At 47.0% G+C, this 288,358-nt stretch overlaps 5 protein-coding genes across 5 annotated transcripts; 3 read left to right on the top strand and 2 right to left on the bottom strand.

Annotated features, from left to right (window-relative positions):
* The first annotated feature begins 19,419 nt into the window (after positions 1 to 19,419).
* Positions 19,420 to 42,551, top strand: LOC142558433 (uncharacterized). Its single transcript, XM_075670569.1, has 4 exons — positions 19,420 to 19,618; positions 34,887 to 35,036; positions 39,517 to 39,651; positions 42,396 to 42,551. The coding sequence occupies exons 1-4, from the start codon at positions 19,601 to 19,603 to the stop codon at positions 42,549 to 42,551; spliced, it is 459 nt and encodes a 152-aa protein (XP_075526684.1). The 5' UTR covers positions 19,420 to 19,600.
* An 8,021-nt stretch (positions 42,552 to 50,572) lies between these two features.
* LOC142557112 (ATP-binding cassette sub-family C member 3-like) lies at positions 50,573 to 117,232 on the top strand. The gene is made up of 23 exons (XM_075668726.1): positions 50,573 to 50,710; positions 52,121 to 52,188; positions 54,903 to 55,022; positions 63,622 to 63,750; positions 64,555 to 64,717; positions 65,541 to 65,798; positions 68,243 to 68,446; positions 69,888 to 70,034; positions 71,670 to 71,763; positions 76,311 to 76,528; positions 77,927 to 78,103; positions 80,919 to 81,086; positions 82,533 to 82,723; positions 85,047 to 85,122; positions 86,435 to 86,633; positions 90,283 to 90,593; positions 95,096 to 95,434; positions 96,329 to 96,430; positions 99,881 to 100,069; positions 105,836 to 105,994; positions 110,614 to 110,780; positions 114,831 to 115,025; positions 116,367 to 117,232. Exons 1-23 carry the CDS (start codon positions 50,579 to 50,581, stop codon positions 116,521 to 116,523), a joined length of 3,963 nt encoding a protein of 1,320 aa, XP_075524841.1. The 5' UTR covers positions 50,573 to 50,578; the 3' UTR covers positions 116,524 to 117,232.
* A 13,666-nt stretch (positions 117,233 to 130,898) lies between these two features.
* Positions 130,899 to 141,797, top strand: LOC142558091 (uncharacterized). The gene is made up of 3 exons (XM_075670250.1): positions 130,899 to 132,124; positions 135,430 to 135,753; positions 140,952 to 141,797. Exons 1-3 carry the CDS (start codon positions 131,210 to 131,212, stop codon positions 141,084 to 141,086), a joined length of 1,374 nt encoding a protein of 457 aa, XP_075526365.1. The 5' UTR covers positions 130,899 to 131,209; the 3' UTR covers positions 141,087 to 141,797.
* A 49,245-nt stretch (positions 141,798 to 191,042) lies between these two features.
* LOC142558434 (membrane metallo-endopeptidase-like 1) lies at positions 191,043 to 192,338 on the bottom strand. The gene has a single exon (XM_075670570.1). The coding sequence runs from the start codon at positions 192,336 to 192,338 to the stop codon at positions 191,043 to 191,045; it is 1,296 nt and encodes a 431-aa protein (XP_075526685.1).
* A 2,263-nt stretch (positions 192,339 to 194,601) lies between these two features.
* On the bottom strand, positions 194,602 to 212,285 carry LOC142558435 (uncharacterized). Its single transcript, XM_075670571.1, has 8 exons — positions 211,749 to 212,285; positions 211,443 to 211,620; positions 209,505 to 209,539; positions 205,022 to 205,332; positions 201,804 to 202,158; positions 197,812 to 197,973; positions 196,645 to 196,872; positions 194,602 to 195,110 (listed from the first exon to the last, which is right to left on the bottom strand). Exons 1-8 carry the CDS (start codon positions 212,283 to 212,285, stop codon positions 194,643 to 194,645), a joined length of 2,274 nt encoding a protein of 757 aa, XP_075526686.1. The 3' UTR covers positions 194,602 to 194,642.
* Between the last annotated feature and the right edge of the window lie 76,073 nt (positions 212,286 to 288,358).

Genomic DNA, 288,358 nt, shown 5'->3' on the forward strand with positions numbered 1-288,358 from the left:
TTTCTGAAGCACCTAGTAGAGTCAATGCGCGTGATTCTCCGTGGTCTCCAAAAACCGGCCGCTAAATGTGCTCTGCAGGTGCTCGTGGTACTGGAGCCGCTTATCGCAGCAGCTCTTTACATGTTGTAAAGATCTTGTTTAACGTCTGTACTGCTCACGCAGAGTAGGCACACACACCAGCTTCGTCTTGGCGCCTTTTTCTCTAGGTCCACTTGAACTAGTGACTACAGACAAGACATGGAACCCGGTAGTGGCTTCATGAGTGAGAATTCTGCATGTTTATTATCAGAATGTTGAAGTTGCTTTCGCCGTTGTGCATCACTCTTTCTATGTCATCATCATCCCTCATCCCACCTTTATGTCACCGTTTCTCTGTCCCTGTGCAGAGCAGCAGGTTAGAGAGCGTTAGTTTAGGCCGACCTGTCCGCCTTCTTTAAGATAAATTGTTTCGCTTCGCAAATTCTTATCGAAAAGTTTTCTAACAGAAAATTGAATTGAGTGAATGGAGACGTAATTCGAGCAGTATTCCATTGCAAGTAGTCATACAAGCGTCTACTGCTTTCAACACGCGCGGACTGCGCAATCTGAGCGAGTGTGGAGTCTCTCCATGGCATCGTATGAATGCTTGTGCTTTACTGACCCACTATCTTTTGGTTGGATAGCCGTGACACCCACCCCAAGGAGTACTCGAAGCGGGAACCTTGACAAGCATGTTAGCCCTTCACAGGCCAACACCATTCAGCGGAAATGCGACCATTCACGTGCGACACTCGGAATGCCGATGGTATGCCTGATGTATGCTTGCGAGTCGGTTGTCGACGGTGGTGTCCTGTTGTGCTTGCAGCGGTGCGGGAAGTTAAGCGAGGGCCCGGTGTGGGTGTACCGCAGTGCGGGACGGCGCAGGGTCTTTTGTCTGGCACACGCTTTGCACATCGAATGTCAAAGACGGCACTGGAACGCGCTGTCGTCCCAAATATCAAGCAGGACCATGTGCAATACAAACAGCGGCGAAACTGTCGCGCGGTGCTTTGGGTTCCCGTACTTCAGAAATGCCACTGTGCGACCATGCGACATTTAAAACGCACATGTTTTCTGAGCTTGGTGTGTTTTTTTTATCTAGCCATCGCTTAATGTCGTTCAGCCGAACCGAGCCGATTCTCGACTTTTACAGACACCCGTAGCCACCGAAGGCTGCAACCGAAACGCATCTATTTCGGAGAATATGACGGTGGAATAACGTTCTGCGCCGAACTCGATAACTTTCGATTTGGAATTCACGCGTATCGTAAAATTGCCACATGAAGTCAAAATATATTTGCTAGTTTTTTCCCAATACGCGTAGCCGTTTCACCGGAAAAAGCGCCGTTCTTAAAGGGCCCCTGAAATGGTTCGGACAAATTTTGTAGACGCGTAGGGTACAGCTTAAGTAGAACATTCGCACCACAATTTAAGTGAAGCGTTACGTATTAATGGAGCTACAAGCGATTAGAAGTTACCCTCCTCCCTAGCCGTGCATTTCCTCCTCAACTCGTTCGTCGAGCGAGCGGGGCTAAGCTCCGCCTTCACTGGTTCAGCGTCACGATGCGACGTCACATCGTCCACTTCCGGTTGTTTTGGAGCCCGCCCCCGCCCGCGCGATACCTCTCCGCTAGCCGCTTGGCCATCAACCCCAAGCGAGAGCTATCGAAGCAGCGTGCGTTGCGAGCATTCTGTCGTAGCGCCGAACGTGTTTTGTATTCCGGTAACCACAGGCAAGCTGGTCATTTCGGCCAATGACTGGAGGCATAAACTCAAGCTGATGAAGGAACTTTAGCGTAGACGTACGTGAGCGGCCTGATTGGTCTGCACGGTCCATACACTTGTTGGCGCAGCGCTTGACCAGCCAAACAAAGCGCTAATATTGCGCTAACCAAGTGTACCTACGAAAAATACACACCAGCAGCAAAGAAGAATACACTTCGTTGCTGCTACTGTGTATGGTTGAGCTCTGTGCCACCAGGTGGCTGCACCGTGCAGACCATTCGCATTTGCCCTTCTGCTCATCTCATGGCTCATCCCGCTACGGCAAAGTCAAGCGGCCAGACTCTGTCCCCTTGCGCTTGCGTTTTCCCTAATACCGGACTCGGGAAACGCTATTGCTTTAGTAATCTTCCGGTGTAAAGTGACGGCCACAAACGCGCAAATCCTGGCGCCGATCGGATAGCGGCAGTCCGATGCGCAGCAGCCAGTTCGCTCGTACGCTGCCTTGCAGAGGGACACGATGTCGCAGCTTGGCATATTGCCAGTCGCTACGTTTGCAGACCACAAGGCAACAAAGTCGAATCATAGTGCTCGCGAAAAGACTGAGACCGACTCTGACCGCGGAGCTCTCGTCAAAATGGAGTACGTTGTAACACAATCAGACGACACTTGCTGTGTGCCGGAAGTGCTTAAGTGTACTGAAAAATTATTCTTGTGCATTCCCTTTATGTTACTTTCTTTTCATAAAAGCAAATTAACTATCATTCCAACTATTACAAAGATCACTTGTTTACCATAAAGTAGGAAAATTTATCGATCACGCGACCTTGTCAGCCAATCGGATAGCTCGCCCCACTGACGTCGTATGGGTGATTTCGGTCATATGGGTAGGGGCGGCTTAAAATTCCGCCGAGCAGTGCGCTGCGATCGGCAGTGATGTGCATTTTTAAAACCTTATAATAAATTACACGCTTTACGCGGGGCACTTAGATGTGTCAATTAATGATCAGAAGGACCTACTCTAACGACTCAGTACGTTTGTAGAAAATCGTCAAAAGCGTTTCAGGGTCCCTTTAAAGCGCTTAAGGTTTTTTTTCTCTACCTTATTTTTCTCTCTCCACGCAGCTGCTTTACAGCCAGAGTAGCAGCTTCGTGCGTTCGCTCATAGGATCACGCACTACACATGTTTTTAGTGCAGTCTCGTGGAAAGCAGCCATGTCAGGTGCAACTTGCGGCTTGTAGCTCCATTCCTCATCAAAACAAGAGCAGATTGCTACTCTATTACTATATAGCAATCCACCTGCTTCTAATGCACCAGGTAAAATACCTGGGCATTAAAATCACGCCTAACCTTAACTGGAAGCCACATATCTCTACCAAAAGTGTCAAAAAGCCGAACGTAAGCTATCCTTCTTAAAAACAAAACTGCGCACTGCACCACCACACTCAAACTAAACGCGTACAAAACACTAATAAGGTCATGTCTAGAATACGCTGATATAATCTGGAGTCCTCATTAAAAATACCTTATCAGTAAAATAGAACGGATACAAAAATTAGCAGTCAGGGTTGTACACTGAGATTACAAAAGGCAACCGGTCTCTCAGGTCTGATCGCAAGGGCAAACCTAAAATCCATCTCAAAGAGAAGAATAATTTCTCGACAAACACAGTTATACCATCGTTATTTACAGATGACAGGTTCTCATTACCTGCATGATCCTTGTAGACGCTTTACCAGACTCAATCATTCTAATACAATCCATCTACCCCCAAGTGATGTTGGCGTTCATAAACACTCCCTTTTTCCGTCAGCCATTTGCCAGTGCAACATGTTAACAATTGATATTGCATGTTGAAATGACATCGACTCTTTTATGAACCTCATTCAGTGTATTGACTTCTCACCATGAATTTTCTTTTTTGAATATGTACTCGCATATACCATTACATTTTTGTACCACTCCTGCACGGGCCGTGAAGGGCCTGCAGTATATTCAAATAAAAAATAATCGAATTGGCCATTTGGCTGACGTGCACAAATATCATATGCACTGAAATACGCTCCGTTACGCAAACACGCTTATCGCTCAACAGGTGTAAATACAGCTGTTGGCCTTAGCCCTGATAAAGTCCTCTTTCGTTGATATTTATGCTCACAGCTCGCATAACCTCCACAAGTTATATTTCTGAGTCGTTGTTTCTTTCTCGCGTTCTCGTATTTGTATACATATTTTTTTCGTTTATATCTCCAATTTAAGTTTCTTTTTTCCTTTTGGAAGCGTTCGTAAACAAAAGGAAAGAAACTTTCACAAATGTGTGAACATCCCTACAACTCAGGCACCAAACACAGGGAAGCCTTTACGAAGAAGCCATCACAACCTTCGTTTTAGGCATTGAGCTACCTCACATTTACTTCTGTCTTCGCAAACATTTCGCTGTATATCATGGAAGTACATGGCTAAAGTCATGGTATAGCAAATCATACTTTAAAGGGACACTAGTAATTACTTTATTACGGTAAATTTAAAGGATGTTCCCATTTAGTGCCCCCCCTCCCCCACCACCCGGCTGTATATGAACATTAACGAAAAAAGCCTAATGAGTGTATCCTGATAAAGTATTATTTCGTAACTTAAGTTTCATTAATTTTGCAGCAATAGCTTGAAAATAGAAGAGAAAACGAAAGACAATTTTTTTTAAGTTCGCGTCGGAACCCTGTGCCTGCACGTGAATGCTGACGTCACGGATTTCAAAGTATTTTCACGTTTTGACTGTTTTGGCTCAGTAAAAACAAGAAAAAAACTCAGAACGTACCCAGTGCAGTCTTTGGCTCCTTTAGAATACAATGTTGGTCACCTTTATTCATACATTATTAGCTGACTTACGCCGACACTAAGAAAATCCGTGACCTCACAACACGTGCTGGTGCGGCAACTTCGAGGCAGCGGCGCCGCATGACTCGTGGTTGGGTCTTTTTTGGTTTAGTGAGGCTGTTCTCGCGGTAAGAGCTGCTTTTCTTTTTAATTGCGGGGGGGGGGGGGCTTCAGAAACGGTATTTATTCGTACAGCTGAACTCAATTTTGTCTTTAGCGTGTCCTTGAACAAATGCGTCCTCTTTCCGCCTTGAAAAGGAAATATCGCCGGCGCGACACTTTTCCAGGTCGCGCCTACTTAGAGCTGCCGGCTTCACAACGTGCGCGGTCGTTTACTGAACAGCTGCGGGTGTGAAACGAGTCCGCGCAAAGCGCACGTGGGCCGGAAATTAGAAGGCTTGAGCCGCACAGAGCTACGAGCCTCCGCAGGTGGAGGCTGTTCGGTTGTGGTCCCTCCGTGCGTTCCCCGATTAGTCATCTTCGCTTAGCACTTGTAGGAACGTGATGCCAGCTTCGGCCGTAGTGGATTTCATACAGACAAGTTTTCCAACTCACAAACAATTACCGTCATTCACCGCAGTTATCCCCCCTCCTCTCCGCCCCTAAAACCTCTTCCCCGCCAATTATGATTCCGTTTTTTCGGGACTGTTGTGCATGTGGCGACCAGATATCAGAGGTAGGATAAAGCATGGTAATTACAGGGCTGCCAAACTAGAACGACATAATTAACATTAAAAAAAATTTTTGCACTTAAGCGGCGGATCGCAACGAATAAATTGAAGTGACCTGTCTGTCGTGCTGCATGAGTGATTATATTACGGAAATTGGTATTCCTCTCGCCTTTTTAGCGCGGCGAATCTCCATACCCGTGCGACACCGAAACTCAGATGCTGATGAGCGCATGGAGCCAAGTGATCAAAGGGACGTCACAGGTTCTGAACGCGAGTGGCATTTTAATAACGATGTACAGCGACGTGCAGTAGTCTGGTAAACTAGGATAATGGAGAACAAATAAAGTGCAAGCAGTAATGAACTTTGTTTTTTCTGGGGAGACTTCCCCGTTCTTTCTTTGTGTCAGCTGGATGGCAGAAGTCATGGAGAAAACAACATTTGTCAGGATGTTTGCGGAGAAATACGATAGCGTTCTGGGAATGCTAGAGACGGTGTTTCTTCAACACTTGACTGCTTTTGTTCAACTGCTCAGTGTTTCGATATTCGGGGGTACGTGATCAATAACCAAAAGGGAACGCGCGTCTAGATAAAAGAAGACTGTTCAACATGAACTGCGCCGAATATGCTAAGAGCTCTGAATCAAAGCATGGAAGCATAATCGATCAATGTGTAGTGTTTAATGGCGCAAGGACGTGCTATGGACAAAGATCGCCACGCCGTAAGGTAATGAAGTGTGTAAGTAATATGCATGAAACGATCAAAATGAGTTGCAACTGTAGCTGTGATATGGCTGTACGGAGGCTTGAAACGGGTCGCTGTAAAATGCGGAAAATACATAAGCATCGAAATTTTCGGTATGAAGAAGTCACAAATTAGGATGCATAATAACAGGGCTCCTGAAGTAAAGGAGAGTTCCACAGGGCTCCTGCAGTAAAGCAAGAGCTAAGGGGAACGTGCTGTAATAACTTATCTCAGTGCAGCTAAAACCTCAAAGGCGAGAATGCTATACATGACCCGGCCTAATGTTTTCTAAGATATTACCTTCATCTAAAAAGCTAAAAACTGTTTCCAAGTTGAAAAGTGATCCGATACTAAGAAAAAATGCTGGGTGAAGTGGAATATGCTGATGGTACACAAAATGAAAGTACTTTTTACGCTCAGTTTCTATTTTCCCTACCCTGGACAAGGACATGGAGAACTGTAAGGCTGTCGCCACACCTTGGACATGAGGGAGACTCACATTCAGTCAGTTGGTAAGACTGGGTGCCGAAGGTACGACCTATTCTTAATCCGCTATGGAGCGGTTCTTTATATCGTATTATATTCTACGATATCCAGTGCTCTAATTTAGGTTTGATCAAGCGCAGTTTGGAGGGGGGGGTGGATGCCTGGGAATCCCACAGTTTCTGCCAGTGCTTCTTCAGCTTGTGACGTAAGTATGGTTTAAGGTCTATGGCTAGAATGGGTATGTTTGTGTCGGTGTCGCAAAAAGCTACTGAGGTAGCGTTGTCGCCAGCAGCTTCATTGCCTTCTAGGCCACTGTGGCCAGGCACTTAGCAAAAGACGATCACTTGCTTATCATAAGCAGAGCATAGTAATCAATATAGGTCATTAAAACAATGTTCTTCCGTTTTCGCAAGCTTATTAGGACTCGGACTACACTCAGCGACTCCGTAAGCACAACATTCCTAGTAAAATTTGTTTTTAATGTGTTTAACTGCAAAGAGGATCGTGTATGCTTCCGCCGTAAACATACTTGTATGTGGATACAATGTACCCGATATTTAAAACGATGGTCCTAGAGGAGCGTGATGAACACCAGAAGAAGACTTCGAAGCATCTGTATAAAATTCAGCACTGGAATATTTCTCCTTAGGTTCATGAAAATGCGAATGTGTGTGCGTCAGGTGCTCGCTTTGATATTTCTACGAAAAGGATGCCACATTGGATGGTCTGCCATTCCCAAGGCGGTGGAAGCCTAGTAGGAGCCATTAAGACTTTCACTAAAAGAAGGATGCCTGTTTCCTCTGATGTACTTGCAAAGGTAAGGACCAAGGACGCCTAGTGGATGGGCAGTTACGGACCAGTCCGGCCTTGGAGAAGCCGTGAATAATTGAATGACATGGATGATCTACAGCTGACTTTCCTTGGAGGCATATGACAAGTTTAAATATGTCATGTGGAAATATAGAGACCCTTCGCTAGATTCGACGTACAGGCTTTGCACAGGACTAGTCCTGAAGGCGCCTGTAGCAAGGGAGATGCCTATGTTGTGGATAGGATGTCGCATTTTCAGAGCATTAAGCCTAGCAGAATTATAGACTATTGCTCCGTAGTCAAAGCCTGATAATATTCCACTTTTGTGCAAGCTTATAAGGCATCTCCTGTCGCCTCCGCAGGTAGTGCGTGATGAGTGCTTAAGTTGGTCCATAGTCTTAAGGCATTTTACTGAGATGTTCAGGCGCGGGACAAAAGTTAACTCGCCGTCTAAAATGATAGCTAAAAATGTATGCTCACGGCTCACAGATAGCCGTTCTCCAATGAGACATATTACAGGGCCCTGCAGTATACCTCTCTTGTTAGAGAATAGGATACACGTACTTTTTTGAAGGTTTAGTCTAAAACCATTCTCTTCTGGCTACTTAGACAATTCATTTCAGCCAAGCCGTACTTGTCGCTTGCAGATACTTAGACTTCATGATTTGTAATCTATCTAGACATCATCCACATATACAGAATAAAACATAGTACGTAGTATGGCAGTATCGATCGAATTCATTTTGACAATAAAAACAGTGCACCTCAGCACACCGCGTTGTGAAACACCAGCCTCTTGCGTGAAAAGACGAGACAGGGAGTTACCAGTTCTAACACGGAACGTGCGATAGGAGAGTTACCTCTGAATCATATTCAGTAAGTTGCCTCCGATTCCCATTCCAGACAGACCACAGAGGATTTCAAAGCGCCAAGTTGTGTCCTAAGCCTTCTCCAAATCTAAACATACTGGCAAGAAGAAATGTTTGTGGACAAAGGCATCACGAATATTTGTCTCGATGCGAACAAAGTGATCTGTTGTGAATCTACCTTCCCTAAATACGCACTGTAACGGATCGAGTATGTTGTTGCTTTCAAGAAAATCAATGAGGGGCCGGTTAATCATTTTCTCAAGGAGTTGGCACAGACAACTTGTAAGAGCTATATGTCTATAACTGCTGGGTGAGGAAGGATCGTCGCCCTCTTTGAGAATAGGAATTACGATTGTTTCTTTCCAGGTGGACGGAATGCAACCGGCAGAGAAAATGGAGTTGAAGAGTGACAGTAGTGTTCTGTGAGTTTCGGGGTGTAAGTGTTTGATCATTTCATGCATTCTGTCATTTCCTTGAGCGGATTTGTTGCAATAATTCAGTGAGGCCTGGAGACCGCCATAGTAAATGGACGATTGCATACTTCATTGTATGTCTTTCCGACCCTGAGGTAGTCGTTTTGCTTGTCGTTGGTATTTTAGAAATGCATCTGTGTAATGGGATGTAATGGAAATGTGCTCGAAATGTTTTCCTAGACAATCTGCCTTGCCTCAAGGGTGTCTCCTTGTCTGTTTACTAAAGGTGGAGGATGAGTTTCACGGCCTTCAATCTTGTTCACCTAGTTCCTGGTCGTCTGTACAAGAATTGATGCTACTTACGTATTTTCCCCAAGTTTCCCGTTTAACACGGCGGCATGTTCGTCTACCTTATGACTTAATCACCTTGAAGCTAGGTAGGTTGTCTGTGGTTGGGGAGTTTTGAAGAAGATCTCAAGCCTTGCTTTGAATTTTCCAGGATTCCCTACACTCCTCTCTCCACCATGCACTACGTCGTTTCGAAGGCGACCCGTTTGTTTGGGTAATACATACTGATGCAGTTTCAATACTAAACGATGTCATGTATGCCATTGCATCGTTCATACGTAGTACATGGCTATAATTTCAGGGCAGGTGTGTTAGGTCGCGAAACGGCCTCCAGTCGGCTGAATCGACTTTCCATCGAGGAACGTGTGTAGAACACTCATCTTGTTTTTAAGGTTTAGAATGATGAGGAAGTGATCACTTCCATAATGGTTATTAATCACATCTCACTCTAGACACGATACAATTGTACTCGACGCTACGCTTAGGACTATGGAAGAAAATGTTTTGTCTGTAATTCTGTAGAATGTTGGCTTTTACTGTTAAGCAAGCAGGCACTTGAATAGAATAGGATGTTTTCTTAAAACCTTCCTATCGCATCACAGCGAGAGTCGCCCCACAGTGTACTATGCGCGTTTAGATCACCGACGACTATGTAAGGGTAATGGAGCTCATCAATGAAGCTTAGAAATACTGTATTAGAGATTTGATAACAGGGAGGGACGTATACAGACGTGATGGTGGCTAGATTATAGAATAGCACTGCTTCAATTGCAATTAGCGACAAGCAAAGCCTCTTTCGACTATTATTGCTAAACCTCCGGATCATGCAACAGCGTCGACTCGGTCTTTCCGGAAAATAGCGTATTACCAGAGAAAGTTTGTTTTCATAGTTTTTAGATGTGTGTCCTCAAAACACAGCACCTTTGGATTGTCTTTGCGCAAAAGTTCTTTAATGTCCATCGAGGTTCTGGATAAGACCTCTCACGTTCCAGTGTATTATTTGTGTATCAATATTTGTGTTTTTGTGCTGTGTGTCAAGACAAGTCCAGTTGGCTAGTGGAGCCTTTTCAGACCCCGTGATTCGGGTTTCGTCTTTTTTGGAGCCGTCGCGATATTCTCGGTATTACCGAGGCGCTGAATGCGCCACAGAGGATAGCTATGGGGACTTGTTGGTGTGACGTATCTTATTTTGTTGTAACGCAAACTGAACGACAAGGACAACAGAAAGGCACTTTTGACACACGCAGCGCTGGGGGCCACTAGATTTACGCTCACATGAGCGGGGTGTTTTCAAGATCGGCCTTGCCTAGAAAAGCAAAGCCTTGGGGGCCACCCGCCGAGAGGTCGATGGGTCTTCCTCCAGAGACGGCGCAACAGCGCTCTCTGCTGCTACCTAGAGGGGTTGCGGGCACTTCCGCGGCCACACTCTTTGTGGCCCGGGCCGGTGCCGAAATTTGCTGCGGCGTCGCCTCCCTGCGCGCCGGATCAGCATACCCTGGCGGTATGGAGGAAAGAAATACGCTTTCGCGCTTCCTGGGAGGAAATGTTCTCTTTGATCGTTAGTGTAATCATTTCCTTTTCCCTCTTCCAAGAAGGACATGACCGGGACTATGCAGGGTGGTCACCGTCGCCGTTTTTGCATTAGTGAGCCTCAGTACAACTTTCGGCAGGATGGTCGTGCGATGCGCACTTCGTACGTTTGGTACGGCCCGGCACTTCCGAGAGCCTTGGCCAAATCACTGGCACTAGAGGCAGCAACCCGGATTTGGAAAACATGGTCTATGTTGGATTTTCGTATAGCCTGTTTCAATATATTCTGGTAATATCCTTGTGCAGAACGTCAAAATAAGCTGTTTAGTCGGGATCTCTTACTCATCCCGCCGGATCCTTATTCTTTAGGCATTTGACACATGCTGTTCCTTCTGTCCCTCACGCAGCTCGGTGTCACTCAAGTCCAGGAGATCTGGCTCAGGCATGACTACGCGTGTACTGTTCAAAGAATGGTGTGGGTGCATCGAAACGGGGGTATTACCAATTTCAACAAGTCCGGACACTTTCTCGAATTGTTTATTGTCACTGACTTCAAGCAACAGATCACCCCTGGTCATTTTCGTGACCTTGTAGCCGGGACCTAGTTTCTCAGTAAGACATTTTGCGACAAGAAATGGTGATAGAGTTCTTGCAGTTTTGTCAGGGTTTTCACAACTTAGGACGTGGTACTTCGGGTAAATTTCTTTTTTCTGGCCGAAAACTTTCAGGTAGTCATCTGTGCGCCCTCTCTCAGAAAGAGGGTGATCAGGGAGTCTGGGGAACGATGAAAAAACCAAAAATATAATTATGGTTATGGTAGCTACGCCGGTGGCCTACCACTGACACCAACAACAGGACGCGAAAGCGAAAGCGAAGCAGACACCAGCTGTGCATAGCTACTATAACGTAATATAAGATACCCAAGGTTAGATAACTACACTAGGTTAACCCTTGCGGCATGGAAATGTGGGAGTGAGAAGTGAGTAGAAGACAGGAAAGACCGAAAGTGAGAGAGAAAGGCCAAGGTTGGGGAGGAGGACCGGTAAAGGTGACTGCCCATTTTCTCCAGGTGGTCAGTCTGGAGGTGCCGTCTATGTGAAGCAGAGGCCAAAGAGGTGTGTTGCCTCCGCCGAGGGGCCTTAAAGGTCCGCAAACCCAACATCCGCTCAATCTCCCTGATCCCTCTTTCGCCCGACACGGATAGGCCACGCACGGATACACGCGGGAGGGTCCAACCCTCATGTGCTTCGGTACGTGGTATCCTAACAAACCAAGCGCCTGCTGGCGCAGACATACCTGTGGGGATGGAAGCACAATCCCATGATGAAAGCGCAAAGAGAAGAATTCATAGAATGAGATTATGACTGCCAGCATTCGATTGTACTTCCAGGCCAACCATATTTAATTCACTTGTCTTAGCGAAGGCACGAGTCAGGCAAATTCTTGCGGCACTCGCGTAAGAACGTTGCGCTACAACATCTGGGATGCCGCCAAACTTTTGCTACGACCAACACCGCTGACAGTTCTCGTAATATTAGAGAGAATAAAGGCTTGATAGTTGCATGGGGGCTTACGGACAGCGTTTAGTCTGCCATTCAATGTATCATAGTTACTGCAAATCGTATGATAGGCATTAGAATTCAAACCAGGGAAGAAATCGTGCAGATCCCACTTATAGCGCAAATCAGTACTGCGGAGAAGAAAAATTGACAAATATTGGCTCAATGGCTCAATTGTCCTATGTCACTATATCGCTTGAGCATCCGGCAGAGAGGCTAATAGATGGTCATTCTAATCCCACTTCTGCAAAAGTTTCTTTTTTATTGAATAGACCCCAAACCAGGCGAGATGGGAGCCTACTTACTGCAGCGTTCCGCCAGCAAGCAAATAATGTGTTGCATTAGAACTCACAGTTAACCAACTGCCGTAACCGACAAAAAATGCAATGGGGCTAGCGTGAAAAGTGAGACAGCGCCGGTGAACGTTAGCGTAGCTATATTAGTACCCCTCGTCAGCGCCCCGCAGAAGGACACTCACAGCCACACAGTTTTGTATTGGAATGCTGACCATGCCTTCCGCTTGATTCTATGCCACTGTTAGTCTCCACCCTTCACGGCCGGCTGGTCCCATTGATAGCATCGATGAAGCGTCGATCCCATGCTAAAAGCGCGAAAATGGATATTACCGACAAAGACAGAGCTACAAATTAGCGGCTCACATACTTCAGCGGCCCGTTTCTCTGGGCGATCACGATTTTTAATTAAGCCTAAATTGTTGGCATCCTACTGCCGCTCGCAATTTGTTACTTTGTCTTCAGCTATAGCGAATCCACCGGGTATCCACAAGGAAGACGATCTCTCGCAGACATTTGCAAGACTACGGGCCTAGTCAGCAGACCCCGCGGTATAGGTTATGCACCGGTGCTACGCAACAGCTTAAATACATAGTGCCTGGCCACCAACATATACTACTGCATCCCAAGAATCGATTCACCGCACGAGGGACACCATATGTTGATCCTAAATGGCCACAGCTGGCCAAACTAGGATTTAATATACATCAAACGGGACAAACTCAGCATGTGACTTTTAAGCAAACTTGTTTTTAATCGCCGCAGCCACACATTTATGCCGCATGACTGCAGGCAACACCTCAACAGCGGCTATGACACCCGACGCTGTACATCATCGCCTACATGATGCGATCTTTCTTTGGAAGTGTCTTAGCCCCAGGAAGAATTAAGGTTCGGGTCAGGAATTCAGAGTAGGACCAGCATGGTTCTCCAGTGGATAAATAGTCGCTTGCTACATCTGCCTATGCCAGTTTACTCTATAATATCACCGCAAATCTTTGCCAGGTTTCATCATTGAACGCACACAAGGACTCAGCCTCGCAGATTTCTAGTTTCACATGCAGCATCATTGTGTACCCAGAGTAACCCCATGTGAAAGAAAAAAAACCTGCAAACGCCTATTTGCTTCATCGCTTCGTTTTGTTCAAGGTGCATGCGAAGACGTAACTCACTCTGTTATCGTCAGCGGGCTGAGGTGGTCCGCCTTGGTGGCCGATATTTTGGAATGTCAAACTGTGTGCCCCTTGAGGACAGCCGAAAGTCGGAGAAAACGCGCCGCCCAGGAGAACGAATGCGAATAGCCATTTTTGTTCTCCTGGGCAGTGCACTGAATTTTGTGCAACTGATTGTCAGGCTCATTGTTCGTAAGAGCAACCACGAAAAATAGTCCAGCGTTCAGTGACCGCCTGAGGATATCTGCATCTGGTTATCTGCACAAGGCTTCCTCAAGTGCGTACGCGGCTCTCGATGGCTATGACACCCACTCCGTCCTGCCTGAGGCGTCGAAATTGTTTCCAATAGTGTATTGAAAACCAAATGGCACTTTCTATCTGTCATGTCTGGCATCCAAGAACTGGGCGGCGTAGACGTAGCGTCGAAAGAACGTTTATTCCTGTTACTTGGCAGGCAGCCAACAGGTTACATACTGCGCGCGGTGGGCCCGTGCGAGCGGTCTTTTAAAACCAGCACGGGCTACCCGATAAGAGATAGCCGGGCAGAGAGCATGCGCAGACAGCACGCGATAACACGCGTGCTTGGTTTCGCGCGCACACAACATCTCCTTCCTCCTAATGAGCACAAAGTCCTTTTGCCACATTATACAATGCAACTAATGCTATGGCTGATATCTGTCAGGAGGTCGCCGGTCCCTCTGTGGATAGCGTCGCTCCCCTGGAGGGTCGGTCGTTGCCGCAGGGGCCGCAGCTGGAAATGGCTCGTTGGCGCTCTCAGGATCCCTGAAATCTGGAATAAAATCTTCCGTGATGCTCTGCTTTGAGCTGTCGATGCTGAGCAGTAGCTGGTCTTGATGACGACGCCAAATGAGCACCCCATGATTCGTTCTAACGCGAACCTTGTATGAAACGGGGCCAGACTGCTGAATGATAGTGCCAGGGACCCATTTCTCAGGACCTCTGTAATTCCTCACGAGGACCTCATCATTGATGTTGAAAAGTCGCTCACGTGCCTTGCGTCGCACCATATCGGAGAGCTGTTGCTGAGCCACTCTTCCCCCGACAGAAGGCTTGACTGCGTCGAGTCTCGTGCGCAGTCGTCTACCTATGAAAAGGTTTGCTGGAGTTTCTCTTGTAGTCGCATGCGGCGTGTTGCGGTACGTCACCAGGAACGTCTGTAAGGTTGCCTGCAAGGAGTCTTGGGGTCGTCCTTTCCGCAACGCAGATTTCATTGTCTGTACAAATCTCTCCGCAAGGCCATTCGTGCTTGGATGGTACGCTGCACTCACGATATGACGACCACCGAAGCCTTTGACGAAGCTCTTGAATTCTTCGGAAACGAACTGTGGTCCGTTGTCGGTCACGATGGTCTCGGGTACGCCAAAACGCGAGAACAGGTCTTGGAGACACTGAATTGTGTGGTACGCCGTAGTCCTCTGCATGACATAAACTTCCGGCCATTTTGAGTGTGCGTCCACAGCAACAAGGAACATTTTGTCTTTCATGGGTCCAGCAAAATCCAAGTGAACTCTTTGCCACGGCGAAGTCGGCCATGACCATGGATGAAGCGGAGCCGGTGCTGGTTCGTTCCGTTGCTGTTGACACTCTTCACATTTCTTCACGTGTTGCTCTAGGTCCGCGTCGATACCAGGCCACCAGACGTAGCTCCTCGCGAGTTCTTTGCATCTTACGATACCGGGATGACCCTGATGAAGTTCCTCAAGCAAGAAGGCTCGGTGTTTTGAAGGCACAACTACTCTCATGCCGTACATTAAACACCCTTGATGAACTGTGAGCTCCAAACGCTTGTCGAAGAAATGTTTCAACTCCTTCTCAGCGACATGCGACGGCCAGCCAGCACTTGTGAAGTTCAGTACCTTGCTTAGTAATGGATCACGCCTCGTTTCACGAGCGATGTCTTGGCCTGTGACAGGCAGCGTTTCCAAACGAAGCGAATAAAAAATTTCGCTTTCTTCTTCTGATTGCTTTTCGCTGCTGTCGAGCGGCAAGCGCGATAAACAGTCTGCTTCCGCATTATCGGAAGATTTCTTGAATTCAAGAGCATAGTTGTAGGCTGACAGCGTCAGCGCCCAACGCTGCATGCGGGCAGCTGCCATCGCGGGAATGCCTGTTTTCGGGCCGAGAATTGTTTGCAGTGGTTTATGGTCAGTCACAAGCGTGAAGAACCTACCGTAGACGTAGAAGTGAAACTTCTTTACGCCGAATACGAGGGCAAGGGCTTCTTTCTCGATCTGACTGTAGTTCTTTTCGGCACTTGACAAGGTGCGGGATGCGTAGGCAACCGGTCGAACTGATCCATTTATCATTTTCTGCGAAAGAACTGCGCCTATACCGTACTGAGATGCGTCGCAGGCAAGTTGAAGCGGTCGCTTCGGATCATAATGAGCAAGAACTGGAGGGGAAGCCATAGCTGCTTTTATCTCCGTGAAAGCAAGCTGGCATGACGCATCCCACGTCCACTCCGTTGTTTGCTTTAGCAGCCTGTACAACGGCTGTGCCAAAGTCGAGAGACGCTGAACAAACTTGCCGTAATAATTGACCATCCCAAGGAATGACTGCAGTTGCTGCTTGTCTTTTGGAGCAGGCGCATTTAGTAGTGCCAGTACCTTTTCAGGCGATGCGCAAACACCCTCGGCGTTGATGACGTGGCCCAGATAACGGAGCTCTCGTTGAAAGAACGAGCACTTATCGCGCCGGATGCGCACACCGCGTTCCTGCAATCTTGACAAGACGGCTTCCAAGTTACGGAAGTGCTCTCGCTTGGTCTTGCCTGTGACCAGGATGTCGTCAAGGTAGCAACTGACTCCTTCCAACCCTTTCAGCATGTTGTCCATAATTCTTTGAAATATGCTTGGGGCGGACGAAATGCCGAAAGCCAGACGGTTCATAGTATACAAGCCCTTATGCGTGTTTATCGTCAGTAGTTTCCGGGAGCCTTCCGCCATAACTACCTGCTGGTAGGCCCTACTCAGGTCAATCTTCGAAAATTCCTCCCCTCCTGCAAGCGCTGCGAGAAGGTCATCTATCCGAGGTAGCGGGTAGCGGTCTACTTCTAGACAGGGATTGACGGTGGTTTTATAATCGCCACACAGTCGGAGGCTTCCATCCCATCTTCGTCGCCAATATGTCATGTCTGGCATCCAAGAACTGGGCGGCGTAGACGTAGCGTCGAAAGAACGTTTATTCCTGTTACTTGGCAGGCAGCCAACAGGTTACATACTGCGCGCGGTGGGCCCGTGCGAGCGGTCTTTTAAAACCAGCACGGGCTACCCGATAAGAGATAGCCGGGCAGAGAGCATGCGCAGACAGCACGCGATAACACGCGTGCTTGGTTTCGCGCGCACACAACACTATCCCATTTAAAGTCCCGCAGAGAAATTTCGCTTCGACTCACTTGGTAATAAATGAGTAGCGCATATGTTATCATAGCAATATTGATGCAGATACGGGGCTGGTAATTTCCTGACTTTTTCTTTATTACAAGCCGCCACTATCACTTAAGGAGACGGCAAGTGCACACCGTAGAGGACTCGCATGAAGGAAATCCCAAACCAGATTCTCAATGTTTTCAATTTGCCATCATTTCAGCGAGCAAGCGGCGGTTTTGTCAGTTTCGGTGTCACAAACGTCGATTTTACTAGCTTGTCCTAACGTACTTCCTGAGCTTCAAACGCAATATTTTGCCTTATGGTTGTTCTTGGCTACGCTTTCTGAAACTAGGACCTTTTTCTGCCTGAAAGCTTCACCGAGTCGGTCTTCAAATCAAATGGCAAAGAAGTGAAGCGGTTAGGGAAAATAACGTTTTGTTTTTCTGTAAGACAGTGATCTCTATTTGAACTACGGAACTACAGGCACAAAAGTTTGCTACATCTTTTCACTGCAGCAGTTACAGAGGCCTGTATTAGTCAGATTGCCCACACTGAGAATGACGATAAGGACTATGATGACGTTGCTACTGCTGCCGCTGCTGCTGATGATGTTGGTGGTGGCCGCGGTAGTGTTGGCGTGGTGATGGTGATCCTCCAAAACATGTCACACTGATCACTCACCGTCGTCTTCGTTGTTGAGTGACCAATAACGTTACCGATAATTGATAATCTTCCATGCTTATTGTTCAATTTTTCTTAATTTCTACATTTAGCTTAAATATAGTAAATATCATCACAAGAAAACCCTCTAGTTCGTAGACGCGTGACACCGTGTTTGTTAAGTTAATTGGTAAGAGAATGTTCACTTGTTTATACGGCTGATAAAAGTATTATCATTGCCTCGTATAACTATCTACTAATTTGATATCGCAATGAATGCTTCGCCGTTCTGGTGAAATTGCGACTTTTTTATTTTGCAACAGCACCTCACCAATTTCACATAATTATCCATGAAGCTGGCGATAATACAGCTGTATTTTATTGCAACAGTAATTATATAGAAACTCCAGCTGCATTTTTGTCGTCATCATTGCCGTCGCCGTGATGTTCCGTATGAAGTCAAAGGGCGATAACACCGTCGTGGCGCTCCGTATGCTGTATGTGCGAGTGAAAGCACGCGAGAGTGAGCCGCCGATCGCGGATCAATCTCGCGTACGCAAGGGAGGAAAGCGAGGAGAAATTGCACCGTCTTCCATCGCGCGCGAAGAACCGGGAGGAGATGAGCCAAAGGGGGGGGGGCGTTGTATTTCGGAAGCAACTGCGTATGGCGCGGCCACGCACGGTCGCGCGGGTTTTATCTTGAAAGCGATCTGCCTTGGGGGCACAGCCAAGGTGGGCCGACGACTCGTAGCTTTGCGTAGGCTGTGTTCTCGCCGCTCAGTTTGTATTGAAGCGATACACGGCACGAAGGTCCCTTCGCTCGCTGCTGCTGCCCCACTTCCTCCGGCCAGATTTCCGACAGTGAGTGTCCGCGTGTCATCGAGTGTGATGTGTGCATGTTTGTCTGTGTGCGCTGACACCATGCTTGTTAGTTTAGTTAGTAAGCGAGTGTTTGCAAGTTTATGCGGCGGGTAAATCTACTATCGTTACTTATACTGGCGGTCTACTAATTAGCTATCGCAATCGATGCTTCGCCTTTCGGGCGACACTGCGACATTTTTATTAGTATGAAAAGTCCAAAATGTTTTGAATATAACCATGCACATGTGAAAAAAATGCATAATTGAGAAGAAAGCTAGAATAAGTTTTAATGTAAAATAACCTAAAATGAAGAAATAGAATGAGCGATACATTGATAAGTTTGGAAATTTAATAATGTACTCGTTCTGCGTCTCTAATAAACATGTAAATTGCCATAAGGGGGTCCCTGTTGCAAGATAACAGTGAAAACTCCTCGTGTGAGAGAATAATTGTCGAAGTTATTGGTAGCCCAGCTGCCCAAATCGTCCTTCTAAAATGTTTCACTTTCTGGGAAATCGGTGACAGGACAAAAAAGGGGGGATAAATAGATTCAGGTATATTGCGCAAACAAATATTTTTATTATTTTTATTATCTACTTATTCCAGCCCGATCGTCTAAGTTTGGTCGCCTGAAATCCTGTGATAAACAATGCCCTTGGTCGCAGTGGAACCGCGGTGTGCAGCGCATATGTATTTTCAACTTGCTCTTGAGTATACTACACAAATGCGCGTATGGGACGCGTGTTATTTCGGCCGCTGAAAGACTGAAGCCAAGGACATGGCATACATGTGGCCAACCTGTCCGTGATTTTACAGACGCGCTCTACGCAGAAAACCGGCGCAGGAAGCTCCGGCAGTTCAACGATTTTCAGCAACAGCTGTTCCACGACCGCTCGGAACAGCAGTTGACTTTTTTTTGTATGTGTAATTTTTTTGGCCTGTCTGCCGCTTGCACTGCTTCGAATCGTGAGAGCAGCCGGCGTTCTTTGGTGTCGCGATAAGATAGAGCCTCGTTAAGCTCATAAACTTCGTCAGACGATGCCGACTGGCCGGCTCCTCGATCCCTGTGGATCAAGGCTACATGAAACCATGAGGGAAAACATGCCGATATGAAGCTGCCTCTCGAGCCGCGTCGAAGCTTCGTTCACCTGAGAGAGGACATTGCTGGCTACGGGGGCAAACATGGATGCTTGCAAACAGGTGAGTACGCTCGGAGTTCGGGCTTTCCGTTATCTGCATTAGAAGAAAAGAAAGGTGTCAGGACGGCGATGCTCGCTGTTTTGGGGAATGACGGAATGCGGCCGAAGAAAAAGCTGTATGATAGACAGTTAATTGCGTCCTAGGGGATAATTGTACGTCTCTTGGCTTATCCTTATGAAAATACAGTCGAGCGCCTGTTCAACGCAATGACCTGCACAACGGGGAATAATTCTGTCCCGGTTCTATTCCGAGCTGTGTCTTCAGGGACCTTCCCAAAGAAGTGACCTTTATAACGAACAATTTAGGACGCCCCAAACACTTCGTTATAAAAGAGTTTGACTTATATGTTCTGTGATTGTATCTATGCGTGCTTCCTGTGACAACCTAAGCATCTGTGGTAAATACGCAACATTGCGACCCTTTGCGAAATGTTAGTCCAACCCACTAATTCACGGGTTCTCATTAAAAAAGCTCACAAAAACATACAAAATTAGTGTAGGTCGTTAGACTCCACATCTAGCTGGAACGCCATAACAGGTCATTCTTATCATGTGGGGAAAAAGTGAATAGCCAATAAAGGCGCTTAAACGCAAAGCGGATGGCGAGGTCATCTTGTGGTCGCCGCACTGAATTCACGTGACGTCACAAGTTTGGGCAGCGTGTTTTGGGGATTATTTTATATTACTCCGATAAACTAGGATCACATTGCATTCTACAAGGACCGAACACTCAACCTAACGGGCTTAATTGTAGACTTTTCTCCGCACAGAAACAGACGAAACATGCGAAGATACACTGAAAGCCGTGACGAAACGGTCGGGTAATGGCGCTGCAGTTCTTGCTTAATAAGTCTACACTTTCGTTGGGAATATTCAACAAATTTTGGTCAAGAAGATCATTTTACGCTGCTTACCAATACTCGCCGTAGACGACTAAAGAGACAGTTAATGTGACACTAGCTACATGTAGATTCATCGAAATTCTGACGAAAGCCCCAAAGAAAGGCCTTTTCGCAAATGCAGCATTACAATAAAAGTAAAAATATGATATAGATCACATTGGGCTGTCTACAAAATATGGCGGCTGAGCGTATTGCTTGAAAAGTCGATGGAAATGTTACCCGGGCATGAGAAAACGCAGTAAAGGTTTTGTATCATCTCAATGTAGGCTACGTTGTTTTTTATAGGTTGGCGCAAGCAAATTTCTAAAATACAGCGATAACTTTTGCTTTTCCTATAGTTCTTTTTTTCGTCCATGCGAGCTAGCGTCAAGTCTCAGAAACGCCTTCCAAATTCGTTTCATCCCTTAGTCTCGAAGTTGTCTTTTTATTACTCGAAGTAGACTTGTCTTCAGGGCCGGCCAGGAAGGGCACCTGGAAGGATCATTTCCCGATTGTAAACTGATTTTGTGATGCTCTTTAGTACCAGTTGAATACACCGAGTCCACCGTCGGTGTTCTTGTTTTATTTGAAACTACTGTGGAACTCATTCAGGGGCAAAACCATCTAGATGCTCATCGGCCATTTCATCTTCTATTCTCCGGTTTTCATTGGGCCACTGAAGTTAAACTGAATAAAGTGAGTTTTATATCAAGAGCCCTTGTTCGGATTGGACCTGTGTTCAAGTTTTCTTCTACCAAGTCGAGGTGTTTGATCAACTCGGCTACGGCTCGTGCGTAGTCGGGATAGGAGTCCGCCGACAACACCTCAGAGGTGTTGAAGTGTGGTCAAAGGTTGTGCGTGCGAGTTTCGTTTAGGCTGACCTGGATGGCGCCGCGGCTCAATGGACCATCCCACAGAATGAACAAACAGTTCATTTTGTGCTCTGGAAGTGCAAAATGAAGAAATGAGACCAAAAGCTGCTCTCCGTGGCATCAAACAACTAAAAGTGCAATTACGTTATCTCTTTTTCCGCAAAGCAGTCAATATCAACATTGGTTGCACAACCTGAACTTAATAATTTTGGAATAGCGTTCTTCTGCACTCACTCTCCGTAACCGGTTCTTACGGCTGCGCGTTTCTTATATTACGGATGTCTCGTATCATAGTTCTGTCTATTTGGTGCCAGCAAGCCACGTTTTCTTTTTTAAGCAGGCCTTACGAGTTCTAACACTGCTCAGGATTACTAACAAAATTATTTTTTCACGCAAGCTATAAGAAGTCTTTCCCTGTTCATTAACCGACGCATGTGGAGGCAGAGCACACGTGCGTCGACCTATTTTGTTTTGCATGCGAGTTACTTAATGTTTGCAGCATTCTCGTCATCCTCACAAGCAAGTAGTAACGGACACATGATAAAAGCGGTGCTCGAAGAGACATTTTTTATGCGCTTGGGTTCGTGGTGTGTATCATGTTTTACGACATTTTCTTCATTTTGTTTTGTTACTTGACCAACTGAATTTGGATTTGCGGACAGCTAGCTCTTGCATATTTGGTAGCCTAGCTTCCCATGCTTCTACAGCTAAACATTACAAAAAAAGGATAGTAAAGTAGCAATCTTGTGTTAGTTGGAAGCCGGTCTCTGTGACAGTACAGCAACGCAAAGCTACAGGTGCGTATCAACTTTGGACGTGGTCTGAAGAATCCAGCGGAACCTGTCAAAAAAGATCACTGCCAACGTTTTCATTTCTGTCACGGTGTCATCACGACAGTTATTTAGCATAAGTGGGCGACACTCTTCAAATTTGTTTTTTTTAACTATGCATTACAGCTTTTGTTTGATTAGAATTTTAGTTGATCCGTTACTACTGGACCATGGCACCTAGATAACCCAAAACTTCATTCTCTCAATGAAAACATCTACTGCAATCTTCAACAAGAAACAGTCATGTATGCCATGCATTTGGTGGAGACTCTGTAGTGACGGGACATTTATAAATTTGATTTTAGCTGTGTTTGTTTTAAGCGCGAAGAGTTGTTTCCTAGTTTACAAAAAAGACTGAAGCACGCTGAACAATTTCCGAAATGCTCTGGTTCCTAGCACTTCTGGGGCAGGCGTAAAAAACAATTTGCAACAAAAATGCGTTCCATTCCAGCCCTGCCTTATGCTTGACTGGGACATCACTTCAGAGGAATGGGTTGTATATAAGGTTGCGGTAAGAACTGTCTTAGGGAACATTACGAGCTGGTATGCATAGTTCCACATCAACCTTGAAGTAGGACTGCAGTCGGTTTGTTCCCTCAATTGTCTTTGGCACTTGCACCTTCATAACACTGTCCGTGATTGGCAAAGTGGCTGTATCTTCCAGAGGAGGAAAGTAAGGTTTGCAGATTTGCAGAAAGCGCACACTAACATAAAAGTTGTCACTGCTCTCAATTCAACTCGGTTAATGGACTTCAGACATTTTACAAAGCCTCGCAAGAATAAAATCGTCTTTTGTCGCTTCAAAAGCTTCATTCTGCCAATCGATCTGAGATATTTTATGCCCCTCATCATCATAACATCATATATCACTGATGGCATCACCGAAGGTAACGACAGCGTTCCCTCCTTCACTTGAATCAAAGCCCTTTTGAATACGCCATTTCGTTTTGGATCGCATACTGGCATCTGTCATAGCTATGTATAGCACTATTTTTTTCACATTCCACCGTGCCAACCTCTACGCAGCTTCTTGTTCAATTGTATTCTTCTCAGCGATATCTGCCAGTACAATTTCTCTACGTTTATTTGTTAATTTTCTTGCTCTCTCTTACGCAGTGCAGCCATAGGGTAGAGCCAAAAGTCGCTTGGAACAATTCAACTTCGCGAAGCAATTGACGTCAATGTTTCTTCATTTTATATGCGCGTGCAATCCTATGGGTCACCGCCCGATCCTTGAATCAGCGATTACGTATATTTGACGTCAGGGTAGTGAAATAAAAACAGATTGGAATATCTTCACGGTATAGGGCCTCTGGAACAGTGGACATATAGGAGTCAAGCGCATGCCAATCACCTAGCTATCGCGCAACTTTTTTTTTTCTCATGCTACTAATTATACTGTATAAAATTGTGCATGGTGTAGGAACTATTTAAAATATTTTGACCACCAGAATGTCATAACCAATTACAGGGCAACGAATCACCTTTCATCACAATACAAACTAGAACTGTGTGTGTGTGTGTGTGTGTGTGTGCGTGTGCGTGTGCGTGCGTGTGTGTGTTTGTGTGTGTTATTAACTGTGCGCGGTGCCTGTACTGTACCTTGGACTCATTACTAGCATTCACTGTAGTATTGCATGGTCCCGTCATTTTTCCCTCTTTTCCTGTTTCTTCCGAACCATTCAACTCAGCGGTGGAGTAACAGATGGCAGACAAGCTTCTCCGGCTGACCTCTACATATTTCTTGTCATTAAACGTTTCTCTTGTCGAGGCAACAATGGTCATAACAGGTGCATGCAGATAAAAGCACGACGCGTCGATTACGTCACAGTAACACGTGCCCTTTCTGGAAGGTTGGCCAATAATGGACACATATAGGGAAATCAAATCCAGTTAATTAATGTAGCTGTCGAATATTATACGTTGTTGTATTTAGAGATATTTGTGCTCAAGATATATCAGTAATCCTAAATTATATTTTCAGGTTCTGTGTCGTGGTTTACTGCTTCTTTACGCAAAACAGATGTGTGCTCATTGGTACAACTTCCTTATAGTATATTATAGTTATAGTTAATATAGTATAACATCGTTTAATTAAGTTCCACGTATTCAAAAACTGGGTGAGTGGAACAGGGAACACGGGAGAAGGTGGGGACCGTTAGTGCATAGGCAAAGAAAAAATCATCACTGCGAAAATTCTTCATTTCTTTCATTCGACGCCCGTTTTATGGCCTCAACTTATTTTTCTTGAAATAATGCAGATTTCAGTACTGTGCAAGCCACAGAACTCGCATGTGCAGAGTTGGTTCGCCTCCGCTCCGGCATGATTAAAGCACGTGGGAACTCATTTAGTTGGTTTTCGCAGCCCCTGAAAGCGATGCAGCGGTTGACACAGAACGATTCCCCTGTGCTGCCAGCTGCCGAACCCAGCTGTCTACGGCACGAGTACTCGTGTATCGTGCCTGCTGCAGGTCTGAACTGGCAGTTTTCTTTTATTTGCTATAATAGCGGAAACTGAGAAGTACCACACGGCTTTAATTTCGTTTTCTTTCTATTTTTTTCACAATCTGTACAGAATCAGGCAAATAGTTTCTTCGCAGTGACCAAGCATTGCCGTTGAATATCAGTTTATCATGCTGGCAACCTATTGCCGGCGCCGATTCCTCATGGTTAAGATAAAACTCGTAGAGTCGCGTTTTGTTGATTCAACATCCGCAGATTTCGGTTTCCAAAAATACTGTCCGTCTCAAGATCTGTGTTTGCACTTAGAATGTCCGTATTGGTGAGCTTTAGACCCTCCGACAGCGACAGTGTACGAACTTCTCACAGCTATTTTGTGACTTAGTAAGCTTGTAATGTTCCTGCTCCGAACGTTCAAAATTATGCAACATTCGTTATTTTGCTAAATATTCAAAGAATATATAAATCACTGCTCGACTCCAAAATCATTTCCGTATATTGATTTCTTCCATACTCCAAATATCTTATTCAACCAGAGTCGCCTTTTGCTTCAAGAAACCTTTACTAAACTAGATCTGCATCCATACAGCAGAGACACGCCGCAAGTGCCCAGGTGCGTTCGCTCCCATTGTTTTAATGCGTTAGCATTATTTGGGTACCTCACACACTTTCCGGGAAACAACTGTCTTTGTATCGATGCCTCCAACGTTCTCCCGAATGCATTAACTGTGGCGTTTTAAGTGCCAAAACCATGATTTGATTATGAGGCACGCCTTAGTGGGGGACTCTGGATTAATTTCGACCACCAGGCTATCTTTAACGAGCCGCCAATGCGCGGGACCCCTTACCTGTGTCAGTGGGTAGCTTATGGTCGAATAGGTGGCTCATTGCGCTACTGCGTTGAAGGAACAAGTTTCGAAAGCAACCGCCGGACCAAAATTGGGTAACTAAGTATGTGGCAATGCCCAAATATGTGTCGCTCTTCAGCGAACTTCTTTCCCACTGACGCGGGTCACTGTCGATGCAGTACTCGGTATGTACCGCCCTTTGAGAAAACTCTTTGACGCTGACTTGGAGCTTCGGTACGTGTCATTCGGTCTGTGCTGGTCTTCTATAAACGTATTTGATGCCAATTTGGGTCACCGGATATGTGCCAGTAGCTGTGTGCGGCTCTTCAACAAACGCCTTTTACGCCAACTTGGGTAAATAGGCATGCACCACTGGGAATGTGCGCTCTACAGGGACATAAACATCAGCAGAGCCCCTCTCGCGGTGAGTGTCGATGGTAATGCGTTTAGCATTCAGTCAGTATAGCGACGCATCCTATTGGCACCATCGAAACTGGTTATGTATGAATACGTGTACTGCAGTGGGGACTAATCTTTCACGCTTGCCTAAGAACACTCCACGCCACCTAGCGGCGCCACTGCGAAGCCTGCTCCTTGCCTCCGAAATGCATGGCGCGTCTGAGCTTGCGAACGCTGAGAAACCCGTCAAGCGGCAGCCGGTCTCGTTGCTCTCTCGCGCTTTCTTTCCAGACGTGCTACGCCATCTAGTCGCGCTGCCGAAGTCGGCGCGTGGCCTCCAAAACAAGCGAGGTGCGCCGGTGCTTGCGAACGCTGTGAATTGTTTCCTCGCTTGCCGCACACCCACGGCACGCGCGGACTACTCGGCAGCGCGACTAGATGGCGCAACGTGTCCAGAAAGAGGCCCGAGCGAGGAAAGGGTCCGCCTGCCGCTTGACGGGTTTCCCAGCGTTCGAAAGTTCACACGCACCGTGCATTTTGGAGGCAAGGCACAGGCTTCGCAATGGCGCCTCCAGGTGGCGCCGTGTTCCTATGGAGGCGCAAAAGAGGAGTTCCCACTGCAGTACACGTCACAGACATAACTCGTTTGGACCGTGGAAACGTGTTGTGTAGCTATATTGTTTTTATGCTCAACGCGTTACGGTCGGTAGTCATCGTGAGGTGGTTTCTGCCGATTTTTTTATGTAGACGTCCGTCACAAAACCGAAAGCAAAGCCCGTATTGCACATTTTGTTTCTTTGTTCTATAGAAAGCTTTTGTCGTTGTTTCACTTCTGATAATTTGCGATTTGTTGTTTGGAACACGAAGAATAGTAACCCGACTGTAAGAACTAGTCGGTTCAGGTGAAATATTCGGGCTGGTTTTGAATACACTAAAATACCGAGTGAATGCTTTACGATGAGAAATACGAATTATTACTGTGTAATATGTTATTTGTATTCGAAACTTCGAATATTCAGCGATCCCAAACAATTTTTATTACGTTCCTATCTCAAACACAATGCCACATCTACATACCCGCACATGTCTATGTGTTTTTCTCACGTTTTGGGAAACCCCTTGTTGCAATTTTTGAAGCACCATCTAGTAGAGCGGGGCCAGGATTCCAGCAACGTGTGTCAGTATCAACGCTTTATTTCGGTATTTTAATGTGAGGAATTATTTGCCTTCACTCCAGGCATATTGCGGTAGGCAGGTAGATTCCTGGCTCCGCGTTTCACGTCTTTTCAGCAAAAACGAATGCCTAGCCAGCGTTGGCATCCGACATGTGACTTCGGGCACAGCAGGGCGGTGTTCGAACTATTATGCGGCGATGGCAAGCGTACTCACCTCATGAGAAAGCCAAATATTTTTGAAACGTTTGGCGCGTGCGTCACATTGCAGTTCCTAGCATTTATCACTCGTGACAGCTAGCACTTTGATGTGAAATCGCCTTCGTAATGGGCCCGCATTCCTAAGTCCTTTCCTCATAACAACTGACGCTATGTTGTGGGGCACTGCACCGCCTTCCTGACGGGCCCAGGTCGAACAGGTTTTCAAGCTACGTTGTCGGAGCGCAAATGCCATCGCCATTCTTAAGCGCACCTTCATGACGTGGACATAGTTACGCATGATTGCATAACACTTGGTTGCAGGCGACGTCACAATGCGCGTTCCTCTCGCTTACGCCCCCGTTGTACAACAATCAGCATATCGAAAGCCCGCGTCAAACGCCTGTCGTAGAAACGATGCTGACGCTGATAAGCGGTTGTCCTCACCGTCATCGTCGTCTCGCTTCTGTCATAACACACATATGCTCGACCTAACTGCAAGCTTTACATTGGCCCACCCGGTAACGCTTTGCAGAAGCCCAAACAAAAATGCTGGATAGCGAGCAACCTGTAAAATGCTTCGCTTAACAAGAATTCGCGCAATGTTAGGGATAAGCAAATTTTTTTGCTGTTTTCTGATGCGAAATGTCTTGTTTTTGTGACCATCGAAGGCAGCTCTTCTAAAAAAAGAAAACAAGTTTACACATCGCAAAAAAATAATAGATAATGTAAGCCACTAGACATCACTCAGTACTCTATTCGTGTGTTAATGCACCTGCGTCTGCACCTGCAGACATCGTCCCACTCTACAAAGACAAAAAAATGATGTGCTGGTATCTAGAACACAGCAGAAATAGCGAATTACTGACCACTAGCACCTTAGTTTAGTTACTGGACCTTACCTCTAGCTGAAGTAGCGTAATAGGTTTGTTGTTGACATAGCGGTCTCTATTCAAGGCTCTGGCCCTCTTCCAACAACGACGTGATATTGATTACGCAGAAGACTTCTGTGCCAGATTATGTGGGCAACTCACAGCTCCCAACAACTCATCACAATCTATCATCTTCCCGCCACCACGTGACCCCCGCATGGGTCTATTATTTTTCATCCATGAACTCAAGGCGGCGCTAGCACTGTGCAGCGGTACGTCTTCACTAGGACCTGACGGAATTTCTTAGAGAGCTCTGTGTCATCTGGGTTAGTGGGCGAGAAGTGTTCTGCTTTAAATGTGTAAGCTAGAAGGCTAGTCGCGTAGTTCCGCTACTGAAGCCTGGCAAGTCTCCGTTGGAGCTTTCATCGTAACGCCCGATTGCATTGGCGAGATGTGTGGGCAAAGTCGTGGAGAGGATGATCCTCAAGCGCCTGGAGTTGTACTTGGAATACCGAACGTCTACCTAGATGCCATGGCAGGCTTCTGATGTGGCCGCTCCTCGATTGCTAACGTCGTCGACATGGTTACCTACGTTGAGCACCAAAAAGGATGTAAACGTCTCTGCGCTTCCGTGTTCCTCGACGTCAAGGAGGCGTACGGCAACGTTACTCGCGAATCCATCCTCGCCGCGCTCGAATAGGTACGCCTCGGTGGCCGGATGCTTAGATAGATACATAGCTATTTCTCTATGCGATATTCCTTTGTGAGCACCGAGGAAGGCCACACTCATGTACATCACACCTACTGTGGCGTCCCCCAGGGCGCCGTACTGAGACCTACGTTGTTTAACATCACACCTGATTGGCCTCCTTGTTCACCTTCCAAACACAATTAAACTATCTATGAACGCAGATGACATATGCGTTTGGGCGTCCGAAGCGACCCGCTTACAGCTGCGTGCAAGGCTCCAAAAAGCTGCCACTCACACTACACTGTAACTTCGCATTCAGGGCCTGGAGATTTCATCGGATAAATGTGCACTTGTGCCATTTACGCTTAAGCCCATGACGAACTTCAGTGTATTAATCAATGCGCCGATGATACCATTTGCACGGTCTTACAAATTCTTGGGGGTCAAAATTGACAGAGATATTTCGTGGAGCTCCACACGAAGAAGCCGTTGACAGGTATATGTCACCTTCTGAAGCACTTCGCTCGAGAAACCTGTGGAATGTCCACAAGCGCTATGCTGCAACTATATAGGGTACTTTTTATCGGCTTTTTGAAGTACAGCTTGCCACTATTGACGAACGCAAGTAAAAGAAGCCTACATACTATTCAAAGCGTTCAGGCCGAGGCGCTCATGATTTGTGTAGGTCTTCCTCAAAGTGCGTCAATGGCGGCAACTATTTCAATGGCCAGAGACCACCTCATCAACACCCACATCACAGTTGAAGACCCACATCACACCCTCGATCCAACCTTAAGCATCTGACTTCCACTAAGACTTCCCTGAAGAGACGCGACCCTTTTGCCTAGGCTATGGTTCGGGGTCGCGTTTACCAATCCCTAGGCATTCCGCATAGGGATGGCCGTCACCGCAGCATGTGGCGATAGCGGCGACGTGGAAACGATTTGTTATTGATACCATTCCTGAACTTGCGCAGATGAGTTTTGTGTCTTCTTTCTTTCTCCGCCTCAGTGCTCCCTTCAGTTGATAGTCGGCGTTCGTGTCGTCCACTTCTCCACTCTTGTGTCCTGTCTGCAGGCCTAACATCTTTTTTGCGTTATGATTTGTCATGTTCTTTGCCAGTGCCCGCAGTACAGTGTGCATAGATAATCGCTTTCCGTCGTGCTGAACCAGTTGGACGACCAGCCTCTGTCGGAGGAAAGAATTTTGGAACATCGACGCGACTTAAGATCGCATCAGAAGGCCGTGCAAGCGCTACTGCGCTGCTTGAAATCGACCGGCCTGTGTGAGCGCCTGCAATTGGAGTGCCTCTTCTGCTGCATGTTTCCCTTTCTCTCTTCTCTATTAATCTTTTTTTTTGTTTCTTCTTCTTTCTCCTCTCGCTTTGTCATATTTACAACTCCTATATGCCCCACCCGAGTGCCGGGTAGCAAACCGGAAACTCTCCTCTGGTTAACCTCCCTGCCTTTCCTTTCTCTCTTCTCTCTCTCTTGTTGACATAAAAGGGGCTTTCTTTAAAGCGCAAGAGTCAGGCACGAGGATAACGTAAACACAGCGCTGTTTGTGGTCACCTTCGTATGCGTTCTTGTCTTTTGTGTCTCGAAAATGCTTCTCCGTCATCCCTCGTTTCTCGTCCCGCATGCTGTGTCGCCCCGCGATCCTCGGCCGAATGTGTCACTTTGACAAGAAACCCAGACAGGGCTGAACAGCAAGTGGGCGCAGCTCAGTCCAACTTCCCGTGCGATATCAATCAACACACCTCCTTTCGACGTAGTGCGAATTCCCCGGCCGGCTCCTTTCAAACTGCGGACGTCGCTGCGTCAGCGCTCTTTGCACTTGCCAGTTTTAAGCGGCGCCAGCTGCTCGCGACGTCGAGATTATTTGCGATCCAGGGTCCTCGCATTTGTTGGCTGACGCATTTCCGAGAGTGTGCAAGTGTGTAGATGGGCTCGTGTCGCAAACAACAACCGCACAACTTGCAGATCGGGACATACGATTTTGTTCACCTTAATTAATGCAGTAATTAATACTGACTCAGGAATATCGTGACGCTTAAAGCCACCTGCAACGAAATTTCACTTGGGCTGAGTTGCCGATAACTGCTTAGCACATGCTACCAATACTATGCTGGCAAAACCGCAAGGCTGGTAATTGTCTAGTTTCCTCATTACCAGCTAGCCTTTGAGTTTCGCTTCATCCGGAAAACGCGTGCACCTGGCGATAAGCGGCAGCGTTGCTGAAATGGCGGTTTGTGAACCGTACACCCCCGTATACCCGACTGCTGATATCTCAGTTGCACCAAGCCGCCCAGGCGCTTCGTCGCTCGCTTAACACGTGTAAGCCGATGGGTGCCTCTCTCGGCGCGCTCTTCGTTGCGCACGTGATTTGAGCTGTTGTCAAGAATGCCGACGCGTTGTGTGTCCTTCGGGTGCTCAAATGCGTACTCGAACACGAGGGACGAGTGAAGTGGTACACAACTTTGAGTAGAGGAAGTTCGAGCATATCTTTTGTGTCGCAGCTTTCAGAGCACATGCGCGCAACCGCGCCGTAGCAGGCAACTGCGACGCGGACTATAGCCAACGCGTACAGAGAATGCACACTGCATTTGACGAAGCTGCACAGGATACATTTAGACAACACATCATAAGAAGCCAACAAACACTGACACCAAGGACAACATAGGGGAAATCACGTGTGCTTAACAAATTAAATAAAGAAACGATAAATTAATGGAAATGAAAATGGAGGAAAAAACAACTTGCCGCAGGTGGGGAACGATCCCACAACCTTCGCTTTTCGAGAGCATCGCACGCGAAATGCGAAGGTTGTGTACGGCCTGAAAAGTAGTATGAGATGCTATCATACCAGGACCTTGGAGTAAATGTGGCCCCTGTCACTGTCTTTGGGCGAGTCAGCTTCGGAAGTTAACTCGAGCATTCTGTACTCGATCAGTTCATGCAGGCCAGCTTGCTTGCAACGGTGCGCTTCCAAATTTACTCGTTATATCCCCAGTACAGCCGCGCATATATACACAGACGGTTATATACGCAGGCGGTTATATACACAGACGGTTAGTGTGATAAAAATTCCATCGAAATTTACTCATGATATCCTCTGTCCATCCACGCATATACAGTCGGTTCGTGTCATAAAAATTTCCCGACTTCTGCATTGATCATTCCACATTTGGCGCTAGAGCAAACGTTTAAATTATCCCGAGAGACATCTTCCACCGTGGCTGAACAGTTCGCATTCCTGCGTACTTAGCGTTTCATAACATCAGAAAAGAATTGACACAAATGGGTTATTTTTAGTGATTCGTAAGCCGCGCTAACGTTACTGCAAAATAATACAAAAAATTCTTTCAGCACTTTTCTATTGTATGAGATGCTCAAAGAGCGCAATAAATCACGTAATTGCATTTCAGTGTATACCCGGGCACTGCAATATTCCTGGTAATACTGCAGCGGACGCAGCTGCGAATCGGGCGCACAATACCGCAGAGACAATCAATCTTCGCCTTTTGCGTAGTGAAGTCCGTCTCCTCCTGAGACAAATTTCCTGTCGTCTCAGCAAAACTACCTAGCTTGATCAGCAATCTAAGAACTCGGAGTTGTACTTTATAGACGCATGTATAAACCTATTAATCGCGGAAAATCTAAGAGAAAACAGAAAATTTGAAACATTGGTGAAACGCCTGCGGCTTGCAACTGCATTTACGAGACACTTCTTATACAGGACAAAACATGCCTCTAGTCCGCAGTGTTCTTCTGGCCATCCAGACGAAGATGTGTATCATATTGTCCTCGACTGCACTAAGTACGATCCACAATGATGGGTATTGCCAGCAAATTCGGTGCCTTTAGACCGAAGACCATTCACTATAAAAAAGATACTTGGTCCATGGCCAACTGCGGGCCTTCAGAAAAGAGCGCTTCTTGTTCTGAGGAAGTTTTTCGAGGGCACCAACATTTTGCGGAAATATTAAGCTTCGGTTGATCCTGGCAAGCTAAATGAATCATATGGCGGTTGTTCTGGGTTAAAGATCGATTTATGTGGTGATTGTGATTTCTACGCAGTGTGTGATTGTGTTGTGTGCTTGCAGTGTAACTATATGTGTTGTGTGTTTGAATATTTAAAATATCAATCTTTATATATGCAAATGTATACTAAGCTCATGCAGAAAATTTTGCGATTCATGTACTATTAGACTGTATAGTTTTTATTCGTCTGGTGTTCTACTGAGTGCCATATTTTTTGGCAATATTCTCCCTTTCTGCGCATATTAGGTTTTCTTTTTGCTTTTTTTTTCTTGCGAAGTCACAAGGAGTAGCCGGTATCGCCATAAAGGCGCCAACCTCTCCTGATATTCACCTCAATAATAAACAAAATATGCGGTGCACAAGTTCTCCAAGAGCACAATTAACTTGTCCTTCCTGTATGGAAGATATCAGCTCTCCAGTGACAGTTGTTGGCAGGGACCCATGCCTTACTGTGTACAAAAGCTTAAAGCAAGGGCGCCTAAAGCATCCCACCAAAAACGTGCTAGAGTTAACAAATACTGCAAACAAAGCAGTTGCTATTCCCTTAGGAGAAGGTCCCTTTTGGGGGGATATCTTTTGGGACGTGCTAGATGAGCTGGAATTGTTAAACCTTGGTCGACTAGGATGTGCAGAGCACATGTCCTCTTTTGCATGCCAGGTACGGCATTTTGCCATTGTGACTCACACGCATTCGTATGCGAGAGACGTGAATCGCCGGCTGGAAAACAGAGAAAACGCTGCCATTTCAAATAAAAAAAGCTGTTCTTCTGTAGCCATTCCCTCCATGCTTTCGACTGAGTCTTCATTTAATACTTGTTTGTGTTGAATGAAATCACCATTCTAAAAATTAACATTCAAACCCTGCTCGAGTCTGTGCGGTGCCCCATGCGTCGGCAACAGAGAGCGGAATTTCGTGACTGTGGTCTAGAAACGGATCACTACCTAACTAATTATACCTTTTCATTATTGTTTTGTGCATTCTTCCAGGTGAGCGTTGCTCTAACAAATGCTAAGATGTTCGGGGTAAACGTCGGAAGTGCGTGAGATAAAGGAAGCACGAAGAAATTAAACGATCAGTTCTTCGCGACCTTGCATTAGGCTGTCCTTTATCTTACCCTTACCACTCAGGCCAAACAGTTATTTTAACCATGAGACTGAAGTTTCAATGTGACACCTCAGAAAAGGCCGGCGAAGAAGGCTCTCGCAACAGCTGCCGAGCGCGATTGCTTCGGGCCGACAGCGAAAGCAGCGACGCGTGGTGAGCGGAAACGGAAGGGGGTCACCTTCTCACGTGCGCCTCGGGGGAGCTTGCGAACTGAAAGGAATCTAAGAACGTCGGTTTCAACGTATCGGGACCCGCATGGGCCCCAAAAAGTCAAAGCTAAATTTTATTCTTTGAACCGAAGCTTTCTTTGTTCATCGTCCCTCCACTTGCCGGGTGCTATAGCTGCTGTATTACACGATTGTTGGTCCAGGTTTTATTGCAAACCACTATGCGGCATATATTGCAAAGCGAGGCGACCGGAAGCAGCCAGTCATCAACGCAAACACTGCCGTGAAATTTAACGCGAACACATCATCGTCCGCGGATCCGGATCATGAGACTGAAGTAATCAGAATAAGAATGGGCTGGGGTGCGTTTGGCAGACACTGCCTCCTGCGATCTCCTGCTTAGTGAAGCTGTCGCGCCACACTTGGCTCCGTTTGCAATGTGCTGCACGAGATAGATTGGCCGCGCCAGCCAACATATCGCAAAATCAAAACATGCACAGAGCTACGCTCGAATTTTGCGTTATGGAGTATCGTAATCCTCGGAGAATTTTTTTATCGTGCATTTTGTAATGGTGGTAAAGGAACGAGTACCCCCCCCCTCCCCCACATCTTTGCATAACTTTCTCTAATAGGAAAACGGTCTTTTTATAATGAACGTAAATTTGACTTATGATGATAACCTTAAATGCCCTCCCTACGTTTCTATATTTCTCTCTTTATTCATGCCTCAGAGCCTGTATGCTTCGCTGCCTTCGTTGGTGTCCGAGTCGTTGCGATGGGCCAGCGTGGTGTCTATGGCATTCGGCTGGACCGAGGTCGTGCACCGTCCTTTGCCCGCCACCTCCAGGCGCACCATGACACTCATGGACGGCATGTTCACGGTGAGCCAAGGAAACCAGCTTCTTTTCAGCAGGAAGGTTCCCGGCGTTGAAGTCGGAGGATCGGGTGCGTTTGAGAGGCGAGGCTGGCAATATTATTTGATACAGTATTGCGTCCCCACAAGTCAGGAAGACAGACCGCCATATTCCTAAACACTTCTCGACTCGCCCCTCCACACTACTGGTTCACTCAACAAGCTGCATGACAGCACGACCCTTCAACTGATCCGGTGATTGAGCTTCAGGAACGCTGCGCGTGGTTTCTGAGCGAAAATTTAGTAACCAAGTCTTGCCAATTTCTACTCGAATGCGCTGAATTTGTTGAGCAATGCGTCGTCAGAATAATTACGAAGAAGCGTTCTTGAAGTGTAGTGTGTTGTAGTAGTTGGGCTCGAGGAACAGTTTCGAGTAGAGGCCCGATAGAGTGAACGGTGGTGTTAAATGGGCTCGGATTTACAAATTCAATCATGCGACATCCACCCACTAAAGTGACTTTCCGCTAGCTTCCGCCTTATTACGTGCGATACTTTAGGGCCTGGTGCGGAAGAGGCAAGTGTATTGCCAAGTGCATTACCAAGGTATGCCGCGTGGCAAGCCAAACGCAAAAAAATGTATCCCCCCCCTCCCCCGAACACACACAGTTGCGAGCATGAGAACCGGGCGGCCGTGATCGCCGAATGCATTGGCATCTGTATTCTCAAGGGAATTGCACATACAGACACGCACAAACACAGTTCAGAGAAGGGACGCTGCGTGCTTGCGACGTCATACTTGGAAAGCAGGATATAGACAAGAAATGTTTGCAAACGAAAGATCTTGAATTTATGGGTTGTACTCCCACTGTCGTTAGGGCCTTTATTTAAAGCTAGTGTTACCTACCACCTATTACTGCGGATCGTTCTTGTGACGAGTGCCTTTCTGGATACTCACAAATATTTTTGTCCTGATGTGCGCTGATTAAAAAGCTAGCTTAATTTTATCTGCGCTCGACCCATGGACCCGGGGCACCTTGCACGAATACTTAATAACGAAAATAATAACGAATTCAAGAAAGCGTTCTAGTGCACTCTAGACGTTGTCCAGGGAACATTTACCAATGTGCTCTTGGATTCGTTATTATTTTCGTTGTTAAATGTTCGCGCAGGCCGTCCCCGGACAGTTTATTTATGCGCAACATGATATAGTTTAGAGATGTTTTATGGGTGTGAATTAGGAAGGAAGGATGGCGCTTTCAGTGGCTCTGACTGCTGGTCGTCGCTGGGTCAAGAAATAATGAAAACGCACAATAAGAAAGAAACACGAAGAAAAGGATGAATGCAGTGTAATAGCACGAAATTATGCGATGCTTTGAGCACGAACAAAAGCCAGAGAAGGAAGTATGAGAACACAAATGAACACAGTATTTTTAAAGAAAAGACTATAGTGAAAGAAATTCGAGAACATGCACACAAATAGACAGTTTTCAAGAATATATGTGTAGCATTGCTAGACCATCACAATAAATAACCCATAACTACATGGGAAAAGCCCAAACTTGCACAACACACACGTGGCTTGTATTTAGACATTTGTATTTGTAGGCTCAGACAAAAAGCTTTATTACGACCATAAGGCTTTTTTATTTTTCAGAGACTAGAAAAAAAATGCAGTGCCATTTTATGTACCTGTTAGTTATAGGCCAATAAGTATTCGTATTTTGTCAGAATGAGTGATTCCCTCGCTAAACTTAACATCATTAAACCATTTAAACCATTTCCTAATGTTCGACTCCCAGTATTGCACGATGGGCGCCCAAAAATGACGTGGCTCACGTCCTCATGTTCACGTCATCATGAGAATGAAAGATGTCAATTAGTTCACAGTGTTCGTTATTGCGATGCGAACTATCAACGGATTGAATTCTGTGCAAGTTAAGCCCATAAGCTGCAACAAGCCGTCGAGAATGTAATAAGCTTACGACAGTTATACACCTGCTCAAAATTGACAGGATTGAACTGCTACGCTAGGGGTCAATAAATAAGAATTCCGAGAACATCGACGGCTGTCGAAAACAGGATTTTGCTCCGACAGGATATCTGCCTCGACAGGATATCTGTCTGAACAGCAGCTAATCTTTACTACTTTTACTAGACTTTTTTTATTGGCATGCGCTTATTTTGCAGCTGCACCAGATCCACTGTGCGTCGTTTGCGCGAATATGACAGTGTCGTGCCGTCTACTGACCTGCCATAACATAATTCCTTGCGCTAGCTTTAGAGCTTTGTTAGAGGGTTTAATAGATGTAATGTGCATTCATAGCATTGCTGTGTGTGTTATTAAAGTATGTGAGGGCGGCTTCAGAATCACTGAAAGTAAATAATTATTGCACAATATACATATTCATGCTACGCAGCGCAATGCTGAGAGAACAAAAAATGTTCGGCGACGGTTGGAGATATCATTCATGATAGCCTACATTACTGCTTTATCGCAAAGTGCTGCATGATGAACACGGAAGCCAAATAATTACAATGGCGTGATCTGTCTGTAACACGTGTGAAGGAACTAAGCATATAAGGAATAAATCCGGCATAGTACCAGGCGCTGGGTGTTAGACATGCCGCTTTGAAGAACGAAATCACCTTAGAGAGACAGAATCGTCCTTATATTGTTGTCGTCTGTTCCCGCCTACCCGCGTCGAGGGTGTAAGGGGCAAGTAAAACCTAATTCAAGAATGAATCCTAAGCCTTATCTATCATTACCGATGTTGTCATCGTTTAGGGGAACCTAATATGAATCAAACTTTGGAAATTTAAAGCTAAAGTGACTCAAGCTTTGCAAAGTTGGTTTCTTGACAACTAGTAGTGCATGCTCGAGCACTGTATATTTTTTTGCTACTGTAGGGCGTTTTTATCATTTCTATAGGTCCGACAAAATGTAAAAATTTAGGACAGTTCGACGTGTTCAGCTGGATTACCTTAAGAGGAGTACATTATCAGAGCAATAGATCGCAGTGTTCTTGAATGTAAACAAACATGTGTAAATGCTTTCGGAATTATTTACGTCAAGGACGCAATTCCAGTTAATGCTGAAATGTTGCGATTTTCGAGCATAACAAAGGCAACCAAGGTGCTCAATTTTTTTGTAAGGCACAATCATATGAAGAAGCAGACAATAAAACTAGAGGAAACTTTTTTTTCGGGGTTCGTTGTGTGTTTCTATGCATGGATGTTGCAAGATTAAAACATAGACTAGCATTTATGAAGTCCCGTCTCCTTAACGGAAATCCCGAGACTAACAGAATTCGACATAGTCGCGCCCAAAATATTCTAAAAATACATGCGCCTTCCAGTTAAGATTGCCCGAACTGTTCAGGAGACGTTTTCGAAAAACTGCAAAGTGGGACATCAACTTTATTTTAGCATAACTAAGAACAGATAACTATAAGGTCGTGCTCGCTTCGAAATTTGGGTTGAGCAGGCACGACTTCACTACTGCTTGGGTTCAACTTCGCAGTTGCAATAAGTGTCCCAAACTCATCAAATAAAAATATTAATTAAGGAATCTTTTTAATTAGCTTCTTGGGCATTGTGATTTCTCGAGGAGGTATAACGTAATCTCATGGAGTCTGCGTCAAAATACAGGACAGTGTCATTTGACAACGGTGATATAAAAAAATATTTTCAGGCTAAAAAAAAAAAACAACACAGATAACCAGTTCCATTAACTCTTTTGAAAATGCGTTTGATAATTGGTTACATCAGAGGCACTTGATTCACCACTGCGGCACGCACGCGGCACGAACAGTCCATGCATGATACTGTAATCTTAAATAAGCAACGGTTATTTACGAACGAATATGCAGTGAAAGCTTTTCATTCGAGCAACTTTATGAAAGTAACGAAGCGATCACAAATTTTGGCTGCACGAAACTAAAACAGTCTTTTAATGGAGAACAACGTGCAACTACTCTGGAAGATTAAAAGAAAAAGCCAAAATCGAGGTGTGATGTAGTGTAGCAGCAAGTAAATATGTTAAGACGACTAACAAATCCACCACAGCCAACAATCACAATGCTGTGTGAAGAAATAATTTCTATCATTACATACAATGACATCTAAATTACCACGAAAGGTGCGTAGGCCGTGACCAGTCTGCTTCACCACAGTGAGAAAACTTAGGACAAGGGAGGACAAGAGGGAACACAAAATATCGTTTTCGACCGAGCATGCTGATGTCGTGAAAGCCTATTTTGCGGTTGACTATTTCGATGGCCCAGACGCCGTGTTACGCACGGGAATAACTGTATTAGTATTTTGCAATTACGCACTGAACGTTGCGCTCGCGGCTATGACGGGCCTGTGCCGTGGCGCTTACACTGTCGTACAAATCCTGAATACACGTTGTGTTTCAACCATGCTGTTTTGCAACGAAATGCAACGAGAATACAAACTCGGCGTGGCTGACATTTTTTTTCTTTTCTTTCTGGCTTTCTCCGCGTCAGCTCTTCAACGTGGGATCTTCCGTGACCTCGATACGGCAGGGAGTGTACATGGTGCGACAGAAGGAAAATTTGTTCGACATCTGCCCCGGCACCACGAGGACGGCCGCTGCCAGTTTCGCCAGTTCTGCGGTCCTGGTGAGCCGGTCTACCCCTTCGAGATTGCCACATATCACACCGAGCATGCTGTTATCCGCATGGTTGAAGCAAGAGACGCGGAACTAAAATAAATAAGTCCTGGGACCTGTTCCACAAGCCGGTTCTTCGAACGCCTGAAATGTAGGCAACCGATACTCTGAGGCCATTCATAATGTACGCACAGAAAATAGATGCGATGGGGACGCTATATAAATTGAATTATGACCCAGTAATAAGATCGTCGCTATAACCGCCATTTGAGGGAAAGATCGGAACTGACACCGAAACACAACAGTGTGGTGTGTGGCTGGTGTAATAAATGGTGCAATGATACAATAAACCACTTTGTCTGTTTAGACATCCTTCGCTGAGGGGGCGGAAAGGGGGGTTGTTATGACAGGGAGGCCCACAACAGCTGCCTCTTCATTCATGGTCCTTGCTGTAGTGCTGGAACTGTGCCGCTTTATGCACTGATTGCGCCCATGACCACAGCTAGTGCCAAAGTCGGTCCCAATGCGCTTTCTTTCCCTTCCAGACAACCATGATTATGAGTTTAGTGCAGCTACACTGTCACCGTCGTTAACATAGGCTGAAAGATCTACGAATCATTGTTGAATACGTTGAGAGAACGCTAGTCCAGCTAGACAATACAGTATACACGGACGCCGCCGTATATCCACACGGAAGAGAACGCGTGGCCGCGACGGTAGTGGCTAACAAGGAAGGAAACCCGATCACGTATGCCACGGCAAAGGTCGCTGGCACAGCGGAGGCCGAGGAGATTGCCGTACCGCTGGCGGCAGCGCAGGGTTATAGAACAGGCCGATCTCTCAACATACTGACGGACTCAAAAGAGGTGTGCAGGAACTACACGAGGGGCACAATCAGCAAAACTGCCCTCAGAATACTCAGCAGAGCCACCTCCGCCGAGAAGGAAAAGCCCAGGCACAACCTAATCTGGATCCCGGGTCACATAGGCATAGGGGGGAAAGAAAGGGCAGACAGCCTAGCTCGAGGCGAAGCGTTCCGAGCAGGGCGGTCGAATGCCCCGGAGACCCACCTACAGGCTTGCGAGGGGGGATACGCAGAGACCCTGAACTTACATAGAGGAACTAGAATTAGATATCCGCCACCACACAAAGCCCTCACAAAGGAGGAAGCGACCAGCTGGAGCAGACTACAAACAAACTCCTTCCCCAACTTACACGTGCTCAATAAGATGTTTCCGACACAGTACAGGGCCACCTGCCCTTGGTGCGGTGCCACACCTCCACTCTACCACATCACCTGGGAGTGCGAACGCAACAAAGCATTCCACAAACACGAACACCCGAGTGCGGAGCAATGGGAGAGTCGGCTCACCAGCAGCGAGCTCACGGCGCAAAGGGCCCTAGGGAAGCACGCGAGCGATGCAGCACGACTCAGTGGAGCCTCGGAATAGGGGCCCACCCTTGCTGAAGAGAAGTCTCAAGTCGCCAGCGCCAAGAAGATGAAGACGACGGAGACCTCGTAACGACGAAACTCTGGAAAGACTCAACAACAGTTTTCACTCACTCACTCACTCACTCACTCACTCACTCACTCACTCACTCACTCACTCACTCACTCACTCACTCACTCACTCACTCACTCACTCACTCACTCACTCACTCACTCACTCACTCACTCACTCACTCACTCACTCACTCACTCACTCACTCACTCACTCACTCACTCACTCACTCACTCACTCACTCACTCACTCACTCACTCACTCACTCACTCACTCACTCACTCACTCAAGCGTGCAAACAATAATGCATATTGGAAATGCTATGTTCACTGCCGAGTATTCCCGATCTCCTTCATGAGGTACAGCTTAATACTCCTATTCAACCGTTCGTCGCTTACGTTTCCACAAGTGGACTTGTCTTCTTCAAGGACTTGAAGAAGACAAGTCAACTTGTCGAAACGTTGACTCCTGCGTTGAGCTTGTTCTGGTTTTGCTCATCGTCTTCAGCTTCCATCTCCCGACTTACCCTTGTTTCCACTAACAGACAAAGGAACCTGGCTATGCAATCAGAAGTGGCCAAGAAGGATACCATAATTTTTCTCATTTATGTTTTGTACAGGTTGCCATATTTCTTTTCTGTGAACACTTAATCACTGTAGTCCAAATCAGTCAGGTAATATTGTGAACGTAGCTTCATGTTGTTGAGGCTGAACGGGGACAGAATTGCGTGTCGTCAAAGATTTGGCGGCGTTCTCACGGCGCTCCCTTGTCACCCAAAAAAAGAAACTGGGAGGCTTGTCATACCAAATCTTCTTTCAGTTTCAAAGGCAGCGCAGTTCCATTCTTCCTTTAGGGAGATAAACATAACTAGCCGCAGCCAGCTGGTGCATAAACCAGGGACAGCTCTTGGTACTGTTGCGATGACTTGAAGCTGCTGTTCCGTGCTGTCTGTCAATCGGGCATCATAATCTTGCATACGAACATACCTCCTTGGTAAGTTCGTATTCACTTCATATTAGTATTCAGTAATATAAAGTAATATGTTCACTAATAGGTCAGTAATGTCTTCAAGCCCAAGATTATTTGTAGACTGCACTTGAAAGTGTAATCTCCAAATAGTGCTGGGCGTGACGCTCTAGTTCACTACATTGTATGTAATGAGCGCTTAGCGTCTGAAGCCGTCAGGCAGGGGAAAGTGGGGTGGGGTTTGTCTTCGCAGCCTGGTGTGACTTCAAGACTGTGTCTTGCGCAGGTGACACTTAGCTGCGCGTCGGCGTGGCGCAACAAGCACGGACAGCCCTGCTCAGCCTACATCTGGTGCGTGCTGGGCCTCTTGGCTACAGCCGCCGTGATTGACACCGTAGCCTTGGCACAACACCTGTGGTCCCTGGAGGCAAGGCATTCATAGCGTCACGATACAGCCGAGTGATATAACTGAGATATACCACAATTTTCGGGGGAAAAAATGAAGAGCGTGCATTGGTCGCATGCTGCCAGTGCTAACATGTGCGGCAAAAACTTGGAGGTTTAGAAAGAAGTTTGAAGAAAGCTTTAAGAAGAAGCTTAGAAGTTTAGATGTTTAGAAAAGGTTTAGAACAAGCTTGATAACACGCCCACCATTAAGGGACAAGAAAATAGCGGTTTGGATTAGACAACAAACGGGTGTTGACATTAAGAACACAAAAATGCACTTCGGCAGGTCACGTAATGCGTAAGGTACGTAATCGATGATTTATCAGAGTTAAGAATGCGTGCCAAGAGAAGCTTGGAAGCGCACTCTAGCACGGCAAAGAACTAGGCAGTCTAGTTGCATTAGGAAATTTGCAGGCATGAGCTGAGGTTAGCTGGCGCGAGACAGGGGCAATCGAAGATCGCTGGAAGCACCCTTCGCCCTGTAATGAATCTGAATGTGATGGTGACTACAAGTAATAATAATATGATTATCAATATCTTATTTTTATTAAGGGGACCAGGAGTTTTGTGCATTGCTTCCTGGAAAATAACCTTACAAGATAGCTGGGGCCAAGAATGCATGCTCATCCTAGATTCTGCTCCGTACATTCCTTAATATACTTAGGAGGGGGTGTTGCAAGCTGCAAGGAGAGGCAGGGGCCGTATAACGTAAAACTATTCCAATATGTTTTTATTTCAATCTCCTGACGTCAAATTTGCGTAACCGCCGAAGCAAGCATCGGGTGGTCACCCGCAGGGTTGTCTAAACAAACCAAACAAATGCTCCCCTCGTTCATAGGAGGTCACTTTTGTTTGCTTGAAAAACGAATACCATTACCTGCACTGAGCGGCTTGTCTTATCTAATCGGCTCACAAGAGGCGAGGAGCACGCTGAAGTGGAGAGGAATTCAATGGGGCCGAGCCACTACACTGAATATCGATAACCGGATGAAGAGAGTGGTGATGGCGTCTGCGATTGGTCCGCTTTCCCTTATTTGGCTTGCGGTGGCTCGTCGACAATCGCGGCGGCATGCAACGGAAGCTTAAAAATGACGCTAAAACGGATCCTCAGCAAAGTGGAGTCGGCAGAATGAGGTCGCAAACGTGCCAAAAGTTCTCCAAAACCTTACACGGCCACGCAAAAAAGTTTTATTGCACTCAAATAAACCCATGCTCTCCGGCAGGGGCGAGTAGCCAGTGCAGGAGCGATCGGCGGCAGTCATCTTTTATTCCATTCGGAACGGGGCAGCCAGCAGCTATTCAGAAGAAAATTCAGTTTTGTTCGGCATATTAATGTATCTTTAATGCGTACACGTCACTTTGACGCGGTAAGTTTTTGCGGTTTTCTGACGTCGCGTGAGAGGCAGGTGAAGTGGGTGCAGTCCGAAAACTTTTGACCAATAGCCAATGGCTAAGGCCAAAAAGGCGTCGAATCAGAAATAACTAGTTTTACTTTGTTGGCTCCAATTATGCATAATCCGTGTGTGCACGCCATATCAGATGGGGAGCTATCGCGGTTTTCCTGACGTCGCGTGACAGACAGGTGAAGTGGGAGTGGTCCAAAAAAGTTTTTCGCCAATCGCGGTGGGTCGATTGCACAATTGGAATAGGACTGTTTAGAATAGTTTTACGTTGTAGCGCCTCACGTTTCTAGCTTCCGGAAACTGCTTCCGGTAACCCAAGTGCATCAGATACAGTTAGACAAAAGTAAATGTGCGTGTTTACAGGAGGTATTCAGAGACCTCGATTGGGAAGAATTGGGAATATTCGCTGATGATATTGCCTTGCTTAGTAACTCAGGGGACCCACTGCAATGCATGCTCACTGACCTGGACAGGAAAAGCAGAAGGGAGGGTCTAAAATTAATCTGCAGAAAACTAAAGTAATGTTTAACAGCCTCGGAAGAGAACAGCAGTTTACGATAGGCAACGAGGCACTGGAAGTAGTAAGGGAATACATCGACTTAGGACAGGTAGTGACCGCGGATCCGGATCATGAGACTGAAATAATCAGAAGAATGTGAATGGGCTGGGGTGCGTTTACAGGCATTCTCAGATCATGAACAGCAGGTTGCCATTACCCTCAAGAGAAGAGTGTATAACAGCTGTGTCTTGCCAGTACTCACGTACGGGGCAGAAACCTGGAGGCTTACGAAAAGGGTTCTACTTAAATTGAGGACGACGCAACGAACTACGGAAAGAAGAATGAGAGGTGTAACGTTAAGGAATAAGGAAAAAACCGATTGGGCGAGGGGAACAAACGCGAGTTAATGACATCTTAGTTGAAATCAAGCAAAAGAAATGGGCATGGGCAGGACATGTAATGAGGAGGGAAGATAACCGATGGTCATTAAGGGATACGGGTTGGCTTACAAGGGAAGGAAAGCGTAGCACCGGGCGGCAGAAAGTTAGGTGGGCGGATGAGGTTGAGAAGTTTGCAGAGAGGAGGAGGAGAGGAGGAGGAGAAACATTTATTAAAAAGAAAGGACAAGCAGGTGTCTTTCTGCTTGTGCGGGAGGCGCCCTTAGTCCAGGGCTCCTGCGGCTCTTGCTGTCTCCCGGGCCCGCCGCACCAGTTGCTGCTGGTTACGAGGGTCCGAACTAGTCAGCACGGCCTCCCACTGCTCGGGTGTGGGGTTGGGTATTTGCGGGGCCGCCTTCACGTTGGGGCACGCCCATGTGGTGTGATATAGGGAGGCGTAATCATTACAAAAAGGACATTTGTATGAATATAGTGTAGGGTGTATTGCGTGTAGTCTGCTTAGATGGGGGTATGTGTTGGTTTGTAGTTGTCGCCATGTTACGGTGTCTTCACGTGAGAGGGTCTTGTGTGGAGGCGGGTATAGTCGTCTGTTCAATCTGTGGTGTTGTAGTATGGCGTTGTATTGTAAAGGTACGGGCTCCATGGAGGCGGCCGTATCCCTCTCTTGTGGCGCCCGGGAGGCATGAGCTCGGGGCTACAGCGTGCGCACGCTGATTTCCACGGAGGGACTCGTGTCCTGGAGTCCACACTATTTCAACGTCCGGCAATTGGGAGGCCTGTTTGAGGAGTCGGTGGGCGATTGAAGATATTCTGCCTCTCGCGTAGCTACGGCAAGCTGCCTGGGAGTCAGTGATGATTTTGACGTACTCGTTGGTCGGACTAGAGGTGATGGCCAAGGCGATGGCTGTCTCCTCCGCTACGAGGGCGCTGGCAGTGCGGACCGTCATCGAGACCACCTCTTGTAGGTTACAGTCGACAACGCTGGCCGTCATGGCTGCCTTTTGGGGGTACTGCGCGGCATCTGTGTATAGTGTGGTGGGGAGACTGCCATATTTTGTCTGTAGAGTTCTTGTGCGAGCTTGGCGACGATCGGCATGATGTTCCGGGTGCATGCTTCTGGGGATAGGGGCTACCTTGATGTGTTCCCGGAAGTTGGGGGCCAGATGAATTGCTTGTTCGTGGCCTTTGCCGTGTGTGGGGTAGCCTAGGCGCGCTAGGACTGTCCTTCCTGTTGGTGTGAGGGCTAGTCGTTCTCGTTGGCTTGTGAGGTGGGCGTCTATAATTTCTCTTATAGTATTATGGACTCCTAGGGCTTCAAGCTTGAGTGTCGCTGTTCCTGGTGGTAGGCCGAGCGCTTGCTTGTAGGCTTTCCGAAGAAGTACGTCTAATTGATCAAGTTCCTTGGGAGTGAGGGGCAAGTACGGGGCAGCGTAGGCAATGCGGCTGATTATCAGGACCCGGACGAGCTGTATTATGTCGTCTTCTTTCAGTCCGTATTGTTTGGTGGTGATACGGCTGACCATTCGCATGATTTGGAAGGTGGTCTGCTTGAGACGTTGGATGGTGTATGCGCCTCCGCCGTCCTGTTGTATGTGGAGTCCGAGAATGCGGACGCGGTTTACTGTGGGTATTTCTTTGTCGTCGAGGGTGAGTGTGATTTGGGGTAGTTCAGTGAGTTTTCTTCGTGATTTCTGTCGAACGACTAATAGTTCTGACTTCTCGGGAGAGCACCGGAGACCACTTGTTTTTGCATATTGCTGGACGGCGTCGGTCGCTTGTTGAAGGGCTTCTTGTTTCTCTCCTTCGGAACCAGTGGTGGTCCAGATAGTGATGTCATCGGCGTATATTGCATGCCTGATTCCTGGTATTGCGTTGAGTTTCTCAGGTAATTTCATCATAGCAATATTGAAAAGGGTAGGTGATAGAACGGCACCTTGTGGGGTTCCTTTGTTGCGAGTAGGTAACGTCGGGGTTCTGAGTGAGCCAATGCCTATTGTGGCCATGCGGTTGCTTAGAAAGGCGCGTATATAATTGTAAGTATTACGACCACAGTTCGTGAGGCTTAGGTTTGTAAGGATGGTATGGTGAGCCACATTGTCAAAAGCGCCTTTGAGATCGAGTGCTAAAATCGCTCCGGTGTTGTGCGGTGAGATGTGTTCAAGGACTTGTTCCTTCAGCTGAAGAAGGATGTCGTGGGTAGAAAGGTGGGGCCGGAACCCGAACATTGTGTCGGGAAAGAGGTCGCTGGATTCTAGGTAAGGTTGAAGCCGGTTCAGAATGACATGTTCCAGAAGCTTGCCTAGGCATGAGGTCAGTGAGATTGGTCTCATATTTTTAAGCTGGAGAGTTTGCCTGGCTTCGGAATGAGTATGATGTCCGCGTGCTTCCAGTCTGCTGGTAGCGTACCCGCTGCCCAGTGATGATTAAAGAGGTCAGTAAGAGATTGAATGGTGCCATCATCCAGATTGCGCAGGAGCTTGTTATTTATTTTGTCCTTTCCTGGGGTGGTGTTTCGTGTGAGTGCATGGAGTGCTTGTTGCACCTCAGTGATGGTGATCGGCTTGTCGAGGTCGTAATTGTCGCTCCCGCTGTAGGTTGGAGGTTGTCCTTGTGCGGGTTCGAAATCGCCTATGTACCGCGCCCGCAACTCCTCCAGGATTTCGTCATCAGAACCCGGATGGTTGTGCAGGATACGTTGAATTGTTTGCTGGCTAATTGCCTTGCTTTGTGTGGGGTCAAGAAGATGGCGTAGCAGCGACCATGTTTTGGCCGTGCTAAGATTACCCTGCAACTTGTTGCATAGTTGTCGCCAGTTGTGACGGGTGAGCTCCTCAGCATAACATTCCGCGGTTGCCGTGAGTTTCGCTATACGTAGTTTCAATTTAGGATTATGTTTTTGGCGCTTCCATCTCCTAACAAGGCCTCGACGTGCTTCCCAGAGATGAAGAAGGTGCGGGTCTACGGCCGGTATGTCTGTGGTGAGTGTGATCTGTCTTGAATGTCTGGCTACGTCTTGTTGGAGCTATCGTACCCACTGCTCGAGATCCGTAATACTGGTTGAGGAGTCATCCGCTCGCTCTTTGCGAAAAGCTGTCCAATCTGTGAGTGTTGTCTTTTTTATCGAGTGTCGTGCATGCGTAACGTTCAATGTGGTGGCAAGTATGCAGTGGTCACTGCCCAGAGTTTCCTCCGTGTTGTGCCAGGAAGCTTGCTGTATCCCTTTAGTGAGGGTGAGGTCAGGGCATGTATCTCGGGAGACGCTGTTTCCTAGACGTGTGGGGTATGCGGGGTCTGTGAGGATGGTGAGACGGTGCTGCTGTATCGTGTACTGGAGTGCAGTACCTTTTGATGTGGCTGTCGTGTAGCCCCATGCCTGGTGAGCCGCGTTGAAGTCGCCTACAATCAGCAGACTATTATTTTTGGCTATGCCAATCGCTTTAGTCATCAAGTAGTCGAACTTGGCCTGCTTCTGCTTGGGTGGGCTGTATATATTCAGTATGAAAAGGCTCTTTCGGCCTCGTTGGAGCGGCAGGATCTCAATTAGGTTATGATCGACATCACTGCCGTCTATAGCGTGTTGTGTGGTTGTGAGCGTTTTAGCTGTAAGTGTGGCCACGCGGCTGTCAGGCGTGGTGGTATGTGTGTTGTAGCCAGTTTGAGTTGGGTGTGTGCCTGTTTCCTGTAGTGCGATTACGCTTGGTCTCATTTTGGCGTTACTTATGTACTGTCTCAGTGACCCTTGCTTGCGTTTGTAGCTGCGACAATTCCATTGCCAGATTATGAGTGGGTTTTCGTTCCTGTGCTTGGTTTTGCTATTCGTCCTGGCTGACGGGTGGATCGGCAGGGTGTCCCTGCTCTACTTCCTGTTGTACTAGTGTTCTAACTTTCTTGCGTCGGTGATCTTTTGCGAGCCGTGTTTCTTTAATAACACTTGCCAGTTGCTGGATGCTTTGTTGCATTGCTAGGAGCTGCCATTGCAGTACATCAACTTTCTCCTCAACTTGTGCGATTTCTGTCGGTTTTGCTGATTCCGCGAGAATCATCGGTTCAGAACGTTCCGAAGATGATGGCATTGAGGGTGCGGTCATTAGTGTGGAATGCTGAGTGGCAGTACGAGTGGCGTATAGTTCTGCAATCTGCGTGCGAAGTTTGTTGTTTTCTTCATGAAGGCGTTTGTTTTCTTCTCTGATGGCCTTTAGCTCAGCTAGAATTTGCAGTTGAACGTCAGTATTGTTTATGGGTGAAGAATTGTGTAGGGTGGGTGCTGTCTGTAGACGCGATGACAGGGTGTTGTCTTGGTGGGTTGTGTGAGAGAGGAAAAGTCGTGCTGACCAGCTCACCGCTTGTGATCCCGGTACAGCAGGTCCGTTGAGGTTCCGGGTCCCTCCTTGTTGGTTCCGCGAGCAGGAGCGAGACCTGGAGCGGGAACGCCTCCGTTGCTGGTCTGTACGTGACTGAGACTTCGACCGTGAGTAGTCCCGGCGGCTGGTCCTTTGGGATGCTGAAGATGCCTTCTTCAGTCGATCAGGGCACTCCTTGGAAGCCGTAGGATGAGGCCCCTGGCATAAGGCGCACCGGGGGTGATAGGGGTGGTCCTGAGTTGGGTTTCGTGTACCACACTGGGGGCATACGTTTGCTTCTGGAGTTGGGCATACATCGGTCCGGTGGCCGACTTGGTGGCAGATGCGGCAGAAATGCGTGGTTGGTCGGTATGGTTTGCATCGCATTCACTGAAGCCTTGCCAGTGAATGTGATCACTACCGTAGCGGTTTGTCCGAGCATACGGGCATGTAAGATTTCTCGGCCAGGTGCATAGAGTCCGTTAAGGAGGACTTCTGTGGGAGTTCCTGCGGGAATGCCGTGAATGACCCCTTTGACGGAGCTGTCGGGTGCCGCCACGTATGCCGTGACTGCGAATTCTCGACCGCCCAGGTGAATTGTAGTGATGCGACGGATGCTCATAGCTAGCTCTTCGTTTGGTGTGCTAGCAATAGCGATGTTTTGTACTGGGTCAATTCTTACAGTAAGGGTCCGTAAGTTTGCAGGGACAACATGGCCACAATTAGTACATGACCGGGGTAGTTGGAAAAGTATGGAAGAGGCCTTTGCCCTGCAGTGGGCGTAACCAGACTGATGATGATTATGATGATGATGATGACGATGAAATGTGTGTGACAGACAGAGATAGAGAAAAAAAGTTATTTCAATCAGGACTACACGTCCAGAGAAGGCACAGTCATGTAGCTTCGCTAGCCAGACCAAGCATGTTGGCCAGCGTGACCATGCAACTAAGACTTTCTGGTGTGATCACGGTGTCTGGTAACCACTCCTTCAAGTCTTTTGGTAGTCAGTTTGTTCTATAGGATGAAATGCGTTTCTGTGTCACCTGCTCGCTCCTTTCTCCCTCCCAGTAAACATGGGAATTGCGGAGTCAACGCTTGTGCTCCGAGGATTGAAGAACCAAATACATATGCAGAGTCAGCTACGCACAAGATACTGGGTAAATATTTAAACTCATAAAAAAAGGGCTGCAGTCGAACCGTAGTTTAGGAGCTCAAATATATGATCACGATAACAAAAGTGGGTAAAAGATGGGTCGGGCGTTAACACTTGTATTCTATAGCACTATGAAACTTTTCGGTGCCAATGAGCTCCATAATTGCTCTTTCTTGATTATTTTATGTCACTCCAGCTGATCTTTCTATACCTGTCGCTGCAGAGGATGGTGTTGTCTGACTTCAACTACCAACGCGGTGTAGTTCTCGTCGAGGTGCTCGCCGTTTTCTTTCTACTGGGCTCGTTCCTTTCTACTGGTCTTCGAGACCGCATCGTCTTCAAAAGACACGACCACAAGGTAGGAGTAGCGCTGTGAATTAGGCGGAACGTTATTGCCTTGTGTTGTCCAATAGTACGTCTGTGCAAGTGGAGCTTTGTCGGGAAGCAGGAGAATGAGGTCTTGTCTGGCCGTGGTGGCGCTGGATTGTAACAGCGCTCGCATTCAATGACGGCCATAGTTTGGCGTGCCCGCTATTGTTTTAAATGCCTTCATCTCTTATCCGTGTGGTTTGGCTATCTATAGTAAGGGACAACCTGAATGTAAAAGGCTGTGTGTGCGCTGTTCACCCCAAATGCAATGTACATAGATGCTCCTGTCGATTGCGTTCGCTAATTTCCGTGACGACCGCCTTTTCCCCTACTTTAAACGGCTATTTTTCTCGTAGCGGTTTTGTGTGTTTAGAACGGCTATTTTCAGCACAGATCTATCTTTGTGTCATAGTTTCTAGGATGAAACCTGGACGTCTTGTCCAATTTTACGGCTTATCCTGGTATCGATGTTCAGCCAGAGGGGATATTTTCGTTTGAAACAGCGAGCTTTTATTTTCTAATTAGCGTAACATTTAGACTAACAGAGCCAAAATCATCTGTGCTGTGAGCATATGCTCCAGCTGGGTCAGCTTTCTTTCACAGGTGAAGGGCAGACGCAGAACTCCCTTGTTGGTGGGGTTCGTTCTTTGTCACGGATTACATAGTCGGCGACAACCTAAGAGTTACACTCAAGCTCCTCCCGCGCAGTCGCAGTGCACCTCCTTTTCACGTCCGAATGAGAGCCAGGGCAGATGGAATTCGCTTACAGTTTAATGACTTCGCTCTGCTATCGCAAATGCTGGGCTAATTGGAAAATAAGAGCTGGTTGCTTAACGCTAAACTATTCCCTTTGGCTGAGCACGTCCATCGCGAACACCTGCAAAATATGTTACGACAGCATGGTTTCATTCTAAACCCGGTGACGCAAAGAGAAATATTTTGGGAGACATCAGCCGTTTAGCACCGCAAGACCAGTTGAAGTCACGGAAACAAGCGAATCGGATTGTATGGCGCATATGTGCAAATGTTGTTTAAGCTTTGCATCATTCAGATCACTTTCTTTTATTCTTAGTTTGTCACCGACAATAGTTTAGAAATTAACATACAAAAGCCCGGTAGATCGCAACTTTGCTTGCCGATCCTTCATGCATACGTTACCCCACGAATCCGATGCTCGGAGAGAGATACCGCAACATTCTGGAACTCTAGTGGTAAGCAACTTTCTCGAACAAAGGATCCACTAAACAAAGTTCTCCTTAAAGTGGGCTTTCCAGTACGTTCAGCGTGTTATGACGTGCTACCGTGAACGAGAAGTCCCAGTTCGTAGCTGACGCATGGCTGTGAATCATGTATACGACCAAAGGTCAGCATCTTGCCCTTGCATTCTCTCTTTATGCAGTCTAAGGAGCGAGTCCATGACGACACATCTTCGCCGTTCGGCGTCTTCACATGCTGGCCGCTACGCAGGTGAGTACACTTACTTTTAATGCGGTAGCATTAGGAGTGCCAAAGTGGAAAATTGTGTGTTCGTGTCTGAAGGGTTGTAAGCCGGTCGCGTGGTTATATATATATATATATATATATATATATAACACATGCCATCATAAGAAGCCTATGCAACCAAAGACACCAAAGGCAACATTGGGTAATTACTTGTACTTAGTGATTCAGTGAAAGAAATGATGAATTGACGGCATGAAAGCGAATGAAAAAACGTGCAGCAGGCGGAGAACAATCTCACGTCGTCGCATTACGCGTGCGATGCTCTAACCAATTGAGATACTGCGGCGCCGTTTGCTCATCTCATGTTTTTACTAGAACTAACCCTGGGAGTGTTAGCCAGCGCCACCACTCGCAAACCTTTACGGCTGATATCAGTCAGCTGTACTTCGTTCGCTCCTCGAAGAGGCAGGACGTGCATGTGCTACCGCATAACGCTCTGCACTCTGGCGAACGGGTTTAAGACATGGATCCGGGACCTCAAAGAGGTGCGACGTAATGGTAACGCATTTCCGCGGCATTCTTCGCTGAATCACTAGTGCACTTTTTTATTGCCATAGCAATCATAATATAGGGAAACTCGACATTCGTTCGCGCCGCCGTGCTGTGCCGGTATCGACGGCACAAGCGGCGCGCGAAAAGCGTTGCAAGGCCTTCAGAGGGGAGAGAGACGCGCATTGTGTCTTGTTGCAAAAGAAATTCGCAGTTACGCCGGAAAGACGAAGCATTGATTGCGATTGCAAATTAGTGGATAGCTGTAAGAAGTACGCATAGTAGTTTTATAGGCCGTATAAACTTGTATACTTTCACTTACTAACTAAATTAACAATGATAGAATGCGTAAGCGTGACTCAACGAGGCCGTAGAAAAGACACACAGACACAGCACTGTCTTTAAGTGTCTGCTTCTTTCTACGCCCTTGCTCAGTCGCGCTTGCACATTCTATCATGCATTCAAACCAACTAGCCCGTGAACGTGTTATAAATTACCCAGCACGGTGTCACGCGCGAACAGGTCACTATGAACACACATCGCTCGACGACAGCGGAAACTGGTTGTGAAAACGCTGGAGTTACGAATCGCAGCACCAGCAGCCGCAAGCCGTACGAAACTTCGAATGCACAGCGCATACGTAGCTACCGCACTACGTGCACTCTACAAGCATCGCGGATCGCGTTGAAGATGAGGCCCGCGCGAGCGCCCACTTTAGCCATGTCACACACCGCTTTCAAGACACACGAGCGCCGGCAACGCGTCCCTACGGCGTCCGCCAGAGGCATCTACTACGGCGTCCGCGATTCGCGTGACAACGCCGTAGCAGACGCCGCGGCTGTGTCCACTCTGTACGGAGCTGCAGGCGAGGAGGACATCGAGGCACCGTAGCAGCCGCCGGAGAAGAACGCCCCTCCTCCCTCGCCTGAACCTCCCTGCCTCGCGCGCACCAGGAGAGGGCACGCATCCGAGACGCGTTCCTCGCTCGTGACCGCGACATTAGATTGAACCGCATTCTCCAGCTCAGCTTCACACGCTTTCACTCACACGGAGCCTCACGGCGACAGTGACGGCGACGCCGACGCCGACGCCGACGCCGACGGATGAAATCCGCCTGGAGTGTCCATCTAATTGCTATCGAAATAAAACGGCGAAGCCAAGTGCACGCACCTTCACGCTGCGTTTAAGGGTCCGTGCAACGGACCAAGGGATGCGTCGAGCCTTCCGCCGTCGGCACGGTCGTTGTAAGCACAAACACAAAAGCCTTGCCGCAGAGCAGGTGTGTGCATATATCACATCGTGGTGCACACAGCGGTCTGAGCGGTACGTACAGTGCACTTCAAGTTACAAACGCTAATGTTTTTTTTTCCCTTCAGTCTCTTCTCATGCGCCCTCGAGGCGCGACAGCCGCAATGACACTGGTGCCGCTCTGCATCACGACTCCGTTTCGATGTGCCTCCAGGGCAGCGCTAACTATCCTACCACTAACAACGCTAGCTATCGTATTCAGTGCTTCGCCTTGAATTAAACTGCCAGTCTTTTTTTCTTTTATTTATTTTTACACTGTAACGGACCTTGGGCAATGTGTACAGATGAGCGCCTACGCTGTCTGGTAACAAATTTCAAGATTAGCTTTCCCTATTTCGCGCAGAAAAAGAAAAGAGCCAGCACATCCAACGCACGGGTTGGAATCTATATGAGAGAGAGAAAGAGATATTATTTAATGGCAGAAAGGTGGAGAGGTCGGCCTGAATGAAATGCCTCTAGCCTGCTACTCCACACTGGGGAAGGGGTTTGGGGAATAACAGAGGCAAGATGTGAAGTGGAAGGAAGGTGGTGAAGCGAAGCTTAAACAAACCGATTAAGTAAATGCTTTACAACTGACCCCAATGTGCACAATGTTGTGTCCTATACGACGTGTAATGTCTCAGGGAATGGTGACAGCCTAAATGGCGAGTCGGCGAACGCATCCTGCGGAAGGCGTTAATTCGGCGCCTGCACATACGCAAATGTATCTCTTCGACCGCTTTCATTTCCTTTTACGGTATTGTTTTTTACACATCAGTTAACCATAACGATTAATGTCCCCTATGCTTTCCCTCACTTCATTGTCTCTTTCTTCTCATGGTTGTGATTGACCGAAAACAATCGAGTCCGTCGAATCTGCTCGCGATCATTTTCGCTCGCAGCCACCTGGCCAACGTCGTGCTTCGCTCAAAGGCCGTCATGGAGGACCTACCCCTGCTGCCGCACAGATTCAAGTGCGGTCAGCTGCTGCTGCTGTTCAGCGCTCACTTGTCGGTAGGATGGTGAGTTTTCCTCTCAACATCAAATCTCACAGCAGCGTTCCAGCTTCGGCGTGACGGCTGTGTGGAAAGCTCCCCAGGTGAATAACAAGGCAAAAAAAAAAGAACTCACACTTTAAATTATGAGGTTTTACGTGCCAAAACCACTCCCTGATTATGAGGCACACCGTAGTGGAGGACTCCGGAAATTTCGACCACCTGGCATTCGATCCCGCGACCTCGTGCTCAGCAGCCCAACACCATAGCAACTGAGCAACCACGGCGGGTAAGAACTGATACATGTCCCTCGCGCTGTCGTGAATCAACAGCACGCGAAGCGTTTTGCTGGTAGCACGACTATCCAGTACTGTTTCGGGTTACGCAAAGCGTTAAACAGGTAGAATAAGTTGTATGTTTGAGGCCCGTAGCTTTGCGCGCGACGCGAGCACGTGTGCGACGAAGACAACGACGAGAGTCGTGCGACAGCGACGGCATGATTGGTACGCCGGCCTCTCAACGCTAGATTGCGGCATGACAGTGACTGGGTCCCACGTAGATACTGGACGGGGTGTCAGCGACCAAATCACGGACACTGTCGCCATCTGCGACTAAGTGTTATACCAGTCATGCATACCTATGTCTATGTCATCTGATCTACATTACTGACAGCTGCATTGTGTACCTTTTTTCGGTGACCGCCTGTACAAACTTTATACTCCGTTTCAAAGATAAAAGGCTACGTCACAAAAGTCAGTGTGAGTTCCATGACATATCGCATTCGCGACCGATAAATAGGGCGTCGTATACGAAGCACATAGACAGACGTGTGCGTAATCTAAGTGAGTTTAACGTTGCATCCTGCTGTTATGTCACAAACTATGACGTATTTAATAAACGGGAAGTGCCGTAGCGGTGAACCTAGCTAACTATGTAGCATCGAACGAGTGGAGTGGCACGCATACGCAGTGGCCCGAGCGCACTGGTTCGGTTCGCGAACCAAAGCGTAGTGCGTCGCACACTACTAGCACAAAACAGCAGGATGCAACGATAGATTGCGAAAATATATTGCGAAAGTGTTGAGATATTTGTACAGGTATCAGGGACTCAGGGTTGGAAAAGACTAGGAAGCTTGAATTAGAATTGAATTAGATGTCGCATCCGTCTGTCTATGTTTTGCGCACCTATGTCACAAAGTATGTCAGAAAGGCGCACAAAAGATACCGTGTTTGGTGTAACCTTTCGCCCACGGGTGGTAGTTGCGTGGTATGCGAAGTAGTGACTTTTTACAAAGCATTTCAGATCCATAACAACTGCACGGGGAAAACGGGTGGAGGAAGATTTCCGTGCTCGCTCTACTTTCGGACCTTTCGAAGCGTTGCCTGCTATGTATGAAAATTAGTATAGGTGGCCTCCCCAGACACGTAGTGCGCTTGGCTGCTAAAACGACAAAGCGGATGCACCACCGAGGCCGCGCTCAATAGGCCCGTGGCGGAGCGCTATTCGACAGCCGCCATGAATGTCGAGCGCGCGCACACTGTAAGAACATTAGCGCTGCTGCTCATCTGCTGCGCCTACGCTCTTGTCTGAGCAGGAACCGTCAAGCTAGCGTTATATAACATGTTCACCGGGCGCATGCTGCCACCGAGCAAAAAAAAAAAAAAGTTAAATCACCGCAGTCACTCATGTCCCGACGTGTTTTACAGTGAAGCTGTGTATGATTGGGATCCCGGGATGTCTCAGTTTCCGTAACCAAAAAAAAAAAAAAAAAACACACACAATCGATGATAGCGGGAGGCCTGCGCCACTGGGTTCCTTGCAGCATCACCTGAAGGCGCTCGCCGCCGCGCATGCGCGTTAGAAAAATATCAGGTTTCATGTTATTCAATGAAAACAATGAGCAGACAGTGTCAATACAGGGCCAGGAAGTTCCTGGGATAAAAGAATACAAATGCCGTGGCATATTGATAAACGAAGCCAATAGATATGTGGAACGAAAGGGAAAATCATCAACAGCAAAGGGGAAGAGAGATGGGGTCATAATGAAACACAGAGCGCTGCGGGGATACTATAGGTACGCGGTGCGCCGGGATATGTGGAGAGGTGTAAGGGTTCCAGAACTTACATTTGGAAATGCGGTTGCTTACTTGAAGTCAGCGGTACAATCAAAACTCGACGGCAACCAAAGGTCAGTGGGACGCCTCGCATAGGGAGCTCACAGGATGTCTACAAGTGAAAGTGCGCAGGGTGAAAGGGCTGGACAATTGTGAAGTGAGAGAAGCACAGAGTAAATTTTATTTTCCAGAAATGCGGACTAATACGGAAGAAATTAAATAGATTGCGAAAGTTTTGAGATATTTGTGCAGGTATCAGGGACTCAGGGTTGGAAAAGACTAGGAAGCTTACCAACAACTATGCGACTGGTAGAGTAAGTAACATGGAAACAAAGAACGTGAAAAGCAAGAGGCTGAGACAAGCTCGTCGGTGGTGGCAAGGTATAAGGGACCAGCTATAGGTAGCTGCCTAAGAAAAAACAAAGTCAGGAAAGAAGCAATTTGTGATAACTCGAAGGGAAGCTCTCTACTTTTCGAAGCGAGATTAGGATGCCTTAGAACGCGTACTTATAAAGTGAGTTACACCAAGTAAGACGAAGCATGTGCTTGTGGCGGCGAATGTATAGGTAAACGGTGGAACATGTTTTATTAGAATGTGAGCATATGTGCCCAGCTGTCAGTTTAGGCTCATTTGGCGTCCTTGGGTTACCAGTCCGTTATAAAAATCAGCAAGAGGCGATTGGAAGTTTGCTGGCAGAAAAATAGGGATACCACAAACAAGGGGGTGGTACAAAAACAAAATTCCCAATAGTGGTTCAGAAAGTTTAATGCCGGGAATTCTATGTTTTCTTTTGTAAAGATAAGTAGGACATTAGACAAAAAAAAAAGATAACAAGAACTTCGTGGCGCAGCCCACCGCCTCGTTTCAAAAGAGACGCTCATATCATCCAGCTATCCATCCATCCATCCATCCATCCATCCATCCATCCATCCATCCATCCATCCATCCATCCATCCATCCATCCATCCATCCATCCGCGACAGTGGCAATGGGGACAGTGGCTGTGGGGAGAAAAAAATAAAAAAAAAAATAACAAGACAGCTTGCCTTTGCGCATATCGGTTGCCGCAAGCGTCTCCCGGTAAATATTATGGTTACGTAGGCTGCAGTTGTCGAGAAGAGGGAGCTATAGCATACGAAGCAGGGAGTGACGCAACTACATTTTCATACGTAAAAGAAGAACCCGTCTAGCAACAGATTTCATATGTGTTCTGATAGCGCTCTAAGAAGGCCATGTATATAGTTAGGACTCCCGAAGAGCAGCGTGAACACGATGAGCGGTGACGGGAAGGGCAACGTGAATATGCACAACGGCTTCGTGTTCAGGCTCGGCAGGAGGAGGAGGAAAAATTTTATTTGCTCTAATTGGTTAGAAATTAGCGGTGGCAGATGTGGTGAGCCGTCTTCACGGTCTTCTTCCCCATCTGCGCAGGGTCGACGCTCCTATTCCAGGGCACCACTGAGGGTGGCTACTCGGTGAGCGTGCCTTACTAGTCCATGCTGGACTTTCGGGTCGCTGCTGGAGAGCACCCTCTCCCACTGCTCCGCACTCGGGTCTTTTATTTGAAAGAATTGTTGATTCTGAACGCGTCCCCATGATATGTGATATAAGGTGGGCTTGACGCCGCACCAGGGGCAAATGTCGCTATACTGGGTGGGGAACATCTTGCTTAGTGTGTTTAAATTTGGGTAAGTTCCTGTTTGCGGCCTCCTCCGAGTGGTTGCTTCATGCTGATTTAGGCAGGACCCACTTCAAAGCTACGTCACATTGGTCTATCGGTTCAGGTGATACCACCACTTCGCTGGCCAACCACCTTCACAGCGTGCATTGGAGCCCCATTTTTTTCAGACTGCTCCTTTCACACATCGGCGATTTTCTCCTTTCACGCGGCTATGATTTCAATAATGAGGCTTGTGCGATGGCCACAGTTGCTTACTGCCAGCATTTGATGCAGACGACGCTTAATTCTTGAAATGGAACGGGAAAACCCGAACGTTAAGATATTCTCGACCTCGCTTTATTACGAGCAAATAATACGCCTATTTTGTAACTAAAAGAACGCTTTGAATAATAACTTTGTTTTGGAGTGCACCACAGTCGTTCCTAAAGGTGGACGTTCGCAGCACTCCGTAGCTATTCGCACCCGAACGTTTAGCGCTGTGTGTTCTATGAGCATTCTATGTCCCGTCATTATTCCGACATACACTACGATAAATTAGAAGATGAACTATTAACAAGCCCATGTAACTGTCCTCAGAGACTATACAGTATTCGGAATTCAGCTGCAGCGAAGTCGTCGTGTCTTTAGAGTGAGATCTTCAAGCTACACCCGTGTTTAGTGTCAGCTTCTCAAAGAATGGGTGTGTATACTGCTCGTAACTGCGAGTAAGCAGTGCCTGCTCCTAGCCACATTCTTGCTCCAAACGCTGCAGCAAGCACCATTTCGAAAGCCCACGTCTGCCTACCAAGAAAGCGGCAAATAATCTCTGTGCGAATGCTAAGCGTTGAATGCTATTTGTGTTCTGAACTCAATCTTAGCACTAGCCTTGGTCGTTCACCGAAGCGCGTGTGCTGCCGAATATGTATAAAATTAAGTACTCTGAATATTTCAAAATGCGTAAAAAACGACACCACAAGCTTACGAGGAGTTGCAGTCACTTGTGTACGTAACATCATAACATTCTAACAGTCACGGGTGTCGTCTATGTAGTCCTTCTCTCTCGTATTGTTAGTATACTGCGAACCTGTTCTGAGAATCCGAGATCAATACACTGCAGCAATGTGGCATGGCGGCGTAGTACCACAGCAGAGATCAAATACGTTGATAGGAGTATATTTGGTTTATTAGCAAAGTAAAGCGCTAGAATTTTTACATTAGCCGTAGCAAGGGGCGGGGGGGTGGGGGGGGGGAGGAGATACGGCAACTGTCGAATAATCTCGTTGACGTGCGTATACATCTATCTGCTTCATCCCATTATCTTAAAATGGGGCTGAAAACCCCAGATTACAAAAACATGTGCAACTGCAGCAGGCGATATGGCTACTCTAGTGAAAAATAAAGCAAGCACAATTTGTTAAGTCAGTCATGTACTTAACCTGCATGAGACCAACGTTAGAGCATGGTAAAACGAGCCAATTTGTACTACATTAATCGACCAACGCAAGGAAGTGCAAGGAAAGCCTCGAAATTCAATATAAGGTGGTATTCCCGAACAAATTGTGTTGGCAAAATTTTATGCGCGCTTGAATTACCTGTATTATCCTAATGTTGAAATCTGCGGAGACTGATTGCTTTCCTTACTGTCCAAAGGCTGCTTGAAAGTCCGCATCAAGCTAAATATTATTCTGCGGGAAAGCATTAATCACATATTGAAGTTTTCTTCATGGACAACAATGGAATTAAACTGTTTACCCTTGAAAGTTCCAGAATGCTGAGATGGCAAAACAGTTCTGCGGAACTCCACAAGGTGGTAGGAAGTACGTGAAAGCAAAAAATTGACATCCACCCGAATTGTAGCACGAAGCTACAAAGGAAACCCATACGGATTTCTCAGAAAGAAACCACTGCCGTTGAAGAAAAATTCGTTCTGGTCCGGGACTCGAAGCCGGGACCAAAGCCTTTCCGGTGCGGTCGCTCTACCATGTGAGCCAACAAGGAGGTTAGCCGGTCACAGAGCGAGGGCGAATTCACAACTCGAGGAATTATATCAGTCCCTCAAGTTCAAGTTTTCAGCACCTGCGGATATCTATCGATGCACAAAGCAAAGGAGTACGTTATAATGGGCAGACCACGCGATGAAGTTGTAGAGGCGTGCAAAATTTCGGCTAGTGGAATAATAATAATAATAATAATAATAATAATAATAATAATAATAATAATAATAATAATAATAATAATAATGTTTATTGCCACAAAATATACAAAACAACACAAGCAGGCCGGTCTAAGCCTTAGGTGGCTTGTAGGACCGTACCAATGAATATGATAGACAAGGCAAAAAAATATACATAACTTAATGAGACATGAAGGAAAAAAATAAGAAAAATAAAACGAATGGGAAAAGGTTAATTTTACTGTAGCTGCTTTAAGAAGTGTTTGAGAGTGCTTTTTGATGTCGTGTTAAAAATTTCTTCTGGTAATTTGTTAAATATGTCAGGCACATAAGCACAGCGTCTGGCCGCGCCATACCTTGTGGCTGAACGCGGAACTACATAACGGACATGTTTTCTAAGCTCCCTTGCGGCGGCACTTTTTTGTTTGAAAGTGGAATTCTAGGAATGTTTAACGACAACTGTTTCTATAAGTAATGAATGGAAGTTCGGTAGACCAAGTTCACGGAAGATATTTGCAGATGTTATTATTGGGGAATTGTATGCAACATTTTTAAGAATGTTTTTTTTATAATCCGGTCTACCCTGCATCTCCAACGATCAGAACAAAAGCCAAAGACTGTAATGCCGTACCTCAACACACTGTAACCTAGTGCATGTGCTATAATCTTTTTTACAGGCAAGGGCGCAATACTTTTGATATTAAACAACAGCCACGCTACTGACCTCAGTTTAGAACAAATAAGTGATAAGTGATGTTGCCACGATAAATTACTATCGAAATAGATTCTGAGATATTTCACACAATCCACGTATGGAATAGGCGCACATTTACAATGAACACAGTCTGACTCATGCAAGTAGAGAGGCATGTTAATAACTGTAGTCTTAAGTGGGGAGCGAAAACAAACAAGTTTTGTTGTTTGGGCATTTACAACAATTCCATTATTAGCGCACCAAAGCCTTGCTTTGTACACGTCATTTTGCAACATTTCAGTGGACGTTTTATAAGAAAGGTGTTTCGCTAGTAGTACAGTGTCGTCAGCATACTGGAATACTGAACATTTCGAAATTGCCAAAGGGAAGTCGTTAACGAAACCATTAAACGGCAATGGTGACAAAATGGACCCCTGATGAACATGAATAATAATAATAATAATAATAATAATAATAATAATAATAATAATAATAATAATAATAATAATAATAATAATAATAATAATAATAATAATAATAATAATAATAATAATAATAATAATAATAATAATAATAATAATAATGTTTATTTAACGTGCCCTGGAACAACCCTAAGGTCTGAGTGCTGGCGCATGCTAAAAAAATAGAAATGCACAAAAAGACATGAAATAGAAAACGACAATTACTAAAAATGACAGATTAACCATCAGCAATAGGGAAGGTGAATTCACAACAGAAAAATGGAGAAAAACACAAACAATGCATGACAGACAATGAAATAAGTTCATCAATCCAGCCTTTTGAACATGCGCCCAGAAAAAAAAACCATGACGCTTTAATACTAGCGCACAGGTAATATAAGAAAAAGATAATATACAGCTTTCAAGAAAAATAATACAAAGGCGAAAGGAAAAGATGCATGCACACAAAAGCCATTTGGGCATAATGACGGCACAAAACAAAGGACATCGAAAATTGCTAAAACAAGCTCTTATCTATCGACAAAGGTAAGGTAAACCAAGAATGAACAGAAGATTAGTAAGTACAACGAAAAACAAAACAACTGTGCGGCTAAAGGTACAAAAGTAAAGTGAATAACGAAAGGAGAAAAGACTCATATAAAATGCATGCAAATGCAATGCACCTGGAACATTAAAGATAGGAAAAAGAAATGTCGCTGAAACATTACACATATCGTAAGGCAAGCTGAAAATGTACTGAATGACACGGCGAAAGAGCGTATGTACGTATACCGAGAAAAATTAGCACACGACATTGCGAAGCTGTGAACAGAACGACGAAAGCGACTAATGAAAGATATCAAGATGAGCTAAATAATAATAACAACAACAATATTAATGATAATAATACAGCGAAGTCACTTTCGTGAAGGTGCAAGGCGTGACACAATTTCATATTCGATGAAATTAGATGCACACCAACCTATTCACTATTCGAGAGAAAGGGCGGGAAATGCCCTTCAGCTCCCATCAAATGTGCATCTGCAATTTAATATATGAAAACGACGATAAAAGAAGAACACATAAAGATTTTAACAAACTACATTCGTAATCTAATGATTAGGGGTAAAGCGAGAGGTGATTGCTCACTTGAGGTCGGACTAAATAAAATGTTTCAGAGAAAAGAGAAGCAGGAAATAATATTTACAGAATATTTACAGTAACTGCAGCGGCTGACAAGGGGGTAGTTAGCTCACGAAGTTAACAGCGTCACTGCGGACTAACCTTAAACGTCTTCCTCGTTAGCCCGTCGCAATATTAAACCAACGTCAGGCGGACCTGCTTCGATAAGTCATATCCCATCCCTTGGGCGTATCTATTGAAAAAATCACTCTGCGTATCTATTGAAAAAAAAGAAAAGGCAAATCCTGCCTCTACTGTGGCATACCTATTCATGCCGGTGCACTAGGCCAAATGACGTTTGTTGACTTTCAGACTGTTTCACACTCTCTTTCCCAACGCAGGCAAAAGGCGACAACCACCGGCCGTTTTGTCGCCACGATCATGCGGGTGCTCTGGATCGACGTCATGTGGACAGTCGTAAGCACGCTCACCTACTTCGGCTGCGTGATCATCAAGGTGCCGATTCTCGAGTGAGTGAATCTCGGTCGACCAGTCCTCCACGATGGACCACCCCTGCCCGGAAACAATCCTAGACGTCACTAAGAGATGAATAGTTGATGTCTAAGCAGAACGTTGTTCTGATCCTATAGTCTCTGCGCACCTACTGCAATAACTGTGGTGTTAACGAGACGAAAGCGAGGAACGGTACCGGGAGGAACGCAATACGCAATGTCTCCTTTCATGTTCGTCCCGTGAAAGTTCTTGCTCCCGTCTCGTTGGCGCTGCGGTTATTGGTTTAAGTTGGTTCTTTTTTTTTTCTCCTTTTTTTAGTTTGACTAATTATGAAAGTTCGTTCTATGGTAAAACCGGAAATATGAAGCGCCGCTCAATACGCACCATAGGAAATTGTCCTAATCACCTCGCAATTGTGAGGGCCCGTCAATGGACGTAAGATGTACAATGAGAAATGATGATCAGATTGAATAGGTATGTCCAACTGTGGAGCCAAGCGAGTTTGCCGAAAAGTCATCCAGAAATATCGTGCCAGAAGCCAATAACTCTTGATCCATTTTCCTTTTTTTTTCATCATTTATTACGTCACGGCTGGTGCCACTAATTCCAACGAAACTTCAGAAGAAAAAAATGCGCCAGGAAGATGCTGCTGTGCGAGCTTCTCGCCTTTACAGTTTGCAAACAGCCGCTCCAGTGCGGCGAGCGTGAAAGTAACAACAACAAAAAAAAATCGGAGGACACGATACGTCTCTCCCACGCTGTGCAAATGCGCGCATAACCTCCTAAGGTGGCTGAACACTCCTGGCTGGCGGCGTGTGCAGGTCCCTTATCGAGGCGCCCAGCGACTGGCACCGGGCCACGTCGGCGGTGCTGTTCGCGGCTGCCTCGGTGGCGGATCTGTTGCTGGGCTCCTACCAAACGCACGTGTCACTGCGCCTGTGCATGCGTGTGCGTTCCATGCTCCAGGCTGCCATCTTCGAGAAGGTATGATTGTTCATCCGCGGTGGTGTACGTTACACTTTGTTACTTGCCCATGACTCTACTTACGCGAAGCGTTAAGCAGGCGGCAGCCGCTGCAGCTAAACGCGGTAAAAGCAAACTTCATCGTCATCGTCTAATTTATATCCATCCACTGCAGGACAAAGGTCTTATTTCAACGATCTCAAACCGTTCCTGGCTTGCGGCATCCGATTCTATTTATTTTGTGCCCTGCGAATTTCCTAATTTCACAACGTGATCCTCTGGCATCTAGGCTGCTGAGCGGCTGATGCTTCCGTTCACTTTATACACAAGAACTTAAGGAAGGTGTATGTTTCCTACGGCTTTCACTGGGTGAATCGCTTCGTATTCCGTTAGGATGTGCTCAGTGATCTCCGGACTGCAGCTTACGCACGCCTCATATGGTTGGTAGTATTTGCGCCGGTATGTTGTTCTGCTTAGGTAGCCAGTTCGAGCCTCACATAGGAAGGCACTGCCCTTTGTGTTATCGTACAGAGTTTCCCTTCTCATTTCTTTCTTCCCATTATTGTAAACGCCACCACCACGACTCGCAACGGTTGCGCCATCTTTCAGCACATTCCACAGGGTCGGGTTTCTGGCCGCGCGTCATTCCGCGGTGTTGGGCGAACACAGGTGGCATGGCATTAGGGATTTATTTATTTATTTATTTATTTATTTATTTATGTTAAGGGTGATCAGCGAGATGGATAAGGTTTGGGTCGAATGCAGCTTAAATAGGTGGTTGCTGTAAAAAAAAAAAAACACGATCTTTGCAATGCCGATTTTCTCCGGCTAACCGGCGTCGCAGATGACACGCCTGTCGCCGTCCGCACTGACTCGCAACCCGTCTGGCTACGTGGTCTCCGTGCTGGGCGTGGACTGCATGCAGCTGGGGGCCAGCATGCTGCAGTTCCCGCTTCCCGTGATTGGCTCACTGTGCATGCCGTTCGTGCTGTGGCTGCTTGCCATTCGCGCCGGGACCGTGCCGGCGCTAGGATGCGCGGTGTGGCTTATGATCGTCTTCTTCCTGCCCTTCCCGACGTCGGTGCTACAGAACGCGCTGTGGGTAAGGAGTGAGTGAGTGAGTGAGTGAGTGAGTGAGTGAGTGAGTGAGTGAGTGAGTGAGTGAGTGAGTGAGCAAGCGAGCGAGCGAGCGAGCGAAGTGAGTGAGTGAGTGACTGAGCAAGCGAGTGAGCGAGCGAGCGAGCGAAGTGAGTGAGTGAGTGAGTGAGTGAGCAAGCGAGCGAGCGAGCGAGCGAAGTGAGTGAGCGAGTGACTGAGCAAGCGAGTGAGCGAGCGAGCGAAGTGAGTGAGTGAGTGACTGAGCAAGCGAGCGAGCGAAGTGAGTGAGTGAGTGAGTGATCCCTACTTCAATTTCGAAACTTGCACTACTCAGAAAGTTGGTGCTGAAACGTTCCGCCCTTCTGTGATCTTCGCCCACTCGAAGTGAACATTAGACAAGAAACAAATTATACCTGCGTATTCCTTGTTGACACAGGTCAACGTTGCTTTGTCCCTACCACATGGTATTCATATAGCGCACTTCCTTAAAATACCAATTAGGCATCACCTAAAGTAGCGCGCAGTGTTCTTGCGAAAATCGTGGCACTAATTTGTTAAACCAATGCTGCCGTTCTTCGAGATGTCGCTTAATGGCCCGCCTGCTAGCTCTGCCAATAAAGTGTCTGCCCCGGAAAGGCGCGAGTGACAGCTTGAAACCATGGAATAAAACAATCTTCTTTTTTATTTTTTTTATTTTTTAACTGCGAAGCTACCTTTCTAAATAGCCTGTATGAGTTTCAGTTGTAGCTCCGTGCTAATGTCGACTTTTTATTTATTTTATTTATTTGTACATACTGCAGCCCCATATGAGGGCTACTGCCGGAGTGGGTAAAAACAGTGGCGAACAAAAAAATAAAGTGAAATCAACAATGACTCTTACAACATTTGTACAACAGTCAAAGAACTGGAAAATCGTCCTTATTGATTCTTAAACGCACCGAAACAGCGAAATACATACACCTAAAATATAAACTAAGCCTAATTTAAGTAGTTACACATGTTGATTATCATAGAGAGCACTTTCGAATTCGCTTATCGGGAGTGAACGAAGGCAGCCAGGTAAGGAATTCCATAATTCTATTGTGCGGGGGAAGAAGCTGTACTTGAAAGTATTTGTACGGGCATAGAAATGGTTAAGATTAAGCTCGTGGAAGTTACGCGTGCAAAGAAGGCTTGGTGAAAGATATGCAAGCTGTGTTGGAACTACGATAGGACTTGTTAATTAAACTGTGCAATAATTTTAATGATTCCACATCACGACGCACTGAAAGTAATATTAGTTTCAGCGTAGGAAGGGTATGCACGAGGGTGAAAAATAGCGGTGAAAAATGAAACAGACGGCTTTTTTCTGAACTGCTTCTAGTTTGATTATGTTATTTAGGTTATCAGACTGGCGCCAACATCGATAACGGGGCGAACAAGAGTTTTATACATTAAATGTTTAGTTGCCTTCGGAGCCTTTTGTATAGTACGACGTAGGTATCCAAGTTGTTTTAGGGTCTTTGAACAAGTTTGGTGAATGTGTGTAGTCCATGAGAGATTGTGAGTAAATGTTATGCCAAGGAATTTTTATTGTCGAACTCTGGTTAAAGATGATTCATTCAAGGAATATGTCGTAATTACAGGTGCTGCTCTTTTCGTGAAGGACAAAACCGTTTTTTTTAAATTAATCTTACTTTTCTGATTTTCGCACCAAGCACCGAAAGAAGCAAATGAGTCGTTCAGTCGCATATAACTAGTCGCAGAGTCAATCACGTCGTATACGACGCAATCGTCAGCATAAAGGCGGATGCTGGAAGAAACATTTTTTGGGAGGTCATTGACGTACATTAAACACAATAAAGGAGCCAGGACGGATCCTTGCGAAAACCCAGAGCATACTTCAATTATGGGTGACTTTGCTGAGCTAAAGTCGTCGCATTGGGTCAAAAGCGTGGCAATTTGGGCGAGTTGGTATGTCATAAATTCTTTAGGCTTGTAGCGCAGCTGAGACAAAGCAAAAAGGAGGGTGGAAGGGGTAACGAAAGGGAGCGGAGAACAGAGTGAGCGCTCACTCTGTTCTCCGCTCCCTTTCGTTACCCCTTCCACCCTCCTTTTTGCTCTTTCTGAGCTGCGCTACAAGCCTAAATAAAAAAATATCGACGTATTGGTGCCGTTTAGAGAGGAAGACAGCAATCCAATCGGCCAGAGCACTCACTCTGTTCTCCGCTCCCTTTCATTACCCCTTCCACCCTCCTTTTTGCTCTTTCTGAGCTGCGCTACAAGCCTAAATAAAAAAAAATATCGACGTATTGGGGCCGTTTAGAGAGGAAGACAGCAATCCAATCGACCCGACGGGATTTTTTGAGTATTTCATCAAACTTCACACATCTCACGGATTGCCGCGTCATTCTGTTTTTCTTTTTTCTTCCTGTTTTTTCATTTTTTTATTGGCGTTCCATGCTACAGAAACGAGTGATGCGGTTCCGCGATGAGCGTCTGAAGAGCACCACGGACCTGCTGTCCTCGGTCCGCGTGGTAAAGCTGTACGCCTGGGAGGACGCCTACCTGGGCGCCGTGGGCCGGACGCGAGACGCCGAACTGGCAGTACTACTGCGCACAAACATGCTGGACGGCGTCATGGACTCGCTCTACAGCTCCACGTCTTCCATGGCATGTGTCTCCTATTTACGCGAAGCATACTGCAGAGTTGTCCTATGGCGTTTTGCTCGAGCAAAACCCAAACTCGAGCAAAATGCCGGTTGTATACAGGGTGTTTCAGCTAACTTTAGCCAGAGATTTAAAATATGCCGATGCCACGTAGCCGGACAGAACCAAGCTAACGTTTTTTGTCCGTCACTTGGAGATACTCAAATTATTTTTTTTCATTCCGCTTAATTACGTAATTACTCTTAATTAGTTAATCAAATTGAAAATCAACGAAAAGTGTCAATGTAAATGTTGTAGAGCGACATGAAAAACTACCGATACAGCTTTCTGTTGCTCAATACGTACTACATAACAGTTTTTCTTTTGTTGTTTTCCGAGCGCGAAAGAAGCCCGCAAATGCACGCAAAGTGCCTCGAGCGGCCAATCGCACGGCAATTTTACGTGCATGACAACTGACGTACGAGGCGGCTGCTCACGAGGGTCGGAAGAAATACTCTTCTCTCTTTTTTTGAACCAGACAGCGTCATGCAATTAGTTCAAAGAGCGGCCGCCTCGTGGTGCAGTGGTCTTCGTATATATGGCGCTCATTGCTTAACCAAGTTGATGCGAAAGACGCAAAGGCTCAAATCGCATGGTTGGACAGGGGTGTCCTGCGCGCATTTCCGGTATCACACTTTGGCCCAAGCGGAGTCCAGCGCCACTGTACCTCGAACAACCTACTTTTAAAGGCATGCATGGTGATCGGGGCCCCAAAATTTTCAAAGAATCGAATATTTCGAATTAACTGATTCATTAAAAGGACTCGCTGCATTTCAATGGGAACAACAGCTAAGTGTTTCAAAGCGTTGGCGAATAGAATACATGTTAAAGCACGTCTTGTTTTCTTCTTTCTTTGTGTGTTTGTTTGTTTGCTTGCTTGCTTCTTTTTTCTTTTTTTTTGTGGATCCCGATGGCGACGTCAATAATATTCACTCTGTTCATAATGCTTGACTCATCACGCAGAGTAAAAAAAATTAAATTATGGGGTTTTACATGCAAACCACTTTCTGATTATGAGGCACGCCGTAGTGAAGGACTCCGGAAATTTTGACCAGCTGGGTATCTTTAACGTGCACCTAAACGTAAGTATACGGGTGTTTTCGCATTTCACCCCCATCGAAATGCGGCCGCCATGACCGGGATTCGATTCCGCTACCTCGTGCTCCGCAGCCCAACACCATACATCCACTGAGCAACCACGGCGGGTTCATCACGCAGTGTAAATGACAACATTTAGCACATTGCAAGCAGCACAAAGTTGCAAGACTAGAAATTGTCCTAACGTAAGATGCCATGCAGTTACTCAATATGAGTAAATACCTTGAAACGCTTTGCTCCTACAAGTACGAGCGGTCTCCCATGACGTAACACAGCGGGCTTCGTTTTCTTCATGTTCTCAATGCAGTTGACCATAATCCTGTTCGGGCTTTTGGCTGCTGTGGGACGGACAGACACGTTGACGCCGACGCTGTCCTTCTCGTGCCTTTACTTGCTGTCGCTGACCGACATGATCACCAACATGCTGGCCAACTCCCTGCGCATGAGGAGTCTGGTGAGTTGCGGCGATTCTCTCTCCGTAGGGCTCACGAGTGGACTTCGTTCTGGTAGCCGCGTTCGCGCCGTCGGCGCCGCCACCACCGTCGTGCTGTCCTGGGGCGCCATAACGTAAAACTATTCCAATTCTGCAATCAGTCCTCCACGATTGGTCAAAACTTTTTTGCACCACCCTCAATTAACCTGTCTGTCACGCGACGTCACGAAAACCGTGATAGCTACTCATCTGATATGACGTGTACACACTGATTATGCATGGTGTGATCGAACAAAATAAAAATAGTTAATTCTGATTCGACCCCTTTTCGACATAAACCCGCGGCTATTGGTCAAGAGTTTTCGGGCTGCACCCACTTTACCTGCCTGCCACGCGACGTCACAAAACCGCGAAAGCTCACCGCGTCAAAGTGACGTGTACGCGTTAAAGATGCATTAATACGCCGAACAAAAGTGAATTTTCTTCTGAATAGCCGCAGACTGCCGCGTTCCGAAAGGAATAAAAGATGGCTGCCACCGATCGCTCAGCCACTGGCGACTCGCACTTGCCGGAGAGCATGGTTTTAATTGCGTATAATAAAACTATTTGCGCAGCCGTGTAACGTTGTCGAGCACTTTCTGCACGTTTACTACCTCGTTCTGGCAAATCTTCTTTGCTGAGGATCCGTTTCAGCGTCATTCTTAAGCTTCCGTTGCATGCCGCCGCGATTTTCGAATAACCACCGCAAGTTAAGTAAGGCAAGGCGGACCAACCGCAGACGCCGGCACCACCCTCTTGATCCGGTTATCGATTTTCAGTGCAGTGGCTCGGCCCATAGAATCCCTCTCTACTTGAGCGTGCTCCTCACCTCTTGTCAGTCAATTAGATAAGACAAACCATTCATTGTAGGCAATGTTATTCGTTTTCCAAGCAAACAGAAGTGACGTCGTATAAACGAGGAGAGCGTTTGGTTGGTCGGTTCAGACAACCCTGTGGGTGACTGCCCGATCTTGCGTCGGCGGTTACGCAAATTTGACGTCAGGTGGAATAAAAAACGTATTGGAATAGTTTTACGTTATAGCGCGCCTGCTGTCGATGGCGCATGCTCAGCCTGCGCGTGGAGGTCTCCTGAAATGCGCAGTGCTTTTCGGCTGCAATACGTACGAAGCGAAGTAGACGCACCAACCCCACTTTGCTTAGCGGCCCTGCCAAAGATGGGGCAGCGATCGCGGTCCCTCCGCTGGCAAAAGCTTTCCATGCACACGCGCATTTGCATTCTTCGTGAGGAGCTGTGCGCGTACCACACCACGGTGCACGCTCTTTCGTAGTCAGGGCATCCACCAGCCACGTAAGGCGAAAGCTTTACGTGGTTGCGATGGCCTTGACAAATTGGGTAGGCGCTTAAGACTGCTTACATGTGGGGAATGCGAAATCATTATACCGTTGGTAGGCCTCGGAACGTCGTCAACGCACTCATTTCATACGCTCACGACGTGGCGCCACCTCCTCGGCAACGGTCACGTACGCCGCCCAATGACGCACGCACTGGTCAGCGAGATGGCCACGACGTGACGCGTGCAATCAGGCACGGTCTTTGAAGCTAAAGTTGAACACATCTTGCACCGGGACACTAGTTAACTAAGACAGTCTTTTCAGGTGTCGCTCGGTCTGAGACGGATATGCAAGTTCTGCACCGAGGAAGAGCAGGAGGAAAGTCTCCCGGACTCCAAAGACCCCGCAATACAAAAGGGTAAGTGAGGTCATCTTTGAGACTGGAATGGTTGAGCGTCACTACAGTAAAATGCTTCCGACAAGATAATGATGTTGGGCTCGTCGCTTCATATATTCCGAACTTGTTAACGCAAGCTTGCACATGTCCCAATCCTTTCAAGTTTCTCATTTGTCCATCTTTTTCTTCGCTGCACAATGGGTGCCTAAAAAAACTACATCCTCGGATTTAACGTGCTAAATCAACAGCATGATTATGAGGCACGCTTCAGTAGCGGACTCCGGATAAATTATGACCACCTTGCGTTCTTTAACGTGCAACGCAAACAGGCGTTCTTGTATGTCGCCGCCGTGGGAATTCGGCCGCCGCTGTCGAGATTTCATCCCGCGACTTCGTGCTAAGCAGTCATAATCATAGCCACTATAAGCCACTACGGCGGGCGGAATGGCTGTCATGGAAGAGGAGCCCGGGAAGGCAGATAATCATGGAATGTAATGGCATGAGAAAATCTGTGTTCGTGAGATGGTGTCAGCTGGCGCAAGACAGCGCTAAATGGAGTGCCCTGGGAGAGGCCCTGGTCCTACCAGTGAGCATAAGTAGGCTCATGAGAATGGTTTTCTGCGCTAACGAGTATTGAACATTGTGTTCGATGGAGCTTCGTTCTGGTTGACAGTTTGACAGCTACGCGCTTTCCTTCGCAGCGTCTTTAAATCTCGCTATACCCTCACACAATGGATGAGGAGGATGGTGAGGGAAGTCGAAATGTTCCGCAATGAGAGTGTTCGTGGTGTAGAAACAAAAGGGTGAGGAAAAAATGGACCTTGTCCTGCCGGTTCTGGCAAGAAGTAGGAGCGACAAAAACACATAAAACAATTGTCACGTGTGAGATGGCATTCTGAATCATATGGGTTCAGTTTTTTTTTCGTTTTGTTCTTCCGAAAACGAAATGCGGTACGCTTTCGACTTGTTCAAGTGGACCTGTAGTTGTAGTTTTTTTTTCGTGTGCTGCGAACTATCGCTGTGCCACATGTAACGTGATAACACTTTGTTAGCGGATACTGCCATCAAAAGGTACCCATCACCATAGTTTTGCGGCTAAGGTGTTGCGCTGCTAAGCAGGAGGTCGCGGGATCACATTCAGGCCTCGGCGGCCGCTTTACGATGGGACGGAATGTCAACACGCGGGTGTCCTGTGCGTTGGGGGCGCCTTAATGATCCCCTGGTGATCCCCGGAGCCCCCCCCCCCCCCCCTACAGCGTGTCTCATACTCAAATCGTGGTTTTGGCACGCAAGACTCCAGCATTCATTCATTTCAAGAAAAGGAAGCTAATGAGGACGGTAAGACCAAAGAAGGGGGTCATATGCACGTACCTTCTCCCGATTGCGTTTCCCCGATGCCCTAAAATAACTGCCCTTCAGAAGAGACACAAGCCAAAGGGGAACCTAGACGCATACCCTCAGTATGCGCCGAGCGCACTTATTGAGAAGTTAACAAAGTTAGGTTTGTCATTGGCTGATGCTTGTCCTGGCAGGAACGACAGTGTGCCACCATGCGCTTTTGTCGCATAACGATGCTGCATTGTGTTTGAAACCAGTGAGCACAAGAAAGCTTTAGCTTGTCCGTAAACCTATCACCCTTTACATAATACCGGTTACTAGAGCTGTCGACTGCCACAGCTTCCCCGACAGCAAGATCTTGTGACACTTTGCGCAAGCACAATGTGTTTGAATCGTTTCTGTGTTTTGTGAATGTATTTACCGAAGTAAACTCCTTAAAACATTGCAGGTAAACAGTATGCCGTTATGCGGTTGCTACAGATGTCATGTACAGTTACGCACAATATTAAGTCTCACAGAAACAATATATTTGTGTCCTCTCTGGTTCCTCTTTAGGCCGCACGATGACGCTGGCAGCGTTGTTACTGCCGTTTACCTCTCCGGAAACCCGGTATTCTGGAAACGGCAATACCTTTGCGGGCAAATTAGAGTTCTCTATGATCTCTAAACACGACGAAGGGAAGACTGGAATATGTCAAGCCGAACGCTAAGATACAGGAAGACAGGGATTATGGATGAGAGAACGTCGTATTGTTAAATTCGTGTGAATCACACCTCTCGCCCGGACTCAGGCGCCGCGGGAAGTTGGCAATAAACGTAGCCCTGTGGTTGCAACATCGACGCCAGATGCAACCTGTCCTTGAGCTACGAACCGTCGAACAGCCTTGTCACGACTTGTCCCTTCAGGCCAGCTGCTCTCGCAGATCTACCGCAATTATTTTATAGTTGTGTCGGACTGTTCTCATCAAGGCCCCCTAGTCAAAAGTGGGGCTGCATCCAAGCCGCCCCCTTGACTTCCAGCTGTAGGTGTGCACACCCGCCTAGGACCTCATCGAGCATAAAAAACCACACATGTATATATCATAAGCTTGCTTCACACTTTTTTATGTCGCACAGAAAAGTTTCCACTAAATAAATAAAGAAAAAAATATGTGTAACTGTCACTCTAGCGGAGTTAAAGTAGAAAAATTTGGTAAAAGAGAAATAGAGAAATTGGCAATGAGATACGGTTGTTTAGCAAAATAACAGCCACGTTTTCCTCCCGGGGTGGGGGGAAGGATAAAAGTTCGTTAAGATGCGAGAAAAAAAAGAACTACCCTCGAACGCATTTTGAGACGTCGGCAGCATTCAGAGTGAGCCACATGAGCGAGAACTGAGCTGGAACCACCAACAATAAATGTAAATGTAATCGAATAACCGAAACCTTCTAGAAAGCTGTTCGCTTTGTTGCATGAATGATTCGCTTGAAGACGTATGTTCGTTACAGTGAGGATATATTGGTAGCGTTTGTCCCAGCACTGCATAATTCAGTAGAGAGCAGAGCTGTGAACCAGCACATCCGTAGCGGTAATGTGGATGGCTATGAGCCAATTCGTCATGCGTGCGTTGTCTCCAGTGGCGCAAATGCTGGCGCGAGAGGCTACTATACTCGCGGACAACTTTTCTTGGTTATGAAGCGAAGGCTACGAAAACTAAGCACGCCTCTTTCACTGCTGCTGGAAGTAGTCCCGCAGTTTTGCTCACGTTTTCTTACGCTGGACATAGGAAACAATACTTGTTTTTTTTACAGCACCTAACTGGAAACAATACGTAACATTCACCAGTCAGATATTGATATTTTATTGTACTTTTAGTTTGCTCTTTCGAGTTTTCGTACACCCGAGACCGTCGCACGTTCTGCACATTCATCAAACGCAAAATGATGCCCGTGTATTCCGGTGAGTGTTCGTCGCTTGCTGTCCCACTAATCAACTCCCCTGAGAGGCTGTTTACTAACTTTAGCAATTAAAGACTGTTGAATCACACACACACACACAAAAGTTTTCCAGCGTCTGCGCGGAACCCAAGCGAGCCCATCTGGAAATCGCATCTACCGGCACGTACAAACGAGTGAGCGAGCTGACTGCTGCGCCGGCTCTACCGACGGCAGCGTCGGTGGCGCGTCGCCATACGGCTGCTTCGGAGCTCCGACGCAGGCTGCTATCCTAGCTGTTCAGAACTTGGTACATATCGTATGTGAATAAACATTGATGCACGCCGAGTTATTGTATCTGCCTCGACTAGAGAAGTTGTGCGAGGTTGGCGAAACCGGTGCCGCGCGCGCCCGGACTACATTGCGTACGAATACAGTAATGTGCAGAAGCTCCGCCCCAACCGTAGCTTTCGCTTAGTAGCCAAAAAAAGTTGTCCTGAGTATAGATCCTCCTCTCCCGGTGCCGGAGCCCTCTCTCACGTCCACCACAAGGGAAGAGGGTGGTAGGCGAGGAACAGGACTGTCCTTCCCGAACACTCCACCGCAGCATTGAAACCATCAGACGCCCCAAAGCTCTCGCAGCGACATCGAGTGCGTCTCAAATAGTTATAATAGTCGGTGTGTTCGGCGAGGGACGCGCCCAGGAACTCAGTCGCACGACGATACGTGCCATTTGAATTGCCGTCTTTGTAGCGACGGTCAATGTCGTACCCCAACGACCACCCGCAAACAGGCGAAAGAGCCAAAGGAACATATTCCATCTGAAGAAGAAATAGCGTTGCGTACAGCACCCATGCCCGTGATTCACTTTCTGAGAGGCCTTAGGCGGTCTTCAAGAGGTACCTTGAAGAAAACTTGCACTGCGCCGTAGATCGCACTAACAATCTGCTGTGCTCATATGGGAAATTTACCGTGGGTCAGTTGAGAAAGGACGTGTCATCTTTCTATGACTGCCGTGTCATTGCGGTGGTATTGGAAACGACGAAGGGACAGTCGGCCACCCAGCCTGCTGATGAGAGGGTCAGTTTCGATGCTTTCTTCTAGAGCAGATGTATAGTGTGTAGGCTTGCTGTGCCTGCACGCGAGCTTACATCGGTTAATCGGACGTAATTAGGATGACGGTAATGACGGTTACGATAATCGCGATGAAATGCAATCTGCAGCGCTCAGACAAAAAAAAAAAAGATTCGACGTCTGTCAGTTGTGCGTAGGATTCGCGCGAGGTGACACCTGCCAACGTTTACTCCTGTGCACGCAGGGGAAGTGGTGCTCTCCGAATGCAGCTTCTCGTGGACGCATCACTCATGCCACGCCTCCTCTCCGGTGCCCAGCAAGCCTTCGCTCAGGGACGTCACCTTCCGAGCAGCGCCCGGGTCCTTGGTGGGCGTCGTAGGCTTCGTTGGCAGCGGGAAGTCCTCTCTGCTGGCCGCCATCTTGGGTGACATGCATCGCACGCGAGGCACTCTCCACACGTCGGTACGTACTGGCCAGTACGCCCCTTAAAGCTTCTGAACAATGGTCATGCCGGCTACTCCGTTTGTGGTCCTTGGTCATACTGAACTAAAGACAAGATGTGGTTTTATAGTTCCAATGGTCAGAAACCTTGTAGATGGCATCCTGAATAATTTGATTTGACTTATAGATATTCGCGATCTCTACTTGCACTTTGCATTTGTTTTTTGAACTGTTAGGACAATATGACTTTCTTGTGTTCGCGTATGGCAGTGCTTTCTATTGTACAGTGGGCATCAACATCTCTTAACGCCGTCTGTATGACGCTCTTTCTACGTAGATTTCTTTGCCTTGTTTACATTTGCTTTTCTTTTTTTTTCTCTAGGCTTAGTACGCAGCTATGTCTATTGTATTTATGTGAGTGTTTTATGGGGAAAGCGAAATTATAATTTTTTCTTATGTTTCGATAGCCGGCATTGACGTGACCTACTTTTCCGTCCCTCAACAGTAATCAAATACGAGCAGCAAACAGTTTGAGGAGTTCTACTATTTCTTTATACGCGTTAGCTCTGCTTATGCCCAAGGATAGCTTCAGTACTCATCGATTATATATAGTAGGCTCAAAATGAGTTTTGGTGGCAACCGATTATATTTAATCGACTACAATTAAAACTGTGCTTGAGCATAAGCAGAGCTAATGTATTTCAAAAAGCAGTACTACTCTTCCAGAGCGTTTGCTGCCGTTGTTGTAGGGAAACAAGGTTTGCCCAAAACGCTGCGTGACCGTGGCGCTCGCGCGCCAAACACGTGAGCACCAACGCGGATACACGAGAAGAGCGAACGCGGAACTCAGCGGGGGATGAAAGGCAGCGATAGAGAAGAGAACGCGAGGAGGAAAGCGGGGGAGCAGGCTACAGCAAGAGCATGAGGCGGAAAGCCGAGAAGGAAAGTATGACGACAGGGTGAGAAGAAAAGCGTACTGCCACGCAAGACAGGCTCTGTGGCAACAACCGGTAGAAGATGGCAGCATGGTAGCGCGCCGTCGTCTGTTCACCGATGGCATGCGGCGAGCAGGTCCGACGATACCGTATAGGAAAACAAAGCGCTGCATTAGCGGATGTCTGTCTGCGGCGGCTGCAGTGAATCGTGCCCGCGCGTCACCAATTCGATGCCTCTGACGGTCTCTCGATTAGCGAGGCAGCCGCGCCACCCTTCGCTCCGTTTGCAATGTGCCGCACGAGACAGATTGCTCTCGTCACCCAATATATCGCGATATGAAAACACGTATAGAGCTTCGCTCAAATTTCGCATTAGGCAGTATTATAATCGGCGGTGTTTTTTTTCTCCTTAATTTACGTTGATCACTGTCTCAAAACAGTGTTGGTCTGTTCATCGGAACGACGAACGATATAATCTACGCAGGGTTCCATTGCGTACGTGTCTCAGGGGGCGGCGATATACAACATGACCGTCAGGGACAACATCACGTTCGGGAAACGGTTCGACCCAGCTCTGTACGCACGAGTCATCAAGGCTTGCGAACTTCTCAATGACCTTAACACTTTTCCTGCTGGTGATCTGACTGAGGTGGGAGAGAAGGTGAGAGACATGTAAGAGTGGTGCAGTTCTGACTTCTCATTGCAGAGAGCTAGCTGCCAGCGTTAGTTCCTCTATGTGTGCTGTCAAAAATCTTGGTAATCAATGTTGGTGTCTGCTTCATGTGTTAAACAAAGCGCACAAGCACAGATACACAAAGATTTGCCGCGTGTCAATGCAGGCGCGAAAAAAAGTGAGTGATGTTCAGGTGCAGCAAACACTGAAAACACCGGCTATTTTTGCGATCAAGCCCCCGCGAGATTGGACTCACCCTGACACTGAGTCTTGCTGTACAGATACTACGTCTATTCACCATCAACCGGGCTACGCCCATTGCAGGGCAAAGGCGTCTCCAATACTTCTCCAACTATCCCGGTCATGTACTAATTGTGGCCATGTCGTCCCTGCAAATTTCTTAATCTCATCCACCCACCTAACCTTTTGCCTCCCCCTGCTATGCTTCCCGTCTCTTGGAATCCAGTCTGTAACCCTTAATGACCATCGGTCATCTTCACTCCTCAATACACGTCCTGCCCATGCCCCCATTTATTTTTCTTGATTTCAACTAAGATGTGATTAACTCGCGTTTGTTCCCTCACCCCAATCTGCTTTCTTCTTATCCCTTAACGGACACCAATCATTGTTCTTTCCATAGCTCTTTGCGACGTCCTCAATTTAAGTAGAACCCTTTTCGTAAGCCTCCAAGTTTCTGTCCCGTAGGTTAGTACTGTTAAGACACAGCTGTTATACTCTTTTCTCTGGAGGGATAATGGCAACCTGCTGTTCATGACCTGAGAATGCCTGCCAAACGCACCCCAGCCAATTCTTATTCTTCTGATTATTTCAGTGTCATGATCCGAATCCGCGGTCACTACCTGTCCTAAGTAGATGTATTCCTTCACCACTTCTAGTGCCTCACTGCCTATCGTAAACTGATGATTTCTTCCGCGACTGTTAATCATTACTTTAGTTTACTGCAGATTAATTTTTAGACCCACTGTTCTGCTTTGCTTGTCCTGGTGAGTGAGCAAGCATTGCAATTGGTCGCCTGAGTTACTAAGTAAGGCAATATCATCAGCGAATCGCAATTTACTAATGTATTCTCCATCAACTCTTATCCCCAAGTCTCCCCAATCTAGTTCTCTGAATACCTCCCGTAAACACGCTGTGAATAGCATTGGAGAGATCGTATCTCCCTGCCTTACGCTCTTCTTTATTGGGATTTTGTTGCTTTCTTTATGGAGGACTACAGTGGCTGTAGAGCCGCTATAAATATCTTTCAGCATTTCAACATACGGCTCGTCTACACCTTGATTCCGTAATGCCCGCATAACTGCTGAGGTTTCGACTGAATCAAACGCTTTCTCCATATCAATGAAAGCTATATATAAGCGTTGGTTATATTCCGCACATTTGTCTATCAGTGATCGATAGTGTGAACATTGTTGTTGAATATTGTCTATTGTTCAGTAGCCTTTACGAAATCCTGCCTGGTCCTTTCGTTGACAAAACTCTAAGGTATTCCTGATTCTATTTGTGATTACCTTAGTAAATAATTTATAAGCAACGGACAGTAAGCTGATCGGTCTATAATTTTTCAAGTATTTGGCGTCCCCTTTCTTATGGATTAAGATTATGTTGGCGTTATTCCACGATTGCGGTACGCTCGAGGTCATGACGAATTGCGTACGCAGGTTGGCCACATTTTCTAGAACAATCTGCCACCATCCTTCAACAATTTTGCTGTTGCCTGGTCCTCCCCAGCTGGCTTTCCACTTTGCATAGCTCCCAAGGCTTTCTTTAATTCTTCCGGCATTACATTTAGGATGTCAAATTCCTCTACACTATTCCCACTTCCATTATTCTCGTGGGTGCCACTGGTACTGTATAAATCTCTCTAGAACTCCTCAGTCACTTGAACTATCTTATCCATATCAGTAATGATATTGCCGGCTTTGTCTCTTCGCGCATACATCTGCTTCTTGCCTATTCCAAGTTTCTTCTTTACTGCTCTTAGGCTTCCTAATCTAATCTAATTACCTACTTGCTGCCTTCACAATTAAGCGCATGACTTAGACGGGACGAAAGAAGTTAGACACAAGAGAATCGCCGACTCGCCAATAAAGTTCGTTAGGGGCAGATATAATACATCCAAGGAAACAAGTAAGGTGCGCAGGCCGCACATGCGTAAGTGGAGAGGACTACCGTAGTTTTCTTGCGACGCATAACAACCAAGTCGCAGCACTCTCAAAGCAAAAAGAAAAACCTCTGTTAATAAAAAATTGATTGAATTATGGGGCTTTACGTGCCAAAACCACTTTCTGGTTATCAGGCACGCCGAAGTGGGGGATTCCGGAAGATTGGGCCTCGTGGGGTTCTTTAACGCGCACCTTAGTCTAAGTACACGGGAGTTTACACATTTTGCCCCCGTCAAAATGCGGCTGGCGTGGCTGGGATTCGATCCCGCGACCTCGTGCTTAGGAGCCCAACGCCATAGCCACTAAGTAACCACGGCGGGTCCTTTGTTCATTGATACGCCACAACGGAGACGTGTCATCTGCACAGACCTCTTTCTGTCTGATACAAATAGCTTGTATTACCTCAGAATGGGGACGCTAGGAGGCCGCGGCTCACAGGCACGGGGCCGAAAAAATGCGATGCGGCTTTATTCCATTCGTATATGCAAGCACACGTTCACTCCAAACAAGGCCAGCGATATTAATTATTCGCAGTAGTGTGTTCGGGAAGGGCATTTGGTCATCATTGCTTCGCTCATCCATGCCTTTCACATCCTCGTCGGCGGTGCTCAACGCAACAGGGCGAGACACTGAGCGGTGGCCAGAAGCAGCGCATCTCGCTGGCGCGCGCCGTCTACAGCAGCTCGCACATCTACCTGCTCGACGACCCGCTCAGCGCACTGGATCCCACGGTGGCCGCCAGGGTCTTCAAGCACGTCATCGGCAAGAGCGGGCTGCTCCGAAACACGGTTTGTGCGAATCTGTGCATGCGTGCGTAGTCCAACGCCGTAAAGCAATTTACACCCTTTAATCGAATAAAGGTGTTAATTGGTTCACTACTCACACCCTCGGATTCTTTTTGAAGGGTAAGGGTGTCAGTTATACACCGATTTAATGAAACCCTCATTCGCTGAAAGGCGTATAATGTAGTGAGCTCTGCCTATGTATATTGGACACGAGCACTTTGCTGCGCACTAAGTATCCGCCACGTACGGCACGCTGCCATCCTACAGAAGCCCCCACTGAGGGCGCAGGCCTGTTCCTTAAGTTCCGTGCCACTGGCAGACTGCGCCATAGCCAGTGTATCAAACTAAACATTTGTGCACCTTTATGGGTGTATAAATGGTGTTTAGTTGTCCTGTGGCTATAACGCCCTCACGTTTAGGGAGTAGGATGGGATTGTTGGTGGCGACAAATGCGTTTTTTTGTTGTATGCATACTCCTTGTGCTTTGTAGAAATCATGACAGCTGCGACAGACGACACAAATACTGCCTTAAATAATGTTTCATGTCTTCTGCTGTCAAACTGTTGTGTCAGATACATCTGTACGCCCTCGGCGCTCAAAATTAATCAGAAGTTTTCAGCTCTTCGGCCGATCGTGTATTTAGAGCTCGTTGTCGCGTTCAATAAAAGTGCTTGTAGACCTAAAGGTAAGGGTATTAGCCATGCGACAACTCAACACCTTTAAAGGTGTGAATTTTATAACCCGAAATCCAATGGTCATAAGGGACCTAAAGATAAATACTAAATTAGTTTTGTATTGATAAGGTATTTACTCAAAACCCAATGTTCGTGCATTTCTCTGTAATAAGTTTATAACTAGATGAGAAAGTGATGTTTAGAAGACCACTTACTTAGATTTTCCTTTATTTAGCAAAATGCCTTTTGTTCTGTTCCGCGCCTAAAACCCAGCACATGTTCGTCAGTGTGACGTTCCGGAGGTAAATGTACTTTTCTTTTCGTGTTTCGGCTATCATGGCTAATAAAAAGGTTCACGAAAATTGTGCGGTTAGGCTTTGGCTCTTTGACGATAATATGTCTTCGGTTCTTGGCGCTAGAAGTTTAACCAGCCCCGAGCAGACGCCCCCAAAATCAATGACGTCATACGTCGTGGCAAGCGCATGCAGGAACATCAAAGCGGTCGTGCCACCTTTCGCTACTTTTTTGCGCCTTTTCTGGCTGGTGCGGACTCTCATCTATTTGTCTGTCTATTTCTTGTTTTCGTTAGGGCAATTTTTTACTAAGGCAGTTCAAATAATTTTTCTCAATAGTATTCTTTACCATACGTTTTCTTTCTTTTTTTTTGCAAACTGCATTCCTTTCTGTTCTTTAGTTCAGCGGCCCAAAAACGCATGCCACCACATTCATCGCAAAACACGTGTTTCCATTACGCGGCACTATTGGGCTCTTCCAGACGCGCATCCTTGTGTGCAACCAGGGCTCCCTCCTGAAGCACATGGACCGGCTCGTGCTCATGCACGACGGCACCGCGTCGGTGTTCGCCACCGTCTCCGAGCTGCTGCAGCACAAGGACACGCCGCGTACGGTGCGGGTGGCCCACTCCAGGCAGGCCAATGCCAGGCAGACGACGGCCTGCGATGTCAGGTATAGCAAAGCTCTTTGCGCGAATTGCCCTTCCTCCGACCCACAGAGGACCTCGACAAGGTTCAGAGGGTTCCGAGGAGACTTACTTTGTAAGTGCTCACATTCAACGAGCATCAGATTAGTGAGTGAGTAAAACGTCTGGTGAGGCATTTCCAGTAACAAATCTGCGCGAAAGTGCCTCCTTCGCGTTTACAGAGACAGCGCAGAAAGCATCGTTACGGTTGGTTGCAAACCGAACTTCCGACTTCGACTGTCGCTAATGTGACTGCTGTCAACGTCTCCTCGTTGTCGTTCCATTGCTGAACGTCAGCATTCTCATTCGCTGCATACCAATAGCAGCGTATGAATGCGATGAATGCGCAACCCTGGGCACTTAAGTTACAGGATGTGGTCTGGCACATGCGATCCAATATAAGAGTTGTCACACTGCGTAACACGGATACACGAGAGCACCAATTTCCTTTACGCCAATGATGCAACAGTGAAATGGGGAAATTTATAAAAATATCAGTGACCGCTTCGTAAAACCTTGGCTTCACGTAGATTCCAAATTGTGCGTTGGACCTGCATATTTTTTTCCTGACCTTTACGTAAAACTAAGCCAGATGGCGGCTAGAGTGACTTCGTTTATTTTTTTTTACGCATAGGCGATGGTTCGAGCACATGCAAGAGGAGGCAAAGCTCGCTATGTTGATGATGATTATAATGATAATGATGATGATTTAGTGGCATCGCCCTTTCTGGGGGGAAACCGGGCGGGGTCAAATATTTACCTAGCCAGCTCTATTTATTCAGGTATGATGTACATGTTTCCATTCAAGCCTTTTTGTATACATCTGCTTAATTGTTTTTTCTTCTTCCTCAGAACTTCTCCATCTACATCCTATCGCTCCCAATGCCGGTAACGGATCCGGCCGTATCAATGTAATGTCACTGACGTAAATATGTAAATGTAAATATGCATAAATATGTAAATGTAAATATCACTGATGGCCTACTTGCGCCATCTGGTAGTAGAGAAAGATTGCATAAATATTATATGACCATATAAATCGATAGCGCGGCAGAAGGAGCGTTGCAAAACATTACCTATCAGGTCTGTTACCTATTAAACATTAAGACAAGTGGGTTACACGCCTATTAGGCTTTCTTCCTTGTTTTTATGCGTGTTTTTTGTACACAGTATACAGTTTGCATTGGTAAGCTGTTTATATCTGCTTAAGTATAATGCTCGTCTGCTTCTTATTTATGTAACTTTCAAGTTTGATTATCATTTGCTTTCTAAAAAGGCGCTCGTATGTTTGTAAAAAACTGCGTGTAAGAGCTGCTTTGTATCTTTGCCATAGACAAATGATCTGTGTAAATGTGGACATACTTACAGGTCTCATGCGCTAGGCACCTTGTCACTGTAAACTAAGCACACCATGTTCGCCTAAAGTTCTAATGCCATTGCCTAATGCGCATAGTTCCTGACAAGCCACATATTAAGTTTTTCACTGTGGCCCAGAGCAGCCGGTATGATGTCGAATTAAATGCATGATGAAGATGACGTAGAGGACATGCCCAAACTACAACTCGGCTCGTTGACAAAGCTCCGCCTGGCCTCGGTGCACATATTTTGAAACAGTAGGGAATGTGAAAATGGGGTAGAGAGAGAGAAAGGCAGTGAGCGAGTGGCAGCAGAAACATTGACTGCGCAGAACTATTTCCTTTTTAAACAACCTTTAAACGTGTTTTCGAAGAGATTCGTGAGGCGAATGCCTTTAATCCAAGAAACATTCTGTAGCTTTCACTGTTGTTGCACGGCAATTTTCTACGCCATTCGCGTCGCGCATACAAGAGATCAGATTACACAAGGTTCGGTGGCAGCTGACAGCGAATGGAACCATCAATAACATTCCAGAAACTTCCGATACATGCAGGCGCGTCCTGCGCTGTGGGTTAACATTGGTGAGGCGGTGAAATGTAGTCACTCGATAAAGATAAACACGTGTCGGTATTAGAGCAGTGTCGTCAGAGTGATTTTGATCCTCTCAACGGCATCGAGGGTCCAGTGGTTGCTATTCCCCTGCCTGAGTTCAGCTAACTATAAGATTACCGCAGTAACACCAATCAGCACGAACGAGTCACAAAAACAAGTCGCTGCAAAAGCCAAGCGAGATAGCTACATGACGGTGTTAACTGGCACCGAGGTCTGGCCCAGGTAACCCTCTGTTACTCCCTTTCGTCAGAAGCTGCTTAAGAATTTCGCATGTAAAGAATAAATGCGCTCAAGAGAAGTTTCTTGCTTACAATGGTTTTGTAGCTCATGTTCTCACTACAGGGAGGACAGGGACACTTCGGACCAGGATGAGGCCAAGGGAAGGATCACAGTGGAGGAAAGCATAACATCGTCAAAGGTAGGATGCATGAATTATGTGCGACAAATCGCAAAGTGTGTTCAGCGGCGACAATGCTGAAATAAGTCACCACGTATTTCGATTGTTTGAAATCGGCGCGGTGTCTACGCTAAATTTGCGTCTCAAATTCGTTAAGCTCGGATGCCGCTTTAAGCTCAAATTTAGAAGTGCGCAATCTTGTTAATAACAGGCTTCGAGTTTGTCTTCATAGAATGAATCCAAGCGTGCAAAAGAACTCACCAAAATGTTAAAATGCACGTAGGAGTTTCGTACGCAATACAACATACAGAAGGAAAATAATTTCGCCTTCGGGCGCTTCAAGCTGTAATATTTTCACATACGATCGACTAACAGCGCGCAGGCCTAATGCGACAATTATGTAGGAAGGAAAATAAAATAACAATGCAACATCAGCTACACACTGTATTGAAACTGCAAGAAGTAATTATTATGTTTTGGTGCCGTCACAAAAAGAGCTCAGCTGACGAACAATTGCGTAAATTTACAAAGACATGAACTCAACAGCATGAGGGAATTTTGTAGGATCGGGAAGGATTATACCAGAAATAGGAGAGCGACCACTGCTAATGTAAAGTTAAAGCCGCTCTGCGCTTTAATGCTTAGCATTTTCAAAAAGTTCAAGCAAGCACGGGAACAGAGTCAGCAAGCACCACTTGGGCGCCAGCATCATTGCAGACACCACGGGTCACCACTGCGACAGAGGCCGTGTAATATTGCGAAAAATATGGCTTGATGCAACGACTTTACGTTGTATCTCTGCATATCGTAACACAGCCCAAACAACACTGAACAGGAATCACGGTAATGCTAATCTCTTATATCGTCGACCCCCCCCCTCCCCCCGCCCCTGCGTCACGTGTTCAGGCGCTTATCCGGCTGTAAACTCTCACCGCCACGAGTCCCGTTTGCTCCGTGCAATGTACAGCGACGGTGTCTGGCGACGCCGGCTCTCCTCGGTACATTCAAGTCTGCCGCCAGTAGGCTGGACCGACGGACGTCTCAGTAGCACAGGAGTACAAGGTCAAGTTGCTGTTCTAAAGTGAACTTCTCCGCATTGCCACAACGTTGTCGCTATATAGACGTCCAATATTTTGCCAGCAGAGATCCGTAAAAAAAAAAAAGAAAAAAAAACAGCTTACTTGGCTATGTTTCATCACTGCAGTATCATGCACGTGTGCAGCCGATGAAGGCACCGAATTTCCACTTAGAATTTCCTTTTAATGTTTAATACCGGTCGCCATTCCTGTACTCTCTTTATGACATTGCCCGCACGCATGTATGATGTGTGCAGACTACCCTGGAGGTGGCGAGCGCCCTCTGCCGGCTGTGCGGTGTGTGCGGACCCCTGGCGCTACTGTGCTTCGTGGCGAGTGCCGGAGCAGTGGCCTGGCAGCAGCTGTACGTGAAGCGGTGGACCGACACTATGGTTGCAGGAGCTGGCTCCTCAGCCAACTGGGTTGGAGGCCTGGTCGCCATCTCGCTTTCCGACGGTAACTTTCACGGGCCGGTTGGTTGCGGCTGGCACATTGGGCCCGTCTTCTTTCATTCCGTGCAGCTTTTAGCATTGCACGCACGTATGTTAACGTACACGTGCGGCCGAATACCTGGAAAACGTAAACGTCAGCAGAAGAGCTAGTGGTGACGTATGGCAACCATGTGTTTCTCGATACCACTTGCCACGGCGGCCGCATTTCGATGGGGGCGAAATGCGAAAACACCTGTGTACTTGGATTTAGCTGCACGTTAAAGAACCCAGGTGGTCAAAATTTCCGGAATCCCCCACTAAGGCGTGCCTCATTATCACAAAGTGGTTTGGGCACGTGAAACCCCATAATTTCTTTTTCGAAGCGCGTTGGACAAACATATCTGCTCGCATCATGTGTCACATGATTGGCGGCAGAAACATAATGACTACAACGGCATTATTTACATTTTTGTTCCGGCGCGAAGAGTCGTGCAGGAGAAACGTTTCAAAATTCGCTATGCCGATCACAGTGTCACAAGATGTCGTCAACAGCACTGCTGTTTACGCGCACGTCTCCTGGTGTATCAATACACTTTGCAACTTTGGTGAAGCAGCGCACTTGGAAAAAAGACGTTCGTGCAAACATGAATAATGAGCACATACACAACCACTGAACCATGGCAGAAATCATGGATCGAAGTGATGGATCAACAAGTAGCCCTTAAGTACCTGTTAAGCAAGTTCACTGGATCGAACTGATGGATCAACAAGTAGCCCTTAAGTACCTGTTAAGAAAGTTCACTGTTACACTTGTGCCTGTTGGCTTTCAAGATGTTGTCGATTATTATCATTAACAACTGTTTAGTGAAGCAAACGATGCTGGTGCCAGTGCAGGCGAGCGAGCATATGAGGTTTCATAGAGGGTGGCAAAAACGTTTGAATTAATGAGCGGATGTTTTGTTGCCTGTGCGCATTAGCGGAGGCAGTACTAAAAGTTGTCATCTAGTCAGATTACACAGGTCAAGGCTGAGACGTTGTAGCTATAAGCGCTTGAGTGTTCGTGTCTTCAGTATCGATCATGAATTGTCCGAAATAGTTGCATTGTCAATGTGTAATCAACATGAATTCAATAGTCTTTTTCTATATGCTTACTCACTGGCTGTCATTAAATTAGTTTTCCTGCAAAATTACGCTAGTACATCAACCTTTACTTTCGTTCACGTTCACCGCTCACCTAACCGAGCTACAGTTATTTTACCTTGGTTAAATTAATAATATTTGGGGTTTTACGTGCCAAAACCACTTTCTGATTATGAGGCACGCCGTAGTGGAGGACTCCGGAAATTTTGACCACCTGGGGTTCTTTAACGTGCACCTAAATCTAAGCACACGGGTGTTTTCGCATTTCGCCCCCATCGAAATGCGGCCGCCGTGGCCGGGATTCGATCCCGCGACCTCGTGCTCAGCAGCCCAACACCATAGCCACTGAGCAACCACGGCGGGTACCTTGGTTAAATTACCCACTTATTGGTCGGCTCCAGAAACCAAAGGTTTTCGGATTAGCATTCTTGTTCGATGTGCAACTGGAGGGTTTTATTTAGGGTAAGCTATGCCATGTTTCTTTTGTTCCTGGGGAATAACTTCTCGCCGTCTAGGTTCGTGGAGCACAAACACGCTATTGTTATTCACATATGCATGTGTAATTCAAAACCTTCGCACTTCACACTGTTCCCATTTTACGCCACTTATCCGCAGAATCCTTTTTGTTCTTGGTTTCTTTTCGGTGATGTTTTCTTTCGTTCACGCGACTTGAAGTATAGCCGGCGCTCCCTGAAGGCACAAATAGATTTTATTGCGATAGCAATTATACGGTCACTCAAGGCGCATTTTCGCCGTCGCCACGATATTCCGTATAAAGTAAATATATATAAATATATATATAAATAACACCGTCCCCGCGCGCAATATGCCGTATGTGCGAGTGAAAGCGTGCGAGGATGAACCAACAATCACGGCTCAGTCTCGCACGTGCAAATGAGGAAAGCGGGAGGAAGCGCGCCGTCTTCCATCGCGCGCAAAGAACCGGGGAGATGGGAGGTAGGGGGGGGGGGGGGGCGTTGTACTTCGGTAGCAACCGCGTATGCCGTGGTCGCGCGCGCTTTACCTTGAAAGCGATTTACTTCGGGGGCAGAGTCTAGGTGGACCTTCGGCTCGTAGCTTTGTCAGTGCTCTGTTCTCGCCGCTCAGTTTGCGTTGAAGCGACAGACAGCACGAAGGTCACTTTGTTCGCTGCTGCCGCCGCGCCTCTTCATGCCTGTGTTTGGAAAGCGACTGTGCGCGGTCATCTACTGTGATGCGTGCACGTTTGCCTGTGCGCGGTGACACCATGATTGGTATTTAGTACGTAAGCGAGTGTTTACAAAATTATACTGCCGATAAAACTGCTATCCTTACTTATTTTGGGTGTCTAATTATTTGCTACCGCAATCACTGCTTGGCTTTCGGGCGAAGCTGAGGTTCTTTTTATATCTCTAAAATGAAAGCTATGTCTCGACCTGTGTCATCAGAGAGATGCAGAGAAGGTTCACATGTCCATGGTCGCGGTAGTGGTTCATGATCGGGAGGAAATACCGAGGTCATTTATGAGTGCTTTCCTGCAACCTCCCTATCACTCCGAAATTTGCATATTTTTGAATGCAGTGCCTTTATTAAGGTCCATTATTATTTCTTTATTTATGGGGTTCTACGTGCCAAAGCCAAGATCTGTATAGGAGGTACGCCGTAGTCGGGGACTCCGGAAATTTGACTCACCTGGGGTTCTCTAACGTGCACATAAACCTAAGTACACGGGTGTTTTCGCATTTCGCCCCCATCAAGATGCGGCCAGCGTGGCTGGGATTCGATCCCGCGACGTCGTGCTTAGCAGCCCAACACCATAAACGTCCTTTATTCAGCACACCACTGCTGCGCTGTGCATTTACCCAGAAAAGGGGTTTAAAGGCATCACGTTTGGGATAACCGAACTTCTTTTATCCACACGTAGCTTCTTTTTGCCGTTGAAGATCAAGGAAGCGATCCGGCTGGCTTTTATATCACTGAATGCCGACAACTTAGTTTCCAAGCAAGCTGTTACTGCAAATATAGATCCGCGCCAATCTCTTTAAACCCATTTAAACAGCAGGCAATCTACAGAAATCATGCGAATAATCTTGAAAATAAATTACTAAGTCGAAGATTTCTACCATCCCTTTCTTAACGGTGCGTAATCCACGCCTATGAAGTTTCATCGCCGGGCACAACTCACTACTACACAGTTTCAGCTGTATATACAAAGCTGCTCTCTTGGGGCAAGTGGGTATGTAAAAATTTGTTTCGGGAGTTTGATTACGAGGAATAAATTCTAGTAATCAATGCACCCTCAAAGCGTCTGCTTGTGTCTTTCTTTCAGTTGCGTTTGCTCTTATCTCGCAATGTACATGCGTCATATGACGTTACTGATGGTATGAGTACGACTGTGAGAACTGGAGAAAAAAGAAATCTGTCGTTGGGAAGTTAGCGCTGCGTGCTGTCTCACGTATGTTGTGTTGCGTGTCGTTGTGAAAATTAGGCAATGGTTACGTGCGCGTTTCAACATCGCTCGCGGTGTGTAACTTTCCCCCCTACGGTGTGTCCAGTGCTGTTCCGTACGGCCGGCGGTTTCCTCCTGGCGGCGAGCTCGCAGCGGCTGTCGCGGCTGATACACCGATCCATGCTGGAGCACCTGCTGGCCAGTCCAATGTCCTTCTTCGACTCGACGCCGCGGGGCCGCATACTGGCGCGCTTCTCCACGGATCTGGACGCCATAGACGCCCGACTGTACCTAGGCGGCAAGCAGAGCCTGCAGAACGCGTTCATCACCATCGCCAAGCTGGTCGTTGTGGGGACGCAGACGCCACCCGTGCTGGCCGTGGGAGTGGTCGCCATCGTCGCCATGGTCCTTATTATGGTACACGTCTTTCCGTCTGGGCTGTTAGAGGGCGTCCCCTCTCGACAGCTGCGCATTAACATGCAGTGCATGTGTTGCCGCCGCCCCTATACAGCGCTTTCTGGGAGGTCCTCCTGAAACCCCGCAATTTGCTAAAAGGATGAACACGCTCAAGAAAGCTCTCGCTGAATGGGTTAGCGTGACACGTGTGCAACATGTACACGCACGCGCAGTAGACACCCCTTTTGACGCAGAACATGTATGCGGCATACACTGAAACGCTGGCGCGAATACGCTGCGGTAACTAGGTCGTGTCCGCATCCGCGCCCCAGGGATGGCACTCTTTCTCTCTCTGGGTAACAAAAGCGAATCTCGAAGGCCACGCTCTTGGTGACTGCGCGTGCCAGAAGCACTTGCAACGCCGGAAAATACGTCACAGACACCATGTTATTGGCATCATCCCTTGCCGCCTCCAAACGCGTGGACGTACCGACGTGCAGATTACTTTCCACAAACGTCGAGGCAGCTCGACAACTTAAGCGCCGTATCTTTGTGTCCGGTCCGGTGACATCGGTGCGAACAGTGTAGCGTGATTTAAGTCACCGCTAGTGTGTGCAACTCAGTTGCCCTTTATATATTTCAGTCACCTGCGTTCTCCCGCCGGCCTGCGTGCACAAAATCGTGCAGGGAGGTAAAGCTGGACGAATTTTATTGCCATGCGAACTGGCAGAGTCAGACTTTCTCTGCGGTCATAACTTCGTTTCTTGCACCTCAATTGTATTAAACTGTGATACTGCAGAGACAGGTTCATCTATGAGAATTCACACTGCCTCAGCAGACCATGCACTTAGCTTTGACTTCTCCACTTTCGCTGTCCTTAAATGTTCTTATCTTTTCAAGGCAGAATATTTCCGAGCATCCGTTTTCCAAGATCTTGCCAGGCGTAGTAGATGGAACCGAGTTGATATCACCTGTGTTACTTTTGAAATATTTCGCATCCTACCGATTTGGCGTGCTGCGCTTAGGTTACGAGAAGGAAAGGGTCAAGCAGGTGTTAGTTTTGTGTTTGTTTACATTGAATACGAAACCATACGGTATCGTAACATGAAGATTATTGAATGTCATCGGGCACGAGTGCATCTAAGGCCAAAGAGCGCCAGGAGTATCACATTTAAATTCGTGAATTATTTTCTGTGAGGACGAAGGGAAAGCTACGGAGACAAAGAGCATGCGTGACTGCGCTCCGTAAGATAGTTACACAGTCTGATTCGCTAACCTTTCCCTGGTAATAAGAACATCAACATCTTATTTACTGCAACACTTATTCTTAAAGAAGACTTGAAATGCACCGTTGGGCATTAAACATTAATTTTATTTTCTCGCTTTGCTCTTGCGCCGTCTTGGTAAATACAAAACCCTCACAAGTCGCAAGATACGCTAATCCAGTATCGACTCCAAGAGACTGAAAGTGAAGGCTCTGCTGAACTCTGCCGGACTACTTGGCGCAGTAACACATGTGCAGAAGCTCCTCCCTATTCTCTTCCCCTTATACAGAAGTATGATACTGTTTATACAGAGCATGGACACTAAACATTGATGCTATACGACACTACACACGGTGCCCCAGCTAACATTAGCCAGACTTAAAAATACGCCGATGCACTCCAAGACGACGCGATCAAATGCTGTTGCTGACTATTGTATAGAGTAGGTCAGACTTTTCTGTATTCCCCTTAGATACATAATTAGTAAAGATTAATTAACCAAGTTCCGAAACACCGAAGTTAGGTGAAAAATTAAAAAAAAAGTTGTACAGTGGTTTCGAAACCATCCGTATAAACAGTTCCTAACTTTTTATCTATTCATAAATAATTTTTCCCCTTGCTGCAGATGCCCACGAAATACGAAAAAAAAAGAAGACAATCTGGTATTCCCACTTGCGCGCCGGGATTGCAGTTCTAGCAAACGTTCTGCGTACAGACGACCATTTAGCAGTGTGTGCTGCCTCTTTAAAGGCGACAGGGCAAGCGTTATCGCAACAAAAGCGATAAGGGTTGCTGGCGTAAATCGCACAGCCAACGCCTGCGTAACTGCCCTATCGCCTTTTAAGCGGCAGCACACCCTAGTAAATGCTACGTTCGTTTGTACGCGGAACGTTCGGGAGCACAGTAATCACGTCGCGCAAGCGGTCATGTCACGTGGTACTGCAACGGCATATTTTTAAACTCTGGCTACATTTAGCTGGGACACCCAGTCGAAATTTCACGGTATCAATACTGTGTTACTGATGATTTTTCAGCTACCTTCTCTAGAGTAATTTTTCTTACAAGCTCTGCCGCAGTCCAGATGCTTTTGGTTTCATTGCTATAGAAGCCCCACGCAGGCTTGTGCACGTTGCAGCAAAATGTAATCGATTAAAATTGCAATACGCTCTTTAAAAAAATTCGATCGATTACAGTGACCAGTTATTTCCCCACAAAAGTAATTGAGCAATTACTAAAAGCGATTGCTCATTTTATCGCTAATTCCCCTCCTCCCTACGTTTACTAACATTGCACAAATAGAGTAAATAGAATGAGCTGGCCTGTCTCTTCCAATGCGCACCTTGCAGTCCTTGCCACATTGTTTATGTTCGCTAGGCATTGCTTTTAAAAATTTTATTCCCTAGTCTTCCCTAGTTTTCTTGCGATAACATGTCGGCAGCGACATTGACAACTCGCGCGGTGGACACGCTGGAGAGGAGGGATGTCTTGTAATGTAGAAACGCTTTCCTCACAAGATTGTGGTTACCCAATGCCGTGATGCTTGGCTCTGGGATCTCTAGAAAGTGCAGCACTTCATCGAGAGCCCCCCCCCCTCCCCCCCCCACCGGGGGGCTAGGGGAGGGCACTCCCGATAGGGCCAGCGAAAAATACAAATGTACGGAAAGGTCGTATATAGCTGATTCCGTGGCATAAACGTCAGAAGTGACCATCGCTATCGAGCCATAGAAGCGCTGTTTCAATTTGTCAGCCATAATGCGATGGACCTGGTCTCGGTGCCCTTCACTGGTTAACCATATAGAGTTAATCGGTTAATTGTAATAAACGCCAAGGAATGGTCATGTTCCTTGAAAACGTAACCAAATCTGTAATGTTGTTATTGGAAATGTGCGTATTATTCAGCAATAAAAGTTCTGTTCGTCTGTTGCAATCTCGAAAAAAAGTAGGTGTATATGAGTCGCATAGGTTCAAACGGGTGGAAACATACGCGTTTAACGGCCTAAAGCTTCTGTCTACGTTAGCGAAGAATATTTGAGGAGCAGTTCGTTCCGCTAATGGCAGCCGCCTATAAGCGCTTCCAGGAGGGAGAGAGTGAAAGTTACTATACGATTAAAAATGTCGAGGCTGCACTTCTAAGCGTGCAAACTTGCAAGCCTATCATGTTAAGGTGACCGAGGTGTAGCTGTAATGCGAGAGAGATATAACATGCATAGAAAGGCAGGCAACTTAACTAAAGGTTTTCCAGACCTCGCTCGGGGAAGGGGGGGAGGGGGCAGCTGGTAGCGAAATGAAAAAAAAAATAAAGAGAATGGAAGAAGCTGCAGGACCCTCATTGTGGGCAGATCACTCATGTGCATGTTTTCATTCCTTTAAATTCTTTAGTCTCCCCCCAAAATAAAAATAAAAAATCGAAACCGCTTCACATGTCAGAGCTTGTTCCGTGAAAAACGTAACATGTTACACGTAAGTGGTTGTTAAAAAACAGTTGAATGACAGTGAGCGTTACGGAACATCGAAAGTAAGGGTTAAATAACGCAATGACCAAAAAAAGAAAATGTAACGATGTAAAGTAACTAATTACATGTAATTACATACAACTCTGCTCTAGGGACACTTGAAGTGCCTTCTCACCCTGGCACCCTGTCACGAGGTGCGTCCTGCTGTCCTGGCATTGACGACGCCCTGCGCGTGGAGGCTTAGGAGGTCTCCATAGACACGCATTGCATTTAGCTGCAAAAACGACAAAGCCAAGTCGATTTATGTCCACGCCTCGCTCAAGTGGCTATGCCCAACAACTAGGAGGTGTTGCACTGCCCCAGCCAGGGCAGCTGGCGTGAGCTTAGCACGCATACATACGTTTGCGTTCCTGCTGAAAAAGCTATGCGCATACCACACGCACCATGGTGCACATACTAACATAAACGGAACGCACATTGAACGTCAATCTGAATCAGTCTGATCCTATCATGGAGGGTTGGCGAATGGCGGTGTCGCCTCGTGCGCCATTGATGTGAAATTCCGCTAGCGCTGCAGCCGGCGTTTCTCTTCGCGTCAGGGTTGTGGCACACTCCGCCATGTCGATGTTGCCGCCGCCGCAGCAGAAGTACTGCAGAAATGCGCAGCAGAAGTTACGCCGCCTGTCACACTCGCGCATTGTTTATAACACCGCGCGAGGAGCTCAAGAGCAACCCTTGCAATCGCTTTCACTGTTCCGGGCCAAAACTGCCAATTTTTTTCTTCTTTTCCGTCTTCCTCTTGCAGAGGGGCTCGATACAGGCGTCAAACGCGGCGCGCTACCTGGAGAGCCGGAACCTGAGCCGCATGCTGCAACACCTGACCGAGACGCGCGACTCGCTGAGCACGGTGCGCTGCCTGGGAGCGGTGCCGCGGTTCAAACTGCACTACCAGAGGCTGTCGGACCTCGGGCTGCGCGCCTTCGGGGGGTTCTGCATGTGCTATCGCTTCTCGCGCTTCGCGGCCGGCCTGTGCGGCTTGGTCGTGGTGCTCGCGGCCCTAGGGTTCTCCGTGGCGCTGGCCGGCCGTGAGCCGGCGGAGCAGGCGAGCAGCAGCGTGGCGCTGGCGCTCAGCTCCTCCCTGTCGGTGAGTGGCTGCCACGAACTGGCCGCCTATATATGCCTACATGGGGGAATGCGCCGCGCACAACACGGTTGAAGCCAGACGCATCGCTCAGCATGTGATGATCACTTCGGAGCACGCGGTAGGTTTTCACTGCGCCCGCTCTGCAGGCTGGGACGGGGCAGCCGAGCGAGACGAGACTGGCGTTTCGGCAATCGCCCGACGGTTGTGTGCGCAGGCCCGAGTGAGAGCGGGTACGAGAGAGAAAGTCTGGGTGCTGTTGCTCCTTGAATATCTGACCTTGGCTAGGTACTACGAAGGAGAAGCTTCGTTGCTCGTTTTGTATGCGTTTGTCCTTAGGCGTGCCGGCACCGCGGAGTGTCGTCGCGCGCCTGTGCCTAGATACCGTGCGTCGTCCACAAGTTTTCCTCTCGCTTCTCCTCGGATGCTAGAGCTCCCCTTGTGTAGGGTACCAAACCGCACGTGCCTGTAGTAGACTTCCCTACCTTTCCTTCCTTCTTTCCCTCCTCTTCCCTCCTTGGATTTTACTCGCACAGTGCAATGGCGCGGACGATTGTTGGCGTGGCCCGGGTTCGAACCCAGAGGCCTGGGTTCGATTCCCACCCAGACCGAAACGTACTAAAAGTTCTGTCCGAAGCAATTAATTTACTTTGTTTACAGGAACATCCCAGAGACACTTGACGTCCATCCGAGCACTTTTCGGCGTGTTTTTAATCTTTGCGCTGTCGGCCATTTTTCGTACCATCTGTCGGTCACGCTGATCCCGGCGGATTATCGCGTAAGGCTGCATGTTGTGATTTCGCATTAAATAACATATTCACAATGACGATTACAAAAAGTGCAGGAGGACAAAATTAGTCCTCGAACTGTGTAGCAACTATCTCGTATTGTCCGCAGATCCCGATGATGACGGTAGCCCTGTGCCTGTCGCTCTACGTGGTCCTTCAAGGCACAGTCTGCTTCGAGCGGGACCTAGAATACACAGAACTGCCCGCAGAGGTGAGTATGATACGTTGTGGGGAAAGGCTAGCGGTTCCCGTGGAGACAAAATAAATAAACGGTGTATTCCGGAAGAAAAAAAGATATATGCAGATCCAACGCCCATCTTGATCTACGTGACGCGATTACTTAAACGCGATCTACGTGACGCGATTATCATATACTATCGAATGGTATGCGTACAATCTAATTTTACGTTTATCCTAATCAGCGTGCAACATCTTACACCACTTTTAAACATACGCACTGCACAGGTTACAAATTCAACTTCATGCAAGGTTTACTTATGTTTATGCATTAAACACCGTTCACGAGGTATCCGCGAATCTTTACTGATTGCGCGGTCGCTGTACCTTCAAACATCCGTATATTCCTGGATGCGGCTCGCAAAGTTTGCGAACCAACTTATGAAAGATACAGCGCGTGTCGCTCGTGAATTGAATGATCGCGCAGTGTCGGAGGAGAGCATCGGTAGCCAATGGGTCCAGGCCTCGCTTAACATAAAAGACATTGAACGCATTGCTAAATCACAGTTGAGGACAAGCGGGGTGTGTGATAGACGAACCCCCGCATCTAGAAATGCCCGTTCACTTGGAAGCCGATGCTTGACTCGATATAGATGACGCATGGCGGGAACGTTCCCAAGGCACACATTCCGTTGACTTGCGGCGTTCACGTCACGCAATATTTTTACCGAGTCAAGATTTAGCTTCAAGTTAAGGCGCGTTTCTGGATAAGGGGATTAAAACTAGTAGCGTGTATCATCGCGCTTGTGCACACAACGCCCTCGCCCTTCCCAGCCTTTTATTAACGCCTGAGATTAGGGGTGTCAAAGTGGAAAAGGATTATGTGTTTAAAGTGCGGGAAGCTGGTCATGCGGTAGAGGTAGGGAATCGGATAGCTTAGAAGGGCAGATTGTATATATAAGAATACGGACGACGCACGTGGAAACAAGGTTTCTTTTTGTATTGTTAAACATTTCGGCTGGTGGGCCAACATTCGCCGTCACGAATATATATATATATATATATATATATATATATATATATATATATATATATTGCAACTGTGGGTAGTCTGCATTACGCCACTATCAGATGCACTTCGCTCCTTGAAGAGACAGGGCATGTGTCGAGTGCGCTCCTCAACAACTCACACTGAATGTGGTCAACTCGATTATATCACGGAATCCACACCTCAAAGAGGTGCTACGTAATGCTAGCGCATCTCTCTCGCACTTGCCGCTAACTTTGATTTTTTTTTTAAATTGTTAGCAATTACGCTGCGGAACCGCCCGAGGCGCATTCAAGCCCTGGGCGCCACCGCCGCCACCGTGCTGTCTCACTATCGACGGTGTATATGCGCGGCCTGCTCGTGGAGGCTCAGAAGGACTCGAGAGACGAGGAGTGCCTCTTGCAGCACGAACGACGTACACACCCTGTCAACGCTGATCTCAATCAGCGCAGTGGTGTAGCAGGGCCATTCTTCTTTGCTCCGCAGCCAACATGAGAGTCGAGTGGCTCGCCGAGCAGGTTCAGGAACTCCTGCTAGCCCTGCTAGCAGGGTGCGTGTCGCAAGTCACGCGGTGTTTTCCGCAAAGTAGCATCGGGATAGGTGTGCCAGACATCAACGTTGCCACAGCAACCGCGCTCCTGAAGCTCTCGCCGCTGTTGCTCTCAACTTCTGGAAAGTGAGATAACATCTTTCAGCCCCTGTCCTTGTAGAAGCAGATTCCGTTCGCGAGACAAGCCGAGTTCGGAGTGGGGTGTGTAAGCTGGAAAGTTGTTTTTTGACTGTGAGTCTGAGTGTCAGCCAGTAACAGAGACATTCACGTAATCACGGCGCAGACCTTCATCGTCTGCTTCAACATGCCACTGAAAAAACAGAAAAAACAGGGCGGCTGCTTCACTACAACCGTTGCAGAAGTTTCGCAGGCTTTGTTCTGACGCGCGTCAACAGCGCCCACTTTGGTGGCTCGTAGAAATGCCTGTTCGAATTTCGCACCCATCTACTCCGGCGAGCTGTCTGGAGGCTGCAGAGGGAGACGGCACACCAACATAGCTGCTCTTCCGTCTTCACGAACATAATGTCGGGGCCTCTCCTATATTTGCTTCTTTCATCCATGCTTGCGCCCATACAATTTCTCTCTATACTACGTAGAGCGAAATCTAGCTCTCCGGCACTGTTGCGTAAGTGGGAATGCAGGTATATGGTGACTTCGGATCGGCATCGTTCTTGGAGAGCCAGGACACCTTGAAGGCGCGCCTGGCTAGCATCGTTCCATCGGTCACAGGGTTCCATTTGCTACTAAAACAGCACGTAAAGGGCTATGCTAGCTTTATTATTACAACAATCATGTTTATTTAAATTAATTATGAAGTCTTGTCCTTGAGTGTACTGTTGTATCAAACGTAAAAAGTTTCAGCGGGCCTATAAAGTTGGAGGACAGACGACAAGATTACCCCTCGCATTTTAACAGTTTGCAGTCTGTTCTTGCTTTTCTTCGCTTGATTATGCATTGTGGCAGAGTAACATTTATCGAGAGATGTAATGTGGGCGAACGAAAACATTTTATGAAGATTTTCTTTTAAGAAGGTATTACTCGTGTAGCCATATCCACATTTTAGATGAAGTCTCGTACAACAGCAGCCAACACAAGCCTCGCACACCGATATACTGTCATTCCCATGACGCCATAACGCTTGCTAGAAAGTTCCAATACACGGTGGTGCCAGATTTCCCTCTATAGGTAATATAGTGAGAAACTATGCTTGCACCATTTATGTCGGACGCCTTGAGCGCCATCAGCGGCGCGCCTCATCACGCTAACGTTGTCAGACGCCTGGTAGCTGCTGGGGTGCTGTTTCTTCTTCCGAGCAGCGGTTTCCCAGCGTGCTGAGTCGTTCCTACATGTCGTACCAGCGTACAGTTAGAACACCGTCCGAGGAGTTCGACGCTTAACCTTGCTATTACTGTAGAATGCTTCGCCCGTAGGAGGGAATCTACCAAGTTCTTTTATCTCGCCTTTCATACAGCATCTAGTTCGTACTACTTTATTTCACGCGCTAAGAGTACCCAACTGGCAATTACACCGGCTGACCTCTCTGCCATCCCCTTTCATTTTTTCCTCCTCCTTTGTAACACTTGAATGCTAGTAAATTCTCCAATGTGTCGTGAAGTGCCAGTTAGTTGCGAGACGCGGTTGAACTCTGCGGTGCGCGGCGCGACTGATAAATTGTTACTGCATTGGACGACTAGACGTATTGAGCATTATGAACTGACTCCCCCTACAAATTTATTTGAGGACGTATTATTCTGCGCTTCGTGCGCGTCTTACGTTTCAGTTCACAATGTCCTGTCCTCAACTCGAATCGCCGCCCTAAGTTCCACCATGTACGAAACCCCCGCTGTTTGCCACCCCAAAATTAACGTATTCACTTCTCGCTACAGGTCGACGTTGAGAAAAGTGCCTCGGATGGAGGCGACGCCGGCGCTGGCCTGCTTGTCGCACCAATGTTCGGAGACACCTGGCCCAGCGAAGGTCTAGTGGAGTTTGAGAAGTACTCGGCCTCTTACCGCCCAGAAGTACTGCCCGACGTGCTCAAGGGTGTCACCTTCGTCGTCGAACCCAAGGAGAAGGTGAAGTAATCCGTGCGATCTGGTAGTTTGTCTGTTGCCTTCCATGTGTCATCCCGACGAACACTTGTCGGATCGGCCGACGGGTGGGGCAGTGTCCGAAGAAGCGCTGGTCCAGCGTTCGATCCCTGGGTCAAGGCAATTTTTTTCTTCAATTGCGAAGATTTCTTTACGAGCAATCATGGGACGTAGTGTTCAGCCATTACCGACAAAGCTAATACCGTAGTGTTTACTTTATTTTACTGAACTGCCGGTGTAAACCACTGGTGGCGATGTAATCGTTAACGCGCACTCCTTTTGTGATTTTGGTTCGACGAGAACACCAACGCGACGTAAAAATTAGCCAAACGCATTGTAGTTCCACAAAGCGCCACTAGATGTCGTAACCAGCTTCGCTACTGCGAAACACATAAAGCATACTTGATTAAATCAAGCAGGCAACAACGACTGGCGGCTCAAGGCACTTTGTGTGCTTTCGCGGACTTTTTCACGAGTTTTTCATACTGGTCTACAATTTTCTGACTGACACTTTTCATCTAATTATAATAAATTAGAAGTTGATTCTTTAGATAAGACTAATTATGTAGTTAGGTGGAATGCAAAAAATACTTCGAGTATCTCCAAGCGACGAAAAAGAAGTTTATTTGGTTCTGTCAAACTACGTGGCATTTGCATATTTTTAAATCTGGGTGCATGACAGTAAGGACACCCTGTATACGCTGTTTGCAAAGCATATACAACGCTATACATTCAGTCATACAAAGAACCACCGGCAATGACATTAATCCCCTTGCACGGCGACGAAGTCGGGACGCAAGCCAGCAAGTCCCCAGCTTTTGTCCTCTTCCGCTGCTTTATGCATGCCTTCTACACTTGCGAAATCAAAGGAACGCAAACACCTAAAACCCACTTAAACAACAACGTGATACTATCACTCTCAGATGGAGCTATAAGGACATGACTCCAAGGCCCATGAGCCTGTCCAGTGTTCGTCGAATAACGGCGAGACAGCGTAGTACCACACAAATGATTTGCGATTTTGATTGCCTAATTACGACACATCGTAACGTAACACAGTCTGGTTGGCGTTTATGACCCATGTTGTTACGCTTAATGATGCAAATGGACTCTTTGTATCCACACGCGTACTTGTCTTTATCGGGTGACACGTTTCACCGCCTAACAAATGTTATCGCACGGCACAGGACGCGCCTGCATGTATCGAACGTTTCTGGAATGTTATCGATACTTCCATCCGCTTTCGACAACGATCGGCTAGCGTAAGCTATTACGCGTTCAAGTCCATCTTTTATCTGGACTAGGACGGCACCGAGGTCTACGCTACTGGCGTCAGTGTGGTATCGGTATCGGCGTCCTCTTCGAAGTGCACAAGTACTGGGAGCGACTGCATGCGTCATTTGAGTTCCTCAAATGCGTCGGCCTGCGGCGTTTCCCACTTGAGCTCGAGATCACATTTAGTTAGATGTGTCAGTGGCCCAGCAATGCATGAGAAATCCTTGACAAAGCGCGTGTAGTAGGCACACTGCCTTCTTGTCGATCGGCTGTGGGAACTTTGCGATGGCAGCAGGCTTCTGCGGGTCGAGGTGGACTCCACACTTGCTGATAACATGGCCTAGGAACAGAAGCTCATCGTAAGCGAAGCGGTACTTCTCTGGCTTCAGAATGAGCCCTGATGACTTGATGGCCTCTAGTACTGTTGAAAGCCGCCTAAGGTGATCGTCGAAATTTCCGGCCAAGACCACGACGTCGTCCAAGTAAACAAGACAGGTCTGCCACTGCAATCCTGCTAACACCGTGTCCATGACGCGCTCGAACGTTGCAGGCGCCGAGCACAGTCCGAATGGCATCACCTTGAACTCCTAGAGGCCATCTGGCATGATGAAGGCGGTCTTTTCACGATCTCTCTCGTCGTCTTCCATTTGCCAGTAGCCAGACTTGAGATCCATTGACGAGAAGTATTTTGCGTTGCAGAGCCGATCTATGCGTCGTCTATCCGTGGAAGGGAGTATACGTCCTTCTTCGTGATCTTGTTCAGTCGACGATAATCGACGCAGAAACGTAGGGTTCCGTCCTTTTCCTTCACCAAGACTACAGGAGATGCCCACGGACTTTTCGACGGCTGGATGATGTCGTCGCGCAGCATTTCGTCGACTTATTCTCTTATGGCTTCACGTTCTCGCTTCGAAACTCGGTAAGGGCTCTGGCGGAGTGGTCGAGCGCACTCTTCGGTGATTATGTGATGCTTTGCGACTGGTGTTTGTCGAATCCTCGATGACGCCGAAAAGCAGCCTTTGTATCGTAGCAGACTTCTGAGCTGTTGCTGTTAATCATGCGGAGACTTGGATTTATGTCGAAGTCTGGTTCGGGAGCTATGGTCGCCGGGGTAGATGCGGCAGAATCCGAGAGGACGAAGGCATTACTGGTTTAGAGTCAGACAAGGAACAGGAGGACAACTGCCTACCACCCACAGACGAATGGTGTTACGGAGCGCCTGAATAAGACCCTCGCCGACATGCTAGCAATGTACGTTGACGTCGAACACAAGACTTGGGATGCCGTCGTGCCGTACGTAACATTTGCTTACAACATGGCGATGCATAAAACAACACAGATCACGCCGTTTAAGCTGGTTTACGGCAGGAACCCGACGACGACGCTCGGCGCCATGCTGCCGCACGTCACTGACGAAGAGAATCTTCACTTCGCTACCTATCTCCAGCGCGCGGAAGAAGCCCGACAGCTCGCCCGGCTACGGATCAAGAACCAGCAGCGTACCGACAGCTGACACTACAACCTCCGGCGACGCTTCGTCGGGTACCAGCCCGGTGACCGTGTTTGGGTTTGGACCCCGATACGCCGACGAGGACTGAGTGAGAAACTATTGCGACGCTATTTCGGACCCTACAAGGTCATTCGACGTATTGGCGCACTAGACTATGAGGTCGTGCCAGACGGTATTTCGCATTCAAAGCGGCGTCGCGCACGATCTGAAGTGGTCCACGTGGTGCGTCTTAAAGCATTTTACGGACGCTGACGAACTTCCTTATTTTGCTGTTCTCTTTGCTACGGGTGTTTTTCTTTATTACTTTCCTTTGCAGGATCGGGTCGATGCGTTTTAAGAGGGGGGTATTGACACGTGTACTTGTTTGTCTTTATCGGGCGACACGCTGCACCGCCTAACAAATGTTATCGCACAGCACAGGACGCGCCTGCATGTATCGAAAGTTTCTGGAATGTTATCGATGCTTCCATCCACTGTCTGTGACCGAACGCTGTGTAATCTGATTGCATGTGTGCGCGACGCGAATAATGTAGAACTTTGTGGAAGGCACGCGGGCCCCAGCGTTTACTCTGGAATATTCGACGACTGATGTATAAAAGTCTACGCGCTTGACCCGCTGATCAAATTTTCGACGATCGCCGACTGTGTTCGCTGCTGTCGCCATTCTTTGAGTGTAGTCGGTTTTTGAGGGCACATGTTCGCCCAATAAAACGCTAGTTTCGTCTTTCCCATTTTGGCTACTTTCTTCAACGTCACTACCATGTGACAGTATTTTGTCACGCTGAATAAACACAACCAGACGGTTTACGGTCTCTTTCCAGATGTGTTGGGTTCTAGAATAACGCCTCCCTTTTGTAAAGTGCACGGACCAATCACCGACTTTGTTTGATGCCGCTGCGCCGGCCACACCCGAAGTCCTTAAAGTTAGTGCTGCATTATAAACCCTTGCTTAACTAACACATAATGTCTTCATCGAACAATGCCTCTATTGACTCGGCCTATCATAATTTGTGACGTTATGGTGCAGGTCCGCATGCAGAATGTTTTTTAATTATATATTAACAGGGTAGTGTAGAAATGCACAACGTCAAGCAGCTAAGGTTGGCCTCCACTCCGAAATTAGCGAAGGATAAGTTTCAGTGAAGAAGGCCACCTCCTGTTATGAAAGTAGTTGCGCGCGGTTGTCTCACTTCGTCGTACGACGAACGTTCAATCAGTAGGTGCATGGATAAGTAATAATGACAGGCATTAGGTGGCTCAGACAACCGATTTAGGTTACTTTCTCGCATACTCGTCGCATGCGTCCTGCCATCGATATCTTTTTTTATAGGGCGCTTACAGAATGGGCGCCGGAGTCGGAGGAGACAGCAAAGGTGACTGATGGGAGAGGAGGATTGTTGTGGAGTGCCATTTTCATGCTTACAAACAGAGTCCCTGAAAGACTTCCGCTTAACCCCTCCGCAAGAACACGTTACAATAGCGTATAAATTTATCGTACCCTCCAGCTGGCACCAGTTTTGTTGGGGAGTTAGCGTGTTTAACAACTGAATTGTGTTGTTAAGTGCAACAAAAAAAGGCCCATTCATGAGTTTGATGCACGTTCTTTATATCTGAAAACATCAAGAATATATGCCTACAATATACTATGCTACAAGACACTTTATTTTTCTTGGCTAACTGGACTGTCAAAAATGACTGACCGGAAGTTCTCTGTGATCACGAACGCGTTGCTGCCACATCGCGGATGCAAAAGGTATGATGAGATGCACGCGCTCTTGCGCGGGGACTTCGTGCGTCGGAAACAGAATGCAGCAGTCGGCTTTTCATTTGCATTTCTTCGCATTTGCACGTTCGCATTTTTGCGTTACCTGCATGGGCCGACAGCTGCCACTGTAGCGTTCGTCGGCGTAGACCGCTGTGCGTATATCGTGCCGAGATGCGCAGCTGTTTGTGATGCCATCGATGTCACGCTGTCGTGGTCTCCGCTGTGTTATTAAATGCCAACTTGGTCATGCTGCCATCGCGACCGTCATCAAAATCCCTCGTCGTCACAACGTCGACTTCGCGCCGCCGTCGCTGCTGTCACGTTGTCGTGCCGTCTGTATACAGAACACGTAGCCGATAATTTGTGGCTGTCATAAACAAAGCACCGTTACCGTAGTCAGCAACATACTTCGCCAGTATTATTGTTGGCATGCCCGTTTGATTTCTGCAATCCGTAGAAGCTGTTTGTTTGATTTGGCGAAAAAAATCCGCAGAACCCATCTCACGATGAAGGTCGACGTTAATCCGATTAGCATTGAAGCAATGTAGCCGCACGCCGTATTCCAAACTCCGAAAGATGCATGGAGCCGGGCTCCCCTCTCACGCTTCCCACTGCTCTCATTGCGCCATCTAGTGTCGCCGCCGCGAAGCCCGCGCGTGGCGCGGGTGAGATTAGCCACGTACGCAGCGGCACACAACCATTTAACTAAGCTCTCATCAAGGGTGTTCATTGAAGAGTGGCGTATATCTGGGCGCACATACGCAGTAACCCATGATGGTGTCAAGAAGGTTCGTTGAAGAGCGTCGCGAAACCAGGGCCACAAACCCAAGTTGGCGCAATGTTCGGTTTCGAATCGTCTTCCGTCAGCATAGCAGCCCGATGCACTACCAATTAGACCATGATGTGCCACTGATCCATTTTGGCGGGAGAACGGTCAGACAGACAGACAGACAGACGCCGGAAAGTCTGTCAAGTACCGTAAGAATGCAAATCGCATGAATAATCTTCGATTGATGGTTTATTTCTTGTTCAAATTTCTTTTGTGACAGCTGTGAAGGTTGACCTCTTGTAATGCTCTAGCTCGCGTCACTGTGAGTTCTGTTCCAGTTCTTAGAATTGTTAACAAATGCGCTATTGGCGGACATTATATTCGCACACGATTGGGCAGCTTGTCCTTCACGATCAGTCGTCAATGGCGCAGGTAGGCGTTGTCGGCCGCACGGGCGCCGGCAAGTCCTCGCTGGTGCTGGCCCTGCTCCGTGTTCTGAGGGCTTCGCAAGGACGCATTCTCATCGACGGCGTCGACGTGTCCACGGTGCCGCTGCGACGCCTGCGCTCCGCCGTGACCGTCATTCCCCAGGTGAGACGAGAGCGTGACAGTTTTTTTATCGTGATAGCAATGATATGGACACTTTCGGTGAATTTTCGCCGCCACCGTGATGTTCCTGAGATCTTACATAGATATGCTTATATACAAGAAGAAATGAAACCAACGGGACCGATTATTTCATTAGTGGTTGTTTTGTATGAGTAATATAAGTATATATAGCGTTCCAAACTAGAACGGCAACAGAAATGACATAATCTAAGTGAGACGGGTGTCGTCCGCCATGTTATTCCAACTTCTTCCTTCTCACTTCTCCCCTAGCCCAATTCTTTCTCTTCTGTCATGCGTCCAACGCAGACCGCTTCACTCTTCTGGATTTCTTTTAATTGCACCTCCTGGGGTGTACATTACGCCTTACGTTACATTACACCTCCCGTGATCGTCATTTCCCAGGTGAGACGAGAGCGTGACAGTTTCTTTATCGTGATAGCAATGATATGGACACTTTCGGTGAATTTTCGCCGCCACCGTGATGTTCCTGAGATCTTACATAGATATGCTTATATACAAGAAGAAATGAAACCAACGGGACCGATTATTTCATTAGTGGTTGTTTTGTATGAGTAATATATGTATATATAGCGTTCCTAACTAGAACGGCAACAGAAATGACATAATCTAAGTGAGACGGGTGTCGTCCGCCATTTTATTCCAACTTCTTCCTTCTCACTTCTCCCCTAGCCCATTTCTTTGTCTTCGGTCATGCGTACAGCGCAGACCGCTTCACTCTTCTGGATTTCTTTTAATTACACCTCCTGGGGAAATACTTGAATATGTTTCCAATAGCGGCGCACTCCGTTTGGTCTGAGGCTCCGGCGTACCAGACATTCTTCAATATTCCATGCTGGCATGCAGTCTTAATAACTTGAAATGGTCCGAAAAATGTTGAATTTGAAGGCACACCTCCTTTCCTTACAAGGACATAGTCTCCAAGCTGTATGTGCGGTATCTCGCTACTGTGCCTTTTATCAAAGTTTCGCTTCATGCGGCGCTTGTAGACCTCCTGTTCTTTGACACTTTTCCTTACTTCGCCGAGTTCGAGGTTCTCTAGGAGGCCTAGCTCACGATCTGCAGGAAGTATGGGCGCTGTACCCGATGTTACAAAATGAGGGCTGCAGCCTAAAGCCGTGGTGTATGATCTGTTGTGATGTTTCCCAGCGGCCTCGAGACAGCACTTCCAGCCACCGGCAAAGTCTGGATACATCTTCAGGTACTGTTTGATGTCTCGTATGGCACGTTCCGCTAAGCCGTTTGCTGCCGGGTGGTACGGAGAAGAATACTTTATCATTATGCCGTGCTCCTGTGCCCACTTTGATAATTTGTCACTCCGGAAAGCCGGCCCGTTGTCGCAGACGAGCGTCTTTGTGTGTTTGAAAGATTCAGCTTTGAGGAGATCTATTACGCTGTTTGCGTCTTCCTTGCCAGCTTTAGTCGCAATCGTCCTTGTGCACTCATCTATGGAGAGCAAGAAAGCTGGCGTTCGCTTGACTCCTTCCCCCTTCTTTTTGAGCTCCGCGAAGTCCAATTGAATTACTTCGAACGGGACGCTTGAATATTCAGGGTTTGTCATAACGTCTTGTCGATTGCTTGAGTTTAACTTTGTTCACCTGGCAGAGGTGGCATGTGCGGATGTAATGGCTGATGTCATTTTTCATGCCCGGCCATGTGAATCTCATGAGCAATTTCTTATAAGTGCGCCAGAAGCCATCATGTCCACCCGATCCAGGGGTCTCGTGGTATAGATGAAGAATCCTTGGAATCATAGTTGGTGGTACGTGATACCTTCCATTGATAAACTGGAGCTCTTCTGTACCTTCCCATAGCTTAATATGATTGATTGTCTCTGGATTATTGCTTGATTCCTGTACAGGTAATCTTGATAGTGCGTCAGCGTCAGTGAGGAGTGGGCCAGGACGGTGCGAAATTTAGAAATCAAATTGTTGCAGATAGTTCACCCATCTAGCAATGCGGCCTCTTGGCTGGGCCATGCTCAGAAGTTGAGTCAGTGCTTGATGGTCCATGAAAAGTATGAATTTGGCACCTTCCAGGTAAGTACGAAAGTACTGCACAGCTTTTAAGATGGCCAGAGCTTCCTTTTCTGTGGTAGAGTAATTGATTTCGGCGGGTTTCAGGGTATAGCTGTAGTACCCCACAACGTAGCGTTTGGTCTGATCAGCTTGTTTGGATGGCTTCTGGTATAGAACTGCACCGGTAGCGTAATGTGATGCGTCCATGTTCAGCACGTCCGTGTTCAGCGCAATGCTAAACCTTGCATTGCGCTTGCAAGGTTTAGCAAGGGCAATGTAAGTGTCGCTTGGCGAAGAGACACATACATTTCGCTTGCAGTGTCGCTGTCATTGCTTCGCTCTTCGAGAGGAACTCTTTATTTTCTTTCTCTTTCTTCTTTTGCTGGTTACGCCCAGTTCACAGATTACTCGCGGCTCTTTGGTGTAGTTTCAGTCCCAAATTATTGATGAGTCATGCTCCCGAGTGCTGTCGACAAGCGTGCGAAATAGACAGCGGGGTACGGGGCGACAAGAGTGCCCGGCCTCCACGTAATTGAAGCAAGCAGGCGCTGCTTGCGACTCAAACGTTAGGCTAGTAGGGCGCTGCGAGTGGTTTTGACATAAATCTGATGAGTAGGCGTTGCGGATGGCGCTGGCTTATCCATGCAAACCGGCGTCCCCTAAAGTTCTTACTCGCGCAACATCGACTACACTGGTGTCCCCTGCAACTATCGCAGAAGTGCATCGACTTCCCGGCGGATTTTATCGATCGCTTAGTCTTGCTTTGCGTCTTTGAATGACTGCCTTTCAAACGCATAGCCGGTAGAGCAGCGCAAATAACGCAGAAATAGTGAAGAGAAAAGGATCACACAAGCGATGGCCCAACTCGGTGCACTTAGCGGTCGTTCTGTCATCTCTCTTTCTCTTTTCTTTTTTCATCTCACTTGCGCTGTTGCGCTAATGATGCATTCGCACAGTACTGCCCAACTACCCATTCTTGCATCTTTTTAACGGTGAAAACACACTGAGTCACGCGTTGCAACTAGCATACATTACATACAAAACTCTAAATTCTTACTGCACTTATAACGCACTCGGACAGGCACCCCTGTGTTTTATGAGTGCTACACGCATGAAAAAGGGTGAAGCGTCTCGCAGCTTTTATGCAACAATTGCTCTTAAGGACTATTTCCAATTAGATGACATAGGCAGTGACTACCGATATCCTCACATGCTTTCTGTGTTGCGATAGCACATAAAAGGACACTGCAGACTAATTCTCACGGTCGTTGCCGCCATGATGTTGCGTATAAAGTCCGAGTCAAGATAACGTGCTATGGCACCCTACGTACACGACGTATACAATGAAGGTGCGAGAGAAAGCGTTCGAGGGTGAGCCAAAGAAAGATGGTCGCTTGATTCGCCATTTTCCCGCACGTCCGGCGTTGGAGATCACGTGATCAAGCGTTCGCAAGGCACGGGAGGGGGACGTGAGCGTGCGTCTGCTCCTCGAGACCGGCCGTCGCTGCGCATGGCTATTCGCGCGACTGAGCGCATACGAGCCCCGAAACGACACATTTTGAGGGTAATCTCCAGGGGTGCAAGGCTGGACGAGACGAGGTGGCTGGTGGCTTCGTGTGCACTGTCTTCTTGCGCACTTAATTCCTGTAGGATGCGTGATCTCGGGTTTCGAGAATGCGATGAAACGACAGGCAGCGCGAAAGCGCTCGCTCCCCTCTATTTGCGCTGTTGTTAACGCCAGCGTCGTGACAGCTGGTGTTCGCGGTTATCCCAAGAGATAACCCAAGAGATCTGCAGATCATTGCCAGTTCGTTGACTCGTTCGGGTTCTTCGCTTGCATTGACAATAATTTCTGTTAAGTAGCCACATTACAATATGCGTGACAGCGCAATTGTAGCTTTCGTAATAAACGGGCGCGCAAGAATCAAGCCAGTCAGTGCGGTTCACGCTACCCTTCCCCCCCCCCCCCCCCCCCCCGCGCTGCGATGTACGTGTTCGTCGTGAGGCCTCACACTGGACACGCTGTGGGGCTGATTGCCGCAACATCGTCGATGGCTCCTGCACACCTACGTGTTTCCGTTAATTCATTTATTAATGCAAAATTATTATCTGGCTCACGAGGTGGAAAATCCGGCGTAATTGTCGGCGTTGGCGCGACCACCGATGGTCCAAAAAGTCACCGACTCTTCCGCTTCTCGCCACCGCATGGCACTAGTCGCTTGGCTAGTTCAAGGCGAGAACTAGAGACGCTCGGAGATCGTGGCCCGCGGCATAGTCGTGGCCCAGTTGTGCTCTCCAGACGCAGTGTAAATCACTGTGGATCGTCTTTGGCGGAAATGTCACGCCAACCGCCCCTAAGGGCTCCTGGCGAACGTTAATTATCTCGACGCCACCATGTCAGTGCTTTAAAATTGTACTTCAGCGACCACAAAGCGCCCAGCGGTTTGTTCAAATAAATGACCCGACGCAGTCTGTACGCCGATGTTAAGGTGTCTAAAAACTATATATATATATATATATACTGCACTGATCGCATCGCCGATTGCTTGCGCCTTTTTACCGCAGGATCCCACGCTAGTTCGCGGCAGTCTTCGGGACAACCTGGATCCTACGCGCAGTCACACAGACGAACAGCTCTGGAGAGCGCTGAGACAGGCGCACCTGTCCGACCTGGTGGCTGGCCGTCAGGAGGGACTGCTCATCGAAACCGGAGATGGAGGCTCGAACCTCAGGTGCGGTTTCACAATTATTTGGTATGTTCTTGTCCTATTTCTTAAATGTATGTGTGTGAACGCGCGTGCGTGCTTGTTTGCGGGTGTGTGTGTTTACAATATCTTGAAGAAGGTACGTCATCCGTCACCCAATATGCATATCTACATTTGTGCATGCTGATTGAGGTCAACAAAAAAGGCGTGCACGTGAGAGTATGGGAGGCAGGACAAACGCTGTCCCACTGTGTTTGTACATTCGTGCTCTTTTACAGCGAAGCTGTTATTCTCTATGTGGTCGGCATTTTTCGTGGCGTGCTTACCCGACAGAACGGCCGCTTGAAAAGGGGTTTGTGTGAGTTTCCGCGCAACAGAAGCATGTTTTCTCACATATATTCGTATTACAATCTCGAAGCTATCACGTATCTTGTGTGTACGTCGTACTTTACGCTTTTTCTGACGCAACTTACTTTTAAACATTTGAAACATTTAAACATCATCATCCTAATGATAAAGGAAGAACAATGATAAGTAAGAACATTAACCAAGAACTTAAAACATTCCGTCATTTTTCTTCAGTGGTAGGTAGCGAAGCCAACGTCTCTCTGTTCGCATTTGTAGAGCAAAGGGTGGCCATGCGAACCTTGGAGATTGCAGTAAATACCCCGTGCGCAAACACGGAACAAGCCACCTATAGGTGTTGTGGAAGTACGAGTCACTGTGTTGTATGCCCCATAGATAATCTTGTAATAAACACTCTATATTGTTCATTGGGAAATAAATAAGAATAAAATAAACGAAAATTATGCATATCCTTTATACTAATTGTTCCATAATGAGAAAACAATGTGTACGTGGAATTAGTGCGCAAGACGTTTGCAATGTACCAAAGTGCTCTCTTTTGTAATATAAGAATGGTCAGGTTTTTTAGCGCACGAAAAGAGACGAAAGGCAGTGGTAAGACGCGGACATAGCGCTACCACTGTCTTTTGTTCCTTTTCGTGCGCTAAAAGATCTCAGCTATGGAATACCAACACGCCCTAATCTACGCTCTTATAAGAATGGTTTCTATGTTATATAAGGTCCCGGTGCCCCAGACAAGGAAACAATAATCTATGAGGGCAGCAAAGAGCGCACGATAAAGCTGGAGTTTTCCTTTGTGTGTACGAAAGTGCCTACATCGCGACAGAACTCCAGCTGCACGTAATCATGATTTATTCAACCATTCAATATGACACGTCCTTGTCATATCAGTACGAAACATACAGGATACTTATTTAGGATTTAATCAGCGCCGACGACAGTGTTGATGTCTTTGGGTTACTGATCGACATGTATAGTTATCGTAATACTCCACTTGAAGCAATCTGTCGACGACGGTAACCTTCGAGCGACAAAGGCATTTTAACTCTTTAATTTTGCCGACCTTTGTTAACCCATATGTGCCTGAACTTGGGGAAATTAAGGAAAGTGATTTATTTTCCCATAGTAATTGCTTCTGGGACCTCAGAAAGCAGAATCAACTTTTTGTTCAAAAAAATTTTTTTTCCGATTGTGTTTTTGCAGCCGTCTTACGTATAGGACACTAGACACATTTACTACTTATTTGAATGATACAATTTGAAGCATTTGACATGGACTCCGATGGCGCATTTTTCACAACGTGTGGTGGCCTTCCCATGGCAATTTGCACACCTCGTTTGCTTGTCTTTAGGGATCACTGTGTGGTCAATGCCGTCAAATCGGCTTTGGGCTTCCAGCAAAGACTGCCGGCTTTTTCCACGCAGTGGCTTGGAACCGAAACTCTTCGTGTATGACATCGCTATCGTCCATCGAAATATGAGGAGCTCTGTTCCCATTCTGTATTGCATTATTGCATTATTGCATTCCCATTCTGTATTGCATTAGTCATACATGCATCAACAAGATACGTCAGGAGTGATGAATACCCCTTCTTTCCTCTGATGGTTGTGCGGTACTTGGCAATATTTTGGTCCAGTCTATCAACTCCTCCCATGTTGCCATTGTACCTCGAAATCAGAATAGCTGCTCCACTGTGACTTTGCACCTGTTCTCTCTTGAATATTTTTTTTACCATTTGCGTTGGTTCGACCCCGTAAGCAATTGACACAACGGTCACTGTGCTGCTGTCCTTCCAGCTACATACAATAATTTCAGACTCGGCATCGACTCTCTACTCGTAGAAGCCTCGAGTCTCACTTTTCATTTCTTTCTGTGCGAGGATGGGGCAGTTTTCTATTCGGTTATCCCTCACGGTGCCTGTGCACTTGACACCCATTGACGAAAGCATTCTAACAAGTTTGAGACTTGAAAAGAAGTTGTCAAAGAACACGTGAAAACAGTAATCAAGCTTTCCTTTCATCCTGGACACTATTTCTGTAACAGATCCCCCTAGACTAAGCTTGTTTTTATCATCCACATTGACGCTATACCTCCCTTGGTAGGGTTCAACAGAAAGCAAATAGCCCAATGGGGTGCAAACGCACCACAATTTATAGCCAAACCGGATTGGTTTCGCTTTCATAAACTGCTTGCATCCATGCTTTCCGAAGTACTCACACATCCTTCTTCATTGCTGAAGCAGTCTAGTAATGGAGCATACAACAGAAACCGTTCATCCAAGAGCCTAAACAGTGGTCGCAGTTTTGTGAATTTGTCTTTTTGTACTAGATTGTTGTTGTCAGCCACATGTAGGGTCGTGAAAATGGCTTCAAATCGGTCGCACCTCATTGAGTGCGCGACAAGTTCATTATGAGAATGACGTGAGTTTTCCCACAAACATGCAACGCCTTGGAACCGGCACATAGCCACTGAGAAGCAGAATGCTGAGAAAACATCTCAGCTCACCTGCGTTCACGTTCGAGAACCGATTCTTCTGTTGTGCATAAGTGTTGGTGTTTTCAACAAGCAGGTTGACGACTTCATCGTCAAAAAAATTTTTTTAAATGCCTCTACTGGAGTTAGCGATGCTCCATCAGCGGAGTATGGGTCACACGAATGGCGAGTTTGGAAACTCTCATTCAAGTCGCGTTTATCCCACTTGACACTTCCTTTCTCTTGCTTAGCTTGTGGCTCCCGGTCGTCCTCATCCTCACTCGACTCTGAACAAGTGTACACAACTTCAGCACGAAGAGTGCTTCCTGGCATATGGTCCACGCTGGTGCCTTCTTCATGACCGTTTTCTTTATCTGTCACTGCCACCGCGTGATTTTCGGGCGGAAGGGTGGCCACAGTCGACGGTACATCTTCCCCAGCGTCATTTCGGTTTAGAATATCGTTGAGCATTTGGGGATCTTTTCTGCGGTAAAATGAACTGCGGGGAATCTCCTGACTGAAAGTGGAAAAGGAAGTTTCTACCATACGTCCATATGTCCTTTATTACGTTACTTCAACGCTACGCGCGCGACGCATCGCGCGTTCCAATGTGACACAACTACGACCCCTGATCTGCCTAGTGTGATACATATAGGACACCCCTGTTTGACAGACCGCAACCAAAAAGCTTTTGCATATATCACAGTGATATTGTTTTCAGAGCATATTCAATTACTCAGGAAAAACTGACAAAAATATTGACAACATCAAAACTCATTTGAATTTATATTACTTACATTTTATTCCGCGGCATGGCGTTCGTCGAAGCTCACGCGGAACGACAATTTTGAGACTGCAAGATCGTCGCGAGGTGCGCTCCCACGCTAACCAAGACTTTCATGCGAGTAGGGTAGGGCCTCAGAAACACCCGAAAGGGAGCGCTAGCTTTTTTACAAAAAAATGTTCGAGCTATTTGGAAAATTTAAGTGTCCTACATATAGGACACTAGGCATACATTCGACCAAATCTCGCGTTTCCGCGAGGTGTGCATTAACGGGAGTCGATTGTAAAGACGCGAAGTAGCCTTTTTACACTTCCGACAAGCGCTGTACGTCCTTACGTCCTTGTTAAGCTACGTTGCATCGACGCATCTAAATGCACTTGGGTGCCTAAAACGCCTAGGTGTCCCACTTCAAAGAAATTTATTTGGCGTTTTACATTGTCCCATACGCCGTGCAGCGTGGGCCAGCGACAGCTGGTGTGCCTGGCCCGAGCCCTGCTTCGTGGACCCAAGATACTGGTGCTGGACGAGGCAACGTCACAGATGGACGGCGACACAGACCGCCTGATCCAGGCCACGCTGAGGGACGCCTTCGCCCAGTGCACTGTGATTGCCATTGCGCACCGCATTCACACCGTGCTCGACTACGACAAGTGAGCGATAACGTTGCGATAACGTTGCCCACCGTTTTGTTTCCTATCACGCATTTGAATTCGCACGTCGTCGCAAAGTGTGCCTACGTCAGTAGTGCGTATTGCGTCGCTCCGAAAAGAAACACCACGCAGTGCACAAGAGATGTTGAGCGTACGGCAGAATTGACAGTCGCTCTCAATACATGGTTTGCCCTGACGTCATCGTGGTCGCCATCTTGGGGTGCTAATTAGTCCGTTGAGAAATTGCGTAATAACGGCGATAACAGCGATGATCTGGGGAAAAATGGTCACCATCAAGAAGCGATACAATGTACGCGTTTTAATAGGGCGAACTGACGTCGTCATCGTGGCAGCCATGTATGGCGGGCGTCCATGATGGCGACTAGAACAACTTGAAGTTGCATCGTTGACGTCAACAGCAAACCGTCTATACGCGGCCGAATCAATAGTGACATACTGGTGGAGTATGATCTGCTATTCCGCAATCCGGAATATCTGTAGCCCTCTGAGGTCACGCAAGGCAGAAAAAATAGAGACCAGAGCTCCGCGCATGCAACTATTTCCTTTTTTTGTTTTGTTTATATCTCAAGGAAACTCTCCATTCGTTCTCGCACGTTTACGGTTTAACTTTTCTTTTATTCACTTTATTTAACGTGATTGAGCTTCGATGAGCTTGGTTCGGATTTTCGAATCGAAACTTGGCAATTGCTCCGTGTTGTGCAGCACGATCAAAAGTGCCGACCAAGGATTCTGTGAGAAAACCGAATTTGCTAGCAACTCCGAGTCACAACGTGAAACTGATAAATACACTGCAGTGCTTGTTATGCCAAGTCTGAATTGCACTTTTCCGTTTTCAGGATTTTCGCAAAAGCGTCGAGAAAATTCGTGTTTTTCTTTTCTTGACGCAACCAATGAAATACGCTCTCTTGAACACGGCTGGTACGTTCCGTGGTTTTCAAGAAAGTATCGCCAACAGCCTATCTTCGCACGCACAGTACAAACACTAATCGCAGAATTAAATACCTCATGTTTAGCACGAACTAATGAGCATACTTTCGTTTCCACCGAACCTGGTTCACGTGACAATGACGTAATTTTGGATCGTACAGTTTGATTAGAGTCGGCATCAACTTTAGTGACTGCATTCGTAGCACCATCACAGGGCACTCTCGCGTAATTGCACGTTTTGTGCGTACTACTTTAGATTTTCACTACCGCGTTTCATTCCGCAGGTATAGTCTGTGTCTTACGCATGCATCCAGACCTGTCCTGCTTTGCATCGTTCAAGTTCGCAACAACGACTGACTCTGACTCATGCTTGCGTTTATTTTGCCACTGTAGGATCCTTGTAATGGCGGATGGCACCGTTCTGGAGTACGGGCCGGTGAAGAAGCTACTCTATGACGCCAGTTCCGCATTCCACACGATGGCCAAGAACGCCGGAGCCTTACCTTTCGACGCCCATGGCCGAGACTATGCATCAACTACTGAACTGTGAAAATAACAGCCCGCAGACGTGTGGCTGTAGACTGCCTTGGTGAAACCATGCTTCGCTGCTGGCGTCACATCTCGCAGGATGTGATCGAAGGGCACAAACTACGCAACGCCAAAAACACAGGCTTAAAGACTAGTTGCCTAGGCCGCGCAGGAGCAGCAATCGTGGCGCTGGCGTTTCGTGATATCATGCGTTCGCGAGTACGGAAGTTATCTGGACGAAAAGTTCCACAGGCCACTTATGCAGTTCCTTCACGAAGAAGCACTGCATTTTTTAAAGATTTGGAAGTGTTTAAATTTATCCAAAAATTTTAAATTTCTGTGGGCGATAAATGGCGTCTTCTGTTTCACACACTAAATTATTACAAAGATCTCGCGTCTCCAAGTCGGTCGGTTCTGTTTCATGGGGAATTTCGGCAGGAAGAAAAGTTGCCACTGTCATCATACTACCGCGATAACGAATGCGACTCAAAACATCAGCGCTGATGGCAGTACCTTTCTGGATCTGAGTTGATAATGAGCTAAGATCTGCTTCTAACTTTCGGCTATCCAGTATTTATCACTGGACAAACACGTTTGAGTGCCGATGCAATCGTTGTAAGGAAGAGCCTTATCCATTACCTACAAGGAGTGTAGTCGCATTACAAAAAGAAAATCTGACAGCATTTAATAACAAAAGATGCGTACATGCGCAGAATATATCGGTTGTCTACGGAAATGGCCGGGTACTTCCAATCGACGTTTATCTGCCGGGCGTCTTAACATCGGACAAAATCAAAATCCTTAGGTAAGAAAAATAACTACTGATTTCAATAGCGACTATGTAATGTGTCCATATCTCTAGCGGGCAACTTGAGAACGTTTCATGCGCATTCTTGGCGCTGAACATAGTCTGGAAAATGCGACCATTAGCGCTCCATTCCTAAATCACCATAATTTGACGACATCGTTACGTTATGAACCTGCCTGAAGCTGCACTGTTAATCTGATTTCACACATGTCGCACTAAACAGATGGAACATACATGAAAAAATGTGTACCGCTTAATAAGCGGAACTTATGTGCAACGAAAGCCCTTGGCCTGCTCATCCTTCTTGGGAGCTTCTTGTCTCTGCTATTTTGTATCATTCCTAATATCGTTCCTTTTATGTTTCGCTAAGTGAAACATATTTGCAACACTATTTCAATTATCATGTGCGATGTATGTGACCCGAGTTTAAGCGTTTATTTAAACATCATTTCCTCAGATGAGCCAGGACTTTATCTATAGCGACATCATTGCTAGGTTTTTTCGACGCAGTGTGAAGCACTTCACTGACCTCACACAGAAATATTTGATAACGTTGCAGCCGTTTCCCAAATATCTGCGCACCAGCCGCAAAGATGGTCTGCAAGCAGTTGGTACAAGGAAGCGATAGCGCAGAATTCGCCGCGGGTTCAGGTATTTCTCAATGGTATGTAATGAATGCGAACAAGTACAAATGGATGTTACACTTCTGAGATAGCCGATAATAAAGGTTCCTAAGGCCAAGATCGACATGTGCACAAGAAAATAAACTGTCTTTCAGGGCCACACTTGAGAGTTTTGCTGCATGTATTTACTGTGTAATAAACAAATGAAGTTCAAGTTACACGAGTCTGCGCACTGGAGCGTCACTAGAACATTCTGGGATCCCAAAACATGAGAGTCATGGATTACATGCGGTCAGTAGGTTCCACCTGGTTTCCCGCATTATAGATCAATCACGAGCCGCGATAGGGCAAGTCAGCGACGGTCTTTTGGAAGACCACGGCTGCTGCTTTGGCGAGTATTCTTGTGTGCAACTAGTCATGAATTAAGCTGTTTTAAGGACAATGCTACGAGAAGGAACCTGTCACTAAGCCGGGTGACCTTCACCTGATTTCGTGCTCTGACGAGCCCACTTCAACACAGAACGACACACTTAAGCTCGCACTTCTATGTGATTATTTTCCACAGCGTATTGTACTCTTAAAGGAAATAGTCTGGTGTCCTGTTCTATTGGGCAACAAAGGAGTGGAGCTCATTTCGAGGGCCCTCTCTGCGGCGCACTGAAGCTAACCTAAACGAGCATGGCGCCCGAGATCGGGGGAGGCATATACCCTCGCGACCTCTGGTCCCAGGAGACATGTAAGAAGATGATGCTTCGGTAGCGGCAGCGTACGTTCTTATTCGCTGGGTAATGGAGGGTGGAAGCGGGGGTAACAGTTTAAGCTGATGAAAAAATCTTATCCTACGTTAGATATGTTTTCCTTGACTGAATCTTTTCTTCCCAGAGATGAAAGATCAAACAACAATACAAAACTACACTCGACCAGTCTATTATACGTGAAGTTTCACTTTTGATTTTCTTCTGGTATCCCTCAACTACCTTTTCAACATCGCATCTTTGAAAGCAGCCTTCCAAGTGCGCGCTCTATTGGTGGCCTAAAAGGCTACAAAACTTTGTCGTCCGCCACTCCAACTAAAACCTTGAGACCTTCTCCGATATTATTTCAGAATTATCGTATTGTTTATTTCTTTATGGAGCTCTAATCATTCGGCAATGCGCGCCAGTACTTCGAAACAATTGTTTTATGCCCAATAAGTCGCGCAATACGTGACGACTCTGTGCTTTCACTAGTGGGAGGTCTACCTGATTCAGGTCTACCAGAAAAGAGCTCCCTACCCTAGTGGCAGGTCTACTCCCCTCGCGTACTTCGGAAACCACGTGTTTTGAGGCCTCGAGAGGTTGATGGTGAAGTGCCCACAGATGGCGAGCGGCATTTCTCGTTCTGCAGCGTTGTCGTAGCTGGGTGCGAACCCGGGCTTGTCGTAGGGTATCAAGCACGTATACATGAATCGCTGCGTCGTCTCTTGGGTGACCTCGACGCTGGTGTAGACGGTGGTGACGGTGATATCTTGGCTGTTGTACGTGAATATGTAATAGGTTTAAAATATTGTGGCGATGGAAAAAACACGCCTTTGCTAAATATTGTGCCACCGTGCGCCGTGCGTTATAAGTTATACAGAGCAAACACACGCAGGCTGAAATATCTTTTCCACGAAGTTATCATGTGTTGCCTTACTTATCCAGGGTTGTTCCAACAAACAAACATTGATCCTATTCACTCGGAGAATGACACCTGCATGTCTTCAAGATATATCTTTTTTAATGTGTGTTCGGCAGAACTATAGCTAAATTGATAGGTTAGATAACTTTCATATACTAATCTGGAGGCTGTAAGTTTTAGTTCAGAACTTAATATTGTATTTAAAAGCATCATATACATACACCTATAGCGTGAGATCGTTTCTGTAGCTCCTTTCATGCGTTTAAAAACAAACAAAAATTTTTACCAGAATTCCGTGACCGGCTGCTTGTGAATCAGAGCCTGCTTCCTCAAAACGGCATGCGTAAGAAGGATTACGTAGACCCCGCGAACTTTGGGAACGAATTGTATATGTGAGATATATTGAAGACATCGGCATATGTAGCCTCGTATGAGATTCCGTAAAGTATTATCAGATGGCGGAACGCGTCTCCGTTAAATGATAATGATAATCATTATAATTGGGCCACGGATGCAGTGCATGTTGCGAGTCTGTGTGTTGACAACGGCAATACGACGGCGACGATGACCGGCTGTACACGGCTGAAATAACTTAATTACAACAAATAAATGCTAATCATGACGCAGTGGGCACTCAGGCCCACATTTTTTTAACCGCAATGCTCCGCCTCCTGCCGTTGCTGATTTTTTTCCCTGTAAGCACACACTTGACATGAAGTTTTTCTTTGAGTGAAAAATCATCTTGTCATAAAATTTTAAAAAGACATTAAAAAGCAACACGAAATCTTTTTAGACATGGTCGGTCGGTTTAGCCATTGAAGGCGAAACCTCCCTTATATTGAATCAATCAACCAAACAATTGTTGTTTCTGACTCATATAACGACGTGTTATTTTTATGCAAGCAGGAACTTGGAGCCATTTCAAAGCTTGTAGCAGGGATCCATTATTTTACATAATTGACTACAATATTCTGGTGAAACCTTAGCGGCAATACGCCAGCATGACTTCGTTCATTCCAATGTGTTTTCTCGTGCTTGGGCCGTATTGGCGCATTATAAGTTGTAAATGCTTCCCAGGCTGACTCTTGGATTTCTTGGAACTCTAACTGAAAATTATCATCGTGAGCGTCAACATCGTGGTCATCATCACCTTCTGCCTCTTTCTGCCCACTGCAGGAAGAGGTGTCTGCCAGCGATCCCCAATCAACTTTGTCACGCGCCTGCTGACAACGCCTCATGCTGGCATAATTTTTCATTTCATCACAACTGCAGTCACACAGAATTCAGCCCAATTGTAACATTGTACTTCTTAGTTTGTTTCCCCAATAAATGTCTTTCTCATCACTATCATGCGTGGTAAGCATAGTTGAGCTTATCATTCAAGTTACTAAATTTGAAACACGTCACCCGCCCGCAACTGTAAAACAAAACAAAAAAAAAATGTTAGCAGTATTTTCTTTTCTCTGCTTCAAGTTGATTCCCTCAGCGTCTTCTCTTTCTCGCCGTGGATACCAACAGTATGTCCAGCCGCTCTTTAATATATCCGGAAAATACATAATACCAACGATTATCATCCATTTATGATACTTTGTTTAATTTACCAAATTCAGTTTTTCTTCTTTCTTTCTCTGCTACCACACAATTCATGATCAATCCTCCGCGGCGGTTGGAGCCATAACGACGAGTCACCTGCCAAAAAGCAAAAGAAATAACCGTAATAGAAAACCCGAGTGCGGAACAGTGGGAGAGGATGCTTTCCAGCGACATCCTGAAGGTCCAGCAAGGGCTAGTAAGGCGTGCTCGCACGGCAGCTACCCTCAGTGGGGCCCTGGACTAGGGGCACCAACCCTGCAAATCAAGATGGAAGAAGCCATCTGACGCACCGCTAACTCCATATGTAAATAGAGCAAATAAACGTTTTTCACCACCACCACCACCACCGAGCTCAAACAAACCAAAGTAAAATTTGGGCCTCTTGGGCCCAAATTACACGTGCCCCACTGGCGCACGTGTAAGAGTGCACGAGTAGAAGAAGAACAAGAAGAAGAAGGCAACTGGCCGTAGCGGTCTCGTCGGAAGCCCCCTCTCTGTTGCTGCGACTCAAACCCTCAGAACGCGTGGAATTCCACACCGGCGACCTCAACCGGGGGACCACCTCGAGCAGCGTTGTCGCAGTCGTCGTTCGATTCAAAGGCAACGGCATGCGACGCGGCCAGAGCCCCGTGCAGCTGCCGCTGTGTCCTCGGCGCCGTCCTGCGCCCGTCCAGCCGCCGCTATTGCTCCGGCGCCGCAGTCCTGCCCCCAAGGACAGGTCCGGCGAGGCGTCCTGCGCGCGCTACTCTTGCTTCGTGCTGCTCGCCGTCCTCGTCGCGACGACCACGCTGCTAGCCACGCCGGCGCTGCTGCTGACGCGGCTCGATCCGTGGCGGCGGGACCACTTCACGCTGGACGAAGACCTGCGACGCTCGCGGGACCACAGCGTGCACCCGTGCGACGACTTCTACCGGTGAGCGGGGTGGCGCGGCTGTAGGCCTTCATCGCCGTACGTAACGGGAATTAAAGCGCTCTATTTTTTTAGGTCAGTCGGTATATGGGGGGCCTAAGATTCGAGCGTAAGAAAGATACGTCAAACGCACTAGCCCAACACGAAGGATCGATTAACCGTGGAATCAGTTGGGAGAAGGCAAGAATCATTGAGGAAGAACAGAATTCTTCGCTTCGCAAACCTCATCTTGGTATCTGTGATCATTCAGACCCAACTGAGCACGCACTGAATAGCAACTACGGCAACTTTCCACACGTGTATGCCCGATGTTTACGTCACGTCCTGAAACGTACAGTGTTGGTCAAAAACTTGAACCCACTGTGAACGGCCGGAGCGCAGTTGCGCTCCGATATGGCGGCGCTGCCACCGTCGGCGCGCGCCGCTGCTTTCTTGCGCCGAGGATAGAGAGGGCGAGGGAAGCGTGCCTCTTTTACTCGAAAGCGTCGTTTGATAACAGCGCTCGTGAAAAAGTGCGGCGAGCGCGGCGCGAACGCGACGGTGGTGAAGCGGAAGCCATCCGACCGGCTAGCATGCCGCTTGCAGCGCATGCTCGATGAGCGGGCGGGGGTCCCTGGCCACCGCTGTCAAACGCGGTACGGTCAAATTTCGCAATTCCGAGTGTCGTAATCATGAGTTAATGTTTTTTCGGCATTAAATTAAGGTGCAACGCTATCGATAGTCCTGCGCATACTCGAACACGGGCACATTGCGAGGATCGTAGCTAAGATCTCATTTAGCAGTTGAATGCTCTATTTAATAATGGTGCCACAATGACATCTCGTATTTGTCATCATGAATGCCACAAGGACCAAATTAATCAGGAAAGGATAAGCTTCAGGGTATGGCACCTGCATCTCTCGACGAAATCGCAGGGGGCAGCATGCCTTCAAGGCACTGAATGTGATTTGGTCTGTGGTTGCCCTGAACAATTGCAGCTTGCCCACGTGTGTCTAAACTAGCCAACGTCCCTGGTTGAAAGCTATACGTATAACCCATTTTGTTAAACTACCTGTCAAGCCCTTTCTCGTAGAGACGAACGATGCCTCAGTAATCGATATGCAAAATACTTCCAGTGAACCCGTGACCGTGACAGCACCGCCGCTGTGACGCCTTCACTGTTGGAGAATCCTATTATCTCGTGGCCGTGGTCTACTCTACGCGCTTCAAACACGTGATGCCCAATGCAAACGCGATGAGCTTACTCTGGCCTCACGTGTGCTTGAAAGTAGGTCCTAGCGACAATGAGGCAGTATGCACGAAGATATCAAAAAAGCGATGTAGTGGGAACTTTCCTAAATGCCGAGAGAATGGGTCTAACTCAATGGGTTACTCAGGCAGGACGAACGTCTTCTAGCCCCAAATCGTTTTCATAATCTCACTGTGGGTTGATTTAAAGAACTTCAACGCCATGCGCAATCATGTTGTAGTTCCTTAGTGGAGAAGTGCGGTCTGCGTTTTTCAAATATTGTAATGGCGGTTACCTGCAGGGCCTTTCCGAAGAGAGCCCTTGTAGTCGAAATTACTGCGTCCCGTCTTTTCTAAACGAAAGATGAGTCAGCTGCCCGCATATTAAATAAAACCTGGAACAGCGTGTAACAGTACTGAGAGATGTCAGTTTATATTTTATCTTTTGTTTTCATCGCACTCAGAAATGCATTTAAAATGTGTAAAAGCATAACGCGAAGGCTCTTGCTTATGAATATGTAGGATAAAATTGTAATAGAAAATTTCGATTATTAGGACAATCTTTATAGTATAAGGCGCTGCGTTTAAGCCGGGCAGTTTGGCCCAGGCGAGCGCATTTACTCTCACGAGGCACTGTACCACGGCGGCCGCAAGAAGACCTCGCAGCTGGCAGAACGAGCGACTTTCTAGTTTTTCACGAGCCCTGTTATCAAAAGATGCTTGACAGTGAGAGACAAGCTTCTCTCACCTTCTTTACCCTCGGCGCAAGCGAGCACCGGCGCGCGCCGGCCGTTCACAGCGGGTTAAAGTTTTTGACGCGACAGCGTTAAGGAGCTTGTGTCGCAGAAAAGCCGGTGTCGTCGGCCGTGAGCGAAAGATCCCGGAAGGCAACTCATAAATAAAAATTACCGACGATTACGTTACTTCCTAATGCGAAATTTGAGCGCAGCAAATAAGCTGTTTCACCTTTTGGATAGATTGAGGCAAAGAAATCGAGCAACACATGTATGCGCTATCACATAATTTTTTTTTTATTTTTCACACGTATTCCTTTAACAAAGACTCCACTAACAGTTCTTGACAGTCATGAAGGAAGCTTTGTGGTCGGAGAAATAGACTGATATATGTTCGACTTGGTACACCAATGCTTGATTCTCAAAGACGAGATCTATACAAGTGCCTCGCGAGGTTGTCACAGCCGTGGGGGAAGCAGAGGCTAAGCGCCGCCGCCGAGAAGACCCTGCCGTTCGCGCCGCCGAAGCGGAGGCTCATCGCCGCCGTCGAGAGCAACCAGCAGTAAGCGAGGCTGAAGCAGAAGCTCATCGCCGCCGCCGAGAAGACCCTGCAGTTCGCGCCGCCGAAGCGGAGGCTCATCGCCGCCGTCGAGAGCAACCAGCAGTAAGCGGAAGCGGAGGGGGGCGGCGTGTACACCCAGCGGCAAACGATGGGGGCAGAAGCGCGCGCAGCAAGCGGACAACACGATAAAGGGAGGAGGGAAGAGATAGCAGCGACTGACTGATGCCGCTGACGGCGATAGTGAGTCAACCCCAGCTATCCGCCACACAAGAACAGGGGGGGGGGGGACCCTTTCCTCCTCTTTCTGCATGGCGGCGACGGTGTTCTATGCAGTCACGTTATCTTGACTCTCTAGCGGCGTCAGCGGCATCCAGCGGTATCAGTCGGTCGCTGCTAGCGCTGGGGGGATGAAAGGGGGGCGGAGCTGGTTACGAGGCCGACGACGACGCCGACGACGACGACGACGCGAAACCCAGGAACGGACGCCAAAGACCTGCGCTCTAAAACAACTTGCTGGGTGGGAACCGAACCCGGGTCTGCGGAGTGCGAGGCGGAGACGCTACCACTCAGCGATGAGTTGAATCGTTCAAAGTGGGACAAAAACGCCTCTATTGAATGCGGTGTTGACTTACGAACGTGCCGTAGAAAGTTATACTGCTGTGTATATCGGTAATTATGAGCATGTAAATTGCAGAAGTCGCAGTTAAAGGCGTAGCGAAGTACGTTTCCGCTACATTTCTTCTGCGCTTTCCGCACACGCAGAGCCATCTTGCGGCAAACACAGAAGACCCCCTCCTCGCAATGTACGGCACTGCCCTGATAGGTGGCGCGCCAGGCGCGCATTGGGGCTGTGCGGGGACCGATGCGAGGCGCGTCGCCGCCCGGTTGTCCGTGCCGATCACGACGTTCCGAGACACCAAGTCCTTTGGTTCGTTCCGCTTGCTCAGGCGCACGTTTCGTTGCCGCGCCGAACGCTGCCTTGCTCGACGCTCACCGCGCGATTAGTTGGTGCAAAGTCCGATGCGGGGCGCCTAAGTGATCGCTGCGCCGTAGCGCATTGTCTTACACCCCTTGGCGAGTCGACGGGAACGCTTTCGCGTTCCACTCTTCAAGGCGAAGCTTAAGCATCGTCCAATTTTTTTGACAAAGACTGCACAGAACTCGATTCTCTTCTCGTCAATCGTAACGGTTTACAAGGCTGTAGTGCCATGTCCTTACTTTTGCCTTTAGTGCACGATGTCGGCGTCCACATTAGCGAATATGCGAAGTACTGGGAGTAGGTTTTTCCAGAGTATCAAGCTGACCAACAACGCTCAAGGCAACATTGAGCCGCGGCACAGACTTGCAAAGAACGATAATGTGCTGAGGAAGAAATGATGACAGGCATACTACAAGGCACTTTCTCGCCCGCTTTATTTATACCGCTAGGGCGACATCCGCCATCCTGTGTAAGTCGAACCAGATGTTTGGCGAAACATATTTGCAGAATCTACCATATACCCTACTGTACATACGGTGCCTAAGAGCGCATACGCGGTAGACACCTATACATTTAACACAAGGTCCGCCCACTCAACCACGCTACAGTTCTCGCTCTGTACCTCCACGCTCATTGATATAGTTCCTCAGGGACATCATTAGTGCAAGATGTTCCCTTCCGCCATAAAGCCACGGAAATGAGCAAGCGTGATTGGCTGGCGCACCTGCTTCGTCGAGTTCGCCCGCAGTGTGTTTGTTTGGTTGTCATCGCGGCTATATCGGCTTCACAGGGTAACACCGGCTCCACACGTGACACCAACGTGTGGCCGGGAAACGATGTTCAGTATGAAAAGGAAGGCAATCCCCGATGATTTATTGCCGCTTTCTTATTCACGCTTAATACCACTTATGCAAGAAACTGAAAATTGTGGTCATCATATGTCTATGTCTTATAGCGTATAATTGCTTGCTGCTGCCCATTCAGCATATGCAGATAACAGTACTAACGCGCTTTTGCTATGATATCGCGCAATATCTGAACCGTGCACGAAATTTCTGTACTGAGAAAGAACAAACCAAAGCTATGCAGAACTCGCGTACTGCGGGAATCGATGTTAATAGAGCCATTTTGCGGGCAGCTGGCTATCCAGCAATAGTCGGGGTTTTTCACTTAGCTAACAGGAGGGGGGGGGTGAACATGCTTGTAAAGATAAGCAATTGCGAGTTGCTCGAGCCTCCATATGAAGACAGAAGCAAGGCATCTCATGTCATCCTCGTCAAGTCCTGTCATTCGTCATATGGGGCACGTCGCGTCAACCATGCCATTCAACTCACGCAATGGTACACATATCTTGGAACGACATGTCATGGCATGTCGCTCCTGTTAACGCCATGTCATGCCATCGCGTTCACGTCGTGTCACGCACGCGTGCAACGCATGCATGTCATCCTTGTCCTGTCATGCGTGCCGTGTATCTCATGTCGTTCAGTCGAACGAGATTGTTCAGTCGAACCAAATTCAGTTGAGCAAGAGCATCATCACGCACAATATTGCCGCCATCTACTTGCGCAGGCACGTCTGCAGCAACTGGGACGCCGATTCGCGACGTCTCAGCCCGCCGCTGAGCAAGTACAAAGCCATTTTCGACAGTCTCGTCGTCAAGCGTAACCTATTGCGTTCCATCCCCAAGCATTCGCACAGGGCACGAGACAAGGCAACGGCGCTGCTGCTGAAGTGTTTCAGCCGGGTAAGCAAGAGCGCGTCCCCGTCGTTGTCACGCCGTTGCCTACCGAAGCAACACACACCAAGCGCGTGTGGAGTGTGTTGCTTCTCTACGTTCTGTGTTTATAGCAGTGAGTTTTTTATACTACCGCATTACCAACTAACCCACCTATCCATCTTTATGCATTAGGAAATTTCGTGTTATCGCTTGTCAACACGACTGCATTGTTGTTCGTCTTTCGGCAGCCAACCATGGCACCACAATATTTCTCCATGCTTGTAAAATTACTGACGACACCATTAGCTAATAAGTGAGGGAAGAAAATAAGGATAGTACGTTCTGTCTCTGACCTCTGCATTTCGTGATGTATGTATTCACTCTTATTGCGAACGCTTCTACCAGCATCGTCTCTGTTGAGGAGTGCGTGTCCATTACTATGATTAATAAAGTCCTGTAGGACAACTCAACTTCTTAGTAGCTCGTGCTCATAAGAAATTCTGAGCGGCTCAGTGTAGTTCACGAGGGGGAGGGATAAGAGCCCGGGTTTCAAGGAATCAGTTCATCTTCAGGAGGTTTCTCAGGCATCAATTTCGAAACTAGAAACACGCCGAGCCGAAACAGACGAAACCAATTTATTTCAGGCAAATCTTCCGAAAGAGGTGCAACGATTTTGCGGAGCTCAGAAAAACAAGGTTCAATGCGATCACTGGGCTCCAAAACATTATCGGTGACGCCAGCGCCCATAAAATACGCGCGACAAACAAGGTCATAAAATAAGAAAAAAACTTTCGGCACAACCCATCTCACGATGATTGTCAACGCTAATGCGTTGGCATTGAATCAATATTGCGACGCAACGTTTTCCCACCATCGAACCGAATTATATATGACGCATTTACAGCAGCGGGACTCCTGTTTCAGAGGGGAAGGCGAACAGTTATCATCTTTTCCTGTGCCTCTGCCCTGTTGTCAGAATAAACGCCGCACGCAACATACGCGTCACATCAGGGAAGAGCTATGGGCTGATCCTCACTCCCTTGCATGCGCAATGATGCGAACGACAATTAACATCTGAAGTCGGAGATATCGAAGCACAGACACGCTAGAAGAATTCTTCCAACTGATACGGTGTAGAAACACGACTGCCTCTAACTTTTCGGTACAAACATACCCACATTCTGCAGTCAACAAAAATAAGTTATTCAATATTAGCTAATTGGGCTGCTGACAGCGATAATTATAATCTCACTTTATGTCCCCCTGACCACATCACTTATTTTCACGGGTGGTCTTCGCGTGCCTCCCAGTGGCTAATTTTAAGAACACCATAAAGATTAATTTCGAACACCCTATAAATTCGTTGCGACGGTGGTAGTACCTTGTGTGGCTATATTTATTAAATGCTAAATGCGTTACTGCTGACAGTCATTGGGAGATGGGTTCTGCCAAATTTTGTTGTTATCTTTTTGTATCCACTCCTGCTATGCCACCGTTACTAGCCAGCAGCATCTGTAAACAAAAAACAACCAAGTAGTGCTAGTCTTCATCATCATCATCATCAGCCTGGTTACGCCCACTGCAGGGCAAAGGCCTCTCCCATACTTCTCCAACAACCCCGGTCATGTACTAATTGTGGCCATGCCGTCCCTGCAAACTTCTTAATCTCATCCGCCCACCTAACTTTCTGCCGCCCCCTGCTACGCTTCCCTTCCCTTGGGATCCAGTCCGTAACCCTTAATGACCATCGGTTATCTTCCCTCCTCATTACATGTCCTGCCCATGCCCATTTCTTTTTCTTCATTTCAACTAAGATGTCATTAACTCGCGTTTGTTCCCTCACCCAATCTGCTCTTTTCTTATCCCTTAACGTTACACCTATCATTCTTCTTTCCATAGCTCGTTGTGTCGTCCTCAATTTGAGTAGAACCCTTTTCGTAAGCCTCCAGGTTTCTGCCCCGTAGGTGAGTACTGGTAAGACACAGCTATTATATACTTTTCTCTTGAGGGATAACGGCAACCTGCTGTTCATGATTTGGGACTGCCTGCCAAACGCACTCCAGCCCATTCTTATTCTTCTGATTATTTCCGTCTCATGATCCGGATCCGCCGTCACTACCTGCCCTAAGTAGATGTAGTCCCTTACGACTTCCAGTGCCTCGCTGCCTATTGTAAATTGCTGTTCCCTCCCGAGACTGTTAAGCATTACTTTAGTTTTCTGCATATTAATTTTTAGACCCACTCTTCTGCTTTGCCTCTCCAGGTCAGTGAGCATGCATTGCAATTGGTCCCCTGAGTTACTAAGCAAGGCAATATCATCAGCGAATCGCAAGTTACTAAGGTATTCTCCATTAACTTTTATCCCCAATTCTTCCCAATCCAGGTCTCTGAATACCTCCTGTAAACACGCTGTGAATAGCATTGGAGATATCGTATCTCCCTGCCTGACGCCTTTCTTTATTGGGATTTTGTTGCTTGCTTTATGGAGGACTACGGTGGCTGTGGAGCCGCTATAGATATCTTCCAGTATTTTTACATATGGCTCATCTACACCCTGATTCCGTAATGCCTCCATGACTGCTGAGGTTTCGACTGAATCAAACGCTTTCTCGTAATCTATGAAAGCTATATATAAGGGTTGGTTATATTCTGCACATTTCTCTATCACTTGATTGATAGTGTGAATATGCTCTATTGTTGAGTAGCCTTTACGGAATCCTGCCTGGTCCTTTGGTTGACAGAAGTCTAAGGTGTTCCTGATTCTATTTGCAATTACCTTAGTAAATACTTTGTAGGCAACGGACAGTAAGCTGATCGGTCTATAATTTTTCAAGTCTTTGGCGTCCCCTTTCCTAGTCTTACAATTCCGTAAACAAACATGACTTCACTAGGCTGCTGAGCACGAGGTCGCGGGATCGAATCCCGGCCACGGCGGCCGCATTTCGATGGGGGCGAAATGCGAAAACACCCATGTACTTAGATTTAGGTGAACGTTCAAGAACCCCAGGTGGTCAAAATTTCCGGAGTCCTCCACTACGGCGTGCCTTATAATCAGAAAGTGAGTTTGGCACGTAAAATCTCATAATTTATTAATTTTTCAATGACTTCACTACACGCTCACCTTCGATTTCGTGACTTGAGTATGTGTTCTAAGTAAATAATTCATAGGGTAATTATCAAATAGCATATTTAGCCACTTCTACACTGCGTCATCTGAAGCGTGTAAATCACAGGTAAGGTCAAAATTTCCGGAGTCCTCCACTACGGCTTGCAATATAATCAGAAAGTGATTTTGGCACGTAAAACCTCATAATTTATTAATTTTTTAATGACTTCACTACACGCTCACCTTCGATTTCGTGACTTGAGTATGTGTTCTAAGTAAATAATTCATAGGGTAATTATCAAATAGCATATTTAGCCACTTCTACACTGCGTCATCTGAAGCGTGTAAATCACAGGTAATCTTACAAATATATATAGTAGAACTATAAAAACAAATGGCGTGTACGTAGGCGTGCACAAAAGGCAAAAGGTGCGATTTGAGTTTGTTTTGCCCGGGACCGCAGGGCGGCAGGCAGAGCTCATGGACTATTCCGAAATTCTTGCAAGAGGTGGGGCTTCCCTGGCCGCACAAGTCCCCAGCCTCGAGACCCGAGCTCCTCGGTACGCTCGTCAAGTCGTCGTTACACTTCGGCATACATATATTCTGGGCTTTTCTCGTGGGTCGTCATCCATCGCGCCCGAACCAGAACACCATTTACACGACCTTAGACGAACGGTGCACTGACTGGATCGGGAACTTCGAGCGGCTCAGAGATTATGCCAAACACCGCGATTATCTCCGACGTTGTGCTGAAATCCTGGGCGGCACCGGGCAGTCATACTCGCGGATGATCGAGGCCGTAACGGTGGCGCACACTGATATCGCCCAACTGGCGCTCCGCTTGTGGGACCCCCATGCCGTTCCAGCGTTCCTGGACCTCGGTGACTCCGAGCTTCGCCGAGCCCTCAACGGTCATCTTGCGGACGATTCGCAGTTCTGGCCCGAAGACAAGATTGTGAATCTGCAGCCCAAGCTATTCGCTCAGCTGAACGCAACCCACTTCAGCCACAACAATTTCACCGAGAACTTCAAACTCTTCCTCGGCGCGTACGCGGTGTGGTTGCTGTCGCCGTACGCCTCGCGTTACCTCACCACCTGCATGCTGGAGGACATGGGCCTTGCGGCCTATGAGCGAAGCTACTGGCACCACAAGTGCATGCTGACGCTCGAGGAGACCCTGCCACTGGCCAAGTGGAAGCTTGAAAAAGACGTTCCGGTTGACAAGGTTTACACGTCCAAGATGATGCACCTCGCCAAGCGATCCGTAAACGCGTTGAACGCTCTATACGGTGACGCTTTCGAGAACTATATCGCAGGCGCTATGGCTGGTGTTGTGGTAAACGCCCGGAACATGACTCTGACGTGGCACATGCTGGACCGGACGTACGCCTACGTACCTTTCGACACCAGGGCGGGGTTGTTCGACCTGTACATACGCATATGCACCGCGGGCATGAGCATCCTCAAGAAGTCGTTGCGCCACCCTAGGCAGACCGCTCTTCACGCGCCAGGAATCGCCACCTACGGACTGTACCGCATCCTCGTGGCTAGGGAAGTCGTGGTCCCCAGCTACCTGAGGGCGCTACCGCTGTTCCATGCGCGCCACCCGTTGCCTGCCCTTGTGGCCTTGATCGGCAGCCGTATGTTGAAGCAGATGGCCACTCTAGGGAGATTCATCCTGTTGCATGACGAAAACTTTGGGGTGAGTGTGTGCTTGGCGAAAACCTGCTAAGAATTGTTTCAATATCAATTGCTTTTGAGTAGTCACCATGAGAAAGTTGTAAGGACCTCGCACATCTAACGGAGCTGTTGCGATACTGTACCCGTGTCCATGTCCCGGCGTTCGGTATTAAGCGGGTGCATCAAAATGGTTTTTACTGTGTGCATTTCACAGCTATGCAGCACAGTTATTTCACTTCACCAGTGCCAATGTACACGTACGAAATAAAGGGATAATTTGACACACTGAAGAGCTTTGTGAACACAAGCATTTCAACAAGGCGGGTTTGGAATGACTGCCGCAAAGAAGTTGCAGTGCAACGCAAACATGTTTTTCGTAACATATGGGGAATACTTTACAGTTTTAGAGACACCGAACGAGTATCTGTTTTTGTGGCGACATTCAGCGAAGTGGTGTTGCTAACTTGCCTTTGGGCGTGTCACTAAACTGACGCAAAGAAGTCGCGAAAATTTCCCTAAGTGCTGCTCCAATGTCGCTAAAATTGTCGTCAACACTGTCTAATTAATTTCATACAATGTATGTGTTTTCAGTAACACGTTCACATATAGATTAAAAAAAACGTAACGCGTCTTCCAAGTCATTTCACGTCCATTAGTACTTATTCAAGTGAAAAATAAATAATACACATACAAGTAAGATGCAGCGAAATTACATTTGTTTACTTTCCCATTTTAAGGTTACGAATCCACCACGCTTCAAAAGAACACGGTTGGCCAGAATTCCTTAGCACAAAGTCGCACAGTCGGTTTACGTTATGCCTAACAATTTTCCGGTTTCAAGAGCTGGTGAAAAAAAGAATACTGCGACGCGATCTTGGCTACGTTGTTAACACGGCAATTACAATTATGTGACCTTTGTACAGGTTCAATACTAATTGTCGCCCCTGGGTCTGCCTGAAAAATTCGTTCAGTACTGATTGGCATGAAAGCCATGAGAAACGGCCCATTCTTTCGCGAATGAGCCCAGCCGCTCTGATGTCAGCGGCTTTGTTCATGCGATATCTTTTATTCACATACCGCGTTCTCAACTTCACCATAAGCCTTATTGCAACAAGCATACGTAATTTAAATTACTACTACGCTTGCGAAGATTAACCAATCGAACATGCCCCATAGCGAAACTTAAGCACTACTCAAGACTCATTCTTATGCGTTTTAGAGATCACGAAAAAAAAAAACGTTCATTTTGTTAGTGCAATGTGTAGCCTATCTGCTTCGACTCAGCTGGTCATAGTGCGGCCTCGGTGAATGCAGACACGTGTTGTTTCATCAAGATCACAGAGCTCATGCCTGGTCGAAAATTTATTTTTAAACAAATTTTCCGACTACAAAGTCTCTAAAATGTCGTAACTTGCTGTCTGATGTCGCTAAAGAAAAAGTCGCCTTTCGCTACATAGAAAAATGCTTTGGTCAATGAACCAAGAAGCAGATAAATCTAGCAACGAAACTGCTAAAATGGCAAAACTCCACCCTAGTGATCGCTCCGTTCTACTCTTCATTATAGGCTATGGTACGACATGTGAGTTAAAATGTGGAACTGCGTGCAACATATCCAGGTAGCAATACTTGTTGGTGGAGTAGTTAGTCAATCTTATTCCACGAATTTAAGACAAAACCGAGGGCGAAATGAAGCTTTAGAACAGGAAAGAGCGTCACTTGCAAGTAGTTTGTTGAAACCAGACAGGATCGTAGGTATAGGCGAAGCCGGCCATATGGTGCTTATACGTTTGCGCGCAATACGCAAATAAGCCTGCATCACTATCCAATCACACAGTGCAGAAACTGTCGTTCTGTGCTACGTGATGCCACAGACGTATCGCTGACACAGACGTGACGTTTGGTGTTGATGAGATGTGCCTCCGTTAATTCCCGTGCCAGGGAATCTTTGCTTTTAGCAAGAATTCGCATATGTTGAAGTTGAAGTTGAAGTTGAAGTTTATTTTCACCACTAACAGTACAGTGTGTTTTACACAGAACAGTTGTGGCGTGGAAAGTGGGAAAAAAGCTGCGCTGATGCAGCTTGACTAGCCCCACCTCCCATCCGTACAAAGCAGCAGAACGACAGCACAGCAAACTTCATACAGTCTTAACGTATGATAGAAAAATAAAAATAAGTATAAACGTGTACAATAATTCTCAAGTATACATAAATATATGCGCCCTTGGGTGCCTACAAGTACATCAATCATTCACGCACAAAAAAAAAAAAACACCAACGACATGTAAATTATTGCAAGGTAACATAACATTAAGACATACTGTGAACAGAAATGGAAAAGAAATCTGGCTCCCACGTGCGGGAATCGCAGTGCTTAGGCAAATTTGCATTAATCTTATTCTTGACAGATAGCTCTTGTTCCCTTGCCCTATCGTTGATACAACGGCATGTCCGGCCGATAAACACCCTTTCACAATTAAGTGGAATTTCGTACACCACACAGACCGCGCAATTCACATACGGCCTTGTATTATTTTTACCACAAAGGGTCTGCCGCTGCGGGTCTGAGATGTGTGGGACACTCTTTCCTGTCCTAAAGCTTGCTTCCGCTTTTGGTTACGTCTTAAATTATGAGGTTTTACGTGCCAATACCACTTTCTGATTGTGAGGCAGGCCGCAGTGGAGGACTCCGGAAATTTTGTCCACCTGGGGTTCTTTAACGCGCACATAAATCTAAGTACATGGGTGCTTCCACATTTCGCCCCCAACGAAATGCGGCCACCGTGGCCGGCATTCGATCGAGCGGCCTCGTGCTCAGCAGCCCAACACCATAGCCACTGAGCAGCCACGGACTGTTAGGTTGCGTCTTAACTTCGAGGTATGAGTAGCACGGTAATTTACAAACGTGAGCAATGCGTTTCGATGCTACATTTATTTTACAGTTTTACTGGTGAAAGTGATGTTTGTAGGAGTATTCCAACGCACAATAGCCAAACAACACAAATATAGAATATCGACTACATGCACTATACTATATACACTATACACCTTAACCCTTTCAGGCGCCAATTTATCCCGTTGATTGAAAACTCGCTTTCACCTCTATTTTTTTGCATATTCTGAATCATAGAAAGTGTACAGCTTTCAATTGTTTATCGAGTTTTATCGAGTTTCCAAGAGTGGTCTCCACGCAAAAAAAAACTCATTGCATGACATCAAAAATGAGAACATATCAACTATTTCCTGTTTTCAAAAACGTTGAAAAGCACGAGCCCGCGCGGAAGGAAACTTGTCGATTCGTAACACTTTGCAACGATGCCCTGCCGCAGCGCCAAAACCCCCCAATCTTCAGCCAGCTCGGTATGCTATTCTCGGACCTGCAACGCTACCAGCTGATGGTGAACAACAGCGGCTATCTCGATGACCACTACGCGCACGAGACGCGGGAACTCATGGTGGCCGGCTGGGCGACCCGTCTCGCCAGCAGCATCCCGCGCCTGCCCGAGGCCCGAGCCATCGCGAAGGCCACGGGCGCGGCGAACAGCCGAGACGGCAGGCGCCGGTCTTTCGGCGGCGTCCCCGAGGACCAGCTGTACTTCTTGCTCGCCTGCTTCACGCACTGCGGTGCAGCTGGTCGCGCCATCCAGTTGCAGGTGCGATGCGGGGAAGCTTCCTTCTGCGTGCAGCTGTCGCTATCGGGGCCAGTTGTTGGACAGGTCTAGCGCAGTTTTGTCTTCATTGGAAGCGGTGGGCACCTGACGAGCTTAGCGAACGCCTTGCCCTATTTTCTAAAAAAATGTTACATGTATAATGCACGTGCGACTGATTCCCAAGCATCCCAATGTAAAGACGTTTTCTGTGCGCACTGCGTTCTCTTGTATGAGTACGCATGAGTGACAGGACGCGGGAATACATTTCCTTTATACATGCACAGTAATCTTATTTATTTATTTATTTATTTATGTACACGTACTGCAGCCGCACTGAGGCTGAGCGAAGAAAACATAACGTGCCAAATTTGTATAAAATATGATAAATGGCAATGAACATCAGCTTGATGCAAAGCATTCCAACCTTCTAGAGTTAAAAGAAACCTGCGTTTCTGCATGTCGGTGCTAGGTTGAAACGGGGAGTACTTAGGCTGTGACAGCTACGGTTACTTGTAGGTATAGCGAACGTCATGTATTTATCTACGCCGGTGCAACTCCACAAGTTAATCAGATTGTAAATTTTAACCCTTTTAATATGCCACATTTTGTCGGAAGGGTTGGCATCATACCAGTGTTGCCCTCTTAGCTATCTTGTCGCTAGACATGCCGAAGTTTTCGTGCGTTAGTGGCAGGTGTTTCTATATATAGCGACTAGCAGCTTCTCTTAGCGACATGACTAAACATTTGTTGCCACTTTAGCAACTTCGACTTTAGGAAAGTTTCGTCGAAACTGGTTCTCTTGTGGCACATTTTATTATTCAGAAGGACATGTAGCGGTCGAAATTGGGCTCCGGCACCCTGAGGAGGAAGCAACAGTTGCCTTTGCTTCGGCAGCCATATCAATGCACTCGTGCTTAACATCAGAGTGATCACTTATGACTTGACAACTTCCTCACTAGCAAAAAAAGTGTTTTATTCGTTACAAAACCAATTTGAATGGGTCTACATGCTACAGCTACCAACATTTCACTAAATGCTTTTGATTGGCGCACGTTCGCAAGCGCAGAAGTAACTTAACAAACGTGTCGCTATAAAAAAAAGTTCAATTTAAAATGCCGCAGGTTAATCAGGCAGATCAACAGTGGAAAAGCGTAAATATCGCTGACGCTTGGCTTCCCCACGAGAATATAAACATACCGCTTACGTTTCTCGGTGCTTTCGCATGAATAAATACCTCGCGGGGTTTATATAGACTAAGCGATAACGTGGACCAAGTGCCTTTTCGTGTTAGGAAAATCACATTACTCGTGTTTCTTGGATTGTTGCGGTATTAATTAATGTTATGGATATTTATGTGCAGAAACCCTTTCTGTTGGGTGGTATTTCTAACCGCACAAACGGAAGGCAAGCGAAGGATTTAAGGTCTCATCATACGTTGTTATTTAAATATATTAGTAAAATGAAAGGCATTTACGTACTGCTGGTAATTTCACTGTTTGTTCGTCACTTGCGTGGACGCGATGTAAATATCAAGCGTCTCGGTAGACGATTTACGTCATGTTACTTCCATATTATACCAAATGTTCAAAAATTCCAGCGTTATTTAAATTTCACTTCATAGGTTTAGTGACAATATTAGCGACGTTGTAGCAAAATATAGCGGTAGTTTAGTGATTTTATTGTTTCCCTTTAGAGACACGGATAAAGAAATTTTGGCGACGCTCTTCAGCCTAAAAACATTGGAAGGTGAAAAGTCCACCTTCATATCTACGACAGATAAAACGCGCAGGTTTGGTCAGTACAAACTCAACATTCTTATTTTCATTTTTTGCGAAAAGGATTCCAAAGTATCGAAGCATTTTGAAGGATTAGGCAGAACTAAAATTTTGTAAGTTACAAGATTAGTTCCACGAGGAGCCACATGATGAGTGCGTTGTAGGCAGCCAAGTTTTGTAGTGTCATTGCATATTACTTTGGTGAGTTTGCACACATATAGGGGGTTGCCCAAGGTACTCGTATTCAGCGAGAGAGGGATGCAAATGAGAGAAAGGCAGGGAGGTTAAACAGAGTTAAAACCTCCGGTTTGCTACCCTGCACTAGGGGAAGGGAAAGGGGAAGTAAAGACGGAAGGAACAGCGCTGACAAAAATAAAAGCATCATAAAAAAGAAAAGGGACGGAACGAGATTATTATAGTCTTTCTAATAGGCGACTGCCACGTGAAAAGGTCAACAAAGCTTTGACCGACTTTCGGTGCGACGACAGTGCACGTCGGTTTTGCAGGACTCACTGTTCTGAAAGTGGCCTGTCGTCAAGGCGTGCTAACGCGGCCGTTAGTGACAGCCGGTGCGCGCTGTATCAAAGACAGTGGTAAAGTACATGTTCTGTGGTCATCTCGCGGCCACAGTGACTGCAAGCCACGCTGTCGTCCATACCGACTCGGAAGGCGAAAGATCTTGTATAGGCGACACCAAGCCACAGTCGGCAAAGTACTGCTGTTTCCAGTCGAGAGAGTCCAGGTGGGGGTCGAAAGGATGGGTCCAGTTGGTGTAGACGTGTGTGCTTCAAGCTGGGTGTGCTCCATAAAGTTCCGATAGCTTCATTTGCAAGCACACGAATTTTCATTGCAGCGTCTGTTCTTGAGAATGGGATGGAATCTTGCAAGCCCTCCTCATGTGCAGATCGTGCTGCTGCGTCGGCATGTTCATTGCCCATTATGCTACAGTTGCTTGGAATCTACTGCAACGGGATGTCGCATCGTTGCTCGACGAGGTGGTGAAGCAGCAGTATGATTTCTAGAACTAGTTGTTCGTGGGTACTCGTATTCAAATGCTTATAGTAGTAAGGAGTTATTGAAGGAGCTGTACGTGAATAAATACGGAGTTAAACGCCTAGTAAATGAAGCAGAAACGTTTTTGTGGAAAGATAATTTGCCCCTTGTAACACCATGTGTAAAAGTGTAAGAATGTATTGTTAGGAACAACAAGCTCTTGAGTGAAATTAATTTCAGGATATAGCCCGCAGAGCATCAGAATACAGACGCATGTGCGCGATCATATTCTGTGGAAAGTCATTGGCGCAATTAGATAAAAAAAAGGGCCGAAAACAGTTCGTTGCGCTATACGTCAAGTGAGACGTGATCACTATGGAAGCTAGAAACATTACATAAATTGGTGTTTTATTTTAACGTTAGAAATGCCGTGTTTAATCCTGTGTGGCATATGTAGCGAAAATGTACATATTTAGCTGAATTACGTGAATATGCGGACATCACTTCCACTAAAGATCACAACGCATAATTCAAAAATTAACTTTACACTAGTCAACCGTTTAACGAATTACTGCAGCGCAAGTATTTCAATGTATGAATTGAAGCCGGCGATTTCACAAGGCGCAGTCACTTGGAAAGAATTTCGAATCTAGCGCCTGTTATAGATAGGGGATTTAAAATTTGAGGTAAAAACGCACTGTTCCACTTACTTTGTTTAACAATACGCCTTTCTACGTATTGAAGCTCAAATATTAGTGGAACACCAATGCAGTTTCTCGCCTACCTTGGGAACGCATATCTCAGAAGCGTATGCCATTCTGAGAATTCATTCCAGTTCATTGATTACTTTAGAAATCACCATCTACAATTCGGAAATTGCGAAATGTGCCGCAAAGTAATGAATTTAAAAGTTAGTTACCAAAAAGTTGTTAATTATTCAAATATTCACTTTGTCTTCTTATCAGAATATCTGGCTCTGAGGATATTGAGCTCACGAAGTAAGATTGTGCTAAGTACTACATGTGGGTTTTAAAAATTCTATAAACGATGAAATAAAACATCGAAAAAGAAACTAGCTATCCATTCAAAAAGTGTAGGATCATTTACAATGATGTTGAGCTTGCACAGTTTCTTAAGGTGAAGCACCGTGTCAAGTGCTCTGAACAAATCTATGAAGGTTCCGTCAACCTGTGCACCGAGATCTGATGCTTTAGCAATGCCGGTGATGAATTCAACCAGTTGTTGTAATTGTGACAGAACACAATTAATAACCAAGCTGACCATTACTTACTTGCTGTGTTAGATTCTAGATAGTCGATCATATGGTTATAAATTACATGTTCGACTAGTTAACAAGAGCGACAGGTTTGCAAGATAAACTGGTAGTTAACATCTGGCTGTAACCGGACTAATACGAAGGCAAAATTTCGGCATATCGCCACGAATAATGGACATATGCAATTGCTAAAGATTTAGTGCATAAAATATTAGACAATGTATCGTTCAAATGTAACAGCAAAGAAGGAAAGCATTGCAAGTGCCTTAAGGACCTTTGGTTTTTTAATATCGAGATTTACCACAAGGTTCAAAACAGAGTGTGGCGCAGTGATATCGTTATTAGCGCGTGCTACGACGTAGTTGAATGAAGGAATTTCAATGTTATTCGGAGTAAAACAGACTGAAACTATAAGCTTCAACGCAGATGTCATTGTTTTTTTATGTCGTACCAGACGGTTCATCATTTTCAAATGTTGCATGACCAGTTCCACTGGGTAATATTGACTGCCGTAACTTTTAGGGTCATTTAACATATCTGCGTGGTTTAAACAAACACGTACCCCACGCAGAACTACATGCTACATCACTACATGCCTGACCTCTACAAAACATCATATTGCGAAAATTGCCATAGCACACTAGACGTACATCACTTGCTCTGGCCGTGTGGTCGGACCCACGCAAACAAGGATCAAGACTACGCCAGGCTACAAGAAGCATTACGCAGCACGGACCTAACGGAGCAGTTCTGGGCCGTCCAGAGAGCCCACGATGCGGACAGGGAGTTACAACTCCCAGTCCCAACGTGGGAGTAGCCCGCTCTATGGGACCTTGCGCCGTGAAGCTCGCAGGACCTTTTCATTAAAGTTATTCCATCCATCCATCCAATAGGTAATCGTGTCAGTTCAGACTAGGATCGCTTAAAGCGCTCGCAACCTTACTGTAAAATAGAAGTATTTCGCTGGTTTCGATTTAGTCGAAAATTCTTCCTCCACTTGTTTCAAAAGGGGAGGTTTAACAGGTTCACCGCTGTGTATTAGGCGCCGTGGACCCCTCACACGTGGGGACATATATTACTTCTCCCGCACCCCCGTAGTTGACGGCTATAACCGACATTATTTTGCTTTTAAAATTATGTCGCCGTCTTCTCCACAGAAGGTCCTCTGCAACGCGGTCCTGCCTGCCGTAGCAGCGTTCCGGCGAGCCTTCGAATGTCGGCCGCATCATCTACTCATGACTGACTTCACCTGGCCAGAACCACCCAACGAGACAAGCAGTGCTTCTGTGTAGTGAGACGAAAACACGCGCTACTGTGTTTAAGCTGGGAATTACGCCTTCTAATAGCCCAAGTGCAATGTACGTTTTCTTTCTTGTTTCTCTCAGTTATTACAACCCTTCCCTATGACATGTATAGAACGCCTTACAATGTGGACACGCGAAGTGAACGACTATGCTGCAAGTTTCAGTGACAGGCGCAGGAACTAACGCTTCAGAAAAGCGCTGTGCTTTATTTTATGGAATCGCAAAGCTGGTGAACTCCGTTCCCCCTTGCGTTTGCGTATGGACGTGTTTTCGAACGTGTTCCTTATGAAATGTTTTTCAGGAGTCTCCTCCGAAGTTAATTTGCCGTAATCATTTTTTTCTTGAAGCCCGCTTCGTTCCATTTACTCTGTCGCAACGTGCAATGTACGCGACAGTGATTTTATTCCCTCTTGTGAACAACGCACGAACTTCAATTATTAACTTCATTCTTTATTGGAAAGCCTGCCTTAAGGCATAACAAGTGTGGTATCACAGATCCACAGATTTGCTTCGTGCACTTGCTCAATCGAGGTCACTTTTGCGTCACGTCTCAAGGCAAACATGGCAATTTGTCAGCTCTATGAGCGACGGAGGTGTAAAACTACCGTGTAAATGAAACACGTGAGATGTTACTGGAATACTTAAATTACTACATGTGCTGTTACGTTGTAGTGCTGTAGGGCTGCATAATAAATTGCTGCGAAAAAGTGACAGAGCCCCTCTCACGATGAGTGTCGAAAGTAATGCGCCAAGCATTGAATCAATACAGCGACACAAGGTGTTGACACCGCCGAAAGCTAGTTGCAGATAGGGCGTGCACAGCAGCGGCATTGCTCTCTCGTGCTTGCTTGAGAACATTCGGGCCACCTAGCGCCGCAACCACGAAGCACGCACGTGGCCTCCGAAACTAATGGAGCGTCAGTGCTTGTGGACTCTTAGGAAACGCGTCATGCTGCAGCCGGGCTCCTCTTATGCGCTCATGGGGAATGCTGCGCCATCTAGTGGCGCTGCCGGGAAGTACGCGCGTGACCTCCAAGACAACCGTGGCGCGCCGGTGCCTGCGAATTTTTACAAGAGTTGGTTGCCGCTGCATTCATATGGGCGCAGCTCGTTTAAAGCGCTGATGTGAAGGACGTTCGTTGAAAAGCCGCACATAACCCAGTGCATTTTGCCCCACAAATGGATGCAGGCGCTGAGAGAGAGAGCAAATGAAAAATGAAAATCATGAAGGGTAACCAGGACTGAGCCCGGTTGGCTACCCTACAATGGGTAAAGGGGAGGGAAATATTTTCAAAGAAGGAGAGAAAGTCCACTGGGGATATCTATCGATCACTCAGTCGCTGTCTGCTGAAACGTATGGTTGATGTCCTTGATAACCCTTGATAACTAAAGGAAGCAAGACTTCATTATCCCACCAGCGTGGCGACAGGAGGTCCCAGTTTTGCGCAGGCCTAACTGCCCCATTAGTGGGTAGTCCGTCAGGTCAGCCATAACAGATAGATCCAAAGAGAGTTTCCGCATTTGGCAATAGAACTGCAGAGGGTATTCTAACAAAAAACCCTCTCTGCAGCAGTTTTTAAGGTCTTTCGCTGCGAAACCTCAGGTCATTGCTTTCCAGGAAACAATCTCCGCCGCCTCGCTCCAGGGCTACAGGGCCGTGTCGGGCCGGCCCGGGGGGCGAGGGATTTGCACCTTGATCAATAAACCGCTAACTCATATCACCCACGACCTCAAGCTGGCGAGTGGTAGAATCGACTATGTCATGCTTGAGATCCTGCTAGACGTTTCGCAGCGGAATCAGCGCAGAAACAGCATGTTCTTCCTCAATGTATATAGCAACCCAAGAGACTCGCGCCAGCAATTCAAGACGATTCTCAAGAAGGCGACCGACTTGGCCGGCCCTCGACCCTTTGTCGTCGTCGGCGACTTCAACGCACCATACGGCATCTGGGGTTACGTCTACGACACTACCAAGGTGCGCAACCTGTGGCAAGACGCCAACGAGATGGACCTCACTCTGGTCACGGACAAGCATTTTTCTACACGCAACGGCAACTCCGTCACCCGGGACTCCACACCCGACCTCGCCTTCGTGAGGAACGTCGAGGACGTGGGTTGGGAGAACACCGCCATGGAGTTCGGCAGCGACCACTACATTCTCAAGGCCAACTTCAAGGTGTCTCGGAGTAGGGTCAGGGAATTCACGTTCATCGATTGGTAGCATTTTCGCAAGATTCGTGAGGAACCCGGAAGAGCCAGGGCACCCGCCACTCCCGAAGAATGGTGGGAAGGCATCCGGAACGACGCTTCCGCGGTCACAAAGAAAGTGGAAACAGATCTCGACGTCGAGAGGATGGACAGTAGACTCGCCTACCTGACCGAGGCCGAAACCGCCCTGCTCCGCCGATGGAAGGGTCAAAGGCGCAATCGCAGATTCCGAACGAAGATTTCGGAGCTCAACAAGATCATCGATGACCACTGCAAGGCGCTATGTCAGCAGCAGTGCTACGAGCTCTGCGAATTCATCGACGGATAGATGCACAACGGCAAATCCTGGGGTATGCTGAAGCACCTTCTCGACGAAAATGGCTCGAAGTCAAATCAAAGGCATACGTTGACCCGGACCCTTCACGAAGCCACCAGGTCTCTCACGGTCGATGAACTCGTCGCATAACTCATACAGAAGTACCTTCCTGTCCGTCGCGACGGAGATCCATCAACCCAACTCCCGGACTACCGAGGCCCTCCACGCCCCAAGCTGGACGACGACTTCTCGATTGCCGAGGTCAGACAGGCCATCTTCGCGCTCAACCGCAAGTCTGTGCCGGGTCCGGACAGAGTCACCAACAGAATGTTGAGAAACTTCGACGACACGTCGATTGTCTTTCTGGCCGACAAGTTAAACGTGTCCTGGAAGAGCGGCATTGTAACTGCAGAATGGAAGACGGCCTGCACGGTGCTCATCCCCAAGCCCCGCAAAGCCCCGAACATCGAAAACTTGAGGCCGATTTCTCTGACCTCCTGCGTCGGCAAGGTCATGGAGCGCGTCGTCCTCAACAGGCTTAACGGGTACCTCGAAGACAACGAGGTTTACACGTACATGATCGGCTTCCGAGCCGGACTCTCAACGCAGGATGCCATGAAACTAATCAAGCATCAGATTGTGGATGGCCGTTCCAGAGACGTCAAGGCTCTGCTCGGTCTGTACCTCGAGAAGGCTTTCGACAACGTGCTCCACATCTTCATCGTCAAGACCCTTTCAGACCTGGGTCTCGGTTCCAGATTCCACAGCTACGTCAGCTCTTTTCTAACTGACAGGAAGGCCAAGCTTCGCATTGGAGACTTCCGCTCCGAAGATGTGCCCCTCGGGGGGCGGGGCACTCCTCAGGGTGCCGTCATCTCCCCAAAACTATTTAACATCTGTATGATTGGTCTTTCCGAGAGGTTGGCGCGCGTCGAGGACGTCAAGCACACCATCTGCGCCGATGACATCACCATATGGTGCTCCGGCGGCTGCGAGGGCAGAGTCGAAGAAGCCATGCAGGAGGCGATCGACGTGATAGAGGAGTATCTCCGCCCCACCGGACTTCGATGCTCCCCCGCCAAGTGGGAGCTCCTGCTTTACAGAAAAGAGAAGGGAGGCAGAACCAAAGATTGCAAGCCAGTCTCCGAAAGCAGCATCAGACTTTGCACTTGTGACGGGGGGGTGATACCCAGGGCCGACGTTATTTGGGTACTGGGAATGTTTGTCGAATTCAATGACGGGAACGGAACTGCTCTCCGCAAGATCATCGCAAAGACGGACAACGCTTCCTGCCTCGTTCGCAGAATCGCAAACCGGCATCGAGGCATGAACGAAAACAATCTTCTCAGGCTGATCAATGCCTTCGTACACGTACACGTACGCACAAATCGCACACGTACGCAATTTCTACGCACAACTGGTTCAGAGCGGAGCGAGACAAGCTCAACGTTCTCATCCGCAAAGTAGCCAAGAGGGCTCTTGGGCTCCCCATCAGGACCCATACCGAGGATCTCTTGAAGCTGGGGGTACATATCACCGCCGAGGAGATTGCCGAAGCACAAGAACGCGCGCAACTCACTCGCCTGAGCACCACAGCGGCAGGTAAACGCATCCTCGAAGAGCTGGGTTACCACCTTGCAGAATTCCCGATGGTCAGTACCCTGATCCCTAGGTGCATTCGAGACAAGTTCGTAGTGGCCCCTGTGCACCGAAACGTCCATCTCGTTCACAACGAGTGCAGACGCAAGGTCAGAGAAGCAGCCATCCTCAAACAGATCAAGCAGCACGACATTAGCGCAAGCTTCGTCGACGCCGCGGAGTACAGTGACGGGAAGACCTTTGCCGTCGTTGCGGTCGACTCGAGCGGCAAGATTTCCAATAGCGCCTCGATTCGCACTTCAGACCCCGGAGTCGCCGAGCAAATCACCATCGCCCTCGCCCTGCTAGACGGTCGCGGGTACGAAATCTATAGTGATTACAAAACGGCAGTTAGGGCTTTTCAGAAGGGTTGCATCGCCAAGGAAGGTGTTCGTCTTCTTAGCGGCTCTAGTCCATATGCTCTCACAAACCATTCAATTCACTGGTTTCCCGTTCACGTAGGGTCGGTCGAAGGTGCTCCCCCGAACCTCAATGAGTCTGCTCGTGAGACTGCGCGTAACCTCACCGACCGCGCTTCTTCTATAAGGAGCACTGACTCCCCTCCTCTCTATGGTCACAGGGACGCTCCCGTTACTCTCAACGAGATCATTAAATATTTCTACATGTCCAGAAGGGTCTTTCCACCCCCACACCCCATGTTGAATAGGGCGCAAGCCGTTTCGCTTAGGCTTCTACAGACCAGCGCATATCCGTATCTGTCCGCTCTCCACGAGGCTTACCCCGACGTGCATCGCGACGACGCCTGCCCATCCTGCGGCCACACCTCCACTTTACCTCCCATGCTCTGGGAGTGCGGGTCGACATACCCCAAGTTCGTCAAGGAGGAGTGGGACTCGCTTCTGCGTAGCCCCGCTCTAGCAAAGCAAATCCTGGCCGTCCGGCGTGCCCGCGACCGGGCCGGTGGGCTAGACCTGCTGGTCCCGACGTGGGACTAGCCGGGAGCGCAACGAGTTCGCGTCCTCGCCGGATCTGCAATAAAGTTTATTCACTCACTCACTCATAACCCTTGTGACGAGGGTTGGCTTCTGCTCCAGCATCTCTCCAGTCATTTTAATGCGGCATATTCAGGACCATATTCACGACCATATTCACGACGCTGTGGCACATACCTAGTTTTCCAAGTTGACGTCAAACACGTTCGTTTAAGAGCGGCACAGAACTACTGGCACATATCCAGTGGCCCAAAGTCGGTGGCAAACAGTTTCAACGAACAGCGGTGCCTACACTCAGTCTTGCATCTACAGCGAACCGCGTCGGCGCTGCTTACCCAGGTGGGCGAAAAAACGGTTACAGACACACATGCATGCATAGGTAGCCGCCAGAAAGTGCACAAGTTCCTCTGAGAATGCCAAACGCATTTAAAATAGCCTACTCTATGTTGAAGGAAACAAGCGTTCACGTAAGAGAGGGCACCTCTCGCAACGTAATGCTTCGCTAGGTTAAGTTAACTCAACAGCAGCACTGACAACCTGACAATGATACACAACAAATTTGTCATGGCAAACCTCACTGCGAGGGATCTCGAGCGAATATTTTCGGCGTAGCCTGGTGAACCAGCAGGACGAGAAAAGAAGGTCGTTCACTCTCCTTTATTTCATCCAAGGTTCCTTCGTTTTCTAGATTATCAAGATTTGTGTTGATAATTCATAGTATTCATCTTCTCTTATATGATTTTTCGCCTTCACCTTCGGCTGCAGCATTTCTGACGACACTTTCACACGTTTTTTTTTCTCCACTCTTCATTCGTCGCCATGCCTCGCCTGCGTGCCGAAAGCATCTACGAGCGATCTCAATCTGCCCGTGCCACGTAACTGAAAATTTTAGCAAATCTAAGCACTCGGAGAGCGTCATTCCGCTCTACGACCATTAGAAAATCCAAAATGGAAGGCATTTTACCGGTGCTGACATATGGGTCAGAGACTTGGAGACTGAAAAAGAAGCCTGAGAACAAGTTAAGGACCGCGCAAACAGCGATGGAACGAAGAGTGCTAGGCATAACGTCAAGAGACAAAATGGAGCGGTTTGGATCAGAGAAAAAACGGGTATAGCAATATTCTAAAAAAACGGCGCTAGGCAGGTCACGGAATGCGCAGATTAGTTAGCCGTTGGATCATTAGGATGACAGAGTGGGTACCAAGTGAAGGAAGTCCAATAGAGGACGGCACAAGACTAGGTGGTGCGACGAAATTAGGAAATTTGCGGGTGCTAGTTGGAATCGATTGGCACAGGAACGGGGTAATTGGAGATCGCAGGGAGAGGCCTTAGTCCTGCAATGGACATAAAATTGGCTGATTATTATTATTATTATTATTATTATTATTATTATTATTATTATTATTATTATTATTATTATTATTATTATTATTATTATTATTATGAAGGAAGGCGTGCTACACGAAGCAAAATTGGCCCTACAAGTACCTGCTCACAAACAACTTATGCAGCTTCTTCACGAAGGGCCGTACATATATATTCAAATATTATGCAGTGGGGCGCAAGACGTGCGATTTAAAAGAAAGCTATCAGGTTTGAGGACACAAAGAAGTATGCATGGATTATCAAGACGTCGTCAGGATGTGTGCAGAGTCAACAGAAAACCCCTCGGATTCGCGAGCTACAAGCTGTCGCCAAAAAAATTCAAGCATCAGGAAAGTGGTTCAAGCAGTTGAACCACTTTCTTGGTTCAGTTGCTTCCCGGACATGCAAGCATCACTGGTGACGAAAGAACTGACGAAGTTATTTGAAAGGACTTACGACCAACGAGCGCTGTCGTGGTTCAGGAGCGGTAAAACGATGACGTAAAGGGTGATCGTCTTCGGCGAAAGGTACTGACATAGGGATTCTCAAAGAACATTGAGAAGACGATAAATGTGCTCCTATACACCTCCTGCCTCATTTACTTGTAGGCAGCTAACACAATTTTCCTCTAAAAAGGAGAGGGATGAGAGGAGGGAAAGGTAAGGAGTTCAAACATACACGAGTCTGTTTCGCTACCCTATTCAGGTGAAGGCGCGAGGTTAAGAAATTGGGAGAGAGAATAAAAGACGGGAAAAGGAGTCACTATTCGTGGGAACATGTTTGACTGACCGTCACTCTTGCACCCGGCCACATTGAAGCCAGTCCCTTTGAAAGACAACGACCGCGTCGCTTCGTGCCGACGACGCATGGGGCTATGCTCAAAGATTCTGCGTTTCTGAAAACAATCGGCAATCTAGCCGGTTGAATGCCCTCCGAGGAATGTCGCGTTTGACGTTATCATCCCCCACATACCTCAGCACATCAGGTCACACTCACACACACACACACACACACACACACACACACAAACACACACACACACACACACACACACACACACACACACACACACACACACACACACACACACACACACACACACACACACACACACGCACACGCACACGCACACGCACACGCACACACATATATATATATATAGGTACACACTCGTTGTTTGTCGCACTAGTTTGTATTAAAAGTCCGCGCCTTACTTCCTTTCAATCCGGCCCACTGTGTATTTTGCATACTCTTCACACACGATTCCGCATGCTTACGGTTCAAACCTACTTAAGAGCTTATGATTCTTCGCTACGACGTGGGCAATATGCATTTATTAGTGAACCAAGTCCATTTTTTGAGACGACGTGGTCACGGTTCCATACCCCGCAAGTTGTATTTGTGCAAGCACAATTAGCACCTTTAAATCTTCGCCTTAGAGAAATAATTCCGCTCCATAGGTCTCCGGGGTAGTTGAAAATTGAATTTGCAGACCTTTTTCCACACAATGCGAAATTTCTGCCCACAACATATTTGAATGACCATTTACAAGATTATTCGGCCCGTTTCAAAATAGACGTAATAGCGACCGATGCTTCTTCGTGTGAAGAGAAGGCAGGTGTGGGTATCTACTCACCATCCCTCAATTGGTCTTTTTCACTTCGCCTACCAGATTACACATCAGTTTTTCATTGCGAACTTCTGGCAATAGTTCTTGCCTTGCGGAAATTACCCATTCATATTACAAGAGTTATTATCGTCACAGATTCTCTATCTGTATGCAGTGCACTTTCTGCGTCTGCAAAGTCGACAACCGGAAACACGTTTTATTCATTAGCTCCACCTAAGTTTAGTGCATATAGTATGAGTTCCTGGCCACCGAGACATTCATATTAATGAAATAGCCGTTTCATTAGCACGAGCTTCTTTAGAAGGTCCTGTGCTATTTGTGCTGCCGGCAACTGCGCACATTACTGCAGCCAGATATCGGCAATTTTCTTTGAGCGAGGACAAAAAAGCTCTGTCATTAGCAAAATCTTCAGATTTCTTACACTTAATTTATTCTTGGCATCGGCAAGGGTGTCCTAAGCGGAAATTTGAAGCTTCCTTTACCAGGCTGCGTTGCCGTATTCCAACACTTAATTTTTACCTGCACAGATGTAGTCTGACGGTATCCCTCCTATGCTACCTCTGCAATGAAGCAGAAACTATAGATAATTTTTTATTATCATGCCGGCGGTTCTCTACTCATCGAAAACTATGTCTACAAATTCCACTTCAAAATTTAGGATTACCTTTAAGTAGCACTGTTATACTCTCCCTTGGAGCAACAGTTTTGGGATATAGCCACAGGAACGTTTGCCTAGCCATTTATAATTTTCTATGTGGCACAAAAAGAATGCCTTGTTAATAGCTGCCATTTTTGAAAATGCAGAAAGTAAAAGAACAAATTCACAGTTTCAATCTTAGTATTATTCATAATTTACCTTACTCAAGTTTAAGTATATCCTGTTTTTAACATTCCTATCAACGCAAGGCTTACTATAGTATTGATCAATACTTCGAGATATATTCGTAGTTTATTTTGCATCTTCGATTATTTGTTTTCTTTTCTTTTTTCAGGTTATTATTGATTAACCAATTTATATTATTTATTGAATCATATTACCACCGGATTCGTGGCCTATCCCCCTCAGTGGGTTTGTGCCATTGACTGAGGCTTCATCATCATCATCATCATCATCATACAGATCCAAAGCACGTGTTAGAATCAATGTGAACGAAGACGTACATTATCGACGATTATTATTTGGTGCTATATATATACAGCCAATGTGAACCAAGACTAATTTTATTGATTACTATTATTTGATGCTATGCAAATACCGGTTTGGCTTCGTACGGTGTGGTGTGATAAGCTTTATGTAGTAATTGTAGCAGGAGATGCCTGTTCTGGAGGATTGGTCACGAACGGGAATCCAGTCAAATTCAAAGAAAGTAAATAAAATAAAATATCCCAGTAATATTATTGACCATTCCATTAGCAGATGGGCGCGCTTTAGAGCCCGTCCATCTGCAGGTGAATGCAGTTACGCGAGTCGCAGCAGGGTGCGGCTGATGTTTCACTCAGGAATTCGAAGGCTTTCGTAAAAGCCAACCCTGACCAGAGACGCGGAGCGCATCTCACTTCGCGCGACTTCTCGAGCTCAAGGACTTTATAAGGCCTGTTTCAGCAGCACCCAGCGAGCGCTGGCGAGGGCACGGTGTTCGATGGCGGAGAGAACCGGTCTTTTTTCCGATTCCTGATGATATCTGACGATGGACACCGGCGGTGGCGGCAGCGGCGGCGGCAAACAACATGACCAATCGAAACGGCGGTTGGAATGAGCCCATAACAGTTTACGCTGTAAAAATTATCCACTTTCGTCTTTGTGCTTACGCGATGTAATTACGGATAGCACGAGAGCGTCAAGTTCAGTTGCGATCGCCTTCGCGAAATTGGACACATCGAACTTAATTATGACTAGTAAGGTCGCCATCACAACACCTGTGGGGCTGGAACCGGATACAGATCCATCAGCGTAAGTGTGCGTTTTTTTTCCGTATGCCCGGCTCAATAATAACGTGAACTCTAGTATGGCCACTGCATGATGAATCGTCTTCCTTGTAATTCTAGAGATTGTGAGGCATAGCTGTGGTTTTCCTAGGTACAACAGGCGTAACAGGGGTCTTGCTGCTGGTGTAAAATCCGACAGAAGACAGCTTTGGCGTATTGCAGAGTTCTGAAAATGTGGCTGGAGGCATCTGTGCCGGCAAAAGCAGAAATTGTTATTGGACTCTCGATAGAGATCGCGAATGCGCGCTCTGGCATTATCAGCTGCACTGTCTGTGTAAGTAATGCATGGAACGGAATACGTTTTGTGAACAAGCGAGATCTCAGGGTTCGGATGCCGCGACCGAAGGACTTGTCAATAGAGAGTGTAGTGCTTGGTTCACAGAGCATCATGTCCATACTGCCCGGCATCGCACAGCGGCGAGACGGAAAAGAGGCGCAGTTATATCTCACTAGAGGTGGTGACCTCAACCGTGCCTTGAGGGAGTGGAAAATAAAAAAAACGAATCGGCAGAACCCTTCTCACGATAACTATCGACGGTAATGCGTGAAGCATTCAATGTATTGTACCATCAAAACGCATTCTCACCGTCGTAACGAGTTACGAGGCGTGTACTTCAGCGAGACTCCTCTTTCGCACTTGCTTAGGGACACTCGGCGCCATCTAGCGGTGCCGCCTCGAAGCCTGCGTGGCCTCCGAAATGCATGGCGCATCGGTGCGTGCGAGCGCTCAGAAACGCGTCATGCGGCAACAGGGCTCTCCTCTCACAATTATTTCTAAACACGTTGCGCCATCTTGTGGCGCTGCCGAGCAATCCGCGTGTGGCCTCCGAGACGAGAAGCGTCGCACGCCGGTGCATGCGAACGCCGACAACTGTACCCGCGCTTTCCCGGGTAACCAGTGGCACATACATAGTAACACAAGTTAGAGAGAGGTTCATTGAAGAGCAGCACATGGCCAGTACATTTGTGGCGCAGATCGCTAAAGCGTTGGCGCGAAAGGCGTTCTTTAAAAAGCAGCGCATAACCAGTGTATTTTTGGGGCAGCCCGCTAAAGCTTTAGATTGCTATCCACGAGGAAACCGTTTTCGACTGCGCATTTTTCTTGGCACCCATTCTACATTCATGATTTACCAGTTATCCGCCCCACGCATTACTTGCACCGTCCAACTCCGCTTCATCTTCTTTCATGGCTCCTCGACCACTGAAAGAAAGAAGAGCACACAGCAGCGGCCTCCTCCTATCGTTGTCTCTTTATAACAGTGCAGAGAGAGCGCTTCCATGAGGACGCCATCTAATTGCAAGTTGACGGAAAACGCGAATGCCTGGTTCACAGTCCCAGCGTGTTCGCCAAGATGGGCGGAACGGCGCTCGGAGATTGGACCACGGCGGCGGCTGCGGCTGTCTCGCTGGCCTCCTTGCGCGTCATGCTCTGGAAGATCTGTTCCAGCGACGCGTCCGCTATGAAGAAGTCCTGGAGCTTGTGGCGACGCTTAATGCGCGCCATGCGCATGAACATCTCGCTCCACAACATGTCGACCCGCGACATCCGAAACTCGAGCAGGCCCTGCGATCGACGCAATGTCAGTCCCATATGCTCTCTCGTGATGCGGCGTTAAGCGTGCGAAACCTTTTTGGCTGCTTTCGGTGATCTGGTGCTTCTGGTTCCCGTTTCAAGTGCACCACACGGAGATTGTAAACAATGCCTGTAACTCCTGAACTGATCGAGGTCAAACCCCCATCCTACTCGCTAAATAATATTGAATTGTAGAATTCCAGACATAAGAAGTACAGAAACACTACTTTAAAAGGGAGTTTTATATGTCTTTGTATACTGTATTAGGGTGTTATGTCTGTCCTATATTCCCATTTCCATCAGCCGCGACCAGTCCTGAACGCAAAAAATTTATGAATAGCCAACTACGGTTGCTATCCAAGAATGTGTTTAACATGTCTTGGGAGGTTGTTATTTGTGGCGCTATGTTGCACTATGTTGCACTATGCTTTATGGGTGTCTTTCCCCTTACCATCGTGGTTTACCCGTACGCGTGGACCAACTGGTGCTACGATCTCCTCTTTCTCCAAGAATAGTTCGAAGCCCCCTGCAATGTCTGCAACCATGTGCTGTGACCCGAGTTGCAGCCCTTCCAGAGAGAGAACCTTCATCTTCAACCACTGGCACAGTGTCTACACGACGTCTTAGAAGGCTAGCTATCACGAAGAAAGAATGCGTGAAAGCTCCCCTTGCAACCTTGCCATCGTGTGGTACCGCGCAGTGGTACTAGAGTAACTGAGCATTTTTGCCTAAATGACCGTACAGTTTTCATCACCTGGGCCCGTTTGGACAGGATGACGAAAAGTAAAACGGAAGGGGCCAGGGCAAAGACCAAAATTAAAAGCGTTCTTAGGTTTCGGCACCACGCACGGCTAGTACCGTACTACCATGCGGTTTCTACCGCTTTGTTAGGTTCCTATCTTCCTATCTATTAGCTGCGTCTGCGGGATTGGCCCTCGAATACTGTTGGGCAGCCATAAAAGAAGAGCGGTTAGTAACTAAAGAAAGTTGAAAACTTTAAAAAAAAAAAGCCTTTTCCGGTAACTTTCGAAACTGGCGACAATGGTGGCGATGTAGGCCTATTTAGAAGTTATACTGGACAGGAGTCAAGTTTAGCGCAACAGGACTTGGATACAAAAAGGAACGCTAAGGTTGTTTCGTCCCTCTATATGTTCATGTCCTGGTGCTTAGCTACACGAATTCGGCTCTGACACTAATACTGAAGCCTCACTTCGTAATGAGGGGTGACTGTAGGAAGTGCAGTTGACAAAGCGTACCTCGTAACTGTATGCCATCTCGGCTTCTGGGAAGACCTTCCACACTTCGCTGACCACGGCCTGCTGGTAGAACGAGTCCTACTTCTTGTCGGGGTACGTCTTGACCGTAATGGTGTACTCTTTGCCGAACTTCTCTTTCAGCTGACCCAGCGTGCCAAGGCACTGCCGTTTCCCAGCGTCCATGATGGCGATTCGGTTGCAGAGGAACTCGACGTCCGACAGGCTGCACAGTGCCACGGTGCGCGCGGAAACAAAAGGTGGATACATGTAATGAAAACCAACGCACATCGCGTACTAAAGTATAAAATTATTCAGAAAATTGGGCAGTCCGGCAGGGACGGCAAGACAAACACCTCAACCACGCGGCCCACACTATCCGCGGGTTACATTGGGTGTCTTTGATTATTCATACACGACAATCCCGAAGTTCCCGAGACGGTATTTTCAGCCAATGAGCTTTTGCGTATGCAGCTTCTCCGGCACTCCTTGCCGGTCCGTGACGACAAATTTGAGGAGGCCACTGTCTCCGTGTTCAATCTACTTTGCTTCGCGAGGAACTGACCTTTCGAGAAAAGGCATAGATGGCTTGAAAGAGGGCGTAGAAAGAAGCTGTAGAAAGCTTCGCTTTATTCCGAACAGTATGCCCAGTATATATATATATATATATATATATATATATACATATAATGTTCCAGGCAGGATACTTAAGCATCGCGTGTTCTTTCGTAGTGTAATTCCGCACAAAATGCACCCGACGGCTATTATATCTGTATCGGTATAGTAGAGGTAGTGACATTTTGGCCGATTCATTCTGCGGGTGTTGTCCTGTGTTTGAATTATTCGGTAAGACAGCGGCAGTAGCCACAGTCCAAGAAGTCTGGGACGGTTCGCATCGAACGGTTCGCTTTAATAAAAGTAGAGATGCGCACACGCATGCAATGGTCCGAAAGCCTGCACACATGCCTGCCCGTATGCCCGACACGGGTCATCCATAATAGACCACTTCGTCTTTTCGTCAAGCAGCGAGTCAAGAAGCGAGGCAGAGACCGACAACAGCCCGGGGCACCGACGCCGTGTCATTCTTGTCAATGACGCGTGCTTAGTGAATATCCGTGAATTGGCTTAATTATCTTGCTCTGCCTTCAATGGTCTACAGTTTTGGGAGGCTTAACACTGCAAGCTTTTTCATTGTGGAAACCCCGAAAAGCAGTTCCACGTCGTTAAGGCCTGCTTAAAGGTTTGCCCATTCTTATCTGATTATCTAACTGATACTAGGATATATTGCGCTCACGTGGAACCGTTATCAAGATTATCTTAAAGATGACCTGGAACAACTTCAAAACCCTCCACCTACGGGTTCATGCAATATTTCACGTACTGCGACATCGGTCTATCATATCTAAATGCGGAAAGCAATGATCACTTCTTTCTGATCGTCGTCATATTGCAAGACTATCTTTTAACAGCTCAGTGCGTCATGCGCCTTGCATTGTATGTCGCACGCAGATATTGCAACTTCAATGTTCCCTCACACGTTTCCGCGCTGCTACTCTTTCAGCCTTATTTTTCTTTCCGGAAGCGTCCGACTGCAACGGCCTTCGTCACCAAGTTGCATCTGTTGGTTGTAATAATAATAATAATATTTGGGGTTTTACGTGCCAAAACCACTTTCTGATTATGAGGCACGCCGTAGTGGAGGACTCCGGAAATTTTGACCACCTGGGGTTCTTTAACGTGCACCTAAATCTAAGCACACGGGTGTTTTCGCATTTCGCCCCCACCGAAATGCGGCCGCCGTGGCCGGGATTCGATCCCGCGACCTCGTGCTCAGCAGCCCAACACCATAGCCACTGAGCAACCACGGCGGGTGTCTGTTGGTTGTGCATCGATGTTTCGGCAAATGTAAACAGAATTTGCAATTCAATGAAGCAGCAACGCGTAAAATCGCTCCTACACAATGCCTTTGACACAGTAAGCCTAGACAAACTAAACTGAAACACTGAAGATGTTTACGGCTTGTTAATCTAAGGTGCGTCGCCGCGTCATTCACATAAATTCTTATGCGAAACTGGTACCAAAGGCACACCAACCCGTGAGAACTCAGCAGTATGGACATCTTGCTGACTCGCTGGAGCGCGCTGATGTAGTTCACGATGCGCTTGCGCGCGGTCGTGGAGATTGCAGCGTACGGTTCGTCCAGCAGTAGAATCCGGGGCAAACCGATCATCGAGACGCAGATGGAGAGTTTCCGTCGGTTTCCAGCACTGCGAAATTGAAGTGTGCCAAAGATTTCATGATTGATTGATTGATTAATTAATTGATTGATAGATTGATCGATAGATAGATAGATAGATAAATAGATTGATTGATTGATTGATTGATTGATTGATTGATTGATTGATTGATTGATTGATTGATTGATTGATTGATTGATTGATTGACTGACTGACTGATTGACTCACTCATTCGATCTATCAAGTGAGCAAATTGGCAGATGAATGCAGCCAAGTGAGTGAGTGAGTGAGAGTGAGTGAGTGAGTGAGTGGCCAGAATAAATCTATCCAGACAATGTTCTATGTTCGCAAACAATAATAAACTTTGCTGGTAACGTGAGTACCCTATTGACAAAATGAGCATTCATACGGGAATGGGGAGCTCCAAATTACAACCTAGCTGTCGAGTTAGCAATTAACTTGATGGGCGCCGAGCATCTGGCTGTGATTTGGTGTTCATGGTTATATTTCGCTCAGGTTTACAAACACGATATTAAGGAAGGACAGGACGTGGACGGACGAAGCGCAAGAAATATCCTTAATATCGTGTTTGTAAAACTGAGCGCAATATAACCATGAACGTTCGCCAACTAGCCCCCTTCATTGCTTTACTAGATTTGGTGTTGTTAGAGCAATCGACAGCACACCTATAATGTAAGTTTATAATTGACATCATATCGAAGCTGAGAATTCCCAGCAAGTATATATTTTCAAGGTTCCTCATTTCGTAAACAAACACGACGGTAGAGCAATACCATCTCATCGTATCAATCGTTTACTTAGAACTTTTCTTCAGGTGGGAAAACACAGACACACACACTTCAGTGACTCCCTTCCTGCACTATATTACTGCGAATATCAATCTGAAACACATATTATATGAGCACCGCCACATTTTCATACTTCAAAACTCCTCTGCTCCCTCAAGCAGCAAAATATTCAACAATATTTAAGTATCCCGGACGGGCAAGCTGAGGTTTCTCAGCAAAAACGTGCAGTTCCTCTTTCGTGTCCTGCGGCTGCACCGTCTCTTGCTTGCTGTCTTAGAGGAGCACGCATCCACCACTGGGCATGTTGCTTCATATTTCACACCCTTTTATAGCAGCAGTCCGTTTCTATCGGTCACTGCGTACCATTCTGAGCACTAAACTAAGGAATTCCTGCAGCTACGAACGGCGTGTAATCAAGGTCACGAGTCTTGCCTCGGTGACGCAGGCGATTAATCTCTCACTCACACACACGTCACCATGAAGTACCATTTCCGAGCTCATGACTGCTTTACCATATGTAACTAGCTTTTAATCCTCAGCCTAGCTTCGCTTCATGTCACCGCAGCAAAGCGGCAAAGGTGCAGCGCAAGGCAATGCCACCGAGAGAGGCCGATCATCCAGTGGCGACAAGCCTCACGATGATCAAGAGCTTCGGTACCACAGCCCATGCAAAAGAATGGCAATGTGGGCTCGCCGGTTATTCATCTTGGGAAGAGCCGGTTGTGGTACAGAGAAGGCACGGAGATAAGGGAAGACATACGAAAAACGCGCACACGGCGCTACTTTCCACAAAAGCTGGTTGTTGAAGGTAGCTCGTGGTATGTGTATTTCACGTCTCTTTCCTTGTACCTGTGTGTTCTATGCGCTACAACTCCCTCTTCCCAAAGTGCTATTACGCTTTGTGGTTGATCTGATATACTCTGGGTCTCGGATGGGTGTTATAATAAATAACCGCTCCGTACAAATTGATGAACAGAAGATGTCCAGCCCTTTTAAGAGATTGCAACTTATGCTGACTGGAAACCAAAAATTGCATTACGGGACTGATTTGATTATAACTGATTCGTGGGCTTTAAGGTTCCAGAGCAAAAATGCGACCATGAGATAGACCATAGTGGGAGAAATCCGTGTTCATGTTGAGCACTTAGGTTTCCTTACCGTGCTCGTAAATCTTAGTACAGGAGCGCTTTCGTTTTTTTTATACTTTTCCTGCACCAAATGCAGCCGACGTGGTAGGGAATCGACAAGACTCCTTATGCTCGGCAGCAGAATGCCATAAAATAAATAAAGTATATCCGCTCAGAAAGTTATGTGAGAGTCAACTGAGCGAGTATCCCTGAGTACCAATGCACATCAGTGAAGTAAAAAGCAGATTGTATATCAATTTGTGTTGAATATACTCGGTTGTCAATAAGTTTCGAGTGTAATCAGTCACATATACTCATAGCAGAGTTTAAAAAAAACTGTCCAACTACTTGGTTTCAGAATCAACGTCGACGATTGCAGGGACATGGGTTAGGAGCGTTCGAGCAGTGGAACTTTCGAATGGAATTGAATATAAACGTTTGAGAAAAACGACCCCCAAATATCCCCTCAATTATCAAATATTTTCTCACTTTGAAAGCAACTTGAAATATTAAGTTTGTGTGGGGATAGGTAAAAAATTAAATAAGGCTTATGTACATTGGCACACGCATGTAGTGCCGAACAAGTGATGAGTTCGTAAATAATAAACTGCTTTCAAATATCTGGTAAGCAATGGCAATGACAGTAATGAAATAAGAAAACAAGCTGTAACCGGGTGTACAGTCGTCAGCAGTATGTACATTAGCACACGCATGTAGTGCCGAACAAGTGATGAGTTCGTAAATGATCAACTGCTTTCAAATACCTGGAAAACAATGGCAATGACAGTAATTAAATAAGAAAACAAGCTGTTACGGGGTTTACAGTCGTCAGCAGTATGTACATTGGCACACGCATGTAGTGCCGAACAAGTGATGAGTTCGTAAATGATAAACTGCTTTCAAATATCTGGTAAACAATGGCAATGACAGTAATGAAATAAAAAAAAGAACAAGCTGTTGCCGGGTGTACAGTCGTCATCAGTATGAAGGGGAACAGTAAATTTTTTTTTAAACGACGGTAACTCCTGATGCGTGGGTTCTAGTCTCTGAACTTGACTCGTAACGAATAGTCTTCCTTTTCAACATTTCCTCTCATTGAACAATTTTATGAAGGCAATTTGTGTTTAGCCCATAGGGATATTTGGATAAAATTTCGTGTTCCCTTTCACATAGGTGGCGACGGTACGTGCAGAGTTGCGTTCGTTAAAGGAGAAAAATTGGACACTATGCAGCAGCGCACATTAAAATTCACGCAAACATGGTGAAATCGGCTAAATAATAAATGGGAATAAATTCGTACATAGGTCGGCTAAAAGATTGCCATTGTTCGAAGTAGTGGAGATACTGAGCACAAGTCACGTGCTCCGTGCGTTCGCCCAAGTTAACTCCTGCCCCTGCTCTACGACCGCAGCGATTCTGCTGCAGAATCATCCAGAACAGTTATCACATTCATCGTTCCGTTTCCTTCGAGACACAAATAATTGTTTTTCTCAAGGTTATATTAGAACGAAGGGAATACTCCACATACTCATAAAAAAAAAAATGCCCCTATACGTGCATTGGCGGAACGTCCAAGAACGCCCCTCAACTCCTCGTGTTCAACATGTATCCGGAGTCTTCTACTACGATCTGCTTCAAAATCAAATCGTTTTGATTTGATTTTAAAACTTTTGATTTGACTTAAAACCGCGGAATTCGCAGTGCGACCCAACACCCTCTGGAAGGCTCGGTCGCGCCTCCTTACGGCGTCGTACCGAACTTCTCGAACCGTTCCAAGACTCGGAAGCTCCAGTGAAGACTCATCCCGGGAAATATGGACGTGTAAAGCTTGTGCTGGCGCTGGATGTAGTGGTAGCCCTCGCCGTCGGCTTGCTTCAACGTCAGGAATGGCATCACGCAGATGAAGGTCCAGTAGATCATGGCACCAGCGACGGCGTACTGGGCTGGATTGCAGGCGAACGGGCATTGATGGAAGCACGATCTACCTTCACTACATTTAATTGGGTTTTGTTAATTCATGCGTTCTTCTGCTATGTTGTATCAGAAGAATTTACTAACTCTTACACTTAGAGAAATGCGCATCAAATAGAGACAAGTCGGGGAAATGCCGCAGTGCCGCCAATATGATCTGTTAATACAGGCGGTCGGTGACTGACTCGCTGTTGCGAAATTCATCTTAGGCATCCGAATATGCCTACAGATTTGCTAGATGCTGCAGAATCACCTAAATTTAGACTACAAAGCGCAAAATTTTTTTACTTCCCAGTCCAATCTGCGCGGTACCCATGAAGCAAGCTTGTGAAAAAAAAAACTTGCGCATACGAACAGAACAGCGAGAATGGGCACATCGAACGACGTGCAAAAGATTGCACATGCCAAAGCACTCACAGCTGCTGAAGAACATGGACAGTTGTATGGCGTGCATCTGGCAGTTGCTGCAGAAGCACACGAGGATGGTGAAGAGCAGCATCGGATCGCTGAACTGGATGAAGACACGACCCTCTTCGTTCCTGTTTATGCTCGCGAAGACCATCATGAGGGTGACAGTGATGAGGTGCATGAAGAAGCCACTCAGGTAGTGGCTAAACCAGTACACCCAGTCGCTGAGTCCCATCAGCCGGAGCACCTCCTTCATGCCTGCAAGTTGGCAAGTGGTGCGGCACGGGTTCGTGTAGTTTAGAAACAGGCAATGATAACGGCTCATCGCCTAATTGTGTTCTCTGCATCGCGCTTTTTCACCTTTTCGTTCCAATATGCACGTCACTAACTTCCTCTTAAACCAGATAGCTTCCTTTGTCTGATTCACTCGTTTTCATGGCTGGTCAGAAGTCTGTGACGGTCGGTGGTCGGGGTTCAGACGCGCTAAAGAAAATGTTCGTTCATTCGTCCTCTCTCTCTCTCTCTCTGTCGTTCGTTCTTTCGTTCGTTCAGGCTATTTGCTTACATTGGACAATCATCCGGCTCGCTATAGAATTCACGAGATTCTTAAAATCGGAGAAAGACGTTAACGCGTGAAATCGTGGACGCATTCTACAAAAGAAAACGAGAGGTAAAAATGTGCTAACATTTTATCATTGCATCAATTCTATTATCGCAACGTTAACTTGGCTTCCTAAAAGGATACATCTGAAATCGACCTTGAGTAGCACTCAATGCACTTTGTTTCACTCGCTTCACTTGTTGCTGTTTCTCATAACTTGACAATAAATGATTATATAATCGGCGATGAAACAAAAATGTGAACGTACGTTAGCACAGCTCACAGAATATCAGCCTACATATGCATACGTACGTACACGTATGCCGTTACCGGAATATCAGGAAACGAGGGAGAAAAGTGCGCCAGCATTTTAGCATTGCATAAATTCTTCTGTCGCAAGGCTGACTTGACTTCCTGAAAGAATACGTATTAAATCAATTTTCAGTAGCCCAATTGTTGGATGTTGCTGCACTTGTTGTTGCCGATTTGGCAGTAAATTATTGTAGATGTGAACAACACATTAATCAAATCCACAACTTTAACAGCATACGTACACATACGTACGTATGAGCATGCCGTTTCTGGAGTAAGATCTCGTTGAAAGTTGGCGCATGTGGATCTTTATAAACATTCCTTTTTTTCGTTCCATTGCGTCTACCGTGAGAATAATTTTTGCATTAATCGATGGCTAGCTCCGGCACCGTATTGAGCATTCGAATTTCTTCAATGTCCATCTAAAGCTACGCACAAAATTATTCTAAACTCTGTTGAAATTAGAAGGGGACAGTGCGCCGAATAAAACAGCGCATAAAGCAAAGGAGTAACACAGCTCCGCTCAGGATTCTGTGTGAATCAAGGAGGCCTCTGTTACTTTAGATGCGCAGGTGTGACCGGAATATTTTTATTCTTTTAAACCAGAATTCTCTTGGCCGAATTGATTTACTTCCAATTAAGTTTATAGGTGTTATCAATGAAACTTACATGCAGGCAAGAAATTGACCAAACGACCAGTGCAGTCATTTTTTTTTCTTAAGTGGAGCAATTACATTGTGACAGAAACCCGAATAGATGATAGTCAAAGATAACAAGTTAGCAATAGTTTCATTATGTAGCTGTGTTATCTCCTTGCCATCCCAGGATTCAAGGCAAGCCTTATGCGCTCAGTTTCAGTACGTAAGATTCTCCAAAATTATTTCGGTATCGAATAGAACTTTCGAGAAATTTCGAGGGATCACTAGACAAAAGTGACAGTACGATGAAATTAACAATCATGCTTACACTCGCGCGATATCTCGTGACTCAAATTGCGTGCGCGCTGATGGTGCGCGGGCCTCGCGTGGTTTCGGTGACGCCACACCCTGCGTGGTGGCTCTCTGCTGTGCCAACCAATCAGGTGCCCCTCTCTCTTATCCCCTTCCTTGTTACTCTTGTTACCCTCTTCAATTTATCTTGCGAGAACACCGTCCAAGGTGCGCGGAGTAGACGACGAAAAGCTATCGCATAAAAAAAACGAGATCACTTAAGTACAAGTTATCAGTTATGAATGCGAAAGCATTTATGTCCAGTTGAACGCCACTGATCGGTCCTTCGAGTTTCGAGCTGCGACTAATGTACCATAGCGGTACGTGCTTCCCCAACCCAGCAAATAGCAGCAGCAAGCGTGCGCTGCTGATTCGGGAAGGTATGCTATACATGCTTTTCATTCCAGCATTTTTGTATACATCTCCTTAATCTTGTTGTTTTTCTCTTCCTCTCTAGAGTGTAAGATACACCACCGCGCGAGTGTTTCCTCAGTTTGTCTTCGTCTCCGGCTCGGCGTCCAGCGTCAAGCTCGTCACGCGCGGACTCACCGGACGCCTTCTCCTCCACGAGGCGGGCGACGAACAGGGAGAAAGGCACCAGCATGCCGATGCAGAAGCGGGTGAGCACCAGGGCGTAGTTCTTGTTGTCCCGGTACTCCAAGTAGGGGGGAAAGGGAAATCGATTGAGTGTCATCTTCCAGCGGGTGTTGGTAGCCGAAACGATCCGCTTGCTGCTGCAGGTGTCACTGCTGCAGCGCCCCCATCACCGGCAACAGGGTGTTCATCTCGGGGAAACGCTCCGCGGCCACGGGTCCCTCGGCCTGCGAGATGAGCCTCTGCTGGTACAGCACCTGCGCGGTGTAGACACGCTCAATGCGCTGAGGAGCGTTCCGTTGAGGGTTGGGCACTCGTAAATGTGCACAATGGAAACATTTGGCCGTCACAAAACTACTTCAGCGATACCTGATGCGAAGCGTTGTCGTTTGGTTTAGTGAAAGCGTATTCCCGAACCGTGTTAACTTTCTAACGCGAAAGGTACAGAACAGGTTGCTAAATTGAAAATGTTTATGGGACATTGCACTGCTAGAAATTTATGGTTGTGTACAATTTTGAATGGGAGTATGTGCAATTACATATGTATATCATTTGACATAGTTACTCAATGTCCGTCGGTTCACTGATTGCGATTTTGACCGTGCCTTCACCGGTGGCATCACAGGTGGATTCACTTGAGGATTCAGCGGTTACGGCTGAGCAAGCCCAATGTCCTTAATTGCCGACGTCAATGCCCATTTGTGGAAAAACTCAGTAGGTGAGCTAGGCCTAGAATCCAAGAGCGTATGCGTGGAGCAAAAGTTGCATAAGCACTTGTGTTTCCTTACGTGTATCGAATGTGAAAGCATTCTGACTCTTCCGCGCGATAATTTTCACTTGGTCGTGGGTTCGATTTGGGCAAAGTCAATATTGAAGGTGGGCCAGCCAGATGTTGGCGTTGGGCCAAGTAAATTTTGGGAGTGGGCCATAGTCGGTTTTGAACGTGGGTCAACTGAATTTTAGAATTGGGCTAGGTCAATTTTTTGAATGTGGGCCACGGCGCCGTGGTTGTCCACAGTGTGATTTCGCAGTGCGATCTTCAGCAAATGCAGCGCCGGGAACGTGACGTCATCACTTGGTAGCGCGAGTTTTCTTGCCATGGGATGTTAACGTCGGATGATCGCCGGATTTTTCGTTTCATGGGGCATATGAGGCTTTCGCTTTAATAAGCGATTGTGACATTGTTTCGTCAGCACTCTACCCAGTCCGAAGGTCACATTGAGTGCTATCCGGGTGTTTGATAACAGTTGTGCGTTCCAAATGCAGCCCTATCTGGATTGAGACACTGCGTTAGACTGCACTGCATTCCGGTCAACTATCCAGCAGGAAAAACACGTGTACATTCGGCAATAATGCTTCCCATTAAAAACAACAAGAGGCAAGAGAGAGAGCCAAGGGTTTCTCAGCGCGACATCGTTGTCAAGGGAAAGACAACGCAGTCGAAGCCTGCGAGGGAGTATAAGGTTGCACAAAACAATTTCATAATTTCGGACCTTATCCTTCCCCAACACTTCGTTTGCGTAACGGCCAACTTCAACTTTAATTTCCCTGCGTAAAAAAACTCAGCTTTCATATATTGCATGCATGTATGGCAGCCTCCGTGCGTAATTATGCGCTTAATGTACGCTTACAATATTGTACGCTTACAATTTAGAAGCATTGGCATTGTGTGTGACAGCTTTCCCCTTAAATAATTTGTTCTGGGTGTGACCACCCGCCATATCTCTTTATGACGGGTAACATAAAATTTGTCATTAAGTTCAAGGTTACAAAGTTCTCGTAGAAAGGAGCAGTTCTGTTTTACTTCCCGCCTAAATGCAGTTGTTGATTTGTACTGGTATAACTTTAACACAGAAGCTTCCTGAAATAAGTTTATAGTATGCGAGTTGTAAAGGACATTAAAAAGCAGCGGAACAAACTTCTTTTGCAAGACAAGTAGTTTATGCAAATTAACAAAAGTAGTTGCACCCCATACCAATAAGCAATAAAAGAGGTATGAATAAAAAAGCGAGTTATAAATTAGAAGTTTAACTTTAAACGGCAATAGTGATTTACATTTCCACGTCATGCCAATGACCCTAGACAATTGGATTGTGACTGCGTCAATGTGTTCGTCCCAAAGCATATTACTGGAAAATGTTACGCCGAGAGTTCTCATACTAGTAACCATTTCTATCGTTTTTCCCCGTACATAATGTTAATATTTGAATTCACTGGCTTATTTTTAGGCCTGAAGAGCACAGCTTTGGTTTTGTTTGTATTTATTTCTAATTGGTTCATTATTGACCAGTCCCTCAGCTTAGAGAGCATGAGGTTCGTTTCATACTCTATATCTGTACAGTTTGTTCCTGAAACAAATACACTGGCGTCATCAGCATAGAGGATATATTTCGCGTTTAGGTAAATATTCGTTACATCATTGATATAGGCGTTAAAAAGAAGGGGCCCCAAGACACTTCCCTGCGGAACTCCTCTTGAAATAGGCTTCATACTTGAACAATGCATATCTATCTGAACAAATTGCTGTCGGCTTGCTAGGTAAGATTTAACTAGTTCTAAAGAATGACCTCGAATGCCATAGCTATGAAGTTTTTCAATCAATGTTAAATGGTGAATAATATCGAATGTTTTGCTAAAGTCCACATAGACGCCAAGCACAAGTCTTCTTTCTTGAAACTGGGATAAGATGAATTCCTTTTGTTCCAACAGTGCATATTCAGTGGACTTAAGCTTTCTGAAGCCGAATTGGGCAGGTGATATTATATTGTTCTTCTCGAAAAAATGATTAAATTGGCGATGTAAGATTTTTTCCAAGCCCTTAGAAAAGATAGGTAATATGGATATAGGCCTATAATTTTGGATATCATTTCTGTCTCCCTTTTTAAATAAAGCACTCACTTTAGCGATTTGCATTCTTTTCGGAAAAGTTGCACTGGACAAACATAAATTAATAATATATGTAAGGTACGGTGTGACAACATCTAACACGTACTTTATCTGTCTAATTTGCATTGTCTAATAAGCGTCGTTTCCGGTAAAAATTACTAGTGAGAAATATGGCGCTGCGATCGTACAGCTATGCTAAAAGGATGAAGGTTAGTGCTTGAATTTGTCTAATCTTCATGATTGCTGCTTCAAGCGTTCTTGCGACGCCGTCTATTACGCTTTACCTTTCTAGATATTCAAGCACGCGTACTTTTCCAAACATACCAAGGAAATTGTATCATTTATAACGCATTACGTTGCCGAAAATGATCAATTCACGAAGCCGCAAAGCCACCTAGAGCCATAACGAAGTTTAAATGATCCGTGTGTTCTCCATCATTCCAATGGTCGAACGAACCGCCACTCCTATAGAACCCGTAGACATTAGAATCAATTTTCTCCGGTACTTACAGTAGGAAGCTCTATTCATTTAGGAGCTCAAATACGCTGTGACGCGGAACAGTGATGACGGGTCTAGAATGCAAATAATTTCATTATAATCGCCGAGATAATTCGTTCCGCCCTTCTCAGTCACGACAGTGCGGAGCCCAATGATCAGTTGCAGCTAGCGTTAACGCAGCCCCCACTCGTATCCTTCTTAAAGCAACTTGTCGTCTCGAAACAGATTCCCACGACGTAATACAAGGTACACTCGCACACCCTGTTTCCGGGCCCGGTGTCCTCGATAAACGACGCACCCTGTTTTTATTATGCAAACATAGGGCGGGCAGGTTTCGATCGACGAGTGCCGGGAAAGCTCGGACCTCGGCGGGTCAATCCGACTCACCGTGCTTATGCGAGCCAAGTCGCCCTGCGTGTTCCAGAAGGCCCTGTACCCTACGGGGCCGTACACGGTGGCACCCCGTTGCACGTGAGGTTCCCTGACGACCGAGTCCTCCTGGATGCCCAGGAGCATGGCCACCATGAACACCACCTCGATCACGGTGAACACGTAGTGGCGGCATATGCGCTTCAAGTACACGTTCTTCCACAGGATCACGAACAGCTGTCGGCACCACAGCAGCGGAACAGTGCACATGGACCGCGCCCCAGCGCGGTTCGAGTAGTCGCCGCCAGGAAGACCTGTGTGCAATCGTTAGTGAGTCATAGCGCGTCGGGTATTCTCTTTATTCGCAATGGCGTGTGCTTGATACCGGGTTACCGGTAAAGTTGCCGGGCGTGAGTAGCGACACCTTGTGACGCTTCGTCTAACCAAAATGCCTTACGGACACGTCTTCGCGTACCACGAGCGTTCTTGCCGAAAAAAAGGCGCCTAAAAGGGCAAGTCGTTCACGATCATGGCGCTGCCTAACACTTGCACCATGCAGCGAAGTAAAAAGCACATTGGTTAGTGCAATCAGAGCTAGATCTGTGTTTGTTAGTTTGTTTGCTTGCTTGTTTGTTTGTTTGCTTGCTTGTTTGTTCGTTTGTTTGCTTGCTTGGTTTGCTTGCTTGGTTTGTTTGCTTCCTTGTTTTCTTGTTTCCTTGCTTGTTTGTTTGTCTGCTTGTTTGCTTTTTTGTTTGTTTGTTTGTTTCTTCGTTTGTTTGTTTGTTTGTTTGAGCTCTGCAAAGCCAGGCGACCCTAAAAACCCGGCCGCTCACGTTCGCGCCTCCTGCCATCCGATAATATGCAATAAGCAAGAAGTGAGCGGCCGAACTAAATATCTCTATCTATACTGTTGCAGAACGCAATGCGTAGTCATAATGATCCCTTTTCGATGGGCCGCAGCTGCTGTATGCACGTCGCACTGACCGACCCATTTCACGGGAACGCGTCCTTCCCTCCGACAGCACTATAGGGAGTGTGTGGTTGGGGGTGGGGAGGGGGTGACATTAATTTTACAATTTCTCAAGATCTTTCCACTGCCGAATCGGTCACTGCGGTTTACAGGCATGGCTTCATCTCGAGTCCGGACCTGAAATATACAGCTAAGGTTCTTCGAAAATCTTCCGTAGTATGTTAGTTTTAACAACTTGTTCGAACAGTACAGCACCGGGTGCAGGACGAGCTTGTATCAATGGCGCCTTCGTGCGGCGGCGCCACGAACAAAATGGCATGTGTCGGGAGGGCTGGGCGCAGCAGGCGCTGCCGCCAGCAACGTTGATTTCATAAGTTCCTTTTTCAGGCTTGTAGCGCAGCTCAGAAAGAGCAAAAACGATGGTGGAAGGGGCAATGAAAGGGAACGGAGAACAGAGTGAGCGCTCCCTCTGTTCTCCCTTCCCTTTCATCACCCCTTCCACCCTCCTTTTTGCTCTTTCTGAGCTGCGATACAAGCCTGAAAAAGTAATGACATACCAACTCGCCCAAACTGCCAAGCTTTTGACCATAAGTTCCGTCGTCGCCTTGATTTTTTTTTCTGTATTGCGTTGCAGAAATACCACGGGAAAGAAATCTGATCAAACATGTGGCATTTTTGCAACTTCTTTTTTTGCCGTTCTTCATCGTGGCATCACAAAATAGAACTGCGGAAAGACGGTATACGCGCGGTCTGTGGGCAACAGTACCCACAGAGCTCAGCAATCGAAACCCGACACTCGAAGCTCACAGTCGCCGGCGCTTTTTGCACCGAGTGTAAGCGCTGGGGACACCGAGCTGATCCATCTTGGTGCACAGTGAAAGCGAGAACCTCTGTGACGCATTGTGACTTCATTTTGTCCCACGGCAATCACCTGGTGCTCACCTGTGGCGAAAAAAAAAAGAAAGAGTGGCAGCCGCGAGCTCCGAGTATTGCGTTTCAATCACTGAGCACTGTACATTTCCGACGCAACTTTGCGATGATTTAGTAGTTCTAACATTAATAAAGGAGCCGTTCATGCGCAAGAGCTTGGCGTCTCATAGGAATTGCCTATCTTTGCCTCCTCAGCTGTAACGGCTGAGAAGCTTGGGCTACGAAGGCAAACACTCAAATTTGTAGTCACCATTTTACCGCCTTATCAGCGCATCAGTCTTCCTTTTATGGTTTACTTTCATTCCTCGCGCTTCCCAACTCTAGTTGCATCCGGCACACGCCTGTTTGCTGCGCAACGACAGCGAACGCAAAGGCACCGGCATATTCACACTTGCCGCCACCGTCGGCTGTCGTCGCCCTGTGTGAAATGGGTCATGACTGATGATCGGGTTCGTTTCTGAGACATTAACCATGACGAAGCGTTTGCAAAGGTAAAAATAATCAGAGCCGACAGAGAAGGGGAACTTACCGACGCATGTGTGATCGACAAAGCAGCTCAAGAAACAAAAAACAATTCATCGATGGTTGCGATACTCCTTAAAAGCGAATTTTGAGTGCAGCTGCTTAGGCGTTTCGAATTCGCGATACACTGAGACAAAGAATTTGATTCTGAACGACAGGTAGCCATCAGCGGTGGCGCTGAGTCTCTGCTCTGGCAGCTCGTTTGGCAGCAGCGGCCGAAGAAGCATTTCCACCGGTCGCGTCGGTCACTGTTCAGAAAGAAAGCGTCAACGCGGGAACGCGTGGCAGACGCGAAGCGCACTCTCTAGCGGCGTCAACCCAGCAGGTGAAGTAGCGCATGCGCAGTGGATGCGAAGCCAATGCCAGCGAATACAAGCATGCGGCCACGCCAGTGGAAAAAGATAGGAAGGATGCATACCGCAACGCGATCGAAGCTAACCTGCTGTCGGCACAACAGGTCATCGCACGTCAAAGGTGATCGCACGATTGGTTTTAGTGTTCCCACTACACGGCAGGCCCTGCTGTGAAGCGGCCCGGCGTGCCATCTCAGGGCCGTGGGGGCCGTGTCTCAGGGCCGTGTTACCACGACCACTGGGCCAGGGAACAAACGCGCACCGAATAAAAACTACTGGCATACAGCAAATCCCCAATCTTGCTTCGTGACCTCGACGAAAGAGGTCACGTTTTGGGCCACGACTGTGGCTTCACGGAGCGTTCGCTTGCCAAGGCTGGCTGCTTGACGTAATGCTACCTCCCATATTTTTCCTTCCTCCATGCTACCGGCACTGCACTTTTTTCCTCACCCTTTCGCCATACCCTCCTCCGCTTTCCGGCTCATAATACCGTTGCACCCTCCTCCTCCTCTCGGCTTTCCTCCTCGCTCCTCTTCGGCATCGCTGTTTTTTTTCGCCCCGCGCTGTGGCCGCGTTCGCTCCCATCTTTCGCTTTGCTCGTTCGCTCGCTTACAGGGGCCGCCCACGTTCGCCGCAGGAACGGGTACGTCTCGTTTCTATATTTATTTTTTGTCCTTAATTTAAGAGCGCCACTCTTAGGCGCCTATTCCAACATTGAGCGTCGGCGTAACAGAGCAAACAAGCGCAGAGAAGGATGAAGGAGCGAACGTGGAGCGCTGCGGCGCATCAACGACGGCGATAGCGAAGAGAACGCGAAGAGGGTGCAGCACAAGGAGGAGGGTGCACCGGAACCATGAAGGGGAAAGAGAAGGAGGGTACGGCGAAAGCGTGAATAGAAACGCATACTGCCGCTCAACACGGCCTCTGCGTCGACGACCGTTAGGAGATGGCGCCAGAGTAGCACGCCGTCGTTTCTACACCGTTCGCATTCGGAGAGCGCATCAACCGATACCATATATGAAAACAAAGCGCTGCATGAACAGAGGTCTGTCTGCGGCTGCAGCTGTGAATAGCGCCCATGCGTCACACACGCGCTGTTTCTCGCGATCTCGTGATTATCGAGGCAGTCGCGGCCCACTTCGCTCCGTTTACAATGTGTCGCGCGGGTCAGATTGTCCGCGCAAGGCAATACATCGCGAAAGGAAAGCACCTAGAGATTTCGCATTAGGGGACATCGTAATCTTCGGTGAATTTCTTTTGCTCCAGAAAGAAATGGTAGAACCTGCGCCGTACATGAAGGCGGTACAATGTCTCGCAGCATAGGCACCGAATGTCGGGGGGGCTCCGGGGCCCGAGCCCCTGTGGGACGCTTCGTGGGACGCTTCGTGGGACGCTTCCCGATCTGTTTAGTTCCATTTTATTTAATGCAATGGACCTATTTTTGCAGCATGTTTACACTCATGAAAACTAAAGCCGTCACTTTAATTAGGCTTTGGTGCGAAGGAAGTTTCTAGCGCGAAATATAGCGGCGCGCGCTCTCTGTCGATGCAGTGCGAGCAAGGCCGGGATTTTCGAAGTATTCTTGCCCATACCCTTGCTTTTCACGTTTCGTGCGTGGTCAGAGAGTATTCTATGCCCATACCCTTGCTTTTCACGTTTCGTGCGTGGTCAGAGCGGCGCTTCCGCCGTGTTATAAGAGGCTTTTGCTATCACTGTGATCAGTCGGCCTTGAGAAACGGAAAATTGTGACAGACAGGAAGGAATAGCTGCAAACCCGCGAAACTTGCTGTTGGTGCTCCTTGTTTACCATTACCAAGGTGATGTGCTCTCCCTTCGGGTTTTCGACAGGCAATGAAGTTGCTTTCAGACAGCTTATCTGAGGGTGCTGTTTTATGGGGGATGCGGGTGGGAGCGCCGTCATGTGGTATTTTTCATATTTTGTGAGGTTTGTTTGTCAGTCGGAAACGATTGTACGCAATTTGTACGTCGCTGAAGACACAGAAGTTAGATGTCATTTGGGGCTGTCTGGTGCCTACAAATGCATCATTGACACTTTAATGGTTAGAACAGTACTTTTTGAACTAAGTAATTAATTGCAATTGTCTAATTAAATTTTAGGAACGAGATACCGGCGGCTACTCCACTTTACTCTAAACAATGTGCACTAGGTTTTCTTCGACTAACGCAACTGCTCTTTCTTTAGGTATTGGTGCATGATAGTTGGCAGACACTGTATAATTCACTCTTTAACCGAAATAAGGCCAAGCCGGATTCACTCGAAATCATAATCAACAGCTGTCGTGCACAGCAGCGCTTATACTCGGACTCACAGAAAAAAATAAGAGACAGAGAGAGATGCTGCAGTTTCTCCGGAAAGGCGAAGCAGTATTAGTGATAGCGAAGTATACGGCAATTACACGAAGGAAGATTACATCCCCGAGAGACGCCCGATATTCTTCGTGGTAGGAGTGGACTCAGGCTGTTAAATTGAACTGTCTCCTGCTATGAGGTGTTGTAAATTCGCATATAAGGCCATCACTTCAGTGAAGAATTCATCGGGGTCACACAATGTTTCTTCAATAGCAAATATATATATATATATATATATATATATATATATATATATATATATATATATATATATATATATATATATATATATGCATGCATAGGGTGTTTCAATGAACATAATCCAAATTCTTTAAAATTTGCCTGTGACAGATATCATAATTCTAGTTCATGTGCTGGTCTACTCGAAGCGGCAGACACTATTTGCACAAAAACTTGAGATGCAAATACACTTTATACTAAAAGCTTGCCAATTAGGTTTTTAACCAATTACATTATGGCCCATATTGCAATTTACAAATCATAGCCGTAGAGTTCGCAAGGCGGATCCACCTGGAACGAATTTTCAAGATGACACCAGTTTCGAGATATAAATTCCTGAACATTGAGGAGAAATGCATTGGCGTTTCAGTTAATTTGTTTAATAAACGTCGTTTCATGCACTGAAGCACACAAGTAACTGGAACGCGTATACATTTCTCCGCAAAGTTCGGGAATTTATATCTCGAAACTGGTGTCGTCCTTAGATTTATTTCCAAGTGGATCCGTCTTGCGGAGTGCACTGCTACAATTTGTAAATTGCACTATGGCTTATAAGATAATTCGCTATCAAGTTAATTAGTGAATTCTTGTTCATTAGTAAATTTTGCATTTCAGTATTGTGTACAAGTAGTGTCCACCGCTTCGAGTAACCGGCTTATAAACTAGAGTTGAGCTACCTGTCACATGGAACCTTTAAAGAAAAATTTGAGCGTTCGCTGAAACACCCTGTTTATATATATATATATATCGTATATGGTATATATACGTATATCGTATCGTATGGTATATGTATATATAACCACAGAGCGGATAAGGTCTCGGAGAACGTCCAGGTTTCCAAAGGCAACCGCGTATGTTAGTGAAGCAGCATTCGCGTACCTGTCATAGGTAGCTGAGCGCTGGTCCGAAGGTGAAGTAGCGTTCATTTGCCTTTCATAGAAGGCTGAGCGATGGTGCAGCATCTTTTCCATCGTGGTGGCTTCGGTTAAGAATTCACCCACGGTCTTCGGCGGGCTTCGAACCAGGCCAGCAAATAGCTGTTCTTTAACTCCCCGCATTAGATGGCGCAGCTTCTTTTCTTCTGACATGGTAGGGTCCACCCGACGGAAGAGGCGCGTCATATCCTCTACGTACGACGTCACGCTCTCATTCGGCAGATGAATGCGGGATTGGAGCGCCCGTTCGGCTCGTTCGCGGCGATCAGCATTGGTGTATGTTTCCAGCAAGGCACGGCGGAACTCGAGCCACGATTTCAGGAGCCCTTCTCGGTTCTCGTACCAAGTGCGAGCACCATCCTCCAAGCTGAAGTACACGTTTCTCAGCTTCGCCGCGTCGCTCCATTCGTTTATCTCAGCAACGCGCTCAAACTGGGCTAACCAGTCTTCAACATCCTCGAAGACATCCCCGTGGAACACTTTCGGTACTCTGAGATTCTGGAGCAGGTACTGAGTTGCCATTGTGGCCGTACCTTGCATAATGATCGATGGAGACGTCGATGTTCCTTCCATACTGGTCCGTGGGGGCGTCGATGTTGTTGCGGAGAGGTGATCAAGCTCCGGAGGTAATCCTCGGATTCTCCTGCTGGCCCGGTGAACAGGGGTGTCCACTAGTATAGGGCTGGTACTCCGGCTACCAGGAGGAGTTTGTGGCATCGGATGAACCGTACCCCGCACCTCCACCAGTTTTGTCACGAAGAGACAATTGAAGATGTACCCGGCGTCGGCGAGACAGTTGTACAAGATGGCGTACACAAAACTCAAGCTGGCGTCCTCAGCCTCTGCTTCTTCTTCTTTAGCGCCTACCTCTTGCCTAGCGCACGTTCAAGTCACTTCTTTTTCAGCGCTGGCGCGTGAAAACTAGCGGCAATATATATATATATAGTAGGCAAAGAGGTACCCGCCGTGGTTGCTCAGTGGCTATGGTGTTGGGCTGCTGAGCACGAGGTCGCGGGATCGAATCCCGGCCACGGCGGCCGCATTTCGATGGGGGCGAAATGCGAGAACACCCGTGTGCTTAGATTTAGGTGCACGTTAAAGAACCCCAGGTGGTCAAAATTTCCGGAGTCCTCCACTACGGCGTGCCTCATAATCAGAAAGTGGTTTTGGCACGTAAAACCCCAAATATTATATTATTATTATAGGCAAAGAGGAATTCTTCAGGCTACCTTTCAAACTTAAAGAACTTTAGTGGTGCTACAAGGTAAACAGAACAAGTATTTAATTTCAACCGTTTCGATCGATGGACCGATCTTCGTCAGGGTTTACAAAAAAATGACTGTTCGGCCCTGGTAGTCAAGACACCAGAGCGGGTGCCCGGTCGTTCTCAGATACATCAAACCGAGGGGGACAGTTGTGACAGTGATTGATTTTCGGCGCTTTGGCAGATTTACAGCTGCGTTTCGCAGCTATGCAGGGCAAGAGGAAGGCGGAGTCCCATGTATGTAGAGCAAGGAGGTCAGTGAGGAAAAAAAGGAAAAAGAAAAAAGCACACAGGAGGAGGTTGACGTAAGTCGGAGAGTGAGGGGGGTGGGAAGTAGCGGCAACTAGATTCCCGTTCACCCGAGGCAAGGAGGGAGAAAGCGGTCGCTGCGCAGCACTAGTGCGCGCGCTGCCGTTGTGGTGCGAGAGAGGGCAAGTTGAATCGGGTGGCGGGGGCACAATAGAGAATTATATATATATATATATATATGATGTGTGTGTGTGTGTGCGTGTGTCACGTCACTTGAGCCAAGATTTCAAAATTGAAGGGCCCGTCGCAAACAAATGAACCGAACGCATACTATTCGCACTGGCCTATAGTAACTCAGGTAATTTTCTTTCTTTTGCCCGTAACTCACTAATTAATTAAGTTCGATCATCCAACTTCTTTAATTATTGGTTGAGGACCCCAAGTATGATACGCCGATTTGTAAGCACCTTGAGAAACCACCGATCGAGTCATTTATACGATACGTCTCACGTAGTCTTTTTTTTTCCGGTTTGCAAAGAAAGTCCACGAAGTGTGAAAAAGAACCATGTGACGGCGCGGTTGCGCAGTGGTATCGTTCTGCTCTCAAGCGTGCGTTCGGTGAACAAGGTCGGCTCACATCGGATGACGGAGCCAATGCATGAAGCTGTCCAAGAGCTGCCCAGGAGGTAAAGAACGCCCTACCGCATCCCCGTCGGCAGTCACGATGCAGCCGACCTTGTTCGCCGAACGCACGCCTGAGAGCAGCACGATACCACTGCGCAACCGCTCTGTCACATGGTCATTTTAACGCGATAGCGTTAAGGAGCTCGTGTCGCAGAAAAGCCGGTGTCGTCGGCGTCGGTGTCGGCGTCGGCGTCCGCGGCGTTGGCCGTGAGCGATAAATCCCGGCAGGCACTTCATAAATAAAAAGCAACTTCCAAGATGGGCTGGGTGGGAATCGAACCAGGGTCGCCGGAGTGTGAGACGGAGACGTTACCACTGAGCCACGATTTCGATGCTTCAAAGCGGTACAAAAGCGCCTCTAGTGAACGCGGTGTTGCCTTAGAAACGAGCTGTTTCTAAGGCTCAGGCGTGCGTCGCTTGCTCAGGCGCACATTTCGTTGTCGCGCCGAACGCTGCGTTGCTCGACGCTCACCGCGTCCGATGCGGGGCGCGTAGTCGCTGCGCCGTAGCCCATTGTCTTACACCCCTTGGCGGGTCGACGGGAACGCTGTCGCGTTCCACTCTTGAAGGCGAAGCTTAAGCGTCCTCCAATTTTTTCATATATCGCGGGCTTCCTTTGCAACCCGAAAAAAAAAAGCACTACGTGAGACGTATCGTACAGGAAATAACTCGATCAATGGTTTCTTACGGTGCTCTACAAATCTGCGTATAATAATTGGGGTCCGCAGCCAATAATAAAACGTTGGCTAATTAAACCTAATTTTGATTAGTGAGACACGGAGAAAACAAAAAAAAAAATGCCTGAGTAACTATTGGCCAGTGCAACTAGTATGCGTTTGGTTCAATTCGCTTGCGACGCGCCTTTCATATTTAAAATCTTGGCTCAAGTTACGTGGGACACCAATATATACATATATATGGTGTATCGGGTTCGGAAAGCTGGCCGTGCCCGAGCACCCTCCCCCCCCCCTCCCCCCCGGGAGAGTGAAAACGTGCCGCCGCCTATGTCTCGCAGCGTCTTCGTAGCGTTGTACTACGGGCAAATAACCGGGCAATGAGACCCTATCCCGGAGGCGGGGGTGCAGTTTAACAAACCGTCCCAAAGCGTTAACTGCCACGACACGAGAATGGGACAAACTGACAAGCTTCCAGTCATGCCCCAAGGAAAAGAGCAATTAATTCCAGCGGCCTAATGGAAGCTAGAGCGCATGCGCCTACCCTAGCCCGTGTTATGTAGGACGCGACGTATACAGGGTCTGTTCTGAAAGTAGCAGGACTGTTTTTTTCCTAGGCGAACGGGCGGACGAGAGGCGGTCCGCGCACGCAGGATCGGTGAAAGGGGATATTAGGAACGCTGGAAAAAATCGGCAGTCGGCTCTCGGCCGTCGAAGACAGCCAGTCGCTTGTACTGTGAACCCCTGTCGAAACGCCTCGTCACGGAGAATCAGGGAGCGCTTACTGGATCAGCGATACGTGATCATATTTTGCGTAACACTTGGTGAAAGGGGCAAAGAGACTCACGACAGGATTAGGGAGGCCTTCGGGGATGCTGCCATGGGTACATTAGGTGTTTTTGAGTGGCCCAAGCTGTTCCGAGAAGGTAGGGAAAGAGTGGAAGACGACGACCGCTCCGGGCGCCCTTCGACCTGGAAGACCACCGAAAATATGTCACGAGTGAAAAATTTACTGAACAATGATCATACGTTGACTATCAGAATGATTGCTGATGACTTGAACATTCCTCAAACCCATGTTCTTGAGATGGTGACAGAAAACTTCGCCGTGAGGAAAGCGTGCGTGAAGTTCGTGCCACGAGTGGTTGTCAGAGGAGCAAAAGGCCAACAGGAAAGCAATCTGCCATGATTTTCTTCATAATGTGAACGACCACCCCGACTTTTCGGACAATGTAGTGACTACCGTGCTTGCAGCATGCCGCCAACAATGCCAACGTCGCACTGCCATTGGAGCCAAATGATACACGCGCAACTCTGCATGGTATCGCTCATAACCACTGCAGTCACTCCAGCAATCTCTGCAATCTTCTGTCAAATACTTCGTCATTTTATGAACAACGAGAAAATTGGAAAGCTTGCTTGGACTGCTTCGGCAGCAGCGACAGCCTCTTAGCTAAATATCACCGACGCAAACCCCTTAAAGAGTACAAACGCGATGTTGAAGGTCATATTTCGCAATAACGCGCTTTTTGAGAGCCTAAAAAAACGTTGACGCCGATTCCCATACGCAAGAAAGATTGCATTGCGTGAATGTGTAATGTTGTTGTGATACTTGTGGTGACGCTAGTTGACGTCTAAATAGGTTCATTCAAGCAAGGCAGAAGCCCGTTCGACCTTGAGGCACATAGCCAGTGATTACATGATTAAGTACGCGACAGTGTTAACGTGCACAGCAATAACATCCGGAATATAAATGCTGGAGTCCCACCTCTAAGCTTAACGTGGTAAGCTCGGTTGGTCGCTTGCATTTGCATCGCAATTTGCACTGGTTTTCCACTTTATATACTACCTGGTGTCATGAATGTGGGCTGCCTCACCAAGTTGCGACGTTTTTTAAAAGCAGGAATTCGTTTTCGCTATGTCAGACCTTGAAACCGTCAGCGCCTTGGTCCCGTCGCCTGCTTCAACTGGCAGTGCTCTGACTTCTGCCGTTGACAGCGTTGTTCCCCAGCAAGACGCTGAGGAACAGCGACGGGCTGTTTAGTGTTAGAATATAACGTGTTATGGTAATAAATGAAAACAGTGAACACACAGTGACAATACAGGGCCAGGAAATACCTCGGGTAACAGAATTTAATTACTTGGATATATGGATAAGTGAAGGCAATAGATATATGGACACACCGTAAAAACAATAACAGTAAAGTAACAGTAAAGGGGAAGAGAAATGCAGCCAAAATGAAGCATTGAGCGCCATGGGGATGCAATAGATACGAGGCCCTCCATTTTATGTGGAAAGGTGTAATGGTTCCAGGACTTACTTCTGGAAACGCGGTTGTTTGCTTGAAATCAGGGGTACAAGCAGGACTCGATGGGAACCATAGGTCACTGGGACGCCTCGCACTGGGCGCTCACGGGAAGACTACAAATGAAGATGCGCACGGTGATATGGGCTGGACTAGCTTTGAAGTGAGAGAAGCTCACAGTAAAATTGATTATGAAGAATGACTGAAGAATATGGAAACAAGTAAATGGGCCGGGAGAGTGTTGAGGTATCTGTAAAGGAAAAACAATGATTCTCAGTGGAGCAAAAGAGCTAGGAAACTTACCGGCAAGTATGCGGCCTGTAGGGTGAGCAACACAGCAACAAAAAACATCAAGCGGAAAGTCAAAGAGGCTGAAATAATCTCATGGGTGGCGGCAATGAAAAAGAAACCTGCCATAAGTAACGACTTAAGAGGAAAAAATGAAATCAGGAAAGAAACAATTTATGATAACTCTGAGGGAAGCTCATTACTTTTCGAAGCGATATCAGGATGCCTTAGAACACGCAACCATAAAGCGAGATAAAAGAAGGAAGAAGAAGCATGTGCTTGCTACAGTAAAGCTAGTGGAACAACGGGGCGCGTTTTATCAGAATGTCAAGATATCTGCCCGGCGGTCGATTTAGGCACCACTGGACTCCTTGAAGCCCTTAGGTTCAGCGACAGCATGGGGGAAGTAAACATGCCCGCAATAAAGATTATAGTAAGAGCCAATAGGAAGATTGGTGGAAGAAACGTAAGGGAAACGTAAAAAAAAGACGGAGGATTAGAAAAGCAAAATTCACAATAGGGGGTCAGGAAAGTTGGTTGTGGGGTTTCATTGTGTTTTGTTTTTCATTTTTAACCCAGCTAGGACATTGGGCAGTATAATAGCAAAAGCTTGGTGGCGCAACCCACCGTCCCGTTCCAAAGGGGACGCTCATAACATCCATCCATCTATAGTTGACACGCCACTAGCTGGCGCCTTACGACGGCCGCCCGGTGCAGATATAATATTGCTGCATCGTGCAATGATCGTGTTGCTCTCATTAAAAAAAAAAACGAAGCGGAACCCACGCATAACTTAAAACCTACGTGAAGCGAAGATTTCGTGAAGCGGTTAAACACTGCAAATTTGTCCATTCCAATCGCATACGTGTTTTTGGCTTAAAGAAAACTGGAGTGCAACCGGACTAGGCAGTGTGGCATACGCGCCGATATCGCCTCAAATAGCTACTTGGAATCGGCACGATATAATTGTAAGCGCGATTTGTGGTTCCAGTGGTTACAGCATCGGGCTGCTGCGCTGGGCGACCAAGGCTAAATCGCGTCATCGGGCATGGTCTGGCACATGCGAGCCAATGTAAGAGTTGTCCCACTGCGCAACGTGGATGTGCGAGAGCACCCACTTCCCTTACGCCAATGATGCAACAATGAAATGGGGAAATTTATAAGATATCTCTACATGCTTGGCAAAACCTTGGCTCCACATAAATTCCATGTTGTGCGTTGGACCTCCATACTTTTTTCTGACATTTACGCAAAACTAAACCCGATGGCGACCAGAATGACTCCGCTTAAATTTTGTACGCATAAGCAATTGTCCCAGCACATGGAAGAGGAGGCAAAGCTCATTATCATCATCATGATGATTATGATGATGATGCTGATTTGTTAGCATCCCCTTAGTGGGGGAAAACGGGGCAGTGACATATTCCCCTAGCCTGCTCGATTTAATCAGGTATGATGTAAGTCTTTCCATTCTAGAATTTCTGCATACATCTACTTAATCTTGTTTTTTCTTCCTAAGAACTTCTCTATCTACCTCGTATCGCTACCAATGCCGGTAACGGATCCGCCCGTATCAATATCACTGATGGCCTGGAGGTGCCATCTGGTAGTACAGAAAGATTGCATACATATCATGTGACCATATAAATTGAGACCGCGGCAGAAGGAAGGTTGTACAACACGGCCGGTCATGCCCGTTACTTATTAAACACTAAGACAGGCGGGTTAGATGCCTATTAGGCTTTTTCTCTTTCTTTTGTGCGTCTTTTTGTACACAGTATCCAGTTCATATTCGCAAGCCATTTACATTTACTTAAGTATCATGCTCGTCTGCTTCTTATTTATGTGACTTTCGAGCTCGATTGCGACTTGCATTTTTAAAAAGTGCTCGTATGTTTGTAAAAAAACTGCCTGTGAAAGCTGCTTTGCATCTTTTCCGCAGACAAGTGTACCTCTATGCACCTCTATGTGCTACGCGCCTTGTCATTGTGCACTAAGTACACCATGTTCGCCTAAAGTTGTAGTGTAATTGTCGAGTGCGCATAGTTCCCTGTCGAGCCGCATATTCAGTTTCTTCACTGTGGCCCTGAGCAGCAGGTATGAGGTTGAAGCAAGCACGTGATGAGGATGACGTATAGGCCATTCCGAAACAGCAACTCGGCTCGTTGACACAGCTTTGCCTGGGCGCGGTGCACCTTTTCTGAAACAGTAGGAAATGTAAGAAGAAGAAGAAGAAAAAGAAGGGAGAGAGAGAGAAAGGCGATGAGGGTGCAGCAGCAACATTGACTGCGCAGAACTATACGTCCTTACAGGGCAATTTTTAAAACGTGTCATTCGAAGAGATTTGCGAGGCGAAATTCTTTTCTCCAATAAATATTTCATACCTTTCCCTCATAAGTTCCACGGCAAATTTAGCGTTTCTCAACGCTCGTCGCAACCGTAAAGCACCGACGGTATCGATAAATCATTGTTTCGCAAGCAGCACTAGCGCAAGTTTACTCTGATATCATCACTTATTCTCGAGCTACTTTCTTTATGAAGAAATTACCTAGCGACGTGGTAGCAGAAGCGCTTTTCGTGTTTCACACAAACAATTATTACCGGGCCGGTACAGTGTAAAAATTATTTTCGCCAAACTTATATTCCAGCATTATCATCCGGTTTTATCCCTGAAGGTAAAATATTCAAGATAAAAAAAAAAGGCTTCGAAAACGTATGTTATTTTCAACCCATTAGCACAGTTAGTGCAATATTGGTTTCTCTTTTTGATATTCGAGCATAGTCGTCAGAGTGATTTTTATCCCCTAAAAGGCATCGAGAGTCAAGTAATTGCTATTCCCCTGCATGGGTTCAGCTAAGCATAAGATTACCGCTGTAACACTAACGAGCACTAACGAGTCACAGAACCAAGTCACTGCAAAAGCCAAGCGAGGTAGCTACTTGACGGTGTTAACTGGTACGGAGGTCCGGCTCAGCTGACCCTCTGTTACTCCCTTTTGTCAAACGACACTTCAGAATTTTGCACGTAAGAATAAACGCGCTCAAGACAGATGTCTCGCTTACAATGGTTCTTGTAGCTCATGTTCTCACTACAGGGACGACAGAGACAATTCGGACCAGGATGTGGCCAAGGGAAGGGTCACAGTGGAGGACGCCATAATATCGTCAAAGGTAGGATGCATGAATTATGTGCGACAAGTCGAAAGTGGTGTTCAGTCGCGAAAATGCTGGAAGAGGTCACCACGTATTTCGATTGTTTAAAATTGGCGCAGTGTTTACTCTAAATTTACGTCTACCATTCGTTCAGCTGAAATGCCGCTTTAAGCTTAAATTTAGAAGTCCGCAATGCTGCTAATAACAGTGTTCCAGCTGAACTTGAAAGAATGAATCGAAGCGTGCGAAATAACTTACCAAAATGCTGAAATGTACCGTAGCAGGGTCTTCCACAATGCAAAATACAGAAGGAAAATAATTTCGCCTTTTGGCGCTTTAAGCTGTAATATCTTCACATGCGATCGACTAACATCGCCCAGGCCTAGAACGACAATTATATACGAAGAAAAATAAAATAACAATGAAACATTAACTGCACACTGTCTTGAAACTACAAGAATTAATTATTATTTTTGGTGGCGTCACAAAAAGAGCTCAGCTGACGAACATTTGCGTCAATTTACAGAGACGTGAACTCAACAGCATAGTGAAATTTTAAAGGATCGCGAAGGATTATACCAGAAATAAGAGAGCGGCGACTGCCAATGTAACGTTAAAGCCGCTCTACGCTTTATTGCTTAACATATTCAAAAAGGTCAAGAAAGCACCGGAACAAAATAAGCAAGCACCACTTGGGCGCCAGCACCACTGCAGACACCACGGGTCATCACAGAAACAGAGGCCGTGTAATATTGCGAAAAAGGTAAACTTGGTGCAACGACTTTTCATTGTATCTCTGCATATCATAACACAGCCCCAACACAGACCAAGAACCACGGTAATGTTAATCTCTAAGCCGGCTCGCGCGAAGCGCGGTGTTGACTAATGTGGTGAAGCTTTTAGCTTCAAAAGACGCTAAGAGTAAGATGGTGTGTAGGCCTCCCCTGCGTGAGCAGCACAGGCGCCAAGCAAAAGCTTTACAGCATGTAAAGAGCTGCCATACGCGGCTCCGGTAAGGCGAGCACCTGCAGGGCACCTTTAGCGGCCGGATTCTGGAGACCACAAAGAATCACGCGCATTGACTCTACTAGGTGCTTCGGCATTTTCTGAACGCTTTCCTTCTCATTGTATCCATCTCCTTGCTTGCCTGTAGCGCCACAGGTTTCAGTGGCCCTATCATTTTTGGCTTTATGGCACAGAGGAGCACTAGGGCCCGCTGTCATGGCCGTAGGCCTAGAGGGTTGCAAAGGCCATTCCGTATCCGTATCAGCCGGTGGAGTTGAATATTCGCCGCGTTACCTTGTCGACCTTGAATTAGCAGTAGGTGCGGTTACCGTCCTCCATGCACGCACAGGCAAAGGTGGTCGGGGCACCGCTATGTAGTTCTGAAATGCTTTGTGATGCTTGTTTCACGAGCGTTGGTCACCTTGGAGAACCGATTAAGCAGTCTCTTTACGTCTAGATTGGTTTCTTGCCATTTTTCGTAGAATACGAGATTCTCGTTTCATCTTAGGGCATTGCTTCGAAGTCACCTCGTGAGAGCCAATACAGCTGGGTCATTTAAATGAAGACGCATCACAGTCGGCAACGCGAGCAACACGTGCGGCCCCGCCGCAACGCGAGCACGTGTCATCACTTCTGCAACAGCGGCCACGTGACCTGTCTTCAAGCATTTCCGGCACTGAAGAGACCTCGGAACGAATGGTCGTACACGGCGTATCACGTGGCCCACTTTGGCTGACGCTGGTAATGTCAAAGATGCAAATAACTTGGTAGATCGGGATTTCCCCAAGCGGTGAATCTTAAGAATGCGCACCGATGACCTCAAAAGATTCTTGAGGTCCGCATACTTTATTTCAAGCTCCACGTCGGAAATCGCACCAGTCGTTGTCTCCTTCCGTAAGTAATAAATGAGCGGATGGGGATTGCGCTTTACTGCGAAATGGTCTTTAACTTCGCCTGCATTGCGGAATTTTTCGCATCTATTGTGAGGATGTTCTTGGAAGCGTGTCTTCTGATCTCACTGATTTGCCCAGGTGCCACACATTCAGATTATTTGGTTAGAAACTGCCTATTGAGAGAGGTCATGCTGTGTTACGTCGAGAGCGACACGTGAAAAAAAAAAGAACGATCCCTGCTCACGTTGATTTGATGAAGTCATCTCAGCCGACGTACGGCGCATCTTCTTCATATGGGGGCCCATGGCTACGTTGTACTCGCTTTCAGAGACCATGACATCCGGCCTTGAGCTCTCCCAGGGATCGAACTGGTCCGAGCTTCCAAAGGCACGTCATCCAAAAATGAGCGATGAAGCAGGCGACTGACCCTGTTCAGGTGGTCGTTCGAACGTCTTCTTGCTCATTCTTGATAAAATGACCCTCACGAAATTAGAAAAAAAAAACGTAAAAAATACATAACAGCGAGAGGCCTAGAGCACCAGTGAGCCCTGGGCTCTGTCTGATGATTCGCAGTATTGTGGAAATACTGAAGTAACCGCCCAAGGGAGTACTCACTTTAGTTATACTGTTGAAAGCGGTTAACATGCAGGTACGCTCCTGCACATCAAGTTGTAGTCCTCCTCCCCCCCTCTACACTGTTCTCGACCATGTGTTGCGCTGAGAGACTAGACGCCGAATGCCATTTGTTTGTTTTTCGACAGCATTCGTGTAGTGAGCAGTTCTTCCCTGTTTCTATGAGAGCATGTACAATAATATGCCAAAGCACCGTAAATCAGCCAAACTATACCAGACCACCAATCAATCAATCTTTATTTCGCATTCATTCATTTACAAAAAATGAAAGCTGGGACAAGAGCTAAAAGCTGATTTTTTGCAGCTTGACAAGGTTCTTCTCCGTATTCATTACAACGGGGACATAATAAAGTCTGTGCACTTTAGCGTGTGCAATGTGCAAACGTGTAAGTGAAAATGTGTAAGGCAAAATGTACAATCAGTGATACAAAGCAGTGTGTTTACTCAGTAGAAATGACATATATTATTATATACATCTAAGCAGCTGGCGGATGGCAAAACGACTTCCCTTCTATTGACGAAGTGTTCACATCGATGGTGCCATGGGCTACCACGAAAGCGAGTTGCGATTTCTGCCGTTTTTAACAGCATAGTGGTGATGCCACATGCTTTGACTTCGTACGGCAAAAAACAAAACACTACTTACTTGGGAATATTGGGGCTAACAAAGATCCGAATCGTATGGTATGTCCAAAAGTGTCAGGAACTCTTTCGATAAGGCATGCGCCGTGAGACGCAAATTTGTACAGACTAACAGGGGACACAAAAAATCAATTAGCAAGAAAAACACGCAGAAATTTATGCCTACGTGTCTAGCATAAAATTTATATGAAAAGGAAATGGTGGCTCGAATTCGCACTTATGATGCCTCCGGCAACAAAATCTTCGTTGTTTTATAGAACAATACTTTGAAAGGCATTTCACGAGCTCAAGTTCTAAATGCGGGATTCCCCAGTAAGCGACCTATATCATCATGAAACCACAGTGATAAATACATACTCGACGTCTAGTCGAAGATATCAACGCCGCTCCATGCGGGGCATTGGATAGTATTCTTGACTATTTGAAATCCCGCCACATTGTCCAAATTTGCTCAAACAGCAGATTGAGCCGATCAGAGAGGCCGTAGGAGCTCTATGGATCCAATACAGTTGAGTACATGACGAATTATAATATATGGTAGAGTGCGGCAATGTGCAGAGAATAACACTTCGGCTTCTTGTTATTATCCGGGCCTCAACACGTGGTTGTTGCCCGACTTTGACACTGAGCGAAGGACGGGTCCAAACTAGACATAGCCACAGAGTAAGTTGTCGCAGTGGAGGTAAGAAACATTGCAGTGGCATTGCATAAGCCATTTCACTCTGTAAAGGTGGATGACCAGCGGAGCTGTTCAGCGCGCAACACAGACACGACACAGAATTTCGAACAAAGGTAGAAACTCATTTACTGTCTTGGTTGGCGGTCAACGTGACAAAAGGCACGCACTCACATTTATTGTCATTCGCGTGGACTACAGGACCGCGGCGCCGAGGAGCTGGAGGAAAATTAGTCGTGCGTGACGTTTCGACTTGACCGCCATCATGGGAGAGCTGAAGGAAAGGAAACTATATATGCAAGCGCTTGGAGCGGCGGCAGAGAGAGGGCGGTGTGAACGTAGACATGGCAGACGCAGTTCGACCTTTGGGGATAAGACACGATAGTAGCCCGACCTGGTGCTGGCTTGTGAAGAGGAAGCACGAATCCAGGACGCCTGCTGTCCATCATAAAACCGGTTGCAGGCGTTCCAGGACGCCCGGAAGACGAAGGAGGAGAAGTACACTGCCGTTCAGCGACATCTCCTCCGGCGGTTCCAGCGCGTGACGGTAGGCGCGGTCGTTGGCGGCTGCTTGAGCACTTGGGACCCGGGCAATGATTGTCATCCGCAGCCTTTGTAGCAGACAGTACCTGCGGACAATGAAGAGACTGTGCATCAGTGATCCGATGAAAGCTTCTCCGCGTATTTATAAAGATCGTATTAGCCTGTCTTGTTTTATGTCTTTATAGAAGCGTTACATTACACCTTGACAGTTTAGCCTTTTATGATACTAAAATCCACTAACGAGTGTTTCTTTAGCCATTTTGTTTGCCTTTAGGTATATACATCCTTTTATCACGTTTTGTTTCTTGGTTTTGTAACCCCTCGCAATTAGTTGTGTAATTAGCGTAATAGAAAATTCTGTTCTTACCCGTGTGCCTGGGACCTCTTTCTGTCCACGGTGTGACGAGGGTAGTTCAAGGGTGCGTTACAGGTCCCGAAGTTCACCACCCAGAGTTCACAAGGGTATCTGCCATTGCGCTTCGACCCTTTTGCAATATCTTCCGGATCGGCCAACGGCTTTCCCACACGCACCCGAAAAACGGAATCCAGCATAACCAACTTGCCTGTAAAAGGCGAAGGAAAAAAGCGGTAGTTTTCGCGTTCTCAAAAATTCTTTATACTGGCCCCATTTTAAGGCGACAGTTTTACAAAGGACGGCCTTCTGAGCGTACGTTGTCGGTTGTGATGGTTTTGCAGGATTCCCCCATTATACATGTCCCGACAAGAGAACGAGAGGAACTACTAGTAGGGCCAAATATTTGTACTCCGAAACAAATTAGCACGAAGTGAGCAAAACAGAGGGTGAAAGGTCTTTAAATAAAATGCAGTGAATTCTCTCAGAATGTGTGCTGCCTCCTAGAGGATGTTATCTATTCACGGGAAAAGGATCTGTGTTATAGCGCCCTGGGAGGGTCATGGTGGGAATATATGACATTCTGGAATTCCAGGATGGGCAGGGTTCAACACGACAATAGGTCGCACTACGTATGTCCATTGAAACTTAAATTGGATGAGTCTTAATTTACGTCTAGTATGTAGTTTTCCTTCACCGTACAACAAGTGGATTAACAAGGTGGGCAGAAAGAGTACTTAAAGAGCTAGGAAATGTACGATCATTGTATGTATAAGGTAGACAGAGAAAACAATGCGAATGTGAATATGCAAGCGGCGTGCCATTAGACCCACGTCCTGAAAAAAATGAGAAGAAAGTTGATGCCACGAGAACGAGGACGATGTTGGTCATACTGACAAGTAGACGTAATTTCAGGGCTTTCGTGTTGCATCCAAACAAGAAGGGCCTTACACGAATATGGAGCGTTGAAATCATGGACAAAGATAGAACAAAATGCGTGTCTGAAGACAGTGTTTCGGCAAGTAAACTTGTCTTTGTCAGCGTGAAAGCAAGTGCCCTTGTAGAAACGTTGGCTCCGGAGAAGACATTTTTTGTTCCGCCACAATTTATGATATGTTTATGTGCGACACACAAAAGCGAGAAGTTGAATTCGAGCACCGAGGTTCATGGTGCATTTTTTACCGAACTGGCCGTTGGCCATCGCGGTGGCCGAGGTGCTATGTTTCTACGATGTCGATCACTAGATTGAATCTTTATCGTCCCAGCTGTAGCGGCTATTTCAATAATCAGCGTTATTCACAGATACGTATGTACTCAGATTTTCGTTTGCGTCTATCACATGGAATAGAAATTACTCCGCGTTCATATACTATTGCCATTTATGGTAAGCAAGACACGTAATCAAGTTGGAACAGTATCGGTGATTGAATTGCTGAATCGACCAATTAATGCAATAGCGCGCGTTAAGCTTTCAAAGCCTCCATATTGCGCAATGTTTCTGAGTAATTGACATCTATACCTTCTGACTGAAGCTAGTGCTGAGCATGCTCACGCCCGTGCCCTCTTTATGGCTTTGCGCGGCCGCTCTCATGAAGGAAAGCAGAAGGACTTGTAGTGCGCTACGGAATTCAAGAGGTCGCAATCCCAACTGATTATTTCTTTGTTACTTCGCAACAGCACAATCTCCATTGCTGACGATATACTGTGGCTAGATAAATTTTGCCTAACACTCAATGTGTTTTATAGTGAGCTACCTTGAGCGGAATGCAAATTAAACTATACGAGGAAGATGGAAGTACCTACAGTTACCATTCTACAATCCAGGACCAATCCATAGGTGGGCATCATTCGCGTGAATTCCACAACGCATGCACTTCACGCAGACGCATACGAAATCACGTGCACGGGTGAGTGCATTCCTGCATTCCAGCCATTACACCAATCTGGCCTTTCTTCGGCATGTTTACACACTGACGCAGGGGATTATTAAAACCTTTCACGAGGAGGGTTCCCGGTGTACGCTGAATATTCTTCGTTTTCCGGCATCACTCGCAGGGTCATGGAAGTATCCATGTCCCTCGACGAATCAGAACACGCGCCGGAGTACCTGCAAGCCCCAGCCTTCCTTTTTCAGGACGTGCGGGTCATCCATAAGAGAAGGCGACAGCGGTGACTTGAAAGCCCCTTGTGTTACATTGACACGTATACAGTGAGCTGTAGGTAAATAATGGGCACACGCTCAGCGGCACATTCCCAGTTGCAGATATTTGGTGCTCGAGTTGTGAATTCGGACCCGAAGGCCCCACTTCTCGGCTTGACAAGACATCAGTCAATAGAAAGTGGACTATTAGGGTACATGCCCAGTGGCGCATTTATAGTGCCTATACGTGCTGTCCACTAGACAAGACATCACCTTCTAATTGGCCAAAAAAGTGAATTCCACTACGAAAGCAAAAATTACCGCTCTTTAACTACTGTGAAGAGAGGTGCAAGCGAAGTTCGGGTTGAGCGGCTCCTCGTTGTCGTAACGCCTCGGCTTCGCGCTCCCTTATGGCCCGGTCGGCACGTCGACGGCGAGTTCTTTCTCGAGCGAGCTCAAGGCGGCGTTCATCAAACGCCGCCAGTTCTTCGGCTGAATGCACTAAGTGCGGATCGCTCCAGCTGCCGTTCCTCGACGGATCATAGTGCGCAAAAGGGAACACCTAGCGATAGCGCGCCAGGTGTTACTTCCTGGGAGAGGGCGTCGCCACGACGCCAGGTCACCCTCGCTCTCGCTCTTGTATGTCAGCGCACGCGCTGTACCCCTCTCTCTCATGCACACTGGTTTAGCTGTGGCAAGCACCTGCCCGTCTTGCTGGCCACTGCTTCTTCTTCGGCTTCTCGTCGCGCAAGATGTCGATGGCATGTGGCGTCGACACCGCCGCAGACTACTGCTGCTTGCTGGATCGGGCAGTACTTACCGTTATGGTACACTTCTCGCAGCGCAAAACTCGAAAGACCGTTCAGTGGCGTTTAGTTCGACAGCGTGGCTTTCCTATTTACAACACATAAAAGTGCTTAAATGTCCACGGATTTGTTTCTTCTTTATTATAATGACAAATTTCCTGCACGTTTCAGGTAACTTTTTACAAACATTTCCACAAAAATTTCCACAGCTTTATGTTGATCTAGCAAGTGATATTTTAACCTATTCTAATGTATCGTACTAAAAGCGTCAATTTTTATGGCAACAAAAAGTCAATGCTATTGTTAGGAATAGAAATTGGACTACGTATGTGGAAGAAGCAGATCACAAGGGAAGAAAAGGAATGTAGAAATCTTGAAATTTCTACTTAACCTTGCAGGAACACAAAAAAGAAGCAGTCTTTTCCTTCAGTGGTACAGTAGAAAAGAATAGGTCGTTGCTGTAGACGTTATGATTTAAGCCTCATACCCATGACTTAACTGGTCTAGGAAAGACTGAGAAATGCAGACATTTGAAAGCCAGTGTTTTTGCTAAATCTAGCATCCTTTCTCCCGGAATCTTGCTTTAAAGCGGTAAAGTTGCACTGATAATAGAACGCATCTAAATAGGCCACGAAAAAATAAAAGTATCAATTTTGACGTTGCCTCAAAAGTTTTGTTTACTAATTTGTAAAATACTGAGAAAACAGCAAGAAAACCAGCGTTTTCAATCAAGGAGGAGCTCGGGTAGACAGTGTCTTCTGGCTGAAATCGACGCACTGCGGTTGAAAAGATAAGGACAGAAAATGTTGATTGACGGCTCAGATTACAAAGAGGCATTTTCACGTCTCTCTTTGCCGTTGCAATAAAACGGCATCAAATGTAAACATCGCGATGTTGCTGATTGCAGTGCGAATGTTGTGCATAATTTGACTGTATGGTCAGCCAAGATTCCAAGGGGTTCGTTTTTTTGCGCTTATAAAGTAATGCAAAACTAAATAAAGTCTGCCGTTTCGTACTTGAATAAAATAACAAACATTGGGTAAGTTACTCAAATTTTCGTCAAGAACACTATACTGTAGGCCGTTTAGTTCCGGAATGCGCTGCATTCTACATATATGGAAGACGCAAACATTTCACCAAGCACACTACAAAGGCGCTGTGACTCAGCCGCCCACCAGGCAGTTACAGAGCAGTGAATACTAGGTTCTCACGAAGATGTGACAGCAGCAGAAAACGCTCTACGCCATCCCTTTGAGCCCTTATAGCACAAAAATTGTATGTTCAGGCTCAATCTTGAACACAATATCGTACACACTCCTGCAATAATTAGACTGTTGTTAGTTACGGGGGGGGGGCTGCTTTTAGGCGACAATAACTTATAGCCCCATAGCGAATTGTTAGTGGAAAGTTTAAGACATTTTCTTTGACAGCAGCCATGTGGAGAAACCACAAACAACATCCTCTACGAAAGTTGCCCTAAACGAATCAAATGAAAAAGAAAATAGAAAACGAAAACAACATTGTCTCAAGGAAAGCACACTGACAGATGTTGCGGGTTATTGATAGTCTGCGCAAGGTTATAGCGTGAAAATCAGAAGAAGCGACAGCTGCCGCTGGGGTACATGCGAGACCCGACGGGACACTTAAAGGCAGCCGCGAAATCCGGGAAGTGCATAACCGCCTTGTTGCATTGGTTGAAGAAATCACGTAGGCCACCATGACGGCCGCATTGGAAGTAGCAGAGTGCGATGTAGAAGATCTGCTCATTGGAGAACTCTTCGATGAGACGCTCTCCTTCAAGAGCACCGCCGACACTCTTGAGGAATGCGGCGTGAGTGGCCTCCAAGGCTACCACCTCAGGGAGGAAGCTGCCGTTGTAAGCCGGCGCGAGACACGAAGACCTCTCGCGAAGCGCAGCTCTGTACGATGCAAAGTTGCCGTCGTTTACGTCTGCGCACCGTCGCTCAACCATCACCGTGCGGCTAATGCGTTCGAGAAACCGCACCAACTGCATCGCAAACGAGAAGCCAAGTCCCGCGTAGTTCATGACTGCAGTGCCACCGGGGACATACAGCGGGAACTGGACAGCGCCCGCTGATATGGACACCTCACTAAGGGCTTGGTCGTAGCTGAAGTAAGGAAGTGAGCCACTCAGCGGACTATAAATCACCTCTTCGAACTCCGGCTCCGACTCGGTGACCTTCCTTATCGCTTGTCGGGACAGCTTCAGGAATTCCATCAGCGAAGTGGCGTTGACCGGGAAGTGAGAGTATATGCGCGTTATGGCTTCTTTCTCCAGGAACCACGGAGGAGGCCACAGACGAATTCTCACTCTTCGAAGATGAGCTGTGGCCGCAGCCTTCGTGGACTCGTCCAGCCAAGAGACGCCTTCTACTAGGGCGGCCGTGGTGCTGAGGACACTCTCGAGGATCATCTTGGCGGCATCCCGTGCCGACTGGTCGAGGCGCGTGAAGTAGTGCAGTGCTGCCGGCAAACCCGGATACGATGCCTCAACTTGACGGGCGCACACGTGAGGCAGGTAGATCGCGGTGCGCTCCGCGTCTCCGAAGTACTCCTTGGACAGCATCGGATCAACCAGCGGACCGTACAACTGTGCGAGCTGCCAGCCCAAGTAATCCATAATGTCCCGGCGAGTGAAGGACTTGAAGATAGCGTCGATCGCTTCGAGAACCGCAAGATCGCTCACGCTGATGTTGTCCGAAGGAGACACCTGGGCGCTGGGGATCACCTCATTTATCTCAGCGATCCACTCCTCGGATGAAATGTTGGCTGTGTACCTATCCAGCGCGGACATAACAAAACATGCGGGACGACCTGTCGGGTTTGTCTTGGCCTCGAAGATGTGCTCAAGGACGAAGCTTTGCATCTCCGCGGACCTCTCTATGGCAGCGTCGTTCGGCGCAGTGCTTCCGTTTCGGAATTCCTGGAAGCGGGAGTAGAAAGCTTGCCATAAAGCCTCATACGCTTTCGAAGTCGTCACACGCCTGTGGTGTTTCACGGCGAAGCTGATGGTTTCGGCCGGGCTGAGGTGGACAGTGCTGATGTGGCTGGTGTTACGCCGGTATACGCGAATGGTAAACCAGGTTCGTACCTGCAATGCAGGATCCGTATGAACGCAGGTCATAGATTCCTATTGACCTGCACTGCGCAAGAGGGTTTCGGTACCCTTTTTGTAAACGGTTATAGGCGTATAAACAGACTACCTGCCCGGCGTACTTCACTGAAACCTCATCACTTTAGCTCACAAAGAAGATAAATACACCTCGTATAACACCAGTACCTAATATCTTCGGTCAAATAGAAACAATTAGAGATTGGTTATTGAATAGACCTCATTTCTGAATCATGCTGTTCTCATTCCTAAGCCAACGTCTAAAGTCTAAGTGAGTACAAGCGTCATTTCGTGCTTTCCAATCGGAGAAATTACCGCTAAACTCTTTGGTGCTTCCAGTGGCCTCTGGAGCCGTCTATTAATAGCTTATAACATGGGCTGCTTCTAAATTTGTGCTTTACATAAACACTTCTCAAAGACAAATAGGTTCATGCAGTGAAATAAATTTGTATCTTGTTATCCACTCCAGCGCTTCCAAAACGCGTTCCTATTGGCTGATAAAGACCAATGACGGCTGACAAATGTAATGTTCATGTATTTCAATAAGGTTTATTTACTACCGTGATCAAGGCATGCTCTAAGCAGGGGCCCTATAGCGCAAATATATTCCATTATGTTTGTTTTCTATAGCTTTAGTTAGCCTTATGTGATTAGCCACACATTTATGGGCTCATGTCCACTTTGCCCTGGCGGTCAGGAAACGTCACAAAAACTGTGAGAACTCTCAATGATAAGACGACGCGCACACACTGATTTAGCATGACTGAGCCAAACGAAATAAAACTAATTCTTTCCAATTATGCATTTTGTCAACATTAGCCTTCCGCGATTGGTGAAAATGTTTCCGTGTGGCGTCAAAGTGGCACGTCTGCCTCACAGCGGCTTCAGAATGCCGCGCAGTGTCACCACGCGAAAGGGATGAGTACGCACTAAAGATGCATTAATATGCCGAACAAAACATTTTTGGAATAGCTGGAGACTAGGAGATGTGTTCCGAAAAGATTGGGAAATGGCTTCGCAGGGATGGATCCGGCGCTGTGTAGCATGAGCTGCGGCCGAGAATTAATTTTTCGCGTATAATAAATATATTGCGTGACAGTGTATGTACCCGAGTTATTTCAGGCACGTATACAACATCGCTCTGCGAAATATTCTTTCACCGAGAATCCTTGTTGGCGACATTTTTGACGCCCCGTTGCACACCGTCGCAATCGTCGACGGTGTGCAACGATGACCACATCAGGCTGAGTAAGGGGAAGCGGACCAATCGGAGACGCCGGTACCACTCTCCTGACCCTGTTATCTACTTGGACTACCCTAGCTCGACCTCACCGAAACTTTCTTCTTCTTCAGCCCGCTCCTGACCTATTGCCAGCCAACTAGAGCAAGAAATTTGTAGCAGTAAGCAACGCTATTCGCTTTGAAAAACGAGAGCCACCCCCTGTAAACGAGGAGAGCGTTTAATTGTAATGTAGCAACCACCCGCGTCACCGGCAGCTAGTCCTTGGCGGTTATGTAAATTTGAGGTCATGAGAATCCAATAAAATCAAAATGGAATAACTGTACTCTATAGCTGCCACAGGATCACACCCTACAGCTACCTTATTTTTTTTTATAGCTGGGTCAAATCTCTTAGTACATAGGGAGCCATGGCAGAAACGACAGAAAACAGCGGCTAGCCTTCATTCCACACACGGTGCCGATCGAGCGTAACATTGACAGGCTCATTCAAGTTTAGTTGGTGATGAGAACTGCGTCAAGATTCCAGGCAACTCTAAAGCAGAACAGCATTTGAAGGAAGAAATGCACATCGAAGGAGACATGGAATGCACTAGTCAATTACAGGCTGTCACACTAACGTCTTCTTAAAATACCTACATCTTTATAATGTACAACTTACAAGTAACAATGGGATTTCAATTTTGAAATAATCACAATGATTGCTAGATCTCTTTCCATGGCATCTTCCTGTAGAATTTCCTTGCCCCGAGATTACTGAAATTTTCTAGTTGGTGTTTCGAAGTACTGCGTTTATTCTTCGTAAAATCCGTAGATATGTCATGGCAATCTCGATGTAAATGGTTCCACTAAATTAAGCAGTTGGGCCCGATTGTAAGCGTTGTCTACGTATAAGGTCCCTGTCCCCATGATGACATGGTAGGTTTCGGTACGCACTCCGAAATCATAGGCTAGTCGCAGCAAGACTCCCAGCGGGCTGCCCTCGTCCTCAGGCGGGTCGGGCCAATTGAGGTGGACGGAGGCCATTAGGTTTCGTAGCTCTTGTATGCCTGGCACGCCCGCCTTGGTGTTGGGGTTTAGGCAAGCCCGTAGCATGGCTGCTGGCCCGTCAGCGACCGTGAATCCGTGCTTTGAGGCGTCCAGCAGGAGGCTGCTAAAGCCCTCGAACCATGCACGGATGAGCTGGGTGAAGCTTGACGTGGCGTAGTCTGCCCTTGTCCGTGGAGGAGACCACGCCGAGCAGGCGTATTTGCTGAAGTCTTCGCAGGGATCCAGAGATCGGTTCACCTGGCGATGGGGTGAAGCATCATTCAAGAACGCGTCTACGATGCACGACTTCGTTCCTTTAGAAACCTGCGCAACTGACTGCTTTCCTGGAGAAGTGTTGCTGCAAATGCACGGTTCTACGACAGTTTTCCTGCCTACTACAATAAACCAGTATCTATCTATCTATCTATCTATCTATCTATCTATCTATCTATCTATCTATCTATCTATCTATCTATCTATCTATCTATCTATCTATCTATCTATCTATCTATCTATCTATCTATCTATCTATCTATCTATCGATCTATCTATCTATCTACCTGTCTGTGTCTGTCTGTCTGTCTATCTATCTATCTATCTATCTATCTATCTATCTATCTATCTATCTATCTATCTATCTATCTATCTATCTATCTATCTATCTATCTATCTATCTATCTATCTATCTATCTATCTATCTATCTATCTATCTATTGCCTTTCTTGCTTTCTTTGTCTGTCTGTCTGTCTGTCTGTCTGTCTGTCTGTCTGTCTGTCTGTCTGTCTGTCTGTCTGACTGTCTGTCTGTCTGTCTGTCTGTCTGTCTGTCTGTCTGTCTGTCTGTCTGTCTGTCTGTCTGTCTGTCTGTCTGTCTGTCTGTCTGTCTGTCTGTCTGTCTTCTGTCTGTCTGATGCGCAAAAGAAATTGGAGGACGCTTAAGCTTCGCCGTTATGAGTGGAACGCGATAGCATTCAATGACCCCTGATTGGTTTTTGTGCTTTCCGGCAACGCCAGTTTATGTAACCATGACGTTTACCGGGAAACGCTGGCGGCGAACGCTACGCAAGAAGGCAAGCTTTCTGGTAGAAATGTGTTTGCGTGGGTCGACCTCCGGGGGTGGGGGGGGGGCTATTCTATGAGTCCACCCAGTGGCCTGTCCATTTCGGCCGCTGCCGATTGGCTACGGCCGCTCGTCTCCTCCTCTCTCGTACAGTTCCATTCAATCATCAGCTGCCGAAATGAACAGTCTACCAGCTGGACTCTTACAGAATACCCCCCCCCCCCCGTTATTGTTCCGCATTTTTATTATTTCAGTCTGATTTGAGCTAATACATTTGTTTTTGGGCTGCTGTTCTCAAAACTCCCAGGAATAACTTTGTAAAGATTGGTATACAATGAATTAGAAACTTTCGCAGTAGACGAGTGGTTGGGTATGTGTGGCTCCAAATTTGATTCGAAATTCTTTTCGCACCGGATGTGGGACGCTGGATGCTGACGCCGGATTTTATGTGACACGGGGCCCTTAGCGCTGTCGCGTTAATACGAGGCAGTGGCAGACGCCGCATAATCAAGGACCCTAGATAGTTTTTATGCAGCTAGAACTCTGAAAGTGCGCCCTGACCTTAGCAGACGCTCGTATTCCCATTTCTGACCTATCGAGATGTAGCCGCGCGGCCAGGAATGTAGCCTACGACACTGCGGAACTATAGTGAAGTTCAGGCGAATTGATTGATGCTATAGTCATGCTAACTTCTTTTGGTACTTCAAGATACCTGGACTTGATTCACTTTCACCTGCAGTAAGATATGCCCAGCGTATTTGTGGCAAGCATCAGAGTTGCAGAGCTGAATTCCTCGGTTCTCCGTGACCAAGGTCCATCTCGACACGATGAACAGCACCACGACGATGATCGCGAGCGCGAGTACGGAAGCCACGACCCACTGTCCCCGGAGTCCGAGCGTTTCTTGCACCCTCGCTTGCGTAGTCGAGTGGTGCACCAACGACGTAGAAGGAAGCGTGCCCTGCAGCCATTGACAAAGGGCATGGCGAGAAATGTGGTTTGAGTGGTTGATTGCTTTGTTCGTTGAGTGATTTATTACAGCATCAAAAAAGGCATTCATAACTAAATGGATAAGAAAACGAAACACAGGCGGGACCACAGGCGCATTAACTGTCTTGGAAAAGACACTGCGGTATTAGAGAAGGCGCACGTGAAGAACCACACACGCACATGCAACGCCCACACACATACAAACGCGCGCATGCACTCGTAAATACATACGTACATGCATGCAGACATGCACGCATACATACATACATACATACATACATACATACATACATACATACATACATACATACATACATACATACATACATACATACATACATACATACATACATACATACGTACGTACGTACGTACGTACGTACGTACGTACATACATACATACATACATACATACATACATACATACATACATACATACATACATACATACATACATACATACATACATACATACATACATACATACATACATACATACATCTCCGAAAATATATCACTTTCGTTTTTGTGCGACTCGAGCTCGCTCTATCTGGTTGTATACACTGCACTACGTCACTATCGCTCTGTTTAAAAGGTAACGGTCCAAATAAACTGTACACAAGCTCCGCCATTGCTCAGGACGCTTCAACTTGCTATGACACGTGTATTAATAGCGAACGAAACTCGTGCAGGATCACTGGATCTGAGGACCACCGACTATGTAGTCACTGACTATCGTCACTACAACTACTGTGGTGTGGGTTCTTTTGTACATCAAACCTCCGCCAGTAAAAAGTCGATGTCCGTCAGTTGCCTGCCCGCCTGCCAGCCAGCTACCATAACTTTCCTACATAGCAGTAATCTCTAATCAAGGCATCTGTTAGGGACGATGTTGGAACGTAGCACTCACCCTGCTCAGTCTGAACTTCCTCAGCTCCGCCATAGGCCAGGACATCTTCTTGATGTGCGAAAACCGCTGCCCAGCCTTGGCCTTCCTCCCCAAGCTCCCAGACGTCGGGCTCAGGGCTTTCACGTTCAGCACCAGCTGAGACTGGTGCGGGTCGAAAAGCAACTGAGAGAGGGACACAGTGGAGGGGCCCCGATCAGTCAATTTGGTAGTTTCAAAGATAGCGCACGACACAGCTTGCGACGATATCATCTAATGCGATTGATGGCTTGCCAAGCGTGCAGATCGACACTGCACTGTGGCGTACCAGTTGTGTGCCGAGTGAATAGAGGCAAGTGTCGGGCCATAAAGAAGTACAGTGCCTTGTACTCTTAAATGGAATGCGTACCTCTAAGGAACCTGATCTCTTTTTCTTTTTACCTCTGGCAGGTGTACTATTGGCCAGGTTTGCGGCAGATGAGTCGTCGTTGGTGACGCTGGCGCACTTCTATAGCCATGCGTTGTGCTTTTAGATAGATTCAATCGGCATTCATTCGCAGCAAGAGTGCGCGCAAAGTAAGAGTCACACACCAGATTGCTTCCTTTAGCAGGGGAGAACACTGTACGCCCTGAAAAGAGTATTTTCAATAAATTAGTTTTGCTTGTCTCACTAATTTTTTTCAGGATTTATGTGGTGTGGACGGATAGAAATCGAAGCATACGGAACTGATGGACACGTATCCTAGGATACCCCTAGTACGGACGCGGCACCACAACTAAACCTGTTAAGCCTGCGCGTGAGAGCGTACAGGTAATTCACCCCAATGAGTGGAAGACGTACGATATCATGCATAAGTCATTAACGTTACACCGAGGGTCATGCAGCGTTTCACTCCGCAAAAAATGTTGCTGTTTATTGCCCCAACTGAGAGGTGATGGCTAAAGCGTTGCGTGCCGAAAGCTTGTGGCTCATTAAGCGAAAACCATGATGCCTGCTCGGGTAAAGCTTTTCTTGCTTATACGGTAAGTACAGCGAGGGTGGGTGTGTTGCGAACGCCACGCACTCGACCACGTGGGGCTTGGACCATTCCGCGCTTATCCATGCGTGGCTTTGCCGTGTCCCGATAAAATATGGCCCGGGTGGTTGACCTCGCCCGGAGTCCTATAGGATATTTAAGGCCTCCCGGGTGGAAGCAACACGCTTTTTGGACCTTGGCCTCTCGTAGAAGCTTTCTTAAGGCACAAACGGACAACTGAGAGAAATATCATAAGAAGCCAATGAACACTGACGCCAAGGACAACACCGGGGAAATTACTTGTGCTTAAAATATGAAATAAAGAAACGATAAATTAATGGAAATGAAAGTGGATGAGAAAACAACCTGCCGCAGGTGGGGAACGATCCCAAAACCTTCGAGCTAATAGGCATAAAGGGAGAGAGAAATCGAGAGAAATAGAGAGAATAGATAGAAAGTCGCTCCAGTGCAAATGCAGCTCAACTCAGGAACACAACGGCCCTCTTAATATAGCTGAACTGCGGCCAGCACTTCACTATTGTATTATGACACCTTCAGGGCACGACCGCATAATATACGAAATGATCGAACTATAATGACGATGCTTTCGTTGTTCAACGCAATATGGGCAAGATGGTACGTTTCGTCTTCTTGGAGGGAAGCTATTATAATTCCTATCCTTAAGAAGAGAAAACCCCTTGTTTTCCCAGTAGCTTCTAATCGACAGCACTGACTACTCTCTGCAAGCTCTCAGAAAAGATGATCAACGGGCTCCAAATCAACTTCTCTAAAATCAACGATTACTCGATCCGTAAAGCGTGGTTTCAGAGTTGTCCAAGTTGAGCTCTTTACATAGCCTGGCAATTTTACTCTTTACCTTTATTTCCAATTTCCTAATCTCTACAAAGTTGTTGTTTGTAGCCTCTGTGGCCTTCTCATTGTACATTTCTCTAGGAAGTACCACAAAAGATCCCACTTTGCCTGCTTCCAAACAGGTTGGCCAAGTTGGCCAATTATATTAACAATGTTAGAGCTACAGCGCTAAAAATATATTTTAGTGCAAAGGCTCACAAGTCGAATGTGCGGTTTAGGAGCATCGTGAACGAAAGAGACGCGTGGCAGTTGTTACTTAGTAGGCGCATTCTAAAGGTGCTAAAATCTGTTAATGTAAATGACCCTTTTTCGACAGGCAATTCCCAAGACATAGTGCAATTTCTACGAAACAATCAATCCCTATGCAATGCGTTTTCTGTAGATGTTGAGTATGTATTTTAATTAATTCCAGATGATGTACTTTTTGCTGCATTAGAAATATCCATAGAAAAAAGCGGCGTCATAGCTTTTCAAAATGCAGCCGGTGTTACGCTTGATACCTTTCTGACACTATTAGAAGCCTATTTTCATTGTACTTTTATTTGCTTTGACAAACAGCTTTTCTTGCAAAAACGCGGCATTTGCATTGGTTCATATATTGCACCGCTGCTGTGCAACATATTCCTATTTAGTGTTGATCGCCTGCTCGATGAGTCCTTTAAACGGGACAGCAATTGAAATATTTTAAAGGTTTTTAGATATATGGAGGATTTTTTAATTTTTGTAACAGACAAGGTTGACTGAAACGCTACGATATTTTCTACATAATGCTACGGAATAGTATTTCTAATGATGAAGAGGCGAGCAGTAAGAAGACGACGACGACGACGATTGGAGGCTAGCGCAGGCTGCTGCCTCTTGGCCAAGTGCGGCGTATTACGTTGTATATATACTTGTATATAGCTTTACATCTGCGTCTTTTTACATAACAATAATTAAGAACCATAATCAAAGGGCTTTCGTTTGTGCATGAAGTGCCACAGTGTAACACGCTGCAATTGTTAAATTAAATTTAAGATTAACCTTTCAAGAAGGGCAAGCTTCTTGGCAACATTTCCCACGTGCCAAGAAAGGGCTGCTGCCGTATATTTCTCGTTATTCCAGAACTGTCAAGCGAGGAATTTCAATGCATCTGCTAGGAGTCCGCCCTCAGGAAACCGTGTACGCACACGATGCAGGGCTCGTTAGATAATCAGATCAAGTGACTTAAAGCAGCACGGTTCCCTGATTCGTGGGTTGCATCACTCGCCGAACCTCTCTTACGGAAGGTAAAAGGTACCATCGCCACAAGGGAGGAAGAAAGAGCCAGAACCGTAAGACCTGCAGTGATTCCTTATGTTCATAAGGTCTCCCGCAACCTCAAAAGGGTGGCAGGTGGGTATTGCGTACGCATTGCCTTTTCTGCCCCCATCAAATTAGTTCGACTTTGCCCGAGAACCACTCGCAAGGAGACTAGTTGGCGAGGCTGTGGCAAAGAACATGGCATGTCTTACGGGAAATGCGCCACGGGGCTGGTGTACGAAATTTCCCTTGAGTGCGGCAAGTCATACGTAGGACATACAGGACAAAGCATAAATGAACGAGCCAGGGAAAACGAACTAAATCTAATGAAAGATGGCGTGGCACATTTGCCAGCGCACTGCAAGGTCTGCATGCACAAACCACGTTTGCATGAGAATAATATTCGTGGTAGAAGCAGAAACCAAGGAGCACGTGAGGTAATGGAAACGTAATATATAAAAACAATCTGTGTGTCTTCCTTCTTTTCCGTTCTTCATAACTTGCGGCAAAAAACATGTCTTTTCGCAAGCACCAAGTAGGCAAACAAGCAGTTCAGAGGCAGTATGAAAATTTACACTATTCCCGTTTCTTCAAAAATAACGGTGCAAATATACTGCCTTTTTGTTCGACCGTTCGACCTTTTTAGATATGTAACAATAGAACTCAAGTTCCCACGGGCAAATGCCACCGTAAAGGTTCAGAATAACGCGACGGCGTGAGAAGGAATACGGGAAAGACAGAGGGGCTCGGCATTTGTCGCATTCTCCTCCCTTTCTTGTGCCGTCGAGAACTTTTACTACGTCCCACCAAGGGACCCGAATTGACAGGATGGCAAGCGTCGCGTACCTTGTCTGGTGACGCTGGGGAGCCATGGCCTCTTGCGCGAGTGCTGACACTCTGGACGCCTCCTACGCTCGGCGAAGGGCGAATCTCGCTTACGGCTTGGGATCCAGGGCTCTCGATTTCCTTCGGAGGCTTTCCTAAATTCGCAAGCATTTGCTGTTGCGCTTTCTTGTCAAGTCGGCCCTCCTCTCCAAGTGGCAGTGCCGGCGGATCACGGGGCCCTTCCGGCGAAGTAGACACTAGCGTTGCGACGGACTGGCTGGAAGCCGCAGCCGCGGTTCCGTGCTCGAGCCGCTGTTTGGCTCCACTGTCGTGAGCGGGAAAAGTTGAAGAGGGAGAAACCTTCGGCCATCCGGTCCTGCATGGACAACAGAAGGCGAGCAAAGTCGGTTTACCTGGGCGTTATTCGTGACCATGGAGAAAAAAAGAAAGCGTAGGAGGGAGCGTCACGTGACATTCTTAAAGCCCATACACAGAAAAAATAAAGATGCCGAGAAAATGTAGCCCCTCTGTCACATGATTGGCCGGTAGGCACGCGGTATTTTCCAGCCACCTATAGTTTGATGGCGTCATAGGTGGTTTCATCTCGCCTCTCCTGATATGCAAGACTGGTGGCGTGTGAATTGGTAAGAAAATATGTACCGCAGTTCAAGGTTCACTGCGACTGAATAATGAACCTTAAGGAGTTAGCGGGAAAGTTAGATCTTCGTCGGGGGTTCTGCATGGGCTTCCAACAACCCCCGGAACGCGAGTGCTAGTGTCCGTTTCAAGGAATAGCGGTCTCCAAGCGGTTGCCGGACATCCTAAGTTATTTTTTATTTCTCTTTTTGAGAATTTTAAATTGGGCGAAGCACGGGAAGTGGTCGAGTTCGCGCGTCCTTCGAGCTTACCTCCGCTCACCCTTGCCACTCGCTCTGCTATATAACAAGTCGGATCTCGCTTGGTCATCTGCTTCGGTTGTCGTCCCAAGTATAAAGACGGCAAATATTAGACAGAGAACCTTGATCAGGCGTGGTAAGAACAGAGGACGAAGGAAAACGAGTCAACCAATCATTGGATGAAGATAGCAAAATCGGGGCATCACATGTTTTGCGCGGCTCTGTGGTTTTCTAACACCGGGAATTCCAGTTCTGCTATGCTTTCAGATTTATTCATGACAGCAGGTAAGATCAAGTATTTCACTTTATTTTCTGAGCAGATACTCATTTTGCATGAGTAAACCAGTTGTGTGCAAGCCTGACTGGATTGACTCAGGAGCAGTGCTGCTCGACCCATTCGTCGTGACGACAGCCCATTTCCTGTCGGTGAAATATTATGCGAAGCATATTAACGTAGGTTTCGGGCCTTCGCGCGACGCCCGGTGGTGGCCACCATTGACCCTGAAGTGGGGTCACGTGACATGACGTCACGTGATGACGTCACACAGGCTGCAGATGGGGCCTCATATCGCGCCGTCGGACGTCGCCCGGCGGAGGCCTCCACGCTTCGGTTCGCGCCGTCACGCGCGACGCGGCGGTGGCGCCGCCATACTGCATCACGTGATATGTGACGTCACGCCAGGGATGAAGCGGCGCGCGCCCGCCGTCGCGTCAGTCTCTGGGCCCGCAACCGCGCCAGCGTCTTTGCGCCGGGCGTGTATGCGGTCAAGATGACTCCAAACGCTAAGGATACGCTAAGGTTAAGCCCAGTGGATGCGAAGCCTGGATGCGAAACCTTGCTAAGCCTCAAATTTTTTGAACTGAAGGGCTTTAGTGCGTCTTTGTCGGGCTTAACATTTTGTGTACTATTTGTCGACAAATACACCCAAGGCTAAAGTAAAGAAAAACAGGCACAGCCGTGATGTTTTACCAATTTTCAAGAGCAATGACGGCAAACGGATGCACGCACATAATGTTGTTGCGTTTTGATGCACCATTACTAAGATATCGTACTGCAGAAGGTTGAAGGTCTTTATCTGAATTTTGGAGCGTAGACGGCACCATAAGCTTAGTTACCCTGCTTGAGGCTTAGTTTCACGTGTCATATATTTGTCACGTGTCATATATTTTACGCTAAGTGTAGGTACACACCCTCCATATGCCATAAAAAAACTCTGGAAAAAGTGAGGGCACTCTAAGTTATTCACCGTCATACTTGTGTATACGAACTATTTTTGGTTTCAGTTGCATGCGCCGTAACGTCATAGTGCCACCCCGGCTCTTTATGGTAATTACACAGCATGAACTAGGGCTGCTTATGAAACAGTCGCTAGAAAGACGTGCAGGCAAACCATAATTTGACAAGACAATGAGACGCGAGGAATTTTTCGCCGAGTAGGAAGTTACGTTAATCGATATCAGTTACCAAATGCTGCAAATATTTGTTGAAGAGCTGAAAATATATAGTTTTTTCTGCCTGCGTAAACTTTGTCGCACTAAGCAATTGCGGAATAAGGGACAAAAACTGTCTCGAGATGACAACACGCTATTGCACTTGGAGCGACAGAACAACTGTTGCCGTCTCGTAGAGACGACCATGAGACCGCAATCCTGAGGTACCGGCAAAGGTACATCCTCAAATAAAAAACCTAGCCCGCCTCAAACCGGCAACATACAGTATTAACTACATATAGCAATAAGCAATACAGGATATACTATGCACAAATAATTAACACAGAGCAATGCGTTAAAAAATATCAAGCCATCTAAACGCAACAGGTTAACTGTGACTTGTTTCTTTAGGTATATTTTCCCCAAAAGCTTTGTTAAAACGTGTCAGACGTTACGTTCACTTCCTTGCTGCGAGGTTTTCGACACATATAGGCTTTATGAATGTGTGTATGGAAATCAAGCGTAGGCTGTAAATTTCGAAAGAGCGGGCTTTTCTTAAACTGAGGTTTGACTTCACATACCAGTGGCCTCTCGTTATCATAGCGTTAACGTCCCAATTTCATGGTCCATTATCGAATTTTATGGGCTGGAGGAGGGGGTAGTTTCGGTAAGTCCGAACGTAGTTCGCTATACAGGGGCCCTATTCAGGAAAGCGAAGATTATTGGACTAACATACGCACGCAAGAGCGGGCAGACAAACGCGGAGAAGCAACAATAAACGAGTGACTAAAGGAAGTTGCGACTCCCTGTCCTTGCGTCCTTACGATGGCCAAATATTAACCGAACTCCACCAGCTATAGCAGCATTTCAAGCACGGTTTATATTGGTACGAGCAGTTCGAATGTTACTGACGGCGTCGCGGCATCCTCCTTCCTTTCTTTGTTTTGGGCGTCTACAGTTCTCCCGGTGGCCTTGATCAGCCGCGGTTTAACGCGGCCAACAGACCCACTCGGTGTTCCATGGACGAGGCTCAGCTTCCTGGATTTCAGATCCTGCTCGTGCGGAGGTCGGCCGGAACTATGTTCGGCTTTGCTCGGAGGATGGTCCAGGCGGCGAATTCCGCGTTCATCGGAGACCAAGCGACCATCGGCTTTCGGTGAGTGCCCCGAAATGAGGTCCGCGTAAGTCGGACTGTCGCAAAACTTCGACGAATCAGTCGTGTCCTGGAATACGGAAGAAGAGAGGGGTTCTCTACGGCGAAGCTCTAATTCTGCTTGAATCCGTCGCAAGCGTGTCGAGAACAAAAAAGCATTCGCAAAACTCCGCATGCAGAAAAAGGTGTTCGGGAAAAAAAAAAGGAACCTGCGGAGATGTAAGAATATCCTAGCAACTCACGCGTCGACGACAGCGAATCTGTATAAGGGACAACAAGGACGAAAGCTGCGCCAGTTCGTACGTAAGTGCAGGTGAAAATTCAACCACACACAGCGTACTAAGCGAAACACACAACGTACAAAAAGGTCGAAGACGACGGCGTGAGGCTGGTCGCCTGCAGCATTGTCCCATCATCTTCCACCTTTTTGCATGTTGCGTGCCTCGCTGGATTTTCTCACTGAATCCGTATTATGACGTTCTCATACCCTTCAGAATTCGTAGCGGGTCTGGTTTTCTGACTACCCGAAAGCTACACAAGACTCTGCATACTCCCTGTCACAATTATCTGGTTCAATTTCTTCGCTGTATATATATATATACCGGAGGCTCTTTAAGTGATGTCACTGTATTGTTAACTTGTTCTACTAAACCCTCTTCTACACACCTAAAACGCATGTTCCTGCACCGTCACGACTCCACCGATGGCTGTCTCCACTTGCATGTTCCAACGGCCTTTTCACGCAACCTCTAAGAGGCACCGACGAAGGCAGCGTTGCAGTTCCTTAGGCGACATTCTCTACTGACCGCGCCGCCACAAGAAAACCGTTGTAGAACTCCATTACTTAGCAGTGCTCTAGAACTGTTTGAAATGCTTTCTACTCAAAACGTGAACTCATGAACACATTAACATCAAACCACTGCGTTGGAATACTCTCATACCCAAACAATGTTTTCTTTTTCGCGTGCAGCAAAAGTAAGAAACTTAATGAATTCATTTTCTGCTGCCTGATCAAGCTGTATTACAGTGTAATTGATGCAACAAGATTCCTACAGCAGTTTTTTTATCTGCTTTCCACGTGCTTCCACAATAGACACGGAATAGGTGTTAGATCAGGTGCAATGATTCCGCTACGTTCAGGGCAAACAAATAACGTGAAGAAAATGCTTACAGGTCTTGAATCCTGCATACCACAAGATACAAGACAATGCATCGGCGATGGGGCGATGCTGACATCTGGCTCCTTGAAACAAGGAGCACCATCAAATTTGTTTGGAACATACCTATGCAGTGTGCAGACGGCTTTATTTAATGAAGACAAGCAGAGTGCCTCCGCCTGATTTCAAATCGACCATGCCAGAACGCGCGAACACGTATACGTGACGAAGCCCATGTACCAGTGTAGCAGCAGATTGGCCAAGAAGGCTCGAGGGATGCACGGTGCCGAGAAAAGAAAGTGCACTATTGCAGTAGCAGGGACGCTCCAGCCTCACGGAAGTTCTTTGTCTGTAAAAATCTAGCTGCAACGCCTTGCATCGCGAGACTTGACGTGCATTCCGACACGGTCAGCAGAAAGCTTCGAAAACGTTGGCTGTCTGCGGCACCGGAGAAGATTACAAACCACGTTGCTTGAGAACAAGCTGAACATCTAAGAAGCTTTGAAAAGCAGCCTGGTGTTCGAATGTATCGCCTTATGCGCAACATCAGATTATTCTTGGGTTTCACTGACCAGTTCCAAACTGTTCGGAAATAGAGCAGCAATGTGGGCTTTTTGGGTAATGCGGGGCAGTGAACCAGTTGCAGCGCTAACACACGCACACACACGCACACACGCATGCACGATGCGCTGTGTGTGCATCCGCCGTTCTTCTGTCCACGTGCTTTTTAGCACTACGACGAGTTCACTGTTTCGAAATTCAGCCATTGCTAAACTTTTGCGGTCGAGCGTGACCGTAGGTGCTTCCCCAGCTTATAAAATGTGATGCGTCTTGTACAGAGACGATATAAACGATGCGTCGGCGCTTGCGCATCGGCTCACCGAAGAGGGCGCCCCACGGCTCGAACATCCGGTCTAGCCTTTTATTTTTTCATGGGCTGCTAGCGCATTAATTCAAAGCGTCTTGCCCGTTCGGCCGACTAAATCTTTGCAACAAAATCATGCGTGTGCGCAACCAAGTCAATGCTCAAGAGTACCGGGTGGCGAGTCCAGTTCATACGCTCTCGCCGGCTTTTTTTTTTATGTGTAGCTCCTGTTTACCATGACGTTGCGACATGATATCGCGAAGAAGACCGCCGTGGCACTGATCGATGGGCTAGCCTCACAATTTCTAAAATCGATGCTTTTTAGGAACCGTAAAGAGAAACACTCAAACAGTCTCCACTGCAAAATTACTGTTTCAACCGTTTATGTTAAATTCTGCATAATAAATTCATGGTAACGAGAGAAAATAGAGGTCAAATTTACATTCTTCTTTATGTCGAGCCGCAACTCCAGCTTGGTACGTCGGTGTGACGTCATAAATAATAAAATAGTTTCTTATCCTTGGCCCGTGGTAGCTTAGTTGGTTGGTTGGTTAGTTTGGGCTTAGTGGCAAAAAGGCAACTAAGGCCCTGCTGCGCCAATCACAAGACAAAAGGAAACGCAAGATTAGAGCAGGCAAACCTGCATTGCATTATAGTTCGTGGTAAATAACCAGTTGTCTCTAAAAAGTGAAACAAGTTATTAAATGGCACTAGCGGGTCATCTACAAGTAATAGGGCAGGGTGTAAAGGTATACTTAAATTATATGGGTTGTGTAAAAGCTTCCGTCGCTGTGTTTCAAACTGTGGACATGTTACAAGGATATGTATTACTGTAAGAGGTTGATTGCATTTTTCGCAAGTTGGCGGGTTTTCTTTTCGGAGGAGAAAGTCGTGTGTTAAATGTGTGTGTCCAATCCGAAGTCGACACAGGATCAACTCATAGAACCGTTGCTGGTGAGTGCACGACTTCCACTCACCAATTACGGGTTTAGTAAGATGTAGCTTGTTGCTTAAGCAATTGTCCCATTTCTGTTGCCATCTGGACGTCAAGGCCTTCCTAAACGCCATGATGCTGTCCCGATATGGAAGCGCCGTGTTTGTTATGTATTTGCGCGCTTCAGTCTTCGGCTGTGTTCCAATATCAAGTGAATCCATCTTTAGAAATAAAGATGGCAAAAAAATTATGCCCGAGCTGACACCGTCAGAATCCGTGACGTGGCGGCGCGCTGGTTCTGGAATTTCAATGAGGCGCCGCCATCCATCTTTCTTTATCTTTGTCTTCTTTTCCTTCTCTCGCGGTGAAGGTGGCATTTCTTGGTTTTGTAAGAGGCTCAAATTGATTTTAAAACGAAACGTTTTCACCGAATCCCAAGCACCTTTTAGTACGTATCTGGCCTCCAACGCTTGAACACCACGAACGCATGCTACGACAAACGGCTTTTGGAACACCCTTTCTCGAGGACAAGCAAGCGCGTAGAGACGCCTGGTGCGTTTAGAGCCACTAGAGGAGACTGACCCATGAGAAACACCGCGCGTGAGACATGGCACTATGAATCACTACTGGAACATCTCCCGAACAATATATGTACGACTTTAGTACACAGAGAATTATTAGACATGCCCGCTTTAGGGAACGCCCTAATGCGAGGAGGATGTGGACTTGGTTCCCACCAACGGCCTCATGTTTGTCGAGGCGCACTTTCCGAGCACCTCCAGGAGTGGTGAAAGAGTAGTTTTATACTTCAGCGTAATACGTCCTGGCAATTATTAACCGACCAATACGCTTCGAGCCGGCGATCACGTTCTTATATAAACGAATACCGCACACAATCTGTACGTCCAGGTCGAGATTAATTGTTCTAGAATAAATAATTCCTTCATATTTCTTTACATGAGAGTAATTTTGTCAGTGCGGCGCGGATTATGTATTAGAGTGGGAGTAGAAAAGCTACTCGCAATGTCGCGCGTAGGATGCTGCCGCGCTATCAAGGGAAGGTAGGACCGTGCGATGAATTATCAGTGGGCGTGTTTCTGCAGGAGATGCTACAGGTTTACGCCGTACTTGAAACTGCTATATACATTTTTTTAGCGCGTAACTTCTTGGGGCTAGGTACCCGAGGTAAACTTCTGCTCCATTCAACTCGGCCCTTCCGGTTTCGCGTCCTAAAACATCTCTACCGCCCTCTAGGTTTTAGTATGTGAATACGCCACCTTCTGTACGCTTCCCGCCACCTTCTTGTGCGCCCACGATCCTCCTAGGCGAAGTTTTATCAGAAAGCCGCCAGATGCTTACACAGATCCGGTCAAAACCGACACTATAAAGTGCCATGCAATGATTCCTGGAGGGAAATCTGACGCTAGTGACTACAACAGCTGCAAGTGTAGTGGTTATGCCAGCATGAGAGTGATTGTTAGTACATATATTTGCCCAAAGTTCATCTTTATGGCTTCAAACGGCTTCGCGACTAATTAAACTCAACATTTGAAATGATGTAGTTTCATGAATTAATAAATAAACACCAATAAAATTGTCCTAAGGCAGTATTCAAACACGTCTAGAGACGTCCGATATCGAAACCATTAGACCCTAGACGCATGCATCGACGAGCGCCATAGAACACCTTCATGCATTTCTCGTGGTCAAGCGAGCGTGTTCAGACGCTTGGCGCGTTTTTTATTGCGATAGCAATTACATGACCACTCCAGCCGCATTTCTACCGTCACCGTCGCCGTTGGCGCCGCCGTGCGGTTCCGTATGAGTGAAAGCGTGTGAGGGTGAGCCGGCGACGCGGTTCAATATCGCGCGCGCGATCGAGGAACTCGGCCCGGATGCATGCCCTCTCCTGCCGCGCGCGAGAGAGAGGTCAGGCGAGGGAATAGGGGCGTTCCTCTCCAGCGGCTCCTAGGGTGCCTCAATGTCCTCCTCGCCCCCCACTCCGTACAGAGTGGAGACAACCGCGGCGTCTCCTACGGCTTTGGCCCCGCGAATCGCGGACGCTGTAGCAGACGCCTTTGGCGGACGCCGTAGGGACGCGTTGCCGACGCTCGTGTGTGTTGAAAGCAATCTGTGACGTGGCCAAAGCGCTCGCCCGCGCGGGCCTCATCTTCAAAGCTTTCTACGATGTTTGCGCAGTGCGCGTAGTGCCGGTGGCATTGCATGCGTTGTGCTTTCGACGTTTCGTCCGCGTTGAAGCGAGAGACACATGAACGTCAATTCGCTTGCTTCTACCGCGATTCCTCAGTCTAAAATTTTGACAGCGAGTTTCCGTGCTCATCCAGCGAGATGTGTTCACGTTTGCCTGTGCGCAGGTGACAGCGCGCTGGTTAATTCAGTTAAACATGTTGGTGGTCTAGTTAGTTTGAATCCATGATAGAATGTGTAGGCGCGACTGAACAAATACGTAGAAAGAAGCAGACACACAAAGACAGTGCAGTCTCTCTGTGTGTTTCTTTCTACATCCTCGTTCAGTCGCGCTTACTCGTTATATCATTGTTAATTTAGTTATTATGCGCATGCTTACAACTTGATACGGCCGATAATACTACTATCCTTACTTCGTATAGCTATTCACTAATTTGCTACCGCAATTGGTGCTTCGCCTTTCAGGGTAACTGAATCTTTCTTTAAGGGGGGGGGCGGGAGCCTCATCAATGTGCAGTGAGCACAGAAGGGGGAGCTTGCGAGGGAAGGAACGCGCGGGAAACGCAAGCAACCGTAGAATTGCGTCTGCAACAAGGAGAGGTTTCTGAAGAGGACGCGTTGGAAAGAAGGCAAGCGTGGCGGCGGCCAAATTATGCGAGAGAAGGGGCCCTACAGCAATGTTTCTTTTGTATGCCAAACAGGAAATTGGTGATAAAAACAAGCTTACTGCGGAGATCGTGACATTGCGCGTCGAATTCCTTGAAGCTATTTATCTCTTAAAATACGGCAGCCTTGGTTTCAAGGGTGGAGCACAGGCTTCATAAGTAATGATTACAGAGAATGCAACGTGTTAATAATGCTACGTACTAATTGTTAAGGTATTCAGCAAGCTTAGACCAGAACGGTATGTACAAGGTGTAGGAGCACCAGAAAACGTTAATACGCTCATATACTGGGCTTCCGGAGTAGGGGTGTACTTGTCTCCGCGTTTTCGGAAAGCAAATGATCATACTGACCGGTGAAGCCGATGGAGGGAAATTCAATGCAGGAGATGTCGATGTAGGCCTCGGAGCAGGGGACCTCGATGTAGGAGACGTCGATGCAGGGGACCTCGATGCGGGGGACCTCGATGCGGGGGACCTCGATGCGGGGGACTTCAATGCAGTAGACGTCGATGCGTGTGTTGGCAAGCTGCTGTGCGGGGATACAGCGCCATGTGGTTTTCTCTTGTTCGACATCTTCGTGACCCTGTCCGAAGCATCATGACCTTCGATACTCTTCGCGCGTGATCGCGTGCCCGAAGTCTGACGCGATATCCCTACTGTAGGCAACTGCGCGGATGCTGCCGTTCCGGAGAGTGATGGACTTGCGGCATGTGAGGGGCCCTCCTCTCTGGTCGAGCCTCGCTGGTACTTGTCGGCTGAGGTGATATCTACCCCTTGGGTGGATCTTTCATCCGCAATCGTCGAGTCGTTCACAGAAGTGGTTGCGGCGGTTGCCCCGTCAGCATCGAGTCGCTGAGTGGAGCTTCCATGTTTGAGATTCGTTGGCTGCGCTGAGGGCTGTCCTTCTGCCACTGACGCTGGGGAGCCAAAGTTGCCTCTGGTATCGACGGGCTGGACAAGTCTCCTGAACGCCGTTTCGTGTGGTGCCTCCGACGGCCCAGGCCCTTGTGTTTCGCGCAAACCTTGTGGTCTAGACATGCCGTCCTGGTGTTGTAGATGGTGGCCATCTTCCGAGAGGTCTTGAGCGGACGAGCCAGGTCGGACTGAGGGCAACGTCGTGGGAAACGCTTCACTGGAAGTAGGAACGGCCTTGTCGTTATTCTTAACCGTAACCGAGTCTTTACTCGACGGCATCATTGCGAATGCAGTCGTAACAATAGCGTATTTTATGTTGCAGATGTCTCTCTGTCTATCTCTCTGCCTATACAGGGCTCACCAGTGATGTCCTACACACAGAAAAGTGCCGTCTGGAAAATGAGCTTGCTGAGGCCCCGTCTCCGTACTTTCTTTAGTATCCTCTTGGGACGAAACTTAAAGGCGTTATTATTGAAGCGGAAATGGGATACGAATCATGGAATGATACGTGCGACCATGCTGCCGTTTTCTTCCTCATGCGTGCTCGTGCCGACGGTGCGCGCGAGTTTCGGCGATACGCCTGAATTTTCTTGTTGTACGATGAAGAATTCTGCATAACACTGCACAATTATGCTTCATAGGTAATTACAAAAATATACCTTTCATTGCTTCAATAATAATCACAATGAATCTTTATCTTTTGTGCCCTAGTTACACGCAATGTGCTTATTTTTTCCAAAGGCTCCGCAAACAGGAATAAAAAGCAAACCGGCGTTTTCTTCCTTCTTGGACACTGCTTCTATCTGTCTGCTGTATGAAAATTTTGACCATTTTCATGAGGTCTTTTATTCTATACTCAAGCTCCCAAATAACTATATCACTGCTAACAGCATTTGGCGGGATCGAAACAATAATCATAGCATAATGTCGGTAAAAGAAAACGTCATACACAGCGTGCGCAAATGCAACCAGGTCAATATTCAATGCCTCTTTATAATATTTTTACTTTCTGTTAAATCTCCACCCTCCGTCTTTCTTATTTACATACTCGCAATCGTCCTTGCCTTCTTTTTTTGCAGCACACGCTGATTCACGCCCGCTCTTTTTCGGTAATAACATTACGCTATAGTCTGTAATGCTTGTGCCCAGCAGGTGATGTGCTGTTGTTTTAATGCGGTACCATTAAGGGCCCTGTGTCGGGGAGAATCCCGTCTCGGCGTCCTGCGGCGGCGGCGGCACTGGCAGCGCCCTCATTGGCGTCCCGTGAGCGAAAGTTGCCTTGTATCGTCTGTACGACCAATGCCTCCTTTACTAGATGCCAGCCGCGTTGTCCGTAAACTCGGTTCCTGGCCCTCTCCCTTTTCTCTCCTCCGTGAAAAGGCAACGAGCGCCACTTGTGGCCGACGTCAGCAACCTAGATCACGTGCTGCGGCCTCTGAGATTACCATGGCGTCTGTTGCCATCTCGGAGGCCCGCGATAACGCTCGCTAACAGACGCCCGCGCATATAAAGCGCCGGCGGAGCATTCAGCCGCCGCTGCCACATCCGCCGGAAGTTGAAAAGGCAACGAGCGCCGCCTCACGGAATTTATGCTGAACTAACTTCAACTAAGGGAACCGCCGCCGCAATGGGAAAGCGAGCAACGCGGCTGGCATCTAGTAAAGGAGGCATTGGTACGACGCTAAAGTTGTTCTATCACTAAAGTACTCGTACTTTGACTTACATTCTCTACAAAGTTGTTCCTCGGAATTTTGAGAATGACAGTCCACAAACAAATGTCATGAAACAAAACACCGACAACGCACGCCTTTTAGGTAAGTCTTCTCAGACTAAAATAGTTAAAGTGCGAAACAACAGAAACCTCAAAATGACGTAAATTTCTGGCGCGGCTGTGCACTACCTCCATGATCGCGCCATGTAAGACGGAGCAAGCGTTTCTACCAGATAGCTCGCCTTCGTTCATAGGGTCCGCCACTAGCGTTTCCCGGCAAACATCAAGGTTACAATGCTGCAGTATTCGGGAAGCGTGAGAAACAGTCAGGCATCTTTGAATGGTATCGTGAATGAATGAATGTGTGGGTTTTATTGGCGCAAGGGCCAGAATGGTATCGTGTTCCGCTCTTAAAGGCGAAGCTTAGGCTTCCTCCAAATTTTTTCTTCATAAGAAGCTTGAAGCTGTGGGCTTCGGAGGACGCTTTTATACATGGCTATCCAATTACGTCGAAGGACGGCAGCTTTGCATGGCAACTCCAGAAGGTCTAACACCTTGCTATGCTATTAAAAAAAGGAGTTTCACGAGGGGCTGTTCATTCACTTGAAAAAGAGCCTACCAACTGGAGTAAATTGGACGCTGTACGCTGATGACTTCTGCATACGGAGTCCATCACGATCTCGTCGATTAACTTAGCAGCGACTACAGGGAGCCCTTTTTAACGTGTAACGGGAGGGGCTACATTAATCATCAGAGAAGACCATTGCTATGGCCTTTACTTGCAAGTGCGTGGATGGCTACCCACTAGATACTTGGGGGTTGAGCCCTTCCCTAGGTAAGGACACAGCGCTTTCTCGGTGTCTTCATCAGTCATAACCTCTCCTAGACACCGGAAGTGAGCATGTTACGGGGGAGAATCTCCGGCGCATCCCAAATTACTCGTTTTCTTGTTGGACTTCGGTTGGTAGCGATTACCGGTCCATGGTGATGCTTCATAATGCTTATCTTTAAGGTCACTTCCACTGTCGCCATCATATCCTGAAGCCACTTTCCCCAACTAATCAGGAAATCTTGGATGCGGCACGTAACAATAGCCTGCGTGTTTGTCTCCGTCTTCTGAAGGGTTCTTCTTGTACGGGGACATTAGCTGAGGCTCAGCGTTTAAGTGTTGACCTGCTGCGAATTCAGCAAATGACCCGCACACATATAACGCACATAGTCCAAAAAAAGAATCAGTTCTTGAAGAATATCGAAACGCAAAACAATTCCGGATTTGGGCAAGCTGTTGGCGAAATTCAACTTATTATCCCCAAACAGGCACCACCGATCATGCCACTTCCCTCCGTGGATGCTGGTTCCTCTACACAATCGAAATTACATTCCTAGAATAGAGTCCAAGAAGAACATGCCTCAAGCAGCTATATTACAGGCACCACTTGCCTACATGAGCGTGAAGCACTCTACTACGAAGCACATATTTACTAACGGTTGCTCTACGCAACGGAGCTCTTCATGAGGTATTTTCATTCGTTCCACAGACCAGACATTTTGATAGCGTTTAGATTGCGTAACATCATGCACACCGTCTTAGCTGTACGCGATGAAACAGCGCTATAATACGTACTATGGCAGCTTCCACAGAAAAACACAGTCTTCACATGCTCTAAACCACCGTTGCAATGCCTTCACACGACAAGCACTAAATCAGGCAATTAAATTCTGGTCCTGGACATAGAATCTACGCCACTTGGCATCTGAGGCTGGACATGTGATATAATTTCAGTGTTCTCCGGGACACTATGGTATCATAGGTAATGAAAAGGCGGATGAGGCAACATACAAAAAACATGATCACATAAAGTTTATAGAAGTGTTTTTCAGTTGAAGTAAAGCTTCATCGACATGCATTCAATGAACGACGTAGAAGATATCTTCACGTTCAAACAATTGCAAGTCTTTGTTCAACATCGAGCCAGAACTCCAATCAACGCTACTAAAATGTCTGCCACAGCATCCGGAGACCCTCTATCGCCGGCTTCGACTGAACGTCGCGCATACGAACAACCTTTTTTCGCAATAATCAGACTACAAATCCATGGTGCGACAGCTATAGTGCGGCGGAATCGGTAGAACATATCTTGGTCGAGTTTACAGGTTTCAGAGACGAGCAACATCAAAGTAAAATGAACATTAAAAAACTCGACCAAGGCTCCTTGACATTGACGCTGATGCTAGGTCCCTGACCTTGCCCATCAAAGCAGTGCGAAGCCCTGGACTTCTTGTTTCTATACACTGGGTCAATTTGTTTGCTGTCTAAACCATGACTCAAGCACGTCATCTCATCGAGAATGAGTTCATATTTTTTCCATTTACCCTCTACATTCCTCGCATCGGACACTTACCCTGCTGCTAATAAAATCACACAGCGTGCATTTCTTTTCCTTTCTTCTTCTGCCCACCTTATTTAACGGCCTTTTTCTCCTTCGTATCATTCCCTGCAGAGTAGCTTGTAGGTGAAAATACGCTGGATGAATACTCTGTATTTTGAATAAAGAGCTTTCTCTCTCTCTCGCTTGATATTAATGTTGTGGCTTCGACAAATGCCTGACTGAAATGTAGATGTGGATCCTTGTGATATACTGCGGCTAACCAAATCTGGGGGTATTGGCGAATAATTGGTTAGGACAAAGAAAAAATGTCAAATAAGGGTGTAAAATTTTATCCTGGCTATGTTAGCACCCGAAAGATAGAGACTGAAGAGCCAGCATGATTTTGTATATATGAAAATTCTACCAAAATCATCAAAATAAAACAATTCAAATTCAATTTGGGTGAAATAAAAGGCGGCTGAAATATATTTGTATTTATAGTCTAAATCTCATTGATCATAAAAGGGAATCTTGGATGGCCGTGCTAACCTTCACGTCGCTGCGCTCAAGTGTAGAGGCACGCAAAGATTGCTCAGTTAAGATTCTGAACAGTTAAATACAATCCGAGAAGGCGGAGTGGTGCTTCTAGGGCTCGTTTCCTTAAGCTAATAAATCCTGGGCAAAAAAAATGAGCTATGGTCTCATATTCCCTGCACATATGCCAAATCGGTGAGGGTGTCAAACCACTAATGTGTAAATAAAATTTTTAAAAAGGTATGCGACAGTGGAACCTTGAAATACTTCATTCAATTTTTTCTCGACCGATAGAGGTTACTTTTCCCCGGGTACATAAGTGGGCGAAATCCGCAGAATTTGTTATAGATGGTGCAGAGAATTATCGCAGCATTATTTTCCTCCGAAGTATTGTAGGTATGGTTGAGGATGACGAAGGGAGGAGTTGAATGGCTGGGCCTGCTATCGACGCCTTCGCCAATTAGTCTGCCGTTTCATTTTATAACTAGGCCTGTATGCTCAGGTACCCAAACTAAATGAATATTAGTTAAGTGTTGACGTGCTAATGATTTCAACACTCGCGAAGCCTGGGATTCATTAGGTGCTGCGAGTGAAGTGCACAATAACAAAGAATCAGTTACAATGATTGCATAGTGTATTGATAGACCTAATTTACGAAGGGCTAGTGCTACCGCTAAATATTCAGCAAGAAAAAGTGGTAGGAAGTCTGGAAGCTGCAGGGACAGTGATCAATCGAGAATAGGGCTTAATATTTCAATGCCGCATTTTCCTTAGTTGTGCGGGGCATCAGTTACTGTGACCACACTGTCATTGCCTTAAATGAATGCCTAATGTGCTGTGATGAGTCTTCTTTTCTATGTATCTATCTCTTCCCTCTTCACGTTCTCTTTTCTTGTGTCTCTCCTCTTTAAGCGGGTGTACGTGGTGTTCCTTTTCTTCGGGTGAGAACAGCGCCAAGGACACGGACACAGGTAAAGGCACATTCAAGATGACACTGCGCAATGCGTCAATGTGCCTTCACCTGCGTCCAGGTAGGGAATAACACAGCCCGTCCTTTCAGGCCTGAGGCCTGCCCGAACATGAAAGTGCCATGCGTTGGCCCGCCGAGGCGGGCCCGGTGATTTAAAACTTGGCCTGTATCGGACACGGACCTGAAAGATTCAGGCCCGGCCCGACATGGCCCCGCCTGGCCCTGTTCGGAGGCACCCATTAGCCATTGAGCCAATACGAAGCTCGAGCTCTTGGTTACCGTGAAGATACTGTCATGTAATCAACGGGCACTGGGTAGTCCAAGCTGCACCAATCAGCTTTTCGCGCTGCTTATGCTCTTCCTGATTACACTATAACTGTGACAGAAATAAGCATTTCGTTTCGTTTATTTACTGGCCGAACACGCACAGATCATTATTTGATTAATCAATAAGAAAACACACATACAGTTCACACAGAATAAAATAGGGAGTACAGGGGAAAGTAGGCAAATGCGACAGAATATGGCACGCCTGCTTACTCTTTACGAAGGAGGAAATAGAAAAAGCAGCCGTAGGTTATTTGCAGGAGGCAGGTTTCACTGTGTCAGATTTGCTGCTAATGTTGCTGCTAAAAAAAAGAAAGTGAATCCTTTGATCACCTGGCTCGTGATCACCTGGCTCGTGATACTACACTTTTAAACAGTTGTGCGGCAATACATAGCAATTGCGTAGGTGAACACTACTATGCATACCACTAGGTTCTTCATCTCGCTTTTGAATCTGATATAACCAGAAAGATGTGCAGTGATCGAACGCGAGCCAATAAACTTGGCGCGATTGTAAATTTAAATACGCTGGTCCAATTACTATCAGGAATGCCTTTGTACACGGTCACTAGAGCCTTCTTTCATTGAACAGAAATTATTAGCCTGCAAAGGTAACGCTCATGTGCAATCATATTGTCTCAAGAAACATGCCATTTTCATTAATTCATTCGGCTTCATCATAATGACGTAAAATTTTCAGTAGACAATATAGCCATCCTTCGTTCGCTATATGAGTAAATTAAGACTCTGCCTGCTTTTGTTTTTTTATGCAGGATGCTAAGTACAGTGCATGTACGGCGCAGGCGGCGTAGATATTTTTCATGAGATTGGGACATGATATATGCTTATTTGCTCACGTCAACTCGCAGGGAACACACACGGTGCTATATAAACATATACAAGACTGTGAACGCGGAAACTGAGCCTCTTAAAGTGTGAAAATAGGACTCAAAAGGAAAATGTACTGAGAGAAAATTTTCTGCGTTTAATTTCTTTTTTGTTCAGGCACCTTCGACCCATGCTGCAACATTTTACAGCTTGCGCGTAGACCTAAAATATTTATCAAAAGAAAAACAATGGTGACCTGAAAGTTCGAGAACAATTAGTTAGGCTAAATCTGCGATAAACAACGTCCGAACATTCAGCTAGCTTGAAAAAAACACTACAGAGGTATAATAGAAACAAGCAGCGAGTTGCAGTATAAATGCCCGAAGCAACAAATTAGCTTGTGCATGAATATTGCACAATTCACTTGCCGTCCCTTTAATTCAGTACTCTAAGGACTTGTTTAAACCTATTTTGTTATTGTTTTTTCCGTTAAAATGATCAAGCGCAAAGCTGTGCAAAGCGAAACATCAATGACGCCTGCATAAAATCTACATAATTTTTTGCAACATCAAAACATTGTAAACGACTGTGCTTTTAAACGTGCCGTCTGCTCTTGAAAAACGTTCCATACTGAAATTCCTTTTATTGGTTCTTCTTATTGCTGCTATACGCAGGGTACATGAGAACTGAAGGCAGCCTAGTGAAACTTTTTTCAAGGGAGTCTTTCACCATTCAAATAGTCTCCAATTTATTCAGGTTCATTGCAATGCGCATATCTTTCTGTCTCTTCTTGAATTTGATCCGACTCTGTGATGTCTCGCCGCTCTTGAAATTCGTGTTTCGGTGGCACTCTCAATCACCATAATGCGTTTCCCCTTGTTGACAGGCGTGGCCGTTGTTAAACTCACTGCGCTACATCCATTCCAATGTCGAGTGGTCCGTCTCTCGTCCGAGCACGATCGCCACTAGTGGTCCGAGGTCATAGTAACATGGGAACACTGCTGACCAGAGATTCTTAGTGTCGTGATGAGAGAAGAATTCCGGCAGAACTCAACGTAAGGTGACTACCGAAGTTAGGGCAATTAGAACTAAAGCAATGTAGCGATCACTTAGCAATAAATCGTTTTGCCTAAGGCAGCTTTATTTAAAGTCTGTTGTGGTCTTTCTGAGAAATCAAGCGGTTCAGCTATATGTGAAATACGCTATCTTTATACGGGACGCTTTGTTTTGACCCCTGCTAGCAAAGGTCATCCATGACCACGAAGGCAAGACAACGACCACCTGCTGAGGACGCTTGCATGACGATGTTGCAATTACGAAGAAGGAGCTCATGAGTTTCTGCAATTTACGAGCAGTTGGAGTGCAAAACACCTGACCTCCAGCGCACATTACGCGCGATGCAATGGCGAAGCTGAGAGAGCAGTCCAGACTGCAATGAACATCATCCGCAAATCGACGAATGTTGCATAAGACCTTCTTTCCCACAGACCTACACCTGCGCTTGAGGGTCATTCGCCAGATGAGCTTCTCATGGGCCGTAAGCTCAAGACGGGAACTCTGCCTGGAACACTTGAGCCGAACTGGCAATACCATCATTAGTACCGGCAGAACAACGAGGTCATTTGTGAGCGAGAACCCAAATGGTGCAAGAGGAGGCATAAAACGAAAGACAGGCCACCGCTACCGCCAGGTACAGTTGTCCAGATCAGACATGGGGGCAAACAACAGAGAACCATCGCTGGATTTTCAAATGCACTGAGGTCTTACATTGTGCAAAAGGCGAAAGGAAGTGTCCGTCGTACAAAAGCACATGTTCACGAGGTGCCAGAAGTTACACCTCCAAACGAAGCAGGAACTGGCTGCGCAGAACAAGCCAACCACACCCCCCGCACGTATCGAGCCATTAGACCCCCACCACGCCTGAACCTATGAGCAAGCTGAGAGCTTGTCCTTTCAAAAGGGGAAGCTGTCGTGGCGGGAGAACTCACGACGCTATACAGATAGGGAGCCAGGTATCTGTTGGGATTGCCACCGTTAGGATGGCTGGGACGGCTACAGGGACGCTGACCAGAGGGAAATACATGGCATACGAAAAGTAATGTACCAATGTATGTTCCCTTTTCCGTGCTACACTTTCAACTCACTAGAGAAATCTACTGGTGCTTATTGCTTGAGGAATATACATGACGAATCTGTTTGGCGAACTGACACAGGCTGCTCGGCCCAAATTTTTTAGTGAACTATGCCTTTTGGACCATATGGCTGCAGACAGAAAGAAGCCGAAGCGTCATTTATTAGTAGTATAAGGGACACATTAAAGATATCATAATTCCCCGGTAGAGGGTCAAAAATCAAGTGAAATATGTAAGGCTTGTGGTCTTTTGTTCGTGAAGATTTGCGAGGTTATTTCTGATGTACCAACGAAGCGAATTGTTCTCCGTTTGCGTAATTAAACAACGCTAGATCGAGGCATGGTGAGGCAGAAGGTGCTTGAATTTTCTTTTTTTAGGCAGTCTAAGCTGCACTGAAGTACCTCGAGAATACTTTAGGCATTCTAATTGGTGCTTTAAAGAATGCTTTGTGGTTTCACTTCAAAGGTGTAATGAATTGATTGGTTTCGAGAACAATGCGTGCCTTGCCATAACGACAGTCATCGAAACCTGGTCACGGCGGCCGCATTTCGATGGGGGCGAAATGCGAAAACACCCGTGTACTTAGATTTAGGTGCGCGTTAAAGAACCCCAGCTGGTCGAAATTTTCTGCGTCCTCCACTACGGGGTGCCTCATAATCAGAAAGTCGTTGTGGAACGTAAAACCCTATAATAAATATAACGACAGTCGGTTGCTGCCGTTGCATGAGGGGTGTGCCATATTGTTGATAAAGGCTACTGAGGGCCACCATGAAACATTTCACCGCTTGCAATTGATTGGCTCCACATCTTAACCACGAAACTTTTCTCTCGAGTGATTGCTATTATGGTATTCGTGAATTACCTGTGTAAATACTCTACATGACACGCCGTCATGTTAGCAGCCATGAGCAATTCGTTTTTTTGGAGGCCTGTTTCAGAGAGGGGTGAAAGTAGCAGCAAGCTTTTTCATAAGAAATACGCCCCTAACTCTTTCTTTTACGCATGATTAAATGTCCATATTTGAGTAGAACAACTAATCATGATGAGAGCATTGCTGGACAGTGTGTTTCTAACACGCATAACATGTTGACGCCAATTACCAAGATTTTTCTTCCATGTAAAGTGCAATGTGTCTTATAACTAAATACTAAGGAAATGTTAAGTGTTTAGCGAAGCATCACACGCAACTTCGCGTGTTGAATTTGCAGACATTCTTTTTACGCAAAATTATTGGACAGACACGGCGCATATTATGCATTGTAAAACGAGTAGACCGCTTCAACGCTACATAGCTTGCGATATTTCAAGCCGCAAAGTTTCTTGACTCACACGCTTTTGAAGAAGAAACTGTGGTTCAGGCACGGTAGCAGAAAGAAGCCGACGTATTCTTCAATAAGTACGGCTCTAAAGAATACATTGTTGCGCCAAAAAAAGGAAAATAAAGACTTGGGAAGGAAGAGTACGAAACGACAGATTGAGCGCTGAAATAAAGACTCTTCCTTCCCAAGGCTTTATTTTCCTTTTTTGGCGCAACAATGTATTCTTTAGATCCAAACCAACTCGCCCAGCACCAAGTTCTACTCAAGTACGGCTCGAGCGATCCACACCCCAAGCATACACGACGGGACCGAGCACGCGCGGCAGCCGATTGACAGCCACTCCAAATTCTCGCCGCTAATAGCCACTAAGCAATCATGGCGGGTAGTTTCCAAAGTGCCTTGCTGCATTTACATTAATGTGTTTGGACCAAGAGAAGCCGCGACGGAGCAGAATTCCTGAATACTCGCATTCTTATACCTTTCTGCAACTGAGAACTGTTGAATCAGTAGGAAATCCAAGACGGGCACTCGCGCTTCAAAAATAGCGTATAAACAGTTTTGCTAAAACTTACCTTCACCTGTAATGATTGAACTTACGTGGTACACAATCCCTAGGTTGTCGTTTGTGCCAAATGTTAATACCTCACTTGGCAAAAATGATCGCGTGTCCCTGTAAACTTGATAAACTTGCATAGCATTGTCCTCCTCCAAAATGGTGCTGGGGCGAGCCCAAGTTAAAAAAAAAAAATAAGCTGGCTGCCGGAAGTGCCTCACAACTCCTGGACGCCGTGGGCGCGAATGAAATAAGGCAGTTCCTATAGTAACACTAAGAAGTAGGTGCCCCGCTTTGCCTTCCACCACAGCTCACTGCCCTAATGAAGTATTCACTTTTCTGCAGCGAACAGTTTCTAAGGCGATGTGCTTAGAAGGTAAATAGTCGCAAGTGCCAAAGGCACTGCGAACATCTCTTCAAGCGTTAGAAAACAACAACCCAACAAGAGAGTACATCATGTAACAATGTTAACGACAGTGCCTTGCTACCCGTTCGCTTCCTTTCGAAACAAAGTTTGATTTCTTGCTTTCCTTTCTACCGTGAAGTGAAAACGCGCCTGAGGCGAGGAGGGTGAGGCGTGGAGTGGGGTAGTTGTAGGTTCGGTAGGCTGCATACATCTGAATACAAGAAGGCAAACGAAAGCTTTCGCAGCATTCGCTTGAGTACTTGAGCAAGCGACTTCAATTCGAGAACACTCTTGCTGCATGAATTATGCTCGTCCTTAATTTGTGTGATTATAATAGCGAAGAGGAGTCCTGAGAGAATGCTGGGTGTCTTATTTGGCGAGCTTGACTGATAGTTCAGCCTCGCCGGACCGATCCCTCCTAGCTCTTTGAATTTCTGCACGCGGACAAGCGTTGGTATCAGCGACGTACAGCGGATTTGCTTTGTTTTTTTATTCGTATATTTGAGCTGGGCGAATTGCATCTGAGTTCCAGAGAAGTGCAAGCAACGCCAGCGTTACGACACCAGTATGCGAGCCGCATATGAAGGATGGGTGCCCTGGAGCCAACGACACCCCTGGGATCATGAAGTAATCGTCTTTCTTTAAGCAGGAATAAGACGAAGAGCAAAAAGCGGAGCGATGCAGTCGCAGCATTTAACAAGCGCTATTCATTTTTTTTCTTTTAGGTTTTATTGCGACGACATGTAGATTGGTAGCAAGGAAAGTTTGATTAACATGCATCGTGAATTAGGTAACAGAGTATAAATATGCTCAAAACAAGAGCCGCCTTTCCTCTCTCTAATGTGTCTCTGGAGAAAAGAACCAACGTTTCGTGTAACAGAACGGTGACTTGTATACGTTGGATAGTTTGCTATCGTTCCCATTTTTTCCCTCTACATATAGGGGAGTCTGGGTAATGTAATATTACGAAATATCCGGACCCCACGCACAGTGGGAATCGATGAAAGCGAAGATTTCTTGCTGTTTACCTTGACTGACAATAATTAGCGGTGATACTAGCTGCGAACGTGTAATTTCTTCAGGGTTGAGTCCAATACAAGAGAGGTGAGTTGATGTTAAACGTTACCTTGGGCGCACGATTACTGTTTACCTACGTAGTATACAGAACACACAGGGAGGCGTGTTTGCTTGAGGCGTTGTTGTGCGCGATTGTTCGTAAGCTCTGAGAGTTGACCATTATCAACGCCTCACATGGCAAAGTTGTGTAGAAAATTGCGTACAAAGTAGGGTACATAACACTTCTGCCACATCGTATCGTGGCAGAAGTGTCAAAATTTAATTGAATTATCGGGCTGCACATGATGAAATTAATTATAATAAAATTGTGTGCATACGTGGTATACATATATTCGCGGTCTGCATCACGTTTCGCTGCGTAGTGGAGACTCTACTGTTCCGCGCAACGCTTCTTTGCTGCCTGGATTGCATGTCTTCGAGTCATTTTGCTGGTGCTTGTCTACGTGCTCCTTGTGCATACGTGACCAGCACGCTGTTGTGTCGCCAGCTTCAAGCGGTCTCTTCAGGCTATCAACGATTGTAACGTTTACACTATCACAGCCCAGCACACCACTTCCACAGTCCAGCATCTGTATTTTTGTTGCACACGAAAGCAAGCACAGCAGGTGCCATACGCTCAATATATGCGTCCCGGCCTACGGCGGCTCCGGCTGGAGACACGGAGGCGAGCGACATCTGGTGGGGTTGCAAGAAAGCCAGCGGCACGCTCTGCAAGACCATCACAGCAGCATCCGGTAACTCGGGAGAAGAGATGACAGCTTCGCTTTATAAACGTTTTGGCAAGGTGGTTAACATTCATTTTAACGCACAGCGGAGAACGCACGAACGGAAACGGACAGCCCTCCTGCCGTCTTCGTTTTAGTCCGTGTGTTCTGGCGATGTGCATAAGATGAAGTAATCTTAAAAGTGCTGTTAAATAGAAGTACTGCGAAAGCTTTCTTGATAGCAAGCATTGCTTACTGTAGTTAGTTTATGTGGACGCTTATGACAAACGCCGTAGCCGAGGGCTCCGGATTGCTTTTGACGGCCTGGGCTTCTTTAACGCGCATCGGAATCTAAGCGCTTGCAGGCACCGGCACGCCACGCTTCTCGTCTCGCAGGCGACGCGTCGACTTCCCGGTGGCGCCACTAGATGGCGCAGCGTGTCCAGAAAGAAGCCCAGTTGCCACATGACGCATTTAACAGCGTTCCCACGCACCAGCGCGCCATGCATTTCGGAGGACACGTGCATGCTTCGCGGTGGCACCGCTAGGTGGCAGCGAGTGCTCTTACTGAAGCATGAAAGAATAGTCTCGATGCAGTACACACCTCACACATAACTCATTTCGACGGTGCCAATACGTTGCGTCGCTATATTGATGCAATATTGAGCACGTTACTGTCGACAGGCGTCGTGAGATGGGCTATGCCGAATTTCCTAAACCGCACGATGACTCACACGTGTCAGGCTTAGGCTTTGCTGTTAGAACACCCCATGTGACTGCCTTTCATTTTCTGCGCATGCCCTTTCTTGTATATATTCACACGATATGGCAACGCAATTAAATGTTGTTGGAAGTCAGCGCTGTGTATGTCGTCTTCGCAGTCCTTGTCCTTCGCGCTGTACGTTGTTTTTGATCATGAATTACCAACTAGCTCAAGCAACCACCCTAGTTCCCTTCATGCCTAAGCTCCATGTGATTTTTCAATACACGCGCCATGAAAATAGTTTCGTAGATTATTATATTGTGTTACTACTTCCCAGATGGCACAGCTGAAAACAGGCAGCGTCTCTTGAACCCACGGGGGCAAAAACTACATTTGAGATACCTCTTTCACTAGCACAACAAATCTGCTGATTACTACAGATTTTTCATGCAATGATCGGTCGCCATCGCTTGTGAAATGTTGCAACACAGGTTTGTATACATCGCAATTATTGCAGCTAGTGTCATTACTTAAAAAAAATTGTTCACATTTACGAAGGCGAAATTGGCAAGTCGCTCTACAGTCTGAGTGAAGCTGAAAATGGCATGAATTGCTTAATAAACCTGTTGGAACTTAAGCGTGCGGTACATAACACTCTCCATTTGCGACGTATTCAAAGAGCGCAGCACGGTGGGAAAATAGATTGGTGAGGTGGCATCAATTCAAAGCGCGAAAGTATGGAACTCCATGGCGCGATCTCTACACGCGCGCAAAAAAGAAAAGAAGAGTACACATTTCGATGAAAGGAAAGTATCGTGAGACCGATTATCGTGAGACCGTTGCTGTCATGCCACTTTGTTAGTTCTATTAACGTAATTCCTTAATCTTAGTTTCAATGTAACCATGCTGCCGTCATCCGTTGTGATTATGGCGCTGTTTTTATGCTATCATCTTCCTGCAGTAGTCTTCATTCTGCCACTATCGTACCACCGTCGTGACGTAATGCCGCCATGCCGAGATGCCTTGTAATACGAAGGGCTATATATTTTGTTCTATAAAAGAGCTACCTATAAACTTCTTTCTAGTTCACTTGATATCATCATCGCCAACGTCATGTTGTTCCATTAAGGCGTCATATTTGCCATTGATAGCTCTTTGTCTGTGGTCCTTACCATGAAACCCGGAAGCTGTATTATTCAACAAAGGAACAGCCTCGGGACAAACTGACAACGAGCCCACGCATGGATGCGCCGGGCAGATCGGAGTGAGAGGAAACAATAGCCATCATTCACACACAGACACTTGCTACAAGAAAGCCAAGCTGGTCATGAATAGGGCATTTATCAGAACTAAGGTAAGCTTATAGTTCACGACATAGACGCGTATTTCTGTGAAGCCACAACTCTTCAACTGCACCAAGCTGATGAGGATTCTGGGCTTATTCTACATCCGTGCCTGTTTGTTTTTTATGTGCGCTGTACAGAGTAGTAGTGTCAGCTCGAAGCTCAACTGTAGAGGCTCAGCTGAGACACGTAAATAACAAGCATGTGTCAGTCTGTTATTTGAAGCGCACAAGAAAGCTGCTTGAAAAGGAGAAATGTGCTAAAATGGCGAACAGGGCGATTAAAAAAAAGGGGGGCAATTTGCTTTTACGAGCATCACTTTAAGATCTTGGGCATCACATAATGTATCATACATTCTATGCGATGAAGAAATATAACGATTTTCATGCCTTGTCTTTTTCCCCTGTCTCATTCCCTGCTCTATAAAAGCCCTAATTCACACGTTCCTGAAGTGTTTTTCTCGTACAAGATGTTGCTGCGACGTCCGCGATGGCATCCCACCTACAGTAGACAAAGCTCTTGGGAGAGGGAGAGAAATTAGGGAGAGAAAAGGCAGGGATTTAACAACGTGTCAGTGATTTGTTACCCTACAATGGAAGTAAGGAATAGGGGAAAGTACGAAAATAGGTAGGGATTGAGTGAATGAGAACTGCGTGCCCACGGTACGATTCTTAGCAGAACTAGAATCGGTAACAAAGGCCAGAGCTTCTCAACAGCTTCAATAAGGCAGCAATACATTTCTGCTTCATGGATGGCTGCGCTCGTGGTCCAATAATTTCGATTTAGAAACGTGTTCTACCAAAGTCTGGTTGCTTTAGTGCGGTCTGGAAAGAGAACCGCTGGACGAGAACATCAGTCAGACCGCTCTCTGACTGATGTTCTCAAATTCTTCTGTGCGCGCTCAAACGAAATGTGCGGATAGAGACCATCTTTTCGGTCGTTAAGAAGAGCCATGTATTTCGAAACTAGTTCCTTGTCATTGCGCCACTAAGCGTTTGCCTTTGCTGGGACTTTTGCAAGCGCATGCAACGCCTCCCGTGTTCTCACTTGAAGCGAATGTTCGTCGCGTTTTCGAAAAGTTTGCCAGTTTGTTGACGCGTTGATTATATTTCGTTTCAGTGCCAGCTAATAATCGCGAAATCACGAAGGAGAGTACAGAATTATGGAAGCCATCAAAAGTGTCACAAGGTTGTTCCCGTGAAATCTTGACAGCGCGGTTAAGTGGCCAAGCTTCCACGGGCTTGGGCGGTTAATTGCCTCAGCGGCTGCCCTGCCCTAAGCATAAATAGTTTGAAACGCCAGGGCGCTGTAGGAACAAAAAAAAAAGTTCTAACCTTGCAATTTTCAGATTCAGCTAGGTCATACATATAAAAAGACTTGTCTGAACCTTTATGTAAACCAGCACGACGCATGGTTTTCGTAGCGGCGTCCGTAAGTGGAGCAGCACGTCCACGAGGAACCGAGGGAGAGAGAAGGAGATTCTTGAATATGGGAAGGAAAGGTTGGGGTAGAGTGCAGCGCAGTAACTGTCTCTCATCAGAGGACACCTCAAGCGCGCTGCACAGGGGGTAGGGAATGAAAGTAGGGGGAGAGAAAGAGCACCAGAAACAGCAGCACGCCGCGGAAATGTGATGGAGCTAAAGGCGGTCGGCGAGGCCGACAGCCTCGGCGAATGTCAGGAGCGCACGTAGAAGTGTCCTGTGGCGTGAAGGGCAGCCCGAGGGGTGCAGGAGTTCAGTCACGGTGTCTCACGGCAGGCCGCGCCCACGGTAAACACGGGCAAGGGACGCGCGCGCGAGCGAAAAGTTGGGGCACTCCCATAGCAGGTGCTCGAGTGTCTCGACCGCGCCGCAGTCGCCGCAAAGGGGAGAGGGGGCTCCACGCAGTCGATGCCGCCGCTCGGCGGGCCACACAGAACCGGTCCGAAGGGCGAGGAGGAAGGCGCGCTCGCGCCTAGTGAATCCGGTCTGCGGGAGATGACGCGGTGGGCGCCCCTGCGCAGCTCGGTCGTCGGGATGGCGGAGCGCGAGCTCCCGTCTGAAGTGGAGTCGAGGGAGAGGAGCCTAGTATGGTACACGTCTGAGAGAGGATATGTAAAGGTAACGGCTATCTGTTGTGCAGCTACATTATTCCAATACTAATCGCATACCGTCCATATTCATCGCCGAAAGGCTTCTGCTGAGCATTTCTTCCCACTACGACTTAACGGTACTTTAAAAAACATGACGAAAGTTTAATAACTTTGAACGTCGCTGTCAATTGTAGCGGTTACAGGTAATGTTAATTATATTCGCAAATAACAACGACAACTTAACCGGAGCAGTTACGGCGGCTTTTCCAAACTGCGTACGTTTTCGACGCTGCGTAGAAATGTCTCCATTGTCGGTCAAGAGCTGTCCTGAACTTCACTCTGCAACGCACCGAGAAATCGAGTCAAAGCTTTTACGAATCAAGCGAAATCGTGGCAATCTATGTTTACACAAGGTATGAAAATTACTTTTCATTGAATTTGCGTTATTCCACAAAGACGCCTGTGTGCGTTCGAGATGCGAGGGGCCTAGGTTTAGGTAAGCTTATGTCGCCCATGCTGCACACCACTAAACGAATAAATGAAAGTAAACTCACACGGCAATGCGTCTGGTGCGGTCGGCTCCTCTGAACAGGAGTCAACCGAAGCAGCGTCCCTCTTTCACACATGACCAACAATATTGTGTTTGCTCTCACCACGTGCCGACACTTTTCCCTATTAGGTTCACTTCATTTACCACGTTCAGGCTACTGATGTTGCGTCGTTTCTTTTCCCTATTATTCAGTTCTGAATTAATAATAACAGCAGCAACAGGGAAACTTGACGCAGTTAAGAGTGTTTTGTCAAGTACAGACGTTTCCATGGAGGACAGCGAGAACCCCCTGTATGGACTGCGGCATTTAAGCGCGAGCGCATGCGCGGTAGCGTCCTCAATACCTTCCGCAGTGGTTCGCGTGAAATTAGTACAGCTGAGAGAGCATTATTGCGACGCCCAGAGTGCTCACGCCGAAAATGTGCGTAAACTTGAGCGAGCTACAGCCCGTGGTCTCCTATCCAAATACATGGCAAAAGATAAATCGTTTTAGAGCGCATCTCTTAGGAGCCCGTTCCTGCGTTCTGTGTCGGCATCGGCGTAACCGAGAGAACGCGATGAAAGACTGGCAGAACGATCGAGGCCACCGAACCAATCACTGCGAGGCGCGCACACCGTGAGCCCGATGGGTTCTTTGCAGCACCACCAGATGTCGCTCGCCTCTGCGCATCCTCCCCTGACTGGTACAGTAAGCCACATGGCAACAAGGGACGGATAGCAAAAAGTCAGAGGCTGAGAAAACCTTACGTTGGCGGCAATAGAAAAGAAACCTGCTTTCGGTAAGAAAAAAATTGTTTGTGATACCTCAAAGGGAAGCTTCTTGCTTTTCGAAGTGAGATGAGGATGCCTCTGAACACGCGTTAATAAAGCGAGGTACAAGGCCGAAGAAGCATGTGCTTGCTGCGGTAAAGACAGGTACACGATAGAGCATACTTTATAAGAATGTAAAGATAGCTGCCCAGGGGTCGATTTAGGCACATCAGGCCTCCTTGAAGCTCCTGGGTTCAGCGAGAGGACACGGAAAGTAAGCATGTCAACATTAGAGATTAGTAAGAGGCGATGGGAAGATTGGTGGATCAAACGTAGGGACACGCCTAACAACGGAGGTGTACACCAACAAACTTGCAAATAGGGGTTCAGAAAGTTTGTTTAGGGGAACTATTCTTTTTTATTTTGTACTTTTGATTTGCGTTTTTTAAATATAAGTAGGACACTCGGCAATATGATAACAACTGCCTGGTGGCACAACCGACAGCCCTTTTGCAAAGGGGACGCCTAAAGCATCCATCCATCTATCCATCAGCTAGAGTGACAGCGCTAGCTGTGTAGGGGAAAGGAGAAAATTCGCCAACGATTACGAGCGCAGAGAGGGATGAGAGACGGCTAGAGAGAAGATAGAGTGACAACGAACGCGTAGGAAGAGGGTACAACAGAAGCAGGGGCAAAGTGGTGTGCCGCACGAGATGTGTTTCGGGGCGGCGACCCTCTATCAGATGGCGCAATGGTAGCCTGCGCCGTCACGCGATCGCCAATGACATCATTGCTAAGGCGTTCGGAGAGCGCGTCCAGCAATCCATTCGGTGTGGGCTACTTCGCCTGCGCCGCCGCCGCTGCTGGAGATGCGCTCCGTGTAAGCCCGTGTTCATGCTTTCGTTCTGAACAACGACCCACGCAACCCGTGGAAGTGGTTCGTATGCTGCTGCTGATAAACGATCTGCCCGAGGAGAAGCTCAGCGCCGTAGACGCGAGAATTAAAGAGGTGCGCGCCGCCGAATAAGACGCTAAGCGATGAAACCGAACACACGTCCGGCCATTTCTGTTACCACGAGGCTTCTTTCACACCCGCCGTGGTTGCTCAGTGGCTATGGTGTTGGGCTGCTGAGCACGAGGTCGCGGGATCGAATCCCGGCCACGGCGGCCGCATTTCGATGAGGGCGAAATGCGAAAACACCCGTGTACTTAGATTTAGGTGCACGTTAAAGAACCCCAGGTGGTCAAAATTTCCGGAGTCCTCCACTACGGCGTGCCTCATAATCAGAAAGTGGTTTTGGCACGTAAAACCCCAAATATTAAGGCTTCTTTCACGACCATCAAGGGCTGGGAAGGGCGTCCATCTTGAAGGAATAATATTTGTGGAAAATAAAGCGTAGCGTGTTACTTGCCTGTCGAAACTTTTGCCTCGATATATCGTGAATTCCGAACACCTAGAGAGCGGCGCTGAAATTTCGCATTGTGGAGTATATTAATCAATTAGCTCAGGTTCCGATTAAACGAAAGGAAAATGTTTAAACATAGTTATTGTTGAAGTGGGTTTGCGAATTAGGCATTGATCATTGTATAAAAATTATCAGAATTCCCAAGTCATCAGAAAATAACCAATTCGGTTTACAGCTCCGTAACTAAGCAATAATATATGATTTCGCAATTCTGTCAATTACATGTAATAGGAAGCAAACAAAATTGATGTCCTGTATATGGCCCTAAGTACACCACTAATTTGCTAGTATGATTTTTGCTACAGGCTTATGAACACGTAACAAATTTACGTAAGATATAAATTATGTACCGCATTTGTCCGCCTTGGATGTTCTAACTGATGTGTTTCACCAAACTAGGGGATCTGTTATTGGTGCAAAGATTGGGATTTCTGTAACGCATATTTCTATTTTTGTATCTTTCGACATGTTTTGGAACTATATAACTGTTTTAAACCCCAATTTCCATTCAACCATGGTCAAAATCTTACTGTCTCCCTCAAATGCTGTACAATTCATTATTAGTGGACCACGAGTTATTCCAGAAAAGCATTTCTGAGCTCTAAAACCATTTCAAAAGGCGACATAGGAGTGGGGCGAGAGATACAGCTTCGTCCTAAAAACCGGACGCAACTCCAACGTACCAAGCTGGCGCCTAACAGACCGCACGTTATTATGACATAGCCAATTTCTGTCTTCTTTCGGCTTTTATTTCAGACATACGCTTCAGGGCTTGTCCCTACCAAATGTAACGTCTCACGTCAGATCATGGTTTAAATATTATGGTTACTTACTAGCTTGCTCTCAAAATGTAGGAGTGATGTCCCATGATGTTTTTGGCGAAAACAAAGCGACCATGTGACGGAACATGTTTTCAAAGTTTGCTCAAGCGCGCGAAACGTCGGTGTGCAAAAATAATCATAATCAGCATCATAATCAGCAGCAGCAGCGTATTTTAAGTCCACTGCAGGACGAAGGCCTCTCCCTGCGATGTCCAATTGCCCCTATCCTGTGCCATCCTATTCCAACCTGCACCTGCGAATTTCTTAAGTTCATCACCCTACCTAGTCTTCTGCCATCCTCGACTGCATTTCCATCTCTTGGCACCCATTCTGTAACCCTAATGGTTCACCCGTTCTCTCACCTATGCATTACATGACTTGCCCAGCAATATCGGCTATCCCCGTTTGCTCTCTGATCCACTCCACCTTCTTCCTGTCGCTTAACGACACTCTTGTGATTCTTTGTTTCATCGCTCTTTGTGCGGTCCTTAGCTTGATTTCGAGCTTCTTTGTCAGTCTCCGAGCTTTTTCCCCATATGTTAGCACCGGTAGAATGCATTGAGTGTACACCTTTCTTATTTGTTATAATGGTAAGTTTCCATCAGAATCTCCATCCGCTCGATCTCATTTTTATTATTCTGTAAATTTCCACCTCATGACCAGGTTTACCTGTGAGTAATTGACCTAGGTAAACGTATTCCTCCGGAGGCTATAGAGGCTGACGGGAGATCCTGAACTCTTGTTCCCTTGCCAGGCTATTCATAATTATCTTTGTTTTCTGCATAATAATCTTCCACCCACTCTTACATACTCCCAGTTAAGGTCCTCAACCAGTTGTAACTAGTCCTGAGTGTTGATGAACAGGACAATGTCATCTGCAAACCGAAGGTTGATGAAATATTCACCGTTGATCCTTACTCTTAAGCCCTCCCAACTTAATAGCTTTAATACTTCTTCCAAGCATGCTGTGAATAGCATTGGATAGATTGTGTCTCCTTGTCTGGCCCCTTTATTTTTAGGTGTCTTCCTACTTTTCTTGTGGAGAATTAAGGTAGCTGTGCCCCCCCCCCCACCTCTAGATATTTTCCAGATATTTGCGTAAGTGTCCTGCACTCCGTATTATGTATTGCCTCTATGACTACTGATATCTCTAATGAATCAAATGCATTTTCATAATCTATGAAAGCCATATAGAGATGCTAATTGTACTCTGCAGGATTCTCGATTACCTGACTGCTGACCTGGATGGGATCCATTTGTAGAGTATCCCTTCCTGAAGCCTGCCTGTTCTCTTCCTTAACTAAATTCCAGTGTTGGCCTTAGTTCATTGGAAATTATCTTGGTGAATATTTTATACAATACTGGAAGTAAGCTAATGTGCCTAAAATTCTTCCATTCTCCAACGTCTCCCATTTTGGTAATTAGTACAATGTTGACATGCAATGTTGTTAAGTCAGAAAATATCAGTTTAAAAATTATTTTAGTGTCTAACGTTTCAAAGCTTCACCTATTAAACCTTCGAAGACTAGTAGGGGTGTGCAAATAATGATTTTTGTGGCCGAATCGAGTACGAATCGAACAATGCCAGAAGTTAATATAATCAAATCTTATATCGAATAGTGTCTGAATAATCAACAGCTGTTATAAAAATTCATGCAGAATGTTGTTCACATCTTAGTACTCTTAACGTTAATTAGTTTCTGCCATTACATGGTACTTTATGAAGTGTTATTTATTAAAAGCACAAGTGGAGCTTTAAGAGCAAACAAGTAGTTTTTTCACATGCACAAGACTCTTCAGAACGCACGAATGTTTGCTATATAACCTGTAAGGCAAGGCTTCCTAAGTGACGTAGCCCGCTCCCCTTCGCAATTTTTCATGTTTTATGTCTGTACTAAGCCATTGGTGCGGGAAATTTATCTCACTTTTGCTCCACATTTATGTTTTATTGGTGCAGTTGATGGAAGAAATATTCGTGTAGTGGTCTAGGAATATACGCATTTACGAATAGTGAATATTTGAGTCGGAGAACAATATAAATACGACACTATTTGATTACTTATTCTAAGCTTTCGAACGTTCGCACACCCCTAAAGATTAGTCTTCAACAAGTGAATGTGGTTATCGGCAACATCGGTAAGGAAAAAGTGCCCTATGAGTCCGGAATCCGGACAGAACTCTGCCAAATTGAACGCTATTTCTTGTAAAAGTACTGTATATTTATTCATTGTAACTGTCTTACTCGATACTCACAGAGCTGTAAATTCAAAAAAATTATTTAAGCTCCAATACACTGTAATAATTTTCCGCCATAAGAAGCCAAACATATCGAAATTTGGCCTTTGGTTGACATTCTTCGATAATATTCGCAATGAAATACTGTTCGTATAAATATGACACACCAAGCAATAACCAGAACCGCTTATTGGCAATCGATTTCTGTCATTTCTAATTTAAAATTTTGATTTAAGGAATATATGTGTTCACGAACTTGACCTAGCTATGTGGTAGGCTTGGCATAGTTCCCTGCTACCACTTCACTGCAAAGCGTAGTACCTGTCTTGCTTGAGACAGCCGGCGCTGAATTCGCATTTAGGCGAGAACATCGTTAAGTACTTGGAAAGTGTTGGCGGCACCTGGTAAATGACACGTTGTGCTGACTGACAGCTGATTTGTCATTTGAACATGGAAGGAAATACATCTGTTTTAAAAAGAACAATGAATCGAGTTCTGGCAGTCCTCCAGAGATCCCATAGCCTACCTGGACGCTATGGTCTTTTCGGAGAGAATGAACGACTGCGGCGAAAGAATAAAAAAAAGGTCCTGAAGTGCCTTTGAGAGAACGGTGTAAATCTAAAGTACGATAAGTGCCAAATGCGTATTCCAGCTGTACCTTCTCCCGCACACAGAGTCGACCGGGATGGGCTTCACATGAGAGAGAAATACATTGATGCTATTGAGCATGCACTGGGCCACCGCAATATGAGCGAGCAGCAGTCGATGTTTGGCAATGCTGAAATCTTATGCTACATTTCACCTACTGGATTTCTACCACCCGATCTCGGTGATAGCTCTGGTGAAGCGCCCTTGCACCACTTTGTTGTTCACATCGAACATTTTTCTCATCAGAATAAACCGGTTACCACCTTGCGGTCCATATGTATTGTTGTATTCCCCAATGAAATTAGCACTGTATGCAAAGACCCACATTTTCCATCGCGCTCAACTAGTCCAGAACACTTCCCTGTGTCATAAGAAAGAATTCTACACCGCCGATCGAAGTTGCGAGTCCAACACAAAACGGCGCAGTCATTGCTGCGCGTTTTTGCAACCGACCGGTCAAAGTGGACGCCTGAAATCAAAAGCAGTTTCTTTTCTCGATGTTTTCCCTACCCTCCCCCTTCTTTTATCTTTTCCTTTTTTAACAGTGTTATTATCTATCGTTTAACAATCGACCGCTCTTTCACTGCAGAACAGGCACGGTACGAGTTCCTGAACGGTGTACTCAAGCGGAAAGGCTACTCTGGTTAAGTTCCCCGCTTTTCCTATCATTCCTTCTAACTTTCGTGCTTTCCATATTGCTATGAGGCCAAAGGTGACGACAATACAATGCTGCCACTCATAATACCTAGCCTCCCAACTCCCTCTCCTCTACAAAAATATCCACTTCATTTCCACGGAGACCACACATTTTTGAACATACCATAGCATTTTATACTACATTTCGACTGATCTACACATAAAAGGAACACTAGAACTTTTCTAAAGAATCTAAACGAGCAGCACGCAGTCTAGCTTAAGCTCTTTTTGCACTTTAGTCTACGAACCGATCAACGTGGGCCGCGAACCTAATTGTAATACCGCTCATGACGCCAGGAATGCAGTAGTGATACTTCTAGGCTTACTGCGCTAAACTGAATTATGGTACGTTTGACACAAAACAAGGTCACTAACATTCCGACAAATCCTGTAGGCACTGCTCAGTATTTTTTCCATGGCGGTGAGCTTTTTCTGAAGGCTTTTTTAGATTGAAATATATGGTGCTCGCGATCAGCAGCGCTTTATGTTCTAGGGTGATATCAGCTTGGTCCTAAATAACCTGCACCTCCTATTTATTTCCCTCGCGCTGTCGTTTCTCTATGCCGCATAGACCCTCTGACTGACAGGCCAAAGCAGCCACAAAGTAGTGCACAGCATCAGCAAGATCACTCCTGACCAGTCCGTTACCATGGGTACATATTTTTTTCTTTCACAGCAGAGAGCAAAAGAGCAAAACAAATAACTAAACAGCTGACAGCCTCTGCTGTACTGGACATATATGCAGTGCGGAGCGTTGAGCAAATCATTGCAGGCGAGGCACGAAACTCCGACGCGAGTCGACCTGGTGGGGGCTTCGTAGCCGGAGGCACGTTTTCTTGTCTTTCTATTGCGCACTGTTTAGAGACGGCGACGGGAACCCGAAAGGAAATCGAGCTGGTGGGCCACGCGGGATGCCACCGAAGCGAAACGTGGCGTTCACATCGCGTCGCCTGCAGCAGAGAACGGCGGGGCGCTTGTATTATAGTCTACAAAAAAGCGTGCAGTACGCTATTAACGGCACTACGCCCCACATGCTGTTAAAAAGATGGGTAAATATGCTTATCGCAATAGATTTGGCGGTGACAGCTGTGACTGAGGCATGTGATGACCCGGAAGGACAATTGCTGGCGCAGGAATAACAAATCGAGTGTGCGCCAGCGTTTCCATGGTTTTCATGTGAGGCGCGCGGGCGAGCATTGCAAGAAGCTGATGCGGTGACCGGCTACAGTTTTCCATGACGAAGGCCTCGTGTCTTTTCTTTTGTAGTTCGGATCCAGCGGCCGAAAAACGCACACGTTTGAGTTTTTTCCTATTAAAGACATGCAGTACGCGTCCAACGGTATCACGCGCTGTGAAACAGGTAAGCTAAGATGCTTATCGCGATAGGGATGGCGGCGATAACTATGAATGCGGAGTGGACGTCCCGGGAGGTGATCTGCTTGTGCAGCGATTAAAAAAACTTAGTTCAAGCCGGCGTTTTTCACTTGACACTTCCAAGAATGGGCCAGTTGCCAACCACCCCTTTTTCTTTGACTGTGAGCAATGCCACACTGTCTGCGCATGCGTGGGCACGCAAACGCGAGATTGTGTGCGTCAGCAAGCGTTTGTGGGGTCCGGCCTTACAGATTTACTTGTAAGCATTCCTTGTCCATCTGGTGTACATCGCTTCCTGTCTACGTTTCATCATGGCTGCCTATGATCATCCCGGGTACTCCAGGCTCCGGCGGAGAATGGAACAATGGAAACAAAACCGCAAAAACCATTACTAGAGCTGTTACTTTCTTTTCATCCCGTTCTAGGTCATGCCGGTGGAAATAATCTGCATTGACCAGCAAAGGTGGCTCAGCGGGTAAGGTGTTCAGGTAGTGGAAATGTGTTCTGTCTGCAATACTTCAGTGCTGGTCGCCTTCGAGTAAAAATGCACCGTTGTTCATCGTTATTGATGTCTATATTTCATCGATGGCGCCTGCGACATGTGTCTGCGGGACTTCTTTGTAATTGTGCCTTCGTACTGAAATACGTCGTTAAGCGAACACAAACTAGCAGAACCCCAAGCCGTTCTGCTTATTATTCACCGTGGTATGTTTTCTGCAAGAAGTTGCTTTACATTACCTTGCAACAATACTTTAAAGGACGTGATCAACGTATGTTAATGCTGCAATTCGCTAATCCAGGTTGCGGTTGCGCAAAATATTTATTACGTATGCAGACGAAAAGGGCGTATTGCCCAGAGTATGCACGGAGGCTTTTCGAGGTTGTGTATGTTAGCAGCCCCAAAGTATACACGGCTCCATGAACAGTTTCCCCCAAAGACCTTGATTTCCTTGTGCGAAGTACCATGCAGTTAACTCAAAGTTCTACAAGACTAAATTACGCGCGGCGCTGTATGTTTATCAGAGCGATGTCGTTGAATTCATGTTATATCAATAAATGTCTCTGTGCTTTCGATGTATGAATGGTCTAGGTATAAGTAAACTATGTTGTCCATACTGTACACCGCTAAGGGGTTAAATGAATGTAACTTCAGACGACACAGTTCCTGGTGTAATTTCGTACTTCGAATGGGAGAGAAGCTTTGCGTCCTCGGGCGAGCATCAGCAGTAATTCTGTTTGTACTCCCAACACATGTCCCCACTTTTCAACATTCACGTCACTCCATTTCTCAGTCCAGTTGACTCATTCACGAAGTTCTCGCCATGGATGTTGCGTCCTTTCTTTCTATCTATTATTGGTAGTACCCGCCGTGGTTGCTCAGTGGCTATGGTGTTGGGCTGCTGAGCACGAGGTCGCGGGATCGAATCCCGGCCACGGCGGCCGCATTTCGATGGGGGCGAAATGCGAAAACACCCGTGTGCTTAGATTTAGGTGCACGTTAAAGAACCCAAGGTGGTCAAAATTTCCGGAGTCCTCCCCTACGGCGTGTCTCATAATCAGAAAGTGGTTTTGGCACGTAAAACCCCAAATATTATTATTATTATTATTGGTATGTGCACGAACCATGACAACAGTACCATATAAATTTGGCGTATTTAGTGCTAATTTGTCAAGTACAAACGTTTTCATTTAGGACAGTGAGTACCTCCTCTCTTGAAATGTGGCGTGGATGGTTCACGGAACGCGTGGGAGCGCCTTCAATGGTGTTGTGCGAGAGTTGAAGCGCAATTAGCCCAGCCCTGAGAGAATTATGACGAAGCCAAGGGTGTTCACGCAGGCAACACCGGTAAGAAGAAAGTCCCCTATGATGCAGAAATTCGAACAAAGCTGTGCCAAATTGAGCGCTATTTTCTATGAAAGCACTATGGTTTTGTTCATTGTAATTTTTTTTACTAGATTTTCGTTGAGCTGCATATTACGCTAAAATTATTTAAGACTCAATATACTGCAAGCATATTCCGTCATAAGAAGCCAAGCAAACCCAACTTTCGGCTTTGGTTCACTTTCTGCCACAATTTCGCAATGAGATATTGCTCGTAAAGATAGGACACAAAGAGCAATAATTAGGGCTTGTTATTGGTGTTAAATTTTCGTCGATCTCTCGGTTTAGGTTTTGTTTTAGGCCAATGAAGTGTCTATGAATGCCGCCCCTGGGCTCTGCTTGGCATAGTTCCCGGCCAACACTTCACTGCAAAGCGCGGTGGCTGTGCTGTTGGAGACAGCCGGCACTGACTTCGCCTTCAGGCTAGAGCAGAGTTCAGGACTCGGACAGAGGCCCCGGCACCTAGTAAATGACACGTTGTGCTCACTGACAACTGGTTTCGCATTTGAAAGCCCACTGAAGTGCATTCATTTCGCAAAGAAATTTGGATCCGGTGCTGGCTGTCCTCCCGAGAGCCTAATCACACCTGGACGATTTGTCTATTTCGAAAAATTTGAACGACTACGGCGAAAGAGTAAGCAGTGTTCAGCAGCTAAAAACCAAGAAAACAGCGCAAAGCTTAGGCACGATAAGTGCGAACTGCGCAGTGCAGCAGTAACTTACCTTGGACAAAGTCTAGATCGGGATGGGCTTTCCACGGCAGAGAAAAGCTTGATGGTATCGCGCAGGCACCGAGCCCCTGTTATATCGGCGAGGGGCGTAGTTCTCGGGAATGCTGACATTATATGCTCAATTCGAGTCACTAGATATATACCAACCGATCTTGGTGACAGCTCGGGCGAAGCGCGCTTGCACCACTGTCTAAGCGCGAAACATCGTTTGTATCGGAACCGATTGGCTAGTTCATCGCAGCGCATGTGTGCTGTTGCGCTTTCCAATGAAATCTACCGTGCTCAGAGCCCCACTTTTGCCGTTGTGTTCAACTGGTGCGGATACTTGCCTCTGTGGGAAGAAAGAATTCTACAGCAACTCAGACTTGCATACATAAATCCTGAGCGCGAAGTTATTCTTCGCGACTCTATTTAGAAGTGGAAACGTGCTATGTCTAGAGTAATTCAGGCCAGTGTAACTCTGGATAAAGTAGCTCTGGCCATTGTAACCCCGTGCAAACCGAGCCGCAGACTGGCGCATCAACAAATTCATCATTTTAATATGCATCTAAAATTGTGCGATCTCAGCCAACGAAGCAACCTATATTTGAAAATTAGGTGCACAACGCTGGGTTTACGCCAACAACACTGCGTTTCATATCCCAAAAAGAACCCTACGGAAGCTAAGCTAGCATATTTTAGTCTTATACAAGGACTTATGGAACTCCGTGCATGTCCAAGTGCAGTCGTGTTCCATCTGCGGAACTTTCTACGGAGTAACTATAGCGTAAAATACCGTCTAATGAAGGAGACGCGCCTCGTGGTTTCGCTAGCAGCTCCAAGACGATGACGACACATACTGTGATTGCACGAGTGCTCGAGCTCATAGCTGCTGCTATGCTACTGCTAGACTAATTATTACCTTTATAAAAGCTAATTACTTTTGGTGGAGGTTGCGGAAATGCCTGAAGTCGCCCTGGAGCTCCGCACTCGCAAGTCGCCCAACGACACCATGACATACGCGACCAACACTCCGACTAAACTCATGGGTTCCCCGGTCATTTACGTCGGCGCTCTCCATCAGTGTGACCCGGCTATCTTCAGGGGGGCCGAAGAACATGACGTCCAAGACGTGCTGTCCTGCTATGAACGTGTAAGCGCTAACAATAACTGGGGCGAGCTGAAAACACTGATAAAATTCGTATACTACCGTGCTGAAGCCGCAAAACAGTTGTTTAAGAATCTTGAATCTCACATCTCGAGTTGGTCCGCATTCAAGACACAAGCTACAACTTGCGTACCTAAGGCTTCGTCAAATCTGGTACTATTTGTTCACCTTAGTGTTCCAGCATGCGATGTGCCATGTTCTGACCGCGAGCGCAAGTGGTGTGCTGTGACCGTTCGTCGCATACGTGTCATAAGGCTCGTCGTGGGATGTAAAACAGGTTCAGATTATTGACGCATTCAATGCAATATCTGCGTTCTATTTTGTTAACGCAAATGTTTGGAGTTAAGTTACAGCGAATTGCATGACGCTTATCCGTACCTTTATTTCATGTGTTCGCGTTTCATATATTTTGGTCCCGATTACGAGATACGAGAGATGTCTCTCCAGCCTTTGCAGTGTTTCCTACTAAGTATGAAACGGTCAACTGCTCGATAAATAAAACGGCGACCATTCTCAAGATATTGACAGGGGTAAACAAGGTGCTTTAGGTAAACAAGTGAATCAACGAGCCTGCTATTCCACCATGAGTAACAGGAGGCATTACAGATGATGATCAAATAGTGCATTTGTGCAAATACTATTTCTGCGGGCTTTCTCGAGCCACCACAGTGAAAGCGTTGCTTTTTTTTTGAAAATTTACGGTGAAAAATTATCCAACACACTTGCTTGCAACACCTTGTGCTTCCGGAAAGACCGGAAGAGCCCGCAAGGACCCTTCAGGCCTTCTTCGAAACACTGACCTGTTGATGATGTGTGGTGTTTTCTGCCGCAAGAGCCAGGTTTGGCCAAAGAGCGCCATGAAAAGCGATAATGTTATCGATAAATGCCGAGTGGCACTAACAATGAATCCCTTCTGGTAGATATGACGTGACTGAAAAAGGGCTTAAAACCTGTCGCTGTATATGACGTAAAATATATAGCTTCGAAAATAATGAGACTGACTAGTTAGTGATGTGGGCTATGGCGATTGGGTTTCGTTAAAGGCATGATGCTTCGAAGCATAACGGTAACACTATAGTTTCAAAAAGCCCTTAAATACGTGGACTCTTAATCATGTGTTTAAAATTGCCTGGCCAATATGTTTTCAGTCTTTTTCGGCTAAAAACTCAGAGTAATTTCAGGTTAAAAAGCCGTTCATTGCTAAGAAAACACGCCGGGTAACACTGGCTTGTTCGAGAGGCGGTAAGGGCCCTTGTGAACTTGAAGGAGTCGTTGAAGCGCAGCACTGGCTGACCTCAATCACCGGGCTAAACCTGGCCGTCCAGCGTGCCCGCGATCGGGCCAGCAGGCTATATCTGTCAGCAACATTGTGCGATTACCCGGGTGCGCGAGTTATCGCGTTTTGCTGACCCTAAAAAATTTTATTCACTCACTTACTCAAACCTGCCTACAGTTCCAACACACCACTACCAACCCAACCACCATCATCGCCATCACCACCATCACCAAGTGCACCAAGCTCTGGTATTTCAAATGTCAAGTGCTCAGACCGACGTCTCGTAAGAACTCTAGAACTGCAGTTGCTGTTGCCAGAAAGGGAGTCAAGTAAAAAGCACGGGAGGACGGGGTCAGAATACACAATACGTCTACAAAACAGTTTGTCCAGAAACATTGCTTCTGCGTTCTACGGTGAACAACTATCTTTACTCATACCTTACGAACGTGCCCGCTTCTTAATAAATGAAAATGATCAGATAAATGTACTAACCTCACTTATTGGACGCGGAAAACGTCGCCCATTATCGTTCTCTCATCCAATCATGATACTGATTCTTTGTGATGAAGATTGTTTGATGACGTGTTTTATGGATTGTATTTCTTTCTTCTGTTACAGTGTTTGAAGTTTTTGCAATAATTGGACTGACCATAAAATCGTATTTTATTAATCTGCTTTTCTTTCTCAAGTAACCGCAGTGACCTCATGGGGCACGTGCGTGAATTTGTTGGTGTGCCTTCTGCTCTTGCGCTTATAAGAACACTAACCTCGTCAAGCAGCTTGTCAAAGTAGCTTTAGGCGTGGCTGGCTCAACATGTATGCTACCAAATAAACTTAGTGCTTTGGTGTGATTAACGAGGCTGCACCTGTTTGACCACCATACATGCCACCAAGGTTAGGAGCAGTGGGAGGGATAAAAGAAATAAGGAAAACGGTGTGGGATTGGCGTTACGTTGGCGTTAATTTGGCGTTCAAAGGCAAACGCTGGCAACTGCATGTCTAAAATACGCTGCATGGCTCTTGTGTCTGTCTGTGTGTAAGGCGGTACAGTCCACAGCTCAGCACGGCTTTCGCAAAACTTTCTCATGTGAAACAGAATTGGCTTCATTCACTTACGAGCTACATCAAATTTTGGATCGTTCTTCTTTTGCCGACTGCATTTTCTTATGTTTCTCTAAAGCGTTTGACAAGATTTGCCAAAGACTTCTCTTGCACAAATTAAGTAAACTGAATCTAGATCCTAACCTTCTCAAGTGGATTAAGCTCTTTCTAACAAACAGCACTCAGTTTGTACAGTTATTCTTTCAGCAATGTATATTCTGGGGTGCCCCAAGGTTCAGTACTGGGCCCTCTCCTTTTTCTCATCTATATTGACGATATGCCTGCTACGCGTTTTCTAACGTACACTTGTTCGCTGATGACTGTGTGATTTTTCGCAAAATAACCAATGAAACCGACGTTAAGAGGTTGCAACTCCACCTTGATGCAATGTCTAACTGGTGTAACTGATCGTTAATGGAACAAAATATTAACAAATTTAAGGTAATACATGTATCCCGTGTTTTTCGCCAACATGTCACTTACCAGTTGAAGAGCATTCATTTGGAAACAGTTAACTTTTACAAGTACTTAGGTGTCCAAAAAACTACAAACCTGTCATGGTCAGTTCACACCGAATACGTTATTAACAAGGTTAACCATATGTCAGGCTGCTTGCGCCGTAACTTCGCCAGCTCAATTCCCAACCTAAAACACCTTCTCTATGAAAATAATACGCCCTAAATTAGAATACGCTACTTCTGTATGGGATCCTGGCCAAGATACCCTGAAAACGGCTTTAGAACCCCCTGCCCCCCCCCCCCAATGTCTGAAATAACTCACTTCTATTCATCTTTTCTAACTATAATAGAACTGTGAGCATTTCCTCCATGAAATAATCTATTAATCTTCCTTTGAGATGTGTTCGACGTAGATTTGCACGTCTAGCACCCTATCATAGGATTTATCATCATCCGACACTGCATACGCAATTGTTTACACGACGCCATTATGTATGACAACGTGTTGATCACTGTCATAAAGTTTTGACCTATCTATGCCACACAAGAATTTTTCGCTGTCCTTTCTCCCTCGCACATATATAGTCTGAAACCACCTTTCCGCTGATATCGTAAATTCTACTGATAACAGCTTTTATCGTGAAACTTTAGCTAACATTGCATAACAAGGAAATACTTTTTGTGACACAGTAGCTAACATTGTATAGAAAGAAACCTTTTGCATTCTAGCATTGTGTTTTATTCATATTAATCTCTGCGTTTTGGTGACTTTCTATGTCTCACATTTTCTTTTGTACCACTTCCCTCTATAACGCCTCTGGCTCTGAGGGTATGATAAATAAATAAATTAATTAATAAAGAAATAAATGAGTTGAACAGACCAACCTTGATATTATTGGTGCATTTGTAAATGTTGCGGCGCTATCATTTTCGACCAATCAGAAACATTAGTTGCGCACAAAAAAGCCGGAAAGTTTTTTTTTTGGTGACGGTACCCGGCCAGGAGGCTACATCCCTGCCTGTCAGAAGATTGCGGTGAGGATGCTTTATTTGGAGGCCCTTCAGTGGTGGTCGAAGTGAGTGAAGCGCAAGGCGGCACCGCGGCGGCTACGTAGAGCCATCGTTTTGTTCTCCTCGGGAAAACAAGTGCGGGGTGTGAAACTGCGTGTTTATGAGACAAGAATAAAATAAAATTAATTATAACAATGAACCAAAGTAAATAAATAAAAAACTTCCGGCCACAAAGAGTAATGCTTTCAGATTCACACACGTAAGCAGCCATAAGAAGCCCTGCGAACTTTTTATTTCGTTTCAGTTAGTGCGGTAATCGTTGGCCTCCCACGGAAAACATTTCGCAGTGGATTGTACAGTTCAGTTGGCCAAGCCACAACATTTACAAAAAGAAACCTACATAATCAACTTTTTTGTACCGACGTGATAGACAAACGAAAGCTCAGCACTACAAGAGTAAAATAAAACAAAGAAAGAACACTCCCGTTTTCTTTCTTCTCCGAACAATTTTGAGCCTGTTTGCATTGGTTTGAACTTGTTCGAGCCGATTCGAATCGGAACGAATTGGTGACCGTGAATCGAACCCGAACCGAACACGAAAAAATTCTGGTTAGACCCCCTGGCTGCAAGTGCTATGTAGAGAAAATAGGGTTTACTCCCCTTGCCGTCCAAGCGGGTAAAGTTAGATTTTTCTTTTCTGCTAGGCAAGCCCGCGTTGGGGGGTGGGGGGTGTGGGGGGGGGGAGGGTGTCCGGAGTCGACTGCGCGCCTTGAAGGCTTGGTACTGAGGCAAATAACTTACTCGGAGTACGCGGTCTCAGAAACACAGAGTTCAGATTCCGCCCACCGACAGTCATCATTGGTCCCACTCAAGGAAAGTTCCGGTGAGATTGATGCACGCGGTGTTGCGGCGCCTTCTCCAAAGACTTTGCTGACAAGGGACGTGGCCGAAGTCCAGAATGGCCTAGGAGTATATACTGTGGGCCTGGTGTTACTCACCGATGCTGAGACGAGACAATCTAAAAGGGAAGCGTGGTTGCAGAAAAAGAGAAAATAGTTTTCTTTACCGAAATTTTTATTATCCGGAGGAGGCCCGCCCCCATGGAATTTGCTCAGCAATTGTGTCTGTGGAGCGAGCCAAGAGCGCTTTCGCTATTTTTTCTTTGGCTATTGGACGTATATTAATTCAAATGATATTTATTACTCTGGACTAAAATTATAATTGCAAACAATCAGCAGGGTTTCGTGGTCTTCGCTCTAACTGTCATTGTGAGAGTTGGAGAGTTGTAATCCACGTTCTATTTTCTGTCATGAATTTATATCTAAACGTTTACCTATAAGCATGTCTTGTCCATCTGCTGTGTGGTGCTTCCTGTCTACATTTAATCATGGCAGCCTATAATCACCCGCAGTTCTACAGGCTCCGACGAAGAAGGGAAAAAACGAAACCAGAACAGCAAAAACCTGTACTAGAGCAATTACCCTCTTTTCCTCCTGTTCGAGAGCATAATGGTGGCCATTATCTGCATTCACTGGAGTTGTGTCTTAGCAGGAATGGTGTTCAGATAGTGGCAATACTCTGGGTTGCAACATTACTGCAAGGCTCATCGCCCTCATTTGAATATTCATCGTTATTCATCGTTATAATTCATCGATGGCGCATGTGGCGTATGTCTGTGTGCCTTCTTTGTACGTATGCCTCCGCGCTGAAGTATGTCGTTAAGCGAACACCACCTAGCCCAACCACAACATTCTGCTTATTATTCGCCTTGCGATGTTTTCTGCTAGAACGTGGTTCACGTTATTTTGTGAGGTTACGTTAAAGAACGTTTATTACTATGAATGCCAGCTGTGCTGTTTTATGGCTTACCGAAATGCTCAATCAAAATACAGAATAATATTCACCAGATTACTCTGGGCTAATATCATAAATGCAAACAATCAGCAGGGTTTCGTGGTCTTCGCTCTAACTGTCATTGTGAGAGTTGGAGAGTTGTAATCCACGTTCTATTTTCTGTCATGAATTTATATCTAAACGTTTACCTATAAGCATGTCTTGTCCATCTGCTGTATGGTGCTTCCTGTCTACATTTAATCATGGCAGCCTATAATCACCCGGAGTTCTACAGGCTCCGACGAAGAAGGGAAAAAACGAAACCAGAACAGCAAAAGCCTGTACTAGAGCAATTACCTTCTTTTCCTCCTGTTCGAGAGCATAATGGTGGCCATTATCTGCATTCACTGGAGTTGTGTCTTAGCAGGAATGGTGTTCAGATAGTGGCAATACTCTGGGTTGCAACATTACTGCAAGGCTCATCGCCCTCATTTGAATATTCATCGTTATTCATCGTTATAATTCATCGATGGCGCATGTGGCGTATGTCTGTGTGCCTTCTTTGTACGTATGCCTCCGCGCTGAAGTATGTCGTTAAGCGAACACCACCTAGCCCAACCACAACATTCTGCTTATTATTCGCCTTGCGATGTTTTCTGCTAGAACGTGGTTCACGTTATTTTGTGAGGTTACGTTAAAGGGCGTTTATTACTATGAATGCCAGCTGTGCTGTTTTATGCTTTACCGAAATGCTCAATCAAAATACAGAATAATGTTCACCAGATTACTCTGGGCTAATATCATAATTGCAAACAATCAGCAGGGTTTCGTTATATTCGCTCTAACCGTCATTGTGAGAGTTGAAGAGTTGTAATCCACGTTCTATTTTCTGTCATGAATTTATATTTAAACGTTTACCTATAAGCATGTCTTGTCCATCTGCTCTATGGTGCTTCCTGGGTACATTTAATCATGGCAGCCTATAATCACCCGGAGTACTACAGGCTCCGATGAAGAATGGAAAAGACGAAACCAGAACAGCAAAAACCTATAATAGAATAATTGCCTTCTTTTCCTGCAGTTTGAGGCATGATTGTGGCCATAATCTGCATTCACTTGCAGTGGTGGCTCAGTGGGCACGGTGTTCACATAGTTGCAATACGTTGGGTTGATACATTACTGCAAGGCTCATCGCCTTAAAGTGAATATTCATTGTTGTTTATCGTTATATTTCATCGATGGCGTCTGTGTACCGCCTTTGGAATGGCGCCTACCCGCTGAAATATGTCATTAGGCAAACACCAACCTGCCCAACCACAAGTCCCTCTGCTTATTATTCACCGTGCGATGGTTTCTGCTACAATTTCTTTCACACTCTTTTGCGACGTTACGTTAAAGGACATGATAAACGTTTTATTACTCTTAAATATCTCATTTAAAGATTATGGTTATCCCAAATCCTAATTACATATGCATTCGACAATTTTACCTTAACGAGGACATGCACGGGAGCTCTTAGAGATTGTGTATGTTAGCAGCTTCATTGTAAAATTGGCTCCATGGAGAACTGCTCTGGCCGCATTCTAAGGTCCACGGAAATGGCTCGAGGTTCTACGAGTCTAAATTATACGTGGCAATCTATCAATCTATGGTTCTAATATTTCGAGATATCGTTGAAATCGCGTTATTCCAACTAAAGCTCTAGGTATAAGTAAACTTATATTGCCCATACTGTACTCCACCAATCCATTAAATGAATGTCGCCTCAGCCGCAGCGGGTTGTGCGATCCCGTTTTTCCAATAGGAGGTTAGCGGCCTCTCTCGAGTATGACCGATAATTCTGCTTGGCTTCCAATTTTCTCAACTCACTCCACTTACAACGTTCTCGCCACTGATGTTGCGTGCTTTCTTTCACCCAATTATAGGTTTCCACATGCATCTTGAGTTTTATACATCCGAACAGTACCAGAGAGGCGTGGCGTAGTTTGCGCTATTTTGTCAATTACAAACGTTTCATCGAGGACATCGAGAACATTCCATCTTCAATGTGGCGCGGAAGTACGATGGCACGCGAAGCAGCACCATTGATGCTTTGGCGCGATGGCTCATGCGCAATTACCACAGTCCTGAGAGCACTATGACGAAGCTCACAGTCCTTACGTTGAAAAAGGGCGTGGACTTGGGAAAGCTTTATATCGGGAGATCCTGTCTAAATATATTGTAAAGTAGAACTCGTTTTAGAGCGCAGGGGGAGGGGCGGGAGGGGGGTGCTCTTTGGCGCCCGTACCTTCATTGAGCGTCGGCCTCGGCCGCTGCGTAAGGGAACAATCGCGGAGTACAAAAGGCGGCACAACGAATGAGCCCACGCAGCCAATCACAGCGATGGATGCGCTGGGCCGTGTTCCTAGTGGCACCACCACATGGCTCTCGCGTGCGTGCATTCGTAAAGCCCCTTAAACTTCGTAAAGTAGTGCCACGCTTTGAAGAACGCCGCCTCCTCCTCCAGCCCTCTCGCCGAAGCCGACGCCGCGTCGCTATTGGCCTAATGGCATCACGTGGCCCCTTTCGCCGGCTTCGTTTGTTTACAGTCGCGCTTCAGTGCCATCTTTGCTCGAGAAGCGGCGCTTGTTGGCGGCATTCCTTCCGTTCCTATTCTGTGTTGTTTTGATCTTGTGAACGCCTCGAAGGATGTTTAGTGGCAAGTTCGACGTCGCTTCACGTCATTTTCTGTTACCATGACCTGCTGCGCGTTTGGATGCCAATATAGTTTTAGCAAAGGCAAGAATATGTTCGCGATACCTTCCGGTAAGCGCAACGCGTTAAGAAGGAAGACATGGCTTCACCGAATCGGGAGGGAGAACTTCCGACCAACTTCCTCCGCGCGACTATGTGATGTAAGTTGTGGCTCTCTCAGAGTATTGCATGTGCCAGGCTTGCGTATTGTGCTGCGGGAAATAACGTAGTAGATATTGCACGGTTCACTGTGCATGTTGTCATTTGTACGCACGCTTTAACATGATTTTTTACGCAACGTCTGCTTTGCTTATATGCGCTGTGGGGTCTCTCACACCCGTACTCTTGGGACAAAGGAACGACAACACAGTAGTGCAAACAATCACAAGGGCATTTATTGCACCTTCCATAGATCAATGCCTGCTAGCCGAGTTGCTATCCACAAAACATGCCGATGGGCGCGCGACAAATCCAGAAGTCCGACTCACCGCGACCGGAAGCGAGCGAATATGTTCGCCCCATGCTGGATCCCAACGCCTGGTCCTTCGCGTGTATGGTCACGCGAATCGTGGCGCCTTCGAAGGCGGCCACGCGAGGCGGTCTCGCAGAAGCATGGGTCGGCGTGCGGGACGTCCTCGCCGTTAGCCGACCCGCCGGGAAAGAGGGTCGCTCCACGCGCGGCACGGCACGTCCGTGCTGCTTGCTGTCTCGAACCCCAACAGCGCAAGCGCCTTCCCTTCGGCGCCCAGGTAACCTCGCCTGTCGGCGGCGTTAGCAGCGCAACACTCGCGCCATCTCTCGCACAGCGCTTCAACCACATCGGTCGGCGCAGGCGTCACGCAGGCCACGCGGCGAAGCGGGAGTACAGGAGACGCGCTATGCGGGAAAAACGTCAGGGGACGCGCGAGAGTCGCGCATCCCCACAGCGCACTACGTGGTCGTGTTAGTCATATTTGGTGCGCTTAATCGTTTTGAACGCCAACCGGCTTGAGTTCGCGGGCACGCGAGGTTGCGTGCGATAACGTGATTACGAAATTGTTAAGATTCAGCGCAGTCCTTTTGATAATATTTCAGTCTCGATCATGAAAGCGCCTCAGGAGAGCAACTCTCTGCCTTTTGTGGTTACTTACGAGCCTTCTTTAGACTAGCTTTGTTTGCCAGATTTGTTCGTGTTCCTCGTTGGCGGTCGCCCGGTGGATTTGCGATACAGAGGCACCGATGAAAAGCGTGCGTTTTCTCCCGAAACCGTGTTACGCGGTGCGTTCGTCGTCGAGCGACCGCATCATAGGTAATTGAGACGTATGTGCTAATACGCGTGAGCTTTAAAGTGTGGGAAGCTTAAGATGCGGCGGTGGAGCGCTCGCAAAGAAAACGTGCGGTCGCCCGCCCGTTCCCTGGCTGGTTTAGTCGTCGTTCGTGCTTAGTGGTTTGCTCGTTCGTTCGCACGCTCGTTTAGTTCGCGCGCTCATATAGTCCTTCGCTTGCTCGTCTATGCCACTATTAGTTTCAACAGTCATTATGCCTAATTGAGACGCGCTTGCTGTAGGACTCTTAGGCTGGTGCGTTTATTTACGCAATGAGACAATAAATGGTGCACACGGACTTGTGACTGCAAAGGCAAATCTGTAATGCATCTATGCGAAAATAAACTGTTAACTTGCAACTCGAATTCCGTTTCATATCATTTTAACCTATGGATAAAACATCATTTCACTTGCCGCGATTTCGGCCGCGTCATGGCGGTGTTTGGATCGCACCGCTGGTACGATCTGTTGGGAACTCGGCGCTGACGCCCGTGGTTGTACCTGGGTCGCAAGCCCCAAGGGTAGCGTTGGCCTGGCGGCCTGGGGTACAACTGGAAGCATCCGAAGGTCCCGGCAAAGCATGAGTCGACTGGTAACAACAAAACAACTTGTTTATTTTAACATCGCAAAGAGTTGGCGGTCAGGTTGACCGAAGTAGAGAGACGGGAGAGCACTTTACTCAACAGAAGAAATCGGAGCCCTCCTTTTGGCGTCCGGGGGCAGCTGTTTTTATACTCTCGCAGTTGAGGGCAAGAAGGAACCCCTCAAAAGACGAGCACGTGAATGTACAATGGGCTAATGGTGACGCACACTGTCGTAGCGCTGCCGTAGCACCATGTCGAGCACGATCTCGTAGCACCCTGTCGTAGCGCTGCCGTAGCACCATGTCGAGCACGATCTCGTAGCACCCTGTCGTAGCGCTGCCGGTCGGGCACAATGACTGTAATGAGAGGATGATCCCTGCTTTCGCTTCGCCTGGTTCGGGCACAATGACTGGAATGAGAGGGTGATCCCTTTGCGGTCGCATCGCCGCAGTCGCGCCTGGAAACACCTGGCAGGGAGCGTTGCGGCGACGACGATCGGGCCAAAATGTCTGCCGCCCTGCCGCAGTCGCGCCGGCAAAACCACGTGTCGCAGGTGAAACGCAACAGACCGCCCCGCCGGGGAAAGGAGATCCCGATGGACAGGGGACTGCATCCGCTGTCCGGAGGGATGTCGCTCGATGATGCTCATAACCGAAGTCGGGCGTCCCTCGACGTTTCTTGAGCGCAGCTCACAGAGAAGGCCTCGTTCGCTCGTTCAGGTTCGCACGGGACACTGCAAAGTGACTTCGGGAGAGTTCACATTTTTGTTCTCGTTCCCGGCAAGCGTTGGAATTACGCTGAAACTCAACCGCTCAGTCAGCAAGCACGGCACAACCCTCACTAAGCCCTGCAAGGCTCTTTCCCCTTTTTATACCACTGCCTAGTTCCTTACAGTAGTCTAGCATCACTCAGAACGCGTCCACAAATTGAAAAATTGCACTAGAAAGCATATCATCACTTTGAAACACTAAACAAAAGCAATATGTTAAAAAAAATCCTGCCTCAGGAAGAAAAACATCAGTAACAAACAATTTTGAGGCTGATTCCTACGTTAGGGGCTTCGACTTAAGCCATCGGCGTTACCGTTGAGACTCCCCTTTTTGTAACGCACCTCAAAGGAATATTGTTGTAAAGCGAGGCTCCAGCGCAGGAGGCGGCCATTTTTGGGAGAGATGGTCTGCAGCCATTGGAGAGGGCAGTGATCCGTCTCAATGATAAACCTTGAGCCGGCTAGATAGCATGACAATTTCTGAACGGCCCACACGAGACATGCACACTCTTTCTCGGTGGCGCTATACGCCTGCTCACGACTGGTCAGCTTACGACTAGCATACAGGACGGGGTGTTCTACTTCTCCATTTTCCCGTTGGCACAGTACAACGCCCATGCCTCGCTCACTAGCATCGCACTGAACAATGAACCCTTTTGTATAGTCTGGCGATCGTAGCACAGGCTGGTTTGTTAGGGCACTCTTTAGGGCGCTAAAAGCTCTTTCCTTTGTCTCGTCCCAGACGACTGTTTGAGGCTCTGTTTTTCTTAGAGCATCCGTCAGGGGAGCCGCGATATCAGAGTACCTAGGGATGTACCTCTGATAGTAGCCGGCGACACCCAAGAACGACCGAATATCGGTCTTGGTGCGCGGTTGCGGAAAGTCTCGCACAGCGGCCACTTTTATTTCAGAGGGGCGGCGACGACCCTGACCAATCACGTGACCGAGGTAGACAACCTCGGCCTGTGCTAACTGGCACTTAGGAGCCTTGACTGTCAAGCCCGCTTCGCGCAGGCGGGTTAGCACTGCCCGCAAGTGTGCCATATGCTCAGACCAGGATGCGGAGAATATCGCTACGTCGTCTAGATACGGTAAAGCGAATTCTTGCTGTCCCCGCAACACTTTATCCATGAGACTTGAAAAACAGTATGGCGCGTTCTTCAAACCAAAACTCAACACTTTAGGACGGAATGTTCCCATTGGTGAAATGAACGCCGCATACCTACTAGCCTCTTCTGTAAGTGGAACCTGCCAATAACCCCTGACAAGATCTAGGGTGGAAATAAACTGAGCGCTACTAACTTTCTCAAGGCGCTCCTCGATGTTAGGGATCGGATAAATTTGATCCTTAGTGATGGAATTAAGCCTGCGGTAGTCGACGCAAGGACGAGGTTCCTTGCCCGGTACCTCAACTAAAATCAAAGGGGAGGTATAATCACTCTCACCTGCCTCAATAACACCGAGCTGTAGCATTTTCTTTACCTCAGCCTCCATAATATCGCTCTGGCGGCGTGACACCCGATACGCCTTGCATCGTACTGGCTCTGGGGAGGTAAGTTCTATATCATGAGTAAGTACAGAAGTCCTACCAGGCCTCTCAGAGAACAGACCTTGAAACTCTTGTAATAGCTGGTGTAGTTCGGTTTTCTGCTCGGGCGACAGCGGTGCTTTACTGATAAGGTCACTAATGACTTGACCGGTGTCTTCCCTGTTCGTCACTGAGCCTAGTCCCGGAAGCTCGACCGGAAGCTCTTCAGGAACGTTTACCATCATGCACACCACTGCTTCCCTTTGTCTATAAGGTTTGAGCAGATTACAGTGGTAAACTTGCTGTGCTTTCCGCTTTCCTGGCAGACTTACCACGTAGTTAACGTCCGACAGTTTCTGAACAATTCGTGCTGGGCCCTCCCACTGCACGTCTAGTTTGTTGTTTAGCGATGTGCGCAATATCATGACCTCATCGCCCACCTCAAAACGACGGGCCCTGGCTGTCCGATCATAATAAACCTTGGCCCTCTGCTGGGCCTTTGTCATTGCTTCACCTGACAACTCCTGTGCCCTTCTTAAGCGTTCGAGGAGCTTAAGCACGTACTCCACCACGACTGGGTCGTCGCCCCTACCTTCCCACGATTCTCGAAGCATGCGAAGCGGAGATCGAAGCGAGCGACCGTACACCAGTTCAGCTGGCGAAAACCCCGTAGCCGCATGCGGCGCGGTCCTTAAAGCAAACATCACCCCAGGCAGACACAGCTCCCAGTCAGTTCGATGTTCAAAACACAACGCTCTCAACACGCGCTTCATGACGGAGTGGAGCTTCTCAACGGAATTCGACTGTGGGTGGTACACTGAGCTGTGTAACAGCTTTACCCCACACCTTTCGAGAAAAGTTGTCGTCAAAGCGCTAGTAAACACTGTGCCCTGATCTGATTGGATTTCCGCAGGGAAACCAACTCGCGCAAATATGGACAGTAGTGCATTAACTATCTCAACTGAGCTGAGTTCTTTAAGCGGCACTGCTTCAGGGAACTTTGTCGCTGGGCAGATCACAGTCAAAATGTGTCTGTACCCCGTGGCTGTTACCGGCAGAGGTCCCACAGTATCAATAACGAGCCGTCTAAAAGGCTCCGTAATGATAGGTACCAATTTCAACGGCGCCCTCGATTTGTCCCCTGGTTTGCCCACCCGCTGACAAGTGTCACATGTCCTCACGAAATGGTCTGCGTCCCGAAAACACCCTGGCCAATAGTACTCTTGCAAGAGACGGTCCTTAGTTTTCTTAACTCCAAGGTGTCCGGACCACGAACCCCCGTGTGACAAGCGCAACAGATCCTGACGATAGCATTGAGGCACGATCAGCTGATCGAACTCCACTCCTCGGCGGTCTAGATACTTCCGGTACAGGACTCCACCTCTTTCCACAAAACGCGCAGTTTTCCTGGCGATACCTTCTTTGACATTGCAGCGCACGTTTTCCAGGCTGCCATCCTTTTTTTGCTCGGCTATCAAAGCCGTCCGGCTGACTTTTAGCAACCTATCAAGTCCGTCTGACGTAGGCGCGATGAGCAAATCAGTAGATAGCTCTTCTAACTTTCCCGCGTCGGGCGTTTCCTCTCCAGTATCTGGCGCCTTTAACGTTACAGACTCAAGTTTATTCAGTTCGGGCGTGCTCGGAATATCAGCTTGCTGCGCCTCTGACCCTTTTTCGTTGTTTGATAACGTCGGCCCCGCAACTACCGCCTTTGCAGCGAGCTCCCGAACCTTCGACCTGGTTAAGGCCTGAACACTAGCTTCACCAAACAAAAGCCCCTTCTCGCGCAGGAGGTGATCGGACCTGTTTGAAAATAGGTACGGGTACTGGGGTGGCAGCATAGATGACACTGCCGCCTCCGTCTCAAGCGCTCCGAAAGGTCCTTCAATAAGCACTTTTGCTACCGGCAGACACACGCTATGAGCTTCCACGGCTTGCTTGATCCATGCGCACTCGCCCGTGAACATATGGGGTTCTACGTAAGACGGGTGAACTACATCCATCGTAGCTGCGGAATCGCGAAGCACCCGGCACTCTTTCCCGTTCACGAGGAGGTCTCGCATGTAAGGCTCGAGAAGCTTCATGTTCTCGTCAGTGCTGCCTATTGAAAAAAAACACAACTTTTGGTGTTGTTTCCGGACACTGCGCCGAAAAGTGACCCGGCTTCTGGCACGTATAACAAACGCGCGCTTGCCTCATCTCGAACCGCTTTCTGCGTTCGGCTTCGGCTGCTGCCGTCTCCTTAGGTTCGGTCGCACTGCTTCCACTCGCATCCGCACTACGCGTGTTCCCCTTTGCTCTCATGGGTGTGAACTTCGGCCTCTCAAACTTCGAGCCAAATTCACCCTTTTGACCGTCCTTAGCTCCGCGAGCCCGACGCGTCACAAACTCCTCGGCTAGCTCAGCGGCTTTAGCCACCGTACAAACGTCTGGCCTATCCAAGACCCAGTATCGCACGTTCTCCGGTAACCGACTATAAAACTGTTCTAGCCCGAAGCACTGCAGAACTTTATCGTGGTCACCGAACGCTTTCTCTTCTTTGAGCCACTCCTGCATGTTCGACATAAGCCTATACGCAAACTCTGTATATGACTCACTTTTGCCTTTCTCATTTTCCCGAAACTTCCGACGGAACGCCTCCGCAGACAGCCGGTACTTTTTTAGCAGACTCGATTTTACTTTGTCGAAATCCTCTGCCTCCTCTCTATCCAAGCGAGCGACTACGTCGGCCGCCTCGCCGGGTAACAAAGTGAGCAAGCGCTGTGGCCACGTTTCCCGAGAGAACCCCTGCTTCTCGCACGTTCGCTCAAAGTTAACCAGGAACAAACCAATGTCCTCTCCAAGCTTAAACGGCCGCATCAGGTCAGTCATTTTGAACAATACTCGTTCTCCTGCACCGTGTGCCTGACTTCCATTACGAGCGCGTTCCATCTCTACCTCGAGACGCTTCATTTCCAAAGCGTGTTCGCGCTCTTCTTTTTCTTTCTGCTCTTTAAGTTCGCGCTCCTGTTTCTCTTTTTGCTCTTTAAGTTCGCGCTCATATTTCTCTTTTTGCTCTTTAAGTTCGCGCTCCTGTCTTTTTGACCTCTCCTCAATAGTCTCAAGGCATTCCGACAGCTCGTCATCCTCAGCCTCTAACTCAAGAATAGCTTTTAGCAGTTCTGGTTTTCTGAGTTTGTCCGAGACATCCAGACCCAACTCTCTTGCAAGCTCCAACAATTTCGGTTTGCGCAACGACTTCAAATCCATGGCTGCTCTGAATGCTGCTTTCTCTACTGCTTACTATTGTCTTGCCGCAAACTAACCCGGCAGCAACGACAACCACAATTACCAGCTCTGTTTCTGACACTAACAAAAGCCTGGCAAAGCTCAGAAGAAGAAAGTCCCGCACTCACCAAACCTCGCAGCCAAGAGTTCAGCGCAGTCGTTCCGCTGCAGGCAACCAGTCATCACACAGGGCTCGTTGCACTGCTCCCGGATCGTCGTTGAGCTGCTCAGCATACAGTCAACTGCATATCTTCGCTGCTGGCCTCCGTTGTCGCGATCTTACCGCTGGCAGACAGTTGTTTGAAGTCGGAGGCGATCTCACCGCTGCCAACCAGATGTTTGGATCGCACCGCTGGTACGATCTGTTGGGAACTCGGCGCTGACGCCCGTGGTTGTACCTGGGTCGCAAGCCCCAAGGGTAGCGTTGGCCTGGCGGCCTGGGGTACAACTGGAAGCATCCGAAGATCCCGGCAAAGCATGAGTCGACTGGTAACAACAAAACAACTTGTTTATTTTAACATCGCAAAGAGTTGGCGGTCAGGTTGACCGAAGTAGAGAGACGGGTGTTTGGGATCCGCCTGCTGGTACGATCTGTTGGGAACTCGGCGCTGACGCCCGTGGTTGTACCTGGGTCGCAAGCCCCAAGGGTAGCGTTGGCCTGGCGGCCTGGGGTACAACTGGAAGCATCCGAAGGTCCCGGCAAAGCATGAGTCGACTGGTAACAACGAAACAACTTGTTTATTTTAACATCGCAAAGAGTTGGCGGTCAGGTTTGACCGTAGTAGAGAGACGGGAGAGCACTTCACTCAACAGAAGAAATCGGAGCCCTCCTTTTGGCGTCCGGGGGCAGCTGTTTTTATACTCTCGCAGTTGAGGGCAAGAAGGAACCCCTCAAAAGACGAGCACGTGAATGTACAATGGGCTAATGGTGACGCACACTGTCGTGGCGCTGCGCACGATCTCGTAGCACCCTGTCGTGGCGCTGCGCACGATCTCGTAGCACCCTGTCGTGGCGCTGCGCACGAACTCGTAGCACTCTGTCGTGGCGCTGCGCACGATCTCGTAGCACTCTGTCGTGGCGCTGCGCACGATCTCGTAGCACCCTGTCGTGGCGCTGCCGGTCGGACACAATGACTGTAATGAGAGGCTGGTCCCTGCTTTGGCATCGCCTGTTTCGGGCACAATGACTGGAACGAGATCCCTGCTTTGGCATCGCCTGTTTCGGGCCCAATAACTGGAATGAGATCCCTGCTTTGGCATCGCCTGTTTCGGGCCCAATGACTGGAACGAGATCCCTGCTTTGGCATCGCCTGTTTCGGGCCCAATAACTGGAATGAGATCCCTGCTTTGGCATCGCCTGTTTCGGGCACAATGACTGGAATGCGAGGAGGATCCCTAGGCGGTCGCATCGCCGCAGACGCGCCTGGAAACACCTGGCGATGAGTGTTGCGGCGACGACGATCGGGCCAAAATGTCTGCCGCCCGCCGCAGTCGCGCCGGCAAAACCACGTGTCGCAGGCGAAACGCAACACGGGAGAGCACTTTACTCAACAGAAGAAATCGGAGCCCTCCTTTTGGCGTCCGGGGGCAGCTGTTTTTATACTCTCGCAGTTGAGGGCAAGAAGGAACCCCTCAAAAGACGAGCACGTGAATGTACAATGGGCTAATGGTGACGCACACTGTCGTAGCGCTGCCGTAGCACCATGTCGAGCACGATCTCGTAGCACCCTGTCGTAGCGCTGCCGTAGCACCATGTCGAGCACGATCTCGTAGCACCCTGTCGTAGCGCTGCCGGTCGGGCACAATGACTGTAATGAGAGGATGATCCCTGCTTTCGCTTCGCCTGGTTCGGGCACAATGACTGGAATGAGAGGGTGATCCTTTGCGGTCGCATCGCCGCAGTCGCGCCTGGAAACACCTGGCGGGGAGCGTTGCGGCGACGACGATCGGGCCAAAATGTCTGCCGCCCTGCCGCAGTCGCGCCGGCAAAACCACGTGTCGCAGGTGAAACGCAACAGCGGGGGGATTCTTTGCGCGATCATGCCTTCACTAATAAAGTCATGTCTCGCAAATGTTACTTCGAAGGGAGTGCAACCGTCCTGAATGCATGCATCTCAGTGCAACTCGGTTCGCGACAAGTACGTCACTTAGTGAATGGACGAACCAACGCACGATGAAGTGTTATTCGTGATAAGTCATTAACCTGAAAAAATCACTGAAGGCCACAGTGGTCTTGTTTGAGATTGAGTCAAGCATTGTTATCGCGGTCCCGCTTCGCGCACGAATGCTAAAAACTCATTTTATTTTCTTGTGTACGCACAGTCCCGACTCGATGATCGGCCGCGGTATTTCTGTCGGCGTTGAGACACGAGAAACACAATAGCACCAGCGCCCACCTCTGAGGCTTTGCGCGCGCTTAGATTCGCAAGCACGCACGTTGGCGGCACTGTAGCTTGTAATACACTTTCGAACCTCCAGAACAGTGATCTCCGTCAGCCGTTGTAGGTCATAGCTCACACGCGCCGCGAATTCACATGGTAAGGGCGGCGCGGATTCTTTAGGCTGAGGGCTTGCTGGAAGCCAAGAGGTTGTCATTCGATGGTAAACGTGTTATTTACAACCATTCGCAACAAGATCTTGCGACACGCCCTTGACAAATGTTGCGTACCAAATTGTAGGGCACGCGATACATTCGCAGTCGTCAACGCACAGCGTTAACACTCCTTCAGATACTTTTTTGAGAAATAGTTATCAAAAATTGAAACAAAAGCTGCCGTTACCGAATTTGTACAAGCATCCGACTAGAAATTCTATGCTGTACACGAAGTTACGCGGAGCTGGAAAGCCAACGTGAACGCCTAAAGAGCACTGCCTTGCTATGCGTGCATTCACTGTGCGAAAGGTCGTCTGCTGCGCTCGAGCATCGTAGGCGGCGCCATGGTCGAGGAGGGAGCGTCAAAGAGAGGAGAAACAAGGAGGAGTGAAGGCGGAGGAGGAGAGTGGCACTACTTTACGCAGTTTCAGGGGCTTTATGCATTCGCGGTTCCTGCGGCGCTGTCCGTGTGCGGTTACGAATAATTTTCCGATGATTACGCTACTCCCTAGTGCGAAATTTGAGCGCAGCTAGTTACGTGTTTTGATTTCGCGATACCTTGAGGCAAACAATTTGATATGGCCATATAGCAAAGCCTGCAATCACCGACAATTTGATCTGATGGTCAAGCGCGGGCTTTTATACGTGACTAGTTAATGTTTTCAGTGTAATCACTGGTGCCGTGTGCCTTCTAAAGAGTACTACACAATCCACTTTGTGCACACAACTGCAAACCATCAGAATCGAAAAAAAGCGCGAACGAAACCATGCCAAGCAAACCAAACATGCGCGAGCGAGAGCTGAGGCTAGAAGACGATAGTTCGAAACGAACGGTTCTACTGTGGCCAGACGCAACTACGCATTGAGCAGTCGGGCAAGTCCGCATTGCACTGGTTACCCAGAGGCACATTAGTGAAAGGACCGCTCTAATTAGTCTGCGCCTTTCACGGCTCGCGTCTATCATCTTCCGCTCCGAGTTCGCTCTTTCATGTTTCTCTGTGTTCGTTCTTCCAGTTACGCAGGAACGGGCGCCCAAGAGCTGTGCTCCAAGAGAATTCATAGACGATAATGATCGCAGCGCAGTAAGAAAGACGATGATAGCAAAAAGAGCGCGAGGAGGAAAGTGGAGGATAAGGGTACAGCGAAAGCAAGAGGAAAGCGTAGGAGGAGAGAATGACGAAAGGATGGAGGACGCAAGCGGAATGCCGCGCAAAACGTGCTCCACGGCGGTGGCCCGCAACGATATGGCGCCGTTGTACCGTACACCCTCACCCAGTCGCCGACGGCGGCATTACTAGCGCATGCGGCGAGCGCGTCGACCATATGCCAAAACAAAGCGCTGGCGTGGGCTTTGATCCCAATGCGCGTGCGCTACTTCGTCTGTGCCGCCGTCGCTAGCGAATACACTCGGCGCGAGCCAGGCATTCCCGGGTTTACGCTTTCTTTCTGAACAATGAGCTACGCAACCGTTGGAAGTGCTTTCTCTGCCGCTGCTGCTTAACGAGCTGCGCGACCAAAGGCTCAGCGCCGCCGACGCCAGAATTCAGAGGTGCGCGCCGTCGAAGCCGAACATCCGTCCATTTCTCTGACAGACAGGGCTACTATCACGACCATGAAAGACTGCCTTGGGAGTGCGTTTTCACGAAAAACTATGCGTGTAAAATGAAGTGTGGCCTGTAATACCACATGCGTACATGGCTCTCAAGTTGTTGCGTGGATCTTTCGCCAACTTAAAACACCTTAAGAGCTGTGCTCACATTTCACATTGGTGAGAATTGTAATCACCGATGAATATTTTCTCCACAACCACAGCACCAACTTTGGTCAGGTTTCTTGTGTACGAAAGAAAGAAATTATAATCTCGTTAGTGTTGAAGCCGATCTGTGAACTATGGCGTCGACCTTTATACAGAAGTTACGCAATATGAAGTCTTTTCAGAAAATGAAACTTTTAGGTTTACTACTCTCTAAATAAGCAATGAAGAATGGTGACACAATTTTGTAAATTGAATGCAATAGTACATCTAAAGCGATAAAATTGATATAGTATACATGGCTCTTAAGCACACGAATAATTGCCGCTCGGCGGTTGATCGGCCTCACGCTCATGGTCAGTTAAAAAGTAGACTGGCCCGACCACATCAATCTGGCTTAGGCCAGGCTTAGCTTTTACAAATGGCGAGCCCGTTTGCCGACCACCGGCATGCTGTGGGCAGACGACACTGGGCCGGCCTCATGACCGCCGGTTTAAACATCGTGGCCGCATTCGTCCAACACACGGACCGGCCACTTCCCCACGACGGCAACAGCATCGCTTGTCCACTGCAAGGGTTCCTGGGCCGTATTCATATTTGGGTTTTACCCACTCAGCCCAGCCCACGCCCGCCTATCCCTTAAAAAAATAAATAAAAACAAGCCAATTCCACCTAATCTCCGAATTTATCCGATGCCCACCTCTATGGCGTAACTCAGAGGCCATGTGTCGCTTCGGGAAGTATACCGCACAATTAACAAATTATTATATGCTAGTGAGAATATGCATATGGCCCATTCCGAGGAAGTACTGAAATGAAATAGAAGCGAATAACGACTTAATTACCCGGCAAGACGTAATTTATGCTAGAAAACAGACATGTAGATTATAGATTTTCCCCTCCAATTACGTATTCAAAACGGACAGAAACAGCATTCGCATGCGGTGTGCATTGACTCCAAGGGAAAAAAACAAACAACAACAACAAAAAAACACGACGGCGCCACATGTTTTACTTCAACTAATCAATGTAATTAAATAATTCACTGACGATTCCTCTAAATGAGAATGCGACTTCTCGCATCAGGTAGCCCTCAGAGGACCGGCACCGCTTCGGTGATTTTACCCAAACTGTGAGAACAAAAATGAATTTAGCTTTTTTTATAGGATGTAGAAAGATGAAAAGGGGGAGTAAAATTGCCGCCAAATCAGTTGCTATGCCGGGGAGAGCACTTTCCTACATCGCGTATAGCGCTCCATGCTCTCCTACCAGCTACATTAATCTGTCAATAAGAGAGTGCGAAGTAGCGGATATCACTTCTTAGTTGCCGTCGAAGTAATAGTATTGCCCGCCTTAATGGTAAGATCCATGGCAAACATGATGATGAGTGATTGAACAATCGCTCTCCAACATTCTGCGAAATTTATAGGGGGTTTCGGTCGTTTTCTTAAGTCCATTAAGCACATTCGTTCTAGCATCAAGACATGCGCGAAACGGCGCGCTTGGCTCATCACATGTTGACTCCACCCAAGAGCGCGCCTAATAGGTTTCTCGGTATGCACTACACCAAGTGCTGTGAGAGTAAAATAAAAGGGCCCCAGCCTAATAAAGAGCGCGAAAAAATGACTTTTTTACCCTCATCACTTATAAAAAGCATTCTAAGTGTTTGATGTGGTGAGAAGCTGGTTTCTGTTTATGTATATTGATTAAGCAGGCTGCTCACAAGCTGTAGACGGAACCAGCTGGAAAATGCTCCAGGTAGTGAAGTGCGCCTTCCCGCAATGCCGCCTTGGGCACTCAGTCACCTGGGTCTAGCGAAGTCTAGAGCAAAGCAAGAGGCTGCGCGCTCCAGCGCTGTAGCAGACGACGCGAAGCACCACTCCCGGGTCCGTGTGCGCATGCGCCGCTTCGCTTCGATGCGCCGCCGCGCCGGACGCACTGGCGCCCCGCGGAGCGCGGCCACGGTGAGCCGTGCTCAGCATAAGAGTGGACGAGACTGTACATTTATATTTGTCAACCACCCAAAAAAGAGGCGAGAAGGATGAATTAAGGTAGGAACACGCATAAACGCTGACTCAAATGGAAGTTTATTCGTGAAGAAAAAGATTTTAAACACATTGGCCAACTTGACAAAGAAAAAGCCATGGATGCGCAGTATAGAAACAGCCCGGCGCAACAAAGTAGGACTGAAAGACATGTCCTATAGTATAAACGTGTGCGTCAAAAATTAACAAAAAACACATGAAAACTGAAAGGTTTGTCCTGTAAGTGATATTAACGAGAAATACTGCAGCAACTCTTTCCCACTAAGGGTCACAGAAATCTCGCTTATGAATTTTTCTTCGTGATCAATAAATATTGCTTCCATAAGTCCGTTTGTGTTCTGGTCTTTGTGATGAAACAGTCGTTCTTTCTGCCCTATACCACAACAGCGGAGGAGTTCTAGAAGCAATATTTATTGATCACAAACGAAACAAATGCATAACGAAGTTATCTGTTGCCCTTAGTGGGAAAGGAATGCAGTTCTCAAAGGAGTGTTTCGTTGGGTAGCATCCCTTATCGTACAAACCTTTCGTTTTTTCGAAAGATTTGTCAGAAATTTCTCGTTTTTCACGCACGTTTATTCTATATGACACGACTTTTTCATATCTTATTTTTTTTCTTGTCGCACGTGGCTGTTTGTGCCACGCAAGCACGGCTTTCTACCTTTGTCAAGTTGACCAGTGTCTTTAATACCTCTGTTTTCAAAAATAAACTTTTAGTTGAGCTTGTGCTCGTGTGTGCTTCTACCTATTTCGTCGTCCGTGGTCCGCCTCTGTTCGCGCTGCTGTTTCCAGTAGGCACGTATCCCTTGGTTAGGCTGGTAAACATTCCCACAAGCAAAAGGAAATACCTCCCCTCAAAAGGTAGCCCATCCTTTACCACTAAAAGCCAGAGCAAATCGAAAGTAAGCCTTCACAGCGTCCATGCGGCCACACCACACCACATAGTACACCAGTACACCACATAGCAGCCTAAAAAATTGTTGAACATCCTACTTGAACAGAGATGAACAGTTGAACAGTTGAACAGAGATGCGAGCTTCCTAGTGAATCAGCCACATAGCAACGGGTGTCTCTTGCACGACTCCAAGCTGCTCTTGACGTAGAACACTTTAGCACCTGGGCATTTGCTGCATGCGTAACCTGTGAGAAGAGAATGCGGACATAAAATTAGATTACGCGGATTATGAATCTGCCACACACTGCACATAACTACCCACGAAATAGACGTACACAATATAGCGTCAAGTTAAAATTTGCGACTCCTTACGAGTGCCGTCGAGAAAAGGAAGAAATAGGTCGCTACGGTAAATGTTAGCTAAGACACGCACAGCTAAGTGTCACAGCGGGCAAAAATATTCCCGGTTCTCTCGCAGAGCCAAAGGCCACGCGACAGTCCATAGCCGATAGCAAGCAGATATCGAATCTTTGGGTAGAAGTACAGCAGCAGAAATGACCTAAAGATAAGCCGAGAGCGACGCGGGCGTGAGCATGCCTGTACGAGTGAGAACATGCACCGCTTCTTTGAAGCTAGCCGCTCCGGCGTGCCTCCGATCATCCCACGCGATTCCTGCGAAGAACGTCGCGTACGTGCCCTTGCGCGTTTTGCGCGGTAACGTAGCAGTGAGCTAGCATCATGCACGCGTCATTCTTCGCCGCGCAAACGGTGCTCGAGTGCGACGCTTAGCTCGAGGCGACAACGCGCCGATTGGCGCTGCTTTCGCTTCTGCAAGCAACGCACATTCGGATCGGTCCAGCTCAAAGAGGCAGCAGAGAACGGTGGCATGTTTCGGTTATCGCCTATTAAAATTGTACAGTACGCCTTCAACGGCAACCCGCCGCGCTAGATAAGGATGCTTACTGCGGTAGTTTTGGCGGTGATAGGCGATAAGGCGAGCCCATCGGCGGCTGTGTTCTTTGCCGACGTCGTCACCACATCTCTGCTCATTTTCGCTGTCTATCCGTGTACATTCACCGCGCGGAAGCTGCGACTTATCGGTTAGCCGTTGTCCGCAAATCCCGAAGAGGCGAAATATATTTTGCGGTGCGCCGCATCATGAGCCGCAACCTAAATCGAGGCGCGCTTAACCGCTACGGCACAAAAAGGTGATCACACTAACCGTACGGTATACGATGGGCCACTACAGATTAAAACAAAATAATTCTGATGTTCTACGTGCCAAACCAACGATCTGATTATGAGGCAGGCCGTAGTTGGGGACTCCGTATTAATTTTGACTTCGCGGAAATTTTTACGTGTACAATGCACGAGCGTTTTTGCATTCCGCTCCTTTGGAATGCGGCCGCTGCAGGGATCGTATCCACAACCTCGAGCCCCAAATTGCCACAGCGGCTGCCATAGTTACGAAATGCGTAAGCGTGAAGTGCAACACTGCCTTCCGGTACGAGTGTGGTACAAGCGTAGTACAGCTGCACACCTGCTGCACACTTAGTCGTCGCGGTTCTCCTAAGCTCGTAAGGCCTGACTAAATACCTTGAAAAGCAGCGCGCCTCTCACGTATTGGAACGCGATAACAAGCGCTTAGACGGCCCACGTAAGCCCCTATGAAAGATGGCGCGGCCACTGCACAAAATTTTCACTGCGCAGAGAAGCTGATCCTTGTGTTCCAATTGTGTTCTCTCATACAAATTAAGGAAACATCATTAGACAGGAGCAAATGAAGCTATGCAATTTTACGCACGTGGGGCGCCACTGCCTCTTCGCCTACCATTGTTTGAAACGAAGTGACAGCGGCAGCGAGCGTTAGTATCGCGCGCTTTCGCTCCGGGGCATACGGTTTGCCCGAACAAAGTGAACGGTGTGCTTAACTTCTCATGCATGTCAATGTCAAAATAGAAATAAAAGGCTACGCGCTCCAGAAAACGAGACTACTTACCTATGTGCAAGAAGTTCGGCTGTGACTGTTTCGGGGTGCCTTCTCTCCAACAGGCATCATGACCTCTGCCGCGCAACTAATCGAAACAGCCAGGCTCACATATCAGTCGAAGACTAGTAGCTGGGTCAGCCAACGACTTCAACGGATAAACGTTCCACTTATCGTCGTTAAAGCGTTTCACTAAAATGTGCGTCATGATGTCCGAAAAGAAAAAAATACTTTTATCAAAAAGCGCGAGGCGTGAACCACCCCACAACCGCAACCAAGTAACTGAGTCCGGAAGTCGTTCACAGCTTCACTATCGTATTGAGTTATAAAACCTTTCAAACACAAAATAACCGCATTGAAAAACCGACAATTAATTAGCAATAATTTTTCATCTGCTAACCTTTCATGTACTAACACCAAGTCGGCACCCGGACTAGACGGTGTAACGAATAAAACGCTAAGGAACTTGGACGATGAGTCTATAGCTAAGTTAACCGAATATATTAACGAATGTTGGGAGGCAGGGCAGATTCCGCAGCAATGGAAGACGGCACAAATCGTGTTAATACCTAAACCGGGCAAGCGACTGCAAATTGAGAGCTTGAGACCCATATCTCTCACTTCTTGCGTGGGGAAACTCATGGAGCACGTGGTCCTAGCGAGGATAACCACCTACCTCGAAGACTGCGACGCGCTCCCGCCCACGATGATAGGATTCAGGAGAAACCTCTCAGCGCAGGACGCTCTGTTACAACTAAAACATAAGATCATAAACCATCCGGGCAGATCGACAAAGGCAATTCTCGGTTTGGACCTAAAAAAGGCCTTCGATAACGCAACACATGCAACGATACTAGATAGAGTAGGCGAACTAGGACTGGGAAAACGCACGTACGATTATGTACGCAATTTTTTAACTGGTAGAAAGGCAAAGATCACGATAGCGGACCTAGTTACGGAGGATATCGAGATTGGCAGCGCAGGTACGCCACAGGGCTCGGTCTTATCACCGATGCTATTCAATCTGGCGCTAATCGGGATGCCAGCCAAGCTACAAGAAATCGAGGGTCTAAATCATACCTTATACGCAGACGATATCACCCTATGGGTGAGAAACGGAAGTGACGGGCAGATAGAACAAACGCTCCAAACAGCGGTCGAAACAATAAAAAAATATCTAGAGGGGACAGGGCTAACATGCTCGGCAGAGAAATCGGAGCTGTTATTCTACAGACCGACTCGCAGAGGTCGCAAACCAGGCAACTACAGGGAAGAGCTCACCCATAGAGAGGAGATACAGTTAAAGACGGCCGATGGGAAACCCATACCCAAGGTCGATAGGATCAGGGTATTGGGGCTCCTCATTGAAGCTAAGGGCAACAACGGAGAAACCCTCAGAAGACTGGAGGGAACTGAAGCGCAAATCATGAGGCTAATCAGAAGGATAACAAATAAACATAGCGGGATGAAAGAGGAAAACACAATCAGGTTAATACAGGCCTTAGTAATAAGTAGAATAGTGTACGTAGCACCGTACTTAAAATGGCAGGTCGCGGAAAAGATCAAACTAGAATGCGTCATTCGGAAAATATACAAACTAGCCATAGGACTACCGATCAGCACCAGCACGGACAAGTTGCTGCAATTAGGCCCACACAACACTATAGACGAGCTCATTGAAGCGCAATGTACGGCACAATATGAATGCCTCTCTAAGACTAGAGCAGGCAGACACATCCTAGAGAGATTAGACATAGGTTACCACACACAGCACGGTGTCAAGGTGGACATCCCGAGAGATACGAAGGAAAGATTGGTAATACCTCCCTTACCAAAGAACATGCACCCAGAACACAATAAGGACAGTAGAAAGAACAGAGCGAAGCAAATACAGACGAAATTCGGCAGCGACAAGGACGCAGTGTTCGTAGACGCGGCTCGATACAGTCGCAGACGGGGGTTTACGGCAGCCGTAATCGATAGGGAGAAACGGTGCAAGACGTGCGCGACGATACGCACCACAAGTAACGAGATAGCTGAAGAAGTAGCCATAGCGCTCGCAGCAGCTCAGACTAACGCAACCGTGATAGTCAGCGACTCTCAGACGGCAATAAGAAACTTTGCCAACGGCCGAATCTCCCCGGAGGCACTACGAATTCTTCTTGCAGGAGGCCAAAATTACAAAAGAAAGATATACATCACCTGGACACCCGCTCACACCCTCGCGGAGGACGGCAACAACGAGGCGGCACACGACGCGGCTCGAGGGCTTACGGACCGAGCCGCAGTCGCAAGTGACGCCCCGACACCCTCCGGACGTGACGGTGCAGTAAATGAGTGGGAGTGGGAGGACAGAATGACCACATATAATGACATCACGAAACATTATAGGTTAGAGAGGCGCATGTTCCCGCGACCTCACGCAAAATTGACAAAAAAGCAGTCTGTCGCATGGCGGCAGTTACAAACTAGGACGTATCCGAATCCTGCGCTCTCGCACATCATATATCCGGATGTATATCCTACGGACAAATGCAAAACATGTGAATCCAGAGCCACTCTGAAGCATATATTATGGGAATGATGAGGGATAAATAACAATAAAGAAAACGAGGCCTCTAGCAGCAGCCTTCGCACGCGCTGGGAAGCCGCGCTGCTCAGCCCTGCCCTCGAAGATCAACTATGGGCCGTCCAGCTGGCCGAGGATGCCGCCAGGACCCAAGAACTCCTGGCCGTCACCTATGCGGGGCCTTTGGCCCTCCCCACCAACTCGCAGGGTACACCATAAAGTTCTTTCCTCCTCCTCCTACTAACCTTCATAAATTTTTCAGAACAACCTAATTTATAGCGTAAACAACAAATACTACGACAAGAAAATGCGACTGCGAAACTAGCGGTAACCATGTGAACTGTTGAAAAAGTGTGCGCAAAACGAAGTTACAACGGTTACAACCGCGTGCGCGTACACACACGCACACACCCGAACGCTACCTTGACGTTTGTATCGCTGCCTAGAAATAAAAACTATTACTAATTTCGTGATTTTAACAAAAGTAACGGTATTAAAATAGTTTATAGCGCCTTTGCAGATGACGAGGTGACAAGTACGGTATGATAACAGTCCGTTACTTGCATTTCTTTCATTTCCCATTGGTCTCCTTGTATTTAACTGAACATAATAGTCCTGCAGGCTTGGGAGACGAGTGGACGACAGTTCGGCAAGGCTGAAATAAATCGCATGCTTCTTGCAAGGCGAGAGTCGGGAGCAGCCGCAGATACAGCGATTAGCAGTGATAGCGTTGCGGCTGTTGCTGGATCCGAAGCTCATTGAAGTCAACGGTCAACGCGCTGCGATCTCGAAGCGCGTTCGTTATTTGATCTCTAGTACCACGGCCGTTTGATAAAAAAAACTATATTTGCTTTCCGGATGGAGCGTGCGTCGCAGGAATTACGAAGACCTCTCACGTGTATGTTTGCAGCGCCTGCACGCTTGCATCCTACGGTTCCCACAGCGCGTCCGCTGCTCGTCGTCGCGTGTCGGCGCCTGTCGTGTCCCCGGCCGCGCTGCCGCCGTGTCCACGTTGGGAAACTCCACATGCGCGTAGTCGCCGGGTTTGCAAGTAAATTTCGCATTCTTCTGTTCCCCGAAACGTGCTAATTTTTTATCGTACCAATGGCTATGTCATCTAGAGTATGTTAAACCGACGATGGCATTTACACACCGACGATGAAATGTTAAATCGTTATGAACTTGGGCGGTCATAAAGCTAGATTAACGTTGCAGTTGTTTCGTAGCGAAAACGGCTACGACAATGGGCGGTTCCGGGGATAGGCGCTTCAAAGCACCAGCACGAGGAAGTGGCACGCGGCGCACGCGCCAAGCATTTCAGAGCTTACTGGCTTTCGAACGAGGGGAGTATGCGCACGCTCGAGGCCGGGCTTGACGGCCGACGTTGGATTCCACCGCATCGATCACACATTATTTTCTTTTAATGAAAGCGAGGCGAAAGAAGAACCTACCTGCCGCAAAGTGACAAAAATGAGGTTGGAACGCTCCGCATTAAATTTTTGGAATGTTCTCATATGCGAGTCCTAATTATTGTTTACTGGACTCAACTACTGCGCAACAAAAAAAAAAACAGCTACAAATATCAACGCAAATTACCCAATAACTTGTTTATTGAGAACACTCGACGGTTATATTGTTGTGCAAGTGTTGATCGAACTCAATTGCTCTTGAAAATTTGTTGAAGTCCGTTGTTTCAACCATTGCCCAACAATATATCTATGGTTAATCAACAGACATTTTTGTACGGGAAGGATCTGAACATCCTGGTAAGTTCTTAAAGAAAAGAAAAGCGGTTTTTCTTTCGCGCCTGTGGAGGCTCGTATCGAGCCGCAAGAGGTATTAAAATGTGACTATCAACGAGAGAAGATCTGAGAATTAGTCTCAATTTATATATTAACGGTACGGGCGTTACGAACACCAATATAACCTAAACCAACCTCAGTGCACCACTGTACACATGAAAATGGCGCACCGCCGTAGATAGAGTCATGTTGAGGCAAAAGTATCGTAAGGCACACGTTTGGAAAATGAACCGAGTTCGATTATACGAAAGGGGCAATTATGCGTCTGGAAGGAGACTTCGGCGGAGCCTTTAAGACGCGATAATTAGTCGCTGATTAGGTAAGATAAAAGCACGGGCGTAATTAGCGCCAATATACTTGAATATAACCACATTGTACTACACACATCCACACCTCTAGGATTGGTCCACCTGGCCTCTAGGTATCAAACGGAAAGAGCAAAGCAAATGCGCACATAATTGGGCGTGAAATAAGAATAAAAGTAAGATAGAAAAAGATGACTAATGAACACTAAAAGTGACAGAAATAGACACAGTCGACAGAAATAGTCCACATTGAACCATTGAATCATCTTAAACACAAATCACGTCGACGTTGCATGATAAAATGTGAAAATGCATATGATCGCTACTGAAACTTAAATGCCGCCATCGAACCTGTTCTCTGTGCAACGTCCAATTCCTAAATAATATCTGCAACACGCCTTGTGACATGAAGAGCTCTTTATCTTGCTCTATAAAAGCCCCGAATAAATTTCTTCCTAGTTCATCTAATATCATCATCACCATCGTCATGTTGTTCCAATAAAGCGCCATATTTGCTCATCGATCGCTCTTTCTGTGTGATCCTTCTCGAATTTCTACAAAACCTTACCCTCACACCCGGGAGCTGCAATATTCAACGGAAGAACAGCCCCAAGACGAACTGACGACGAGCCCACACATGGATGCACAGGGAAGAGCGAAGTCAGAGGAAGCAACTGCCCTCATCCATCCACCGACAGCCGCTTGTTAACAAGGAGGCGAAGATGATCATGGATAGGGCACTGATCAGAACTACGGTAAGCTTCATGTTAGACCATATTGACACGGCTTTTGTGAAGACACAATGATTCAACTGCACCTCATGAGCATTGAGGGCTTACTGTGCACCCGTGTGCGTTCTTCGTTGTGTGCGTTGCCGTGGCGTGATGTACATATAGCAGTAGCGTCAGTCAGCAGGAAGCTCCAAATTACAAGCATCTGTTATTGTGGTGGCTAAAGCGCACAGGAAAGATGTTTGAAAAGGAGAAATGCGCTAAAGGAGCGAACAGCGGGATTTCAGAAAGTGGCAATTTACTTTTACAAACATCACGTAGAAAACAGGGACCTGACATATAATGCCATACTTACTGTGCCATGAAGACACTGAACGATTTGCAAGCGTTTCCTACTTCTCCGACTACTTTAACGCTGCCCTATATTTTAGAGGTTATGTGCACGTTCTCAAACAAGCAACGACCTCGACGTCACAGCGCCGTCTTTCTGTGCCCATTAGAAACATACATTTCTGCAGCAGAGTTTTAAACAAACATTAATGAGATGAGCATTTCTGGGGTTACTTCACCAGCTTGCGGTAGGTTTGCCTGCCTGCTTACCAGTTTGTGCATTTTCACACCCATTCACCTCACCTTGGATCACTGGGTAGCCCATGGCCTAACTGTTAGAGCATTGGACTGCGGTGCTGAAGTAGCCAGGTTCGACACCAATCTTTTATTCAACTTGGCTTACTGGCTAGGCAAGCCTGCTTATGTGCCGCGGTTATATGAACGCCTTGCATGCCAAATTTTGTTACTGGGTTTGTGCCGGCGGGTATCTGACACTTTTCAATGAATCACTTTCAGCCCAGCTTGGTCACTGTGTATGTGCGACATTCTAGATCGCGCTATTCTTTTAATGTCTTTGGCACGAACATGGGTCACCTGCTAGGTGCTGCCTATTTAATTAGAGAAAATGTTTTTTTTATTTCTCTGGTGTGGGCGCTATCGAACCTAAGTAAAACATATTGAAGGTCTTGTCTGAATTTATAAGTAAAGCAGCACGACGCGCGGTTATCGCAGCGGCGTTAGAGGATCGAGCAGTGCGTCCAGAGGGAACCGAGGGAGAGGAGCCTGGCATGATACAGGCGTCAGACATGATACGTTCAGGTATAGAAAACTCGAGGACAACTTTCTTCGGCAACGAAGGCACAGCTACGGGTGCGTGGCTGCTGCACATGTGTTACGGCGCCAAGTAGTCCGCCAACATTTCACAGTGCTTTTAGTTGCTCGGAACAATGTCTGAAAAAACGCATTTTCATGTGCGATGGTTTCGCTTTTGCCTCGACGCGTAAGGAAAAGCGGCAACATAAGTAAACATTTACATTCAGTGGTATGTATATCGTACCTAGTTGTTGGTAATAAGGCGTTTACGTTTCATTTTGCCCAGGTTAAACTAACGTGGATGAAAACGCGGGACTCTTTTCAGCACCGCTCTCACTTGTGCGCGCTTTGCCTCCGTAGCTTTCCCTTAATTGCCACAGAAAGTCGCCCGCGAGTACAATCGCATTACTTTTGGTATACTTCGTCAGATGGCTTCTGCTGGACATTTTTCACATTGCACTGCGAGGTTACATTAAAGACCATGAAGAAAGTCTAATACCTTTCATTGGCAAATGTAGAACATTAAGGTTACCGGTATTGCTAGTTATATACGTGGATTATAACTGAAGCTAAACCAGCGCAAGCAGTGAGGCTTGTCCAGATTGCTTATGCCTTAGGCGCCAATGTAGAAACGGATCCATGGAAAGCACTACGTATTGGTACCCTATAGGCAACCATGAAATCGCCTCAAGCTTCTACGAACCGAAATAATTTTATCTCTATCCAAATTATGAAAGTTAGAGTTGTCGCTAATGTGCTTTGAGATAAGAAGGGCCTACTCAAGTCAACTTCTATTACGCATGCTCTACAACACTAGCCCTTTAAGAGAATGTAAATTCAGAGAGCACTTTGTTTCGCGCGATCGAGTCCTTTGTATAGGAGAGAACGTAAACGCCCTCTACCTACCATGAGATGAAATTCAATATGTGCTCCCACCCTATCTCCCCACTTTTCCTTAATATTTTGACAGCGTTTTCGCTACTGATGTTGCGTCCTTTCTGTCCCCTATTATTGCCTAGTAAATAAATCGTAACAGCAGTACCAGGAAAATTTAACGTAGTTAGCGCTCTTTCGTCAAGTATAGACGTTTTCACGGAGGACATGCGAGAACCTCCTGTCAGGAGTTTGGCGAGGGAGTACCACGGCACGCGCGGCAGCGTCCTCAGTAAATTTACGCGGTGGTTCACAATGAATTAGCACAGACCGCAGAGCATTATTGCGACGCCAAGAGCGCTCACGTAGAAAAGGTGCGTAAACTTGAGAGAGCGTTAGTTCGGAGTCTGCAGTCTAAATACAGGGCAAAGGCTAAATCGTTTTAGAGCGCAGTTCTCAGACGCCCGTTCTTGCGTTCAGTGTCAGCCTCGGTGTAACCGAGAGAACGCGGAGCTCAGCGGAGGATGAAAGACACTGGCAAAATGATCTAGCTCACCGAACCAATTACAGCAAGTCAGGCGTGCCGGGCGCACCGCTGGGCTCCAAGCAGCACCACTGGAACGCCTCTGCGCATGCTCCGCTGACTCGTACGGTGGGCCATCATCACCATTAACACCATCGTCATGATCATTATAATCATCATCTCGGCTACGCCCACGGCAGGGCAAAGGCCCCTCCCATACTTCTCGAACTACCCCGGCCACGTGCTAATTGTGGCCATGTTGTCCCTGCAAACTTCTTAATCTCAGCCGTCCACCTAACTTTCTGCCGCCCCCTGCTACGCTTCCCTTCTTTTGGAAAACAGTCCGTAACCCTTAATGACCATCGGTTATCTTCCCTCCTCATTACATGCCCTGCCCATGCCCTTTTTTTTCTTGATTTCAACTAAGATGTCATTAACTCGCGTTTGTTCCCTCACCCAATCTGCTATCTTCTTATCCGCCTTAACGTTACACTCGTCATTCTTCTTTCCACAGCTAGTTCCGTCGTGCTCAGTTTAAGTAGAACCCTTTTCGTAAGCCTCCAAGTTTCTGCCCCTTAGGTGAGCGCTCGTAAGACACAACGGTTATACACTTTTCTTTTGACGGGCAATGGCAACCTGCTGCTCATGACCTGAGAAGGCCTGCAAAACGCACCCCAGCCCATTCTTATTCTTCTGATTATTTCAGTCTCGTGATCCCGATCCGCTGTCACTACCTGCCCTAAGTAGATGTATTTTCTTACCACTTCCAGTGCCTCGCTACGTATCGTAAACTGCCGTTCTTTTCCGAGACTGGTAAACATTACTTTAGTTTGCTGCAGATTAATTTTTAGACCAACCCTTCTGCTTTGCCTCTCCAGGTCAGTGAGCATGCATTTCAATTGGTCCCCGGAGTTACTAAGCACGACAGTATCACCAGCGAATCGCAAGTTAATAAGGTATTCTCCATTAACACTTATCCCCAATCCTTCCCAATCCACATCTCTGAATACCTCCTCTAAACACGCTGTGAATAGCATTGGAGAGATCGTACCGCCCTGCCTGACGCCCTTCTTCATTCGGATTTTGTTGCCTTCTTTATGGAAGACTACAGTGGCTGTGGAGCCACTATAGATATCTTTCAGTATTTTTACACACGGCTCGTCTACACCCTGATTCCGTAATTCCTGCTGACTGCTGAAGTTTCGACTGAATCAAACGCTTTCTCGTAATCAATGAAAGCTATATATAAGGGTTGGTTTTATTTCGCACATCTCTCTATCACCTGACTGATAGTGTGAATATCGTCTATGGTTGAGGTTGTTGAATGAAGATGGGCCGCAAGGCAGCAAAGAACGGCAAGTGAAAAGGGAGAGAGGTTGAGGAAATGTAATGGGTGGCGGCAATGGAAAAGAAACCCGCTAAATGAGTAAGAAAGAAACAATTCCTGATAACTCAAAGGGAAGCTCTACTTTTCGAAGCGAGATCGGGATTCCTTAGAGCACGCACTTATAAAGCGAGATGCGACAAGCAAGAACAAGCATGTGCTTGCTGCGGTGGTCGGTTTACGTAACCCTAGCGTCATTGAAGCCTTTGGGTTCATCTCAAGCAGGACGTAAGTAACTATGTCCGCAGTAGAGATTAGTAAGAGGCGTGCAAGAGAAGCAGGGAAATGACAAATAACGGAGGCGTACAACAATAAAGTTGCCAATAAGCGTTCAGGAAGTGTGGCGATGGCAATGCTTCGTTTATTTCTTATCTTTATGTGTAAATTTTCAAAAAGTACGAAATTAGGCAATATGATAAAGAGTGCTCGCTGGCAAAAGCCACCGCCACTTTCCAAAGGGGATGCTCATAATATCCATCCATCCATCCATCCAACCATCATCCATCCATCCATCCATCCGCGGCAGCGGCGGTACCGGCCGTGCGGGGGATGGGAAAAAATTTACCGACGATTACGAGCGCAGAGGAAAAAGAAAGACGGCAATAGTGAAGAGAGCGCGAGAAGGAAAGCCTAGGGAGAGGGTACAGTGGAAGCAGGAGTAAAATGCAGGAAGGGAGAATTGCGAAATGCTTAGGAGCAAAGCAGAGTGCCCTACGACACGGGCTTAGTGGCGGCAACCCTCTACTAGATGGCGCCAGGGTATCGTGCGCCATCGCGTGGTCGCCCTATTAGGTCATTACTAAGGCATGCAGAGAGCGCGTCCACCGATACCATATACGGAAAAAAGCGCTGGCATGGGCTGCGGAACCATTATTCGCGCGCTACTTCGCCTGCGCCGCCGCAGCTGAAAATGCGCTCAACGTACGCCACGCTTTCCCTTGTTCATGCTTTTGTTCTGACCAATGAGCGACGCAACCCGTGGAAGTGCTTGTGTGACGCTGTTGGTAAACGAGCTGCAGCCGAACAAACGCTCAGCGCCGCCGACGCCAAGATTCAGAGGTGCGCTCGGTCGAAGCAGGAGTTAAGCGACGAAGCTGATCATACATCCGTCCGTTTCTTTGACCAGAAAGCTTCCTTCACGACCACGGTGGACTGGAACAGTAGTGTGTTCTGAAGAAAGAGTACATGTGGAAACTAAACATTAGCCTCTAACAATACTTGCCTACAGGTCTGTCTGATTTATTGCCTCAATATAACTCGATTTGAAAACGCGTAAGAGCTGCACTCAAATTTCGCATTAGAGAGTGTCGTAATCATCGGTGAAGTATTTCTCCGCAACCACGGCACCAAACTAGGTCAGGCTCGTTTTATATGAAAGAAAAAAATTAAATCTAGAGGCTGCTGTAGCCGATGTGTGATTTAGACGTATTTATACTAAAGTTATCAAAATTCGTAACTTATCAGAAAATGACACTATCAGGTTTACAACTCTATACCTGAGTAATGAAAAACGATATCACAATTCTGTCAAATGCTTGTATTAGTACATCAGAAGCAAACAAAATTGATGTAATATACGTGGCCCTTAGGAACGCCACTAATTTGTTAGTATGATTTTTGTAACACCCTTGTAGAAAAGTAACAAATTCCCGTAAGATATGAATAATGTACCACATTTGTCGGCCTTCAATATTCTATCTGATGCAGTTGACAGAACTAATAAATCGGCCAGTGGTGCAAAGATACGGATTTGTATAACAGATGTTTCTATATTTCAAACTGTCGACAATTTTTGCGAGTATAGATGTGTTTTAAAGCACAATTTCGTTTCAGAAGCGGTTAGAATTTATCTTCCTCCATAAAATGCAAGAAAAGTTATTAATAGGGGCTAGTGTCTTATGACAGAAAATTATTTCTGCACTTTACTATTGTTTAAATAGGCGGCATCGGACGTATGCCTAAGATATAGCTTCCACCTAAAAACTGACGGAATTGTAACGGAAAAAACAAGGCGCCTAATAAACTTCAGGTTATTGTGCCAAAAAGTGGTTGCCTCCCACACTTGCGACAATCATTACAACAAATAACTAATTTCTTTCTTTTATGGCTTTTATTTCAAACGTACACTTCAGGGTCATCCCACGCTGAGTGTAACGTCTCATCTCAGATTATGCTTTAAATGTTAAGAAAACTAAATAATGTGAAAATTAAGTTTACTACCTCGTTCCCAGTGTCTAGCTGAGATATCTCGAGGTATTTTTTTCCCAACGAAATGTTCTTTTGTCATGTGACATGCTTTCAAAGTATGCTCAAGTACGCGAAACCTCGTTTAGCAAATAAAAAATTACTCTAAAAATTCTTTTAGTCTCTAACTCTTGAAAGCTTCGCCTACTAAGCTTACGAACATTAGTAGAGCTGTGCGAATAGCGATTTTGGAGACCAAATCGAATACGAATCGAATAATGTCTGATATGATTCGAATCGAATCTGATATCGAATAGTTTCCGAATAATGAACAGCCGTTATCATAATTATTATTAAATGATGTTCATATCGTAGTATTCTTAAGTTTAGCAAGTTTCTACCATTTGATAGTAAGTATGAAGTGTTATTTATTAAAAGCACGAATGGAGCATTCAGTGCAAACAAGTAGTTTCTTCAAATGTACAAGTACAAAGCTAGATGTAGCACGTGTTCTGGAAATATCCTTTAAAAAGTGAGTCTTCGTATGAATGACGTGGCGGAGGTGTATCCGAACACTTCCTCGACACTTAGAGACATTGTACCATCGTCTTCGACTGAACGTGGCATACACGAACAATTATCTGTACAGCATAGGACTTACCACTAACCCATACTGTGATAACTGTCGCAACTTAGAGACAATTGAGCACATATTACTAGAATGCCCCGCGTACCGCGACGAGAGACAATTTTTTGAGCACCAAATGGACATGATTTGCCACGAACCGTTAACGTTACCGAGCATCTTAGGTCCAATGCCCGGCCCTTCAAACCAGCGACGGGTTTTGGATTTATTGTTCAATTACCTGACAGAAATTGGTCAAATAGGAAAGCTTTAAAAATTGCATCCTTCCTATACAAAAGCTTAAATTTTCCCGCCATGTCACCTGTAAATATCAGTATCAGGTCCACTCGGACATTTCATATTTACTTTTATCCTTTTTTTCTCGAACTCTTTTCTGGAATCTTTTAATCCCATTCCCCATCCCTATACAGAGTAGCATGCCAGCAGTTAATTACGCGCGGGCAAAATTCTCTGTTTTTCCAATAAAGAGCCCTCTCTCTCTCTCACAAGACTCTTCAGTAAGCACGAATGGCTGCTGCATAGCCAGGGAAAGCACGGGGAAGGCGGGAGATGGAAATTCAAGACGATGATCAAAACGAGAACAAGGTGAAAGTGTAGCCAAGGTTTCGACAAGTGGACTTGCCTTGCCTCAAAGGAAGGAGCTTCCCTTTTCTAATTTTTTGGCCCCAACCCTTTTTTCTGTCTTGCCTCTTTCTCGTTGTATTGTTTTCCGACGTTTGCTTTAACAGTCGACAGCTCTTAGCCTGCAGAACGGGCATGGTGCGGTTTTCTGCACAGCGTCCTCAAACGGAAATGCTCATCTAGTTAATGTCCCTGCTTTTCCTACATTTCCTACCTCGTATTTTCCATATTACTATTACGGCAAAGTTAACCACAATACTGCCACTCATAATAGCTACCTTACCAACTTTCTCGCCTGTACCGAAGTATCCACTTTACTGCCACGGAGGGCACACATCTTTAAAAAGGGATAGCATCTTATACTAAACTTCGACTGCTCTACACGTAAATAGAGCAATAGAGCTTTTCTCAAGAACCCAAAGGGGAAGCACGCAGTCTATCTTAGGCCGTTTTTGCACCGAAGTCTACCAACTAGTCGACATAGCAAGGGAATCTAATTTTGATTTTGCTCATGGCACAACGAATGTACCAACGACATCTCTAGCGGAATTCAAGTGCACAAAACTGAATCGTGGTAACTTTCACTCAAATCAAGCTCCCTAACATTCCGAAAACTCGTGTAAGCACTGCTTAGCTATGCACTTGGGCCAAGGCTGTGAGCTTACTTTGAATGTTTCTTTTTTTAGATTGAAACCATGGTGCCAGCACTTTTTGTTCTCCATTGATATCAGCTTGGTCCTAAATCTTCAGCACCTAACTTTTATCTCCCTCGCCCTGTCCTAACTCTATGTCAAGCTGACCCGCTGACTGATAGGACAAAACACACACAAAAAACAAGTGCACAGCAGCAACAAGATTGCTCCTGCAGATCAGGTTAAAGTGGCTAAATATAATTTTTTTTTCACGAGGGAGAGGCAGACATGGTAATGATAAGTGTGACCAATGAACTAATAAAAGGTTCGTGTTCTCATAGTTTTCTGTTTTTTTTCTCTGCTTGAAGGCGTGCTGTGCTTATGAACTACGTTATAGCGATATCCATGCCTCTTTGATATGTTTCAGCTCGCATGTCAGTCGCTTGGCACCTGAATTTATTATGCAGGTACCTTGCTGTGAACTGGTTAGGCTATGACAAGGTGAACGACCGTTAACGGAAAATGAGAGAGTGGTTTTCGTAGCGCAAAGCTACACTACGCGGTTTGCAACCGAGCTTCGCGTGGTTCTGCGAGTGCCATACTGCGCATGCACGAGAGGCGCGTGACGTCACGAGGGGCGCAGCTGCATCGCCCTCGCTGCCGCCGACTTCGGCGCATTCCAGAGGTGTGACGTCGAAGTCTCCGCAGACGCGCCGGCGCCGTTTGCCCCAGCTGCTGCATTTAAGGCCTAAATATAGTCTGACGTAGCGTGAACGCGCGCACACGTTACGTCACGTTGGTGAGAACAACAGCGCCTATAGTTCGACCCGTGGCTCAACGCACTGGCGCCCGCAACGTAACCAGACGCGGCCAACCAGGCCAAGGCGCTCCGACGCCCACGGCGTCTAACGACGCTCGCCTGCGCGCCGCTAACGTCGGACAACGCTCCTTTACGATTGAGGCGCCGCGCGGCAGTGCGCATGCGCGAGGAGGGCGTGCCGTGCGTATAAATGCGCGGGAGAGACGGTTGATGCAGCGCGCTCGACGTGGCGTTTAAGAAGAGCCGAGCCGCTGCGAGTCGGCGCAAGAGAGTGAAAAATAATCCAAACATAACCGTACCCTCACGCTACGTATATCCTGGCATAGCTCAGCTAAGCCACTGCCAATTTTTTGTCAGCCACGTTACCCCGCGTGTGCATGTGTTCCCGTAACGCAAGGCCAGATAACGCACACCCGCCGTGGTTGCTCAGTGGCTATGGTGTTGGGCTGCTGAGCACGAGGTCGCGGGATCGAATCCCGGCCACGGCGGCCGCATTTCGATGGGGGCAAAATGCGAAAACACCCGTGTGCTTAGATTTAGGTGCACGTTAATGAACCCCAGGTGGTCAAAATTTCCGGAGTCCTCCACTACGGCGTGCCTCATAATCAGAAAGTGGTTTGGGCACGTAAAACCCCAAATATTATATTATTATCAGATAACGCACAACGTCCTCAAAGAGTAGAGCGTTGTTGACACGTTTTGGAATCAAGAAGAGCATCAGAAAAAAACTTGGAAACGGAAAAAAGCGCATGATTCGAAGTAACTCCGAAACATGACAGACTCGAATGCATTGGACATGTACGTAATTCGGAACGTTGGGCGCGAATCGTTGCCTGCGAGGCACGAAACACCGACGCGCGTCGACCTGGTGGGACTTGGGTATCCCGGGACACGTTTTGTTGTTTTCCTACTGCGCAGTGTTTAGCGACGGCGACGGGAGACTGAAAGTAAATCGAGCTGGTGGGTGACGCCGGATACCGCCGAAGCGAAACGCGACGCCCACATTGCATTGCCTGCAGCAGAGAACAGCGGTGCGTTCGTATCATCGTCTACTAAAAGCGTACAGTATGTTACGAACGGCACTACGTCCCACGCACCGTAAAACAGATAGGTGAAGGTTCTTATCACAAGAGCTTTGGCGCCGATAGCTCTGGATGGGGCGCCTAACGACACGTGAGGACAATGGCTGGTGACGGACTTGCAATACAAGCGCGCGCCTGCGTTTACACGGTTTCCAGGTGAGCTGGGCGGACGAGTATTGCGGGGAAGCTGATGCGGCGGGCGCCTACAGTTTTCTACCACGCTCGCCTCGCGAATTATCTTCAGTAGATAGACTACAGTGGCCGCAAAACGCGTACGATCGCTTTCTGCAGCAAGGAACATCAGTGCGCTTTTGTTATCGCCTATTAAAAGCATAGAGCACGCTCCCAACGGCACCACGCGCTGGGGAACAGACAGGCGAAGGTACTCATCGCTACAAGGTTGGTGGCGATAATGCGGAGTGCGACGACCCTGGAGGTGATTTTCTGCTACCGCAACAAGAAATTGAATTCGCGCTGGCATTTTTGACGTAAGATGCGTGGGCGAATAATGTGGTGAAGCTGCCATGGCAAGTGGCGATATACAGTTCTCAATCGCTTGCACGTCGCTCTTTTTTTTTTTTGCATGTCACCTAGTGGCAGGAACACGTATCATACGGTCGCACTTTGCCGACGTACTGAACATTGGGGCCGAGAAATTGTCTGGTCTGGAAACGTATGGGCAGGCAAAAAGTAAGCGTAACTCAATTGGGTCCTTTTTTGTGTGTATTCTTGATTGCTTACGTTAACGCCGAAAAATCATACGAAGCGGGTTGGTGTGACTACGTTCTACTTCGGTGTTAAAGGCAAGGTTACTCGATCATTTTTTATGCCAGGGCGTGAATAAGATTTCGCTTCAGAGGACGCCGGCACTGGACAGACTTCCTGAGACGTGAGACTTCATGAGACTTCGTAAGACATCTTGTCGGGCTCAGTCATCAGGCTCAGGCAGTGCTGTTGGACGGAATATGAGACAGCCGACGCATATCAGATTGGTGCACACCGTCACGGCTCAAACTCCTGCTACCGTTTTTCCGAACAAGTGATTTTTTTCGAGATGGAAAAATTAGTATATAATTATTTTACCTACTGAACCTAATTCCCAGTAGCAACAGATACGAAAATTTGGGCGATAATTGACAACATTGCAATGTTATTATTTAAGAATATTTTAATGAAGAGCGCTTTGATCAACAACTCCTATGGAGCATACCGCGGAATCTATGTGACTGAACGCTGAAGATGGGTCTAGTTTTTAGGCCATGTGACAGTTCAGTAAAATACAATTAACCTTGTCCACCATTAAATAGGAATGGTTCTGTAAATGGAAGGTCTTCAAATTCCAACACATTTCACTTCGTCACCAGTTTAAGAACCTTTATCCGGAAACTAATGCTGTAGTCTAAGGATACTTACTTTACAGTAGCGAATGACGCATGTGTGCTGGCAGGAGACAGTTTCCCACGTATAGCGTTTATTGAGGTAAAAAAATTTTAAATGATAGTAGCGTAAAAAGTTAAATGATTTCAGTGGCGATTATCGCACCAATACACCTTGCTCCTTCCTGCTGCACACCTCGGCCACCATGAATGATTTTGTTTATAATATCCTGTTTCTAACACTTACATACAGTCGGCAATAATTAGAAACACTAGGCATGGCCTATTAGCAGCGTGGAAGTTACCATGTGGGCCTCTGCGCGTTTGTCTTTCACGAAGCAGTTCTAGCCCATGCACAGAGCTACTACATTGAATTCCACGTCACCCGAAAATCCCCCCCCCCCCCCACCTGTCCTCTCGTTTTCAAAAGTAGTGTAGATTCTGAGCCTAGCTATTAACTAAGGGTTGCTTACACAGAGCCTGAGCGCGAAGTTATTCTTGGCGACTCAGTTCTAGAAGTGGAAAGTGGCTAAGTCTATACTAAACCCGGCCAGTGTAATTCTAGACAAAGCAGCTCTGCCCACTGTAACGCTGTGCAGAGCAGTGATGTAGATTGATCCATTAACAAATTTAGCATTTCCATATGTATATTAAGGTGTGTGATCTCAGCTAAGGAAGCAATACATTTTTGAAGATTAGGTGCTCAGCGTTTGGTTTATACCAACAACACTGTGTTTCTTGACACAACAAGAACACTACAGAAGTTAAGCTAGCAAATGTTGGTCTTACGAAAGGACTCATGGGACTCCGTGAGTGTCCCAGTGCAGTCGTGTTTGATCTGCGGAACTTTCTGCGGAGTAACTAAACCATATCACATGGTGTAATGAAGCAGAGGCGCCTCGTGTTTTCGGTAGCAGGTCAATGACGACGACGACCCGCGCTGTGATTGCACAAGAGTTTGGGCACTTAGCTGCCGCTAAGGGTCTGCTGGTCTAATTATTACGATTAAATAAAGTTCATTACATCTTGTGAGGTTTCCAAAATCCCTCAAGTCGCCCTGGAGCTCCGCACTTGTACGTCGCCCACCAACACGATGACCGACGTGACCTACACCCCGACTGAACCCGCGCCTGACCCGGTCAGGCTTGCCACCGTTCTACGTAAGTGCAACCCCACAATCTTCAGGGGGGCCGGTGAACATGACTTTGAAGACATGCTGTCCTCCTATGAACGTGTAAGCGCGCAAAATATCTGGGACGAACTGATAGAGCTGAATATCAGCATATACTAACCCTGCTGAAACCGGGAATCTGAGGTTTAAGAATCACGAATCTGACACTAAGAGTTGGTCAGCATTCAAGACATATGCTACAACATGTGTACCTAAGGCTTCGTCAAATCTGGTATCATTTGTTCACCTCAGTGGTTCCAGCATGCGATAAGCTGTGTTGTCACAACGGTCACAGCGCAAGCGATGCGCTGTGACCGTTGGTCGCATACGTGTCGCAAGGCTCGTTGCACGGTATTAAACAGGTTCGTATTTTTCACGCATTCAAAGTAATAGCTGTGTTCTATTTTGCAAACACAGATGTTTGGGAGCTAAGTTACAGATGGTTGCTCGACGCTTATCCGTATCTTTCTTTCATACGGTCGCGTTTTTCACATCGGTCGGGTATCATATATTTTGGTCACGATTACAAAATACGAGAGAAGTCTCTCTAGCCTTCACAGTGTTGCCTGCTAAGTATGAAAGGAACAATAGCTCGATAAGTGAAAGAGGCATCATTTTCAGGAAATTGAAAGAGGTAAACAAGAAGCTTTACGTAAACAAAGAACCGAATTAACGAGCCTACTATTCCATCATGGTATAGGAGAGGCATGGCAAATGATCGTCGAAAGATGTATTTGTACAAACACTATTTCTGTGGGCTTACTCGGTCTACTAGGGTGACAAGGGTTGCTCTTCTTCTTGTAAACTTTTTACAGGAAATTCTCCCCCATACTTACCTGCAACACCTTGTGCTTTAGAAAAGAGCGGCTATAGCCCGCAAGGAGCCTTCACGCCTTCTTAGAAACACTGACCTGTTCGAGAGGTGGTAAATACCCTAGTGACATTGAAAGAGTCGTTCAAACAAAGCACTCGCCAGCCTCCATCACCAGGCTTAACGAGCCTGGAGTTGAAACACACCTTCACGAACCCAACCACCATCATTGCCGTCACCACCATCACCAAGTCTCGTATTCTAATGTCAGGCTCCCAGACCGACGACTCGTAAGAAGTCTAAAACTCCAGTTACCATTGCCAGAAAGAGAGACCAGAAAAAACAACGGGGGGACGGGGATATAGTAACCAATACGTGAGCAAAACACGTTGCACAGAAACGTAGTGTCTGCGTGCTTCCTTAAATAACTTTCTTTACTCATACCTTACGCACCTTCACGCTTGTTAATAAATAAAAATTATGATAGCACTATATTGACCTCACTTGCTGAACGCGGAAAACGTGGCACAATATTGTTCTCTCATCCAATCGTGTTACTGATTCCTTGTGATGATTTTGTGCTGACGTGTCTTGTGTATTGTGTTTCTTTCATCTGCTATAGTGTTGGAGATTCTTTGCCCGATTTGTACTGATCGTCAAAAAATCAAATTTATTAACTTGCTTTTTTTCATCAAGTGACCGCAGTGACCTCGTAGGGCACGTACGTGGACTCGTTGGTGTGCCTGCCGCTCTTGCGATTATGAGAACACTAACCTCGTCATGCAGCTTGTCAAAGTAGCTTTAGGCGTGGCTGGTTCAACCTGTATGCTACAAAAGAAACTAAGTGTTTTGATGTGACTAACAAGGTTGCACCTGTTTCGCTACCATACACAGAGGTGAGGAGTGATGAGAGGGATAAAAGACAAAAACGAAGCGGTGCGAGGTTGGCCTTAAGTTCGCGTTAGGTGGGCATTCTGATGCAGTTAGAGGCCGTTCAGTGCTAAAATGCGTCGCACGGCTCTTGTGACTTTCTGCGCGTAATGCGGTCCAGTCCAGTGCCCCACTGTATTGCCTTGTGGGAGTGCTCTGTCGTTCCATCGACTTAAGGCTGCTTCCGGACATTGTCTTTATTCATCAAAACATGCAAAATAATCGACGATGAATCCGCTGCCGTAGCCCAGCATCTCCAGGTCGAGGGTATGATCCGCGCCATGGCGGCTGCATTTGGATGGATGTGAAATGCAAAACGGCGTTAGCGTATTTTGATCTAGTTGAACGTTAGGGAGCCTGGGGGTGGTACACATTTATTCGCAGTTCCTAACCGCAGTGTTGCTCCTTATGAGACCGTGTCTTTGGCATATAAAGACCCAGAATTTATTTTTGCCAACCACGTGACGCGGCTGACACACTAATAAGGCAAACATACACGAAAGCATATGAATTTTCCACTTTTTGGCCTTGCCCTTCACCTAGTCTACCAGCTTACACATTTAGGATGCCTAAAAACTCAAGTAACCATATGATTGATAAACAATATTTCCGTGAGAACTTTTTGTAAAATAATTAAACTCCTAGTAAGTGAGCAATTCGATGTCCCCATATATCTTGATTGGTGGATGACGGGTTCTGGCGAACCAGTGTACAATATTGATGGATTCGTAAATCTAAATCACCAAATTCATAGACGCAGGTCAGAACATTACAAATGTAGAAACATGGGCAACCACTTAAAAAGGAAAACTACAAGGAATGCGTACAATCAAAAACTAAAGCAAAACTCCTGGTGGGCTGGCTTACTGCCCCATTTGCCATTAATCTGCCCTCAAACACACGACAGCTTTCTACCATGACGTAGCTCTCTGTGCATCTTCAGAATATACGGATCAGTCATCACTTTGATAAGTGACTTTGATCAGTTGTCACTTTGATCTTCTTTGAAATAAAACCAACCCTAATAAGTATACATGAGTTTGTATCATACTTTTCAAGCCACTTGTCTGGTTGTTTGTAATGTCATTTCTTTTTTAATATTGCCCATTTCTTTTTCTCATTTCTCTTTCTAGACCAGCCATGTGTCGTAATTTCATTTGGTCTAAGTATCACACCAATGAATAGAATTAAAATCGGGTATCTGCAGTTGTATATCATTTTACAGAAGCTTCATCTCTAGCTGCCTCTTTCTAGTTGCATTCTCCGACGAACATTCAACCGGCCAGACTTCACAGTATTATAATGTCAAAATCTTCGGTGCATGATGAGCCCCCTCCGCGACTGTTGCAGAGGCCATTCTCGCTGGGTCAGAAGGAAGTCTGACTTTGTTGACACAAAAGCTCAAATGATTTTTCTTGTCGCCTTAGTTTGTACATATACCCTACATAAGTTGTGCAAGCATACGCGTTAGTCAAGCTGTTGTTCGTTTAATTGTTTTGTTTATTCGATTTATAATTACCCAGTAATTGCTACAGATATTATGGCGGTGGACGATAGATAGCCGAAATCGCTGTGTGTCTCATAAAGTGTAAAGAACAAGTTTATTTTTCTTAATTTTTTATAGCATGGCTGACTTCAGCTACCACAACAGATAAATGCTACGCTATTAATTTCTTCCCATAGCATAGAAAGTGCTTGAACGCCACCTTTCTCCTTCGTATACTCTCAGGGCGTCGCGAATGTCACAAGTATTATTTATGGCGAGCATGGGAACGCTCCGATACGCATCCTAGCAGCAAACATACCGATGTTTTTTTTTTTTTGTTATTGGGTGCACGGAAAGCTCACGTTGTGTCAGGGGACAAGTGCAAGAATTGGAGGCGCGTTACGGTTTCGACGACCAGACTAGGAAAACGCGGTCTTTGTAACACCAGGTTCGGATTCCGCCGATCAACAGTCATAATTGGTGACCGAAAACACACCTCCAGGGAGACTTATGCACGCAGTCTGACGGCGCCCTGTCCCAAACTCTTCGCTGACAAGAGACGCCACCGAAGTACAGAATGGCGGGTCGCATATTGTGTGAGCCTAGCGTTTCTCGCCGATGCCGTGACCTGATAATCAATACGGGAAGCGTGGTTGTCGAAGAAAAATGATTTTCTTTTCCAATATCTTTATTTTCCGACTAGGCCCATTCCCTGGTTTGTAGAATGCCAAAATTTTGACCCTCATCGGCAATTGTGTCTGTGGAAGGGCCAATTGACT

Source organism: Dermacentor variabilis, chromosome 9 (assembly GCF_050947875.1).
Source record: "Dermacentor variabilis isolate Ectoservices chromosome 9, ASM5094787v1, whole genome shotgun sequence".
Lineage (NCBI taxonomy): Eukaryota > Metazoa > Arthropoda > Arachnida > Ixodida > Ixodidae > Dermacentor > Dermacentor variabilis.

Excerpts from the sequence above, each read along its gene's own strand:
- LOC142558435 (XM_075670571.1), bottom strand. The coding sequence starts at position 212,285 with ATGCCGTCGAGTAAAGACTCGGTTACGGTTAAGAATAACGACAAGGCC. Across the intron at positions 209,540-211,442 it reads TCCCTCCATCGGCTTCACCG|GAGGATCGTGGGCGCACAAG; the intron begins GTCAGTATGATC and ends AACTTCGCCTAG. Across the intron at positions 202,159-205,021 it reads AAGGAGGATGCCGCGACGCC|GACCGGATGGCCGAAGGTTT; the intron begins GTCAGTAACATT and ends TTGTCCATGCAG.
- LOC142558434 (XM_075670570.1), bottom strand. The coding sequence starts at position 192,338 with ATGCAAAGCTTCGTCCTTGAGCACATCTTCGAGGCCAAGACAAACCCG.
- LOC142557112 (XM_075668726.1), top strand. The coding sequence starts at position 50,579 with ATGGTGTTGTCTGACTTCAACTACCAACGCGGTGTAGTTCTCGTCGAG. Across the intron at positions 85,123-86,434 it reads AAAGCATAACATCGTCAAAG|ACTACCCTGGAGGTGGCGAG; the intron begins GTAGGATGCATG and ends TGATGTGTGCAG. Across the intron at positions 95,435-96,328 it reads CGCTCAGCTCCTCCCTGTCG|ATCCCGATGATGACGGTAGC; the intron begins GTGAGTGGCTGC and ends TATTGTCCGCAG.
- LOC142558433 (XM_075670569.1), top strand. Across the intron at positions 35,037-39,516 it reads TCATGGACGGCATGTTCACG|CTCTTCAACGTGGGATCTTC; the intron begins GTGAGCCAAGGA and ends TCTCCGCGTCAG. Across the intron at positions 39,652-42,395 it reads TCGCCAGTTCTGCGGTCCTG|GTGACACTTAGCTGCGCGTC; the intron begins GTGAGCCGGTCT and ends TGTCTTGCGCAG.
- LOC142558091 (XM_075670250.1), top strand. The coding sequence starts at position 131,210 with ATGATCGAGGCCGTAACGGTGGCGCACACTGATATCGCCCAACTGGCG. Across the intron at positions 132,125-135,429 it reads TGCATGACGAAAACTTTGGG|CGCCAAAACCCCCCAATCTT; the intron begins GTGAGTGTGTGC and ends GCCCTGCCGCAG. Across the intron at positions 135,754-140,951 it reads GTCGCGCCATCCAGTTGCAG|AAGGTCCTCTGCAACGCGGT; the intron begins GTGCGATGCGGG and ends TCTTCTCCACAG.